This window comes from Rattus norvegicus, chromosome 4, assembly GCF_021556685.1.
Source record: "Rattus norvegicus strain SHRSP/BbbUtx chromosome 4, alternate assembly SHRSP_T2T, whole genome shotgun sequence".
Lineage (NCBI taxonomy): Eukaryota > Metazoa > Chordata > Mammalia > Rodentia > Muridae > Rattus > Rattus norvegicus.
Genome location: NC_141537.1, coordinates 6,036,463 through 6,280,255, shown reverse-complemented (window position 1 = coordinate 6,280,255; position 243,793 = coordinate 6,036,463). Strand labels below are relative to the sequence as shown.

At 42.7% G+C, this 243,793-nt stretch overlaps 1 protein-coding gene, 3 long non-coding RNA genes and 2 pseudogenes across 19 annotated transcripts; 2 read left to right on the top strand and 4 right to left on the bottom strand.

Moving 5' to 3' along the window:
* Positions 1-5,183: 5,183 nt before the first annotated feature.
* On the top strand, positions 5,184-68,772 carry Dnajb6 (DnaJ heat shock protein family (Hsp40) member B6). Of its 16 annotated transcripts, none has more exons than XM_087657906.1 (11): positions 5,184-5,312; positions 14,533-14,589; positions 16,495-16,585; positions 18,436-18,545; positions 19,886-19,948; positions 21,045-21,155; positions 31,606-31,734; positions 41,249-41,390; positions 42,408-42,478; positions 63,670-63,966; positions 67,431-68,767. In XM_087657906.1, the coding sequence occupies exons 3-11, from the start codon at positions 16,521-16,523 to the stop codon at positions 67,511-67,513; spliced, it is 1,071 nt and encodes a 356-aa protein (XP_087514032.1). In that variant the 5' UTR covers positions 5,184-5,312; positions 14,533-14,589; positions 16,495-16,520; the 3' UTR covers positions 67,514-68,767.
* Positions 34,544-39,662, bottom strand: LOC147994655 (uncharacterized). Its single transcript, XR_015686278.1, has 2 exons — positions 39,558-39,662; positions 34,544-34,996 (listed from the first exon to the last, which is right to left on the bottom strand). It is a non-coding gene; the product is annotated as an uncharacterized LOC147994655 (long non-coding RNA).
* A 30,360-nt stretch (positions 68,773-99,132) lies between the features above and the next one.
* LOC147994654 (uncharacterized) lies at positions 99,133-109,321 on the top strand. The gene is made up of 3 exons (XR_015686276.1): positions 99,133-99,179; positions 108,199-108,293; positions 109,055-109,321. It is a non-coding gene; the product is annotated as an uncharacterized LOC147994654 (long non-coding RNA).
* A 942-nt stretch (positions 109,322-110,263) lies between these two features.
* Positions 110,264-118,487, bottom strand: LOC108350803 (60S ribosomal protein L7 pseudogene; annotated as a pseudogene).
* A 148-nt stretch (positions 118,488-118,635) lies between these two features.
* Positions 118,636-143,863, bottom strand: LOC120102202 (uncharacterized). Its single transcript, XR_015686275.1, has 3 exons — positions 143,712-143,863; positions 121,303-121,371; positions 118,636-119,632 (listed from the first exon to the last, which is right to left on the bottom strand). It is a non-coding gene; the product is annotated as an uncharacterized LOC120102202 (long non-coding RNA).
* A 74,334-nt stretch (positions 143,864-218,197) lies between these two features.
* LOC108350850 (60S ribosomal protein L34 pseudogene) lies at positions 218,198-218,673 on the bottom strand (annotated as a pseudogene).
* Between the last annotated feature and the right edge of the window lie 25,120 nt (positions 218,674-243,793).

Sequence of the window (243,793 nt, the reverse complement as noted above, 5' to 3'; positions counted from 1 at the left end):
AACAGCACAAAATAGGTGATAGTTACTTAGGCCCTAACATCTGGTCCATGTGGAGGTCATCTTACCTCATTGTCTAGGTAAGTGACATTAGCTACAGTGTGGATCCTTAATCTCATGGCAGAGCTCTGCAATTCTGTGTTTTTAACAGAATTCACTTATGTACATCAACATAAGTTGTGTACTCATGTACACATTTATTTAGTCTGGAGTTTTCACACCTATTCTTCCCTAACCGCTGTAGGCTGTGTGTGGGGTTGGCTTTTGTCCTAGATATCTACATATTGCTTTTTTAGGTAATTTATTTATTTATTTTGTAGGGGAAGAGAGATTATCTCTGGCTATCCTGACATTGTACTATTTAAAACCCATGTTGCCTGCATCTCAAGATTAGCTCACAATGGCTGCGGGGACTTATTTAAATGTGAAATGTCACATGATGGTACTGTCAACACTCAGATGTAAATAAAATTCCCTCAGCAGGTTGGCAGATAGAATTAAATGTGACTGTGCCTGACTGGCTTGAGTGGTGTACAGCTGAATAAAACCTAGTTTTTGAGGAGATGATCTTAGACTCTATTATGAGATGCTAGATATTTGTGCCATTTTTTTATAATATTTATTTATTTAGTATACATCATACAGCTTTCTGCCTGCATGTATGCCTGCAGGCCAGGAAAGGGCAATGAATCTCAATACAGATGGTTGTGAGCCACCAGGTGGTTGCTCAGAATTGAACTCAGGACCTCTGGAAGAGCATCTCTCTGAGCCATCTCTCCAGCCCAGGTATTTGTGTCATTTCTTTTTGAATAGACATTGTTTAACCCACTAAAAGACAAAAAAAAAAAAACCCATAAAGCAGTGTGTCTGAGTTAAGTTTAGTTTGTTTGTTTGTTTATTTATTTATTTATTTATTTATTTATTGGGACAGGATCCTATTGTGATGATTGTGTACCCCAGGCTGGCCTCGAATTTACAGAGATCTGCTTGCCTCTGCCCACCTCTCAGTGCTGGGATTAAAGGCATGTATCACCACCATGCCTGATGACTTTTCTTTTTTAAATAGTTTATTGTTAAAGCACTTGCTTAGCACTCATAAGGCCATTTACTTTCAACTCCCAGGGTGTGCATGGGCACGTGTGTGCTCACGTTCACACACACACATTTATCTAGCTTTTAGAGACAGAATCTCATGTGTCTCAGGCTGGTCTGGAACTTACTATGTAATTGATAATGAGCTTGAATATTACCCTGCCTCCACATCCCAAGTGCTAGAAGTACAGACAAGTGGTAATGTATTAGTCAGAGTTCTCTAGAATTACAGAATTTATGGAATATAATACATATGATATGTCATATATCATGTTATATAAACAGCATTTATTGGGATTACATTCAGGCTGCAGATCAACTAATTGAACAATCACTAGCTGTGAACAAAAGTATAAGAGCCTAGGAGTTGATCAGTTCCACAATGTTGGGGGTCTCAGCTGGTCTCTGTATGTGCTGGAATCCCGAAGGAATAGGCTCCAATGCCAAGTGAAGGAATGGATGTGCTAGGAAAATGAGGACAAGCAGGCAAAGAGCAAAGCCTTCTTTCTACCATATCCTTATATAGGCTTCCAGCAAAAAGTAAGGCCCAGATTACAGGTGTAATCCAAATATAGTTGACAACCAACAATAGCCATCACAGGATCTATAACTGGTTTAGGATAATGAATGCATTTCTTTTGTAACTTGGACAAGTTAGAAAGATTCATTTCTGTAGCCATTGTTATAGATATGATGAAGTTAGAAGCCAGGAACTACATACACATGTGCTGTTCTGTGAGATAGTATCATTCTGAGAGGCAAGCTCTTCTTATCTTTCCTTCCCCCTAGCATGGATCCTGGGGAAATTTTAATTCCTTATTATTTATTATCTTATTCAATTCTGTATTATCTATTGCTTCAAGTCTGACAGCTGAAGAAAGGGGCACAAGGGTCTCTGTGAATATTTCCTTCCTGTGCCACCCTAGGCTACTAAATCACTCCTCCAGTACCCTCCCTCCCATTAGTAAGTACTGATGTAGAAACATTAGAACCACCAATGGGATGTTCCAGATGTCTAAAATGAGGAAACTTTAGTGGCTAAGTACAAAGTTTTCTTTTACCTTTTGAGCTAAAAGTACTGATGTCAAAGGACAAAATTACAATTTTTCCCCCTTTCCTTTTTAAGGCATCTAAAGTTTTCCTTGAATTCCTTTTTCTCTTGCCTCAGCTTTTCAAATGCTCAACTATGGGTATGAGTTCACTCTGGAACTCTATGTAGACCAGGCTGTCCTCAAGCTTACAGAAATCCTCCCTTTTCTGTCTCCTGAGTGTTGGGATTAAAGGCTAACTTGATTGGCTACACTTTAAAAAATTTTTTTTAAATTTTTTTCTCCATCTTTATTAAATTGGGTATTTCTTATTTACATCATCCCCCTAGCCCCTCTTCCTCCCCTTCTATATGGGTGTTCCCCTCCCCATTCTCCTATTACTTCCCTCCCCACAAGAATCCTGTTCACTGGGGTCCAGCCTTGGCAGGACCAAGGGCTTCCCCTTCCTCTGGTGCCCTTACTAGGCTATTCATTGCTACCTATACAGTTGGAGCCCAGGGTCAGTCCATGTATATATAGTCTTTGGGTAGTGGCTTAGTCCCTGGAAGCTCTGGTTGGTTGGCATTGTTGTTCATATGGGGTCTTAAGCCCCTTCAAGCTCTTTCAGTTCTTTTATTTTTGAGACAGGGTCTCAACTTTGTAGTCCAGGTTGACTTTGGGTTTTGGTAATCCTTCTGTTTCAGTTTCTTAATCACCCAGTCTCTCAAATGCAGCATGTTTTAACAGTATTATTATTATTATTATTATTATTATTATTATTATTAAGACTAATTCAAATAGTTTCAGATCACTGTGAACTCTTGGTAATCCCATATCATCCTTTAGAATGCTGGGATTATTGGTTTGTGCTATCACCCGCAAGCCCATTTCCACCCCACCTCCGAAGCAGAGTTCTCTGTGTACATACATTCAGCTGTCCTGGAACTATCTGTGCACCAGGCTGGCCTTTGAACTCAAAGATCCCCACCTCTATCTTCCAAGTGCTGGGATTAAAGGCCTGCTCTACAACCACCACCCAGCCCAAGTTCAGTCTTAACTGACTTTATTTTCAATTCTAGAATCAGGCAAGTCTTCCTGATTTTAGTAGTTTATTGAGATGATCAAGGAAAGAAGGCATAAACAAAGAAGCCACTGGGCTTTTCAAAGTTACTTTTCTAGCATAATGGGCCCGAGAGACCTAGCCTTAGAAAGGCAACCAGTAGGTTAATGTGAGGTTTCTGTCTAAATAAGGATTAAGGTAGAGTAACTTTATTATCATGTCAATTGAAACTGGCCAGCCAGTTGGAATCTTTTCTAGGAAGAGCAGTTTTTAGTTAGGGTTACTATTGCTGTAATGAAAGCCACAAAACAACTTGGGGACTAGGGTATTTGTCTTGTTTACACTTCGACAACAGTATCTAGGCAGTTCAGGTTCCTGGAGGCAGGAGCTGATGCAGAGGACATAGAGGAGTGCTGCTTCCTGCCTTGCTCCAGGGCCTTTCTTAATGGAACCCAGGAGGAACAGCTGAGGGGCAGCCATATTCACAATGGGCTGAACCCTCCCACATCCATACTAATTAGGAAAATGCCTTACAGGATTGTCTACAGCAAGATCCTTTTCTCAACTGAGGCTCCCTCCTTTCTGAAGATTAGTTTGTATCAAGTTGATCTAAACTAGCCAGCACAAACAACTTGTTTCCGTTTGACTTTTGACTTCATTTTGGCTTTTAGCTCACTGTGTTGGCCAAGTGCAAAAGTTTTCACTACATAGACAACCTGCTGTAATTTTTATCTAACAAGTCTATTAAATAGATGGACAGTAGGCACATTAACAAGAGAAAGGTATATACAATTTTGCACACATGAAGGCACTACATGAACATCAATATTCAGCCCTCCTGTTAGCTGTAGGAGTTTATATAACTTCTCCACATGGGGGGTGAGCAGTGGGTGGGCCACTGAGAAGAGTCAGAGCCCTCAAAATCAGGACAGACTGAGTATGGTGCTGACCTTAGTCCATAAAGTCAGGCAGATGCGGCTCGGGGGTACAGCATTGGAACTGTGTACGTACATTCAGCTGTCCTGGAATTAGCTGTGGACCAGGCTGTAGAAAATGTGCAAAATGCCTTTGGTTCGGCATCTCAATGAAAACTAGGCCCGGTGGTTGTGAAGGATGTCATCCCAAACCTGTAATTCTGGAAAGTTCAAAGTCAGAGGGAGCAACTAAGCTGCAACCTTTTCAAAAGAGGGCTGGGGTAGGCTTCTAGGGTAGAGTGTTTAGCATGTACAAAGCCTTGGGGTTCAATGTCTACCACTAGGAAAATCAAATTTTGCACTCAAAAACAAAACAAAAACGAGCAAAGGAAAAAAAAGAATGCCATGTGGTAAGAAGGTGGTTGAGGGTCTGGAGAGGTGGTTCAGTGGTTAAGAGCACTGGCTGTTCTCCCAGGAAGTCTTGAGTTCTATTCCCAGCATCCACATGGCGGCTCACATCACCTGTAATGGGAACCGATGTCCTCTTCTGGTTTGCCTGAAGACAGTGACAGTATACTCATATTCATAAAATAAATTCATCTTTATTTTAAAAAAGTGGTTGAAATCCAGATTCGGCACTCCATGTAAGTAATGATGGGGCCTCTCACGGTTCAAGTAAGATCAGGGCTGGGGACGGGGCACTGAGGAGGATCTAAGTCGGGACCACAGCTCTCAACGTCCATTGGGAGTGTGAGTCATATTATGCTAGCAGCTCGTTATCTCAGAATCCACAGTCAGAGGCTGTGAGCGTCCTTCCTCCCAGCCTGCTTCCGGCAAACGCAGGATTGTCTACAGGTCGCCTCAGGCTTTAGAGTCCTCCAGGCTCAGGGCTTGCGAAAGGTGGCGGTTTCCCACTCTATTCAGTCGCCTATATAAACCCTCTAGAGTTCCACCATGCTCAGCTCCGAGAATCTTCAGGTCTGGGAGACGCGCGCTATCGGATCCGACGACCAAGGAAGCTGCTGTGCACGCTAGCTTCAGGGCCGGGCGGAAGTCGACGTCGCCGCGCCGCCACCGCGTGACGCACTTCCTGTTTGTTGTTGGAGAAAAGGAGAGAAAGGAAAGCGCGAGGAGACGCCGCCACCGCCACCAGCGCACTGTGCCAGAGCCGCGAGGAGACCGGCCGCCTGACTTCCCCCCTCGCTGGCCGCCGCGTCCTCGGTGAGGGTCCGCGTATTGGGGCGGAAAGCGGGGTTGACTGCGGCGGGAGGAGAGGGTTTGCGGGTGAGCTAACCCGCTTGGCACCCGGAATACGGGTTCTGGAAACCGGCTCGACAGTGGGGCCGGCGGGTATTGCTCGCTAGGGCCGAACGGGTCCCAGTCCAAGCTGTAGTCTGTGTCTAGTTCTTGGTCTGGGCTGGTTCTAGGTTGGGTCTGTAGAGAGCGTTTTTGCGGTTCCTGGTCAGGCCTAGCTTGGGGCTTAGCTCCGGTCCGCTTCCCAGGCTCTCTGGTTAGCAGTGGCGGTTGGGGCCCGGCACGCGCTAGGTCGGCCGCAGAGCTCCAGGAGTCGGCGAGGCTGGTGTCACCGTGTCCTGGTGTCCTCAGTGCATTCTGTAAGCAAGGGGTCAGGTGGCATGCGAAGAGCAGAACTCCCAGGAAGGCACAGTCACTGGCCCAGGCCACCAGGCTGCGAAGGGGGCCGGTGAGAAGGCCAAGGCGGTTTGGTTTCCAGGATGCTCCTGGGACTGTTGGGGAAGTTTGCTAGGCGATCTGCCTGGCTTAGTTTACTTTTAAAACTCGTTTGCTGTTGGCCTTGAAGGTTGCTTTGCTGTGGTTTATGTAATAAAGTTTATGTAACTGAAGTTTACATTAAGTCTTAATTTACTTCGGCTGTGTAGACTAGGGAACTCTGCACTGCAAACTGAAAGGTTGTCTTAAAATTTTTTTTTTTTTGAGACAGAGAGTTTTACAGAATGAGTTTGTCAAGTTTTAAAAGCTTTGTTACCGAAGCTGTTTGTGAACCGTTGATAGGGAATGGCGGGGATGGTCCCACCTAATAAGGTGGGGAATGCCTACAGTGAGGAGTGTGTGCCCACCTTATTATTATTGTTATTATTATTGTTGTTATTATTATTATTATTATTATTATCGTTTTTATTAGAATCATAGATTTGTGGTTAGGGTTTGTGCATTCGATCTAGACCCTAGAATCTTAGGAGATTCTGCTTGCTAGGGAAATAAGTGATAGCTACTATAAGGCAACCGTTTTAGTAGAAATATTGGATGTAAAAGCCAGAGGAGGGAACAGCTAAAGAGCAGGCGTCTTGACATTTGATACCTGAAATGAAGTGTATCAGACTTACTGATACCTGAAAGAAAGTTTTCATATCTGTTACCGTACTCCTTGTCCTTTGGGACGTCACCACCACAGGTGGAATTGCCCTCTGGTGTGTGATTACTATGTGATCAGTACAGACACTTGCAGTGAACTTCGGGTAGAGCTTTGGGATTAGGAAGAACATGAAATACGGGAAGAAATGCTGCCTTTTGTAGGAATGGGTTAATTAATTTATTATATATAAGTACACTGTAGCTATCTTCAGACACACCAGAAGAGGGCATCAAATCTTATTACAGATGGTTGTGAGCCACCATGTGGTTGCTGGGAATTGAACTCAGGACCTCTGGGAGAGCAGTCAGTGTTCTTAACCACTGAGCATCTCTCCAGCTCCAGTCTTCTCTTCTGTTCACTCTTTTGCCCAGGCAGACCTCTTAGATTTCCGGCCCTCTTGTGTCTCTTGGAAGTTGTTCCCCCACCCGAAACCCCTGCCCGAGACAGAAGATGGGGTTTCTTTGTGTATCCCTGGCTGTCCTGAATTTGCTCTGTATACCAAGCTGGCCTTGAATTCAGATTCCTCTGCCTCTGCCCTCCTAAGTGCACTGAAGGCAGTACTCACTATGTCCAGCTGAGAAAGTTGGCTTTTAAAATATTTTTATTGTGTTTATGTGTGTGTATATATGAAATGTGTATCTTATAGCCTATGCCTGGGAATCCGACTTTCTGGCCAGTATGCTCTGTTTATATAGCTGTGCACTGCCAGTGCTGAGTTTGTTCTTTTTGATTTTGAGTTTAGGGTCTCAGCGTGTTAACCTGGAACCCAATGATCAGCCTCCCAAGCGCTGAGATCAAAGATGCACCACCACATCCTGCCCTTTTTTCTTCTACCTCTTGACTACAGGTCTCACTTTTTAGCTGTAGCTTGGTATATAGATCAGGCTGGCCTTGAATTCTGCTTCGACTTCACTAATATTCCCCATGCTTGGCCCAGAGTACATACAATGTTAGGGAGTCAACTCTCTATTTCAGTAGGTTCCTGGGATGGAATTTAGGTTGTAAGACAAGTGGGACTGAATTGTTTGGCCAGCTGGCCAACTCCATAGCCTGACAAGTTTGCTTTTGTTCAGTGGAAGATGAACAAGTGAACTCAGATCATTGAGCTTTAGAGTGGAATATCTTAAAGAAATCATTGTCTGCCAGGCAATAATGGTCCATACCTTTAATCCTAGTATTCAGAAGGCAGAAAGAAGCAAGCTGATCTCTGAGAGCTGGAAGCCAACATGGTTTACAGTTGGAGTTTAGGACAGCCAGGACTACACAGTGAAACCCTGTCTCAGAAAAACCAAACAAAAAGCCAAACAAATTATTCCTTGAGTCAGAGGTGGACCAGTGTCCTCCTGAGTTGGATGTCACCTAGGTCTGTATAGTGAGATCTTCCTTAAAAACAAAAGTATTGTTGATTTCAGTGTTAGATGTGAGCTAAATAGTATATTGGGTAATGAATATTCTTGCAAACTGTGAAAACAGAAGTAGGAATTCCTCAGAATAGTGGCTCTACTGTCAGAGTTAAGTGACAATACCATTTCCCTATGTAAACCTGTATTGTACCCATAGCAGCTGCTAACATTTCCACCCAGCAAACTTTTGTTTTTGTTTTTCAAGACTTGGTTTCTTTGTGTGCCCCTGGCTGTCCTGGAATTCACTCTGTAGAGCAGACTGACTTCAAACTCAGAATCAGTTTGTCTCTGCCTCTGCCTCCCTGTGCTGGGGTTAAATAAAGGTGTGCACCACCAGCACCAGCCACATACTTAGAATTTTAAAGAAGGCACTTGTTACACTGTTCACTACTGGTGTGATAGTATGTGCCTTTTACAGTATTTAATGCTTAAGGATGCTCCTATACTTTTAGACCATATCTGATGCCTTCCTAAAGAGCAAGCAAATAGAACAGAATCGGCCTTTCTACTTGGTCCAGCTTTGTAGGATTCTTAAAAACTGACTTTTTTACTTTGAAAGTGATCCTATGTTAAGTCTTAAATTTATCCAGGACACCATCTGGTGGTGAAGGGCCTATAGTTACAGACTTTGAGTTTGTAGGAGGAATTAGATGGCAAATTAATGTTATGTTTCTTTTTTCATGTATAGAATTTAAGAGAGTTTAACCTTGGGAATAGAAACAAGGCTCAGTGAGCTGTGTAGTATTGTGTGGGTCCTTGATACCAGTAATTCAAGAGGGTGAGGTAGAATTTTAGGTAGAGGCAGTCTTGGCCTATGAGACCCTACTTCTACCAATAAACCAGAGGTTAACGAGAAGAAAAGAGCAGATGAGAAGAACATGACAGAAATATTAATGTTGTAATTGGACTGGTGTGGTGGTTAAGAACCTAAAGCATAGGAAGTCCTGAGGACTAGAGAGAGCTTGATTCCTGGGACCCACATAAGGGTGGCAGGAGGGCATGGACTCTTTAAAGTCGTCTTGTCCACAGGTGTGCCCTTCCCCTAGTGAGCGTGATAGGGGGAAATGGACCATTTTCTCCTGAGGTCTCTGTAGCCCTGGCTGCCCTGGTTGAACTGCCTGGCCTGGACTCACAAATATCCTCCAGTCTCTGCCTCCCAAGAGCTGGGATTAAAGGAGTGCACCACCATGTCTGGTCTAGGAATTTTGTCTTTTTTAGATAGTGAGGAATTTCATTTTTATTACATACTGCTATGGATAAAAGTGTTTTGTCAAACTACATAATTTTGGATGGCCAAGGAAGAGCACATGACCATGTTACTCTCCTACCTGAGAATGCAAAATGCTAAAAATACTTTTTATCTCCTAGGGTTACAGTGTTTGTGTAAAGAGGTTTCAGTTTCATGTACTTCAGTTGGCTATAGGGTGGTTTTCTCTTAAAAGGACTATCTAATCCAAGTCAAAGACCTTTCAGGCATTCTCAATAAATAAAGACCATAGCTTCTAGCTTCTAATAGTGCTGAACTGTGATGTATTAAAACTACTAGGGTACTTTAGGAATGATGAGCCTTCAGAAAGGTTTCTTTATGCAACACATGATTTTTGCCCCCTGTAAAATTTTGTATTTTGGGGGGAAAGGGGATAAGTTGCAGGTGTGGGGTGTGTGTGTGTGTGTGTGTGTGTGTGTGTGTGTGTGTGTGTTTGCGTGCAAGCATGCGCATGTGCTTGTGAAGGCCAGGCAATTGGGTGTCCCGGTTTCTTACACACACACACACACACACACACACACCCTCCTTAATGGAAGTCTCCCACTGAATTCAGGGGCTCACCACATGGCTACACTGGCTGTGTGTTGTGCCACACAGAACAGCCCTGCTGTTCTGTCTAAGTGGGCATCTGAATCAGTTCTAAACTGTTACCACATCCTCCTCACAACCCCAGGATTTTCTCAGTGGTGAGTTTTGAGACAAGGTGTCACTAAATGGTTCAGACTGGTCTCAGTACTTGTTCCTAGCAGGGCTGTGGTTGTGCACTCCTTTAAGCGGGAGGCAGAGGCAGGCAGGTGAGGCGAGTCGAGTTCAGAGGCCCATCTGATCTACACAGAGAAACCTGTTTCAAAACAACAAACTAAACTAAAACAAAATTTGTCCCTAATCCTAGCTAAAATTCTCTTACCCTCAAAGGGTATTATATATTGTGTATTATGTATCCCCACTTAGATTTGACAGATGTTTCACCTATGCAGGTCAGAGGACAATTTGTAGGAATTTGGACCCTGGGGATTGAACTCAGGCTTGGTGGCAAGTGCCTTAACTTGCTGAGGTCTCAGTATATTTATTATATTGTGGGAATTCATGAGATGAAGAAGATGAGGAAGAGGAGGAGAGGGACGAGGAGGAAAAGGAGGAGGAGGAAGAGGAAGAACAACTACTACTACTCAGGAAATGATGTCTCTGGATTTATAATTTATTTCCTTCCAAATAATTTGTTACTGCTTTGACAGTTAAAGTTTTTTTTTTTTTTTTTTTTTCTTTTTTTTGGAGCTGGGGACCGAACCCAGGGCCTTGCGCTTCCTAGGCAAGTGCTCTACCACTGAGCTAAATCCCCAACCCCCCCCCCCTTTTTTTTAAAGATTTATTTATTTTATATATGTGAGTACACTGTAGCTGTTTTCAGGTACACCAGAAAGGGGCATCAGACCTCACTACAAATGGTTGTAAGCCACCATGTGGTTGCTGGGAATTGAACTCAGGACCTCTGGAAGAACAGTTCTTAACTGCTGAGCTATCTCTCCAGCCTGACTTTGTTAATGTTTACATGGCTTGGAATTCTACTCCTGCCTCTGCCCCCAGCTAGGTTTTTATAGGTCAGCCTCACCTGTGTTGGTCCTCTTCACATTTGCTTCCTGCTTCCACTTTGTCAAGAAAAGAGTACTACATTTATTTAGTTTGATGCCTCCATATAAATTGAACTCCCACATGGAATTTTTTAATCTTTTTCCAAGACAGGACAGGGTCTCACTACGTAGTGCTAGTTGACCTGTAATTGAATATGATTATGACTAATTTTGAACTTACATCTGCCTGCCTTTGCCTCCCAAGTTTCTAGATTAAAAGTGTTTGCCCCCATGCCCAGTAAAACTTAACTAAAACTTGTTTTTGTTTTTGGAGACAGGGTAGCCTTGGTTGCCTGGAATTTTCTATGTAGGCCATGCTAGCCTTGGACTCAACAAATATCCTTTTACTCCTGTTTTTATAATGCTGGGATTAAAGGTGTTTACCACTACACCTGGTCTTAATTTAAGAGAAAAGATAGATTTAGTCTTAGTGGATGTGGCCTTGGATTGTATTATTCTTCAGTACTGACCCTCTTTTATGGAAAGGAAAAGAGCTATTTTTGTTGGTGACCTGGCAAGACTCATGCAAAAGATTGTTGCCCAGTCTTTCATGGACAGAGAAATGTGTGTGCATCAGGAAAAGTCGTGTATTTGGCAACAATGAGGCTCAGGAGTATGGTTGTAGAGTTCAAAGCACAACACATGGGAGGGATGCAGTAACAACAGGTCCGCTCTGGTAAGTTTCTGGGCCTTAAGGAGAAAAGTCCGAAGGACAGAGTTGGAGTTCAATCTTGGGGACTGAATCTGTTTTATATGAAAACCAGTCCTGGAGCCAGAGTCAGTTTAGAACCGATTAAAAAGATTTGCACACATGCTGTTTATTTCCTCTTTCATTCCAGCCTGCACTCCACTCAGCTTTTCCTCTCTTAGGATGCAGTCTATCAAGGGGGTTTTAACAGGCTTCCCATCCAGCAGCTGGTACTGCTCTTGCAGCCTATCTGAGTTCTGATCCCGGCACTCTTCTCAGGCAGCTCCCAAGTGCCTGTTAACTTGAGCTACTAGGAGGTGCAACTTATGGCCTCCCTTCGCACCTGTATTCACACATAAATTCAAAATGAAACAATTTGTATAATTTGTTTTACTTGGAATCCTACTATCAGAATGTTCTTTAAAATTAAAACTGCTTGCCACTGGAGTACCAGTTGAAGATCAGCTTGGTCTACAGAGTGAGTTCCAGGACAGCCAGGGCTACACAGAGAAACGCTGTGTGTGTGTGGGGTGAGGAGTGGAGGCAGGAAAGAAAAAGAAAAAAAGAAAAAAAGCTGTGCTTGTTAGTGTGTGAATTGTGGCACAGCATGCGTGAAGTGTTCAGAGGACAACTTGTGTGTGTGAGTGGGGTGTGTGTGTGGAGAGGTCAAAGGCAAGTAGGTCATCTTGCTTTTGGGGGTGTGTGTGTGGTACTTTTACATGGTTTGTGGTCTTGCTGGCCCCAAGAATGTTATAAATCAACCAGGAGTGGTTTAGCGTTCCTTGTATTTTCAGGAGATATTCAAAAGTTGGTTTCTTTTTTTGAGTTAGCAACTTATGTAAAGTTTGAACACCTTAGATTTAGTGTCTGTTTTTGTTCTCTCTCCTTATCCCTCCATACCCATACTAGTTTGTTAGGGTTATGTGGGGATTTCCGTTTGGAACTGTCTTGTAGCCCAGGTTGTTCTCGAACTCCTGATCCTGGCAGTAATCTTCTCTGTTTGGATATTTTGCCTTCATGTGGATATGTGCACTATGTGCTTGACAGGTGTCCAAGGAAATCAGAAGAGGGTGTTGAGTCCTATTGGAATTGGAATTGCAGACAGTTGCGAGCTGCCCTGTAGGTGCTCTGAACCACCCTGGTCCTATAGAAGTGTAACTGTGCTCTTAACTACTGATATTCCCCACCCCCACCCCCCAAGGCAAAATCTCACTATGACTGGTCTGGAACTATGCTTGGCTTCGGTGTGTGTGTGTGTGTGTGTGTGTGTGTGTGTGTGTGTGTGTGTTTGTGTGTGTTTGGACATTCTCATTAGAAGTGGGAGATTATAATGAATAGCCATAGGGAAAGGTTTCACACTGCTACTGCTAGTTGAATTATATAAGACAGATGCTTCTGGCAGCAGTTTGATCTTGGATAAACTAAAAAAGCTTCAGACTAAGTATAACTAATACATTGGAGCTGGGTAGCTGAGGTCTGTAATATAATCCACTCAGGAGTCTGAGGCAGGAGGACTGCCAGATACAAGGTCAACCTGAATAATTTAGGGAGACCATGCTTCAAAAAGGCCTGGGTCAGCTAGGACTGTATCTTATTGAGTGCTGCCTGGCATACTTGGTAGCCAAGTAAAATGACTACCACCACTAAATGAGAGAATTGAAGGAACTTTTTTTCTTCTTTGTAGCCCTGGATGTCCTGGAACTCAGGCTCTAGACCTGGCTGGCCTAGAACTTGAGATCCACATACCTCTGTCTCCTGCATGCTGAGATTAAAGTAGTTTGCCTTCATGCACAGCTGAACTTTGGTATTGGTAAATACCTAGTGCACTGGGTATGGGCTTCTGGTGGGTGTTCTGGGTTCAAATAGAGTAAAGCATGTTTCCCGTTAATGTCGAGTGTATATTTGGATAGTGGATAACATTTTAGTATTTTACTTATTTGGTGTAGCTAGTCTAAATTAATCCTAAGTGGATAAGCAATTTGTGTTCACATTGTATATAATAGTCTATAGTATTAGTAGTTGTCTTTAATATGAATTGTGAGTATCTGTAGGGTTAATTATGAGTACTTGTTTGAAGTGCATCTTGGCAGACACTATCATCAATGTATTATCTTGTAGAATTGGACCAACCAGGTAGGTCCTTGAGCTTTCATTTCCACTCCAGTGACCATCTGTTCTCTGTAATTGATCTTCCCTCTTCATTTCTGTTTGTTTACACGTGCTGGTTATTTATCTTTGTAGTTCATTGTTGGCCTCATCTTTCCTTTTTCTTTCTTTTTTTTTTTTTATTTTATCTTCGTTCAGGTTTGATTGCTTGTAATCATCTCAGTAGAAGCACTGTCAACTGGGTCTCCTTCCCCCATACTTAGGGGTGCCTTTCTCATGTTGGCATTCCTGTATTAAGGAGTGAAAACGGGAAGAGTCAAAGTTTGGTTTTTAGTGATAGCAGGAAAGGCCACACTTAGATGAAAAATGGACTAAGGTTATATAGGTAATCACTTTATAATAATCAAAGCTGTAGGTCCTTCTGCCCCCAGATACAAGCTTGCAATATATATCATGTGCAAACATGTCTGCTTGTCTAGACTTGTGCATTGTGCTTTACTACTGAACCATATCCACTGTAGATGGTACTAATACAAAAAAGTGCTAAAATAAGGGCAGAAAAGAAAATCCAGCCTTTATTATTTTTGAGATAGTCTAAAGTAGCATTAGGTGGGTCTGGAGTTGGCTGAGACAGGCTCTTGTTTTCTGAGACAGGGTCACATGTGTTTCCTGTTGCCTACAAATTGGGGTCACACTAGTGGCCTAAATTCCTGATCCTTCTACCACACCCAGCTTGAGGTTAGTTGAGATAGTTCCTAAACTTTGTTTGGTGATCTGTAGCTTATTTTATAGCTCCTTCCCTCTGGTACCTGACACTAGTTAATACAACACGTGATTGTTGTCTTAATATTTCCTAGTTAGCTTAGTCCCTTGTGGCTGTTATTGCCTAGGTATTACACTTTTTGAGTCTCTGTCTTCATTGAAAAGAGGATGACCCAAAGGCTTTTTTTTCTGCAGGAGTAAGGGCTGAGGACCATGCTGAAGATGTTTTGAAAGAGTTATTTTCTTTATGTGGTAGGTATAACAACATAGAATTTACTAGAGAAAGACATGTTGGTTGGAGTGGGGAGACTCAATAGTTAAGTTTTGGTTATGTTCTATTTGAAACAGCATGCTCACTATCCAAGTGGCTATTTTGTGCAGTCTTGTGTCTATTTACTGGGTTAGGCTTTCATTTGGGACTCAGGGTGTTATATAATGGGCAGTAGATGTTGAGATGAGTGAGGCTTTGAGCACATTTGAGGAAATTCATCATAGAATGCAGATCTGAGAAGACTGGAAAAGATTTGGGAAGTCAGAAGAGCCCTTAAATGTATGGGGGAAGGGTTAGGAATTCCTGAGCTTAAATCAGGTGATTTCAGATGATGAGGTAGGACAGAAGTAGAAACTTGGGAGTGAGTCAGGCTGTGGAGAAAGAAATACATTGGACTTAAATTAGTCTATTTCAAGGGGTTTGGTGGTTGAGAGGTTGGCAGCTCTCAAAGTGTCTCGAGTTCTCCAAATGAATTAACTCAAGGGGTACTCTTCATTTAAGAAGGCCAGCATTCAAGTGTTGGCTGAATATCAACTGCCAGTTGGTGCTGTGTACCCCACTGCCTTGAAGTCAGGATTCATGGCTGGTTCATTTGGCTCTCCTGTCAGCTCTAGTTTTTGCATCACTCATAATAGAAACATGGACATTGGTGGAAATATTAGACCACCTCGGAGGAGAAGGAGAAGAGGGCATGTGCTTTGACTCTTACTAGCACTTCACAGTAGCTGTTGTTTCACTTTGTAAGGCTCACATATTTGCAGTCAGAAACAGTCTTGGGATTTATTGTTCTCTAAGAGTGGATTAGTACAACAATGTTTGCCTTGTCTGTGTTGGGTCCTGCAGTTATTAGCATTGGTTTTTAAAATGCTGCTTTAGACAGATCCTTTGTAGCCCAACTTTTATCATTTAATGGAGTAGAGAGGAAGAGGTGTTGTTTTTTTTCCCTGGTGTTGATGACCAAACTTAGGGCCTTACATGTACTCACAGGCTCTCTACCATTGAACATATCTCCAGTCTTTATTTTGGTATTATTTGCTATTTTTGTTTTTGAGACAAGCACCATTGTGCAGCCAGGTGGGGCATAAAGTCTGAAAGGGTAGGATAATGGTTGTTTGTTATCAAGGTGGTATTTGATGTTGTAAAAGATTGTGCTTTTCCATTTTGCTTGTAAGACCCTTTTCAAAGTTCATGGTCCTTTTCTTCCGAAGGTGAGTGGCAGTTTTTCTTGTTTTCCTTCTGAGGATGGTAGCCTTTGAGGAATCACATTTCCTGTAGGGCTCTCAGTAGTAGCTTTCCTGTGCCTGAAGGCTAATGTAGGTTGAAAACCCCAGACCTTGTGGACTGGTGCTCAGGCTGCTATTGTGTTAGGATTGTAAACTCCCTGGTGCTTTCCAGTAACTGAGCTGTGCCTCCTTCCTGTTTTGTCTGCCTTCCCTCAGTTTATATCATATAATATATAATTTTATATACGTATTTAGTTTTTGAGACAGGATTTCTCTGTGCAACAGAGCCCCCTGGCTGTCCTGTACTTGATTTGTAGACTGGTCTGACCTCTAATACACAGAGATTCTCCTTCCTCTGCCTCCCTAGTGCTAGGATCATAGGTGTGCACCATCACACCTGGCTGTCCTGAATTCACTCTGTAGACCAGGCTGGCATAGAAATCAGATGTGCCTGCGATTTGCATCTCTGGCACTGCAATTAAAGGTGTGTCTCACCATATGGATGGGAAATGATTCTTGAACCCAGTTTTTGGACAAAGGTCCTGCCTAAGATACAGGCTAGTGACTGGGTCAGTAGGTGCAGAGGAGGAACTGACTCTTATTCATTCTCTCATTTTTCACTGATTAAGCAGTGTTATCATGGGTGTATTTTTTTATTTGCAGGATTTGTTCCAACAGTCTGTTAAAACATGGTGGATTACTATGAAGTGCTGGGCGTGCAGAGACATGCCTCACCTGAGGACATTAAAAAGGCGTACGTAATTCTATTTCTGAGATGATGTTCTATACCATGGTTCGTTGGTAATTCGATAATGTAAAAATTAGGTTTATTCATTTTATGTGTGAATGTTTTGCTGGCCTGAATGTATGTGTGTATGCTCAGTGTTTAAGGAGGTCAGAAGACAGTATATGATCCCCTAGAACTGACTTTGTGGATAGTTGCAAACCACCATATGGGTGCTGGGAATCAAACTTTGGATCTCAGTAAGAGCAAGTGCTCTCAAACCCTGAACAAGGCAGCCATCCTGTACTGGGATCTAATCTAGGTCCTATGGTTTAATTTTAAATGTTTAAGTTCTAATATTTCTCAGACTAGGGGATCTTTGGGCATTCTTTCTAATTGGTGATCTTTAGGTTGAAAGACCTAACAACTCTTAAAAAAATGAAGTAGATGATTCTTAGGAGGTTAAGCTGGCTTTCATACTCATACACACTGTACACGCATACATACATACATACATATATATATATATATATATATACACACACACACACACACACACACACACACACACACACACGTACCCCAAAAACCTGACAAATTATACCATGTCCCAAAAAAGAAATGTTAAAATTGCCCTGTGTGCTAGAGGTCCTAGGTTCCATCTGGAGTTCCTCGTACTATCTATATTTACTTTGTGATACCTCCTTCTCTCCCTGGTGTTTCCTGAATTCCAACCTAGGCTTGTTGTCTCCACTGAACTATATCTGTAGCTCTTCACCATTATCTTTTAAAATGTTGGTGTATGCTGGGTGATGTTAATCCCAGTACTCAGAGTAGGCAGATCTCAGTGACTTTGGGACCAGCCTATTCTACAAAGTGAGTCCCAGACAGCCAGGACTCTGTTACACAGAGGGTTGGTGTGTCATCAGGGACATAACCAGTTGAGGCTTAGTGTTCTAGTTTATTTCTGATGCTGTGATGAACTACCCAAAAGAAACAGAAAAGGGTTTACTTCATGATAGAGGTCACATAGTCATCACTGTGGAGAAGTCATGGCAGACGCTTCAAACAGCTAGTTCGATTATATCTACTATAGTTCAGATAAATGAGTGTGTAGATGGCTGTGTTCTTGCTTGTTCTCAGCTTGCTTTCTTTGCAGTGTAGGGGTGCTGTCTACTGAACGGTGCTGTACCTAATCCACATCAGCTTCCTTGAGACCATTCTCCAAGTAATTCTATATTCTAGCCACAAAAGTTGACATTTCAATCTTGTTTAAGCATTAAATCTAGAACAGGTGGCTATTTAAAAGATATTAGGAGTCCAGATTGTGCTGTGGGAGATGTTCTTCCTTTATATTGATGATGAGTGGAGGATTGAATGGCTGGGGAAAAAATAGAAATACGAGGGAATTTATTTACATTGTATCTGTTCTGCTCAGTGGACAGGGAGTTGTCTACATTTTGTACACGCTTAGCCTGATCACCAGAGCCTGTAATTTGAATACTTGGATCATCCAACATGCAAGTTTTCAAACTAATTATTCTTGCCAGTTCTTGTGCAAGTATCTGAAATTAGAACTTGCTTATTTCATTCGCAGGAAAAAGGGGGCTTTACTGCTAAGATATTCTTATACCTAATGGTATAGTTATTTTCTGTTTAAGGGTAGGGTGTTTTTTCTTTTTCTTTTTTCTTTTTCCTTTTTTGAGACAGGATTTTTACAGTGTGCATGGCTGGCCTGGAGCTCAGTATGTAGACCAGGCTAGTCTTAACTCATAGACCCATTGCTGGAATTAAAGGTGTGCTACTACCATGGCTAGCTGCTTATATTAAAGTTCTATGGACTTCAGTGTACTCAGTATACACCTTTTTCATCTTTCAAGGTATCGAAAACAGGCACTCAAATGGCACCCAGACAAAAATCCTGAAAATAAAGAAGAAGCGGAGCGGAAATTCAAACAAGTAGCTGAGGCATATGAAGTGTTATCGGATGGTAAGTAAGCCTGAGCGGGAAGGGCTCTGAGAGGGTGCATCAGAACAGGACTTCTAAGAGAGCACAGACACAAAATTTGTTTGCTCCCAGCTAAACTGCTTCCCCTTCCCAAAGGTTTTTATTTTTTTGTGGACTTTGTATCTGGTACATCTAACCATGGGTCCTGAGGAGCTATGGGCCATGCATGAGCTGTAGACGTTGTTCTGCTGCAGGGATTGTTAATGGGGTTTTAATACTTGCACAAGGAAGGGGTGCTCCGATTTATTTAGACTTTGACACAAACACACACTTTGACACATACATACACACATACACATCCCACTTTAGATCTAGAGCATAGACATTAGATGCCTCTGAAGGTTGTTTGCAGTTGGGTGAAGGGTTAGCTGTCAGCTAGGGGCACCCATCACATTTGTGGTTAAGGAAAGATTTTGCATCTAAAAGGCTGGGACTAGTGCCAGAGATGTGAAAAGTACTGCCTATATCCTAAGCACTATCCTGCTGGGTGGCCTGGCACGAGTCAAGGCAGAGGCATTTAAAAGGTTAGGTACTAATTGACTGATTATAGGAAATAATAGGTCACCATCTTAAAAAAAATCTTTTTCTAGAAGGAACCTGACCTAAAATGCAATGAGCCAGCTTATTGGCATACAACTCCTTGCATTATCAATACTCTAATATGTAACCTTTCCAGTTTTAAAGGCAACCCACGAAACTTCACAAGTATCAATTTTTTTCCCCACTTAATGAAGACATTGATAACTGAAATCCTGCAAATGTGGCAAGGTCTTAATACTGTTGGGGCTTTGAGCTCTAGTGACTGGAGCCTGGACATCAGAGCTTATGTTACTGTTCTTACAAGGGCTCTTCTTACTCAAGATGGGGTTGTTCTTCACTTTGTTTCCCCTGTTGTAGAATAGCATAAGATTTTTGGGGGAAGACAGAAGGATGTGGCAGCTGTGTTGTGTGGCTATCCCAGAAGCACAAAGGCAGCAAGCAGGGCTTGGGCAACCAGCATAGCACCTATGAACCAAGTGAGTGAGTGGTCAGCTCAGCAGAACCTGAGCCTGAGCCTGAGACTGAGCCGTGCAATGTAGCACAAGCCTGGCTTCTTTTATGGTATATGCTTATCCACTGTGCATTCTACCCAGTGTTTAACATCCATTCGCTGGACTTTGTAGTAAGCATCTGTAGCTGTTACAAGTAAGTTTGCCAATTCAGGAGACCTGCCTCCTTTTAAAGTCAAGGGTCTTCTAAATGGATGTAGATTTAAAATGGGAAATACTGACTGAATGTTGGAAAGAACTTAACCATACTGATTGTTTTTCTCAAATTTAAAGCTAAAAAGCGGGACATCTATGACAAATATGGCAAAGAAGGATTAAATGGTGGTGGAGGAGGAGGTATGTCAATTTTCTTTTTGGAGACAAAAGGGCTTGACAAATTACTTGTGTAACTGAACTGTGTTCAGTTCTTAAACGATTTGTTCTTGATAGTCAATAGGGATTAGTCTTGAAAGTGGTGAGTGAGTTTCTTCTTCCTGCTTCCTCTTGTTTTCCCTTGCCCCTTTGTCACTTCTCTCTCCATTCCCCTCCCCGCTTCTCTCCATGTACTCATGGCTGGCCTCTCCTCCTCTTCTCCCTCTCTTTCTCTGCCCTACCACCTTCTTAATTCCCCTCCCCATGCCCTGAATAAACTCTATTCTATACTTAAAAAAAGTGGTAAGTTGTGTGAATGAGAAGCAAACATTTACAGGAGCTGCTCCTTGGCTGGGCCTGGTGGTGCATGCTGAAAATCCTAACGCCTAAGGTGGTATAGTGCCTGTGAGTTGAAAAACCTGCCTGGTGGGTTTCAGATTACTCTATATGATTACGATTTTTCTTCGGTAATTCTGCCTCCTCAAAGTAATTTAAAAAAAAATATAAAAACTGAACCAAAAGCGAATTTGACAGGAGCTTTGAGAATTAAAGGCCAGCCTGCTTTACATAGTGAGGATCTGCTTCAATAAAAGGGAGGGGGAGAAAAACCACCACACATTTGTCAAGTTAGGAGATGTATGTGGAGGTGTTTGCTTTGATAGATAGCCTTACTGTGCTTTCAGCAGTGATGCTGCCTATTGTGTGAAAATGGTGTGCAGCAGATGAGCTGCCTCACTGTGATCCTTAGAATGCTTGCTGTGACCTAATGTTGTACCTATGGGGAAATTGGTAGAGTAAATATTCTTCTTGGCTTTCATAAGCCTTTATAACTAATGACAAAAACAGTGAATAGTGATTTAATTATGTTAAAGCAGCATTGTAGACAGAGACTGAGAAATTCATAGGCCTTAGAGATCTGAGCACCCATGTGGCAAATGTAGTTAGCATCAGTGAAAAGTCTCAAGATGTGTGGAACATGTTCTCTCTTAGACCATGAAATATACAATAGTTTATGAACGAACAGTTGGTTTGAAATAGCAGAATTCATACGCTAAACACTTGACTTACTGTGCTTGTATAGGTGGAAGTCATTTTGACAGTCCATTTGAGTTTGGCTTCACATTCCGGAACCCAGATGATGTCTTCAGGGAATTTTTTGGTGGAAGGGACCCATTTTCATTTGACTTCTTTGGTAAGTACCTACTTGCTCCATCCTTTGGTCTGGCCCAGTGAGGGCTGGTGGTACCCTTTGCATTTAATATATTGTGTTGTGATATGGATCAGTGGAGTCCTCAGACATTTTCTGTCAACCTTTTTCAGAGCTTTTGGATTTGTAACTTCAGCAATAAAGATTTTAGTGTATTATTTCCCTCTTCCATGTGTATTATTCTATCCTAGTTAATTTGTTTTTGCCCTCTAGTGAATTTATGGTTTGGACAGGATAAGATGTTGGAAATCTAATCTTAATCTTTTTTAAACATTTATTTCTTACTTTTGGTGTTCAGGATTTGAAACCAGGATCTTGGATATACTGACATCTTTAGCATTCATCTACCTCCACTCTGCAAAGTAGTTTATTAGTGAGTTTGTGAAATGCACTAAGCATCATAGATGCTGGTCCAGAACATACAAGTTCCATAAACATACCCTTTGTAACTGTTCCTGTCGTCTAGTCTAGAGTGTGAAGAAAGGATGCATTTAGTGCAAAGCAGAGGGCACTGGGATAGCAGCTGGTGGATTGTGGGGAAGCAGGTCTCCTGCCTTTAGTCTGATGCCTGACCCTGGACCCTTAGGGATCGTGTACACAGGCGCAGACTTTTCCATGTCCTTGTCAGCAATCACTTAGTTACTAGAAATCTTCCTTATGGCTGAACATTGGTAAGCACTGGACTTGGGAGATCAGGGTTGAATGTGCTCTTGCTGCCTCTCTTTTGTCCTGGTGCACTGAGAGGGAAACACATCCTGTGTGTCTGAAGAGACTTGAACATCACCAGCAAACCCTCAGGAGGAGAAGCAGACAGTTGTGTCTACCAGTGATAGCAAAGGGAGACAGGTGGGATCCCTTCATGTCATGATGTCATAGGTGTGAAGAGGAGCAAGTCACCCTGGATCTGGTAGGTCTTGGACTTTTCATGTTGTGATACCAAGTTGATCTCAATGAGTGTGTGTGGAGGAGGGGAGGGAGAGGCAGAGATTGATTTTTTTCCCTTTATCCTGCCTTTCAGAGAGAGACATTTTACTTTTGTCTTCCTGAGGGAAGGAAAATAGTGAATATGTCAGAACATGTTCACTCATAGTGAAATTACATAGGAGAAAGGTTACTGTGAGTGAGGGTTGGGATGTTCTGAAGAAGCATGCAGAAAGCTCCCTATAACAAATGAGTAAGAGTGTGGCCAGTGGCACGATTGTAGGGCATTTAAAATATCAGATTAGGAACAGTTTACTAGTAGTACACAATCCAAATATGACTCAGCAGGTAAAGGTACCTACCACCAAACTTGAGGGCCTGAATTTGGTGGATGAGTATTTGAACAGTAACACACTAATAAACGCGTCGAAAAAAAAAAAAGTAATAATTTAAAGATCTATACCTATGGCCTCTACATATTTAAGATGAGCAAAAGTAATTTGTAGTAAGAGAAAATGAACATTTGTTGTATTTTCTATAACTCTTAAAACTAAGATACAGCTAGATGTGATCATGCCTACCTAAAGTACTAGCTCTGAGTTTCAAGGTAGCCTACCCCACCTAGGAATAACCAAAACAAAGCAGTAAAGTTACTTCTGTGTATTTTTTTTTTTCCTTCAGAAATTAGTGCTTAGTAATTTATATCTTGGTTTGTTGTGGGACAGCAGTGTTAAATGGAGCCTGTTCTGGTGTCCTATCTGCTGGTAGATAGCTGAGTGAAAGACTTCTCTAGTTTGGGAGTTAATAAGATAAAGGAGGCTAACTTTTCTGTCTTTGAGGAGGTCAGGCATCTTGAAACACTGCTTTATCTTGCCTAATTAAAGAAAAAATTGAAGCCTGTATTGTGGTGCACATTTTTGTAATCTAGAACTTGGGAGATTGGGACAGAAGGACCATTAGTTTGAGGCCAGTTAAGGATACATAGTGAATCATAAATAACAAGAACTGAAAACTCCAGAACCTCACTTGGGGTGGAAGGTAGATAGATGACATTATTATGCTGAGACTAACCTGAGCTACTCTGAGAGTCTGTCTAGAAGAAAAAAGCTAAGGGCTGTGGATGTTTGTCAGTGGTAGATGCTCGTCTATCCTATACAACGCTGATTTGTCTCTAGCATTGTCACAGAAAAGAGGCCTGTGTTCCTTTTTAGGGAATTAATATTCAGCACTTGTTTTCCTTGAGAAAAAGAATCTGACACTCTAGTCTTTGGACAGTTCTTTCTATGGAAGGCCTATATTAGAGCTTTTAATTAGATGGACCTGAGTTTGTATCAGTAGTGCAAGAAGGAATGTAGTAGGCTTGCAAGTCTGCTCCACCTTAGGTATGGCTCAGGTAGGCACTCCCTCCCTGCTTTGCCGACATAAGTGTGGCAGTGATAATTCTTTAATCCATTCTTATAGGTCTTCTAGGGGACTTCCATTTTCAGGCAGTAAGGATTTTCGCACAGGAAAAGAAGTTGCTCCATGGCTACTACGTGTATGAGGTGACCGTGCAGCCTGCTGGTGGTATGTGGAGTGTAGACTGGGCCCTTTGTGCAGGGCTGGGGGACTCAGTCAGCAGCATTTAGACCCCTTGTAAATCTGATAACAATGTCTATTGATTTTTTTAGTCTTAAGTTTTCATACAACCAGCTTTTTGGACCCCCCCCCCCTTTTGAGGGGGGTTTGTTTTTCAAAGTAGCTCATTCTTACAAATATGCTATATGTAGTATAATGTATTGTGCTGATTGGGAGGTTGAGACAGTCTTTTCTGGCCTGTCCCTATCCCTTTTCTATCTGTCAAAAAGTCATTTTTAAGATTTTTGTTTTAAAATGTAGTTCAGACTGTCCCTGTATTTCTGGCCAGCCCTCCAAGTGCTGGCATTGCACAGTATCCCATGTCCTGTTGTGAAGCATTGTTAAGCTATACTGTCTATACTGTGCTAAAAAAAAAATTCAGGTCTCTTCCCTTGGTGATGGAGTGGAGTCCTTAGAGGAGGGAGATGCTCTGGGAACACCTTTCCCTGTGACTGGCAACTTTTCCAGGAAGGTCAGGAAATAGGCAGTTTCCACAAGGAGCTTAGTAGTGGAGGGGGAGTATATATGGAATATAGAGGTTAGCGGAATTTCCCAGAATATGGATCCCAACCACAAATGAACCTTTGTTGAAACGTTGTGCATTAATTCAAATTAGATTGATCTCTTCGTGTGCTTTACTGACCCAGGACATCCTTACTTGTGTCCTGGTTATGTAGACCTGGTAATGTAAGACTGACAAGTACCTGACAGTAAGGCTTTTGGTTCTAGTAGTTCCGGCAGGAAGTATCTCTTAGAGAGCTGTGTGTTTAGCTCCACACTTTATTCTCATTCTCAGGAATGACCAAATTGCCTTTGGCATTGCTATTGATTTCCCTTTATCACTTAGTATGCTCTTTCTTCACAAAGACTTTGTGAATCAAAGGATTTGGTAGTCCACTGGAAAAAGCCCTTGGTATGGAGAACCTTGGGAAAAAAAAACCTTGTGGGGGAGGGTAATTGTGTGGAGGGTACTTCTTTTGAGCCATAAATTTAGTTGTAGTGAGTCAGTCATTTTACTCTCCAGGATTCGAGGAAGTGGCCAGTGAGGACTTGGAACCTAGTGAAGAACTAGACCAGCCCTGTTTTGAGGAGTCAGTAGAAGACGCCCTGAGTGACGAGCACAGTGAGGTTTTGGATGTGATATCCAGTGAGGAGCTGGACCTTAGTGAAGATGAGTCAAGTGAAGGCTGTAGCTGGGGCCAGGGCGGACTCCTCAGTGAGGACCTGGACCTCGTCTCCAGCGAGGAGGAAGCCAGTCTCGGGGATGCGGAGGAGCTCAGCGAGGAGTATGAGGAGCTGCTGAGCGAGGAGGAGCACAGTGGGCCGGAACCCGAGGCGCTGCTTGTTCAACAATAAACAAAAAGGAATGGCCTGGGTCTCTGTTTTATAAGAAAGTCTATTTTATTTAAAGTTTATCTAGAATAAAAAGAATTGCTTCTATCATCACCATGTTGTATTTGGTCAGATTACCAGAGTTGACTTGGAGACCAAGGAGGGGAGGGGTCCAGATGCCCCAGGTCAGTGCTCTTTGTAGGAGGACTGAGCTAATAGCACAGGTAGCACTGGGAGTGCTGTAACAAAGTGATTTAAACAAGAGGGAACCCCCCCCCCCCCCCAGTGCTACAACCAAGGTAAAGGTATGCAGGGATCCCTGCTGACCTGAGGGCAGATGTGCTAACAGACTTCAGTGAGTCTTCATACCATCTGTGCCACAGCATCATCCTGTGACCAGTGGTGACTGATCATTGGTTCATAATTCCCTTTGATCTTGATTGTTTCAGGGAGCCAGTATTAAGAGTCCAGGGTCCTTTAAGATGAGATGATTCTAGCTCAGTAAAATTCTTAGCAGTCTATAAGAAGCTAGTAGTGCATTTAGAAGTAGAAAATCTTGAAAGCTGGAGATGTTTAGAAGAGTTGAAAGTTAGGAAAAATGTAATTTCAGAGAACAGAGTGGCACCGACAAAAACAGGTAGCTTAAGCTTGCATTGTATTGGTGACTGCATCTCAAACTTGATCACATATGTCCTTAATTGCTTTAAGGACAAAGTACTATTTCTCTTCCCAGTGGGATTTGAAAGAGAGTATTGGATTTAAAAGTATATGGAAACATGTTGTGGATCAGTTTCCAGCTAGTTGTTAAAATGCTGCATTTTCATTGGATTTTAGACTACAGCTTGCCTGCATCTTTCATTACCTCCCTTGTTCTTTCTAAAAGAAAGACAGTAGATATCACATTGAATTAGAGATTGATACTTAATTGTGCTCTCAAAAACTTGTCCTGGCTTGGAGGAAGAAGGATGGAGGTTACTTTGATTCGCCCCTCCCAATGATCCGGTTGATTCAAGATTGCTCATAATTACTCTTTAAATTTTTATTTTATGTGCATTGATGTTTTGTGTGCATGTATATCTGTATTAGGGTGTCAAATCCCATGGAACTGTTGCGAGCTGCCATGTGGGTTCTGGGAACTGAACCCTGGGTCCTCTGGAAGAGCAGCCAGTGCTCTTAACAACTAACCCATCTGTCCAGCCCCTGAAGACATATTTGAGAAGTTCTGAGGCTTGTGGGCTTTCTCCCCCTGTAGACAAACTCACAGCATTGAGCAGTACAGTGAGGTTTTCATTTAATTTCTAAAGTTTTTCTGTAACAATTTCTATTCCCCCAAACTGCACGTAATTGAAGAATATGAATATTTTGGTTGCACAGTACAAAGTTTGACTTTTTGAGACAGGGTCACTCCATGTAGCCCCACCTGGTCTGGTAACTTGCTGTGTAGATCTAGCTGGCATCAATCTCATATTAGCCTGCCTTTGCCTCTTTCTCCTTTGTGAAGATTAGAGTGTCCCCATGTCTGGCTTAGTTCATTCACTTTTATATTGTGTTCATGATGGTGGACAACTTCAGGTGAGCCCCACATCCTTGGTGGGTATAACTATGATCTTGGACAGGAAGAGTACTTTAATGAACCCTAAGCTCCCTGGTGTGGGTTTAGGGAACAATGGCAATGCATTGCCCTTTATCTTGTGGAAGGGGAAGCAGCAGATTCACATTGTGTGAGAGCAGTTAACACAAAAGATAGAACTAAATACTGAATTGTCATCTTAGAACAGCACAAAGTACTCCCTATCTTCCCAACAGAGCCATTGGATATCCTAGCATGTTCATTCTAGGGGAAAGTTGTGTGATTACTGTGTCTCCAGGACTACTCATGAAGTAGACTATCAACAAAATCACTTTAGAAGTTGGAAGTGACACAGTTTGTTTAACATACATGACACCCTTTAGCTGTGTCTATCCTGAGTGTCCATCTGTGGCTCAGTGTGGTGCTGGGCTGTGGTTTTATTTCTGTTAATTCCAAGTAGTCATTTTCCATTCTTGAAGTGTAAAAAGATACCATTTGAAAAATGGGAGTTGTAATGAGGGAACACTTTAAATTTAGCTCTTAGGAGTGGAATTAGTCCTTTCCCTGTATATCTCCTTAGGATGTTGTTTTTCCTTTTTCCTTTTTAAATTAATTTTGTTTAGTGTTCATTGGTGTTTTGCCTGCATATATGTTTGTGAAGGCGTCAGATTCCCTGGAACTGGAGTTAGACAGTTGTAAGCTGCCGTGTGGGTGCTGGGAATTGTACCTAAATCCTCTGGAAGAGCAGTCAGAGCTTTGAGCTGCAGAGCCATCTCTTCAGTCCTTTTAGCAGTCCTTTTACTTTAGGGCTAAGATTAGGGGACATGTGCAACTGCTTAGCAGTTTTGTGGGGAGATAGGTCCCAGTGAATTGCCCAGGTTGGACTAGCTCTCAAGACCTGAGATTTTAACCCTATGCTGTGTTGGTAATTTGGTTTTAAAGTTACTCGAGAGATTTTAGGTGTTAGGAATTCCCACTGTGTATTCTGCCTCCACCCTTACCCCTTCACCCTTACCCCTTCACCGTGCCCTTGTACTTTCCTGTTTTGGTTTTTGTATTTGGGAGTTGATATGGAAGCATAGGATAAGCATAGGGATATGTTTGGGCCATGGGTCATTAGTATATTCTGCTTGCTGTGTGAGGTGTGTGGAGTGCATAGTTTGCTCCTGGGCTTTTATTGGTAGGGAGTTCACAGAAGCATTGGATTTCAAATTAACATTCTGTGATGTAAAATGTGGGCATTTCATTAATCTCACATGTTTACTTCATTTAGGCTTTTTGTTATTCAGTGTGGTTTTTCTCTCTTCTTTTCCTTTTCTTTTTTCTTTCTACCACTTAGATATTTTTGTTAGTCCTTGGAGTGTTGGTTACTTCAGTGTCAGAAAACAGGGTCACATAAAGTTCTTCCTTAAAACATTTAAAATGTGTGGGTGTGTGCTTGGTATTGGCAAAAGCCAGAAGAGGGAGTGATTCCCTGAGGCTGGAATTATGAATAGCTGTGAGTCATCCTGTATATACTGGGAATTGAATTCCCTGGGTCCTCTGGAAGAGGAGTCAGTACTTTTACTTGCTGAGCTTTCTCCAGCCCCTCTTAAAGTTTTGCTCAGTAATTTGCATGCAGGTGCGTGCATGCGCACCTGTCTGTCTATCTGGCGACTGTTGGAGGTCATAGGACATTCAGCAGTTTCTCCATCCACTATGGTAGGTCTAAGGATTACATGCATGTCAGCAGACAAATACACTGAGGCGTCTTAGCAGCCCTTGTTCTGTCTTTGTTCCTTGAGACAGGGTCTTATGTAATAGCTCCACTGGCTTTAAACTTGTGATCTCATCACTTGAAGATTGCTATTATCAATGACTTAAGTTATATGTCTTATTCATAGGATGGAGCACGTAGCTAGCACATGTTAAGGAAGTGCTCCTACTGAGCCACACCGAAGTCCCCATATAATCCAGAAGGGTTAATAAGGAAAAATTGTAGGCTATAACCCTTGAATTTAGTATAAATGACTCCTTTTATATTGTTTTGGTATCCTTTAAAAAACAACAAAAAACAGATCACTAAATACAACTTTAGCATTTACAAATAAAGACATGGTTGGGTCAGGATGGATGGATAAGATGGCATAGCTGGTAAAAGCACTTGCTGTGCAAGCCTGATGACTTGAGTACATTCATAGACAGTAAAGGTAGAAGGAGAGAACTGTCCTGTGACATCCATAAGCATGCTTTGTCAGTACTCCCACTCCAAATTGTATATGTAGATAAGCTTTTAAAGATTTTGGGAAAGACAAAGGCTTCATTAGTTTAAGAATAGCTGAGGAGAATTTGTTTTCATGATAATCTAAGTTGTCCCCAATTTGTGAGTGATCACATAGTATGTTTTAGCTGCTTGTAATTAACTGTCACAGTCGAGATATGAGAGCCTAGGCAGGCTTCAAACTTAGCTGTGTAGCCGAGGATGAACTTTAACAGCTGATCCTTCTGCCTCTTGCAACTGCTGGGTTCACAGGTGCTGGGAATGGAACCTGAGGTTTTGTACTAAGCTGTTTGAAATACAATTTTTTTTTAAAAAACAAAACAAAACAAGGTCTTACTATGTAGTCCTGATCAACCTGGAACTCCGGTTCCTCTTCTTCTGCCTCCTAAATGCTAGGATTAAAGTTATATTCACCATACTGGCCTACTGATTCTTTTGCTTGTAGTTTGGGTATTATAAATACAAGAATTGCTATCCATGTTGTAGGCCTGCTGTCTAGGAAACCTCAGTGGCATACATACTTGGTTTATTGGCTGCTAATCAGTTTGAGAGCCTCTTGGTAAATGAAATGTCCCAAGTTTTTTTAAGTTTTTAATTTTTTATTTATTTAAGTTTTTATTTACTTAGTCTCTTTCTTTTAAAAGATGGAAGAATAGGAAAGAGTCTGTTTATAAAGGGTGGAGAGATGGCTCAGTGTTAAGGGCTGGCCTATACTGGAACACAACACAGCGTTCAGGTTAGACATGTGCTGCCCCTTTCTGGCTTCTGGGCACTATACCCAAATGAACAAACCCATACACAGACATACTCATAGAAATTTAAAAATAGATTCTGGGAAGAAAAAAATCACAAAATACAATAAAACAAAATTCTTAAAAGATGACATCCCTTAGTTACAGCTCAGACCGCTGTTTACTCCTTGCCCTGTTTGGCATAGAGTGAGTCATGGTGAATACACAAGTTTCTTTTAACCAGCCACTGTCAGACCTTGGAAGAAGCCATCTAGGGCCACTTAGGCAGGGCCCTTAGGCAGCGTTGTACAGGATAACCTTCTTGACCAGCTTGAGCCTCTCTTTTGTGCCCATCTCAAGCTTTCTGGAGCACTGCAAGCCTTTGCTCTGGTCCATGTCGTCTACCCTGGAAAAAAGCCTTTTGGGCAATCCTAGACAGAGATGGCTGTTTTTGAACCAGGAATGGATAACTAGAATGTTGTGTTCATCTGATTTTAAGCAGGCCAGCCGGTTCTTGCTTTGTCCTCTCTCTTCCTTTTGTCATTTATGCATCTGTGACAACTTTCTGTATGCATTTATATTTGAAAGTATGTGGTCTGTGGTTCTTTACAGATTTTCTACTTTACTAGGGGAAATAAAAACACTAAGGTAAGTTTAAAAAGAAATAGTTATAAATATTATGTTGTTAGTTGCCATAATGAAAAACTGAGTATGCTGCTGCCTTTAGATTGTAGTGTTGATACTTGTTCTATGTAGAGTATTTCTTGCTGAATCATTGGTAAGCGTTTTCTTTTCAGGGCCATCATGTTTCCAATTAAGTAATGGTCACAAGTCTCAGCAAAAGTACTTCATAAGTATAGTCCTGGGCCTGCCAAATAACCACAGTTCAGATTCCATTGGTCTCATAAAAATATAAGATGCACTTTCTTGAGTGTCCTGCCTGCCTACGTGTCTGTATCAAATGGGTACTGCACATGGAGGCCAGAAGAGGGTGTTGGGTCCCCTGGAACTGGAGTTGAGATGGTTGTCAGCCTCTATGTGGGTGCTGAGGACTAAATGCTCTGTAAGAGCAAACACATGCTTTTAATCTCTTGAGTCAACTCCATCCCTATCTTGTAAAGAGTTTTGAGTAGATATGAGAAAGGAATTGTTGGGACAGCTTCATCGGGCTCACCAGCAGTTACATCCACCAGTTGCTGTTATTTTACACCAGACTTGTCACAGATTCAGAGATCTGTCTGTCTTAGTATTAGTTGGGATATAAAGGTGTGGGGCACCATGCTGAACTCTGAATTATTTTGAAAGCTGCTCTTCCTCTGTGTACAAGTTTCTAAGGTGGGAGGCTGGAGAGCTCAATGATCTTCCCTTTCAGAAGATCAGTTTGCAGAACTCAAGATAGGCGTTTCACAAATACCTTTAACTTCAGCTTCTGGGTGATCTGATGTGTCTGGCTTCTCTGTGTCCCTACATGCACCTGCACCTAAACTATACCTAGCTTAATGACAAGTTGGAAAACAGCAAAATTGACCTAATGTTGAGACCATTTTTTTTTTCTTTCTATTTTTTTTAAGACAGGGTTTCTCTGTGTAGACCTGGCTGTCCTGGAACTTGCTCTGTAGACCAGGCTGGCCTTGAAATCACAGAGATCCACCTACCTGTCTTTAGGAGTGCGGGGAATTAGAGGCTTGTACCACACAAGGCTGGGCTGAAGCCCTTTCTAATGAACTGAACTGTGCACTGAGCAAAAACTTTGTTGAAGGGCCCTCTGAAGGCTGTGAGGTGTCTGTCTGGGCTGGCCATTTGCTTTGTTGTAGCATTGAGCTTTATTTGAATGATACCAATGAGTAAAAGTTGAGCATGAGCTCGAGTGGAGTGCTAAGAGCTGTTAGGCGTTTGTGCCTAATAGACCTTTATGTGTATCAAGGCATTAACCCATTTTTCTTCCTCTATGGAAAAAATAAATAAATGTTTTCATAACACATTTTAAAAATCTGTTTCTAGAAGATCCATTTGATGACTTTTTTGGAAACCGAAGGGGTCCCCGAGGAAGTAGAAGCCGAGGTGCTGGCTCCTTTTTCTCTGCCTTCAGTGGATTTCCTTCTTTTGGAAGTGGATTTCCTGCTTTTGATACAGGTATTAAAGCCTTACATTTGATGTGTCTTTTAGCTAGTATAGTTTGAAGTTTGTATGTGATGGGGCAGGTAAGTTTCTCTTTGGTTGGAAATCTGTTTCTTGTTCTGAGGGTGGGTAGTGTAGACAGATTCTTGCTTCGAGTGAAGGTAATATGCCTACCCTGGATGCCAGGTTTGAGCCCAGTTAGGGTTTGTCAACATAAACCATGCCACCAGTTGTGGGTGTGTGTGGGTATGAAGTTGTCCTTGCGTTAAGGTGTTGCAGTAACCTTTCCAACTCAAATAAGCCTGTGCAAAGAAAACACAACTCAATTCATATGAGTACAAGCTGTGTTCCTAGATTGGGCAGATCTACCACTGATCTCAGCTGTGAGATCCCTTATTACCTGTGGTTTCTTCAGGCACAGGCTTCCGCTCCATCTTCTACCTCCTCTTCCATTGACCTCCTCTTTCCTCTCTCCCCTCTCCTCCCAACTCTTCATTTCTACCTTCCCTTTCCCTGTCCAATCACCATCTCCCACCTTTATTTTACAAATTAAAATGGGGAGAAAGTTCTGATGAGGTCACCTGAGTATGTGACTAGGCAGCACTTTTTGGGGAAGTGGAATTAGCATCAAAATACAAACAGCTCCAGGGCAATCCATAACATTTTCCCCTTTTGTCCAGTTAAAAGACTGTTTTCCCACAAATATAAATTGAGAACAACTATTACCATTCTACAATTTATGAAGTATAAGATACACTTAACACCCAGTCCATCAATTTTGTCCTATAAATAAAGCACTCTGCCATCTATCTTAAAAGAATATAATTCTATACCTGACTTATATCCTGGTTTTAGATCCTATGTCATTTGAAAAACCACCCTTTCAAATCTGTATTATCTTTCTCAATTCTAAACAGCTTGGGTTGGCTATGAGACTACCAGTCTTCAACTACATCAGAAATCCAAGAATGACTAATATCACCTGAAAATTTGAGAGGCACAAAACATAACTGCCAAAACTTAGACAGGTAAATTATAAAGACTGCTGATCACCTGGACAGCCCCCATTCCTCAAAACATTGGAGCATTAGTCTTCAGCCTTCTGGCCAAGGATCATCTGACAGACCTTTGTAATGCAGAATTTTGAAGGGCTGATTACCTTGTCTTGGCAGAGATTATCAGTAGACTATTTTGCATAATGTGTCCCTTGCTGGACAGTATTTTGTCTGTAGATGAATTGAGGCAATCCTTGCCCAGTAGCTGTCTCGCCACAATTGGAGCAACTCCACTGATGCTCAGTTTCTTAGAATCCAAGGAGTGCTGTCAGGAGCAGACAGGTCTCTAGTCAAATGACCTTTAATAGAGAAATCTCCATAAACGTCATATTCTGTGGACTTCTGACATCTTTGAAGATTATCTAGCTAGGAAAGGCATTTCTGAACTGTTAAGCCTCTACTACTCTTGGCCATTTCTAATCGAAGTACCTCAAAAACATCCTTTTAATTGACTCAGAACCATGAGTTTGCTATCTGGCTCTTAACTTGTTTAATCAACCAAAAACAGTGTATAATAGCAGTTTATAGGACTGGGTCTAAGCCTTGTATTCCTTTATTTTTTTTTAAAGATTTATTTATTTATTATATATAAGTACACTGTAGCTGTCTTCAGACACACCAGAAGAGGGCATCAGATCCCATTACAGATGGTTGTGAGCCACCATGTGGTTGCCGGGATTTGAGCTCAGGACTTCTGGAAGAGCAGTCTTAACCACTCTTAACCACTGAGTCATCTCTCCAGTCCTAAACCATGTATTCTTAAATGTATTGTATAGGCGCAATGCCTATATGAAAGTAACAATATTAATCTCAATTTTAAATCAATAAGAAGTTATACGAATGGAAACCTTAAATTTTTATCAAATAAATTCTGTACCAATGTAAAGATTATATCTTCAACTTTGTATGAATTACAAAGATTTCTACCAGTATAAGATAGAGCTATGTAATGTTTTGTTTAAGAGTAAATTTGATAACCTATCCCTATTTGTCTATTCCTCTAACTTCTATGATATTGCTATACCCCCTTTCTCTTCCACCCCCTTCCCTTTTACCTAAGAAGAAAGGGTAGAGAAGAGGAAAGGAAAGGTAGCAATCCCTGAGTTTAAACTCTCTAGTTCCCTTCCTGTCCAAAGCTACATTTGTAAAGTATCCCTTAAATGACAGTATATCCAAAATCCATAAAATCACCAGAACCGTCCACCCCAACATAAGGAACTGGGACAATGATCTTCCTCGTCTGCTTCTAACTGACTTGGGGTGAAGAATCCCCTTCTGGGGGCCCAAGGGGAAATAGGAAAGTTGACTTTGTCAAAGGAGAGCTGGCTGGCATCATTTGCCTTCCAGTCACTGTGGCAGAAAGTTCATCGCTTAGCTGACATCTTGACTATGACAGTCTAAATGGCTGGATAGGGAAGCTAGCTGTTCTGGAAAAGTTCTGGAAGCGAGTCTTTAAAAGAAGCAGCTTCAGTGTAGTTGAGGTAGAATCAGATGCGGAGCTGGAATGGAAGGTCCCAGAACCTCAGCATCCTGGAGTGTGGATGTTTTGAGAGCTGACTTTCTCTTCTTTCATTCTGCAGCACACAAAACTTACAAGCAACATATAGTCCTGTAAAGACACTCATGGGGAGTGTTCAGGGTGCACAGATTGGTTAGGAAAGATGACTGCTTTTCTTCAGAGGTTAGTTAGTTTGATCCCATAATCAAACTGCAATATAACTTTGTGTACATGCCATCTTAAATGACAGCATGTAATAACAAGTCATGAGAAATGTGTACCCAATAAGTATTATTGGCTGTGAATAGACATTTTAGTCTCAGCCAGTTCCAGAATTGTCTCCACATACAGAGACATAAACATCACCACATCATCTATTTATTTGTTGTGTTAGTCTCCCGTTTCTTCTCTGTCACCAAGGTCTTCAGGAGTTCTCCCTTTGTCATGTCTGATCTTTATCAGCTTGGAAGGAACCCACAGCTTTTCTTTTCCTGTAGAAATAAAGGCATAACCCCTTCCCCAGCGTAACACATTTACCATATTCCATTCTGACGTCAGAATATCCTTGATATAAGCAGGCTGGTTTAGTTCAGTTGTTTTTCCAATGTCTTTCAGCAGCTGTGGTGTTTTGCTCATCAGCATTTAAAAATTTAAGGTTGGGGATTTAGCTCAGCGGTAGAGCGCTTGCCTAGCGAGCACAAGGCTCTGGGTTCGGTCCCCAGCTCTGAAAAAAAAAAGAAAAAAAATTTAAGGTTAATAAAGCACTAGGTAACCTATCTTTGAGGGTTTCTGTTGCCCCTTTTGTCTGTTAAGCATCTCCTTTAGAATTCGATTAGAACTCTCCACAATCGCTTGTCCTGTAGGATTGTGTGATATGCCTGTAACGTGTTTTATATTATAATATTCAAAAAACTACTTCATTTATTAGAGATATACGCTGGACTGTTGTCCGTTTTAATTTGTATGGGTATTCTCAGAATGGCCATAAGTTCTAACAAATGTGTAATTATAGAATTGGCAGTTGCCCATTGAAATCCTGAACATGTGTCTATAGTAAACATTTCTGTTTACCAAACTGTAAAGTGGAAGACCTCATCTGCCAAATACCATTTCTCTGAGTGCCCTTAGGGTTAGCGCCTGTAGGCAGTGGAGTTTGGTTATGTAACGAGAACGTAGACATTGCCTCACAACCTCCTTGGCTGGTTGCCAAGTGATAGAGAATTCTTCTTTAAACCTTTGCTGTTGGGGTTGGGGATTTGGCTCAGTGGTAGAGCGCTTACCTAGGAAGCACAAGGTCCTGGGTTCGGTCCCCAGCCCCCCCCCCCCCCGGGGGGGGGGACCTTTGCTGTTAACATATGGTGTATTTCATGGAATTCTGAAGCCTCTAGTAACTTCCTATCAATAGCTGGTCAATGTCATTATTACCTGGCCAGAGGGCCTGGCAGACCTGTATGGTATATAGTGTGTGTGTGTGTGTGTGTGTGTGTGTGTGTGTGTGTGTATATATATACACACATACATACATATATATAATGACTCCTATGTCTGATCTTTTTCTGTAGCTGAGTAAACAGTGAGGTCAATTCAGATCATCCTGAATAAGTTCAGCAGTCTCTGTATATTGAGAGTCAGTTACTATATTAAGAGGCTCTTGAAAATCGGACAATACCCTGAGTATTGCATATAATTCAGATTTTTAAACTGACTTATAGGAACTCACAGCCACCTTTCTTACATCTTCTGATTTATATCCTGCCTTTCCTGACTTACTGGCATCAGTGTAAAATGTAGGTGCTCCAAATATTGAAGTTACATTATACGAGGGAGAATCCAATTAGTTCATTTTATGAACTGAAGTAGCTTGCTTTTAGGGTATCTGTTGTTAATCTCTCCTAAGAAGTTACAGCATGCTCTTTGCCAGTGTTCATCTTGTACCCATAAAGAGGCAATTTCTGCCTTAGTAAAAGGTACCACAATTTCAGCCAGATCCATTCCAACTAATTGTCAAAGTCTCATTTTTCCTTCTAGTATCAATGTAGGTCTTTAGTTTCTTAGTCTGTTTATGTGCTAAAAATATCCATTCTAAGATATAATCTTCCCTCTGCATAAAAATTTTCCGTAGGGGAATGAGTAGAAAGTAAGATGACTTAAGATGTGGGCCATCTTTAGAGCAATACAATGTATATGTGTATCCTGCAATTTCCTTTCTACCAAAGCTAGCTCTTTCTCAGCCTCAGCTCATAGTTCCCTTGGGCTATTTAAATCTTTATCACCTTATAAGGTTTGAAATAAATTGCTTAGCTCTTGAGTGGTCAAGCCAATCGCAGGCCTCACCCAGTTAATATCTCCCAGTAGCTTCTGAAAATCATTAAGAGTCCTTAATTGGTTTCTTCTGATTTTTCCTTTTGTGGTCTGACCCTTTGCAGACTTATTTTATACCCTAGATAATTAATAGAATCCCCTCTTTGTATTTTTTCAGGGGCAATTTGCAGTCCCCAGCAAGGCAAGGTTTTTTTTACTTCACCAAACATCCTTTCCAGATTTATATCTGGATCAGCCAATAGGATGTCATTCATGTAATGATAAATAATTGGGGAAATTGTTTATGAATCATCTCCAGTGGCTGTTGTACAAAATATTGATACAAGGTGGGGCTATTTAACATTCCTTGTGGCAGGACTTCGATTGGTAACTTTTTATTGGGCGACCTCTATTGACGGTAGGCACTGAGAAAGCAAATCTTTCCTTAGCGCATTCGTGTAGAGGAATTGTGAAAAACAATCTTTCAGGTCAATCACTGTGATAGGCCATTCCTTAGGCAACAGAGAAGGCAGTGGGATCCCAGGCTCCAGGGAACCCATGGGTTGAATAATCTTATTAATTGCTCTGAGATCTGTCAACATGCTCCATTTGCCAGACCTTTTTTTTTCCCTTTAATGACAAATACTGGAGAATTCCAAGGGCTGGTAGACTCCTATATATTGAGCCCTCAGCTGCTCCTGACTAGCTGTTCTAATACCTATAGTTTTTTCTTTTGTCATAGATCACTGATCAATCCAAATGGGCTAGTTAGCCAACCACCTTATGGTAAGGCAATTGTTGTCTTAGCAGCATTGATTCCTTGTGGTAGAACTAAATTGTCAGCCTCTGCTGTATCTTGTTTATGGACAGCTTGGACAGTCTGTAACTGCCATTGATAACATTCCCTGCTTCCCTGACTAATTTAAACATTTTATTAGGAGCCTGACAAGTTTCATGGCCAGACATTGAAATTGAGGTGATATTAATTTGGGTTTTCCATTGCTGTAATAGATCTCTTCCCCATAAGTTAATGGCTATATCAGTCACATATGGTGGCCTCAATTTTCCTACCTGACCTTCTGGTCTAAGCCACCTGGTGCTTTGCTTTATTTGGGATAAAGTGCCAACTCCTTGAAATTGGATGTCCACTTCTTAATGTGGCCAACTAGCAGGCTGAGATTTTGTAAAGATGATGGTGACATTTCCTCCAGTGTCAACTATTCCTTCAATTTCAATATTGTTTACTAGTATTTTTAGTTTTGGCCTTTGATCGTCTATAGAAGTTTGTCAAAATATTCGTTTTTAGCTCCTTTTGAGGCTTTTGGAATTGTCTATAGAACTTGCCTCAGCCTTGTCTTGTCTCAGAACATGTTTTTGAAGCCACGACGTTTAATTTTTCTGAGGAAGAGAACTCTCCCTGCCTAGCATTAGGGCCTGTGAGATGCCTCCCCGCCCCCTGGAGTTTTTTGGTAGGTTGTTGCCCCATTTGTCTGTTATTTCTCTACATTCCCTAGTCAAATGTCAGCCTTTGCCACATCTTTGACATATTCTAGGAGGCATAGGCCCTCTTTTAGTATTACTTTGTTTTTTTCCTGCAGTTACGTCTGTCTAGTGGCAGCTTCTCCTATCACAGTCATATCAGGCAAGATCCAACATCAGCTGTATGTCTAATCTACTCATCTATTGATGCTGACCTCACCTTCAGTGGTCTGATTACTTCCCTGCATTCAGTATTCACATTTTCAAAGGCTGAAGACTAAATTATTGCCTGTCTTGCTATGAGTCTGATACACTCCTTTCCACAGCTGAGGTTAGCCTTTGTAAAAAGCCAGGAAAGGTTTCTTTAGGACCTTGTATGACTTGAGTGAATGGTTCAAGCCTTTTCCCTGATTCTATGACTTTGTCCCAGGCCTTTAAGGCCAACAATCGACACAATGCCAGAGTTTCTTCATCATATACAGCCTGCACTTCTACCTCAGCAAAGCGACCTTCACCAAGCAGCTGATCTGTGGAAATCTCTCTACCCCTGGCTCTATTTGGTCATGCTAGCTCCCTCACCTCTTCTCTCCACCATGAAATCCATTGTAAATTTGCAGTAGGCTCTTGTATTGCTCTTGCCACATCTTTCTAGCCTTGGGGGAATTCTGTTTTTATTAGCCAAGAAATCAGGATTTGTTTTACAAATGGCGAATACATTCCAAAATTTACTTAAATTTACTTAAGTTTCCTCAGTTCTAACACGTTCATGGGTTGCCATTCAAATTCTTCATAACCCTGTGGATGATCATCGTCTGGAGGCCTTTTTGTTGTACATTAACTGGATAGACTAAAGTTTGTTTTCCAATAATCTTAGATTGACTTTCTCTAATTTTATCTTCTGTCTCTACCCGAGTATTTTCCTTAATTGAGATTTTTAATTCCTCCCTTAAGGTCTGTGGTTCATATCTCTCCTTTTGTCCCTCCTCCTGTTCCTTGAGTTCCTGTATTTTCTCTCTGTTCAAGGTTCTGCCTCCACAGTTAGAATTTTCCTTTACACTGCAATCTGATAGTCTGCTGTCCATTATTTTTTGATTGATTAATTTTAAAGTTATTCTCTTGTTTCAAAACCTCATTATTTTCTCTTTTCTGGTCAGTCTGATCTGAGCTGTTGTATGTTTTGTTCTAGCATGTTTTCCAGCTCCTATCTCCCACCTTATCCTGTCTCCTAGCTCATCTCTGTTTCTCAGACTCCTCTATGAAAAGTCTTCTAGTTTTACTTGTAATTTCTTTTCTAAGGCAAGGAATTTGTTATCTAGGGCCCTGTCTTTCGAGAATATATAGTAAATCGAGAGAATAAATATAATACCGGTAAATGATAAGGTGTCTATTTCCTTTAAATCCATCCCTGTCAGACCATTCAAAATGACATCTCATAAGGCCCAAAGATACTGTGTTTCTCATCTTTAAGTATCAAAAGGTGACATATCTTTATGTCAATGTATTACCTTATCCCGAGCTCTGTGTTCCTTTGTCTCCCTCTGCTGTTCGATTCAGAACACTGCAGTCCTCTCCCATTCTTTATTCCCAGTCTCTTTGGGTTGCCCCTGGCAGCACTTGCTTGTGTGCTGATCTCTGGCAACCCAGCAACCTGCAGTTCAGAGAGGAAGTCTGACTGACTGTTTCCTTTGTAGACGTGAGAGGATATGGGTAAGCAAATAAAGCAAGGTTCTCCAGGGCGTAGATGCCCAGACTGGTTCAATGTGTCTGCTGGAAAACTACCTTGCAGGCAGTTGTGCTCTAGGTTCTCCTGTCTCTCCCTGCCATTCTTGGTGTTGCCCCTTATTGAAGCTCTCTGCCTGGGGTTTGGAGGAGGGAATCCTCTCTGCAGTTCTATGTAGACCTCTCAGATCCAGTCAACTCTCAATCCACCACTGCTTCAGCCTAGATCTCTGCCAGAGCCCTAGTGTGTGTGTGTGTGTGTGTGTGTGTGTGTGTGTGTGTGTGTGTGTGTGTGCGCTTTTATCTCAGGTTAGTTGAGTTCTAATGGATAAGTTGGGCACTAATTTGTTGCAGTAACCATTCCAACCCAAATAAGCCTGTGCAAAGAAAACACAACTCAATTCATATGAGTACAAGCTGCGCGCCTCGATTGGGCAGATGTACCACTGATCTCAGCTGTGAGATCCCTTATAACCTGTGGTTTCTTCAGGCACAGGCTTCCGCTCCGTCTTTTTCATCTCCTCTTCCTCTGTTGACCTTCTCTCTCCTTTTCTCTCTAGTTCTTTAGCTCCACCTTCCCTTCCCTTCCCTTTCTTGGATAAAGTGGAGTTAGCATTAAAATACAAACAGCTCCAGAGCATTCCACAACTTTAAGGTGCTCGTAAGTAAGGTGTGGTCCAAATATGACATATACTCAGGGTTCTCAAAATCTGTATATGAGAAAGCAGAGCATTATTTCCATCTTTAAAAAAAAATCTGTTGTGTTTATGCCATTGTGTGTTTGGAGGCCAGAGAAATGTCTCTTAGAGGTGGTTTTCTCCTTCAACAATGGGTTCTAGGGATAGAACTAAGGTCATCAGGTTTAATGGCAATTGCCTTACCCCTGTGCCCCCAAAACACTCTCTTTCTCCCCTCTTTCTCTTTTTCTCTCACAACTGGAAAAAAGTAGCTAATAGACCTAAAACAGTGATTTCTGGGTATGGCTTTGCTGTTCACCAGCATGTGTCAACTCCACTCCCAACCCTTAAGTCTCAGTGTGTAAATTAGGATGGGTTTGAGATCACAGAGATCTACCTGCCTTTTCATCTCACATGCTTGGATTAATTTAAAGGTATGTGCCACACCCAGACCATGATATGTTGTTCTTTGAGGCAGCTTTTGGGAGAAAAAAATGAAAATGACATGTATTTGTGCATGTGTGTGTGTACGCACAGGCACTTGTTAGGGGTGCCCGGCATGTGTGTGTGTACGCACAGGCACTTGTTAGGGGTGCCCGGCATGTGTGGGGTGGAGAGGACTTTGCCGCTCTCCTTCTCCCATGTGGTAGAGCAGCATCCAGCCCTGAACTGGTTAAGTGCATCACCCATTTCCTCAGCTCATTTGGCTCCCTTTGAAGCTTACAAATTTGGAATTCAGTAATTTTTACCTGAATCTTAAAAGTATGTAGCTTTTAACTGTACTTTCTGTTTCTTTATAGGCTTTACTCCATTCGGGTCACTAGGTCATGGGGGTCTCACTTCATTTTCTTCAGCGTCATTTGGCGGCAGTGGAATGGGCAACTTCAAATCAATATCAACTTCAACTAAAATAGTTAATGGCAAAAAAATCACTACAAAGAGGTATTTTCCTTAAATTAATTTATACATTTACTTTTGAGACAGCAATTCAGCTAGACCAGAAACTCACCTAGACCAGGTTGGCCTCACATTCACTGAGATCCACCTGCCTCTACCTCCAGTACATTAAATGCTTAGTTAGGATCTTAGATTTCTTGATTCTTGTGCCTCCTGAAATTACAGTACTGTAGTCACACCTTTGTGATGCCATTGTTGTACTGAGGCTTGACGTGCAGGATCTTACTCATTCTAGGCAAGTTCCCTACAGACTAAGCTATATCATCAGCCTGTTGTTGTCATCATCATCATCATCATCATCATCACCACCACCACCACCACCATGGTCGTTGTTTTTGTTTCTTAAAGTTTTTATTGCTTTGAGACAAGGCAGGCCTAAATGACATTGAATCCCTAACCCCCTACTGCCTAACTTTCTAGTGAGGATTAATAGGATTAAAGTCATGTATCACATGTAGCTTAGTATTTTGTCCTTAGTAGCAGGGTACAATGTTACAGTATTGAATGTGCATGCAGAGCTCCCAAGGCCGAAGTGTCAACCCCATGCTTAATTTCTGGATCAGCTAAAGGTTTAAAGCTCTTTGCTTCCAATATTTGCTCAGTTTTTTCCTTTGTTGCGTGGCCAGCATGTGGTCATTTGTAATGAGCTTCCCCAGCATTGTCAGTGTCGGAAAGTGAGAATGGCTCTTTGAGCAGGAAAACCCTAATGGCCAAGTTGGGCTGAGACACTTAGCCACACTCTGGCTGAGCTGTACTCGTGGTTAGTAACATCTCCTGTATAAAGTTAGTGTAGTATTTGAGTCCAAACTTAGTTTTGGAGGATAGGAATTTTAGGAAGAACTCTTGAGCTTAGTTTTCATTGGTCTGTTGTGTAAATTCTCAAATATTATAAAAATTATTTTTGTGGTTTTAAGGCCTGAGCCCAGGGCTATAAGTTTGCTAGGAAAACTCTTGCACTACATCCCAATTGAACAGAGGTTTCTAAATGGTCGTTTCTTACAGAATTGTGGAGAACGGTCAGGAAAGAGTAGAAGTTGAAGAAGACGGACAGTTAAAGTCCCTGACGATAAATGGTAAGGAGCACCTGCTACGCTTGGATAACAAGTAATTCAACGCACGCATTTAACAGAAATGCTAAACCATAACAAGCACCATTTGAGGAATAACAGGAACTTTTTTTTTTGAAGATTTCAAACGAACTCGACTTTCTGTATAACTGTACCTAATCTAAAGTATTTATAATACAGCTCATCGGACCCCCCATTTGTCAGATTTTTGAGTTTGTTGTTGGGACCACAAAATAGGACCTTTCTTTTTCTTTTTTCTTTTTTCTTTTTTTTTTTTTTTTGTCTTTAAAATTGTTGTAATCTCTGTATGCACTTTGCTTTAAACAAAACGTGATCTGAGGTGAGCTCTGTGACTCCTGAGTAGTGCTAGGACGAGATTGTCTTTAACACCAGCATGGATCTGCTTCCCACTGTGTTGAATTGTGAGTAGTGTCAGCCTGCTGTGAAGTTACCATTGCCAGATGAATGTCTACAGAAATATTTCAACTTTATTTTCAGTATTTAGTGATGTAAGCTATTACTGCATCAATGGTAATACATTTCTGGTTTAGTGTAAATTAAGGATGTTTTCTAGTTGTGCATGGATGCTGGCAACCTCGTCAGTTTGACTATTGTTTAAATATGTAATGTTAAGCTTAGGTTTAAAAAAAAAAAGCTGGTAATTTGGGTTTTTGTCATTTGCTTTAAAAAAAAAAATAAATGCGAATGTGTTTGGTGCATTCTTTCATGAGCGGGGTCTGCAGCCTTCTTGTGTCTGTGTGGTTTTTGGGCCTGAGCTTCTAGTGTCACCTCATTAGTGCTTCCTTCTGTCACTGAGGTGAATTCTGAGCGGAAGTTACAACGTAGACCTGTCTTCAGTGTATACAGAGAGCGTATGAATGAAGACCTGTAAATGATGAGCAACAACTTAGCGTGGTTTGTAGGGTGGGTGTGGGGGCGGAGGTTACACGGTGACCTGGTATGAGCAGCACTTTAGTGATATCTCTCACGGGTCAGAGAGCAGTGCCAGGAATGGAATCCAGGGCTTGATGCATGCTAGACAGGCAGTTTACTCCTCATCTGTGTATTTTGAAATAACCTTTTAAGCAGCTCAGTCTAGACTTGAATTCGGGATCTTCCTGCCTTCACCTCAAATGTTGGGATTATATAGGAATGCTCTACCATGCCTCATTGTTACAGATCTTAGTTTAACATTTGTGTGAGGAAAGGGAACTGCTGGTCCAAAGGTTTTCATTGAAAAGTATTTAGAAGATTTTTAGGGATATGGTTTACAGAAGATCACTTCAGGGCAGGGCAGTGTGCATGGAACATCAGGGTAAACGTAAACTTATTTCAATCTGCAAAAACAATCTGGGATTATGACAATTCCAGCTAAAAGTTCAGTTAGGTGATATACTAAATGTACATTTAAACCCCTGCTCCACCATTTAAGAAGTGTTTGTACATTCTGATTGTTGTAAGGATCCTGACACTCCTGGAATAAGGAATAGCCATTTTACAAATTCTCAGGAGAGAAGAAAAGTTTTGTCTCAAAGTGAATGGTCTAGAGAAAGCAGATGAATCATTTGAGCATGTTAGGAGTGAGCTGGCTGTGACTCCCATTCCTTTGTACAAGGTGGGTACCCAGAAACACTGCAGGTTTTGAAGATAGTGGGTACCTTTTGCTTTGTGACCAGAAAGCCTGTTAATAACAGGATAATACAGAAGCACTCTGGTGTTGCCTAATGATACGGGAACGGAAAGGAGTGAGACAGTAAGTACTTGGCCTCAGGTTTGGTTTTGCACATGTGTGAGTACACCTGGGATGTTGGAGCTTGAAGCATTGGAAGTCACACAACACACACTGACCCAAAGATGGTTGGTGATGAAGAAGGAGGGCACATGGACCAGTGGACAGAGAGCTGTAGTCCTGTTCACTCTTCCATTGCTGTTTGTGTAGATGCACTTGTTCCCAGAGAGCTGAATCCCCAGGGTACATGCCACTTTTGGGAAGGTTTGAATTGCTGTGTGATGATAGTTTTATTCAGCAGTGACTTCTTAACCTTTGGTCCTAGAAAATTTGACCGAAAATTTGTGAGGGTATGCTTAGTTTCTACACAGAGTCATCCTCTGTAGCTGGCTGCAGTGTGCAGAGCCATTGCACGGGAGGTAACCCATGTTTTGTGAATTCTCTTTGCCTTACTCATTTTCTTCTATGTCTTCCAACTTGGTTTGAGTCAGTGTAGTGAAGGATTCTTCTCCATGGTGTGTTTTTTTTTTTTTTTTTTAAGATTTATTTATTTAATGTATATGAGTACACTGTTGGTGTCTTGGACATACCAGAAGAGGGCATCGGATCCCTTTACAGATGGTTGTGAGCCACCATGTGGTTGCTGGGATTGGAACTCAGGACCTCTGGAAGAACAGTCAGTGCTCTTGGCTGCCACCTCTGGGAGCCACCTCTCCAGCCTCCCCCCCCCCCCCCTTTTTTTTTTTGTAATAGCAAAAGTTCTAGGGTTGATTCTGGGGTTGAATGGTTTATATTACTGACATGAAATTATTATACATAATTATAAATAACCATATATTATATATACAGAATCACAATTTTATTAAGTGGCCTGCCTTGTGGAAGGAAGTTCAGGGAGGATTTCAGTCTCAGTGTGTAATCAATCTGGCCATACATCAAAGTTCTCAGCCTGTGTACCTATACCTCTAAAGTAAAGGGGTGTGTGCAGGTGCTTGGGTTTGAGGTATAGTGGGATAAACCTCTTGGCAGTAACTAGTTTTGTTCAACACAATGTGGGTTGCCTCTTAAGAAATATCTCTTCCAGAATTATTTTTTGGGAGGTGGTGATGATAGAGGATCTCATTTTCTCCTTTTCCTTCCTTCCCCCCAAAGTGCTGGGATGATCTATGATAAGTACAGTGTCAGCTTCCCTTCCCCACCCAAGTGCTGGGATGATCTATAATACGTACAGCTTCCCTTTGTGCTTTGCTTTGCTTTCCTTTTTCCCCCAGAGCTGAGGACCCAGGGCCTTGCACTTGCTAGGCAAGCGCTCTACCACTGAGCTAAATCCCCAACCCCTGTGCTTTGCTTTCGAGATAGCACCTCACTGTGTATGTAGACGAGACTGTCTTGGAGCTTCATACCGGTCTCATTCCTGAGTGCTGGATTAAAGGTGTACACCATCACTCCTAGCATCTTGTTAGTCTTCTGTAGCCTTGGCTGTCCTAGAACCAGCTCTGTAGCCCAGGTAACCTCAACTTCTGCAGGGCACACTGAGAATCTGGGGGGTGGAGAAGTACTGGGGAGGATTAAAGTGCTATTCTCGAAGGGCTTCAAAGAATTGCTCTACATTTGTAGTTGTGCCTGTTTCCCCATGTGCACTGCATGTATACACACACACATACTCTTTTCCATTATGTGTGATTTGAGGATTAAACTCTGTTTGTCAGACCATGAATTTAGGGGGAAAAAATCAAATTGTTGATTGTGATGATTCCCCAGGGCCCCAGGGTTTCTTTCTCTGTTTAGTCCTTGCCTCGTTTCTCCCAAGTGTTGGTATTAAGGACATGCTCTGCCAACTGTCCCAGTTACATTATTCGTGATGTTCGAGTGTGTCGTAGAAAATACTTAACTCTGTCTGAGGCTTCTCCCCTACCTTTGATCATTCAGTTCCCAGATAAAGGACAACTTTTATTATGTACTATAAACCTTAATCAGCACAAGACGGGGGCAGATATCTGCCCTCTGTGCTATTAAAATCTCCTTTTCTGGTGGTAACTCCTGCATTGTTATATTTCACCTGAGCTGCTCTACGTTTGGCCAGCCCTCATGGCCATGCTTTCTTGACTCTTAACCCACGTTGGCTTTTTCCTCTCCATCTTTTCTCGTGGTCTCCTGATCACAAGGCCGGGAGCACCATTTTCCACCTCTCAATTCTGCCCAGCTACTGTAGGGATCTTATTTCAGTCAGAAATAACTTGGGGTGGGTCAAGGTCACATAGTGTCACTTGGGTCTACTTGCCTTGCCTCGGACAAGCAGGTCTTGGAAGTCTGCACATAGCATTATAGTACATAGCAACAGACCATATTTCACCTTGGTGTGCACATGCTAAAGCATGCATGTGGAGAAATAACTTCAGCAGTCTGTTATTTCTCACTACATGGGACCTAGGGGTCCAACTTGGGCTGTGGGATGTGACAGTCCTTCCTACTGAGCTGTCTGACTGCTCCTTTCATAAACTTGTTGCCAGCATCATCAACTGCTAGATGTGACCTGTTTTTATTCTTTCAAATGTTTATATTTTATTGTGAATTTTTGTGCGTGGGGGTGGGGTAGAGGAGTTCAAGACAGTGTGGAGGTATCCTAGGGGTTTAGCCTTTACCTATTGAGACATCTTGCTAGGTCAATTTTTACTTTCATAGTTGGTTTCTAGGGTTTGTTTCTGTTCCAAGTGTGCCTTATAAGTTCAGTGTTGTGTTTTTCCTGAAAGGGCAACTCACATGAAACATTTTTAGGTTGACTTTTAATACTTACTATTTAGGTTTATGCATGTTTTCCTTGCATTTATGTTTGTACATTACATGTATGCCTGCCTGTTGTGCTGCTGTGTGGGTGCTGGGAATGAACTGCTGAGATTTGATCCCAGGTCTTCTGTGGAGCTGTGCAGTCTCTTCAGAAACACCACATGTATTTCTTTGAGACAGGGATGGATGGAAACTTGCTGTGTAGACCAGGCTGGCCTAGAACTCATAGATCTGCCTTCCGAACCCTGGGATTAAGAGTGTTCTGGCCATCCCACTTCATTGTTTTAAGGCCTGTGTTAAGGATAGGGTACTTGTGATACTTTCTCAGGGCCTTGACTTAGCATGTGTCTTAGTCAGGGTTTCTATTCCTGCACTAACATCATGATCAAGAAGCAAGTTGGGGAGGGAAGGGTTTATTCAGCTTACTCTTCCATGTTGCTGCTCATCACCAAAGGAAGTCAGGACTGGAACTCAAGCTGCTCAGGGAGCAGGAGCTGATGCAGACGCCATGGAGGGATGTTACTTACTGGCTTGTTTCCCCTGGCTTGCTCAGCTTGCTCTCTTGTAGAACCCAGGACTACCAGCCCGGGGATGGCACCACCCACAATGGGCTGGATCCTCCCACCTTGATCAAGTGGACACACAAAACCAGCCAGTACAGCAAGTTTTCAGGTTTTTTTTTTTTTTTTTTTTTTAAATTGTTCAGTACCTACTGTCTGTAAGCTTGACTTGTCATTGTTGATTTTTGTTTTAACTTTATGTGTGTTTTCTTCATATATGCTTGTGCACCATGAGTATGCAGTGCATGAGGAGGCCAGAAGATGGCATTAGATGCCCTGGATTTGGAGTTACAGTTGAGTGACCATATGGATGCCGAGAATTCCTCTGGAAGAATGGCCAATGCTTTTGACTGCTGAGCCATCTCTCTAGCCCCCATTCTTGCCTTAAAAAATAAATAGTTTACAGATAATTGTAAAATGAATGTCATTCATGTAGCTGTTAGGGTGACAGTGGATTTAAAATAAGAACTGGGTGTTTTGCCTGTGTGTATGTCTATACTATGAGTGCCTAGTGACTTTGGAAATAAGAGTGTGGAATAGAGTCTGGGTCCTCTAGAAGAGCAAGTACTGTAACTGCTGTTCTTTTCAAGCCCCAGGATGTAGTTTGGATTATCTATTTCAGTATGCACATATGGGTTCATGCACTCCTGTAAGCTCAAGAGCATGTCTGATTCCTTATGGCTGGGCATGGTGGTGATGAGGTCGCTGCGGTGCTGGGAACTAAACTTAGGTCATCTGGGAGAATGGCAAATGCTGGAGAGACGGCTCTCCAGCCCACTGATAGCATGTGAGTGAGGCCAGCCTGCTCTATCTACAGAGTTAGTTCCAGAACAGCCAGGGCTACACAAAGAACTTTGTCTCAATAGAACAAAAAACAATACAAAACAAAAACCAACAAAACAAAATTTTGAGGAAGTAGATCCTGAAATTTATCCATTTTCTCTGGGACTTTTCGTAATAGGATAGCTCTGATAATCTAGAACCTAGAGTGAACTGGGAGATAGGTATCTAGGTATGTCCGTGGAAGATTCTCTTGATTATTTGAGGTGAGAACCTACACTTGTGATTGGCACCATTCTCTGACTGGGACACAAATAGTTAACATTAGTTAACATTCTGTGCTCCTCTTTCTAACTGACTGCTGCCGCTACTACCCTACTGTCTGTCAGAGTATTTCATCATGTTGACCGGAAGAGACTTACCACTCTCTGGGTGGGCCAACCTGCCTCCAACGTTCCAGTATTTGGGTGGTCTAGGAGGACAGGATATGACTCAGAAGCTAGCTTTGGCATCTGCCTGGCCTTTAAAAGATTCACTTCAGTTGTGTCTGTGTGCTGGTACCACTTGGTTTACAAGGTTTCTGGGGGCTTAAAGGGGAAAATGCTGCAGATAAGCCAGCGATCATAGAGACAATAAATACTCCCCAACTTATTTATTTTTGATGTAGGGTATCAAGACTGTCCTGGAACTCTAGACCCCCCAACTCAAGACATCTGCTTACCTCTACTGTCTTTGAGTGCTGAGATTAAAGGTGTGTGCCTCCACTGCTCAGCATTGCTGTGGTTTTTAGGAGATTTTTAACTGCTGAGCCATTTCCCCAGCTCCAAAAGAATTTAGGCAGTGGCATTTGTCCAGCACCTTTCAGTCCCATTTGTCTTTTTACTGGTGAGCATGTGGCAGAAGGAAGTGAAGTCTGGCTCTGCTGCCTGGGTGCTGCCTTGCATGTGTTCCCCGTGAGGTCTGGCTCTGGTCCTAGAGGGTGCTACAAGTGGCATTCAGGAATGGCCACAGCTGTAGGCTGTGGGGAGTTGCTACGAAGCACCATCTTGTAACTAACAACATTTGGTCCCAGTCGTGGAAACAGCTGGTGTTTTTATGACGCCCATTAGTTTCAGCCCCACCACCTGAGAAATGATGTGACTGTGGGCACCTTTACTCAGGGCTTTTGATGCATATGAGTAGTGCAGTTTGTGTGCCATAGGGGACAACTTCCCTGGAACTCTTGACACTTTAGGGCGTACCAACTTTACTTGGCTGCTGGAAGTCATTTGCCTGTTTCTTTGTCTATTGTGACTCAGTGACTTCAGGATGCTTGTGACACAGGACCCAGAAGAAGCTTGTAATCAACTGGTGCTTTTCATAGTTCTTAACCACAGAGGCAGGGTCTCTACCTTGGAGCTCATATTTGTCTAACTCAGCTCCTGTCTTAGCATCTTAAATGCTGGAATTGTAAATGCCACCCAGATCACCACTTTTTTTTTTTTTTGGTTCTTTTTTTCGGAGCTGGGGACCGAACCCCGGGCCTTGCGCTTCCTAGGTAAGCGCTCTACCACTGAGCTAAATCCCCAGCCCCACCAGTTATTTTCATAGTTGCTCTTATGTATCTCTGACCCAAAATAAATATTCTTCATAAGGCTGAGGATGTGACTCAGTGGTAGGGTACTTGTCTAGCCTGAGTTAGAAATAAAATTACTGTCCTGTTTGAAGTCAGTGCTTTAGGGATTCCCTGGTCTCTAGGTCTCCTGATGAAATGTGACTTTTGCCTACTTTAATGGTGGTTTCCTAAGATGGCCCTGCTGTCTGTTCCCTTGTTCATACTCTTCTCCTAACTTTGCACCACCCTTCACTCCAGGCTGGCTATAAACATGCTGCACTTGGTCCCCACTTTCTGGCTTTCTGCCTGTGTGTCTTCTCACAAGTGTCCCCATTTTGTTGTGTTCATTTGAGGCTGACAGTGCAGAGTTACCTCTTAAGGACAAGAACCAATGGTGTGACTGACTTCATCTTGTGAGCCAGCAGGTGAAATCGTGGGTTGACGGCATTAATGGCTGAGTGAAATTAACTCTTCTTTCTCCTCGTGTATTGTGAAGTCAGTACCCACATTCAGCTGGATTCAGTGGGCTCTGAAGTTGTACTACACTCATGTGACAGCTGCTGAGTATTTCGGTCTCAGCTTCTGGGTGACCTCAGTTTCTTGGTTTAGGACACTGGCAGATGGTGGTTTTGTTTTAAAATTTCATTTAATTTGTTGTACCAAGGCAGATGTTTTCTGGTGTTTCTGGTGGTTATGAGCTCTCATAACCTGTGCTGTGGCTCAGTGCTTGACTTGCCGTAGGCTCTGGTTTGGATCCCCAGCATCAAAACAATCCCATTTAAAAAAAAACAAGTGAATGTGGGTCCTGAGTTCAAATCCCCAGCAACCACATGGTGGTTCACAACCATCTGTAATGGGATCCAAAGCTCTCTTCTGGTGTGTCTGAAGAGAATGACAGTGTACACATAACATAAAATAAATCTTTAAAAAAAAAAAAAGAATGTAAGGTGGATGGGTGTGGCGCAAGGGGTCTCTGCATCTGAGGCTGCCCTGGACTACAGAGTGAGTTCTAGGACAGCCAGCACTACACACTCAAAAACAAACAAACAAAAAACCCAAAGCAAAACAAAAAAAAAGTATCAGATGACTCAGAAATAAAGACTTCCTCTTTCAAGAGGACCCAGGTTCACTTTCCAGCACCCACATGTCAGCTCACAATTGTCTGTAACTCTTGATATCTTATACTCTTAAACAGACTTACATGCAGGCAAAATATTAAATATAAGTTATAAAAAAGGCATCAGTGGCTGATGTGGTAAAAACCTTTAATTCTATTAAATAAAGTAAGGTAAAAGTCTGAGTTCAAAGCCAGTTTGGTCTATGAAGGTTCTAGACCCCTCCCTTCATAAGAAAGTAAATAAATAAAAACCATGTAAGTAAAAATCATGCTAGCAGGTTGGCTAGCAGAAATTGGGCCTCTTTTTGTTTTTTGAGACAGTTTTTCTGTATAGCTCTTGTCCTAGAATTCACTATGTAGACCAGGCTAGCTTCAGACTAAGAGATCTGTCTGCCTCTGCCTCTTGAGTGCTAGAATTAAAGGCATGTGCCATCATCACCTGGCTGTACTAAATTTTTAAAATGGATTTGCGCGCGCGCGCGTGTGTGTGTGTGTGTGTGTGTGTGTGTGTGTGTGTGTGTGTGTGTTGGCTGCATGTATTTCTGTGCACCATATGCATGCATAGTGCTCATAAAAGCCAGAATAGGGCAGATGTGGATGCTAGGAATCTTACCTGGGTCTCCTGGAAGAGCAGCAAGTACAGGCCCTTCCCTGCCTGGTAACTTACTGTCCAGAAAGGCTGTGTTGACTCTCAGATTGTTCCCCAGGTTTTGAAGGGTTGCTAGGAGGACCTGGCATTTGTGTCAGTTGCAGAACAGTTGCTTCTGTGCATTCCAGAAAAGGCTTTTTTATATATCTTTTTTGTATATCTATCTTTTTTGTATATCTTTTATTAAATTATATCTGTATGTGCATATGTGTTCTTTCACACACTTGGAAGATGGAGGACAGTTGGCTTCTAGGAAACTGAGGTCATCAGTTTTGAAGCAAGTACCCTTGTTCTGCACTTCCCAGCTGGCCCCACATGATTGATGGTTTGATGCAGGTAGCTTTGAGTGTGAGATGAGTTAAGTGTAGCAAGCCCCAGGATCCTCACCGAGATTCAGGGTGCACACACCCACGGTTCCTCCTGGACATACATGCTAGAGCTGGCAGTGGTAAGTACTCTGAGACATGCCGGCTGTGGCGAAGTCATTCACTCACTGCTTCCAGGCATATAGCCTTAAAGATCTCACTGACTTATGTGTCTACTGCTGGGTTTCTGGGATGAGGCTGGTGTTTGTTTATCACTGGGTGGAGGAGGAAGACTTCAGGGTCAGTGTGCCTTGGCTAGATGGGGTTGTGGTGAGGAGGTGAGACACTTGTCAAGGCCACATTCTTTCTGGAGACTGCTGGCTGCTGGCTGCTGGCATTGGTTTCATTCAGGCCATGCAGGTTTGGACAGATTACTTGTGGCCTTGCAGTTGTGTGATCCTATTAGGTTTCTAGGAACCTGAAAGGTATGACAAAATTATGCTTATTTTGAGGTGAGGTTAAACTGCTGTTTGTGGAGTTGGAACTATGTCCTTCCCTAGGGTTCTGATGGGTTCTATCAAAGTACTGTCTTGTTGCACCTGTGTTTTTCTGTTACCATGGGTTTTATAGATACTTGGATTATTATGTCCATCCCAGTCTGATGTGTTAAATTGTGAAGTTAAACTTTTGTATAATCCATATCTGTTAAGGGAATAGAGCAGCACTGGTCAGTTGAAGGGTTCTTCCTGCAGTCTTTACATAAGAATGCTATCTAGTATCAGACGATGCATTGTGTTCTGGACTATTCTGCCTGCCTAACTGTGGTGTGTGGATCCCTGGAAGAGATGGATATAACACACCATAATGTAAGCTGGGACCACAGCATCCTCACTCCTAAGTAAGTGAGGACATCTGTTTATGGCAGTGGGTCTCAACCTTCCTAATGCACGATCCTTTTATACAATCCTTATGTTACGGTCGGCCCCAGTGAAATGTGTTTCGTTGCTACTTCATAACAGTAATTTTGCTGTTATGAATGGTAACAAATATCTGATCTGCAACCCGTGTGAAGGAGTTGTTTGACAACCCCACCCCCAAGGGGTCATGAGGTGAGAGCTGCTGGTTTATGGTGCCTTTTTTTTTTGTTTGTTTTTTTGTTTTTTTGTTTTTTTGTTTTTTGTTTTGATGGGACTTTCTTTTGTTCCCATGGATATTAAGACATTCAGCCTTGTTTACAGGTTTTCATTCTTTAAATAATGTTTGGGTCCTGGGTATGGAATCCATGATGTCACTAAATGAGTCTTCCCCCAGAGCTGCTGCTCTCAGTTGCTGCTCTGCCTTTTAAGATTTGATGTTCTTTCCAGCCACCGGCGCAGCCCAGGATGAGTTTTGAGGGCCCCGTGGATGAGCTCTGAGCTCTACCCTTTGTGCCATGGGCTAGCTCTACCTCCTACTCCAGGTCTGATTAGGTGTTGAGGGATAACCGTAGAGCATGTTAATGCCACAAATGATTATACTTTCAGAAGGAAGCCCACCAGGAATGTGGCCAGGGCACACAGCCACTCTGACCCGGGCCTTGCCTTTCTGTCTCTGTGTAGTCTTTGTAGGCTACATATGAGGGAATGAAGTCCTTTCTGTGGTAGGTGCTGGTTAGGACAAGTAGTGCTCGCTGCCTTCCTTCTGGGTTCTGTGGACTCTGGCTGGCTGCTCTGTGATGAGGTGGTGGTGGTGGTGTGTACCTGTCCAGCTCTGTTAGAGTGTGCTGTGAAGGCTGTGGTTGGAGCCAATCAGCCCACTGTAATGAGGAGTGATTGCTGCTTTGGGCCAGGATAGAAAGATGCAGGGATGGTTCTCACGAATTTGCCAACGTCTCCAAGCTCCAAATGAATGAGTAAGGGTGAAGGTGTTGAGCCTAGGAGCTTGCCATCATTGTGAAGGTGGAGGTGTAATAGTTATCTGTGGCTTGTGGGTTTCCACACAACATGCCCTGTAAAAAGCAATTTCCATGGGCTGTTGGCAGACTGGCCATGCTCCTGAACCCAGTACTTGTATTCCTCCTCATAGGCAGCCATGAAGACAAAGAACAGAGGATTCAGGACAAGAGGTAGGTTCTCAAGCAGGACAGGAACAAGCACATCATAGGGGTAGAGCGTGAAAGTCACTTTGTGGTACTTGAGAGAAATTGGTGTGCTGTGAGAGCTTTGGAGTTTGTAAACACAGAGCAGTCAGTCCACAGGGCCATCTATCTCTATTTGGGCTGGATCTGGGTTTGTGTACTGAGGTCAGTAGCTCAACCCAGCTTCTTCCTTCCACATGGGAATCAGGCTTGGTCATATCCCAGACACCAGTGGTCATGCTGTATCTGGTCTGGTCCAAATTGCCTTAGAGGCAGCAGTTGTTAAGTGGATAAGTTTCACAGGTCTTGTCCCAGCAGCCAGTTTGTTATTTTGGGTTGCTGACTGCCAGCCACTACTTAGTTTATTGTGAGGACAGCAGGCTGGAAGCAGTGCTTGGACAAATACATGGTCATCCCTTATAGGGAGTGCCTAGTGAGGATGCTGGAGGAGAGAAATGACCTAATATCTGCTGATTCCTACCTTCATTTTTGTCCCAGGCACTGGAGTTTGTGGGACCCTGTGGCCTGTGTCCCCATGCTCTTCAGTGCTGGGCCATGGGTAGGGGAATTCCTAGTGGGGATATTCAGGAAAGCCCTGAGAACTGGGTGGCATTTTGAGCAGGAAGATGGCAACTATGAGAGGGTTTGCTTTGCTGCCATAGGCCACCAAGAAGTATTGGCCTTGTGTTTTGAGTCCTGAGTTCCTGGTTTGTTAATTAGTTACCTGTCATGAGAACGAGGACCAGGTTCTGGAAGGATTGTCAAGTACAATGTCAGCTTTCTGCTAGTCTGTCTTTCTTTTTTCTTTTTCTTTCTAAGAGCTTAGTTCTTTCTAAAGTTAGTACATTAATTTGTGAGTGTGCGTGTCCATGTGCGTGTGCATGCAAGTGCAGATCAGAGGCCAACTTGAGAGTTGCTTCTCTCCCATGAAGGTCCTGGGGATCAAGTTCAATATATCAGGCTCAGCTTCTCCGCAAAGCTTCTTTACTGTCTGAGCCACCTTGCCATTTTCCAGTGGAGAGATAAAAGCCAGCCAGTTTACTTTGCATGTTCCACGGAACTCTTTGAAGGTGCTCTGAAATCAGGTCCACTCTTTCCAGGCTGGCGAATGTAGGGAGTACAAGTGCAGAGAATCTGTAGTAAGAAGCAAGCCATCCTTGTGGTGACTGGCTTCCTTTCTTGCTGTTGATGTCCCAGCCACACTCTGAAAGCCAGAGTATAGGGAACTTGCGCAACAAGGTGCTGAGTTTGTGATACTCCTCTTCCACTGAGGGCCAAGGCCTGTAAACCTCTCTTAGGACATTTGTTTTTTCCCACTGGGGGTTGTACTTTATGGGGCGTATCTAGGTGGAACCTGCAGATCCAGCAGGACTTTTGGGAAGGGTGCTCCAGAAGCAGAATGTGGGGAGCATCCTGTCTTGTCTTGTGGATAGACCCGAGGATGTCCGTTTTGGCGCTGAGGTAAGTGAGGCGAGAAGAGCACAGTGTCCCCAAAATAAAGATTTGGCAGCAGTTGTATGGGGAAAATACATTTGGAAAAAAAAAAGGTTTCCTTAACAACTTACAATCAGGCAACTTGCTCAACCCTACCTTTCTCCTCAGCACCCCTTACTGCCCCCCCCCACCCCTTACTGTGGTGAATGAAATATGGGGGTTGTTATATAGCCTCAAGTTATATGGTCCCAGACTGGTTTAGAACTGTCTCGTGTGGCGCCCCCCCCCCCCCCCTTGAGACAGGGTTTTTCTGTGTAACAAGCCCTGGCCATTCTGGACTCTATTTGTAGACCAGATTGGCCTTGAATTCATAGAGATCCTCCTGCCTCTGCCTCCTAGCTGTTGGAATTAAAGGTAGGTGCCACCATGCCGGCCTCTATGTTTTTTGATAAAGTCATTTTTTTTATTGGATTTTTTAAAATTTACATTTCAAATGTTGGTCCCTTTCCCGGTTTCCCAGACAGAAGCCCACTATCCCATCCCCTTCTCCTTCTTCTACAAGGGTGTTCCCCTCCTCAACCACTCTCCCCTTCCTGCACCCCTCTACCCCCATTTCCCTACATTGGGGGGGGGTCCAGCCTTGGCAGGACTAAGGGTTTCTCCTTCCATTGGTGCCCAACAGGGCCATCCTCTGCTACATATGTAGCTGGAGCCATGGGTCAGTCTTTGGGTAGTAGTTTAGTCCCTGGAAGCTCTGGTTGGCATTGTTGTTCTTAAGGGGTTGCAAGCCCCTTCAGCTCTGTCAATCCTTTCTCTAATTCCTCTAAGAGAGATCCCGTTCTCAGTTCAGTTGCTGCTAGCATTTGCCTCTGTATTTGACATGCTCTGGCTGTTCCTCTCAGGAGACAGCTATATCAGGTCCTGTCAGCATGCCCTTCTTAGCTTCATCAATTATACCTAGTTTTGGTGGCTGAATATATATGGGCTGTATACCTATGTGGGGCAGGCTCTGAATTGCCATTCCATCAGTCGCTGTTCCTAACTTTGCCTCCATATCCCCTCCTATGAATATTTTTGTTCCCCCTTTTAAGAAGGAGTGAAGCATCCACACTTTGGTAGTGCCTCTTCTTGAGCTTCCTGTGGTCTGTGTATCTTGGGTAATTTGAGCTTTTGGGCTAATATCCACTTATCAGTGAGTGCATATCACGTGTGTTTTTCTGTGATTGGGCTACCTCACTTAGGATGATATTTTCTAGTTCAAGCCATTTGCCTATGAATTTCATGAAGTCATTGTTTTTGATAGCTGAGTAGTACTCCATTGTGTAGATGTACCATATCTTCTGCATCCATTCCTCTGTTGAAGGGCATCTGGGTTCTTTCCAGCTTCTGGCTATTATAAATAATCCTGCTATAAACATAGTGGAGCATGTGTCTTTGTTGTATGTTGGAGCATCTTTTGGGTATATGCCCAGGAGAGGTATAGCTGGGTCCTCAGGAGGTGCAATGTCCAATTTTCTGAGGAACCTCCAGACTGATTTCCAGAATGGTTGTACCATTTTGCAATCCCACCAACAATGGAGGAGTGTTCCTCTTTCTCCACATCCTTGACAGCATCTGTTGTCACCTGAGTTTTTGATCTTAGCCATTCTGACTGGTGTGAGGTGGAATCTCGTGGTTGTTTTGATTTGCATTTCCCTGATGACTAAGGATGTTGAGCATTTCTTTAGGTACTTCTCGGCCAAATGATATTCCTCAGCTGTGAATTCTTTGTTTAGCTCAGTACCCCATTATTAATAGGGTTATTTGGCTCTCTGGAGTCTAACTTCTTGAGTTCTTTGTATATTTTGAATATTAGCCCTCTTTTGGATGTAGGATTGGTAAAGATCGTTTCCCAATAAGTTGGTTGCCGTTTTGTCCTAACTACAGTGTCCTTTGCCTTACAGAAGCTTTGCAGTTTTATGAGATCCCATTTGTCGATTCTTGATATTAGAACAGAAGCCATTGGTGTTTTGTTCAGGAAATTTTCTCCAGTGCCTATGTGTTCGAGATGCTTCCCCACTTTTTTTTTCTATTAGTTTGAATGTATCTGGTTTGATGTGGAGGTCCTTGATCCACTTGGACTTAAGCTCTGTACAGGGCAGTAAGAATGGATCGATCTGCACTCTTCTACATGCTGACCTCAAGTTGAACCAGCACCATTTGCTGAAAATGCTATCTTTTTTCCACTGGATGGTTTTAGCTCCTTTGTCAAAGAACAAGGGACCTAAGTTGTGTGGGTTCATTTCTGGGTCTTCAATTCTATTCCACTGATCTACCTGCCTGTCTCTGTACCAATACCATACAGTTTTTATCACTATTGCTCTGTAATACTGCTTGAGGTCAGGGATGGTGATTTCCCCAGAAGTTCTTTTATTGTTGAGGATAGTTTTAGCTATCCTGGGCTTTATGTTATTCCAAATGAATTTGCAAATTGCTCTAACTCTATGAAGAATTGCATTGTAATTTTGATGTGGATTACATTGAATCTGTAGGTTGCTTTTGGCAAAATGGCCATTTTTACTATATTAATCCTGCCAATCCATGGGAGGTCTTTCCATCTTCTGAGATCTTCCTTGATTTCTTTCTTCAGAAACTTAAAGTACTTGTCATTCAGATCTTTCACTTGCTTGGTTAGAGTCCCACCAAGGTTCTTTATGTTATTTGGGACTATTGTGAAGTATGTCATTTCCCTAATTTCTTTCTCAGCCTGTTTATACTTTGAGTAGAGGAAGACTATTGATTTGTTTGAGTTAATTTTATACCCAGCCACTTTGCTGAAGTTGTTTATTAGGCTTAGTAGTTCTCTGTGGAATTTTTGGGGTCACTCAAGTATACTATTATATCATCTGGAAATAGGATATTTTGACTTCCTTTTCCTTTGCAGCCCTTTGATGTTCTTTTGTTGTCTGTTGCTCTGGCTAGAACTTCAAGTACTGTATTGAATAAGTAGGGAGAGAGTGGGCACCCTAGTCCCTGATTTTAGTGGGATTGCTTCAAGTTTCTCTCCATTTAGTTTAATGTTGGCTACTGGTTTGCTGTATATTGCTTTTACTGTGATTAGGTATGGGTCTTGAATTCCTGTTCTTTCCAGGGCTTTTATCATGAATGGATGTTGAATTTTGTCAAATGCTTTCTCAGCATCTAATGAAATGATCATGTGGTTTTTGTTTTTTATTTGAATTTGTTTATATAGTGTATTGCGTTGATGGATTTCCATATATTCAACCTTCTCTGCATACCTGGGATGAAGCCTACTTGATCATGATGGATAATCATTTTGATATGTCCTTGGATTCCGTTTTTGAGAATTTTATTGAGTATTTTTGCATCGATATTCATAAGGGAAATTGGTCTGAAGTTCTCTTTCTTTGTTGGGTCTTTGTGTGGTTTAGGTATAAGAGTAATTGTGGCTTCATAGAAGGAATTCGGTAGTGCTCCATCTGTTTCTATTTTGTGGAATAGTTTGGATAATATTGGTATGAGGTCTTCTATGAAGGTCTGATAGAATTCTGCACTAAACCCCTCTGGACCTGGGCTCTTTTTGGTTGGGAGACCTTTAATGACTGCTTCTATTTCTTTCTTTTTTTCGGAGCTGGGGACTGAACCCAGGGCCTTGCGCTTGCTAGGCAAGCGCTCTACCACTGAGCTAAATCCCCAACCCCCTGCTTCTGTTTCTTTAGGAGTTATGGGATTGTTTAGATGTTTATCTGGTTCTGATTTAACTTTGGTACCTGGTATTTGTCTAGAAAATTGTCCATTTTTTCCAGATTTTCCAGTTTTGTTGAATATAGTCTTTTGTAGTAGGATCTGATGATTTTTTGAATTTCCTCAGATTCTGTTGTTATGTCTCCCTTTTCATTTCTGATTTTGTTAATTTGGATACACTCTCTGTGACCTCTGGTTAGTCTGGCTAAGGGCTTATCTGTCTTGTGGATTTTTTTTTTTCTTTCAAAGAACTAGCTCCTGGTTTTGTTGATTCTTTGTATAGTTCTTTTTGTTTCTACTTGGTTGGTTTCAATCCTGAGTTTGATTTTCTGCCTCCTGCTCCTCTTGGGTGTATTTGCTTCTTTTTGTTCTAGAGCTTTTAGGTGTGCTGTCATGTTACTAATGTATGCTCTCTCCTGTTTCTTTTTGGAGGCACTCAGAACTATGACTTTTCCTCTTAGCATTGCTTTTATTGTGTCCCATAAGTTTGGGTATGTTGTACCTTTATTTTCATTAAATTCTAAAAAGTCTTAATTTCTTTATTTCTTCCTTGACCAAGTTATTGAGTGTTGTTCAGCTTCCATGTATATGTTGGCTTTGTGGTTTTTTTTTTTTTTTGTTATTGAAGACTAGTCTTAGTCCGTGGTGATCTGATAGGATACATGGGATTATTTCAATCTTCTTTTATCTGTTGAGGCCTGCTTTGTGACTGATTATATGGTCAATTTTGGAGAAGGTACCATGAGGTGGTGAAAAGAGGTATATTCTTTTGTTTTAGGATGAAATGTTCCATAAATATCTGTTAAATCCATTTGGTTCCTTTCTGTTTCCATGATCTGTCCATTGATGAGAGTGGGGTGTTGAAATCTCCTACTATTATTGTGCGAGATGCAATGTGTGTTTGAGCTTTTATAACATTTCTTTTATGAATGTAGGTGCCCTTGCATTTTGACCATAGATATTTAGGATTAAGAGTTCATCTTGGTGGATTTTTCTTTTGATGAATTTGAAGTACCCTTCCTTATCTTTTTTGATAACTTTTGGTTGAAAGTCCATTTTATTTGATATTAGAATGTCTACTCCAACTTGTTTCTTCAGACCGTCTGCTTGGAAAGTTGTTTCCAGCCTTTTACTCTGAGGTAGTGTCTGTCCTTGTCTCTGAGGTGTGTTTTCTGTAGGCAGCAAGATTCTGGGTCCTGTTTACATATCCAGTCTGTTAGTGTATTTTTTTTATTGGGGAATTGAGTCCATTGATGTTAAGAGATATTAAGTAATAGTGGTTGTTTTTGTTGTTAGAGGTGGAATTATGTTTATGTGGCTCTCTTCTTTTGGGTTCATTGCTTTTTCTAGGGTGTAGTTTCTGTCCTTGTGTTGGAGTTGCTATCTCCAGGGTTGTCTCCGTTTGTGCTTTCTTTATTGTTTCTGTTTCCATTTTTAAATCCTGGATGGTTTTGTTCATTTCCTTCACCTGTTTTGTTGTGTTTTCCTGTAATTCTTTAAGGGATTTTTGTGTTTCCTCTTTAAGGGCTTCTACTTGTTTACCTATGTTGTCCTTATGTCTTTAGGGGAGTTATTTATTTCCTTCTTAAAGCTCTCTATCATCATCATAAGATGTGATTTTAAATCCAAATCTTGCTCTTTCAGTGTGTTTGAATATCCAGTATTTGCTTTGGTGGGCGAACTGGGTTCTGATGATACCAAGTAGTCTTGGTTTCTGTTGCTTAGGTTCCTGCGCTTGCCTCTCGCCATCAGGTTGCCTCTGATGTTAGCTTATCTTGCTGTCTCTGACAGTGGCTTGACCCTTTTGTAGGCCTGTGCATCAGCACTCTTGTAGACCTGTTTTCTTTCAGCCAGATCTGGAAACAGAGAGCTTCTCCTGTTTGTGTGACCTGAAGCCTCCAGGCAGGTTGGTTGGTGCAGAATAGTTGGTCTTACCTCTGCTCTTAGGTGTCTAGGCCCTCCTTGCGACTGTCTTTCAGCTTTTGGTGCAGGCATAAACCCAAGGGGTCCTGCCCTTGACTGCTGCTGGGTCCCTGTGCCCAGAGGGCACTGATGGCAATAAGGTGGGTCAGGAATGTGAGAAGAAAGTAGTCTCTGAGTTCTCAGAATTGTCCATCCTTCTGAGAGCCCAGCTCTCTCCCCCACAGGGTTTGGGTACCAGGAGCTATGTGACTGGTTCAGTTCAGTTCTGGGTGTAGGCAGAAACCTGCAGGTTCCTGCTGATGACTGCTCCTATATTCCTGTATCCAGAGGCCACTATACAGGTTCCTCTTGGGCCAGTAAGTGAGCAGAAGTGGTGGTCTCCCCTGAGGTATCAGAATTGTCTGCACTTTGGGAGTTCACCTCTCTCTCATAGGGGATTTGGGTGCAGGGAGCTATGGGATAAATTCTTGCTATGTCCAGAGTGGCTTCCAGTGCACTGTCATGCCCAGTGCATTATCAGTGCTGCAATCACAGCGTGTCTGATCATGCCTGGGGGGTTTTCAGGTATGGTTCTTTGTTCAGCAGAGAGTAGTCTGGCTTGGAGTCTGGGCTTCCTTCATGTGCTCAGTCTCTCCATAGTCTTGGAGTGACTGGCCAGCTGTGGGACACGGCAGGGATAGTTGACAATACCCCCAAGGCATCAAGTGAACATCATATTATCTTCCCATGTGCCATCATTTATATCATTCAGATTCTGAACCTTGTCACCATATGTCTACCATTACCACCTGAGTTGTCAGGAAATGTGTTCAGTTTGCAGCAGAGGTTGGGTTGTTTCAGGAACCCACATGGGCTGTTCTTACCCAAACAGTGTCTTTCCTCAGCAGTCTTTGAATACAGTGTCTCAGTCTGGTGCCTGAACATGGGGTGCATGGTAATTTCCTTTCCATGGCACCCTAGATCTCAGGTCTTGTTCTCATTCAGACATGTTTGCTGAACTTGAAAAGCTTGCTCATAACAGTTTTGCCCTCTGCAAATGTGTGTGGCTCCTCCGGATCCCCAGGCCTGTAGGATGGGTGAGAACAACAGGGGCACCTCTGGACAGGCTGTAGCTGCTGGCTTATCTTTGTGCATGGTTGGTTAAATGGGTGCAACATGGTGTGTGTAAGGCCTCTGATTCATTGAATGCCAGTAAATAGCCAGATGCCTTGGTGAAGCTTGCAAGCTCAGTGCTCTGGACTTGTGACGGGTGACCCTGTAGCTACAGGTGTGATCTATTACCCCAGTTGTCCTTCCTTCCTTCTTTCTTTCCTTCCTTCTTTCTTTCCTTCCTTCCTTCCTTCCTGCCTTCCTGCCTTCCTATCTTTATTTCATCTTTTGTTGTTTTGTTTTGAGACAGGGTTTCACTGTATAGCCCTCGCTATCTTGGAACTCACTTTGTAGAGCAGGTTGGCCTGCCTCTGCCTCTTGAGTGCTGAGACTAAAGGTGAGCGCCGTCATCTCCCAGCCGCATTACCCTGTTAAGATTCTGGCAGGTTCTGTTGTTACCTACCAGGCTTCTCCACAGGTCTGGCTCCTGCAGAACCTGGGTCTGTGGGAGATGTCCAGATGAGGGCTGCTTTAAATTGCTGACCACATTGCCTTGAGCAGGTGCCTCCCAGGGATGAAAGGGAGGGGGTGCATGTGGGGTGGTTGTACCTTTTTTTGGTTTACTACCAAAGAAAGGCAGCTCTTGAAAGTCTCTGGCTGAGTTGACACATAGGCTGCAATGGGTGGTTGCAGGGCAAAGGTTTATCCTGGGTGAGCTGAGTGTCAGAATAGAGTCACTGCCTCTAGTTTTATGCTTGGTATAAATGATAGCAGTGCTGTTACTCAGTTACAGAGAATGGGAGTTAACCCTTTAAGTGTTGCTTTCTTGTTCTATTTTCAGTATCCACCTAGTGTGGAAAACCTTGTTTCTGTTTTTCCAAAGATAACAGCCTTCTGAATGATGACGGGGTTGAGAGGTGTGATGAGCTGGCTGGCTGGGAAATTTCTGGGAGGACAGAGTAAGCACCTGAGGCTTCCGCAGGCCTGCTAAACCATTCTACTCTTGTGCAGAGGTGATGTGTCCTTGATTGCTGGCCTATGAACATGCTGGGCCTCTTTGCAGGGCTCAATTGTTGGGTTAGCAAGAACCATGCTAAGGTGTCTGCCAGGCCTGTGCCTTGATTGATCTGCTGAGAGTCTGGATGATGGTAATAAGCAGAGAGAGTCCATTTCTCTGGTATTGTTTCTTTCCCACTGTGGGAAGAGAATGTTCAGGCCTAGTAGTGCATCAGAGGGAATGGGTAGTTTCTTTATAAATGTATGGTGGCTCTAGAGATGGAGCCATCTTTGGGGAAAGAAGGAAGGTGTGTGAAGCCTTTTGCTCCCAAGGGAGGGCTGAGGCTCACAGCTCTCCTGGTGTGCTGTGCTTTCAGGTGTGGCCGACGAGAACGCCCTTGCAGAAGAATGCCGGCGGAGAGGCCAACCCACACCAGCTCTGGCCCCTGGCCCGGCCCCAGCACCAGCCCGGGTCCCCTCTCAGGCCCGACCCCCGACCCCAGCTCCCACCCCAGCTCCAGCCCAGACTCCAGCCCCTTCTGTCAGCACCCGCCCACAGAAGCCACCCAGGCCTGCCCCAACGGCCAAACTTGTGTCTAAAAGCAACTGGGAAGATGAAGAGCAGGACAGGCAGCGGGTTCCTGGCAACTGTGATACCCCTATGACCTCAGCAGGTGTGCAGAAGGGAGCTGGTGTGGAGCACCCCCAAAGTGTTTTGCCCCCAGATCCAGGTCAGCAAGCACAGAAGTCAGGCCTATGTTGCTGCATTCTGACCTGAGCGGGCATGGGGTAGGTGCCTGGCCTGCCGAGAAGGGACAGAGAGGATGGATACCTGTGTCCAGCTCCCCTCCCACAGCTGCTGTATGTATGGCCTAGCTGCGTGGCTCAAAGCCAGCCCCATGATTAAAACAGGGGTCCCAGTATTCTGATGTGTATGGAGTATGTTGTCTGGGTTAGGTTGACTGCTAGGGAATTGCTAGGTGCTGCTTCTGTCCCTAATGATTCCCATTTCTAACTTGATGCTAGAGCTATCACTTAACCTGACTTACCCCAAGGCCACTTGCACACTTATTAGCTTCACTGTCCAGACAGAAAGCCCCAGCCGTGTTCACAGGAGAGTTACCTCAGGTGAGCCACAGGTGAAGGTGGAGCCCTGGCTCATCCCTCTGTGCTCATGATGGGATCGTCCACCATCCGGCTCTGCCCTTGGCCAGTAGCTCCATCTCTAGGAGTATTTCTTAGAGAACATGTGTATGCATAGAACTTTCTCAGTTAGGCCCTCAGCCCAGAAGTGAGACAAGTTTGTACCTGTGGCTATACAACACGCCAGGTCACACGACAGATATGTGGGTGGGTGGCCTGTGCCACATTGTGTTGCAAAGTGCTCCAGGCAGGAAACAGAGGGCAAAGGTCTATTCATTTACTTTTCAGAAGTTTGTTTTACAGTCAAGCCCTCAAGGCTCTCTGCTTCTCCTCAGAGGAGAATGAAGCAGGTGTCCTATAGGTGGGATTCTACAAGCTGAAGCAAACATACCACTGAGTTTTTGGGTAGCCAGCAAGCCACAGCCTTGCTGTGGAGAGATGCCAGCAAAACCAGATCAGTGACCGAGCTCTGTGCAGCTGAGCGGCGGATGCTTGCCTGACTGCGTGGGGAGCTCCGTGTACCTTAGTGGCTGTAGACACCTCCCATGAGCACTGAGTGAGCCCAAGAGGATTGGAAAGGGTGGTAAGAGAAACAGAACAGAGCAGCCTTGTAATTTGCCACCCCCCCTAACCCCCAACTCTTGTTCCATTGTAAAGGTGCTGTGGCCTGGGCTATGAGGTGCCATGCCATTAATCCTCTGGTTTCTAGAAGGTATATAGAACTTGTTTATAGGTGTGTAGGCCCCGCACAGCAGGATCTGGACAGGAAGTGTGACTGCAGCACATGGCCATTCTCTAGGCCCTGGCCATGCCTCTTAACCAAAGGTAACCGGCCAAGGCTGATCTGGGGACAGTAGAATTTAGTAATAAGAACAGCAAAGTGTTTTCACTCTGTTGTTCTGTCAGTGCAGATCCAGACTCTCTCTCTGTGTGTGTGTGTGTGTGTGTGTGTGTGTGTGTGTGTGTGCGCGCGTGTGTGCACATACGTGTGGACACTAGTGAACTTGTAGATCACAGTAGAAATCTTGCATGAGAGGCTGCCAAAGCTGAGTGAGGTGGTCTCCCTGTGCCTGACTCTGAGTCAGAAGCACTGCCAGCGTGGCTCTGGGTACAGCTGGCACTTCCTCTGCTTTGTCCCTTTACCTCCCGTTTTAAGTTGTGGAGCCATGCTTGCCTAGAGAAAAACTCTAACCCTTCAATACCTTCCCATTTTGAAGTGGAGTTCTCAAAACTGCCATCTGAGCTACACAAGGGTTTGGCTTAACTAAATGAAAACAGAGGCCCATTGGGAGGAATGTTAGAGACAGCTGTCACACAAATGTGGTTTCTGGTTTCCAAAACAAAACTGTGACCTGGGGAACGTAGCTTGCTCTGTACTGCAAGCTATTGTCCTCCTTTGGCTAACAAAGAAGCCTTTGCAAAGCCTCTGCTGTTGGGATCAGGGGGACCAAGTCAAAACGTTAAAATTCTGAGAGCTACTGTTGAAGAACTAAGATATCCTGGGCCAGGCTTCCCACACTTTACCCAGTGCAGCCTTTAAGGGCTTTGCTGTTGTTATTGGTTTTGGTTAGATTTACAAGTCTTGGGCAAGTTTTCCTAAAAATTCACACAAGGAGAAATTTGGTGCAAGCCATCCCAGTTGCATCTCCCACAGTGGCTGTCAGCTGTGGAGCTGCTCGCTACAGCCTAAGTGCAGCCTGACTGGTTGGCATCAGCAAGTGGAGCTTCCTAGATGAAAAAGAGTTTCACTGAGGTTTCTTCCCAGAAAAGGATTTACTGTGCAATTCAAGCCACCTGGGGTTGTCAGGAGTTTCCTGGATTGGACTGTGGTCAGCCAGAGTGCCATGGTACAAACTGTGCTGGTGATGAGGCAAGAAGTAAATGCGGTTTGATTTGCTGTGTGTGTGTGTGTGTGTGTGTGTGTGTGTGTGTGTGTGTGTGTGTGTGTGTGTGTGTGTATCTGTGCATGCACGCTTGTGCACTGTGGACTGCCCACATGCTTGGTAAACTCTATTGCTGAGCCATGGGATCAGGATATGTAAGCCTCCCTCCCCCCTTTTTTGCAGGCTATTCTGTGGTCTTGGAAGTTTGTTCTGCAGAAGGCAAGCTGCATTTTGGAAAAGGGATTAATGACATTTTGCATTTGTTGCACACACAACACAGTTGTTAAAAATAGAAATTACTCAACATGAGAAGAGTCATAAATGAAAGAATGAACATTTCCTTCCTTCTTCCTGCCGAACGTGGCCCTGCCTCATAGTGCTGTGGAGTGAGGCCTTCTTCACAGAGCTAGAGCATGCATCGAGTCCTGCTGTGGCCTCTTCCCTCCCCCTCACTAATTCATGTGTTGAGGTTTTGGTGGATTTCACCATGGGAATTTTGAGGTATTTGTGGGTCTTGTTCAACACCAGGCCTACAACCCACCTATTTCATGTGACCAAGGTCTCAGCTTCTGCAGGCCTGAGGCAAAGCCTTTCATTTCTAGCTTATGTGCAGCATCCAGAGCTGAACCTCTGTCAGTCTTACCGTGGCTTTGGTTGGTAAGATCATGTGTCTTTTAGCTTTAATGACAGGAAAAATTAGGGTTTTTTTCAAGATAGAAAAATGGGCTGCCAGAGAGAATGGACTTCCCATTCCGGAAGGCAGCTGTGGAGGGTATCCGATTGACTTGGCTGCGTAGGTGACAGGTTGTACATTGTGCAGGTAGGGCCTTGGTAGGGCCTCAGAGGAGTGTGTTCCACAGAGCTGTGTCTGTGGCTGGGCTGCTGGGTACACGTAGGGCGCTTGCTGCGGGTTGTACACGTCTCTGTGTTGTGACATTCTGGGAGCAACATGGTTTAACATGCTATTCCAAGTAGATTGTGCTTTCTTTTTGATGTGGACACCATAAATGACTGTTCTGTTGCTTTGTACATGGGGAATTGTTTAGTGAGTGACCCACCTCATGGGGATGCAGTTGCTAGTGTGCAGTGTTTCACAAGCCATGTTTCCTTAGGGCTCAAAGAAGGTGGCAAGAGGAAGAAGCAGAAGCAGAAAGAGGACTCGAAGAAGAAGAAGTCGACCAAAGGGAACCACTAGGCTGGACTTGGCGGCAGCCACAGCAGCCGCTCTCGTGTGTGTGTTGCACACGCGCACGGCAGCGGCATCCTTTAAGTGCCGCCCAGGGTCACTTCGCTTAGCAGGATTATGGACATGTGCCCACGGATCGGTAGGATTAGGGGCGTTGGAGACGGAGGCGACAATCCTGGGTGGCCTGTATAAGCTTGTGACACAGCCTCAGCCTTGTAACTCTGCTTTTCCCCCAACACCAAATCCATAGCGTTTTCCACGAGTCTTAAGGGTCTGCCTCATTGTTTTCAGCAGCCCAAGCCCTGCTTTGAGCTCTGAGGTAGTTGTAGTTGTAGGAGTCCATAGGGTCCAGTAGGAGCTGGGTTTGTGTTCATGACAGACTGCCTCCTGGTGGCGGTACAGTGCGCAGTTTTAAGTACAGTGGAACTTATGGTAAAGTAAGCTGTGCCTTGAGCCATGAGATGCTTTTGATTCAGGGTACTCTGGCAACGTACAGGCCATCAGGAGCCACTTCAGATGTAGAGTCTTTCCTTATTTATTGTTCAACTTTTAATCTTCTCCAGGTAGTCAAAAATTGACACCAAATATAGTTTAGTTTTTGGAAAATCTCATCGTCTTGGAGAAATATTTGTCCTTTTTCAGTCAAAAGGTTTTGCTTAGCAATAGCATTTCTAGTAATGATAGGTCAGTGTGCTACTGGCTATTTACACAAACACACAAGCACACGGAGGTGTGTGCAAAATAATTAGCTCTGAAGCAGGAAGCTTGACCTCAGTTCTTTAAATTGCAAATAATGGCCCCTTCACAAGCTTCATCCGGTCCCAACCCATGCCACGCTGTCACCTAACCTGTGGCTTGCACTGAGCACCAGGTAGTTCAGATGCCATCTCACTTCTGGGCTGCACGTGCCTCTTTGGGGCTGTGTTCCTTTCTTTTGGCCATGAGGGTCTGTTGCTTGAACTTTGTCCCCTTGGCAGTGAGGATTTTGTAAAGGGTGTTGGTGAGCTTGAGATGGGTCCAGCAGCATGGAAAGGGGAAGTTCTGTGAGTTATGGGCACTGCTGTAGCTAGGAGCTGGGACAGGGTTACCTGGGTTTTGAAGAAGTAACCATGAAGTGTTTGCTGTGTTTGCTTGGTTTTGGTGGGAGGAGGTGTGGGCACTTATGGAGTGTGGATTGGTATTAATGTGTGTTGTGGAAATGTGACCCTCAAGGAGGAATGTATTTTAGTGCTACTGACGTAAATAAAATGTAAACGTCACTGAGTTCAGCTCTCTTGTGGTCATTCCCTGTCTGTAAGTTGCACTGTTACTATGAAAAATAAAAGCAGGTCTTGCATTTTTTTAAATATAGTTTTATACATTTATTTTTGTGTGTGTGCAAGGGTGTGCTCTGGTGCATGAAATCAGAGGACAGCTTATGGAAGTTGGTCCTCTCCTACCTTGTGCGTTCTGAGTGCCCATTCTAGGTGGTTAGACTTGGTGGCAAACATTTTGATCCACTGAGCCAACTCACCAGCTTCTGCATTTTCAATTATGGAAGCTAAAGTGATGTTTTAGGGGGAAAGGATGTGTTGGTGCCCTATACAAAGGTCAGTTGTCGTCCAGTGAGCATGGCTTTATGAACCTAGCAGCCTGATTGAGCATACGGGAGCTTGGAGGAGAGGTTCATTCTTGGCCTGGCCTTATGAATGTGACAATATACTACTCAAGTCTCCAGTACTAAAGAGGAAGGTATTAGAATGCATGTGTGAGAGACCACTTCAGATGAGGCTCCTTGGCCACTCAGCCCCCAATCTAGCTGATGATGTAATGGTCAACAGAGGTTTTAGGGATAGAGTTGCTACTATTTCAGCTACAGCAACTAAGGCCTGTCACAAGTGTGTAGCCAGCAGACTAACCCTAACCCTAATCCGAACCCTGACTCTAACCCTAACCCTAACTCTGAGTCTTTGCATGTCTTCAGGTAGCTCTGCCCAATGTGATAGCCAGAAGGAAGGAGCCAACATCTATGTAGGGCTTGCTAAATACACCTAGGCCAGCACTTAGATGAAGAAACAGAAAAGCCAGGATGCTGGTCCATATGTGGGCTGGCGCATTATTCAGTCAGCACTATGTGGTCAGTAGTTTGCAATATGTGGTAGTAGTTAGCTAGTCCAGGCTGGTTACTGCTTCCTAATGCGAAGGGTGTAGGATCCTGCCTGAGTGTAGAAATGAGTATAGAGGATAAGAGTTCTGTGCATCTCCAGTGATGTGGTGCTGCAGCACACTTTCGGCGTTATCTTTGTGATCTTTAATGTGTGAGATGAAAGGTGGAGCTCTGGGTGTGGAAATGCCCAATAGGACTGAGGAGGAGACTCGAAGAGATCAGGACCACACCCATGGTCTGCCTAGTTCTTTCTGGACTCTTCCACTGATTTTGAGCGTGGTGAAGGCCCAATGTCTGGACCTCAGCATCTTAGCTGTAGGACAGAGAGAAACCCCGGAAGGTGTTTCAGCAAAAGTGGCATTCAAAGTCACAGTTGTAGTCCTACATCGTAACACACGCCTTTAATACTAGTACTTGAGAGGCAGAGGTAGGCTGAAAATCTGATTTTCAAATCAGCTTGGTTTACATATATTTCTAGGCCAGTGAGAGCTATGCAGTAAGACACACCCTGCCTGTATACTCCCCAACCCCCAAAAGAAAAAAGGTTGCAATAAAGAATAAAAAAGCAGCTCCCACCACTTATCAAGATTTTCTGTCTCCTTTATTCTGCTTTTAGAGATACTGCTGAGAGTGTCCTGTTTAAGTGTCTCATGCATCCAAAGGTGATGCTTGGTCTGTAAAACGCTGCTGCCGGAGATGCCCCTTTCAACTGTCTGAGAGCCATGATGAAGCGGGTGGGGCCTAAGAGTCACCCTAGGGTGGGTCACTGTAGGCTATGTCAAATATGTATTAGGCTCCATGTGAACAAGCTATGCACATCCCCAGTGGTCCAAGATGGAGAGGAGGGCCTGGGGCTCTGACATTGGTCTCCCTATGCTGTCTTGGTGGTGCTGTGGAACTTTTCTCTAGGCAGGTGGGTGGCATAGCCTTCCCACCTGTGCTTGACAGTATTTCATGCTGTCTTACTTGAGACCAGCTTTCCATTTCAATGAGTATTTCTACATCACTATGTTGCCTCCTAAACCCAGGGCTGCCAATCAGGGGTGGGTAGCTCCTAGGCAACAAAGTCAATGGTCTGCCAGCTGAGCTGTGTACCCAGCAGCACTTGCAAGAATGAGCCCTCCACTCACAGGACCCTGGCCACCTTTAAACGTACAGTCAGAACACTTCTCGTCCATAGGTAAAGAACAGATGACAGGCTGAGGAAGGAGGTCTGACTCTGGGCTTTGGCTGAACATTGTAGGAAGCCTGGGAGTCAGGAAGGGTCTATTGCACATGGCTTCTGTGTCTAGGTGACTGAGGGACTTTGGAAAGGGGAGGAGTGGATGTGAGAAGGAACTGAGGTTACAGTTGTGAGGAAAGGATAAGCCCCAGGGAAACCCAAGGGTCTGTCATGTATTTTAAAACAGGTTGAAGCCAGTCTGCTGTGACCCCTGTAGTTAGGTTCTGTTTAGACTTGTTCTGCTACGCTTAGCTTCTATTCATCTCATTCCATTTTCTATGAACCAAATAAAAACTACAGAGACTGGTGGTAGTGGCCCAAGCCTTTAATCCCAGCACAGAGTTGGAGTTCACCCTGAGTTCCAGGACAGTCAAGGCTACAAAGACAGCCCCCACCCCCCGCCCCAAAAAAATCCTAAATAAAGACAGGAGGTCTGACTGTGTGTCTGCCTTTGCCTTAAATTTCTTTCTCATATAGCTTGGCCTGTGATGGATTCTCAGGGATATAGGCTACACACCTACAAAACACAACAGCCCCCAGCCAGATTAGATAACCTTGCTTAGGACAAGTGGTTTTCCTAGAATTCTGGGAACCTAAGGCAGTCACTAAGACAGCAAAGGTGGGGGTTCTTTATCACCTGTTTAAAATGTTGCCACATGTAGAGTGAGTTCCAGAATAGCCAGAACTGCACAGAAACTCTGTCTTCAAAAATAAAAACAAAAAACATTTTTTAAATCCAGTTTTCTGAGACAAGGTTTTTCTTTGTAGCCCTGGCTGTCCTAGTACTCACTCTGAAGACCAGGCTGGCCTTCAGCTTGTAGCTCTGCCTGCCTTTGCCCCCTGGGTGCTGGATTTAAAGGCATGTGCCACTGATACCCAACTAAAGTAATTTTTTAATGTGATTCCAGGTTGGTTAAGAGCATTGGCTGTTCTTCCAGAGGACTCAGGTTCAATTCTTAGCACCTACATGGTAGCTTGACCCATTTGTAACTCCAATTCTGAGGGATCCAATGCCATCTTCTCCATTAGAACTTTGGCAGACAGGCATGTAGGCAAGTCACACACATAAGATATAAATGAATAAGCTGGACAGTGGTGGCACATGCCTTTAATCCCAGCATTGGGGAGGCAGCGGTAGGAGACTCTCTTGAGTTTCAGTATGTCCAGGGTCACACAGTGAAACCCTGTAAGAGAAAAATAGTGTGTGTATACATGTGTACTATAAATATATGTTATATGTAGTATATAATAAATCTTAGAAAGGCAATCTTCCTAATAAAATATGCATAGTATAAAATGTGTCATTTTAAGTCATTGCTATTCTAATAGTGATCTTGTTCCAATATCTGACAAAATGACACATTGATTACCCAGTTCTCTCCGCAGCTCTTGGCACCAACCATTCACAATCCCCTTTACTTTTTCTGAGAGACAAGGTCTCACTACATACTCTTGGCTGGGCTGGAACTCATTAGGGAGATAAAAGTGCACATCATCATGCCAGACACACATTCTCTCTCCTCTCCTCTTTTCCAACTGTGTGTGTGTGTGTGTGTGTGTGTGTGTGTGTGTGTGTGTGTGAGAGAGAGAGAGAGAGAGAGAGAGAGAGAGAGAGAGAGAGAGAGAGAGAGGGAGAGAATGTATTCGAGTGCATTAGAGAGCTTATTGCTTTCCATGGTTCCTTAGACCCTGTGAGAGAGGCTTTACCAGGGCCATCTGCACCACACTCTTCATTTGAGGTCTACTTTTCTATTTGCTTTGTGTTGAAGATGGAATTTAGTACCTCATGCATATACCTTTTCCAGAGGGCTGCACCTCTTAGCCCAACTTAAGCTTTGAGCTGAATATTGCAGACCTGAGTCCTGAGAGAAGAGGAGGGGTAAGAAGTGCCTATAAAGACCAGGAATAGACAGCATGACCATGTCTGCATGTGGCTGTGCAGATGTGTAGACAAAAACCTAGTGCAGAAGTGATTGAGGACCCTGTCCGGACTGTGCAAGTGTGTGGTGCACCGAGTGAGTAAGATAAGTCTCCACAGGCACAGAATAGCATCTGCAGCTTGAGCTTGGAAAGTGATAGAGAAGACCATATTAACAAGGCCACATTTCTCTCTGTCCCATGTGTACCACTTCTGGAGTTGGAAGAAAGGCTGGATACAAGGAAAACTGATTGGGCAACCTATTTCTATGTGCATTGTAGGGACACCATAAGCACACCTTACGTGCCATTTCCAGGTTTCTGGCATCTCCTGGATGAATGTGTTAAGTGATGGTTTAAGTGCTATCTCAGGATGTTACTGGATGAGACTGCTGTCCAGTTGTTAGATCTTGTTTTTCCTCTATCTGCTAGGTTAGGGCTGTCCCTGCTTAGGTTGCAGGCTGTGGACTTTTCTTGGAAAGCAGAGAACATATTGTGTGGCCATTGTAGTGGGGTTCAGATCACAGACATTTCATATATGCAACAGGATGAGTACAAGTTCAGGGCCGGTTTATCCTGAGGTCCTTCTCCTCCTGTAGATAGCATCATTCCCCAATGTCCTTCTGAGTTGTCTGTTTTGACCTGTTATTTCCTGATTGTCACATTTGGGGGCTAGGTAGGCCTTCAAGTAGCAGACTTTGGGGCACAGTCCAGTCCAGTCCAGTCCAGTCCAGTCCAGTCCAGTCCAGAGTGTAAGCCTGGGCTAGTTGTCAGCTGACTCAGTACCATGTTCACTACAGGGTTTGCTATAGGGAGCCATACTCAGCTTTGCCTATTAGAGCTTCTTTGATTAGTAAGGGGCTGGCTCCAGATGACCAGCCATGCTCCTGGGCCTTGGACTGGCCAACTTCATTGCTCTTTCTTTGTCAATGTATCTTTGCTCTCCCACAACGTATATAGACAAGCAGACTTTGGCTTTTATGACACACACAAAAAAAATGACTGATTCTCTGATGGGTTAGCCATTGCACAGTGACACAGGGTCTCGATGGTGACACGGGACAAAGAATCTTCCAGTTGCTGAGAAAATGACTTTGATTTGTGGAATTGGTACTCAGATGTGTAAGTTTGGGCAGATGGCTAAAGTGCCATCCTGGCTTTTGGCTGGTCTGGGTATGGCTGTAGGAGGCCAGCTTGCCTTCACCACAGGATGGCCTTCACACACATGGCCTTTAGAATGTGGGTGTGTGTTGTGGAGCTCCTTAGCTTCTGTTTCCTGCGTATCAAGCCTAGGGTTATGTAGGGAGTTTTAGGCTTCTGGCTGCGACAGTGGAGGCAACTGTTAGAGAGTACTCCAAGATGACAGTGAAGTCCCTGGGGCCCACAGACAGGTATGGAGGCTACCCAGGATATCCCTAATATATCCCAGCCCTGTATTTTTTGTGGAAGCCCATCATAGCATTCATAATGGGTTGACAGCAAGCAGCCTGGGATACAACTTAGCTAACTCTCCCAGCCTAGACATAGTCTATGTTGTTTTAAATTGGGGCTTTCCATAAAACCTAGTCACAGTTATGTTCCCAGCACCTGCAGGTGCCCTGTTGGGGACTAGAGATCTTGGGATGACTACCTCCCTGGAGAAGGTACTGTGTGTAGGTATGCAGCCGGCTGGATTGACAGGCTACAGAGCCTGAGTCCTCCCAGTCAGCCAGCCCATTGACTTAGGAAGGCATGGCTGGCTCTGGAGCATGGGACTCCACAGAGAGGTTTCCTTCTCTGTCTTTCACCCGTGGCCCCAGACGGGAGTTCTGGGCTGAAGGGCAGCTTCTGCATCCTTTTGGCATCCTGTTTGTGTTGCTGTGTTGTGGTATGCTTCACACCTTTCAGTCGCACCCCACAGATTTGGGAGGTAGGAATGAAGATAGGAGAATAAGAGCATTATTTAGGTCAGGACCACCCCAGATAAGGATAGATGGGACTTCACATAATGCCATTGTTGTGTCACAGAGCACTGCAGCCTGTCACCTACAGAGTGTGATGTCTCCTTAATCTCTGTTCCTTATGATCACTGCTCTCTATCCCTGCCCCTCCCTGAGGTGTTTTGGTTTCTGCACAGATTAAAAATGGTCCTTGGGAAACTGTACATCCTGACTGTTGGGCCTCTGAATGTGACCCTGTGGAGATTTCAGTTTTTGCAGATAAACATCTAGTAGAGGCTTTTGAGAGTGGTTAGAGCTCAGCAAGGGACCAGAAAGTCATCTTAGGTAGAAAGGGCTGGAAATACTGGTGGGTCTTACTTCTTCTATTAACTAGGGAAGCACAAATCACTATTTGTCATGAGTGTGTGAGAACAGAGTGACTATCATTTATCACTCTTTCGGACTCCTTTGATGTGCCACCTATAGGGTCATAATGCTGAGTAGTGACTCTTGGACACAAATCTCCCTCTCCTCAGGAAAACTACGAAGGGGACAGCATAAAGGCTGTTATCCTTTCACCCTAAAACTCAATTTTAACCTCAAGTAACTTGAACATAATTAAATTAAGGCAAACTGACTTACTTCTGTATGCCTGTGTGTGTGTGCAAGCATTTATGTGTATGCACACAAATGTTTATGTATGTGAACATACCAAGTGTGTATGCCTTTGCATGAGCATATATGTGAATGCATGTGTTCACATGTGCATTATGTGCACATGTGTGGGTGGGAATGTGTGTGAAACTCAATGTGCATGCATGCATTTCTGTGAGTATGCATATGTGAATACAGGTATTGCTCCCACATGGGTGATCATGCATGTATGCATCTTCAGAAGCAAGAGATAATTTGTGTAGTCTGTTTATGTCTTGTGACCCCTGAAACTGTTGCCTCCTGTAATGACTGAGCAGAGTCTTTTTTCTCTGTGAAACATTCAGATTCTCGGTGTGGAAATAAAAATTGTCACTAAGACAAATAAAATATGTCACATAAGACATATGAGAATTTCTCACAAAACATTTTGTTTGTGGCTAGATGCCAGGTTGGAAGGTTAAGAACACTTACTATTCTGTCATAGGAATAAAATTCAGATCCCAGCACCCACAGCCATGTTAGTAAGCCCTCCATCACTTCTCTCTGTCTCTCTGTCTTTCTCTGTCTCTGTCTCTGTCTCTGTCTCTCTCTCTCTCTCACACACACACACACATACATACACACACTTTTTTTTTAAAGTGAGACAAGTATTTGAGGCCAGACCAAGCAAAAACCCCACCTCAAAGTCTCCACCCAGGACTAGAACAAGTGAGGTGGCTTAGCTACTACAGACCCTTGCCACACAAGCCTGACAACCTTACCTTGATCCAAAGAACTCACATGAAGGCAGAGGGATAGAATCTACCCGACAAGGTCATTCCTCTAACTGTTCCATGGGTAGTAGACCCCCATAAACACATCGGACTTTAGACATACACAATATTAAATAACCAGTGTTTTTAGGTTGGATGCTGAAGGCCCACAGAGGCTGCACTCAGTGGGTCCCAGTAGACAGCAGCATGCCCTGAGCATACAGTCAGTGCCTTGAGGTTGCTCTTTTTGTTTTCTTTTCTTTTGTTTTTTAAAGAAAGGCTTCTCTGTGGAACCTTGGCTGTCCTGAAACTCTGTAGATCAGACTGGCTTCAACTTACAGATATCTACCTGCTTCTGCCCCTCAAGTACTGAGACTAAAGGCTTACACAACCTTGTATCTTAGGCTGTAGTAACAATAGGTCTCAAACGTGGAGCTTATACACTTGGAGGTTACCCATTCTCTCACAGTTACGTTGATAGGACACTAGCCAATGCTCACAGAGCTGCTGGAGTCAGCCTCTGGCTGTAGGGATAGGGTGGCGTTGATCTTCTCATGCCACAAAACCCATTTCAGCAGGATTTGGGAAGTGCTTACTGAAACTGTCTAGCCCACAATTGTACTCCTCTAAACATTCTATTCTCGATAGTACAGTGAACAGCCTGAGGGATGTGAACAGCCTGAGGGATGGGAGTCACTCTACTCCTGGTTTTCAGACCCTCCTTCCTGGTTTGTCTATTGTGAGCCACGTGTGTGCTTCCTTGTATCCCTGACTCTATAAATTGTTGAGTTGTAAAATAAAATGAGAGAACCCCAAAATATCCCAACCCTAGTCATATCTGAAAAAAGTCATTGCCCTCTTGTGGCACCCTTTGTTCCCTATCTAAAATGTAAGAGTGGGGAGACTTGGTAGACTACCTGTGTCCCCCACAGAGGGAGTCCCAGAGTCAGCAGCAGCACAGGAAATCAGAGCAGCCCAGAGACTGACTGCAGGGACTTTAGTTTTGTTTTTGCATCAAAGTCTCTGTATATGGCTCAGACTGACTTCGAACTGTCAGCCCTCTAGTCTTAGCTTTCCCAGTGCTGAAGTCACATGTCTATGTACTACGAGTAGCCCCAGGCTCCAACTTTTAAATTAAATTACATTAAATTTTATTATACATATATTTATTTATATTTTTCAGACAGGGTTTCTCTGTGTAGCCTTAATTGCTTGAAACTCACTGTAGACCAGGCTGGTTTTGAATTCAGAGATCTGCCTGCCCCTGCCTCTGAGTGCTGGATTAAAGGTATGTGCCACCACATCTGGTAAATAATAATAATAATAATAATAATAATAATAATAATAATAATATATGGGGTTTCACTATGTAGCCTTGACTGGCCTGAAATTCACTATGTAGATCCATTTGCCCCTGCCTCCAGACTTAAGACCACATCCAACACCAGGTTTTGATTTCTTTTAAAAAAACTTAGAATGTTTTGTGTATGTGTGTGTGTGTGTGTGTGTGTGCGCGCGTGCGTGTGTGTGAATTTGTAGGTGTGAGTATATGTGTGATAGGTAAACAGATATGCGCAGTGGGCATGTAAAATCAGAGGACGACTGAGAGCTGGTTTTCTTCCAGCAAGCGGATCCCAGGGAACAAACTCAGGCTGTTGAGCTTGGTAGCAAGCATTTCTGTCCACTGCCCGCCCTCTTGCCTGTCCTCTGGCTTCAGATTGGAGGAAGGTCAGCTGGTTTATGATTGACGTGAGGGTAGTTAGTCAAGTCTCACATGAAGTTTATTGTTAGAACCAGAAGTAGCAAAACTCAACAGTAGCAGTGGGCTCTCCAGGACTTCTCTGGGTGACTTCAGAAGCCATGCTGTGTAGTGGTAGTTGATTAATCTGCTTTAATCTCCCAGATGGCAGTGGTGGCAGCAGTGGGCGTGGCAAGTTCCTCACCACTTCTCCAATGTTGTAGATTCTTGAATGAAACACTCACACACTCACACACTCACACACTCACACACACACACACACACACTCACACACTCACACACACACACACACTCACACACACACACACACACACACACACTCACACACACTCACACACTCACACACACACACACACTCACACACACACACACACACACACTCACACACACACACACACACACTCACACACACACACACACACACACACACTCACACACTCACACACACACACACACACACACTCACACACTCACACACACACACACTCACACACACACACACACACACACACACACTCACACACACACACACACACACAGCCTTATATTATACCTTAGTTGGTTCAATGGTTGGGCCACTCCTAAACTTCCATGTTGCTAACTCCCCTCCAGTACTCTTTACTAAAATGTATATTCCATCTTGACTCATTGAGAGGGTGTTGGCCACTCTTTCCCGGCTCTTACATAGTTGTATGCTCTCCCGTCTACATATCTCAAGCCTGCATCTTCTTCCTTTTCTGGCAATGGAGAGATTCCCCCTCTCCCTCAGTTGCTTGTGAATCCACCTCTGTCTCCGTGCCCAGACATTGGCCACCTGCAACTTTACTCACAAATCAAAGCCAACTGGGAGCAGGGACCCTCAGTGTCCTACCTGCAGACATTCGGGTTCCCATGTAATTTTGAGAACCCAACTAACACAAGTAGAATTAGAACCATCCACAACAGTGCTGCTTTGGTAGGAGGTTCCACTTAGGCACCCCCCCCCAACTGCCTTCTAGGCATAGGCTCAACACACACAATGGTTGATGTGGGACTGGGAAGGGAACAGCTAGAAGGAGACTCACTTTAGCCTCATGTGCTTAATTCTTACTGTAGTGATAGCTTTAAATGCTATATACCTCAGAGACCTTAAGCCCAAGACACACTCAAGCCAGGATTATTTCACATAGCTGTGTAACTGTGTTACACCTAGAGGCTGCTGACATGCTGGTGGTTTGATTCTCTGTATCTCTGTTCAACTCACTTGTATATCCATCCAGATGATAACGTCAGGATCTGGCTGGGCCCTGCATATGGAGACTCTCCTATGTGTACCTCACCTTTGGCAGCCTCTTATATCTCCTCTTCAGCACCGGTTCTGTTTATCACAGCCGGTTTAGTCAGAGTTGGAGTTAATCAGGATGCAGCTCAAATGTCAGGTCATTAAACAAAACTGTAAAAAATATATTGTTGTTGTAAAATATGACCGTGTGGGTAAAACAGTAATTGCTTTGAAATAGATATTTTCGTTATCTCTTTCAAGGACACCTTAATCAAATTTCAAATTTGATATGAATGACAGATGATAGTTGTCACAAGAAATCATGGAACTTGAGTCTAAAACATTACCGAAGGCTGATTTGGTAGACAATTAAAATACAGTTCTTGCTAAAGGAGTGCTTGTATACTTAAGTCAGTTCTTTGAGTTCTATGACATGGGGCAAGATTGAAAGCTCAATCTTGTCAAAGATTGAGTGAAGAGCAAGAGTTGAAAGAATTGAAACATGGAACTGGAACAGAGCCATCTGTGGCCATCAGTTCTGAGCGTGTTTCTCTGTCACACATCATCTGTACCCACTGAGGGGAAAAATGGTTACCAACAGTCTCAGAAGTCTCAGAAGCTGTGAATCTCAGTCTTGTTCCATGGGGACAGATGATCCAGATGTAGTCTGTTCTGCTGGCTACTGTGACTCACACTACGCTCAGTTGGGAACATGTCCATCTTAGGTGCTAAGCAACTCCCAGATTAGGTGGCTGGGAGTCAGGGACCCATTTTCAGGTCAACAGCACTCACATATGGATACAGCATCCATGCTAATGTAAGGAGATGCCCCCTTGGTAGACACGGTGTAATCACTGAAGACCTTTGTACACCTCCCACCTTTGTAACTCCACCCACCCCTTGCACATGACAGAGCTTCCCCAGTTGCAGCCTGTGGCAGTGAGAGCTGCAGTCCTGTAGAAGCCTTGCCTAGCTAAGCTGCTGTAACTAACTTCTTCAAACCTTATTTTTAATGATGGCTCTTAGATGCTTTAACCTCCCTTATAGACCACAACCCAGAGGGAAAAGGATACAAGAGAAGTGGACATGTTTAGAAACGGTTCTTTGGAGCAACTCCCATCTGTGTTGTCTGGAAGTAGGCAATTTAGTTCACAGGTTAGCAGCAGCAGCTCGATCCACTCACAAACACCTCACAGATAAACCAGCAGTCTAGACTGGTAGAGTCAGAATAGCAAACATGAATCAGCAGTGATGGTACTACATAGCAGAGACAGCCAGGCCTCAGCCTCAGCTCAAGTCAGCAGGAGGGACCAGGGAGGAAAACCAGAAGTTCTCAGCTGTGCCTCTCTCAGCAAAGCAAAGATCAACGAAGATGTGAAACCAACAAGTGTTGCACAGTTACTCTATAAGCAAGCCTAGCTTAGCCCCCTTACTGTCGAATCCCTTTTTTATACTCTCCAAACATCACGTGCTCTCCATGGGTCTTGCCTTAGCATGGGTCTTGCCTCAGCACATATGTCTGTCTTAGCTGACATCACTCTGCCAATCAGCCCAAGTCTGAAGAATTGACAGGAAACTGCAGCACACCACCAGAAGATTTTTGGTGCATTTCTTTCTCTGGAGTCCCAATTAATGCAGTTCAACTACGAAATGTAAGGCCAATGTAAGGTGGAGCAATACATGTGAGTTGTTAGAGAAGAATCCTTCCTCATATGTCCTTCCATGTGTTTGGTTTAGCATCCTCTCTCCTGTGTCTGCTTCAGTGAAATGTTCCTGCCTTAGTCTTTCACCTGTGTCCACTTCAGGAAAACACTCCTCCACGTGTTTGCCCCAGCAGAGCACCACCTGACTGACTTTCAGAAGAATCCTTAAGTTCCCACTTCAGATGTCATATGAACTTCTGAGCCTGGAGCACAGGGAAGCGTCAGTGTGCTGTGTGCAGGGCACTAGATGGAAGACTCCTAAGCAGAAGGTGCTCTGGAGGCCTCTGCTAGGGGTGGCCCACCAGTGAGGATTCAGTCCCTTTCTCGTGTAGCAGGATCAAGCTGCCCCAGCAGGCCCAAGGAATCTACCAGCCTCTCCACTGCTGGAAGAAAGCCTTGCTTGTGTACATCAAGGTGGCTGCTCCCCCGTGGTAGTCATACAGAGTACAGATGCCTGCCTACAGCTGCCCTAGTCACATGTGCTCAGGACACATATGCCATCACCCCAAGGTCATAGCCTTTGATTTGGGATGAAATACCATCTTTTTCAACAATATATTTCTGCTCAAAGGACCTGCTGAGGTGGGGGCAATCTCTGAAGATGAGCAGATGGAATTCTTTACCTGACGTCTGCAGGGACATCTGTCTCCAGAGAGTGCAGCTCATCTTTCAGGACAAGCTAAGGCTGCTAAGATCTGTGGGTGGAGAGAGTGAGAACAGGTGTCTGTGTACTGCAGGGCCTTGCCCCTGGTGTTGGTCAGATCTGTAAACATGAAGCAGTGACAGCAGGACAATGTGTTCTGTGCTATTTGGGAAGTTGAGACAGGGAAGTGGGTATTGAGCTCAGCTTCCTTTGTTGTACTTTTTTGAGACATGGTCTCCCTGGCTGTCCTAGAACCTACTATGCAGAGCAGAATGGCCTTGAACAGAGATCTGCCTGCCTTTGCCTCCCCAGTGCTAGAATTAAAAGTTGGCTGGACTCAGCTTTAATCATTCACTGATTAGATTGGATTTTCTGAAGACAGTGTTCAAGGAAGGAGTTCTGAGTGCACACTCTCCCCTCTGTGGGGCCTTGAACTTACTTCAGTCTGAAGTAGCTGACATAAGATGCATGGTATCGTATCTAGCTACCAGTTTCTCTTTGCCAAACTTTTTGTTGAAAGAAGGCCTCCACCCAAGTATAGTCACTCTCTACCAAGTGTAGTCTTACCCTAGGATGGTCCTTGGCCACTGATTTCCCTCTAGCTCTTGGAGAGTGGGACATCTTCAGGATAATACCTGTTCCCTGTTTCTATCTGTGCTACTGACAGCTGATTCAGAGCTACAGCCAAGCCTAAAGTTAGTATTAGAAAGTCAGAGGCTATGGTGTAGCTCAGTTTGTGCACTGCCTGCCAAATGTGCTCAAGGTTCTATGTTAGACAACAGCACCACATAAAACTGGGTGTGGTGGCATGTACCTGTTATCCTAGTACTAGGGAGGTAGAAACAAGAAGACCAGAAGTTCTAGGCTAGCCTAAGACACATGAGATTCTACCTTAAAACAGAAAAGAGAAAAAAGAATTGGAGCTGGAAGTGGTCAGAGGAAGATTGCTATTAGTCCAGGGTCTATGCTGTCTCTAGGGGTGGAAGTGATGACAGAGGTATCTCATGGCTAGGGACTGGGTTTATTATTCAAAGACATGTTGAAGTCATCTCCACACTCATACATGTGAAGAAGATGATCTTGTTTGGAGACAAGGTCTCTACAGTTCAGTTCAGATTAAATAGTCCAGGACTGGAGCCCCAGCAACCAATGTTTGATGTCCTTATAAAACATCTGTATGAAGTTACACAGAAGAGGAGGAGGGTGGGAGGCAGAGACTGCATGGTGGCAGGAAGAAACTGGATGGAGACAGAAGCGGCCCTATGGAGACATTGATGAAGAATGAAGACAGAAGAGGAGGAACCATGTGGAAACAGAAGGAGGCTCCATGGGGACAGAGAAAGAGGGGAAGGGGGATGCTTGGAGCAGAGGAGGGTGATGAGGCCATGCAGATACAGAAGTGGTGGCCTCATGAGACAGAGCAGGCCACACAGAGATGGAAGCTGGCAGAAGAGTGGAATGCCCCTCCTCAGAGCTTTGTTTGTGTTAGAGGAAATGAGGATACTTTGAGTTTAGATGTGAAGCTCCCAGAGCTGTAGGCCAGTGAACTACTGAAGGGACTGAGGTAGCAGAATAAACTCCATTTTGTTCTTAAGACTCCATTCTAAGTTAACTTGCCCTTAGAGAGGCATGACCCCTCCCTTGAGGTCTGAGAGAAAAAAAATCACAAAATGTCCCTGCTTGCTGTGTTTTCCTTTATAAACCTCCTTCACTTAGACCTGGGGATTCATTCTCCTTCCTATTCCATCAGGAAGGTTGGTGGCCCAATCTTGAGCTTGAATAAAGACTCTCATGTGATTATATTGGGTTATGATTCCTGGTGGTCTCTTGGGGGTTTTTACGACCTAGGCACAACACTACTCTTGTCTCAAACCACTCTGTTATGATATCTCAAGAGCCAGGTAATCTCATCCATAGCCCATACTGGTTGCTGTCTAAAGTGGGCCATGTGCCTTTGTGTGCTCTGATAAGCTTCTTACCCATCATTATCCTCCACTGACTGGGCGATGGGGAGGGCTCTGGGTTGGGCTTGGACCATTTGGCTGCCATTTGACTATCCGCTGACAGTAAGTGCTGTTTCCCAGACTGCACTGTGATAGCTGTTGCTTTTCTTTGGATTCTTAATATTGCCATCTTTCTCTATCCTCCGGCTTCAACACCTACCTACTGTGAAGAAAACACCAGGCAGAAGAGGAAAGCCTCTAGGACCAGAGGGACTTTGTGTCAGAGACTTGGATAGTCTTGGCCCACGGAGCAATGAGTTTCGTGTTCATACTCATATGGTGGACCCTGTTGTCTGGCCAAATCTCCACATGCATCCTGCTTTCCTAGGCAGCTGCACTGCCTTGTCACCATTGCTTCTGAGTTCAGCTGTCATTTATTAGTGTTAGTGTGGTGATAGGGCTCTTCAGGTCCTGTGATCCTCTCATTTGCATCAGGCTCTGAGTAAATGTCTTCCCAAGTGGCTGTCTGTGTCTTTCTCCATCTCTTTTTGACTTTTTTTGGCTCATGGTCCAGTGAAACTGAAATAAGAAGGATTTATGGTGCAGCCTCTGTGCGTTCAGAAACCAAGGGCACATTGATCCTTCCCAGCCTGCCAGGGATCCTCCTTTCATCTTGTGGAACTCTGAAGGAGTGTCTGTCCTCTGCTGTGGAGTCTGGAGTTAGAAGAATAGGCCCTGCTCTGGAGACAACAGCTGTTCCTAGCCAGGGAGCTTCCTGGCTTCAAATAGGAACTGATGGTTCTTAAAGTTGGACACAGTCCATCACAAAGGGCACCATCTTTGGCTCTTGACCAAAAGGCCACTGCAAGAAGGAAGAAATCCAAGGAGGGTTTATTTTAGGCTGAAAAGATGTGGTGTTTCTGTATACAATGACCAGCCACATCACTTCCAAATTAGGCACATGCGTACATTGTTTCCTTGAAGGGTTATTTTTGCGTTTTGTTTTATTGAGACAAATCTCATGTAGCCCATGCTAGCCTTACTCACTGTGTAGCCTATGATGACCTTGAACTTCTGTCCTCTTGCTTCTACTTGGATCACAGGCAGGTGCTACCACACCCAGTTTGCACATTGTTGGAAATTAAATCTAGGGCTTCATGCATGTTGGTCAGAACTCTACCCAGTGAGTTATAGTCCTAGCTCTTTGGGGGGCATTTTAGTATGAAAATGCTTTCCTCCCTCTGAATAGGTGAAATAAAAGATGGGTACCATAGGCACTGTTTGTGGCCTGTGAACTCCATCCCCCTTCCCTGGGAGTGTGTGTGTGGCTTTGGTGTTTGTTTCTAGATTTATTTCTTTTTATTTTATATGTATGAGTGTTTGCTTGCCTGCATGTATGTATGTGTACCACCTGTGTGCCTGGCCAGGAAGACCAGAAGGGGTTGGATTCTCTGGAACCATGTCTGCAGAGCGTTATGAGTCATCGTGTGGGTGCTGGGAACTGAACCTGGGTCCTCTGGAAGAGCAGCCAGTGCTTAACCACTTCTTCTAGCCCCTTCCTGGGTGTCTCCTTAAAACATTTATTCTAATAAGTTGGGCAGTGGTGGCATATGTAGCATTCTGGAGACAGAGGCAGGCAGATCTCTTTGAGTTTGAGGCCAGATTGGTCTACACAGAGAAACCCTGTCTCAAAACAACAACAACAACAACAACAAATGTTATTGCTGTTATTGTTATTATTATTGTTGTTACTGTGGGGGACACATATAGCACACATGTGTTGGCCAGAGGACAACTTGGGGGCATCAGTTTTCTTCTTTCTTCTTTTTCTTTTTTTCTTTTCTTTTCTTTTTTTTTTTTCGGAGCTGGGGACCGAACCCAGGGCCTTCCGATTGGTAGGCAAGAGCTCTACCACTGAGCTAAATCCCCAACCCCTCTTCTTTCTCCTTTATGTGGATTTGGAGATTAAATTTAGGTCACTAGGCTTGAGTAGCAAGTGCCTTTATTTACTGAGCTAGCTCTCTCCCCGGTGTCTTGAGGATGGATTAATTACATACGAACTCCCGTGCTGTTTTGGAGTGTGGCCTCAGGTGGGTTAGTGTATGGTTTGGGGTCCTGCCTCCACTCTGCCACTGGAAAGTTTGACTGCACTCTGGGGTGGCATGGGCTGTAGTAAAGCACTGGGGACATCCCTCCGGGGGCAGGGAAGCTAGACCTGGTTGCGGGGAATGGGGTGCAGACCTGTGAGGAGGCTGGGGCTATGGGGTTCTCAGGCTTTTGGACATCCAGGCACTGCTGGGAATCTCAGAAGAGCTGAGAAAGGAGCTGTGTCTGGGCCTAGTCTGGGGACAGGAAGGTGGGAGAAGGGGAGCTCTGGCCAGTCCCAGGGTGACTAATCAATGGGTCTTTGGCTCAGTGGGTGGCCCTCTTGTTGGTAGCTGTGGCTGGGAGAAGAGAGAGGCCTTCTATAGGAGGCTAGACAACAGCTCTGTAGGCAAAGGCTACTAAGGCTCCTCACAGCAGATCCTGATGAAAAGAGATGTCCATGGTTCTAAGACCTTTATTGTCACGGTGAAAATTGGATGTGTAAAACCGTACCCCACTTCTCAGATGGGCTTGAGATTAAACACCTTTTGCAGGAAGGAATGTCTGGGAAGGAAAGCTTATTGGCTACACCCTCTGGGCCTCTAGGTAGCACATCACCATGGAGACCTCTGTCTTGAGCCTATATGACCTGTAGTCACGTCTCATTTATGTGAGAAGCATGGCATGTGTGTTCCAAGTTAGGACTATGGCAGGGAGCTGAGAGTCACCTAAGCCCCCTGAGTCTCGGATCTCGACTTACCAAATTTCCTGGCATGAACTGTAGAATAAGTCACATAGTCCACATTTTCTGTATCCATTCCTCTGTTGAAGGGCATCTGGGTTCTTTCCAGCTCTGGCTATTATAAATAAGGCTGCTATGAACATAGTGGAGCACCTGTCTTTCTTATATGTTGGAGCATCTTTTGGGTATATGCCCAAGAGAGGTATAGCTGGATCCTCAGGCAGTTCAATGTCCAATTTTCTGAGGAACCTCCAGACTGATTTCCAGAATGGTTGTACCAGTCTGCAATCCCACTAACAATGGAGGAGTGTTCCTCTTTCTCCACATCCTCCACAGCATTTGCTGTCACCTTAGTTTTTGATCTTAGCCATTCTCACTGGTGTGAGGTGAAATCTCAGGGTTGTTTTGATTTGCATTTCCCTTATGACTAAAGATATTGAACATTTCTTGAGGTGTTTCTCAGCCATTCGACATTCCTCAGCTGTGAATTCTTTGTTTAGCTCTGAACCCCATTTTTTAATAGGGTTATTTGTCTCCCTGTGGTCTAACTTCTTGAGTTCTTTGTATATTTTGGATATAAGGCCTCTATCTGTTGTAGGATTGGTAAAGATCTTTTCCCAATCTGTTGGTTGCCGTTTTGTCCTAACCACAGTGTCCTTTGCCTTGTAGAAGCTTTGCAGTTTTATGTGATGCCATTTGTTGATTCTTGATCTTAGAGCATAAGCCATTGGTGTTTTGTTCAGGAAATTTTTTTCCAGTGCCCATGTGTTCCAGATGCTGCCCTAGTTTTTCTTGTATTAGTTTGAGTGTATCTGGTTTGATGTGGAGGTCCTTGATCCACTTGGACTTAAGCTTTGTACATGGTGATAAGCATGGATCGATCTGCATTCTTCTACATGTTGCCCTCCAGTTGAACCAGCACCATTTGCTGAAAATGCTATCTTTTTTCCATTGGATGGTTTTGGCTCCTTTGTCAAAAATCAAGTGACCATAGGTGTGTGGGTTCATTTCTGGGTCTTCAATTCTATTCCATTGGTCTGTCTGTCTCTGTACCAATACCATGCAGTTTTTATCACTATTGCTCTGTAATACTGCTTGAGTTTAGGGATCGTGATTCTCCCTGAAGTCCTTTTATTGTTGAGGATAGTTTTAGCTGTCCTGGGTTTTTTGTTATTCCGGATGAATTTGCAAATTGTTCTGTCTAACTCTTTGAAGAATTGGATTGGTATTTTGATGGGGATTGCATTGAATCTGTAGATCGCTTTTGGTAAAATGACCATTTTTACTATATTAATCCTGCCAATCCATGAGCATGGGAGATCTTTCCATCTTCTGAGGTTTTCTTCAATTTCTTTCTTCAGAGTCTTGAAGTTCTTATTGTACAGATCTTTTACTTGCTTGGTTAAAGTCACACCGAGGTACTTTATATTATTTGGGTCTATTATGAAGGGTGTCGTTTCCCTAATTTCTTTCTCGGCTTGTTTCTCTTTTGTGTAGAGGTAGGCTACTGATTTATTTGAGTTAATTGTATACCCAGCCACTTTGCTGAAGTTATTTATCAGCTTTAGTAGTTGTCTGGTGGAACTTTTGGGATCACTTAAATATACTATCATATCATCTGCAAATAGTGATATTTTGACTTCTTCTTTTCCGATCTGTATCCCCTTGACCTCCTTTTGTTGTCTGATTGCTCTGGCTAGAACTTCAAGAACTATATTGAATAAGTAGGGAGAGAGTGGGCAGCCTTGTCTAGTCCCTGATTTTAGAGGGATTACTTCAAGTTTCTCTCCATTTAGTTTAATGTTAGCAACTGGTTCGCTGTATATGGCTTTTACTATGTTTAGATATGGACCTTGAATTCCTATTCTTTCCAGGACTTTTATCATGAAGGGGTGTTGAATTTTGTCAAATGCTTTCTCAGCATCTAATGAAATGATCATGTGGTTTTGTTCTTTCAGTTTGTTCATATAATGGATCAAGTTGATGGTTTTCCATATATTAAACCACCCCTGCATGCCTGGGATGAAGCCTACTTGATCATGGTGGATGATTGCTTTGATGTGCTCTTGGATTCGGTTTGCCAGAATTTTATTGAGTATTTTTACGTTGATATTCATAAGGGAAATTGATCTGAAGTTCTCTTTCTTTGTTGGGTCTTTATGTGGTTTAGGTATAAGAGTAATTGTGGCTTCATAGAAGGAATTCGGTAGTGATCCATCTGTTTCAATTTTGTGGAATAGTTTGGATAATATTGGTATGAGGTCTTCTATGAAGGTCTGATAGAATTCTGCACTAAACCCGTCTGGACCTGGGCTCTTTTTGGTTGGGAGACCTTTAATGACTGCTTCTATTTCCTTAGGAGTTATGATAGGGTTGTTTAACTGGTATATCTGTTCCTGATTTAACTTCGGTACCTGGTATCTGTCTAGGAAATTGTCCATTTCCTGCAGATTTTCTTTTTTTTTTTCTTTTTTTTTTTTTTGGTTCTTTTTTTTCGGGGCTGGGGACCAAACCCAGGGCCTTGCGCTTCCTAGGCAAGTGCTCTAACCACTGAGCTAAATCCCCAACCCCTCTCCTGCAGATTTTCAAGTTTTGTTGAATACAGGCTTTTATAGTAAGATCTGATGATTTTTTGAATTTCCTCTGAATCTGTAGTTATGTCTCCCTTTTCATTTCTGATTTTGTTAATTTGGACACACTCTCTGTGTCCTCTTGTTAGTCTGGCTAAGGGTTTATCTATCTTGTTGATTTTCTCTCTTTGGTTCTGTTGATTCTTTTTTTTTTTTTTTTTCTTTTTTCCGGGGCTGGGGACCGAACCCAGGGCCTTGCACATGCTAGGCAAGCGCTCTACCACTGAGCCAAATCCCCAACCCCGGTTTTGTTGATTCTTTCTGTGGTCCTTTTTGTTTCTACTTGGTTGATTTCAGCTCTGAGTTTGATTATTTCCTGCCTTCTACTCCTCGTGTGTGTATTTGCTTCTTTTTGTTCTAGAGTTTTTAGGTGTGCTGTCAAGCTGGTGACATATGCTCTTTCCTGTTTCTTTCTTCAGGCACTCAGTGCTATGAGTTTTCCTCTTAGCACAGCTTTCATTGTGTCCCATAAGTTTGGGTATGTTGTGCCTTCATTTTCATTAAATTCTAAGAAGTCTTTAATTTCTTTATCTCTTCCTTGACCAGGTTATCGTTGAGTAGAGCATTGTTCAACTACCACGTATATGTGGGCGTTCTTCCCTTATTGTTATTAAAGACCAGCTTTAGGACGTGGTGGTCTGATAGCACGCATGGGATTATTTCTATCTTTCTGTACCTGTTGAGGCCTGTTGTTTGACCAATTATATGGTCAATTTTGGAGAAAGTGCCATGAGGAGCTGAGAAGAAGGTATATCCTTTTGCTTTAGGATAGAATGTTCTATAAATATCTGTTAAGTCCATTTGGTTCCTGACTTCTCTTAGTCTGTCTACGTCTCTGTTTAATTTCTGTTTCCATGATCTGTCCATTGATGAGAGTGGGGTGTTGAAATCTCCTACTATTATTGTGTGAGGTGCAATGTGTGTTTTGAGCTTTAGTAAGGTTTCTTTTACATATGTAGGTGCCCTTGTATTTGGGGCATAGATATTTAGGATTGAGAGTTCATCTTGGTGGATTTTTCCTTTGATGAATATGAAGTGTTATCTTTTTTGATGACTTTTATTTGAAAATTGCTTTTATTTGATATAGAATGGCTACTCCAGCTTGTTTCTTCCGACCATTTGCTTGGAAAGTTGTTTTCCAGCCTTTCACTCTGAGGTAGTGTCTGTCTTTGTCTCTGAGGTGTGTTTCCTGTAGGCAGCAGAATGCAGGGTCCTCATTGCGTATCCAGTTTGTTAATCTATGTCTTTTTATTGGGGAGTTGAGGCCAGTGATGTTGAGAGATATTAAGTAATAGTGACTATTGCTTCCTGTTATATTCATATTTGGATATGAGGTTATGTTTGTGTGCTTTTCTTCTCTTTGTTTTGTTGCCAAGACGATTAGTTTCTTGCTTCTTCTAGGGTATAGCTTGCCTCCTTATGTTGGGCTTTACCATTATTATCCTTTGTAGTGCTGGATTTGTAGAAAGATATTGTGTAAATTTGGTTTTGACATGGAATGTCTTGGTTTCTCCATCTATGTTAATTGAGAGTTTTTCAGGATACAGTAACCTGGGCTGGCATTTGTGTTCTCTTAGGGTCTGTATAACATCTGTCCAGGATCTTCTGGCTTTCATAGTCTCTGGCAAAAAGTCTGGTGTGATTCTGATAGGTCTGCCTTTATATGTTACTTGACCTTTTTCCCTTACTGCTTTTAATATTCTTTCTTTATTTTGTGCATTTGGTGTTTTGACTATTATGTGACGGGAGGAATTTCTTTTCTGGTCCAATCTATTTGGATTTCTGTAGGCTTCTTGTATGCTTATGGGTATCTCTTTCCTTAGGGTAGGGAAGTTTTCTTCAATGATTTTGTTGAAGATATTTACTGGTCCTTTGAGCTGGGAGTCTTCACTCTCTTCTATACCTATCATCCTTAGGTTTGATCTTCTCATTGAGTCCTGGATTTCCTGTATGTTTTGGACCAGTAGCTTTTTCTGCTTTACATTATCTTTGACAGTTGAGTCGATGATTTCTATGGAATCTTCTGTTCCTGAGATTCTCTCTTCTATCTCTTGTATTCTGTTGGTGAAGGTTGTATCTACGGCTCCTTGTCTCTTCTTTTGGTTTTCTATATCCAGGGTTGTTTCCATGTGTTCTTTCTTGATTGCTTCTATTTCCATTTTTAATTCCTTCAACTGTCTGATTGTGTTTTCCTGGAATTCTTTCAGGGATTTTTGTGATTCCTCTCTGTAGGCTTCTACTTGGTTATTTATGTTTTCCTGCGTTTCTCTAAGGGAGTTCTTCATGTCTTTCTTGAAGTCCTCCAGCATCATGATCAAATATGGTTTTAAATCTAGATCTTGCTTTTCTGGTGTGTTTGCATATTCAGTGTTTGCTTTGGTGGGAGAATTGGGCTCCGATGATGCCATGTAGTCTTGGTTTCTGTTGCTTGGATTCCTGTGTTTGCCTCTTGCCATCAGATTATCTCTAGTGTTACTTTGTTCTTCTATTTCTGACAGTGGCTAGACTGTCCTATAAGCCTGTGTGTCAGGAGTGCTGTAGACCTGTTTTCCTGTTTTCTTTCAGCCAGTTATGGGAACAGAGTGTTCTGCTTTAGAGCGTGTAGTTTTTCCTGTCCACTGGTCTTCAGCTGTTCCTGTGGGCCTGTGTCCTGAGTTCACCAGGCAGGTCGCTTGGAGCAGGAAGGTCTTACCTGTGGTCCCGAGGCTCAAGTTTGCTTGTGGGGTGCTGCCTAAGAGCTCTCTGTGGTGGCAGCAACCAGGAAGATCTGAGCCGCCCTTTCAGGGAGCTTCCATGTACCAGGGTTCCAGATGGCGTTTGGTGTTTTCCTCTGGAATCAGTAATGTGGGCAGAGTGCAGTCTCTTCTGGTTTCCCAGGTGTGTCTGCCTCTCTGAAGGTTTAGCTCTCCCTCCCACGGGATTTGGGTCCAGAGAACTGTTTATCTGGCTGGTCCCTTCAGGTTCCGGAGGTGTCTCAGATGCAGGGGACCTGCTGCTGCTGTGCCCTTATCTACCGGATCCCAGAGGCCGTATACAGTTTCCTCTTGGGCCAGGGATGTGGGCAGGGGTGGGCAGTGTTGGTGGTCTCTTCTGCTCTGCAGTCTCAGGAATGCCCACCTGTCCAGGCGGTGAGGTCTCTCTCCCACGGGGTTTGGGAGCAGCGAGCTGCTGTGGGCAAGGATCCTCGGGTTTGGGAATCCCGCTTAAAAAAAAAAAACCTGACCCTTTACTCTTAAGGTCCCCAGTCATACTGCAGTGTGATATCACTAGCCACATCTTTGGTGACTGTTTCCAGACAAGGCTGAACTTGAGGCCTCTGGGAGAGCAGCAAGCACTCACTCTGAGCTTCTTTCTAGTCTCTCTTTCTATTTTTTATGACACAGGGCAAGTTCAGAGCCTTAGTAGAGATTCCAGGCCTCAAACTCATGACTATTCTGTTTCGTGTTCAGTTCTGTTGGAGTGATGGACATGTGCCACTACACTGGCTCTGGTGGTTTTGTAAATGCTATGGTGGAGAGGTTAACAGGTATTGAACTAGAATGTTCTTTCTTGGTTTTAATAGAATTTTATTTTACTTAACAATATTTCCGGGCTGGGGATTTAGCTCAGTGGTAGAGCGCTTACCTAGGAAGCGCAAGGCCCTGGGTTCGGTCCCCAGCTCCGAAAAAAAAAGAACCAAAAAAAACCCCCAATATTTCCTTTGTTTGTTTATTTTCTTTGTGAGATAGGGTCTCACTATATAGCTCTGGTTGTTCTGGAACTCACAAGCTAGCCTTGCACTTACAGAGATTTGCCTCCCTCTGCCTCCCAAATGCTGGGATTAAAGTTGCACACCACCATGCCATGCCCAGTTTAACTTGTATTTCCTGTCTCATGTATCCCAAGCTGGCCTCAGACTCATTCTGTAGCCAAAGATGATCTTGAACTCCTGATTCTCTCGCTTTTACCTCCAAAATGCTAGGATTACAGGTATGCACCACACAAAGTCCCAGTACCACATCAAATCAGACATGGTGGCATATGCCTGTATGATCAGAGATTTAAGGTCCTCCTCAGCTACAGTGAGTTCAAGGTTAGCCTGGGTTCTCCAAGACCTTGTCTAGAGAAAAAACGTACAGACCCCCCAAACATACTCATACATGTGCAGAGCTTCATGGATTCCCACGCCTGTATATCTAGCACGTGGATGAAGGTGGGAGATTGTTCTCCTCTATCCCATGTTTCCTGTGGCAGAGCTCTGTCTGACCTCTCTCCTCTCCTCTCCTCTCCTCTCCTCTCCTCTCCTCTCCTCTCCTCTCCTCTCCTCTCCTCTCCTCTCCTCTCCTCTCTTCCCCTCCCCTTTCCTTTCACTTCCTTCCTTTTCTTTTCTTTTTCCCTTCCTTCCCCTTCCTTTCCCTTCCTTCCTTTTCCTTCCCCTCCTTCCCTCCCTCCCTCCCTCCCTCCTTCTCTTTCTTTCTTTCTTTCTTTCTTTCTTTCTTTCTTTCTTTCTTTCTTTCTTTCTTTCTTTCTTTCTTTGTGTGTGTGCATGTAGCCCTGGCTATCCTGGAACTTGCTGTGTAGACCAATCTAGCCTTGAACTCAAGAGATCTGCCTGCCTCTGCCTCCCGGGTGCTGAGATTAAAGGTGTGCACCAACACACCTTATTTTACTTTTTAATGTAAGTAACTTAGCTAGTTTTCTGTCCCCAGTATTGAACTCACTCAACACTATTTCACATCAATGTTTTCCATGCCATCTAACTACTGAGATTCCAAAGCCTGGCATGTCTGTGCTGGGATTCTGGCTCATTTTATTGGGTAGGCTGTGTTAATAAACTCTGTGCCAGCTCTACCTGCATCAGGTGACCTAAGTCTGGCAGATGGTCATCAGCATTTAGCACCTCTTCCTGTGAGTTCAGAATTTAAGAGGGAGAGAAAGAGGAGGGCAACAGAGCATGGTTTACCTGGGATATAACACACCCTTCCTGGTGTACTCCCCTCTGGTGCATAGTGTGCAGCACACCTGTGTAGCAAGGACACTGCACTCATTTTCGGTTGGTTTCTTGTTTTAGTCTTCATTTTTTAAAAAAAGATTTATTTATTTTATTTATATGAGTACATTGTAGCTGTCTTCAGACACACCAGAGAGGGCATCAGATTTCATTAGAGATGGTTGTGAGCCACCATGTGGTTGCTTGGGAATTGAACTCAGGACCTCTGGAAGAGCAGTCAGTGCTCTTAACCACTGAGCCATTTATCCTGCACACCAGTCAGCTTCACAGTAGTTTAGAGGGAACCCAGAAGCTGCTCTTGTGTCTTTTGTTCCTCCTCCTAGTCATCTGGATCGAGTGGTAATGGGAAGAACCTGGGATGGCTCAGACATAATGGAGTCCCATCCTGATGTTCCTCAGCGGAATGAGCCAGATTTGCTTTCAACTTGGATGTCTGGCACATTGAATTCACCCCCTTTGAGAGCTGCTGTCCAAACACTACTTCCTTTAGGAAGTGGTTATGCCCTTCAGAACTGGAGCCTGAAGCAGACTCTTGGATGGAGGAACAGATAGCAGACCTGTAAATTATATTGTGGGGCTATTGGAAGTCCTGGGGAGGCTGGGGACCAGGGAGAGGACTCCTTAAAAGGATACAAAGATGAGTGGGGGCTTTGGCAGAAGAGGAACTCACAATAAGCTTGTACTTGGGTCCAGTGACTCTTGGGCAATGGGTGTCTCCAGAAGAGGCTGAGCACCGTGCTCTCCACTTGAGATAGTATAGATACTCCCTATTCCACTCCCTATGCTGCTAGGTGGTTTGTGTTCCTCTCCCAAGGCTGAATGGGTACTCCATACTTTTTCATATTATTATATGCAAGCCTTCACCATTTGAGCCTTGCTGTACGGCATGCACATGGCATGTCCTGTGAGCTTTATAAAGGTCAATGAAGCAAACAAATTACAGTTTCCATTTTGTAGACAATACTTGAACTTCCCTGATATTTTTCAGTTGGTAACTGTCAGTGCAGACTGGCACTTTCTTCTCTTGTACCTGGCAGCTTATATTGGCCCCAGCTTGCTTGATTCTGAGGGATTGTGGGTAGAGACTAAAAACAACTGTTAAGAAAATAAACAGGTAGAGGCAGGGACAGCCCCTTCCACTTCCTCTTCACCTATTACCCTTCAATCCACTCTGTTATCTCCCGAGTTGCCAGGAAAGACACACACTGAAGCTGGCTATGCAGTCTGCCCTTTAACAAAACTATAACAATTTGTGGCTCTCAGTCTTGATTGTTTCTGTTCACAAGTGCCCTAATTCTATGCCTTGTTTTAGGATTTAAAAATTTCCTTTTTTCTTTCTGATTTCTAAGTTATAGAGTTAGAAACATCTTAGCTGAATTGGAGTCATATCCCTAGGCTTCAGGGAAATGGGTTGTGTAAAAGGTCATTTTCTCAGCTTCCCAAGCTGGAGAGAACTAAAAGCTGCCTTCTCACTTTGTGCATCCTTGAAAACTCCCTGTAGGAAGGTCAGTAACCCATTGAGCCTGTGTGCTTTGAGCTGACTGACTGTGTTATTGGGATGCTGGGGGCCAGGGCTGGAGAGATGGCTCAGCAGTTAAGAGCACTGGCTGTTCTTCTAGAGGTCTGAGTTCAATTCCCAGTACCTACATGAATATTCACACTGTCTGTAACTCCAGTTCCAGAGGATCTGATACCCTTACACAGCCATACACGCAGTCAAATCCCCAGTGCACATAAAGTAAAAAAAATAAATTATATATAATTGCTTTGGGTTTTGGTCCCTCCTGTGTCTTTGGCAGGGGATGGGTGGGTATGTCACATCATTCCTTTAGTTCTCTGTCCGTTTGGAAAGAGACAACCCTGGTCTTGCCCATCTGGCCCTGTTTAGGGCCACCAAGTCATGTTCCTTGTGTATAGCAGGACTTGTAACTGCCTGTGGTTAAATAATAATACAGAGGCGTATTAATGTTTATGATAGTTGAGGGTTTTCTTTAACTGGGCAGACTCTCAGCTAACTCTGTCTCTATTATCCTGACTATTCTACTCCTACATCTTGCCACATGGTGAGTCCTTTACCAACTCCTTCAGCCCTGGTATGTCAGTACCTCTCCACATCCCACTGGCAAATCCTTTGTCTATCAATTCTCCCAGAGACCTGTTCTCTGCTTAGAAGTTCTGCTCTGCCTTCCTGCTTCAGCTATTGGGTATCCATTCTTTATCAAGCCAATCAGCAAGTAAGGAAGGTGGATGTTTACAAAATAGGAAACCTGGTGATGGGCCAGCTCCTTGTCAGTTCAGAATTAACAACTGAATATACAGAGGCACACTTTCACAGAATGTGCAGAAGGTAACCCCAACATTTGTTCTTCCTTGAGTGGATTCAATGGAAGAGGCTTGGCAATGAGACCCTCTCTTCCTTTCTCCTCCTCAAAGGTGAGGTTAGGTGTCCTCAGGAAGTGAGCCTGATACCTACTTCTGCTAGGTTTCTGATTCTTCTGAAAACCCTTTCTAGAAGCTTTCGTGTCAGTCTCTGCCTACAACAACGTTTCCCAGAGTCTTCTAGTGGAGGCAGAGTTTCTGAATTATAGCCCTTCCTACTTACACATTGCCCTCATTAAAGTGCTGAAAAATCTAGAGACATTAAGTCCCAGGGCCACTAATAACTGCCTTATTCAAGACATCGCCTCAGTTCCTGGCATCTCAGCTGCTGTCTTCACACCACACAGTGTGTAGGGATGTTTTATAAAGGACAAGTGCCAATTCCTTATATATATGTATTTTTGAACTCTGGCTTTCTGAGTATGAGTGAACATTTTTCAGGTCTTTTATTTAGAGCTGGGGATATAGTTTAGTTGTAAAAGTGTTCTCACAAGCCCAAGCCCACAAATTAAGTCCCTAGTAACAAAATAAAAACAACCCTATTTTTCCATGTATGGCATGGCATCAAGCCATTCTGGCCCTTGGGAGTTGGAAGTAGGAAGATTAGGAGTCAAGGTCATTTTTGGCTACATATTGAGTTTGAGGCCATCATTTCAAAAACCAAACCAACCAAACAATTCAACCCCAATAATGTAGCCTGGAGAGACAGCTCAGCAGTTAAGAGAACTTGCTGCTCTTGCAGAGGATCTGGGTTCAAGTCTTACCACCATGTCAGGTAGCTCACAACAACCTGTAAACTTAGCTTCAAGGGATCCAACAGCATCTTCAGGCCTCTGTGAGCACACACATGCACATGCACATACGCGCATGAGCGCGTGCACACATACACACACACAAACTTAAAAAATTAAAAATAAAAAAAATCTTAAAACCAAAGTACCACCATGACAAAAACATTGTTTATAAACAATGAGACAACGCTTTGCTCCCTCCTAACTAGTAAGTAAATCTTGGCCTAGAGGACAGTAAAAACATTATATTTATTTATTTATTTATTTATTTATTTATTTATTTATTTATTTATGTGTGTGTGTGTGTGTGTGTGTGTGTGTGTGTGTGTGTGTGTGTGTGTGTGTAGGGTACTTGCAGAAGCCAGAAGAGGACATCAGATTCACTGAAGCTGGAATTACAGGTAACTATGAACCACCTAGAATAGGTGCTGGACTCCTCTGGAAGAGCAATGATTACTTTTAATCACTGATTATCTCTGTATTCCTATGGAGGACATGCCTGAACACATCATGTCTTACATAAACACATTGCTCAGATATAAGGCCATTTTATGATAGGCACACAAATACTGATGAGTGACAGGTAGGTACCCTGTTGGTCTGTCTCTATCCCACAAAGTAGAGAGGCAGTTATTGTTGGGCACTGAATTCAGGAGGTAAAGAAATGAATCCTCTGTGTGTGGCATAAGTGCCTGTATGTGCACTGTGCATACATGAGGCCAGGTACAGGGCAGCAACCTTAAGATCCAGGTAGACAGGTACAAGGATTGTTGGGTCCAGCCAGGGTTTACCTTGCCTCCAGCTCCTGCTGTTGTCATAGAAGGTCAACTAAGAGTTCCTCCTGGAAAAAGCTATGAGGACTACTGATATAGCAGTAGGTCATAGCTGGGAACAGGGAGCAATGGGGGCTTGCATTTTCTGTGTTCTCACCTGTGTGGGAGTAGCCTAGAGGCCAGTCCAGAGAAGTGTTAAGCAGTTTATCTTGTTACTATCTCTGATTTCATTAACAGTTAATGTTAAGGAAAAGCCATGACCTGATCTATTCAGCTATGGTTGATATTTGCCCGGGTTCATGAATTCCAGCACATTTTCCCTGCTCCCACTCATTTCCCTCCCTGTTTTGCATGGTCTTGGGATCCACATAGATCTGCTGGGCACTGCCTGGATGTCTACCTTTTCTATCACAGTGGTATCCACTGTGCTTATGATCATGGAGCCCTCTGAGGGCAAAGGCAAGTGCTAAAAATAGAAAGCACCACCTCCGCATTGTATTAGTTCAAAAACATTAGGCTTATTAAGTGGAGGTGGTGCCTGTCTTTAATTCCAGTACTAAGGTGGCAGAAACAGGTGTAGACCTCTGAGTTTGAGGGCAGTGTGGTCTGTAGAGCAAATTCCAGGACAGCCAGGGCTACATAAAGAAATGCAATCTTCAAACACAAACCAACCAACCAACCAACCAACCAACCAACCAACCAACCAACCAACCAACCAACAATGAACATTAGGCCAGGCCAAATAAGATGGCTCAGTGGGTAAAGGCACTTGCCTTGAAGTCTGAGAGCTTGAATTTAAGCCTTGGAGTTCTCCCTCATGATGGAAAGAGTGAACTGACCCTTTAAAGTTGTTTTCTGATGTACTGTGGCATGCACATACCACCTCTCACATGAAGTAATAATAAATAAAATAATTAAAAAGCATTATTCCCTGGCTCCCTCCATTGCTTTCCCTCTTATACCCAAATTCCAATACTATTGACTTCTAATGGTGTACGGTGGGGATGAGGGCAAAGTGCTTCTGGTGCCTGTTTGTGAGCCATAGGAGGATGTACTGGTGAGGATACAGGCTGGGAGGGTCAGATCAAACAAGTGTGATCGACTGACGTGATTATGGTATACACCAAAAGCACACACAAAATTCTACAGCATAGAGCAGATGAAGTATTCACCTTACCTGTAGCAGGACAGGCTTGGAGGACTTACTGCAGGAGGTTGCATAGAACTTATGAGTCTGTAGTCCTCTGATGGGTATGACAGTGACTCTTTCAACCAGGAAGAAGGAAATGCATTGAGACCAGAACTTTCCACCAGACTCTGTCTCTCTTAACTCACTGTCAACTAAGGCTTGCTGTTCCCTGCCAAGGTAAGCTTGACAGGTGGCTGACTGGGGACTATGCTCATATTTGCTCTGTGGGTTCTTTTTTAGGGGAACATATATTATGGCATAGTGTTCATATCTATGTCTGTGTGCTGAGCCTGGGGTGCTTTGAAGGTGCCACATGAACTCTGCAGAATATGGCTGGTTCTAAAATCTACCAGTCATCTAGAAACCCTTAAGCTGAAGGCAAGAGCAGTACTAGTGATGTCTGAGAGCTCTGAGCGGGTCTCAGCTACATGCAGGCCAAGGTGTTGTGGGTGGTTTTACTTCTTAGAGAACTATGTGGGTGGCTTAATGTACATCTAATGTTTGGTCCATCAAGAAGGGACTACATGGTGGCTTGCTGTGACAAGGACACACTCCCACCCCCAATCTTTCTTTCATCTTTTTTTTTTTTTTTTTTTTTGAGACAGGGTTTCTCTGTGTATCCTTGGCAGTCTTGGAATTCAAGGACCATTTCTGAGGATGAAAAACATGGTTTTAGAAGCAAGGCCTCAGAGCCTGAGAGATGGCTTAGCAGTTAAGAGCTGTTCTAAGAACCCACATGGCAAGGATTACAGTCTCTACTGACTAAATACTGATAGCTTCTCAGGTTTCAGTGGCTCCAATAGTCACACAGCTGCTGCTGCTGCTGCTGCTGCTGCTGCTGCTGGGGCATTCAGAGGCTCCAGTAGTGTCTTTGATGGCATTACCCACATTGCTTTGCAAGTTTCTACTGTCCTTGTTAGTACCAATATAGAAGAAACACATCCTCTTCATAGGGTCACAGACCCTGAGATCAAGTGGTCAGAGTCAGGTGTACTTTACATTTGGAAGTGAAGGGTCTAACAGCAGGCATGTGTAAGAGCACCCCTCCCAGTCAGACCAGATAAAGGTAGTGATGAACCAAGTGATGGCTAAGGGTTATCCTTTTCTATGATTCTTGTAACAACTGACATGGAATGGCATTCTGGTAACCCATCTGTATACTGAGGCCATGAGCAGCAGGTAGTGTGGCAGCTGGCAGAAATCTTTATGAGCACTCCTGGCCTCCTCACTTCCACCCTCACTTTTTGGCCCCATATTTCCACATAACCCCTATGAACCTTGCCAGCCCTTGTGAGGAGTCAGGAGCTGCACACCTCACCCCTCCCTGTCCTCTCCCTGCAGCTCTGCTCCATCTCTTGGTGGGTTAGCCTGTTGCCATCCCTAGCAGGAAACACGTAGTGAATATGGGTTGCTGATTCTCTCTCGAAGGCCCTATCTGTAACACCAGTGAGCTCAAAGTACTCCTTTTTTTCTATTTTTTTTTAAAAGGAAAACAATGTTTTAAATATGAAGCAGTACTGTCCAAGCCCCAGTTGCCCTGGTAGCAGCTTCTGCTGAAGTGGATTTTGAGTCTCATGCAGAGGGCCAGGCCAGGCTCAGCTCAGCCATTTGTTCTGGAGACCCTGCAGGATTTTCCTGAGCCTGTGACTCTCTGGGGCATGCTCCCTTCTCTCTTTTTGTGCTGAGAGGAAAAGTAGGTATAAACATTAGACATGGCATTTTCTAAGTGCATGGCCTGCCCCTCTGGGGTACAGTGTAGGCGTTGGAGGCCAGGTCTTGGGCTCTTCCTCTTCCTCTTTCCCCCATTCATTGTCTCCATTTCTAGCCTCTACCCAAGAATGCCTAGGGCTCCTGTGTGCACAGGTGACTGCACAGCTGAAGGCAAAACAGGACCTGCATTACTGGGTCACTGTTAGCATAGTGACCTTGGTTCCACCCCATTGCCTCTGTTCCCTATCTTCTTTCTCATTCTAGCATCCACTGTCTCTGTCCATGAGAGTGAATGTCAGGAGGAAACCTCAATCATAAGTGACTAGCCCATGTGTCCCAGGGAGCCAGTTCCAGGTTGTAGCATGGGCAGTAGTGTTGCAAACATAACAGAGTATCATTAATAGTGTCAGGGACTGGTGCTTGTCTATGGGATGGGTCTTAAGTTGGACTAGTTATTGGTTGGATATTCCTTCAGTCTCTCCTCCATCTCCAATCCCTTCATTTCTTGTAGACAGGAGACCTTGTCTTAATAAGATATTGAGGAAGACACCTAAAGTCAGCCTCTGGATTCCTTCTGTGCACAGATGTGGCCCCACACTCAAGAGAGGAATGGGGAGAACATAAAAACTAAAACGAGCTAGAGAGCTGGCTCAGCAGTTAGATCACCAGCTGTTTTTGCAGAGACACACTTTCTATTCCCAGCCCCAACATGGCAGCTCCCAACTGTCTGTAGCTCCAGTTCTTGGGGATCCAATGTCCTCTTCAGACCTGCATAGTCACCAGCCATGCATTGCATAGACACATGCAGGCAGAACACCCACACATAAAAATAGATTATTTATTTAAAAAATCTTAAAAAAGAAGTCTTTCCCAATTATTCATGTGGTCAGTGAGTAATATCCAGACTATGAAATAAAGAACTTAAAAAAATTAAACCCCAAACTTTCTTCCCTAAATTATCCAATCAATAAGAGGGAAAATGAATTGAATAGTCAATTCTCTAAATAAGAAGTGCAAATGTCTAATAAGCATATGAAATAATAAATGTTCACAGCATTGATACCCATCAGGGGATTGCAAATCAAAAGAACATGAAGGTTTTTATCTCCTGCCTATCAGAATAGTCATTGCTACCACAACAGCAAATCCCTGACAGGGATGGGAAGGGCACCATTATTTTAACGAAGCTGGTAGAGATGCAAAACAAAAACTAGAACTTTATATTGTCATGGTCCAGCCTCAGGATCAGAGTTCTCCACTGGAAGCAGGAATATCTAGGGGGCACATAATAAACAGACAAAAAGTTTAATAAATAAACTTTTCAGGTACAAACTGACAGGCAGTTTTTTAAGGCTTAAAGTTGTTCTCTCTCTCTCTCTCTCTCTCTCTCTCTGCTTGAAGGCTGCATGTACTTTTGCTCTCTCATTAGCTGCCTTTCTCACACTCACACACTCACTCTGTGTATTCTAGGTCTCCTGTCTACAAGAAATGAAGGAATTGGAGATGGAGTAGAGACTGAAGGAATAAGGAATATCCATACACTCTTCACACTCTTTCACACATTCAAAATCCCTCCTCACATCCTCTCTTCACTCACTTTCTTACACACACTCTCTCTCCACGCACACCTCACAGTCTCTCTCCTTTCACTCCACACTCCCTACACTCACTTCATGCACACCTCATGCTCACCTCACTCTCTTTTCACCAGCTCTCTCACCTTTCTCTTGCTCCAATCTTTGTTACTCCCAAAGCAGTTAGAAAAAAACACATTGAATAATCATTGTTGAATCAAATTCAAAAGAATAACTAGATCCCATAAAGAATCAAGAATTACAATTGTTCCCCAATGTTTCAAGCTTCCCCTATTCCCAGGGCCTGTGGCCAAAATAATTATAATTGCAAACTTATCATTATTTAAACTTTACCTTTTGACTTATTATACTTCAAAGTTCTGAGGTCAGCTACTTGCATTTTCCTGAGAAGCTCTAATGATAAATGACATGGGCAAAACTTCCAGGCAGTGGTCAGAAAGAGTCAAGTTGTCCCTTAACTCAGTGGTTCTGATAGCTTTCTGTTTCTGCACATGGCACACAACGACTCTCACAAAAGACCCCGTATTTTGACTTAGTTTTACTAATATACTAGTATGCATTCTATACTTTCTTATCCACACATATCCAAAGGAGATCAGGAACCGCTCTCATATGTGCAAAACTCATTTCATAACTTCGATGATAACTTTTTCCTTCCTCAGGGTCTCACTGTAGGCTCTAATTCATTTTCTAATAATTTCTTCAAACTTTCTTTGCAAGTCAAGTGCCCCTGCCTGCAGGAGCTTCGTAATTTACAGGAACGGAGGGGGATTCAAACCTGAGGAGGAATGGGTGAGAAAAAGGAGCGAGACCAAGCAGTGTCCTTGTCAAGGTCTGTTTATTGAGAGGAAAGTACAGCATTTAAAGCTCTGAAGCAGGAATTGAAGCAGGAACTGAAGCTTAGGGCGGGGGGTTGGGGGAGAGTACTGGGAAGTGCCCAAGGACTTAAGGTGAATCTCTAAACCACAAGATATTCTCCTTAGACACTGAGGCAACAGTGTTCCGGGGACGAGTTCTTTGAAAAGGTCCAGCCCTTCTCAGGAATCTGCTCAGGGCAGGGCTCTAGCTTTGCTTGGTTCTGACCCAGACAGTCAAGCATTAATCTGCCACTACTATGGTGCAGTTATTACATTGTTTCCAAGATGAGAACACACAGCATGAACCTGGACCATTAGGGCTGTGCTGTGCTGTGTCCCTATGCCTCAATTTCTAATTGTTTAAGAATCATTACATCAAGGAACATCTAGTTTCACAGAATTCACTAGAGCAGAAGGAGATGGGAGTAGGAAAGTCAGATATAATTAAATAATTATGCACACCAAGGCCAACTGAAAAGCAGTTATACACAAATGAAATCTATACAGTAATTGTCCAGGGCTAAGGTTAGGAGAAAGGGGAACAACTTTTTTTTTTTTTTTTTTAACAAAGAGCTACTGCGGGCTACTGAGATGTCTCCATCCTGGCCTACTGCAGGCTTTCTGATGGCTGGTCTCCTGGAGGGATGTGTCTCCTGCTTCTCATTGTCCCAGATGCCATCCTATTTTACAGGGAGCTGCCCGCAGGCTTCTGAGATGTCTCCACCCCAGCCTGCTTCAGTCAGACCCTGTAATGTTACGCTGTCCCCAGCAGAATTGAAATAAATGGGTAGCCAACTAAAATGCATCTTGGATTGTCTGGGGAGGAAAAAATATGTAAATTTTTAGGCAGAAACTGAAAGATCCCCGAAGAGAGACTCTTACTCAAGTCTTGGGAAATCGCGGACCCCAGACACAGAGAGACCATCTTGGATGTAATAAGCAAAGGCGAGGTTTATTACGGAGATCTATTACGGAGATCTCCGGGCCGACACGTATCCCGCGCAGGAGACAGGGGTGTCAACCTGGACTTTTAGAAGCAAGGGGTTTTTATAGGGTGAGGAACAGGGGGATGGGGAGAGTTGGCGTGGCTATAAGTGATTGGCTCATTCAAACATAGCAGTGAGATCACAGCACAGCCAGAAGAGTACGTGCTGACCGGGGCGTTCGGGTTTATAGAAGCCAGGGGCGTATCAGGGTTTGAAGGACATCTGGTTAAAGTGTGGCTCTGAGTAAGCTGGGGGAGGTGCCCTCCTGCCAGATGGTTTATGAGTCAGTCCTGATAGCTTGGGCTGGTTCCTGTATTCCTTTTCTTTATCTTTATGGTCTGTTAGTCCTAGCAGCAGGGCGGGCCTGTCATGCCTGGACTTGCCTGGACTTGCCTGGACTTGGTTTTTACAGTGTTTAGCTCTGAGGCTGTGAATTTTGAAACTTATTCCTTTTATTTTATATTTTTAACCTTAAATCTGTATAATTTTCCTTTCAAAACCTAAATCAACTCATTTGTTCAACTACAAAGCAAGCCTAGGTTATGAGAATTTTCTTCAAGTTTCCCCAGAACTAACCATAATTGTGATGGGAGAAAGGGAAATATGAAAGCTTCCCAGAGTCAGTTCCTGCCCTCAACTGACAGGAATGCCAAGAAACGTGAGATTCCCAATGAATGAAAACTCCTGGAGTCACCAGTGGGGTTCCTTACCTGGCCCTTCTCCCACTCACTGTAGTTGGTGCGCTAAGTTTGGGGTTTATAGGTAAACAAATAGACTTTGAAATCAACTGTGAATGTTTACATTGGTTTTGGACTTTGTGGAATAAAGTGCCCCTCCCCCCCTTTTAAAAGTTCACTTGTTTTTAAAGAAAAAAAGGTTTATTTTTATGTAGATGGGTGTTTTGCCTGTGAGTATATCTGTGTGGGTCCTAGATTCCCTGGAGCTGGAGTTACAGATAGTTATGAGTTGCCATGTGGGTGCTGGGAATTGAACTTGTGTCCCCTGAAGAGGAGCCAGTGCTCTCACATGCTGAGCCAACTCTCCTATCCTGGAATAAAGCCTTTTATGGATGAAAGGGCCATGTGGAGAGCCTTGGGAAACAACTTCTCTGTCAAGAAGGTACATGGAAAGCAGCACCATACCTTTCGGGAGTCTCATCTTGAAAGATCCACGGGTGGTGATTTCTTCTATCCACATGGGAAATCTTCTTAGGGCCACTGCATGCGTGTGTGTGTGTGTGTGTGTGTGTGTGTGTGTGTGTGTGTGTGTAGGTCAAGACAACCTTGGATGCTGGTCCTCAGGCCTCTTTCACTTTTGTTTGAGAGAGAGTCTCTCTCATTGGCCTGGGATGTCCTCCTTTCTTCCTTGTTTGGTCACAGGGAGACTCCCCTGCTCCTTCTCTCTTCCCGATTAGGCCATGCCCCTACTGTAGCTCTCTCTGTACAGGGAGTTGATGAGCAAGCCTGCTGTTGCTTCCTAGTGTCCCATTCCATCTTCTGCCCCAAAGCTGCAAGTGCAATACCATCCCCCGCACAAAAGACCACCTTGAAATGCCTTGTGATACACGGCATGTAGGCTTGGACATGTGGCGTGGAACTCCCCCAACCCTCATACAGGTACAGGATTCCCTTTGTTTATCTAGAAATGGAGTGTCTCCCTGCAGGATCCCTGTCATGCCATCAGTGGTGATGTCTCTCCTAACGCAGCTCCTAGTTATATCTACACACAAAATAGTAGGAAATACTACGATGTTGTAGGCAAAAGACTGAAGATCAGAGTTTAGGGACATCTCTCTTGAAGGCACGTGAATAGAGAGGATGAGCTTTGCATCCTTGAGCTCTTACAGGTAGCCATGTCATGTCCCTTTTGAAATTAGGGGCAGACAGATTGTGCTGAGCGTGTTCGATCTAGATTTTTAAGATACTGGATCCTGGGCAGTCAGGCAAAGCTGGGGTACACACACTTTGCTCAGAAAAGGGAAAGACACTTCAGAGGTATTCTTTTTTGATTTCTTCCCAATCTAGCAGCATCTCACCTGTTGTTAGAACCTTCAGGTTTTTTTTTTTTTTTCTGAATGAATCCATGGAAATCTTAGATTATGTGTCTCTCTCATCCAACCACTAGTTCTTCTTGGTCTAGTAACTAGAGGTACTCGCTCAACTCCAAAGTCTAGAAGTCAGGGTTCCTGTGTCAGGCTCAGCTGGTAGCAACAGTCTATTGTCATGTGGTCATGAGTGACTTATCCAGGATGGCCATGTTCTTTCCCTCAGGTCAGGAAAGGGTAACATTGGACCTTCATGGCATTTATGTCTTATGTCTTCTTCATTCCTTACTCTAGTAGCCCTTGCCTTTCTTAGGGGATGTAAAAGGCCAGGGAATATTCTAGTAAGCATTTTAATGATCTAGCAAAGATCCCTCAGAAATCCTGATGGTGGGAACATTTCTTGGGAAGGATTATTGAGAAATCAGGGAATGTTCTAGCAGGCATGCCTATTTAGCCTGAGGGAACTAAAGGTTAGAGGTGACAGAATATCTTCCTCTGAGACCTGAATACTTATTTTTCTCTTCCTCAGAAAAAGTTAAGAAGCATTTGCCAGCCCCATGCTAAGCCTGCATCTTCTGCACAGCTCAGGGCCAATTTGCCATGTATGTCTCAGTAATTGAGTGTGTATGTCTGCTTCTCCCTTTCATGTTGGTGTTCTGGGATATGCTGGGCCCTTTCCCTATGATTGTTTTTTTTCCGGAAGGCACAGTGTTAAGCTCTGTCAATAGAGGATAGTAGAAGGCCCTACAGGAGGACAGGGCTTCAGTAACTTCCCAGGATGCTCCTGATTTACTCCGATTCCCAGCTCTTTGGGTTCTGGTCCAGCCCCAATTAAATGTTTCCCTTTATAAGAGTTGCTGTGGTCCTGGTGTCTCTTCACAGCAATGAAACCTTAAGACAGCAAAAAACAAAACACAACTCCACAACTTTTTTTTGTATTGTTACTGTTTATTGAAAACCCCAAAACTTTTATCTTTCTTTTTTTAGTCCCAAACAGTTAGTTCTTTGAATGCTTTAATTCCAGCCTGGCTGAGTAATAGGCTCCAAGCGAATACAGATTTTCTTAGCAGAAAAAAAAAAAAAAATCAGATAGGAAGCCAAAATTTCCAATCACACAAAAAATGCATATATCAAATGCTAATATAGATAAATATGCTTACTACATCTCATATTTATAAATAAATTTAGTGTGCAGACCTAAAAAGGTCAGTAAAAAAACAACAACTTAAGTTCAAAGAGTCAAAAAGTAAAATCTGGTTATTGAATCCAGATACTTCTAGAGAGCAGTCACACCACAGAGATGGGTACGACATCTCAGACACGTAGCTGCAGAACTGTAGAATTACAGTTTTTCTTTCTCATGCCAATCACAGAGAACTCTCTAAACTGTCCAGCTTCCCTGTGCCCTGGACAACTTGGATTGGGAAAAACAACACAAAGCACAAATCACCCAAACTTTCTCTTCAGATAGTTTAAATAGAACCCCAAACTGTTCAATAGAGAATCCCCAAATTGACTCACAGGAATTCTCAAATTGGCTCATGAGAACACACATATGCATGCATGCATGCACACACACACACACACACAAACACGCACACGCACACAGAGTGGAGAGGGAGCTGGCATTCTCCACCACTGAGAAGACAGCTGGGAAATAGACAGACTCAGGCTTATAGTTTCCAAAACACTCACCCGCCTTCTCATCACAAACTGCAAAAGGCCATCTGTGTTGGCTCAAAGAGAAAAAAGGAAAGTCCCCAGACAAAATTAGATTTCAAAACCACAGGGATGACCTCCACTCTCTCCTTTTGTTTATGGATGGTGATAACCCTGTAATTGTGGCGCACAGTGGTGTTCCTTAAAACCTGGCAAAGTCTGTTACCAAAGTTACCTGGTCCTGGGAGCAGTCATTCTACTACACAAAGAGAAATCAGTGTAGACCATATAAAACAGAGAAATGGGGAGCAAGCCATGCTTAGCCTGCCTCTGCCTTCTTTACAGCAGTGTGTAAGGGGTGAAGGGATGGCAGGAAGTCAAGAACTTTGTAGATCCAGCTGTGGTTCCCACCGGGCCATGAAGGTCTTGTTCTGGAAGGGGTAAGATCCTGTCTGTACTCAAAGCTGTTGCTTCCCGTTGGAATGTTTGTTTGTTTTTAGATTTTTATTATGTGAGTACACTGTCTCCTCTCTTCAGGGGCACCAGAATAAAGAATCGAATCCTATTATAAATGGTTGCCGGGGCTTGGGGATTTAGCTCAGTGGTAGAGTGCTTGCCTAGCAAGCGGAAGGCCCTGGGTTTGGTCCTCAGCTCCGGGGTGGGGGTGGGGGGGGATGGTTGCTGGGAATTGAACTCAAGACCTCTGGAAGAGAAGTCAGTGTTCTTAATCTTAACCACTGAACTATCTCTCCAGCCCCACCCCTCCCCCAAAAGACAGTTTTAAACAGCTCTTAATTATGAGGGAGCAATGCAGCACTGCTTCAGCCCATGCTGGTCAGCAGCGTGAGGGAAATCCAGGGGTGTTTGGCTAGCGATGGACAGCCTGCCTGTGCGCAGCTTTCCCTGCTGTCATCACGAGCTTCCCCACCATTTTTTTTTTTTTTTGCACCACATCCTGTTCAACAGAAGTTTCCTGCCAAGTTGTTTTCTTCCCTGAGTGATCTGCCTTTCTAGTCTGCACCCTAGGTTCTGGTTTTGTTTTGTTTTGTTTTGTTTTGTTTTGGATGGGGATGCTGGGGGTGTCAGAGGCAGCGGCAGGGGATGGGGTGGGTATGTGGTGGGTGGGCCGGTGCTGGGAAACCGGGGCCCAGTGAATGTGCTTTGTTATTGAGTAACACCCCAATGTTCTTCTGTTCTTTAGAGTCCTGTTGCCAGTTGTCCTTTATACTCTACAGTCTTTCCTATTTCAGATCGCTTTGTAGTTTGTGATGGACATGTCCTGCACTAGTCAACAGGATGCTACAAAGAAGATTCTACTGTATTTCCTCATAATTTGGTTGTGAGCCAAGCTTTAAATGGTTGAGCCATCTCTTCATCCCTGCTATATTTTCTTTATGTCAGATCAATGCCTCTTTTTACAATTTTAAAAATTTAACTAATTTTTAAAAAATAAATTATTTTATGTGTTTGTTGTTTTGCCTTCATGTATATGTATATAGCACATGCTTGTATGGTAGTATCTAAGGCAGACAGAAGGAGGAAACAAATCCCTTGGAACTGGAGTTACAGACAATTGTTAGCTGCTAGGAATTGAACCCAGGTCCTATGGAAGAGCAGAGGCAGACACTCTTAACCATCTCTCCAGCCCCCCAGAGCAGTGCTGCTTTTAGTGACCACTGGCTGCATGGATCAGAACAAAATTTACCCCACTGACAGTGATACATTTATTTGTAGGGCTGCCAAAACGAAATGCCACAGACCAGGGGGAGCCAGCAATGCATATTTGTTTTTATATAGTCTGGGGAAAAGTCCAAAGGGGGTATCTTTTGTCTTCATTTCACCTTGGCATTCTCTGTCTCTGTGTCTGTGCCCAAATTTCCCCTTCTAAGGATAAGTCATATTGCACCAGGATCTATTCTTCTGACCTCACGGCAACTTATCCTTCCAATCACCTTTTGAAGTATTGACGATACTTTAGCCTACAATGTATGGGAACACGAATCATCCCATAATGAAAGAGACCTAAAGAAAGGGCTGGAGAGATGGTTCAATAGTTAACAGCACTGTCTCTTCTTCCATAGGACCCAGGTTAATGTCCCAGTACCCATATGACCCCTCACAACTGTCTGCAACTCCAGTTCCAGAGGATCTGACACCTTCATGACATGCAGGCAAAACACCAATGCAAATAAAAAAAAAACTTTTAAAAAAGGTGCTGTTGTGCTCTGTGCCCTCTGAAAACACCTAGAATCAATTTGCCTATGTCTCCCAGCAGACCTGAGCCCGCCAGAGCAGGGTGTGATGGAGGGAAGCCTGAAGAAGGAGAGGGAGCAGAGGAGAGAAGATCTCAGGGCTTCTCTACAGCTTTAAGGATAACAGACACCTTTGAGAACACCTGAACAAGGGACACTTACAAGAACCTGGAAGGTCATAGAATGACTGGGTGCTGAACAGTCCAGTGAGGAGGGGAGCTGCTAAGTGGCCTGACAGAGAAACCTGAGGTGCCTGAGTGCAGAGTTTGAATACTAATGACCCCATAGGAATATATATATACATATATATGTATATGTATATGTATGTATATATATATATATATATATATATATATATATATATATATATATATATTTAGATAGTTTGAAGGGCCATAGGAAGTTATTTGCTTCCTTGAAGAGTTTCCCAACTGTATAGATCTCAAGAATTAGATCCTCCATGCAGATGATGCCAAGTTTACCAAGAGATCGCGCAATCAAGGAATTATGTGTCAAGGCAATCTGCTTTTTATTGATTTTGCCATAGCCTCATTTGTAGATGAGCTCATTTATTGGCTTCAGGTTGGGGTACCCCCATGCAATGTACGGTTCCACAATCCTCACATGTTAACTGAAGTTTTGTTGAGCTTAACAAAGGTGCCCTTGAAGATCTGCCGGAGACAAAGCAGCTGCAATACTTTGCGCACCTTTGGGTTTACTCCATTGATACCTCGGATTCTGATGACAAAGGCCAATTTTGGTTCTGCGGGCGCACAGGCGTTCCCAGCTTTCCTCGACATCCTAGCCATGCGAATCTCAGTCCAGTTCATCTGTCTGTACTCCTTGTGAGAGTGCTTTGCCTTCTCATAGATGAGCTTCCTCCTTGCCTTTCGCAGTGTCTTCAGGGCAAACTTCTTCCTCAGGCGCCTCACCTTCAACTCTGCGAAATTCCTTCGCTTTTTCTCAAGGGTTTCTGGCTCAGCGGGACCTTTTTCTTAAAGGTTTCTGGTGCAGCGGCAACCTTCTTTTCCTTCTCTGGTACAGCCTCCGCGGTTCCAGCCGGAAAAGGAGGAGGCTCATATATTTAAATAGTTGGGTCTGCAGGTGGTGAAACTGCTTGGGAAGAATTAGGAGGTGTGGCCTTATTAGAGGAGGTGTGTTACTGGGACTGGGCTTTGAGATTTCTTAAAAGTCATTTTTAGTGTGCCTCTCTCTCTCTCTGCCTCTTGCTTGGAGATCAGTATGTGATCTCTTAGATGTTCCTTTACTCTACCGTCATGGACTCTAGTCCTCGAAATTGTGAAATTAAACATTTTTTTAAAAACCTGTTTTGGTTATGGTGTTTTACCATAGTAATAGAAAAGTAGCTAAGACATCTGGGACATGATAAAATCAAATACGTGAATACATACCAGGCAATGGGTTGCAGAAATTGCCACCTACTAGCCTAGGGCTTATTAAACTTGTTATCCCCTTCACCTGAGGGTTTTTTTTTCTTCTTGTAAGGACAACATTTAATTAGGGCTGCCTTGCAGGTTCAGATGTTCAGTCCATAATCATGTGGGCACGCATGGTGCAGCAGGAGCTGAGAGTTTCTACATCTTCATCTGAAGGCTGCTAGTAGAATACTGGCTTCCAGGCAGCAAGGATGAGGGTCTTAAGCCCATGCCCACAGTGACACACCCACTGCAACAAGGTTACACCTCTGAATAGTGCCACTCCCTGAGCCAAGCATACATAAACCATCACAATACACTCCCCGGCTCCCCATAGGCTTGTTCAAACACATGAGTCTATGGAGGTGATACCCACCTCTATAAGAAAAAATACATTTAGTCCAACTGCTAAAGCCCCCAAGTCTACAGAAGTCTCAACACCGTCAAAGTCCAAAATTCCAAGGATTTGTTTTGAGATTCATTCAATAATTTAACTGTGATTCCCAAAGTAAGATAGTAAACCAGTAAGGCAAACTCCAAACTCTGCATCTCCATGTCTGATGTCAAAGCAGTCTTCAGATCTCCAACTCCTTCTTCATCGTTGTTGATTTCAACAAAGTTCTTTCTCCTGGGCTGGTTCAACTCCCTGTTAGCAGCTTTGCTCAGCAGATAGCCCACAGCTCCAGCATCTCCAACACTTTTGGGTCTCCAAGGCAACGTCAATGTTACATCTTCTTCTTCCAATGTCTGGGATCCATACATGATCTTCTGGGCTCCTCCAAAGGGCTGGTGTCACTTTTCCTGCTCTGCCCTTTGTAGCACCCTAAGCTCAGGTTGATCCACTCCACTGCTGCTGTTCTTGGTGATCATCCCATGGCACTGGCATCTCCAATACACCTGGAGTCCTCTGCTGCAACTAGGCTTCACCAATAGCCTCTCATAGGTATTCTTCATGGTGCCAAGCCTCGACTCCTTTGCATGAACCCTTCAGTTGTGAACTGTCAACTGCAAGTGAAGCTGTACCTTCACCAACGGCCTTCCATAGCCTCTCACGGGTTTTTTGTTTTGTTTGTTTGTTTGTTTTTTTGTCTTTTTTTGTTTTGCTTGTTTTTTTAAAAAAAATTATTTATTCTTTGAGACCGAGAGTAACATAGGGGACAGATAGACAACCACATAGGAGACAGACTGAGAACCACTGAGAGTCACATAGGAAACAGACTGAGAGTCACACTGCCAACTACATAGGAGACAGACTGTGAGTCACATAGATAAACTGTCACATAGGAAACAGACTGAAAGTCATAGACACTCTTCTTTCCCAACAATGAGAACAGATTCTTGTTATTTTACTGTACTCCCCAGCAGTCATTTATTTGTATTACAACTATAGATGAATTAAAAATCAAAGCCCAAGGATGAATAAGAGACTGTCAGAGTCATCATGTATTCTTAGTAAATACAATAAACAGAGATGATGCATCACATACTCAGTGACACATTTTACTTCGAAGTGTATAACTGTTTGGAAATTTAGCTCAGGGGTCCAGTGCTTGCCCGATGTGTGCAAGGGCCTGGATTGTATTCCCAGTGCATGCACACGCACGCGCACACACACACACATGCACACGCCACATCAGTGCTGCAGAGTGAGGACATAGTAAGTAAAACATACATATCATACTGATTCTGTTGAGCATACAATGGGAGTTCTCTGACTTCTGGTGAAACACTGAAAGATCCCCGGAGTGGGGAGACCCTCACTCAAGTCTCGGGATGACGCAACCCCCCAAGAACTCACACAAGACCGTCCTTGTTGTAATCACATGAGGTTTATCGATAGCAACCAGTGCACTGGGGTCGAGACTCGTATCCCACGCAGGGGCAGTGGAGTTCGACCCCGAGAGGCTGGGAGAAGAGGTATTTAAAGGGAGAAACCACAACCCGAGGGGGCAGGGATGGCATCATAGAATAACAGTGAAAAATCACAAGGAAGAACTCTGTCCCCCAAGATTGTTTCCTAGGAGAAGCTGTCTCCTACTTCTCAGATTGTTTAACTTCATGATCCGCTAGTTCCTAGGAGAAGTTGTTTCCTGCTTCTCAAAATTGTTCTCTAAGATTTATGGTCAGTTAGTTTCTGGGAGAAAGCTGTTGAGCTGGCCAATGTAATTATCTATTCTATAGCCCTAGGAGAGGCTTCTTGGAACATACAATTCTGGGGCCTAACCTGTTTGTTTTCTTTTTTCTGCTCTAAACTTTGTGTCTAGGGGGGCAACTTTAAAACTTTTATCTTTCAACACTATGTAAACATCAGGAAACACCCACAACCTTACTCTCATAATGTGCAATGTCTTTATGTGGCAGAAGCCATAGCACATATTGATTATAGAAATAGGTTTATACGGAATGCAAACATTGACTCCAAATAATAGCATGTTTTATTTAGGAGACAAACCCCAGGACTTAATAAAAAGGAAACAACAGATGAATCACAGCTGTCCCTGTCCCCTCACACATGGGACTGAGGCCTCAGTTGATACCTGACTAGAGAGAGCTGAATCCTCTCTACTGGTTGTCCTAGTGGACATATCTTTGGTGAAGTTTATTTAATTTATAAACTAGGCTCAGAGGTTAACAATAACAACAAACAACAATATGCTATAATAAAAGTGTGAACATGTACCCTCTCTAAAAACCAGGCTGGAGAGATGGTGCCATGGCTAAAAGCACCGACTGCTCCTCCAGAGGACCCAGGCGCAACTCCCAGCACCAATGTGGCAGCTCACAACCATCTGTAAGGGGATCTAATGCTCTCTCCTGACCTCTAAGGCACCAGCCATACATGTGGGGCAAAACACAGCTATTAAAAAATAATAAAAAATTAAAACTAATTATAAAGATAAGAATTGTTTATATCTTTGGGTTTTTTTTTTTCCATTTTAAATTTCAGGTCAGTTGAGTTGTGAACCCTGAAATACTGCATAATGGAGGTTCTAGAAGGTAATTTTGCATAAAACAAGAAAAATGTGGAAGTTCAGCTGTCAGGACTATTGCTCCTATGTTACCTTGTAAATAGGTAACAGATTATTCAGTTGTTTACTTCCCACATGTGTACACATGGGTGGAGGGGCTAGGTTACAACAAAAAATCATGCATATTCAATAGGCCATCTATGAAAACAGCATCTCAACAAAATAGTGTGAGGGCGGAGGGCAGTATAAAGTGGGGCATGCATTTGAAAACAGTGAGTCCGAAAGAAGTCCTCTAAAGCCTTCTGTGTCTTTAGGTGGTAATGGAGCAAGACATTTTTGACGGAGATTTTTAAACAGTTGCTCTCTTCAGCTACATGAGATACAAAGTGAAACACTCTATAAAACATCAAACCTAAATCTAGAGCAAGACAAGACTGAGCTAGAGGAGCAATATGGAATATTAATTCCAAAACTTGATGATTTTATGGATATAGATTTAAGTTTGATCTTTACTCAGTACCAATTTAGATGGTATAAATAAAAGGAACAATAGAAGATAAAATGTTACAGCAACAAACCCTGTATAATGTTCTCCCTTCCCTCCCCCCCGAGTGTGTGTGTGTGTGTGTGTGCGTGTGTGTGTGTGTGTGTGTGTAGCCCTAGCTACCCTGGAACTCAAGACCAGGGTGGCCTTGAAATCAGAAATCAGCCTGCCTCTGCCTCCTGAGTGCTGGGATCAAAAGTGTGTACCACCATTCCCGGCCTCTACCTGACGTTTTGAGACAGGACTCTCACTGAACTTAGGGCTTACTTACCATTTTGGTGAAACTGACTGGCTAGCAAGGCCCTAGATCTGCCTGTCTCTGCCCCCAGTACTGGGGTTACAGGCATCTACTGCCACACACACATTTTCCTTCTTACATAGTTCTTGGGCATGCAAACTCAGGTCTTCACACTTGCACAGTAGGTGCTTTACCCATGCTTTACCCAGTTTGTCAGTGTGCTCAGTGATCCTAAGGATCAAGAGTTGAGACAATTTCTCAGGAAATCAGTAGTGGCTTATCAAATATCTGCTACTGAAATTAAACAAATCATAAATCTTAGCTGGGCGGTGGTAGCACCTATTTTTAACCCCAGCACTTGGGAAGCAGAGGCAGACAGGATCTCTGAGTTTGAGGTCAGTCTGGTCTATAGATGGAGTTCCAGGACAGGCAGGACTACATAGAGAAACCCCATCTCAAAAAGCAAAAACAATACCAACACCCCACCCCAAGCCAAATCACAAATCTTGTTACATTTATACCAACGTCTTTATCATTAAAAAATTGATAAATGGGGAAGGGGGCCTCCAACTTAAAACCTCATAGTTCAGCCACTGGACCCCAAGATGTAGTGTTTTCATTATTCAAAGACTTATAACGTTGAATGACCATCATAGCCATTTATTTTTTCTTGGCACAGATAATAGGAAATTAAAAGATAAATTACTTCAGTTACATTTACACATGAAATTAGACCTTACAAATGCACCATGTATGAGATGTGCTCCTGATGTGTGAGGAGCTAAAACTTTCTTTATATTTAAAAAAATTAATATCTATCTATTACTATCTATCTATCTATCTATCTACCTATCTATCCACTTGTCTATTTATTTTTTAGAGACATGTCTATTTGTATATCCCTGGCTGGCCTGGAACTCCACATGTAAACCAAGCTGGCCTTGAAAGTCAGTTTGCTTCTGCTTTGAGAGTGCTGGGATCAGAGGTGAATACCATATCACCCAGCTAGAGAAGCTAAAAATTTAGTGTTTTTCAGATTCTAATATGAGGGTCCAGACATGGGTATCTCTTAGGCAGCTGGGGCTAGAGAATTGTGACCTTCAGAAGTAAAATCCTCAAAAAATCTGAAATCAATTCTGAATTTCCTTCAGGCACTGCAGTAAGTTTGCAGCAATAATCTACCAGAAATTTACAAGCACCATTGTAATTTTAATAGCTATATTAGACAGTGAATAATATAATCAGAATGAAAGATAGGCTCTCAAAATTGAATTTAAAAAACTACTGTAAATTGATGCTAAATATAAGATTTGTGCTGGCACAGGAAAGATTCAATAATAGTAACTAAAGAAAATGAGATACAAGTCATCAGGCATTGGAGGCAAGAGAAGACTATCACTTCCCAGGGTTACTGAATTCCACAGTATTTTGAAAAATATTTCTGTATTATTTTACCATCAGGAACTTGATTTGCTTACTTCATATAAAACTAATTTAGTTGAAAATGATCACTATCAAAACCTTAAAACATGCTTGAGTTTAATAGTGTGATTTTACTTGGGTAAAGGGACCTGTTCTGGGGCCAGTGAAATGGCTAACAGGGGGAAGGTGCTTTTCTCTAAGCTGACAACCAAGATTTGACCTCCACTACCCACATTATGGAAGAAGAGCACAACTCTTGTAAGTTGCCATCTACACACAGACACACAGACATGCAGACAGACAGACAGACATACACATACACACACACACACCATGGCATGTATGTGCATTCATAATATTACCCCACATAATAAATAAAATGTTTAAAGGTTTTTTAATCTGGCAAAACTTCAGTATAGGCTCCCAGGGGATCTAAAAATCTCAGTACATCAAAGCATGACCTGACTCTCAAACCAGAGCCAATCTGACACCAGGTAGCAGAAAGACATTCTTTCTTTTCTTTGCTGTCACCCATAGCTTCCTCACATCCACTGTGACCAGGCTCTTGGCAGGGCCAGGCTTAGAAACCCTGGCCAGCTTTGCTTAGTTATCAAAGTCTAGCTGTGTGCTTTTGAAATTTTGTTTCAACAGATATCCTCGAACCAGAATGACTCATTGTAATGAACACTTGCAAGTAAAACTGTTTGGGTAAAAAGGTATATACTGTGTGACATTTGGCAGCTTTGACAATGAGTTGTCCCCCCACCCCAGGGGTTGGGTGGGGAGATTGCAAGAGCAGAGGGCAGATATGGAAGGACTGGAGTACATGATTCACAAGCGATGGTATAGGGTCTGTGGAGATAGAGTGTGTTCCCTTCTTCCTTCCTTCCTTCCTTCCTTCCTTCCTTCCTTCCTTCCTTCCTTCCTTCCTTCCGATTTATTATATATATACTGTAGCTGTCTTCAGACACACCAGAAGAGGACATCAGATCTCATTACAGATGGTTATGAGCCACCGTGTGGTTGCTAGGATTTGAACCGAGGACCTCTGGAAGAGCAGTTAGTGTTCTTGACCACTGAGCCATCTCTCAGCCCGGTTGAGTGCTTTCTAAGCTATCCTGAGAACTTGAATTCCAACCCTGTAGTACCCACGTTTAATACTAGGACTTGGGACACAGAGGCAGGCTGAACACTGAGTTTGAGTCTAGTCTGGCCTACAGAGCTAGTTCTAGGACAGTCAAGACTACTCAGAGAAACCCTGTCTCAAAAACCAAATCAAACCAACCAACCAACCAACCAACCAACCAAAACAAAAAGAAATCTGGGCATGGCCACAACATATCCATTAACACCAGCATAGGAGTTCTGGTTGCCAGCCTAGTTCTAGGTTCAATAAGGGACACTGTATCTGAGGAATACGGTAGAGAATGATAGAGCAAGTCATCTAACATCCTTCTCTGTAACCGGGCATGTGTACCCGCACACATACTAGACTGCTTATGACGGTTATGGGATATGTGCCTCAAAAAGGACCAAGAGCTATTATTTCATGTTGTTGCTGTGATTCTTGACTTGCATTAGAATAGGAAGGATGACTTGTTGACACACCAGTGTGATTCTGGGCTAGGACCCAAGAATTCACGTTTCTAACAGGTTCCAAGGGGTGCTATTTGCTGGTCTGCGAACTACATGTGGAGAGCTATGCTGGTCTGGGAACTACACATAGAGAACCTCTGCTTAAAATGTTACCAGCTGCTTCATCGACTGGCCCATTGTTACTGGCCTTGGGGAGGTCATAGTACTATCCAGAGGTGTCAGTAATCTCTCCCACCACTAGGTAGCAGCACCTGTATACAAATATTTACATACAAGTCTGCTGTAAATCAAAGAAACCCACCCAAGCAAAAAGCAAGCGGAAGAAGCATCCTGAACTGTTTATTCTCAAATTGGGTGATAATCTAAACTGGAAGTCAAATTGTTTGCTTGTGAATAATACAGTGTAAATCAGGCTGCAAGTGAGAGTACAGAGAAAGCACTGTGGTGTTGGGCCCGACAGTCCTACGTGAGGTGTCTCTCCTCCATCTGGTCACTGATTCAGAATGTTCCTCTTGGGAGCTTGGCAAAGACGCAGAAAGTTGCTCAAGGCGCTTCTTATAACTGTGCTAACCTCTCACCTGGCCCATTTTAATGAGACACATCTGTGGTTCAAAGGTGGCCATTCTATTTTTAACCAGGGTCTCTGGCAGACTCTGAAGTCCGAGTCTTGTTTTGATAAACATAGACATGTTGGATGATTTTGCTTGGATGAGGTTGCAGGTTCGGTCGCCACTAAGGCTGCAAATGCAGATGACCACGCTGTCAGTTCATAGACACCAGTCTCAGGAAACTAGGTGACAAACGGCAGGCACACTAAGTCTGAGCTGAAACATGGGACAGTATTCAAACATTCATATGGAGAGAAAGGATGTGAAAATATGCCATTAATCACTCTTACAACAATTTCATGTTGATCTATTGAATTAAACAGGAAATTTTAAATTAATTCCTCCTGTCTTTTTGTTTGTATGGTTTTTGTGCCTGGGTCTCATTATACAGCCGTGATGGCTATTCTTGAGTCTAGAGCCTTGAGTACATCTGGAATTAACAAAAAGCCAAACAGCTGGGTACCTCTATGAGGAATTATTTTAAAATGAAATCAATGGAAGTAGGAAGATTCACTTTCAACTCAAATTTTCTGAGATAGGAAGCTAAAACTTTAATCCAGATCTTTTGAAGTGGGAAGATACACATTTAATCTGGGCCATAGTTTAAACATGACCTGGTGGAAGTCTGCAAAAAGGCCATGGATGAAGAACACTTTTGCTCTTTGTCTGCTTGCTTTTTGCTTTGCAAGACCATTCCTTCATGGGCATCAGAACCTGAAAGAATAAAAAATGCAGCTAAGAAGTCAGAAGTTTAAAAAAGCCCTAAATACCTCAAATTCCAGACCCTGTCCTCTACCTGTAGGTAAAAGGTCACATTTCTTGAGCCTGCTCTCCCAGGAACTAGATAAAAGGACTTAAGATAAGGCCCTTGAGAACAATCTTGAGAAGCAGGAATCTTCTCCCAGGAACTGATGGACCATAAAGTAAACAATCTTGAGAAACAGGAAGCTCCTCCTTGTGATTTTTCACTGGTATTCTTGACATTTTCCAATGATGCCCTCCCTACCCGCTGGGGTTGAGGTTTCTTCCTTTAAATTCCCCTGTCTTAGTTACTGGGGGTCGAACTCCACTGCCCCTGTGTGGGATATGAGTCTCGACCCCAGTGCACTGGTTCCTATCAATAAACCTCATGTTTATTACAGCAAGGACGGTCTCACGTGAGTTCTTGGGGGGTCGCATCATTCCGAGATTTGAGTGAGGGTCTCCCCACTCTGGGGGTCTTTCAAACCTATGTGTTCTGGAATATACTGAAGACTAGCTGAGGCATCCAGTCTTATGGACTGAACAACTACTGTATTTTTGGACTTTCTTTTGGAAGATAGCCATTGTTGAACTAGCTGGACCACAGCCTGTTAGATATTCTTATAAATCATATATAAAAATATGTATATATATATACATATACATAAAAATCATGTATATACACATATATGTATACATGTACATTCTTATAATCATATATATGTATACATGTGTATATATGGAATTTAAATACAGACATTCTATTGATTCTGTTCCTCTAGGGTAGTGGTTTTCAACCTGTGGGTCACGATCCCCCAAAGAAGTCACATATCAGATATCCTGCATATCAGATATTTATATTATGATTCATAACAACAAAATTACAGTTATGAAGTAGCAACTGTACTGAAGGATCAAAGTGTTAGGAAGGCTGAGAATCACTACTCTAAAGAACCCTAACTAATACAATAGTCCAGACTGGTCCTTAACTTACAGCCTCAGCCTCCTGAGTGCTATACTTACAGACATGAGTCAATATGTCCACCTGTTATTATATTTTATTGTGGCTACTGGAAAAAATTAAATGATGCATGCTCACTGTGTGGTTTTATTAGGTGTTCCTAAGACGGTACAAATGACTGTAGAAGAAGAGATGGAAATCAAACAGGGAATGTCAGGCTCCAGTGGTGGTGAAAGAGCCCCAGAGCGGGGAAACCCTCACTCAAGTCTTGGGATGACATGACCTCCCCCTCCCCAAGAACTCACGTAACACTATCCTTGCTGTAAAAAAACATGAGGTTTATTGATAGGAACCAGTGCACTGAGGTCGAGACTCATATCCCACGCGCCAGAGGAGTTCGACGACGAGTGGCTGGGAAAAGAGGTATTTAAAGGAAGAAACCACAACCCAAGGGGGTAAGGAGGGTGTCATTGGAAAATGTCGAGAATACCAGTGAAAAATCACAAGGAGAAGCTTCCTGTTTCTCAAGATTATTCTTTAAGATTTTAATCTAACTTTATGGTCAGTTAGTTCCTGGGAGAGAGTTGCCGAACCAGCTAGTGTAATTGCAGTTCCAGGACCCAACCAGTTTCTTTTTTCTGCTCTAAACTTTTGTCTAGCGAGGCAACCTTAAAACTTCTACCTTTCAGTGGTTTTAACTGCCCACATGCTGCTCACCACTGTGCTGAGGTCTGGCATCTTGGCAGGCATGCTGGAAAAGAAACACACACCCATCAGCCATCAGAGTTCACCCATGCGATCCAGATCCAGCTTGAGCACAAGTCATGGCAGACTCAGAAAATACTGGCTTGCTATTGAGCTACATCCTAAAACAGACCAGGTGTGGGGAAATGCATGGTCACAGCAATCACTGGTGTATGGGTCACCCACCCTGGCCTATTGAGCATCGACAACTGCTAAAAACATCCACTAATTGCTACCAATTATCTGAACACCCACATTGCTTATGTAATGCTTGTTTACTGCTCAGTTGGCTTCTCTTCAACACTAATGCTATGCTCCCACCAAGCAAGTTCCAAGCTGTGGCTCTACAGTGTCCCACTGCCAGCTTTATAAGTATGGGTTTGAAGTGACTTCTCAGGCTCCAGCTGGAGACATAAGGACAGAAACTCTAGGATGAGGCCCAGCCACTCAATTGTACCAGCCCTGCAGGTGGCTCTGAGTTGACACTGATCTGGAGAGCGGTAGCCATGCAGGGGAGGCTCAGGCAGTGAAGCTGGCGAGTGGGGTGTACCTACTCTGGATGGAAAGTTGGGTGGCTAACTAGTTAGTGAAGAGTCAGGGCTGTTGTAGTCTCTACTGGGTAGCCAGGGGGTCATGCCCAAACTCTCTGAAAGTGTTGTTTTTAAGACTTTTTATTAAGGACTTCGTGTACACATGCTTCTTAGTACAAAGAAAAGAATTTCTGTCATTTATCAGTAAGACCATCAATGCTAGCAAACTCTCACCTTTCCATGCCACACATTAGACACTTCTTATCATTGCCCAAAGACACTTACTTTTAATAATTAGTAAATAGAACCTCATTTTTTAATTATCCAGTTAGTAGGTCTTTATTTTATTAGAGGTTTGTAATGTTTAAAGAAGAACTTACTTATGGCCCTATAAAGTATTATAAGGAGATGAATAATTATAATCCTATTTTGTAATTTAGATGTCTTTATCTTTTTAAAAATTTATTAATCATTTGTTTACATTTCAAATGTTATCCCCCTTCCCAGTTTCCTGTCCACAAATCCTCACCCTTTCCCCCTCCTCTTTACCTTTAAGAGGGTGCTACCCTACTCACCCACCTATTCCTGCCTCAGTCCTCTAGCAACCCCCTTCTCTGGGGCATCAAGCCTCCCCTCCCACTGATGCCCGATGAGTCAGTCCTTTGCTACATATGTAGTAGGAGCCATGGACTGGCTCTTATATACTCTTGGTTGGTGGTTTAGTCCCTGGGAACTCTGAGTAGTCAGGTTAGTTGACACTGTTGTTCTTCCTGTGGGTTTGCAATCCCCTTCAGCTCCTCAGTCCTTATCCTAACTCTTCCTTTGGGGTCCCTGGACTCAGTCCAATGATTGACTGTGAGTAACTGCATTTGTCTTAGTCAGGTACTGAAAGACCCCCAGAGTGGGGAGACCCTCACTCAAGTCTCGGGATGATGCAACCCCCCAAGAACTCACGTGAGACCGTCCTTGCTGTAATAAACATGAGGTTTATTGATAGGAACCAGTGCACTGGGGTCGAGACTCATATCCCACGCAGGGGCAGTGGAGTTCGACCCCCAGTAACTAAGACAAGGGGAATTTAAAGGAAGAAACCTCAACCCCAGTGGGTAGGGAGGGCATCATTGGAAAATGTCAAGAATACCAGTGAAAAATCACAAGGAGGAGCTTCCTGTTTCTCAAGATTGTTTACTTTATGGTCCATCAGTTCCTGGGAGAAGATTCCTGCTTCTCAAGATTGTTCTCTAAGATTTTTAATTTAACTTTATGGTCAGCTAGTACAGGTAGAGGGCAGGGTCTGGAATTTGAGGTATTTAGGGCTTTTTTAAACTTCTGACTTCTTAGGTGCATTTTTTATTCTTTCAATATTTTGACTTCTTCCTTTCCAGTTTATATCCTTTTGACCTCCTTTTGTTGTCTGATTGCTCTGGTTAGGACTTCAAGTACTATATTGAATAAGTAGGGAGAGAGTGGGCAGCCTTGTCTAATCCCTCATTTTAGTGGTATTGCTTCAAATTTCTCTACTTAGTTTGATGTTGTCTAATGGTTTGCTGTATATTGCATTTACTATGTTTAGGTTTGGGTCTTGAATTCCTGATCTTTCCAAGACTTTTAACATAAAGGGTGTTGAATTTTGTCAAATGCTTTCTCAGTATGTAATGAAATGATCATGTCTTTTTTCTTTGAGTTTGTTTGTATATCACTTTGTAATAGTGAATTACATTGATGGATTTCTATATATTGAACCATCCCCACATCCCTGGGATGAAGCTTACTTGATAGTGATGGATGACTGTTTTGATGTGTTCTTGGATTTGGTTTGTGAGAATTTTATTCAGTATTTTTGCATTGATATTCATAAGGGAAATTGGCATGAAGGTCTCTCTCTTTGTTGGGTCTTTGTGTGGCTTAGGAATAAGTGTAATTGTGGCTGCAGAGAAGGAATTAGATAGTGTTATGTCTGTTTATATTTTGTCAAATAGATTGGACAGTATTGGTATGAGGTCTTCTATGAAGGTCTGATAGAATTCTCCACTAAACCCACATGGTTCTGGGCTTTTTTGGTTGGGCGACTTTTAATAACTGCTTCTATTTCTTTAGGAGTTATGGGACCATTTAAATGGTTTGTCTTGTCTTGATTTAACTTTGGTACCTGGTATCTGTCTACAAAATTGTCTATTTTCTTGATTTTCTAGTTTTGTAGTAGAATTTGATGATTTTTTTTTAATTTCCTCAGACTCTGTTGTTATGGCTCAGTTTTCATTTCTGATTTTGTTGATTTTCTCAAAGAACCAGCTCCTGGTTATGTTGATTCTTTGTGTAGTCCTTTGTGTTTCTACTTGGTTGATTTCAGCCCTGAGTTTGATTATTTCCTACCATCTACTCCTCTTGGATGTTTTTGCTTCTTTTTGTTCTAGAGCTTTTAGGTGTGCTGTCAAGCTGCTAGTGTATGCTCTCTCCAGCTTCTTTTTGTAGGTACTCAGAGCTATGAATTTTTCCTCTTAGCAGTGCTTTCATTGTGCCCCATAAGTTTGGGTATATTGTACATTCATTTTCATTAAATTCTAAAATGTCTTAATTTCTTTATTTCTTCTTTGACCAGGTTATCATTGAGTAGAGTGTTGTTCAACTTCCATGTTTATGTGGGCTTTCTGTCATTTTTGTTGTTATTGAAGACAAGCCTTAGTCTGTGGTGATCTGATAGGATGCATGGGATTATTTCAGTCTTCTTGTATCTGTTGAAGCCTGTTTTGTGACCGATTATAGGATCAATTTTGGTGAAGGTACCATGAAGTGCTGAAAAGAGGTATATTCTTTTGTTTTAGAATGAAAGGTTCTATAAATAATCTGTTAAATCCATTTGGTTCATAACTTCTGTTAGTTTCTCTATGTATCTATTTAGTTTCCATTGATTGAGAGTGGGGTGTTGAAATTTCCTACTATTATTGTGTGAGGTGCAATGTGTGATTGAGCTTTAGTAAGGTTTCTTTTATGAATGTAGGTGTCTTTGCATTTGGAGCATAGAAATTCAGGATTCAGAATTCATCTTGGTTGATATTTCCTTTGATGAATATGAAGTGTCCTTCCTTATCTTTTTTGATGACTTTTGGTTGAAAGTTGATTTTATTCGATATTAGAATGGCTACTCCAGATTGTTTGTTGGGACCATTTGCTTGGAAATTTGTTTTCCAGCCTTTACTCTGAAGTTGTGTCTGTCTTTGTAACTGAGGTATCTTTCTTGTATGCAGCAAAATGCTAGGTCCTCTTTACGTATCCAGTCTGTGTCTCTTTATTGGGGAATTGAATCCATTGATGTTACGATATATTGAGGAATAGCGATTGTTGCTTCCTGTTATTTTCATTGTTAGAGATGGAATTATGTTTGTGTGTCTCTCTTCTTTTGGTTTCATTGCAAGGAGATTACTTTCTTGCTTTTTCTAGGGTGTAGCTTTTCCTCCTTGTGTTGGAGTTTTCCATCTATTATCCTTTGTAGAGCTGGATTTGTAGAAAAATATTGTGTAAATTTGGTTTTGTCAAGGAATATCTTGGTTTCTCCATCTATGTTAATTGAGAGTTTTGCTGGATATAGTAGCCTGGCCTGGCATTTGTGTTCTCTTAGGGTCTGTATGACATCTGTCCAGGATCTTCTGGCTTTCATAGTCTCTGGTGAGAAGTCTCGTGTAATTCTTATAGGTCTGCGTTTATATGTTACTTGACCTTTTTCCCTTACTGCTTTTCATATTCTTTCTTTGTTTTGTGCATTTGGTGTTTTGACTATTATGTGATGGGAGCAATTTCTCTTCTGGTCCAATCTATTTGGAGTTCTGTATGATGCTTGTATGTTTATGGGCATCTCTTTCTTTAGGTTAGCGAAGCTTTCTTCAAAACTTTTTGTTGAAGATATTTACTGGCCCTTTAAGTTGGGAGTTTTCACTCTCTTCTATACCTATTATCCTTAGGTTTGATCTTCTCATTGTGTCCTGTAATTTTTGGATGTTTTGGGCTAGGAGCTTTCTGTGCTTTATATTATCTTTGATGGTTGTGTCAACGTTTTCTATGGTATTTTCTGTTTCTGAAATCCTCTCTTCAATCTTTTATATTCTGTTGGTGATGCTTGCATCTATGACTCCTGATCTCTTTGCTAGGTTTTCTATTTCCAGGGTTGTCTCCCTTTGTGCTTTCTTTATTGTTTATATTTCCATTTTAAAATCCTGAACAGTTTTGTTCAATTCCTCCACCTGTTTGGTTGTGTTTTCCTGTAATTCTTTAAGGGATTTTTTGTGTTTCCTCTTTAAGGACTTCTTCTTGTTTACTTGTGTTATCCTGCATTTCTTTAAGGGAGTTATTTATTTCCTTCTTAAAGTCCTCCATCATCATCATAAAATGTGATTTTATATCTTGCTTTTCTAGTTTGTTTGGATATCCAGTATTTGCTTTGGTGGGAGAGCTGGGCTCTGATGATGCCAAATAGTCTTGGTTTCTATTGCTTAGGTTCCTGCTCTTGCCTCTTGCCATTGGGTTGTCTCTGGTGTTAAGTTTTCTTGCTGACTCTGAAAGTAGCTTGACCTTCTTGTAGGCATGTGTGTCAGCCCTCCTGTAGACCTGTTTTCTTTCAGCCAGATCTGGGAACAGAGAGTTCTGCTCTAAGGAGTGTAAGTGCTCCTGGAGACTAGCTTCCAGCCCTAGGCGGGAGCAGAAACTTGAATGGTCTTGCCCTTAACTGCTCCTTGGTCCCTGTGCCCAGGGGGCACAGATGGCACTAGGCAATTTCCTCTTTGGTTGGGAAAGTGGTCAGAGAGTACTCTCCTCTGATTTCTCAGGATTGTCCGCACTTCTAAGGGTCCAGCTCTCTCCCCCATGGGATTTAGGTGAAGGGAGTTGTGTGTCTGGTTCAGTTAAGTTCTGGCCACAGGCCCGACCCAGCAGGTTTCTGCCACTGACCTCTCCTATATTCCTATATCCAGGGGCACTATGCAGTTTCCTCTTGGGCCAGGGATGTGGGAGAGGTGGGCAGAAGTGGTGGACTGTCTTGTGGTCTCAGGGCTGTCCGAACTTCAGGGTGTTCAACTCTCTCCCCCATGGGATTTGGGTGCAGGGAGCTGTTGGTTCAGTTCTGGGCATAGCCAGAAACTGGAAGTGCCCTGTCCCAGAGGATTTCTGCCTTTGTGTGTCCTGAGTCCACGAGGCAGGTTGCTTGGAGCAGAAAAGTTGGTCTTATGTCTGCTCTCAGGTGTGTAGGGCTCCTGGTGATGACTGGCATTTAGCTCTTGGCCCAGGCAGAAACTGGATGGTCCTGCCCCTGACTGCTTGGTCCTGCCCCTGACTGCTCATAGGTCTCTGTGCCTAGGGGCCACAGATGGCACTAGGCGACTTCCTTCTGGATTGGGAACATGGGCAAAGAATAGTCTCCTCTGAGTTCTCAGGAGTGTCTGCACTTCTGAGGGTCCAGCTCTCTCCCCCACGGGATTTGGGTGCACGGAACTGTGGGACTGGTTCAGTTCTCATTTCCTCTCTCTTCTATTTCTATTATCCTTAGGTTTGGTCTTTTCACTGTGTCTTGAATTTCCTGGATATTTTGGGTTAGGAGCTTTTTTGCACTTTGTATTTTCTTTGACTTCGAGTCAATATCTTCTATGGTATCTTCTACTCCTAAGAGTCTCTCTTTTATCTCTTGTATTTTGTTGGTGATGTAACTCCTGATATGTAACTCCTGATCTCTTTCCTAGGTTTTCCATCTCCAGTGTTGCCTCTTTTTGTGATTTCATTTAGTTTTTATTTTCATTTTTAGATCCTGGATGGTTTTGTTCAATTCCTTCACCTGTTTGATTGTGTTTTCTGTATTTCTTTAAGAGCTTCTACCTGTGAAAGACCCTCAGACAGAGGAGACTCTCACTCCAGTCCTGAGTTTTGAGCTAATTTAAAACTCTATCTTTCAGTAGAGGTTCAGCCATCCCAGATGACATTGTGTTGTCCACCATGGCAGCACCCACTTATCTCTGGCCTTCATGAAGAGAACTGTTCCTGTCTGTGGACAAGGTAGCTTCGGCTTTCAGCAGGGGTCGATTGGTCAGTCGCAGAGGTCTTTCCTCCACCTATGGGCTTCTGCCAGTGCTTGACACTCGTGCTGTAGTGGTTCCAGGTCAGGATTGGGCAGCAAGGTGACCAGATTGTCCCCAACCAGTAGAGAATCTAGTCCATGGCAGCTGACCAGTGGTATCACCTTTTGGGACATTCTATTTAAAGGAAAAACATCAGCCACTATACCACAGTTTAAGTCCTGGATTGAGTGATAATTGTTAGTGCCCGGCTGGCAGGAATGGTGTGTTCCAGGCAGAACAGCACTAAGCCACACATCTTTTAGTATCAGGTACTGGTGCACTGAGACAGGTCTTAAGCTCCATATACACAGTCTGCAGATGTGCATACACATGGCCTCACCCAGCCATTTCAGCCCATGCAAGCCATTTTGAAGAACAAATTTCTCATGAGCAAGGGATAGGGCCAGTCAGGGGTGACCATGAACTAGTGGGTTACCTGTCCCACGCCAAGGTCCACTGTTCTTCTGGCAGTCCATAAGTATTGTTTGTTGCCAGTAGCCCCCTGTACTCAAGGTCTTTTGCTGGACACTAGCCCATTTGGGCATAGGAGCACAGAGTGTTAAGACCCCATATTCACAAAACAACTGGGCAGGCTTCCCTTCTATCTTTGCGCATAGCCAGCACTCTAGGACGAGAGGCTTGCCTTCCGGGCCACTGGAGAGGCCCCTCTTGTTCTTCCCTGGGCAGTCCCTGACCCAGTGTCCTTTTTCTTTGCATTAAACACACCAATCTTTAGCCAGGAATTCTCTTCTGTTGCCAGGTACTGTCTTCCTAGGTTCCCTAACTACTGTGGCCAATATATGTTCCTCTCTAGTCTTTTATCTCTCTTTAGCTCTCTAGCTTCCTCTTCTTTTTGTCTCTTTTCTTCTCTAGCTTCCTGCTTTTTTTACCTTCTTTTCTCTTTCTCTTCTTCAGTCTCTCTGTTCAACCTTACCTTCTCTGCAACTTATACTAACTCTCTCAGCAACTTAGCTTAACCCCTCAAGTTTCTTTATAGCTTTTCCTTACCTTAGCCAAATTGGTGGGGCATTTTTAAGCCCCCCAGGGACCCACCAATGGAGTCTGGCAGTAGACCTGGCGCTCCCTACCTTCATGCGTATTGAAGCCAACAGGTAGAAAGAAGTGAGGGCCTTCCATCCATGTCTGGAACATTTTTTCTGGCCTCTAGTAGGATTCTGTATTTCCTGTAACAGCTGCTAACAAGCATTTCAAGTGGGATGGTGAGAAAACAAGAAGAGAGTCCAGAAAATAGAGGTCTGCTGAAGAGAATGAATAGCATTCAGTCACACAGCTAAACCAGGAGGCTTTCTTGGGACAAAAAGGCCTTGTGTCTGTGAAACAGAAAGGTGAGGAGAGGGGCAGCCTATCTGTTACCGGCTGTCTCTCTGGACTTAGATTTTCCCTTAAGGAGAACCTCCCTACAGTGTCAGCTCTGTGGCTTCATCGCTCAAGAGACCCATCCTCTAAATGGCACTAGGCTTCCAGTAAGAACCAATAACAAAAGGATGGAGAGATGGTTAGAACCTGGGTGCTAGATACTAAGCAGCTGACAAAAGAATTGTAACCAGTTCACCTGAGGCTATCAGGACTTTTTTTGTTGCCATTTTTGAGGCAGGAGTCAAAGTTGAATTGGGCTTCCTGCCTCTTACATCTAATAAAGAGATTGTTAATACTGTAGTACCAACCTTTAATAAAACTATAGTTCTCTCTGTGCCCCTGAATACCAAGACTGCAGTAGTAGCCCTTCACCAAGCTGTCTCACTGGGTTAAAAGCCTATGGAAAAGAAAACATTAATCTTGACCTTGGCCACAGCCAAAGCCTGAATTCTGAATTCTGACTGGCAAAACAAAGTTCTTTGCAGTTTGCTGTAGATTCTTTTTGAAAATATTTTAGGGGTTTCTCTGTCCGCGTCACCCCTCCCCCAACCTGGGGCATTTTGACCACAAGAGCAGGAACTGGGTGCTGTGGGAATAGGATCAGAGACACTCTCCGTGTCACTAATGACTAACGGGGAAGGTGCCTTAATGTTGGAGACCAACTCCTCTTTCCAGGGGCCATCCCTGGCATTAGTCTTCTTTCTCCTGTTGGTTTTTCTTGGGGCAGCAGAGGGGGAAAAGTGTCGGCGGAGGGTAAGACTTTGTCTTACGAGATATTTAGGGTTGCTGTATAATAATAAGTTTACTTATCTACGTCTAAGTTACTATGTTACTGTAGCTGATTTACTTATCTATGTCTAAGTCACTAGGCTCTGCTATTGTAACTGACTTGCCTTCTGTGTTCCTCTGAGGCCAGAAACTACAGTCTCTGGCACTTAGCACCTCATTTTCAAACAGCAGGAGATAAAGTAGAGGATTACTTGTTGGAGTCTTTTCTCTTTTGTCCCTATGTCTCTTGTTTATCAGGCCAGGGGGAAGTTTGGAGCAATAAACTTATTGAACCAAGAGAAGCGAATAGCGCTTGTAGAAGGAAAAGCTTCTTCTACATAGCCAAATATGTATAAACATATATACTTTTACACACAGATTTAATAAATGCGCATTTATATACTTTTACTCAAAATTAGTTGGACCGAGCTTATATACATTATCACAATTATATTTTTATATACACACATGTATACATTTTTACACATCTATACTTACATATGCATATGGAGTAAAAATTCAAGCATCGGGGCAGAAAGAACTCATTCATTCTGGATGAAAGATGAGCTCCAATCTTTATTACATAGAGAAAGAAATTGTTTTTACCCTTTTAATGCGAAGTGCATTAAACCCAAGTTTGTAAGAGAAAAAGGTTTGTTCCTTTTAATAAGACTAAGCCTGCGTTGCTATTAAGAAATAACTTGTTCTGTCCCGTAGTAAGGAAAAAACTGCCTGCTCTTTGCTCTCTCCAGCTTCTTCATTTTTCCTCTGCATTCTGCACACTGCTCTCTTATGTTACCTATAGTCTCTAAGTTATTTCTCTTTGCATTTCTTTTCAGCATTTAAAACAGAAATCTTTCCTAAAATGAATCTCTTACAGCATTGTTTAATAAGGGTGGACCAGTCGCAGATTATATAATAATCCGAGACTGGCCATCTCAGGATGATCACCTGCTAGTTATTAGCTTGTCCTGTTATGGCTCCTGACATCCTCTCTTGGAATAGGGCCAGTGGATAAGGGGGAGCGAGGCAGGCTCCCTCAAAGAAAGTTCTCTTAATGAACGCTCTTCTTCTGTGAGCAAATGTTGAGGGTCTGGCCACTGAAGGCAGTGACTGGAATTGTATTTCAGGGCCAAAGGACTCATGATAGACTTTAAAACAATCACTAACTGTGCTATCTTTTTGCTGTCAAAACGTCAGCCACGGCCAGTGGCCCCTTTGCCTTGAAACTCCTCTCCCGCTGGCTCAGGCCACTGCCCATGCACAGCCTGCAGCTTCCTTGCTAGCAGGCCTGCGCACCTGACCCCCTTCCTCTACAAAAGGGGTGATTAAGTTTCCAGTTAAGAGATCAGAGGAAGAAAAAGGCCAGTACTGAAGGGGCTGCATCCCCTCACCCGGACCCCGGGGAGGTCCATCAGCCCGCAAGGGAAAAACAGGAATCGGACCAGTAGAGGAGTCAGGGGTGAGTGCTCACTGGCTAAACGTCCCCTGGGCAGGACCAGAAGCATCTGCAGCCAGAGGGGCAGAAGATTCAGGAGGTTGGGTAGGTGAGAGGGTAGGGGAATAAGGAGGAGAATCCAGGTGGAGCAAATCCTCCTGAGCATCAGGATAGACTTTTGGAGGAGCCTGTCCGGAGGGCTCCCCCTTGGAAGTTTGGACCACCAGAATCTGTGGGTCTGGTCAACTAGCCCACGATTTTCCCCAAGGAGGCGGTTCTTGAGTTAAATCCTCCCGATCCTGCCGATCAGGATATCCATGCAGCCCCGACTGAAAAACAACTTTCTTAACACTCTTTATAATTTTCATATTAGAAGATCCCTGAGGGGGCTAGTCGACTTGAAAATTTGGCCACTCAGAGGCTCAGATGGTCTGCCTTGGTCCCTTTTTTTTTTTTTTTTTTTTTACCTCCACCGACAGTTTGTGTACTCTCACCCTCACCTCTCCCCAGTGGTCTAGGGTGAGACTGGTTGGGGGGAGTAACCTTCTGACCCATTGTTCCAAAATACCCAAGGACAGGACAAAGACAAACAGATAAGAGACACAAAGATCCATAAGACACTGGCCGTTCCTACTTCTTAACAAACTCGACAGAGAAAAAGTCCTAGAAGGCAGATGCCCGAAGGAAGCGGCGGGCAACAGAAACAACTGATCAGGTTTGCACCCAACAAACCTTACTCTGGAGGCTACCATGCGTCCCTGGTCCTCCCCAGACCCTGGGGTGTCCCCCAGGTTAGCAGCCTGAGATCCCCTAGTATGTCTACTGATCTCAGTCCAAACGCTCTTACGAGCGCCTGAACAGCTGCTACAGAACTGAGTCCTGAGTCCGGACACACAGACAGAAAAACAGAACAGCTGCTGTTACAGAATGCAGTCAGAGCCCTCTCACGAGTGCTCAAATGGGTGCTACAGAATGTAGCCTGAGAGCTCACACAAGTGCTCAAACAGCTACTACAGAATGCAGCTTAAAGAACCAGGCCAAACACTCCCACGAGTGACCTGTGTCCCACGAGTGTCCCACGAGAGAACTAGGACACATAAACAAAAAGACAGAACAGTTAAAGGCTCCACCTTACCTCCAAGAGCAGTCTCAGTGTTGAGGGGTGGTCATAAATCTCGGACGAGCCCCCAAATGAAAGACCCTCAGACAGAGGAGACTCTCGCTCCAGTCCTGAGGACACTCATCACCCCACCAACACACGGGACTCAGTCTTGATGTAAAAACAAGAGGTTTACTTTGGGATACCAATGTAGTGGGACTCGACATGGTCCTCACGCAGGAGGGATGTGAAGAGTCTCGAACAACAGAAGTGTACAGCTTAAATAGTCATTTAAAATTACACAGTTTCATTAGCTCAGCTATTTCGGTGCCAAGGATAACTAGGCAGATGTTTCTCATCCTGGAATTCCTGGGATAAGGCCGTAATCACATCAATGCAGCTATTTCAGTACCAAGGACGTCTGACTTGATATATGTTTTCTTATCCTGGGGTTCCCAGGACAAGGACCAAGGATATCTGTCTTGGCAGGTGTTTCTCTTCTGGAGTTACTAGGACAAAGCTATAGCTATGTCAGCACAGCTGCATTCAGTACCAAGGACATCTCACTTCTATAGTGGTCAGTTAGCTTCCCGGAGATGTTTCCTGTCTTGTAATTGCCCTGGAGTAAATATGTTCTATACCATCTGTTCTTATGGTCCGGCAGCTTCCTAGAGAGTGGGTGGGAATGTGCTTTCTGTACTTCCTTGTCTATTGTCTAACATCTAGGGGCTAAGCAAGGGCCAGCTTAAAAGATTCTCATTCTTAAGAAATGGCTGCACTAATATCAAATGGGGATCTTTCACCTGTTTATCTGTGTTTTGTATTTCTTTAAGGGAGTTACTTATGCCTTCCTTAAGGTCCTCTATCAGCATCATGAGATGTTATTTTAGGTTGGAATCTTGCTTTTCAGATGTGTTAAGGTATCCAGGGCTTGTTGTTGGAGAACTGGGTTCTGATGGTTTCAAGTGGCATTAGTTTCTGTTACTTATGTTCTTGTGCTTGCCCCTCTCCCTCTGGTTATTTCAGGTGTTAACTGGTTTCCCTGTCTTTGACTGGATCCTCTCCCTCCTGTGAACCTGTGAGGTTGTGATGAACCTCCTTGAGTCAGGCTGTCTCTGTGAGTGTAGTTGTGATGGACCTCCTTGAGTCAGGCTGTCTCTGTGAGTGTAGTTGTGATGGACCTCCTTGAGTCAGGCTGTCTCTGGGTGTGGCAATGGTGGTGATGGTGGTAGTGCTGGAGCACCTGATTTGCTCCCATGCATAGTTGTGTCCAAAAGGATGATGTGTCTCCAGCAGGGCAGATAGGTCCTGTGTCCACTGGGCCTTGTTAGGGTTCTAGTTAGGCCAGGTATTGGGGCAGGGGTGTCTCTCCTGTGAACCTAGTTGTGATAGACCTCCTGGAAGTCAAGCTGTCTCTGAGTGTGGGAGGGGGTCTGGAGTGCTGGCTCTGTCCCAGGCCAAGTTTTGGTCTGGAAGGAAGATTTCTAATCTCATTCTTATTATAGACTAATTTTAGGTTTTTTTTAAAAAAAGACACACATACACAGACATGCATCATATGTGAGAATCGTGTTAATGTGAGGAGGTCCTTACAGGTGTCAGAGAGTGAATCAAACCCCACAAGGAGGGGTTGGGGATTTGACTCAGTGGTAGAGCACTTGCTTGCCTAGGAGGCGCAAGGTCCTGGGTTTGGTCCCCAGCCCCGAAAAAAAGAAAAAAAAAGAGATAAGCATGAAAGCCTTATGCAGATTGACTTCTTCAGCATGGATCAGTCTTCAGGTGTCTAATACTAGGCAGTTTGTTGTCAGCATATTTAAAACACAGTACCATTTGGGAAAAGGTTTCCAGGCAACAATCAATTTAATCAGTCCAATTCCAGGTGTACAATGAAGCTTAAGGTGTGACTACACAGACTATATTTTAAATGACTATTTATTTATTTATTTATTTATTTATTTATTTATTTATTTATTTATGTGAGTACACTGTTGCTCTCCTCAGACACACCAGAAGAGGGCATCAGATCCCATTACAGATGGTTGTGAGGCACCATGTGGTTGCTGGGATTTGAACTCAGGACCTCTGGAAGAGCAGCCAGTAGCCTTAACCTCTGAGCCATCTTGCCAGCCCCCATAGAAACTTTTTACAAAGTACCTGTGACTATGAGAGTGAGTTCTATAGCTAAAAGGCCTAGAATCTAGTGTGGTTTCTGACCGATAGCATAGAGGTCAGTAGGCCATAAAGTTCTTGTATCATCTTTCCTAAGGATGGTTAACTGTCTAGAGAGTCTGGAATAATGAATCATTCTGGGTCTGCCTCTGTAGCAAAAGGTGGTGAAGCCTGCCTCTACAGATAGCAAAAAAGTTCCCAGGTCATTAGCAAAATCCATTCTCAGCTTTCTAGATAGAATACAGTTTTTTTTTTTAAATTAAAATGTTATCTCCCCCACTGAGGAGATACTCTTATATGAATAACATTCCAGGTTATCTTAGTGTTTCTCTGTGAGCCCCAACATCCATTGAAGTCAGAAGAAAAAGTCAGATCCCCTGGAACTAGAGTTATTGGTGACTGTGAACCAACATTTAGGTTCTGGGAACCTAACCCAGGTTCTCTGCCCTTGCCTACTAAGCCATTTCCCTAGACCCAGACTTTTTAAAATTATTATTATTTTTTAATTTTATACATGAGTCTAGTATTTCTATTGTTTCTACCATTCACTCTCTCCATCTAACTCCTCTGTGTTCCTACTTCCAATCTTTTTAACTATTATTGTTATAATCACACATGCAGAAGAAGGGATGAAAAGATTATAAGAGCCACACCCTCTCTGCCCCCACATCCTACTGAGAGCACTTGGTGTTTCTTTTATGTACATGATTAGGGTTGTCCACTTGGGATAAGATAGTCTTGATCAGAGTTTGGCCTTGGAGCTGAAAGTTTCCCTCTCAGCTGTTGATTGCCCGTGGCTCTTCATCTAGGGGTAGGGTGTTTTGAAATTTCCCCTATCTACATTGGCATGTCAATTGGTGGTGCCATTATGCAGGTCTTGTCTAGGCATCCATAGTTCTGAGATTTCATGGGTATGGCTTCCCTATCATGTCTAGCTAGAAAGTGCTATCTAGCAGCAGGGTGTCCTGGTCTTCTGGTTCTTATAATCTTTCAACTCTTCTTTTGCAATGTTCCTTAGGTATAGGTTGCATTGTTGATATACATCACTTGGTGCTGGGCACTTCTTGCTCCCTTATCCTCTGTATTTGACCATTTGTGGACTTCTGTAGTAGCCTCTGTGCTGATAACAGAAGCTTCTCTGATGAGGAGTGACAGCTGCACTTATGGGTATAAGCATCAGTATTCAGAATTGAAGCCAGAAATATTGATTTAGGAAAGTAACAGTAGTAGGTTCTCTTCTAGGGCCTACAACCTCTCCAGCCATAGGTCACTGGCTAAGGTTTACAGTATCATACATGAATTCTTTCCAATTCAGCTGGCTATAAATCCAATTAGATAGCTATTAAGAGATATTTCTTTTTCTTTTCTTTCCTTTTTTTCTTTTCTTTTCTTTCTCTTCCTTCCTTCCTTTCTTCTCTTCTCTTTCTTTCTTTCTTTCTTTCTTTCTTTCTTTTTTTTTTGAGACAACGTTTCTCTGTGTAGTCCTGGCTGTCTTGAAGTCACAGAAGAATGGATCCATTTGCCTCTGTCTCCCAAGTGTTGGGGTTAAAGGCATACGGCACCACTGCTAGGTTGAGATGACTCTTAGATAGCCCTGGTGGTCTTTAATTCTCTATGAAGCTAAGGAAGACCTTGAGTTCTGGATTCTCCTGCTTCTAATTTGAGAGTGTTGGAATTAAAGGTGTGAGGCACCAGATATTGTAGTGTGGTGCTGGGGATCAAACCCAGCATTTTGTATAAGCTGTGGAGGCATTTTACCAACTGAGTTTCACCCATAGCCTCTGCAGACTTATTGGTTCAGGTTTGGACCCAGTGAATTCCCTGAGTGGTTTCTGAGGTTCTGCTTTGCCTTTCACCTTACAGTAGAGCTTGGGAGGTTGGCTTATCCTTGTTTATATGGTTCATGCATTGGGTCCTGGCATCCACTCATAGAATCTTTATATCTCCCAGAGTGCATTCTGCTTTTTGTTTTAATGTTGTTTTTTTCTTTTGCACTAAATCTCTAACCTTTTTCATCATACCTCCTTGCTATGTTGCATCCTATGACTTGTGTCTTCATCCACTTAAACCTAATGGATGTTTGTGGACAATGTAGGTCTGGGGTGTGAAAGGATCCACCCAAAGTCCCAGCATCATGAAGTGTAGTTTCTGTTTCCTGGGTCTTTGAAGAAGTGTTGGGGTGGGGGACTTCAGGGAAATGTCTTTTAAAGTACCTGAGGTAGGTTGAATAATCTTCAGACAGGTGCCACAGCCTCTCCCACAGCACTCTGCCAGTTGGGGCAAAGATTGTCTTACAAGCAACAGAACTGCCCAGGATGAGGCCAGCTAAGAATTTGAAACCAAGGATCCCCTGGTTCTCCCCACTCCCCGATTTTCCTGCCTAGTTGTACTTACTCATTCTAATGATCTCCTTTCAAGGCCTGAATTTGGGGCTTGATGTCATCACACTAAGACTTTGTCTCTTTCTGGGGAATCTCCATTCAGTGCTAAAACCTGGGTCTTGGGAAGGGAAGACAATGCCCTTCCCATTTCCTCAGTGGTAGCTCTGATTGAGGCAGGGCTTACATAGTGGAGGAAGCTGGGCCCCAGGTCTCTCCCCTACTCCCTCTGGGCAGGGATTGGCTTTGGTGACAGAAGGATAGAGCCAAGAAGCTGGGATGGGAACACTGGAGTGGGAACACTGTAGCTAAGAGTAGTGGGATGTTCCAGGTCTGAGGGGACACAGTAGGCCCTGAAGCAAGTGGGACTGACTACAGTTGAATCTATTTTTCCTGGGGCATGGACAATGGGGGAGAGTTCATTTATAACTAATAAGAGAATCTAGAGACTGTGGAACTTCTTCCTAAATGTGCTCCTCCCTGAGGTGGCCTTCTACAGCTCAGTGATGATAATGAAGTCACCTCAATTTTCACTGTTGGAGTATGTCTATGAGGGAAATTCCTTTTCTCATTACAGTGACCCAATGACCCCAACACACACACACACACACACACACACACACACACACACACACACACACACACACACACACACACACAGAGAGAGAGAGAGAGAGAGAGAGAGAGAGAGAGAGAGAGAGAGAGAGAGAAATTCCTTACAGTCTGAATGACTGGTATCTGGATTACACAGCACAAGCTCCAGTGGTTGAGGTCTCAGTGAAGCCCTAACTGAACCTACTTCCCAGCATGAGGGGAAAAGTGTAACGATTTGTGAATATTTGCTTGAATGTGATACAGTCACCTCCATCTTCTGCAGAAGTAACTATTCCCTTCAGCCTCAGTATGAAACACATTTAGACCACATTTCCCACATACAACGAACACAATAATGACCTTCCAGTATGTGGAGTCCAGACTGAAGTATCTGGAACTGGCCCACTACAGAATGAGCTCTTGTCCACAGTTCATCAAGGACCCTCACAGCTGCATACCACCATGTCCTCTTTGGAGGAAATGTCTGGATTACAGGCAGTGAGGCAGGGCCTTACAGAAAAATTGGTCAGGCGTAGGGTTGAAGCCCAGCCAGTCTGACTCAACAGTTGGTGCTGTACCTTCAGTGCTGTACAATCCATTCCCAGACACCCCATTCTCAGGCTGTGTCTGGTTTCTCCAATCTGTTTATTAACTCGTGAAGAAGCAAAATAATGAGTCATGTTGTGAATGTTGGATGACGATGGGCTGGAGCTCTTGTCAGCTTCCTCTCCACACACAGGCTCAGCACTCCAGAGCTCACACTCAGAGCTTTGCTCCGCCCACCCACCCAGCTCACTGTGGCTTGACCTTGTAGACCCAGTGGCTGAAGTCTTCAGATGATTTCCTGTTTTCTGCCAGTGTCTGCACAGAATACAGACTCTGTTTTCTCTGTGTTTCATTTCTGCACCATGACGCAGCTAAACCTGATTCTTCTGGGATCCACTCCAAAGAAGGGAGAGTAGCCAGAATGAGACCAAAAAAAAGTGGTAGGTCCATTTTAAGAATGGGCAGTGTTAGTTCTTTGTGAGGGCCAGCTCCTGTGACTGCAGGGCTGAAGAACACACTTTGGAGGTACAACAAGGTGAAGATGCTTGTGTATATAGGACAACTTGGGTTTTAATTGCAAAAATACAAGGCTCCTTATGTCTTTGTCTCTATAAAATTAGGAAAATGAAAATTAACAATACAGTCTATACTAGAGGAAGGGCTTGTTCAAGGAAGATGGATGTGCATCTGGAGGCTTGGAGGTCAGGGTTGTTTTGTTAACCTGGCTAGAAACATCAAGTGGACAGGAGGTAAAGAAGTGGGCTAATGACTAACTGCTCCTCTGGTGACCTCTGGGCTCAGAGCTTTCATTCTTTCAAACTCTCTGATGTAAATTGTCAAAGCAAGTGGCAGAGGGGAAAAAAAAGCAGCAATGGAAGCTGCAGTTGCTGCAGTTTCTGGCCCTTAAAACTGTCTGTCTAACTCCCATTCCTAACTCCTGACTACTGGAGAAAAACTGACACGACTCTCACTTGGGTGTTCCTGTTCCGGTGGAAAAGCAAGAGCCCCCAGGCCTCTTCACTGATGTACATTTCTACCACTTTCCTCCTCTGCAGAAGCTGCTCCTGGCCCTTTTGCTGCCTCTTCAACCTTCTTTTTTACTCTGCCTCACCTTATCTGTGGTGGTTTGAATATACTTGGCTAATGGGAAGTTGTACTATTCGACATTGCCGCCTTGTTGGAGGAAGTGCTTCACTGTGGGGGAGGGTTTTGAGGTCTTATGCTTAAACTCTGCCCAGTGTGGAACAGAGACACTGGAAGACATCCTGGTTGCCTTGGGATCAAGATTTAGAACTCTCAGTTCTTCCAGCACCATGTCTGCCTGCACAGTTATACCTCCTGCCATGATGATAATGGACTGAACCTCAGAAACTGTAAGCCAGCCCCAATTAAATGTTGTTCCCTATAGGAGTGGCCTTAGTCATGGTGTCTCTTCACAGCGGAAATCCTAACTAAGAAACCATCTTTTCTTGCAATTTCCCTAGCACTCATGTTTCAAGGATTCCTGGCCTAGACTTCTCTTTTACAAACCAGCCCACATTTCTAAGTTGACTTTCCCTCTCTACCTTAATGTCTAACAGCCTCTTTTTAAAACTTTTATCCTTGTCTTATAAATTACATCCTGTTCATAGCTTCCCCTCCCTCCACTCCTCCTGGTCCCTTCCCCCACATCTCCTATATGCCAGATCAACTCTTCCCTCCCTCTCACCAAAAAGAAGCACTGAACATGCCCTAATAAGATAAAAGAAGACTGGCTAAAAACCCTTATATCATGGCTGGACATGGCAACCCTCACTCCCATTGTTGGGAGTCTTACCTAACAGCTTCCTTAACCTACTAGATCTAAACCCTCTCAAAGAAGTCTCTCACATCTCCATCCTTAGTTGATGCCCATGGACCACTGAGCTGCCTGGATGCCCCTCCTCTGACATCCACCTCACCAATCAGCACATCTGTGGAGTTTGAAATATGTTCATGATCAGCTTGTTTCAGCACCTCCATTACTACTGTCCTCTGCATTGTAAAGTCCTCACAGCCTTCCATGTACTGCTCAGGCAACAGCCCTGGCTAGTCTGACCTCTTTCAGCTACAATCCACATGTTCAGCTACTGCCTCATGTTCTCTTTATACTGCCATCTTCTAACTTATTTTTTGTTACTGTTGTTCTTGAGACAGAATCTTGTATGTTGCCTAGGCTGGCCTTGAACTCAAAACTCTCCTGTCTCCACCTCCTGAATGCTGAATCTGACTTAATTTGTAATATATTTATTTTGCTTATTTTATTGCTTGTCTCACTCTAAAGAACACAACCTCCATGATTACAAGAATATTTTTTTTCTGTCGTATTTATTAAGTATCCCAAATATCTAGGGAAGGTTTTAGGAAGAGAATGGGAACTTTTCAGATTTTTATCAAATGAATGAACATTACACAAAACCCTTGAATTTAAATCCTGATGAGACATAACCATCGCAGGATTCCCACCAGTATTACATTACTACCACCCTGCTGACCCTTTCCAGACATTCAAAATCATCTCTGCTTCTCAAAAACCCAGCATAACCACTCCAGACCAATACTGATAACCTGTAGGTCAAGAGCCACACACACAGAGAGAAGACAAGTCAACCTCCCTGGAGCCTCCTAGGTACTGGTCATGACTCCCTTGACTCACAGTCATGGAATGCCCTCAATTTTCAGTCACTGTACTGCATTCTAAACATTCTTTTCTGGTTGTTTTTGTTTCTCACATTGATGTCTAGTTTTCAAACTGCTTGAGTTTAATCTTGGACTCCATCACAATCTTCTTATTGCCTTTGAGCCTGAGGTTCTTCCTTTACTAAGTAAAGACTGTGGCAAAGTTGACAGCTGATATACACAGCACATGGAATAGAGAAAGGCCCTGAAAAAATGTCCACCATCATTATTAGCAGTTTATATTCATTACCAATATGAAGCACATTGTCCTTTCATTCTCAGTGTCTCACTAGTGTGTTTAGTTTTGTGACATTGCAATATGCTATTGTCATCTACAAAGTTCACATTTGAAAACAAGTGAGTTACCAAGAAAAGTGAAAAAATTCCAGACAATGGTGACACACCTCTCTAGTCCCAGCACTTGTGAGGTGGGTGGATCTCTGAGTTTGAGGCCAGCCTGACTTACAGAGTGAGTTCCAGGGCAATCAGGGCTACACAAAGAAACCCTGTATTAGGGCTGAAGAGGTGGCTCAGCAGTTAAGAGTACCCATCATCTGCTCTTTCAGAGGTCTTGAGTTCAATTCCTAGCAACCACATGGTGACTCACAACCATCTGTAATGGGATCTGATGCCCTCTTCTGGCACACAAGTATGCATACAGATAGAACACTCATACATAAAATAAATAAATCTAAAAAAAAACAAACAAACAGAAGAACAAAAAGAAGGAAAAAAGGAAAAAAAAGAAAGAAAAAAGAAAAAGCAACCCTGTTTCAACCCTACCCCCTAAATGTGGAAAAAAATTCCTTATGTTTTAAGGTTATGAACTTTGTGTTGAGCCGCTGACTTAGCTATCCTGGAGTACATGCAACTGATAGACTGTGGATTGTACACACCAGGTAGGAACTTGTTTAGGCAGAGTTTATTGCACAGACAAATGTGTGGAGAGATGAATGAACAGAGAGCCATCTTGCTGCAGAATCGTATCCTATCATTTCCATTCAGAAAATACACAGCATGTAACATCATTTCCATTCAGAAAATACTCAGCATGTAACACAGTAGAGGAAATGGAGTTTGTGGGTGCACAGGGCAATTTCTGCTTTTATTTCTCAGAAAATATTTTGGGAAAAAATTTAAAAGAGGACAATCCTCCACTAGATAGCACTGAGAGCTGTGGTGAATAGACCATGGAAAGGTAAGAGGTCAGTTATTTATTGTCTCTGTCTCTCCCATCACTTGCCTTTTATAAAGATATGAATCACAGTGGGTTGTTTGTGTGTGCGTGTGTGTGTGTTGAGGGGTCAATCAGTTAAAAGTGTGTGATAATTATATTAGTTGCAATGGGTTTTAAAAAATGACTGCAGCATAGTCCTCCAGAGGATCAGGGATGGTAAAGTACAAACCTCTGAGTGTTTTTTGGACTAAGCCAAACAAAACAGAAGCCCAGAATTACATCGGGCAAGCATGAAGACAGATGCTGTCTGTGATGAGTGACTTGATTCATCACATCCAACTTCTCCTTCCAGTCTCTGCTGGCTTCATACATTTGGAGAGGGTTGATGGGCAAGAGGTGGGGGAAGGAAGCTGGTGGAATGTGCTGTCTTAACCTCCAAGTCTCCTAGGAAATATAACTTGTCTGAACTTTCTTATATAGCTTTAGAGAAATACCTTGTATATGACTAATCAAGTTCTAGTAATAGAAACAGGAATTTCTTTAGACTACCCTGGGTCGCAGCAAGAGGGACCAAGTAAGAGAAGCTTTGGTTAAGGCACGCATGTACAAAACACACACACACACACACACACACACACACACACACACACACACACACAGAGAGAGAGAGAGAGAGAGAGAGAGAGAGAGAGAGAGAGAGACAGAAAGAGACAGAGAGAGACACAGAGACAGAGACAGAGGAGACATATGGATACCTTGTCATAAAGCTAAGTACTCATCCCCATGTTGAGCCCTCAGGCTCATATGGGAGATACTTGTCGGTCAAACGCGGCTTGTGGCTTTAAATTGAATGAGCACTTTCCAGGTACCCTGAATATTGCACTTTGCAAGAATTGATTACTCATTGGTAAGATCTTAGCCCTAGTACATAAAGAGAACCAAGGCTCACAAAAAGGTTTTAAAAGTTGCCCAGGCTTAGCCAGGCATGGTAGTGCATTTCTTTAATCTCAGTACTCAGGAGGGAGAGGCAGGCAGATCTCTGTGGTTTTGAAGCCAGACTAATCTACAAAGTGAGTTTCATAGCAGCCAGATCTGTCTTGAAGAACAAGACAAAACAAATAAAATAATGAATAAATAAATAAATAAAAGCTGCCATAGATTTGGTTTTACTCATGCATGCAAACACACACACACACACACACACACACACACACACACACACACAACCACTACCACCACCACCAAATATAAAAAAATTATAATTAATATAATTATTACACACTTTTAACTGATTGACTGCTCAACACACACAGAAACCCATTATGAACAATACCTTTATAAAAGGCAAGTGATTGAGAGGGAAAAATGGAGTCCATGAAATAACCAAACTCTTGCCTTTCGGCGTTAAAAACCGAAAGCTACTTTGTCTCACCTCCATGAGGAGTGAGAGCAGCACTAGCCAAGCACCTGTTTGCTTACCTTGTGTACACTTCACAGACTCAGCTTCCAAGTTCTCAAAGTGGAAGTGTGCTCACCAGGCAAGCATGGGGACTGGCAGTCAGATCACTAGCGGCCACACAGAAGCTGCATGGGTGTAGCAGCCTTCCTGTAATTGCAGGAGGAAGGAAGACAGAAACAGGAATCCCCAGAACAAACTGGTTAACTAGTTTAGTCAAGAGCATAATCTCTGTGTTCAGTGAAAGACTCAGCTTCAACATAGGTTATGTTGAAAGGTCTAGGGTTATGGTGAAAGAGTCCCACATTTTCCATGCTCTGAAGACATGCATGTGCACAATACATACATATGCACATACCATACATATGTACACACCATGAACATGTCTATACAAAAAGAATTCCCGAGGTTATCAATTGGAAATGGAAAATGAGAAATGTGCATAGTAAAGGGGGGATTCCTACATCTGGGGAGATGCTTCACACTTGCCTACTTCATCCTGTAGATGAAAACTGATCAAAAGGAAGGTCAGCCGTCCTGCATGCTTGTCCAGCAGCTATGCAGTATCTGCCCTTTGGGCTCTTCATTATAATAAATCGATGTCAGGCACATTAGTGACTAAAAATCGATGTCAGGCACATTAGTGGCTAAAGTTGCCCTATGTATTTAACATATGCACACGCATTTAACGATTTGCTCATTAAGAATCAGCTTTAGGGGCTGGAGTGATGACTAAGTGGTTAAGAGCATTCTCTGCTCTTCCAGAGAACCCAAGTTCAATTCCCAGCACCCCCATGGCAGCTCACAACTGTCTGTATCTCCAGTTCCAGGGAATTTGACACTCTGACACAGACAAACATGCAGTCAAAACACCAAATGCACATAGAATAAAAATAAATAAATCTTTAAGAAAAAAAAATCAGCTTTAAAATATCATTTGGAACAAGAGTTGTATGTGTGTGTAGGGGGTGGCAGCAGAAGAGGGTGCAGGCCTAGAAGGAGAGAGAACAACTGTTGATTGAGTCAAGGTTAGAAGCAGCATTCAAGTCCTCAGAAAGTTCGCACTGTTGGTGATTACATATTTCAGGACATGTGTGGGCCAGTTATACATTGGGATCAGGTTCTAGCTATCCTGAGCAGCAGTTCCCAAGAAAGAGACCCCCCAAGGAGTGCTATATGTACAGAGTTGGAAAGTCTGTCCTTCGTGTATTCCAGGCCACACTTCTACTTTCCATGGAGGAGTGGTCACACTTCTTATGTTCTTGCTTAAGACACCCTAAGTCTTTGGTGGAGAAAGACTTTCCTGAGTGGTGTGTGGCTGAAACAGCTGTCCCAGCTTCAGTGAGAGAAATGCTTTAGTTGTTAGACCTCACTCACCAAAGCAAAGAGCTCCTGAGACTTTTTTCTCCTTAGAGTGGATTCTCTTTTTTGACAGAAATTGTGGCTGGATCTGAAAACCTGAAGGAATGTTTTCGGAGGCTACAGCAAGTCTCATGGGCTTAGTGGCTTAAAAACAGAAAATTCCTGGGGTTGGGGATTTAGCTCAGTGGTAGAGCACTTGCCTAGCAAGCACAAGGCCCTGGGTTCAGTCCCCAGCTCCGAAAAAAAGAAAAAAGAAAAAAAGAAGAAAAGGAAAAACAGAAAATTCCTGTCTGTCTCTTCTAAAGGAGAGAAATCCAAAACCAGGCTATCTGCAAAGAAAGGTTTCAGGCCTGTTTTACTGGCTTGAGGACACCTGTCTTGACATTCACATCTGTTCCTCTTGTGTCTTTCTCTGTATGTGTTGGTGGGTCTGAATTTCCTACTCTTATAAGAACACCAGTCTAACTGGGTTGATATTTACCTGTCTGTAGAAGTAGCTAACACTTTAATGTCTGTGTTTAATGTTTAGTGATGTAGTGGGGAAGACACAATTCCATTTCTAAAAGCAGCAAGAAAGAAGAACGAAGGCTTGAGGAGACATCTACTTCAAAGGGATATGATCAAAGCATGCAAAGTTGGCATTCTTGTGTTTAGCCTCAGAGCCCTGGAAATTCCCTGCATCTCGCTTCTCCAATTCTCAGAATTTCATCCCAGTAGAAAAGAGACATTAAGTACATTCCAAGATTTCTGATGACACAACCACCTCCTGGCACTCTTTACAACGTGCTAACCAGTCTTTATTTTCTTTTGGAATAAGATCTAATTTCCTATTTTAAAGCAGTCATTTTGGTTTCTATGAATGCAAATTTTGTTATTAATGTACCCATGATAGATATAAAACCCAACAGCCCTGTACCCCAATAAGGAAGCTGGAAAAACATTAACAAAAAGAACATATGCTAGATATACTAGGGAGTCAGAAACCCTGTGACATGCCATCTCTGCCTTGGTACCTGGAAAAGAGTGTGAAACTCTTCAAGGCTTCCAAAGCTTTGGAGAGTTCAGGTTCATTTTGAGAGGACTTCTTGGGGTTCTGCTGGGTGGTTTGCTTGGTGTCCAGTGGTACCTGTATCTTCCTCAACACTTGTGGGCTTAGATATCCACTTGAGCATTATCTCAGTCCTTTTCTGGGAAAGCCAAAGGATCAGTTTGAGTTTTTCAGCCAAGGCCTCTAGAGTCTCATCCTTAGGGCAGCATTCTTTCAGGAAGTGCTCTTTTAGCCCCAGGAACTGCTTATAGGTGATCCCAAAGTTTCCATGGCTGTAGGACAAGTCAGGTGGATTTGTCTCCATCTCAGCTCCATCTATCTTGGCTGCAGCTCCCTTGAGCCCCATGGCTCTCCTTCAAGTAGAATGGACTTTCGTGTGGAAGAAGGAATTCTCATATATTCAAGGAAGACAGTTTACAAGTGGAGAGGAAAGACCTAGGCACTCTGAGATGGTGTGGTGGTGGGAGACCTGCTCTTTTTTGCTTGTGGTTGGTAAAGCACAGAGACTGGTTGCTTCCTGTGTTGTGCCAATCATTGCATAGCTTTCATAATTTCTTTCTCACTGTTGGGAGGTGGAGAGCAGAGTGCAGCAGGATGCATAGGCTAAAGGAATGGGTATAAGTCTACTTCTCATCACTCTAAGGAACTATGCAGGATGGCTAACTGTAACAAAAAGAGTTCTATTTAGTTCATAGTCTGGGAGATACTAAAGGCCCAGGAGCATGGAACAAGTTCTATAGAGAGTCCCATTTGGGTCCCTACATTGTAGATGACTTTGGTAGGAACATGTGAAAGAAAGGTCACATCTTAAAATAGGAAACCAGGAGAAGATCAGGGGTTATTTGCTCTCATAAGTGATTCTTATAAAATCTTGGGGAATTGCATGAGAGATTTCTTCATCTTATCTAATATCCATGGCCCTAATGACCCAATTACTGTGTACCAGGTCTATTATCTCACCACAGCCATACTGAGGACCAAACTTTTAAAAAATACAAATCCTTAAAACACATCCAAACCACAGCATATGGCTGCAAAGTTTAAAGAATTAACCTGAGGAAAACCAACTAGGAAAATGTATGTACCAATTTCCAAACATTTCAGTATAAGAGGAACCCTTTATATTATTTAAAAAATATTAAGGACTTTAAGCATAATGCTTTTATGTGGTCTGCATTTACTAAAACGTACTATGCTAGAAAATGAAACTGGGCTGTGTTGATGTATTCAGTTCAGTTAAAATAGCAGCAACATGAACTTTATTTTTTTTTATTTCCCCTACTTTTATCACATTTTTTCTTTATTAACTAGAGTATTTCTTATTTACATTTCGAATGTTATTTGCTTTCCCGGTTTCCGGGCAAACATCCCCCTAATCACTCCCCCTCCCCTTCCTTATGGGTGTTCCCCTCCCCATCCTCCCCCCATTGCCGCCCTCCCCCCAACAATCACGTTCACTGGGGGTTCAGTCTTAGCAGGCTTCCCCTTCCATGGTGCTCTTACTAGGATATTCATTGCTACCTATGAGGTCAGAGTCCAGGGTCAGTCCATGTATAGTCTTTAGGTAGTGGCTTAGTCCTTGGAAGCTATGGTTGCTTGGCATTGTTGTACATATGGGGTCTCAAGCCCCCTCAAGCTCATCCAGTTCTTTCTCTGATTCCTTCAACGGGGATCCCATTCTCAGTTCAGTGGTTTGCTGCTGGCATTCGCCTCTGTATTTGCTGTATTCTGTCTGTGTCTCTCAGGAGAGATCTACAACCGGCTCATGTCGGCCTGCACTTCTTTGCTTCATCCATCTTGTCTAATTGGGTGGCTGTATATGTATGGGCCACATGTGGGGCAGGCTCTGAATGGGTGTTCCTTCTGCCTCTGTTTTAATCTTTGCCTCTCTATTCCCTGCCAAGGGTATTCTTGTTCCCCTTTTAAAGAAGGAGTGAAGAATTCACATTTTGATCATCCGTCTTGAGTTTCATGTGTTCTAGGCATCTAGGGCAATTCAAGCATTTGGGCTAATAGCCACTTATCAATGAGTGCATACCATGTGTGTTTTTCTGTGATTGGGTTAACTCACTCAGGATGATATTTTCCAGTTCCAATCATTTGCCTATGAATTTCATAAAGGCATTGTTTTTGATAGCTGAGTAATATTCCATTGTGTAGATGTACCACATTTTCTGTATCCATTCCTCTGTTGAAGGTCATCTGGGTTCTTTCCAGCTTCTGGCTATTATAAATAAGGCTGCTATGAACATAGTGGAGCACATGTCTTTTTTATATGTTGGGGCATCTTGTGGGTATATGCCCAAGAGAGGTATAGCTGGGTCCTCAGGTGGTTCAATGTCCAATTTTCTGAGGAACGTCCTGACTGATTTCCAGAATGGTTGTACCAGTCTGTAATCCCACCAACAATGGAGGAGTGTTCCTCTTTCTCCATATCCTCACCAGCATTTGCTGTCACCTGAGTTTTTGATCTTAGCCATTCTCACTGGTGTGAGGTGAAATCTCAGGGTTGGTTTTTATTTATTTATTTATTTATTTTTTTAATTAACTTGAGTATTTCTTATATACATTTCAAGTGTTATTCCCTGTCCCGGTTTCCGGGCAAAATCCCCCTCCCCCCTCCCCTTCCTTATGGGTGTTCCCCTCCCAACCCTCCCCCCATTGCCGCCCTCCCCCCATAGTCTAGTTCACTGGGGGTTCAGTCTTAGCAGGACCCAGGGCTTCCCCTTCCACTGGTGCTCTTACTAGGATATTCATTGCTACCTATGAGGTCAGAGTCCAGGGTCAGTCCATGTATAGTCTTTAGGTAGTGGCTTAGTCCCTGGAAGCTCTGGTTGCTTGGCATTGTTGTACATATGGGGTCTCGAGCCCCTTCAAGCTCTTCCAGTTCTTTCTCTGATTCCTTCAACGGGGGACCTATTCTCAGTTCAGTGGTTTGCTGCTGGCATTCGCCTCTGTATTTGCTGTATTCTGGCTGTGTCTCTCAGGAGAGATCTACATCCGGCTCCTGTCGGTCTGCATTTCTTTGCTTCATCCATCTTGTCTAATTGGGTGGCTGTATATGTATGGGCCACATGTGGGGCAGGCTCTGAATGGGTGTTCCTTCAGTCTCTGTTTTAATCTTTGCCTCTCCCTTCCCTGCCAAGGGTATTCTTTTTCCTCATTTAAAGAAGGAGTGAAGCATTCACATTTTGATCATCCGTCTTGAGTTTCGTTTGTTCTAGGGATCTAGGGTAATTCAAGCATTTGGGCTAATAGCCACTTATCAATGAGTGCATACCATGTATGTCTTTCTGTGATTGGGTTAGCTCACTCAGGATGATATTTTCCAGTTCCAACCATTTGCCTACGAATTTCATAAACTCGTTGTTTTTGATAGCTGAGTAATATTCCATTGTGTAGATGTACCACATTTTCTGTATCCATTCCTCTGTTGAAGGGCATCTGGGTTCTTTCCAGCTTCTGGCTATTATAAATAAGGCTGCGATGAACATAGTGGAGCACGTGTCTCTTTTATATGTTGAGGCATCTTTTGGGTATATGCCCAAGAGAGGTATAGCTGGATCCTCAGGCAGTTCAATGTCCAATTTTCTGAGGAACCTCCAGACTGATTTCCAGAATGGTTTTACCAGTCTGCAATCCCACCAACAATGGAGGAGTGTTCCTCTTTCTCCACATCCTCGCCAGCATCTGCTGTCACCTGAGTTTTTGATCTTAGCCATTCTCACTGGTGTGAGGTGAAATCTCAGGGTTGTTTTGATTTGCATTTCCCTTATGACTAAAGATGTTGAACATTTCTTTAGGTGTTTCTCAGCCATTCGGCATTCCTCAGCTGTGAATTCTTTGTTTAGCTCTGAACCCCATTTTTTAATAGGGTTATTTATTTCCCTGCGGTCTAACTTCTTGAGTTCTTTGTATATTTTGGATATAAGGCCTCTATCTGTTGTAGGATTGGTAAAGATCTTTTCCCAATCTGTTGGTTGCCGTTTTGTCCTAAGCACCGTGTCCTTTGCCTTACAGAAGCTTTGCAGTTTTATGAGATTCCATTTGTCGATTCTTGATCTTAGAGCATAAGCCATTGGTGTTTTGTTCAGGAAATTTTTTCCAGTGCCCATGTGTTCCAGATGCTTCCCTAGTTTTTCTTCTATTAGTTTGAGTGTGTCTGGTTTGATGTGGAGGTCCTTGATCCACTTGGACTTAAGCTTTGTACAGGGTGATAAGCATGGATCGATCTGCATTCTTCTACATGTTGACCTCCAGTTGAACCAGCACCACTTGCTGAAAATGCTATCTTTTTTCCATTGGATGGTTTTGGCTCTTTTGTCAAAAATCAAGTGACCATAGGTGTGTGGGTTCATTTCTGGGTCTTCAATTCTATTCCATTGGTCTATCTGTCTGTCTCTGTACCAATACCATGCAGTTTTTATCACTATTGCTCTGTAATACTGCTTGAGTTCAGGGATAGTGATTCCCCCTGAAGTCCTTTTATTGTTGAGGATAGCTTTAGCTATCCTGGGTTTTTTGTTATTCCAGATGAATTTGCAAATTGTTCTGTCTAACTCTTTGAAGAATTGGATTGGTATTTTGATGGGGATTGCATTGAATCTGTAGATTGCTTTTGGTAAAATGGCCATTTTTACTATATTAATCCTGCCAATCCATGAGCATGGGAGATCTTTCCATCTTCTGAGGTCTTCTTCAATTTCTTTCCTCAGTGTCTTGAAGTTCTTATTGTACAGATCTTTTACTTGCTTGGTTAAAGTCACACCGAGGTACTTTATATTATTTGGGTCTATTATGAAGGGTGTCGTTTCCCTAATTTCTTTCTCGGCTTGTTTCTCTTTTGTATAGAGGAAGGCAACTGATTTATTTGAGTTAATCTTATACCCAGCCACTTTGCTGAAGTTGTTTATCAGCTTTAGTAGTTCTCTTGTGGAACTTTTGGGATCACTTAAATATACTATCATGTCATCTGCAAATAGTGATATTTTGACCTCTTCTTTTCCGATCTGTATCCCCTTGATCTCCTTTTGTTGTCTGATTGCTCTGGCTAGAATTTCAAGAACTGTATTGAATAAATAGGGAGTGAGTGGGCAGCCTTGTCTAGTCCCTGATTTTAGTGGGATTGCTTCAAGTTTCTCTCCATTTAGTTTAATGTTAGCAACTGGTTTGCTGTATATGACTTTTACTATGTTTAGATATGGACCTTGAATTCCTATTCTTTCCAGGACTTTTATCATGAAGGGGTATTGAATTTTGTCAAATGCTTTCTCAGCATCTAATGTAATGATCATGTGGTTTTGTTCTTTCAGTTTGTTTATATAATGGATCAAGTTGATGGTTTTCCGTATATTAAACCATCCCTGCATGCCTGGGATGAAGCCTACTTGATCATGGTGAATGATTGTTTTGATGTGCTCTTGGATTCGATTTGCCAGAATTTTATTGAGTATTTTTACGTCGATATTCATAAAGGAAATTGGTCTGAAGTTCTCTTTCTTTGTTGGGTCTTGGTGTGGTTGAGGTATAAGAGTAATTGTGGCTTCATAGAAGGAATTGGGTAGCGCTCCATCTGTTTCAATTTTGTGGAATAGTTTGGATAGTATTGGTGTGAGGTCTTCTATGAAGGTCTGATAGAATTCTGCACTAAACCCGTCTGGACCTGGGCTCTTTTTGGTTGGGAGACCTTTAATGACTGCTTCTATTTCCTTAGGAGTTATGGGGTTGTTTAAATGGTTTATCTGTTCCTGATTTAACTTCGGTATCTGTCTAGGAAATTGTCCATTTCCTGCAGATTTTCAAGTTTTGTTGAATATATGCTTTTGTAGTAGGATCTGATGATTTTTTGAATTTCCTCTGATTCTGTAGTTATGTCTCCCTTTTCATTTCTGATTTTGTTAATTTGGACACACTCTCTGTGTCCTCTCATTAGTCTGGCTAAGGGTTCATCTATCTTGTTGATTTTCTCAAAGAAACAACTTTTGGTTCTGTTGATTCTTTCTATGGTCCTTTTTGTTTCAACTTGGTTGATTTCAACTCTGAATTTGATTATTTCCTGCCTTCTACTCCTCCTGGGTGTATTTGCTTCTTTTTGTTCTAGAGCTTTTAGGTGTGCTGTCAAGCTGCTGACATATGCTCTCTCCTGTTTCTTTCTGCAGGCACTCAGAACTATGAGTTTTCCTCTTAGCACAGCTTTCATTGTGTCCCATCAGTTTGGGTATGTTGTACCTTCATTTTCATTAAATTCTACGAAGTCTTTAATTTCTTTCTTTTTTTTTCTTTTTTCTTTTTTTTTGGGGGGGGGGAGACTGGGGATCGAACCCAGGACCTTGCACTTCCTAGGCAAGTGCTCTACCACTTAGCCAAATCCCCAACCCCTAATTTCTTTCTTTATTTCTTCCTTGACCAGATTATCGTTGAGTAGAGCATTGCTCAACTTCCATGCATATGTGGGCGTTCTTCCCTTATTGTTATTGAAGACCAGCTTTAGCTTGTGGTGGTTTGATAGGACTCATGGGATTATTTCTATCTTTCTGTATCTGTTGAGGCCTGTTTTATGACCAATTGTATGGTCAATTTTGGAGAAAGTACCATGAGGAGGTGAGAAGAAGGTATATCCATTTGCTTTAGGATAGAATGTTCTATAAATATCTGTTAAGTCCATTTGGTTCATGACTTCTCTTAGTTTGTCTATGTCTCTGTTTAATTTCTGTTTCCATGATCTGTCCATTGATGAGAGTGGGGTGTTGAAATCTCCTACTATTATTGTGTGAGGTTCAATGGGTGTTTTGAGGTTTAGTAAAGTTTCTTTTAAGTATGTAGGTGCCCTTGTATTTGGAGCATAGATATTTAGGATTGAGAGTTCATCTTGGTGGAGTTTTCCTTTAATGAATATGAAGTGTCCTTCCTTATCTTTTTTGACGACTTTTATTGAAAATTGATCTTATTTGATATTAGAATGGATAATCCAACTTGCTTCTTCCAACCATTTGCTTGGAAAGTTGTTTTCTAGCCTTTTACTCTGAGGTAGTGTCTGTCTTTGTCTCTGAGGTGTGTTTCCTGTAGGCAGCAGAATGCAGGGTCCTCATTGCGTATCCAGTTTGTTAATCTATGTCTTTTTATTGGGGAGTTGAGGCCATTGATGTTGAGAGATATTAAGGAATAGTGATTATTGCTTCCTGTTATATTCATATTTGGATGTGAGGTTATGTTTGTGTGTTTTTCTTCTCTTTGTTTTGTTGCCAAGATGATTAGTTTCTTGCTTTTTCTAGGGTGTAGCTTGACTCCTTATGTTGGGCTTTACCATTTATTATCTTTTGTAGCTCTGGATTTGTAGAAAGATATTGTGTAAATTTGGTTTTGTCATGGAATATCTTGTTTTTTCCATCTATGTTAATTGAGAGTTTTGCAGGATACAGTAACCTGGGCTGGCATTTGTGTTCTCTTATGTCTGTATGACATCTATCCAGGATCTTCTGGCTTTCATAGTCTCTGGTGAGAAGTCTGGTGTGATTCTGATAGTTCTGCCTTTATATGTTACTTGACCTTTTCCCCTTACTTCTTTTAATATTCTTTCTTTATTTTGTGCATTTGATGTTTTGACTATTATGTGACAGGAGGAGTTTCTTTCCTGGTCCAATCTATTTGGAGTTCTGTAGGCTTCTTGTATGTTTATGTTTCTTTAGGTTAGGTAAGTTTTCTTCTATGATTTTGTTGAGGATATTTACTGGTCCTTTGAGCTGGGAGTCTTCATTCTCGTCCATACCTATTATCCTTAGGTTTGATCTTCTCATTGAGTCCTGGATTTCCTGTATGTTTTGGACCAGTAGCTTTTTCTGTTTTACATTATCTTTGACTGTTGTGTCGATGATATCTATGGAATCTTCTGCTCCTGAGATTCTCTCCTCTATCTCTTGTATTCTGTTGGTGATGCTTGTATCTATGGCTCCTTGTCTCTTCCTTTGGTTTTCTATATCCAGGATTGTTTCCCTGTGTTCTTTCTTGATTGCCTCTATTTCCATTTTAAATTACTTCGACTGTTTGATTGTGTTTTCCTTTAATTCTTTCAGGGATTTTTGTGATTCCTCTCTATAGGCTTCTACTTGGTTATTCATGTTTTCCTGCGTTTCTCTAAGGGAGTTCTTCATGTCTTTCTTGTAGTACTCCAGCATCATGATCAAATATGTTTTTAAATCTAGATCTTGCTTTTCTTGTGTGTTTGGATATTCAGTGTTTGCTTTGGTGGGAGAATTGGGCTCCGATGATGCCATGTAGTCTTGGTTTCTGTTGCTTGGGTTCCTGTGCTTGCCTCTCGCCATCAGATTATCTCTGGTGTTACTTTGTTCTGCTATTTCTGACAGTGGCTAGCCTGCCCTATAGGCCTGTATGTCAGGAGTGCTGTAGACCTGTTTTCCTGTTTTCTTTCAGCCAGTTATGGGAACAGAGTGTTCTGCTTTAGGGCGTGTAGTTTTTCCTGTCCACTGGTCTTCAGCTGTTCCTGTGGGCCAGTGTCCTGAGTCCACCAGGCAGGTTGCTTGGAGCAGGTAAGTTGTTCTTACCTGTGGTCCCGAGGCTCAAGTTTGCTCGTGTGGTGTTTCTTTTGAGCTCTCCATGAGGGCAGCAACCAGCTGGGCCTGCGCCACCTTTTCCGGGAGCCCCCGTACACCGAGGTCCCAGATAGCATTAGGTGTTTTCCTCTGGAGTCAGAAATGTGGGCAGAGTGTTGTCTCTTCTGGCTTCCCAGGCGTGTCTGCCTCTCTGAAAATTTAGCTTTTCCTCCCACAGGATTTGGGTGCAGAGAACTGTTGATCTGGTCCCATCGGGTTCCAGCGGTGTCTGGAGTGCCATGAACTTTAGCATAAACAACACTGGTCATGAAAATGTAGTATATCTCCCCAAATATAATATAAGATGGGAATTTCATTTAAGTTTTGGAAATGTTTGGCAAAAAAAGAAGACAACTAGAACTTTTATCTATTTCTGTGTTGAATCCGTAGCATTGCTTTGGCTGAAGTGAATGAAGTGTCTGAGAACTGTAGTCAGGAAGGCAGGATCTTGGGAATCTCCACAAAATACCCAAGATGCTCAAGGGCTTACCTGACCATGTCTTGAGATCTGTTGGACTGTTGGTTTCAGAATCTCATCACATTCTGATTGGACTTCTTTTTCTAAATATGCTTTTCAAACAATACTTTTTTTTTGTTTGTTTGTATTTTTGTTTTTCCAGAGAGTATTTCTCTGTGTATCCCTGACTGTCCTGGAACTTGCTTTGTAGACCAGTCTGGCCTCAAACTTAGAGATCCATCTGCCTCTGCCTCCTGAGTGCTGGGATTAAAGATGTGCAGCACTACCCTACAGGATACTTAAGTGTCAGGGAGATAGCTCAGTAAGAAAGTGCCATGCAAGTGAGAGGTACTTAGTACCTGATACAAACCTTGAGTTTGTATAGCTTGAACCCATGTAAAGCCGGGCACAGTAGATATACATTTGTAATCCTAGCTCTTCTATGCCCAGATGGGAAGCAGAGTCAGGAGAAACCCTGGAAGATCATAGCTCAGCTAGTTTGGCATACATACCTGCAAACCATAAGGTTGCCCTCTGACCTTAACACACACACACACACACACACACACACTCTCTCTCTCTCTCTCTCTCTCTCTCTCTCTCTCTCTCTCTCTCTCTCTCAATGGTAAAACGGAGTCCTAAACATCAGAACTTTAGTTCATAACCTAACATTAAAAATATTGACCACAGCTGGGTTTAACTTTGTGAGTTAGAGACTAGCCTGGTGAACATAATAAATTCCAGGATGGCCAGAGCTGCATGGTGAGATGCTGTCTTAACAAAGCAAAACAAAACAAAACAAAGCAAACAAAGCACCCCACCCCACCTTTGATTGTATTTACTCCAAAGTCTAAAGGCTTCCCTCATATTGGAGAAATAATATTTGATATGAAAACTTCTACTTTTCACTTTGCTTTAGGGAGAAAGTCTTTTAAAAAACCATGAGAAATGAACACTACTACTTAGTACCTGATTTAATCAGCAGTGCAGTTCTAGTCCTGACAACTTGACATCTACTATATACTCATAAAACATATGTATATCACAGATCACAGTCACAGGCAATGGAGCACATTCTGATAATTCTTTGAATTTGGATTACATCCTTTTCTCGGTCTTTCAAGGAAACTTATTACATGTCATGCTGACTGTTGGAAATCTAGAGGAAGATAACAGAAACTGGTACATCACTCAGTAATCTAAACAAAAGGAGGTCTGACTCTTGGTGTGACCATATGTGACTGGGCCAAAGACACAACTTTACCTTGAAATTAGTGATGAAATCTAGCGTGATGTGAATCCCCAGGGCCATAATTTCTGTAATCCCGGACCCTGAAGACAAAGAAAACACTCCCTCATGCTCTTCCTACATTTCAGGATGACCTGGACCACAGTCACTTTAGAAAATTTCCAAGCCCCAACTTCTGGTATTCTTTTGCCATTTTCAACAGTCCCCTGCCTAATGTCCCTCAGTGCCCTTGCTCCTGTTCACTTGGCCACGATTTCTCTCCTAGAGGATTCTCATTTCAGCAACTTTTTCTTGTATTTCACCATTCAAAGTTATGGCTGACCTAGTATCCAACAAGCCTTCATGCTTTAAACACACATTTCTTGGGCCCTACTTCCTCCCTATTTTCTGTTCTGAGTACAGAGATTTAGTTCCTGCTTCCCCAAAATTTCTTCCCCAGGGCCATTTGTACCTTCAGAAGGAGGTAAAATTGATGACCTTTTACTCAAGGGTCAGAAAAGCAAGTGGGAACACTCAGGTGCTGTGAGCAGAAATGCTGGGGTCTGGGGAGATGGCCTTATGATGACATCTCTTACTGCTGCAGTTACTTTATGTTATTTCTGTTGAGAAACCAGGGTCACACTCTGACATGCCTCTTTGCATCAGTGATTTGATGTGAATTTAATATTTGAAGACAACCCAATGGCAATTGTTTAGCTTCAAATGAAGATTTGTAGTGTGCAAAAATACTTTTGGCATTGTTTACGTTTTGGCATTGTCTGCTACCCAACCTCAGAAGGGGATTTGTCTAGATAATGCTAATCAATGTCCTTTTACAATGATCACAAATAGCAATGGACATATGTACTTATTGGCAAAGAATAATAGTCTTTCTCCCTACAGCAAGCTATTGAATACAGAGCATATCAGGGTGAGTTTGTCCTCCACTAACTCTTCTCTGAAGCTTGCTTTTCCTTGGGAATGGTTTCATTCCATAGCTTTCTACCTGGGTTTATGTCTCTGAAGTGTTATACTATTCAATCCCAAGATGGCTATTTCTCTGAATTCTAGGAAAGATGGAGTTGGTCACTGTCTGACTGAACACATTGGCAGACTCATATGAGGCTAGATTCTGATGGAGGACTACCTCTTTTCTGGGTTGGTAGATGGATTTGTACTATGACTTGTGAAAGGTGTTATAAATCTCTGTAAGTCCCTGCAGAAGGCCTCCTGTGCCAGTCAGAGGCTACAAAAGATATTTCAATTTTCTCAGTTTTGGGGTCTCATTAAAAAGTCCTGTGGTGGGTCACAGAGGAGAAAGTACTATGTTGATTTGCTGAGAGAAGTTTAAGTAAATATAATTATCAGATTGTATGCCCAGATCCTGCATTCCACAGAATAGGAATAATAGGAATTAATGACACAATATGGCTTATCTTAAAGTATTAACACACACATATTTCATGGAGCAATAGAGGAAAATCTTTTTCAAAAGAGTACATAATCTTAGGAAAATCAGAATCACAAATTCCTGTTCTTGCTTAGCTTTGTGACCTGTGGCTTATGCAGTCATTTTCTCTTTCCACACTTGGCTTCTGAAATAGCTTTCCTTCCTGAAGTGGCTTGCTTCCCTCTCACACTTGACCGGATGTTAATATTTCTGGGTCCTGGCCCTCCCTTTGCAATGTTCCTGGTTCTCACACTTCCTATTGAGAAACTGCTGCTCACACTGGGGATATCCTGCTTGGTCACTGAGTTGACTGTTCTGAGTGACAGTTCTCAAGGGAGGGGTGGTTGCCTGGGCTCTGACAGCTCTGAAATTTGTCAGATTTAGATCATTCACTGATTATGGCCTTGAGTAAGTCACCGGAGATGGCTCTGTTAAGGAAGTGGCATGACTAGGCAAGGAGAACTATTAGGGATTACTGGATGCAATTCTGTTGGCAGTCCTGAGGTTCTACACCAGGTTAGGAGTCAAACATCTTTTGGGAGCCTTGGCACTCAGTGATGCATTGTGACACTGAACAGAAACAATCACCAATAAAAAGGAGTTTGGCAGGGAGATTTGTCATTAAACTTCCCACAGCCTTATAAGACTTTGTAGCTGCACCAGGCCTTGCTGGTCATTGTTTCGAGATACTGCTTTAGTGCTTGCTCCTACCGAGATGCTCCCAAGTGCCTTCATTGAATACACTAATATTAGACCATTACCTCCTGTCTTTCTAAAGTGGATTTCAAAGTGTTATCAACTGTAAAATGCACACAGTTCTAGCTGCTCTTAAAAAAAAAAAAAGGCCACTGAGTTGAGTAAGCTGCGGGATGGCATCATTTATTAAAACTAATTTCAGAAGAAACAACACATTCGAGTTAATGCAAAATGACAATTATTCAATACATAGTTCACAGAGTTTTAAGTAAATAAATACATGGGGTCTTTGAATAACAATGTAACTGCGTGCAGCAGTTCATTGCTTCTTCTTTTCTAGCCATTGCAGAGCACCAACTTGAACGGATCTCACTCTGGCCCTTAAAGTACCAATTCTCCCACTCTGTGAAACCATGGAGCAAAGTAGCCTGTGGTACTAAAGAGAAGAAGTGAGCATCTGTAAATTAAATAGCGGGGCTACCCTCTGCTGAGAAGTTGGTTTAGGAGTACTCCATCACGAAGCTCTTCAGTGTATCTGACCCTCTGCTGGCCCCTTCAGTTTACTCACTGAATATTTCTCACAGAATTAGTCCTTAGCATTTTCAAGGGCTCCTGGGAGATGAGATGTCCAGGAATGCACTACGTCAAGAATGCAGGGATCACCATATTTCCCAATGTTTACGATGTCTCTGTTATCTCTCATAGAATGTGCCAGATGTCGAGAATACAGTAATCAAACCATGTATATGGGGCTTGGAGCTGCAGGTCAGCAAGAGTGTGCTGGTCTAGTGTGCTCGTCTAGTGTGCTTAAGGTACCTTTGATCCCCAACAGGGCAAAACACAAGAAAACAAACACAGTTATGGCTGTGGAGTCTGTCTTTCAGCACCACAGTCTCACGAAGGAGGTAGGTACTGAATGAAACAAACATTTTAATCAGGAGATCCTGTAATTATTACAGTGGAGTAAAGTGGACAGCGAGCAATAACAGGACAGATCTTTTTATATATAGATGCTACGGAGGGCATTCTGGAAGGGAATGCTTAGCGGAGACTATCTGGAAGAGTCAGCTATGCAGTGACAGCTATGCAGTGCTCTGAAAGGGGTTGAGTCAGCAAGTGCGCAGGTGCAGGAGTAGACTGAGTGTGGTTTGTTCTCAGGACTCAGGGAGGTTTGGAGGTCCAAAGTACAGTAAGCAAATGTCTTTAGAAATTATAAGCACTTATAAAGATCCTTAACGAAGGAAACTAAGAAAACAATAACAAAAACAATTGGACTCATAATTTTACAAGACTAGCAACAATAATTTTGAAAGAAAAAAACTGTGTGTATGAAGTACATAAAGCACATGCACACGTGTGTGTGAGTGTGTGAGTGTGTGTGTGTGGTGTGTGTGTGTGTGATAAGTGTGTGTGTGTGTCTTTTTCTTCCTGGCTGGATGCTGAAAATGGTTCTTAAATTTATAACATTATTTATTAAATCAATATAGTTTTCTTTCTTCCTTCTTTTATTATATTTATTACTATTATTTTAACCTTTTTTTTGTGAATTTCACATCATGCTTCCCAGTCCCACTCACTCCCTGTCACCTCATATGTGATCTTTGCTCTTGTAACCTCCTCCCAAAATAAAACACACACACTCACACACACACACACACACACACACACACACACACACACACACACGGCCTAGAAAAGTATCTTATTGTAGAAGCTGTATTATGTTACTGTGTGTCTCACAGTATATCCCTCTGTCCACACTTCCTCACTTGCAAATGTTCATTGCAATTACTCCTTGGTCTGGTTCCAGGTCTTTGGCTTCTGTGCCACCATTAATACTGGATCCGCACTGGGACTCCTCTCACTTATCTTGTGTTGTCTGCACCACCAGGCCAAGCTCTGAAGCACTGCTCCACCCAACGCCACTATTTATTTAGTATTTATTTTTGTGATCGAGTCTTGCTCTATTTTTAAGGCTGGCCTTGAACTTGAAATCTCTTGCCTCAGTGTCTCAAATATTAGGTGTCATAGGGGAACATTGATGTACCCATCTAAGTCAATATTTTTTAAGTATGAAAATGAAGTAAAAATTCAAAGGAAAATGTTTTAAATAATCAATGTAGAGATTAGTCATTTTAATTCTGTTCTTTTGTAAGATTTATTTATGTATGTGTGTATGGTGTGTACCTGACTGAATGCCACATGTGTGTGGGTGTCTGTCAAGTTAGAAGAAGCCATGGGGTCACTTGGAGCTGGTTGTAAGCTGCCAATCATGGGTGCTGGAAACCCAACTCAGGTTTTCTGGAAGAAGAGCAAGTGCCCCAATTATACTATTTCTTTAAGGTGAATGGAGTAAGAATGTATATACTTAAACCTCTTATTTTGTTTACAAACCAAGTTTATAAACTAAATATGCATGTAGACCAATGAAATGAAAGTTGTCAACATTAGCTTAGAGTAATGGCTGGTGATATTTGCTGCCATTAAATTTTTGGTGTTGAGTTTAATTGTAGAAAATGTACCACAGTATTTCATGGTACTTTTTGCAAAGGGCAGTCTTCTTTTGAATAATTTTTGTTACCACCATTGTTGCTTTTCTTCTTTAAAAATAACCTTTTTAAAAATAATAGATATATTATCTTAAAAGACCAATTAGCATATGTTAAGGTACAATATTGACATTCAAAAACACAATTTAACAAATACTCATGAGTACTCCCTACTGTATTTGCTGCTAATGACACTGAGAGTTTATATTTCACAAGATCGCCTGTGACCCTGTGGCTTTGTCTGCTGCCAGCTCTTCAGTCTTGGTAGTTTCACATGCGATGCTCTGGCCACTCACTCTTCTACCACCTCTTGAGGTGACTGCAAACCACAGAGTGTGTGCTGTGGAGCTTTGATTTTCTTGGCATTAATGTAAGTCTCTAAAGCCTGCATAGGGTACTTGAAAGAATAGATGTAGTCCAGAGATGCTATCATGTACTCATAAATACGAAAGCACAACTGTCAACAGTTTCTTCCCCCTTCCTCTCTAAATCAAGACGTGACTAGAGACTTAATGAGTTAGTTGTCCAACAAAATGCAGTTTATATGCGTAAGACTAGCTCACACTAATTTTGTGGAGCTTCTACCTGAATCTTTTGGAATGCAGCTTTATAAATAATCCCTACCCAGAGAAGGGTGGGAGATTGATTGTGACAGGTCATAAATTGCTCCTACTGGGCTCCCAGTCAATGGCCAGCCTCAAGTACCAGCCCCATAAGTGATGCTCAAGTGCCTCACTTTGAAAGAACAGAAGCAATAGGAGTTAGCTAGCTGGGTCCATTCAACCTGAAGAACATGAAACATAGCTATAAGTCAGAGCTTCATTTCACCAACCATGGAACAGTTTGTCACATAGCAGTAAGACCAAGTGTCCTGACCTGTGCAAGACACTTCAGGGACAAACCTCACTGTAGGAGTCAAAAGTATGAGGTCTCACTTGACCTCTTTCTTAAATGTTAAATCCAGTACACCAGCACATGCTGTTGGTCCAGAAGGTTAACCCTTGACTGCACAAGCTAAAAGAGCTTGCCTTTACCCAAAAGAGAGTGATGTAGCCCAACAACTACCAAAGGTTCCAAGGGATGGCCGTGCCCTATACTGTTTTGACTTTCTCTCCATATTGCATCACCCAGCTTTGCTCCTGGTTGTAGCTTGATCTGAAATGTCCTATGTTGCAGGATATTTGATCTCAGGGTGAACTCCAAAATTGTGTTATTTACTGAAATACTTGTGTATTTGAAATACAAATAGTTGTGGTGTGTCTCAGCCTTAGCACACACCTCTAATCCTCTGACTGGAAGACACACGTACCCTGAGTATTCTTTTAGTTCCAAACAGTGAAGGTAAAGTTAGCTTATAGAAGGAAGTACCCATGTTTGAAAGTGATGTCTAATCAAGTAGCAGACAAAGTGATGAATTTGAGAAAGATTTGACAGAATAGGATTTGCCTGACTGTCATTAGAAGAGGGAGGAAAAACAAGCTACTTAAGAGGCAGTGCAGAGAGAGAAAGGAGGCAGTTTTACCAGGAGAGTTATGAAGAGACCGATTAAAGACGGAAAAAGCTAGACACAGGTGAAGATTGAGTGAGTCAGAGAGTGAGAAGGAGCCAGATGATTAGAACATTGCTAACATTAGTATGAATTGTTAATTTGGGAGAGGGCAGGGGGAGAGAGAGAGAGAGAGAGAGAGAGAGAGAGAGAGAGAGAGAGAGAGAGAGAGAGAGAGAGGCAGCTAGACTGAATCAGTTAAGTTGGAGAGGAGTTGGAGGTTAGATCCAGGCCAGCTTAGTTGAACCAGCCAGCCACTGCTCAGAAAGAACTAGGAAAGGGATAGCATATTCAGTAGTAACTTTCAGAGACTGAAACATTTTAGGCTTAGATTAGATTATGCTGAGGCTAGAAGCTTCCAGGACTAGGCTCAGGTTAGCAGACAGAGGCAATAACTCTTCTAGACTACAATTACTAGAAGAAAATAAAATACCTTTACAGTCCTGCAAAGGCTTGTTTGCCAATTGGCAGGATTTTGGAGAAACACTTGATCTTGAGGACCTAGGCAATGGGTTAATCCCGTCCTAGTTTATTGGACTGTGAAGGAAAACTAGAGACCTGTTGGAGCCACTCTCTGAATGAACTCTGGAGCTCTGAATGTTTGGCCCCTTCCACAATCTTTTGGCTTCTTGTCCTCATGAGGTGGGAACTGTGTTTCACTGTATCCTCTGGTCCACACCACAGCACTCTGATTAATCGCAAACCACAAATCAATGGAGCTAGGCTAACAAAACCTTTTCTTCATTATATTGTTCCTCTCAGGTGTTTGACCCATCAAAAATGTCTGACACTACCTGTGTGAGTTAAGGCCTACCTGGTCTACATAGTGAGTTCAAAGACAGCCAGAGCTACATAGTGAGACCCTTTCTCAAAAGCAAACAAACCAAACAGAAGAAGATCATGTATTTAATGTGTCTAAGACAAATTGTAAACATATGTTAAGTGCTCAGAGTAATAAGTGCTTTAACACACAAATAAGCTCACTGAATCTTCAAAAAAGACTTATTTTTGGATTTAAAAAAACAAACAAACTCCACTTTCTTTATACACTCAGTACACATTTGACCAGGTGTTTGTGTTTCTTTGTACACATTCTGTTTTCCATTGGACACTAAATATTGTCAAGTTCGAATCAGTTATCTTGAAAACAAAGTTCCACAAGTCTGTACCTCCGCTATAGACCTCAATCACGAGTCCCAGGCTGTCAACTGTGTCTGACTGACCAGCTAAAAATCAGTCCTTCTGATCTCCTTTCTGAGTCGAATCACTGTCTAGAACAGCTGTTAGAACATAGGGGTACACTTAGTGAATCAGTATATATTGGCCTTAATGTCACCTGTACTCTGGAAGCTGAGGCAGGAGCATTGCAAGTTAGAGGCTAGTCTGCTACAGAATAAGATTTTTTTTTTTAAGGAAATAGAGAAACTAAATGAAGTGATACTTCGGGCATGGTCTAGAGAGTTCTGGGCACTGGAGTCTCTACCTCACCTCCAGCATGGGAGATGGTCCCTAACCTAACCTCGACTGCCTCTGCTTTTCATATTTTTGTCTTCTTTCCTCATTATATAGGCAATTTCAACAGTTAACTCTGCTTCTCTTCCCTTCCCAGAGAATAAAAGTGGGGCTAATCTTTTTTTTTTTTTTTTAAATCCATGTGGTTGCTAGGATTTGAACTTAGGACCTCTGGAAGAGCAGTCATTGCTCTATAACCACTGAGCCTTCTCTCCAGCCTGGGGCTAATCTTTAAAACAATTGTGTTCGTGTGGTATGCATCGGTGTATGTGCAAGTATGTTATGTGGAAGACGAAGAAGATGTCAGATGTCTATCACTCTCTGCTTGCAGCTTTTCAGCTAGGCTAGTGGCAAGGAACTCCGAGCACCTCCTGTCCCCATCTGATTTCCATGTCACTGGGGTCCCAGGCAAGGATGCTGCAATGCCTAGCTTTTCTCATAGGGGTTGGAATTCCCTTCCTCCTCCAGGCAGGTAAGAGTGCTTAACCCACCATCTCACCTTTCAAGTTCCTCCATTTCCTAATCTAATTGTAGCCTGAACTTCCTGATAATTCTCTTCCATAAAGGGTCCTATCAAGAGTTCTTTCAGTAGAATAAGAGATGTTCCTGTCACCCAAGAAATTCCAAAGGGCTAGCAGCTCCATGGCAGGAACCCGAGACAAGAACCATATAGCAGAAGGAAACATGTATTTTATTACTTCTGCTACCTACTTCAAGAGCTCAGTGATTAATGAGAGAAAACACACACACTTAAATTCTGTGATAATTTATACAGTGATAAGTCCTAAGGGAAAGCCAGATGGTCAAGCGAGGGAATGAAGGAGTGGGGAAAAGGAACTCCCTTTGCACAGAGGATGGCAGAGGTGAAGGGCAGGGCTGTGCCAGAGAGGACTGGAATTTTATAAAACAAAATAATAAAAACATTTTATTATCATCTCCATTTTTTAAAAGGCAAGAAAACTGGGACACTAGGTTTTAATTAGTAACTTAATTATGCTCCCCTCCCCCCTTTTCAGATGATGAGAGTGGGGCTATCTTTTAATTTAGTCAATAACTAGATCACTGAGCAGGTAACTGGTATGGAAGACCAGGATGGATATGCCTGAAGGCTGGCAATGACAGTCACTGTGCTTTGGAGGTCTACACTGGGACACAGCATGGGTAGGTACAGTGGCCCACTGCAAATAGGGACATCCCCCAATTTCTTATTTTTCCAGCTTACTGATATATACTTGGTCACTGGATATGATAATTCATAATAAGAAATACATATCTGGTCTTTTTTCTACTTCCTGACATCTCCTCAAATACAGAGGATCTCAGGAAAATAAGGTTCCTTTCTGTATGTTAATGAGGAAGAACTATCAGATTGCCTGAGAAAGGCTGCCAGAGTCTGAGCTAGAGGATCACAATTTCAGCTTAACGTCTGTGGAAAGGCTGGAGATTGATTTGGCTAATAGTTCAATAAATAACAATGCATATACAATGAAGCACTGTTCAAATGGGACTGGTTCAGAGAGCTTCTGGGTTGGGGAACACATTCAGGAATAGGAACAGAGGCGCCGGCCAGCTCTAAGTACAGGAGATCCCTTGCTCATAGTGTATTCCTTCTCTTGGCTGTTATACTACTTCCTGGTTGTTGGCTTTTTTTTTTTTTTTTTTTGAGACAGGATCTCACTATGTAGCGAACTCACTAGTAAAGCAGAAAGCAGGCAGGCCTCATTCTTACCAAGATCTGCTTGTTTCTGTCTTCCAAGTGGTAGAATTAAGGGCCACCAGGTGTGCCACCAAACCCAGCCCCTCTCCTTTCTAACAATCCAGAGAGTTTCCTGAGGTTCTGTGAATGGTTCTAATAACTGACCAAATTTGAGTAGAGCCTGGAGGGGACCTTCGGTTTATGGCTCCTTGGCGACGACAGTACAGGCACAACCTGGAACATTTGATTAGCAGTCTTGTGAGACTGGGCACTTCCTTGTGGAGCCTATGCTAACTGCGCCAGTTAGGATTTGAACTGAACACCAGCTGAAATATTGCTGGGCATGGGAATAACCTACACTCATTTGGTGGCCTCAAGTGCCACAGTAATAATGGAGAAAATCACTCCTCTGTGGAATGTCCCTGCCCTTCACCTCTGCCATCCACTGTGCAAAGGGAGTTCCTTTGCCCCACTCCTTCACTCCCCTCCTCCCACTGCCTGTCTCTCACTTCTGCACAGGACTAGTGGCTGTTGCTGAAGATAACCATCTCAGGAGCTGCATGATGTTCCAGCCCTGCCAGAAATCCGTTTCATTTATGTGAAGGATCCTCTTATCCAACCTGTGGTTTGCTCTTAAGAAGTAAGGCACAATGCACCCAACTTCTCTCTCTCAGGTCTGTTTTCCCTACAGTCCTTTCCTCCTAAATTCAGTCTCTATGTTCTGTTTGAGTTAGAATACCATATTAGTTTCAAAAAACCAAGTCACCACTGAGCCCACTCCATGGGAACTGCCCCTTTAGAACATTTTAAAGTGAAAATTCCTATTTAATCAAATGACTTGAAGCCAACAGGGAAAAGTATGCTTTGACAGACGTCAGGATAAAGTGAGGTCAGTTTCCCGTTTCACTTTTTACTGTACTTATGCAAATCATTCTCTAGTGGATACTAAGCTGTTTCCTAGGGCCAGAAAGCATGAGTCATTTCAGGTCTTAGTGGTGCATTTTGTGAAATCCTGTCCACTCAAAACCACACAGCATCTGAGCCATCTGCTCTTGAGTTCTCTCTAGCTGTGGCATTCTGAAATGCTTGTGCTGGCTTTCCAGGCTGTTCATGTACTGGCAATGTTTCAGTGTTCACACTTTTCTTTCCATGGCTGTCCATTTACTGACAATGCTTAAGTCTTCACACTTGCCTTCTATTACTTTAGGCTAGCCTTTGGAATGTTGGTCTAATTTTTTTAATAAAGGAATTTGCCGTTTATTTTGAGTGATATTGTATTTATTTGTGTGTGTGTTGTACACACACACACACACACACACACACACACACACACACACACACACACACAACATGAGCAAGTACATGGAGGCCAGAGGCTGACATCATGTCTCTTCCTCACTTACTCCCCATTTTATTTTGAGACAGGAGCTTTCCCTGAGCCTGGAGCTCACAAACGAGGCCAGGATCCATCTGTTCCTGCCTCCCAGCAGATTCAAACTGCTGCGTATGACATTTATATAGATATGGGGATCCAAATTCAGGTCTCCATACTCTGAATGAGTGCACTTCACTGACTGAGCCATCTCTCCAGCTCCCGGATTTTATTTCTGTAAAGTAAACAATTAGCTAATTAAAAAAAATTTTGGCCTTTATATAATAAGCTAGCAGGCAAACAAACTGTGCCACTCTGAACACGTAACCACTTTGGAATAGTAATATAGACATTCTTTATCGAAGTCGAGCAAGGACCAGAGTCATCAGGAAAGCTTGTAGAAACACAGATTAGGTCTACCTTGGAGCTCTTGACTGAACAGATCTGTGGTAAAGTCTAAGGTGACACTTCTAAGTGTTCATTTGGAGTCAATGCTGAGGCACAGACAGAATCACTGATGGGATGTCTGGGCTCCAAAAGGCCTGGAGGGGTGTTTCTGCCTCATTTACAGCTCTCACTCACAATGCCTGAACCTGAAGAGCACTCCTAAGAAGCAGCTGGCTGCCTTTCTCAATTATGCACCATAGCAACCTTGGATAAGAAAACGCTCTCCTTTTCCTTCCCTCCTTCCTGTCTCCTTTCCCCCCTTCTTTTTTCTTTCCCTTCCCTTCAAACCTAGCCTCTAGGTTGCTCTGCTCAAATAATCAGAAGAGAAATGGGATTGCCACTGTCCAGACATCCCCGGGCATCTGTATCAGCTCTGATGTGATCAGATCAAGATTAGGGTAGAGTCCATTATTCCAAATATGGCATCATGAGGGAGCATCAAGGAGGCCACAGTTCTCCAAGAAGAGAGCTTGTGGGCCTGGCTATGAGACCAGTAGTATTTCCTACATCACCTGGGCTGCAGAAACAACTGCCCCAGAGGAAAGTGAGACTGGCCAAGGCATGTGTGCCATAAGTAACAAAGCCAAACCTGGAAGTAGCAAGTAAGATGATGCCTCCTTCCCCTGGCCAATGCAGTCATTAACATGGCCGATTGTTGTATGCTTAGCAAGTTTTTGAGCAGGTTACACCACTTTTTGGACGTTCTTCATTGTCAGAATATTTACATTAGGGAAACTGGCTATCTGTGTAAACTGGGGTTTTCTTTCTTTTTTTTTTTTTCTTTCTTTTCAAAGACCCAGAACGTAGGCATGGCCTGCTGGGCTGCACCTGGAGAGAATTAATGGGCAGCACAAATCCCATATTTCGAGAGAGCGGTTACCCCAGTTTGCATTTTCCAGTACTAGCAACCTCAACTACACTATTGACAGGTTGTGCTGGGGCTGCCAGTTACAGCCCAATTTGTATATCTAGATGAGGTGGCACTTTCTCATGGACATACTTCCACAAAATAAATCCATTACTCTTTTACGTGGTCTTGTCCCCATATCCAAAGTTAGCTCCTTCCTAATGACTGGTAGAAAGTCTTCATTATAATAATACTGTGGCAAGCCTACGCAAGCATACTACCTAAGTGATCAGGAGAAAAATGTCTGTAAGAAATTAAAAAAAAAAAAAGCAGCAGCCAATAAGCAAAGTCCTCTTCAGAATACGACTTTCTGGGCAGTTTTTCAACAATGAGAAAACTCGTGTGCAGATTAGCCAAGACATCTTTCTCCAGAGTCTTGTGGTTTGGCTTGGATGTCAACCACTTCCTTCCCAGGGACAGTGACGAGGAGAGAAAGCAACTGCTCTGACTGTAATCCATCCCCAGGCTGGTCATTGCTACCTGTCCCAGGGCCTGTTGACGCACCTCCGCTGTCATACTGGCACTTCTCCACCCATCGCCTTGTCCCATATTTCTTAAGACATGCAGGCTGAATATTCTCTACTGACTACAAGTCAGCACTGGGAATTGGGAATTGATGGGCGGGGGAAGGTAAAGTGCTTCCATTCAATGGTGCTTTCTGAGCCAGAGAGCCTAAAATAACACAAAACAATGCCTGGCCTTTCTAGAGGAATCTGGGGTTAGTGATTACTGTGGCTACTGCTTCTTCTGTGACTCCAGCATAATTTCCTGGAATATGGTGTTTACATGAGGATCCTAGGCATCCTTTCCTCACAATAGACCCAGTGTGATGGCTGCTTTTATCTGGGATCTTGAGAAATGAGGATTCGAACAAATGAAGTCCTAGCTGTTCCATCTATGGAGATGAAAGCATTGATGAACTTTGATAAGCTATCTTTTTCCTTTCTTTTCCTCTCCCCTCAACCTCATCCTATGCGATAGTCATGGAACTTGCACCAATATACTGATCTAGGTGCTTTGAGAAACACAAGGGTATGGCGTTGAGGTAGAGAGCACAGACCAAGGAGGCTGCTTCCTCTCTTGCAAAGATAACGTGTCTTCATATTTTGTTGCTTCCTAATAATGCCATGTTGCTCACAGGAAGCTCCTAATTGTGTGAGCCACATGGATTGCTGCCAGTAGTGGTGAAGAAAGCATATGCTTTCTGCTTCTATTGAGTTCTGGGAAAGGCAGACACTTGGGGAAAAAAAAAAGGAAGCCTGGAAAATTTCCTTCTTAGAATGTTAGATACAACAGACTCAGATAGGTCTGGTTTGATTGAACCTGAAAGTGCTTTCAATAGAGTAGTGTATTTTGTAGTACAGGCTACGGAATGTACTAGAGTCCTACAATGTGGTCAGGGCAAGTTTTGCTAATTTTAGGTCCATCTGTGTCTCCTGGACCAGGAATTCCTTGGTGAAGAGATTCTTTTACTAGCAAAGAACTATAGAAGAAAAACAGCCAACTTAGCAGCTTCCCTAAGCAGTTCAGCTGAAGGAAGGCAGAATCTGGTAAAGAAATGTGAATTCCACTTGAGTACTTGGGTTCTTGCCCCAGCTCTCAGCCATAGGCTAGAAACACAATTGTGCACATGACGTCTTCACGCTTTGATGTCCTCTTCTTTAACAAGGGTACCACACTATTCTTTCTGTGCACTTTTTTGGGATGATAGAGATTTTCTTTTTTACAACAGGATCTTGAGAATTCACTGTTTTTGTTGTTGTTGTTTTTGAGATAGAGTCTCACTATGTAGCTTTGGCTGTCCTGAAATTTGCTTCGTAGATCAGATTGGCCTTGAATTCATAGAGATCCACTTGCCTCTTCCTCCCAAGTTCTGGCATTGAAGGTGTATACCACCATTGCCTCACGTAGAACTTACTGTGTAGATCAGACTGGTCTCAAACTCTTTACAATTCTCCTGCTTCCTCTTCTCAATCTATATTAGATATAGTAATAGATGTGAAAAGATGTTATAAGCATCAGCCTATAACCAATATGATGATATACTTTGTACTTGTTTCTCTTAAGATGGTCTAATTCTAGACTATACTTGTAGTTCATGGGTACTATAATATAATCTTTTGGGAGGAAAGGGACAACTTTTCTTGGCATTTATATCACCAGCATTTAGAACAATGGCTGATAAACAAGCTTCTTTTTTAAACACTCCAGACAATGATTATAGATACGAACATGGAAGAGCTGTAAGGATGACTGTCCTGGGGTAGCTTGGAGTATTCCCAGAACTGCCTCTTGGATGACTCATGAACTCACCTTCTGAGAAGTTCTTTCACCTCTAATTCAGTTCCCACTATATTACTACATTTGGTAAGAAGGTCACTGTATGGTCCTGCAGCACAAAGTCACTAAAGTCTGATGCTGAAGCATAGGGAGTCGAGTAAAGTCCTGTCACACTCACTTCTCAAGAGAGTACTTCATATTTTTCTTTTGTAAACTATATTTCAATTATGTTGAATACCAACCACAGACCATTCACTGGCAAGTTATAGGTAATAATACTCAAGTGGAGCCATGGGAAATGTATTATGGGGTCTCAAAACCCAGTAGGGCCACTAGGGCAGTTTTCATCCCAGGCTATGGGTCTATTGTTGGGCAGTCCTTTCCTGCTCCCACCTAGATTCAAGTTCTGCCAGAAACTCTATCTAGTCTGAGGCATTCCCTGGATGTGATGTGCTCATGGCCATCAGCTACTCACAGTTCATGTAATAAAGCAGTGTGTGTGTGTGTGTGTGTGGGTGTGTGTGTGTGTGTGTGTGTGTGCTTGTGTGAGTGTGTATGTGCATGCGTGGTACCTGTCTTTTTCCTTAAAATTTTATTTTTCTTGGATATTTTATATATTTACACTTTGAATGTTACCTCTTTCCCCCATACTCCCTCCCCACTCCCCCTGCTTCTATGAGGATGCTCCCATTCCTACCCACCCACACGAACCTCAATGTCCTGGCATTACCCTACATTGGGGAAACAAGCCTTCACAGGACCAAAGGCTTTTCCTCCTACTGATGCTGGCAAGAGTCATGGGTCCCTCCATGTGTACTCATTGGTTGGTGGTTTAGTCTCTGGGAGCTCTGGTGGGGTTTGGTTGGTTGATGTTGTTCTTACTATGGTGTTGCAAATCCCTTCAGTTCCTCCAGTCTTTTCTCTAACTCCTCCATTGGGGTCCCCTCATTCAGTCCAATGGTTAGCTGCAACCATCCTCATCTGTATCAGTAGGGCTCTGGCAGAGCCTCTCAGGAGACACCCATATCTGGCTCCTGTCAGCAAGTACTTCTTAGCATTAGCAATAGTGACTGGGTTTCGGTGGCTGTATATGGGATGGATCCCCAGGTGGGGCAGTCTCTGGATGACCATTACTTAGGTCCCTACTCTACTCTTTGTCCCTGTATTTCTTCCTATGAGTATTTTGTTCTCCCTTCTAAACAAAAATGAAGCACTTTGGTCTTCCTTCTTGGGCTTCACATGATCTGTGAATTTTTTCTTAGTTATTCCAAGTCTTTGGGGAAATATCCACTTATCAGTGAGTGTATACCATTTGTGTTCTTTTGTGACTGAGTTACCTTACTCAGGATGATATTTGCTAGTTCCTCCCATTTGCCTAAGAATTTTGTGTAGTCATTGTTTTTAATATCTGAGTAGTACTCCATTGTGTAGATGTATCATATTTTCTGTATCCATTCCTAAAGCTGCTAACATAGTGGAGCATGTGTCCTTGTGATATGGAGCATCTTTTGGGTGTATTCCCAGGAGTGATATAGCTGGGTTCTCAGGGAGTACTATGTCTAATTTTCTGAGGAACCACCAGACTGATTTCCAGAGTGGTTATACCAGCTTGCAATCCCACCAAGAGTGGAGGAGTGTTCTTCTTTCTCCACATCCTTGCCAGTATCTACTGTCACCTGAGGTTTTGATCTTAGCCATTCTGACTGGTGTGAGGTAAAATCTCAGGGTTGTTTTGATTTGCATTTCCCTGATGATGAAGGATGTTGAACATTTCTTTAGGTACTTCTCAGCCATTCGGTATTCCTCAACTGAGAATTCTTGTTTAGCTCTGTACCCCATTTTTAATAGGGTTATCTGGCTCCCTGGAGTTTAACTTCTTGAGTTCTTTGTATATTTTGGATATTAGTCCTCTATCAGATATACGATTTGTAAAGATATTTTCCTAATCTGTTGATGGCCATTTTGTTCTAATGACAGTGTCCTTTGCCTTACAGAAGTTTTGCAATTTTCTGAGATCCCATTTGTCGATTCTTGATATTAGAGCATAAGCCATTGGTGTTTTGTTCAGGAAATTTTCCCCAGTGCCCATGTGATTGAGACTCTCCCCACATTTTCTTATATTAGTTTGAGTGTATCTGGTTTGATGTGGAGGTCCTTGATCCATTTGGACTTAAGCTTTGTACAGGGTGATAAGAATGGATCGGTCTGCATTCTTCTACATGCTGACAGTACGCTGACAGTTCTACAACCTCCAGTTGAATGAGCACCATTTGTTGAAAATGCTATCTCTCTTCCATTGGATGGTTTTAGCTCCTTTGTCAAAGATCAAGTGACCATAGGTGTGGGTTCATTTTGGGGTCTTTAATTCTATTCCACTGATCTACCTGCCTGTCTCTATATCAATACCATGCAGTTTTTTGGTTTTTTTTTTTTTATCACTATTGCTCTGTAATACAGCTTGAGGTCAGGTAATTCTCCCAGAAGTTCTTTCGTTGTTGGGAATAGTTTTCACTATCCTGAGTTTTTGCTTTTCCAAATGAACCTATAAATTGTTCTTTCTAATTATACTAAGAATTGCCTTGTAATTTTGATATGGATTGCATTGAATCTGTAGATTGTTTTTGTCAAGATGGCCATTTTTACTATATTGATCCTGCCAATCCATGAGCATGGGAAATCTTTCCATCTTCTGAGATCTTCTTTAATTTCTTTCTTCAGAGACTTGAAGTTTTTGCCATTCAGATATTTCACTTGCTTGGTTAGAGTCACACCAAGGTATTTTATATTATCTGTGGCTATTGTGAAGGGTGTCATTTCCCTAATTTCTTTCTCAGCCTGTTTATCCTTTGAGTAGAGGAAGGCTATTGATTTGTTTGAGTTACTTTTATATCCAGCCACTTTGCTGAATTTGTTTATCATTTTTGGAGTTCTCTGCTGGAATTTTTGGGGTCACTTAAATATACTATCATATCATCTGCAAATAATGATTTTTGACTTCTTCCTTCCAATTTATATTGCTTTGATCTTTTATTTGTGTCTAATTTCTCCATCAAGGACTTCAAGTACTATGTTGAATAGATAGGGAGAGAGTGGGCAGCCTTGTCTGGTCTCTGATTTTAGTGGAATTGCTTCGAGTTTCTCTCCGTTTAGTTTGATGTTGGTTACTGGTTTGCTGTATATGGCTTTTACTATGTTTAGGTATGGACCTCAAATTCCTGATCTTCCCAAGACTTTTTACATAAAGGTGTGTTGAATTTTGTCAAGTACTTTCTCAGCATCTAATGAAATGAACATATGGCTTTTTTCCTTGAGTTTGTTTATATAGTGGATGATGTTGATGGATTTCTGTATATTGCACCATCTTGCATCCCTGGGATGAAGCCTACTTGATCATGGTTAATGATTGTTTTGATACGTTCTTGGATTTGGTTTGCAAGGATTTTATTGAGTATTTTTGCATCGATATCCATAAGGGAAATTGGTCTGAAGTTCTCTTTCCTTGTAGGCTCCTGGTGTGCTTCAGATATAAGCATAATTGTGGCTTCAAAGAACAAATTGGGTAGTTTTCCTTCTGTTTCTATTTTGTTTGAAGAATATAAGTATTAGGTCTTCTTTGAAGGTCTGATAGAATTCTGCACTAAATCCATCTGGTCCTGGACTTTTATTGGTTGGGAGACTTTTTTTTCTTTTCTTTTTTTTTTTGGAGCTGGGGACCAAACTCAGGGCCTTGTGCTTGCTAGGCAAGCGCTCTACCACTGAGCTAAATCCCCAACCCCGGTTGGGAGACTTTTAATGATTACTTCTATTTCTTTAGGGGCTATGGGACTGTTTAGATGGTTTATCTGATTCTGATTTAACTTTGGTATCTGGTATCTGTCTAGAAAATTATCCATTTCCTCCAGATTTTCCAGTTTTGTTGAGTATAAGCTTTTGTAGTAGGATCTGATAATTTTTTAAATTTCCTCAGTTTCTGTTGTTATCTTTCCCTTTTCATTTCTGATTTTGTTAATTTGGATACTGTCTCTCTGCTCTGTGATTAGTCTGGCTAAGGGTTTATCTATCTCGTTGATTTTCTCAAAGAACCAGCTCCTGGTTTTGTTGATTCTTTGTATAGTTCTTTTTGTTTCCACTTGGTTGATTTCAGCTTTGAGTTTGATTATTTTCTGCCACCTATTCCTCCTGGGTGAATTTGCTTCTTTTTATTCTAGGGCTTTCAGATGTTCTGTCAAGCTGTTAGTGTATACTTTTCCCAGTTTCTTTTTGGAGGCACTCAGAGCTCTGAGTTTTCCTCTTAGCACTGCTTTCATTGTGTCCCATAAGTTTGGGTACGATACCAGTCTGTCTTGTGCTTCAATTACTAATGTGGAAAGTGTTCTTTAACATGAAAAATGACATCTTCGAAAAAAAGATCTTGCATGGACTATAGTGTTTAAGGGATCTCACAGTGATAAATGAATGGAGAAGAGAGGCTGGAAGAAAAAGTGAGTGTGAAAGTAAGATAGTGATAAGTGGCATGCCACAAAATTCAACAAAGGAGAGAGACAGATGAAGTAACAGTCTGGTATCTGATGAAAAGGAACCCTGAGAAAAGGCCAGTGAATGTGTCAGGAAGATGAGTCAGGAGGAGAGCTGGGAGAGATGGCCAGCCTATGAAGACAAGCCTTCAGTGGCTACACATCATAGTTTTTCATTGAGGTAACAAAATATCTGAGCTAACCAACTTTAATAGACAAAGGTTTATTTTGGCTCATAATGTCAGTGGCTTTGGTGCATGGTCACACATTTACGTTATCTCTGGGTCATGGAGGAGTAAAGTTGGGTGGGTCATGGAAGTCAGGAAACAGAAAGAGGGGACTAGGGACCCACATGCCCTGTGACCTCGTTTCTCCATCTGAGTGTTAACTCCTAAAGTTTCCACCAAAGTCTGAAAAGATCAGTTCATCAGTCTATTAGTAAGGTCAGAGTCTTCATGATCTGATGTCTTCAAAAAACTCACCTCTAAATATTGCTATACCAGGGACTAAGCCTTTTCTTAAACACAAAACATTTGGGGGAACACTTCAGATTTAAAATACAGAATCAAGTTTAATGTTGGGTAACTACTTCCCTAGAGTTAAAGGAGAAAATAGGGATGAACAGCCATTTAGATAATGCCTTGGAAATATAAGAATAAGTATTTGATAAACCACCAAAGATCATAGATTGAAATCAGAGAGCAGAAACCCCAAATGGGTACATGATGTAGCCTTCACTATACAGGGCAGAGCAGGAGAGTGGTATGGGTAAGGAAATGTTTCAGTGTGGTGACCTGGAGCTAAGGATAGTTTTGGAAGCTATACAGACAGAGGATTTGGAAGCACTAAGAAAACTGACTGTAGTGGCCAAAGCTGGTGGAGTAGACTTGGACAACTTCAGAGTGCTAAGTGACATGTTCTTAAAGGGAGAAGCTTGTAACTATTTCAGAGGTGGAGGCTGCTTCACTGACAGGTAAAGGCAATGGCCAGAGACTCAGGAAAGAAAGAGAAGGATGGAGGGTGATGGAGGATGGTGGGTGGTCTGCATAGAGAGGGCACACTGAAGGTATGGAAGAGGCCATGGATACATAGGAAGGTATTGCTGAACTTATTCACACTGGTGAATAGATCACATGGAGTCCAAAAGGTGAGGCAGAAAAGAAGAAAGCTGTTTCTTGATGGCTTAGAGAGGGTTGTGAGGTGAAAAAAGAGGAGGCCTGGGATGGATAGGTCTGGACCACATCATTGAGATGTGTATTACTTGTGAATTTTGGTTTCATTTCTTAAAAAGCTATTTAATTTTTAAAAAGGTTATATATTCAATAATTTAAAAGCAAAAGAGTACTAAAGAGAGATAAAGTCAAAGTTTTCCATTCATTTCTCTGTCTCAGTCCAGCTCTGCCTCTCCAATGGGGGGTCCACCACTTTACGTTTCTCATGATACGTTCAATGAGTTCAACTTGTGTAGATATAAGTAATCATGTACCTGTGCATGCTCTTTCAGTTTACATGGGGTTGGGGTGTGGGGAGATATTATTGCTGAGCCTTTTAAACAACTTAGGGGCGGGGGCTTTTTGTATAACAACAAAATGGGGGTTGGGCTGGAGATGGCTCAGTAGTTAAGAGCATTGGCTGCTCTTACAGAGGATTTGAATTCAATTCCTGAAGCCATATGGTGGTTTATAATCATCTGCAAATTCAGTTCCAGGGAATCTAATACGCTATTCTGGATTTTGTGGGCACCAGGAACACAAATGTGCACAAGCACCCATAGAAGTGCACAAGTATACACTCATACATAAAAATTAAAAATAATAAATAAAAAAATTAAACAATAACAACAGAATGGGAACTGTCACCCCAGGGCTGTTTACTAGGAAGAACTCAAAAAGTGGGTAGTTTATTCATATGTAGTTTGTTCCTGCTCATGCACATGTATGTTTGTATTGTTAAAATTCCTTCCCAGGGGGAGACTAAAGTTCTCTTCTAAAATTCTGTCAAAGTTCACTCTGGGGAACTGTTAAGTATATTGGGCTTTCTTACAGAACTTAGTTAAGGAGTTACTCAGAGGGGTGTGGGAACTCCTCCTCAAATCAGCTGTAACCAAAGAGCCTGACCTACTCACCAGTGATGGGGGCAGGTAGATAGAGCGCCCCATTCTAGTTTTTACATTCTAGAGTCTTAGATTCTCCTTGTATATACTCTAGTCCCTCTTCCAGACCACATGCATGGTTGCCAGTGCTGAGAGTGTCATTTTACATATCTCTACACAGACAAAATGAAATTATCAAGATATAGTTACTGATCAGAAGTTTCAGTTAATGGAGATTGGCAAATGTTTTCTGTAGAGATCCAGGTGGTAGGCTTAGTGCTGCCCACTATGTGGATCCTCTCAACTCCCAGTGATGACATAGTGCTGTGGAAGCAGGCACAGGAAATATGAAACAGAGTGAACATGATTGTGTTCTAAGAAAACTTTTAAAAATAGAGACTAGATTCGAATTTTACACTCCTTTAAAAGTACTATAAGATAGGCCCAACATGATGGCGTGCATCTTTAATCCTAGAACGCAGGAGGTGGATATAGGCAGATCTCTGTGAGTTTGAGGCCAGCTGGGTTTATGAAATGATCTAGCACAGCTAGGTATTATACAGAGAAATTCTGTCTCAAAAAACCAAAAAAAGTACCACAATTTAATATCTCTTGAGGGAGAGGTTTCTGAAACCCCATCTTTTCCTGAGGACTTAAAGACAGAAGGTAGTCAATGGTTTCTGCAAGGGAGAGATATTTTTTCAGTCCTGGTAAGTGACCATTGCTCTAGTGAGTGATCCCCACCCCTGCTCATGCAAGCAACTCTGGTCCGATGTACTGCCCCATCCCCAATAAGACTGTGTTCTCTCTGACAGCATCACTTGGTTGCCTGTAATTCTTTGTGTGTGATTGAGACTAAGAAACATCTCAAAAAAATGTTCATCACCCCTTTCAATTAGGAAAATGCAGATCAAATCAACTTTGAGAGGTCATCTTTCCCCATTCTGAATGGCAAAGATTAAAACAATTAATAACAAATTCTGGAGGGGATGCAGGGGAAAAGGAAACCTTTCTTCACTGGTGGTTGGATTGCAAAGTGGTCCAGCTTCTGTGGAAAGTAGTGTGGAGAATTCTCAAAAAGCTAATAATATGACCCAGTTGTACCATTCCTTGGAATATTTCCAAAGGACTTGACATCCTACTCCATAGATAATCACTGTCACTCTGTTCACAATAGCTAGGAAATGGTACCAATCTAGATATCTTCCAATTGACAAGTGGATAATGAAAACGTGGTACATATATAATGTGGGGGTACTGTTCAGCTGTAGAACAAAAACAAAAACAAAACAAACCATGAACTTTTCAGGTACAGGTATGGAACTGGAAAAGATTTTATTGAGTGAGGTTACCTAGATCCAGAAAGGCAAATGTTGCATGCTTTCTCCCAGTCAAGGCTCCTAAGTCCAAATTTTCAGATGTGAGCACCTAGCCTGGAGTAACCAGGAAAACTTTTTATTTTTAAAGTCACTTGTAGTTCTTTTTGTCAGCCATCAGTTCAGATCCTGTAATGTACTTCATTTTAAGTATCAAATTTCTTATAGTTAAACCTATTTTTCTTCTTTAAAAACAAAATAGCTTGATTTTATCTTTTGAATACAATCAATGTAATTGACTATGAACTGATACAAAATGTTCAAGTAAATGTAGAAGAAAAAGTATATTTATAATCCTATACCCAAGAAGACCCATCCTTTACATACGCATACCTATTTTTACCTAGCCATTTCTCAGACATTTTATAAAGCATGATTCACCCAACAGCTATGTGTGTTATAAATGTTACAAGAACCATGCCTCATACTGCTTTGTAACTTACTATCTTCCCTTGATGGTGGATCATGGACATGTTATCCTTAGCCTGCCTGTTCAGACAGAACACAACTCAACAAGCAGTGATGCAGTTTCTCTAAATTAGGCAAGACATCTCAGGATAGGACATGGGTTATAAGAAAACGAAAGTCATGGGACAAAGACCCACAGCAGAGATGCTTCAGATTGGGTGAACAGAGAGGAGCTGGTTAAGGAGACACACAAGCCGAGGCCTGATGGACAGGAAGGAGTGAGTCAGATAATTGTCTGGAGAGAAGTTCAGACTGAAGAAGGTAAAGTCAGCTGGGATAGACTATGAAAAGAGAGTTTTACTTTTATTTAGAGAGGAATAGGAAGTCAACAGAGCACTGACTTTTATTTGACTTCTCTTTTGACGAAAATTATTTTAGTTGACAGCTGCTGGATAAAACCAGAGAGCCTGTTGTTTAAATTGATGAAATGACTGCTTCATGCTATAAGAGGAAGTTTTTTAAATTGTAGATAGTAAAGGGGTTGGGGGGAAGGAGAGAAAACAGCCAGAGGCATCTGAAAGAGTCCAGAGCAAAGAGAGAAAGAAGTAGACTGAACCTGGACATGAGAGAAACAGGAGCAGAGGGAAAGAGAGAGGGAGAAAAAGAGCATAAGTGAGAGACACAAACAGTGGAGGAGACAGAGGGAGACAAAAAAAAGGCATAGTCAAAATAGCAGAGTTATAAGGAGAATGAGTAGCTCGGGGAAGGGAAGCCCATGAGCTTGGGAATTTCAGGGAAGGGGAGGCAGTAAGAAGGGCTAAGATGCTAGCACAGACTTTGAAAAGTGTATTTGTGATACTGCAGGAGCCTGGAGGTCAGCATGTGTTTTTGGTATACTCATAGGCACCACAGATAACCATTTGTCTCTGCCTTTTGGTTTTGGGGGAAATGGAATTTTAGACCTGAAACCCAGTTGAACTTCAGAAAAGTAATTGCTAAAAAGCAAACTTTTGATAACTTTGGTCTGAAGATTTGGAGATATACTTGACTTTTATTACTGAAGAAGTGCATTTATCCAGGGTTAACAGGACCCCTCTTCATTTGATGCTTGGAATCTCTTGTTGGGGGAAATTGCACCATTTCACAGTTCAGTTTGGTCTCTTGGCATCTGTGTTGTTGTCTCTGTTACACTGGAGCTTAGTCTGATGAAATGTTCTTCCATGAATTTTATTTATTGCAATAAATAATTTAGACAATAAGAATGAGTTTTAATAATATTTTTATATATTGAAGACTATGTATCAGTAATCTAACATTCTCTAAGCAGAAGAGATTGTACTTGGAGGGAGGAAGAGGGCAGCAGGGGGTTACGAGGCAAGGAGTAGCAAACTTCTATTGTTATTCCCTATAACAGAGGAGGGTGGGAATGATCTAAGTAAGGCACAATAATGGATATAAAAATATGTTTTAACGAAACCCATTATTTTGTATTTTAACTAAAAGTATTAATGAAAAAAGGAGCAAGACCAGCAAAAAGATTAGAGATTCAGTGAGCTGCCTTCTAACCGTCATAATGGACCTTTAGACTATTTGATTAACTCTGGAGCACCCTATTCATTGGGAATAACAATAGAAATAGGAAGAATATTTATTGAACATCCACTAGCTGTCAACTGATATATATATATATATTAGTTATATATTAACTGATATTATTTATATATATGTAAAATTTAACAACAGTATGTGCTATGTATGAATCCATACTTATTCCTGCTTTACTGGTTAGAAATTTGCCTGAGGACACAGAACAATGGATGCGAATCTGCCATTTATCTGAACCCTTAGTGTGGAGATTTTTGCAACATAGCTGTTTTCTTCACATGGCTCTATAGAGTGTGAACATCTTCATGCTTAATAAATACTTCTAACGAATTTCCTTGTTCTCTTTCCTCTGTCCCTGTTCTCAATTCCAGAAATCTTTCCCAATCCTTTGTGTACACTTGTGCTCTATTCCACTGACTCTAAGTCAAGATGCCAGTGCAGAGAAGTAAATATTCTAGAATGCTTTTGTTGTGGGAACAAAACTGTGCCCACAGACTGAGTCTGTTGTTAAGTGCTTGGTTGATCTCTAGAAGAAGAGATCCCCTTTTGCTGGGATAGCTTAACAGGACTGTTTGGTTGTCTGGGATAAAACTTAGGTTAATTTTAAAAGATAAAAGTCCTAGAAAAGGAGAGGAGCATCATCCTAATGAATCTACTTCAGTAGAAAAGCACTGGTTGATTTCTTGGGAAAAGTTCCATGTTGTTAATACATTTTCCTTGTCCTCCTCTTGATCTGGCACCTGTGCCTTTGAGAAGAAACTACAGGTGCCAACAATTAACCCAGGAGGAGAGAGTAAGGAAAGAGGCAGTCGCAGGACCCAGACAAACAAGGCTTTTATATTTTGTAGTTCATCTTTGTCAGAAGCTGAGTAACCTATAAAGGTTGGGGAGGGACCGTACTAATGCTTGGTGCAGATACAGCAGAAAGAGCCTCCAGGAACTGTTATGAGGTAGTAACAAATCTCTCTGGAGTCCTATGGAACATTTTGGAAGTGAATGGATTCCCTGTGGGTATGAAGGATGATGGTTTAAGTAATTTAATTTGGTTGTTAAACAAAATATTGGATAATGGTGCAGTGGGGTGCAAGGTTGACATTACAGTGTGGCTAAGAAAGTCTCATAGGACTGTGATGGCAGGAAATAAGGTACAATATGAAACGCAAGAAGGTCCTGTGGTTGGGTTTCTCCCACAGGAGAAAAATCCCTGCATCATCTCTTATGGAAATAATATGCAAATTAGTATATTACGTATTTGCTGAGAGAAGTTTGATTACCTCATTCTGACTTCAAGAGGAATTGGGGCAGCAAAGGGGAATGTTTGTCAATAGCCCAAGATTGTTGGATTTCTTCCAGGGGAAACAAAAGGGTAAATTTTCTATCAACCAAATGCCATAGTTTTATTGAGTTTTTCAAATGCCTTACTGTCTCCTTTCCACAACATATATTAAAACTAAAAGAAACCATGAGATGGTCAAATTACAATCCATAAAGAAAATGAAACGCACATGGAAAATTCTGTTACTTTCCCCATTCCTTTTGCTGTTTCTTTCTCTTACAGAGAGAAGTGAGGGCTTAAGTTTCCTTGCAGACAGTTTTTGTTGTTGTCTCCAGCCATTTCTCTGAGTCTGGGCTTTGAATCCATCACTTTGAAGTGATAGGGAGCATCTGCCTGAAGCAGGTGAGAAATGAGACACAACATGAGGCAGAGGGACCAGTTGCTCCACAGCTGCATCTGTACATACACAGAGGTACCAGGGCAGCCCAGCACGGACCCTGCCAGACCTGCAAGAAGAGGTGGATGCTGTCCTCGGGGGCTGCCTAGGAATTAAAGCACTCTAATTTCTCTCTAAGAGCAATCCAGACTTTGGACAAAATCTGTTTTGAATTGGATTGAAAATCTTTGTGAGTATTAGCTGACTTAATAACCACCTCTCTGTCTTCTCTCAGCCGAGGGCTGTAGACTATGTCTCCTAGCAACAGATGTTAAATATAATTATCTGGTGCTCACAGTTCCTCCATTAACAACTGGAAAAGGGTCACAGTCAAAATAAATATAGCCCTTCACCTCAGTTTCAATGTGTGGATAAAAAGAGGTAGCAACCCCAAGACCCAGATTAACTAGCAGGAGCTCACTTTGGAGAGATTATTCTGGTATTTCCCTGTAAAGGTTCTTCCACCACTCCCTGCCACCTTCAAATCCTTGGGCTCATCAATTTCTCCCTTTCTTCCCTCCTCCTCTTCTCCCTTTCTTCTTTGTTTTGCTTTGTGACAGGACCTCACATTGTAGATCACACCACTTTGACCTTAGCGTGATCCTCCTGCCTCTGCCTCTCAAATGCTGGGATCATAGGATTGTGTCAATCACACCCGTCTCCTTCTCTCTTCCTCTCCCCAGTCTCTTGTTCCTTTCTTTCCTTGCTTCTTTGAATACTAGTCTCTTTTCAATATCTCTCTTCTAAGCATTACTTTTCCCTTCTTCTTTCCAGTCTGTGGTGGTTTGAATGAGAATGGCCTCATAGGATCATATATTTGAATACTTGGTCCCCAGTTGATGAAACTGTTTGGGAGAAGTTGGTATGGACATTTTGGAGGAGGTGTGTCACAGTGAAGTTTCAAAAGGTTAATGCTATTTCCAGTGTTCACATAAACATACTCTCTCTGTCTCCTACTTGTAGAATAAAATGTGAGCTTCCAGTTCTTGCCACCACCGCTTTGTTCCACCATCATGAACTCTAACCCTCTGTAAGACCATTTATATTCTTTCTTTCGAAAATTGCTTTGGTCATGGTGTTTTGTCACAGCAATAAAAAGAAACCAAGGTACCATCCAAAGTTCCTGGAAGGATGCTATTGATGCTCCAAAGATGACCAAGGCAAGGCACTACAGTTCTTACCACCTCCATCTCTTGTTGGTCTCCTCAAGTCCATAGGAGTCAGAAGTTAGGTAAATGTGAACAGGACATTGAGCTATATTTGAAGTTGACTCTCCTTTCTGAAATACAGCATTTCTCCTTGATCAAATATGTTATTCCCTCTTGATCATCTTGTAAAATGTTCACATGAATGAGGGGCTGGACCACTTTCACATTTTCAGAAAAAGTAGCCTTAGGAAGTCACTGTTAGGGTGGTGTATTATCACATTTGTTTTTGGTATGTCGAAGCAGAAAATGGATTAAACAGTAGATACCATGGCATCCTTCAAGGGCACTAATCAATAGAATAGCAAAAGGCACAAAGCTCTTGGAGTGTTGTTGCTTTTGTCTGAGATGTGCTGAAAATATAAAATACACAGCAGCTTTCAAGGGATTGAAATGTAAACAGATTTTTTTAATATTCATTACATATTGAAATGATGTTATTTCAGAACTAAAAGGGTAAATAATTTGCTGTCAGCATTCATTTCACTTGCTCTGTTACCTTCTTCATATCGTTATATCTTTAAGTTTTTGTCTCTGCGACAAAAAAGGAAGGAGGACTTATTTTGGTCCCAGCCTTGCAGTTTCTGTCTGTGGTCAGTTGGTTCTGTTTCTGGAGGCCGGACAAGGCCTAATATCATCATGGCAGGGCCATGTTGTAAGAAGGCTGTTTTCCTCATGGCAGCTAGAAAATGTAGAGGAGTAGCAGGCAGGAGCTGGGCTAAGATTTTAGCCTTCAAAGACATGCCTCCAGTGACACACTTCTTCCACCAGGCTCCATCTTTCCCACTCCCAAAATCCCTAGAGTGTTAAATTGCTATTGAATGATGCTACACTAGAGTAGGTTTAGATGGCACTTGCCAGATAGGTCCATCCTTGTTCTTAGACTTACAGAGTTTACTTAGAAACTCTGGTAGGGCCTGAGTCTGGTAGCAAGATCTGGAACTAACCTGATTCACACTGACATTGTGCTTCTTCACCAAGGAAGGGAAATACTTGTTGAGGAAGGAAATGAGATCTGGAGTGCAAGTGAACCCCAGTCACTCAGTCAGGGAGCAATTAGATGATAGCCTAAGCTTCTCACTTCAGAGAAATAGTTTGCTGATATTTCAACTTGTCACTCTTAGGCAGAACTGGAAGTTATTATCAGGATATGTGTTTAAACTCTCAACAGGAATGGAATGAACACGAGCCCTATGCCAGAAGCAAGTGATACACAGATCTAAAATCAGCGTAGAGAAAACTAAAACCATGCTCAGTCTAGGCCCCAGGCCAGGATGATTGATTGAGATAAGTTGTGGTGGAGAAAAGATCTTGACTAACTCTAGTTTCTCTGATATAGTCTAGGAGCCCATTGCAATCTTTACATAACTCAACCCCAGTCATTCTGAAATTGATCATTGTTTTTTGAAATTAATCATTGTTGATACATGATCACATGTATCAGTATGTGCCATTACCAAGACCATTAGTTTATAACAGAGCTTGAAGAGAACTATCATGAAATATACCAGGCCTGAGCCACATTAAGCATCTTTTAAGCATCAGAACAACAAAAATGCCTTGTATATTCTCCAAGTTACAAAATGCTCTTCACAAAGCTGTCTCCCAGGAGCCAATTCCATGTTTAACATGCATAGAGGTTTTAAAGTATCACCCATGTACTTAGTAAAATCAATTTGTGAATACTGTAAGAAAAAGCCTAAACAATAGAAAAATGGATAGGATAAAATAGGAAAGCTCTCATCCCTCTTCCCCTCACCATTATAACAGCCAGGTCTTTGTAACAAATTTACCTATAGGCACAAATATAGATATTCAACAGATGACATACATATAATTTCTTCTCTGAATTCAATCTAATGCACGCAGGTAATCTGTCATCTGTGACATTCCGAACTCCAAGTAGACTTGCCCTGATTCATCCCACTTATGCCCCTGTGGCACAGAGAGAAAACATCCTCCTGTCTTGTAGCAGGCAGTCTCCATCCAACTCCTTTCACCTTATCAGAGGTCACACCTTCCTTCTTCTACCTCCTGTCATGTTCTATTGTGTCTCAAATGCTGGGATGTAGGCAGGTGATTATTGAGAAGTGGCCTCAGGGTATGGGTGGTGGTGGCAGAGGTGATAGTTTTGGTGGTAGTGCTGCTGCTGCTGCTGTGCTGCTCCTGCTGCTGCTGCTCCTGCTCCTGCTGCTGCTGCTGCTCCTGCTGCTGCTGCTGCTGATGGTAGAGGTAGTGATGGTGGTGCTGGTGCTACTGTTGCTGCTGCTGCAAAACAAGAAATAGATGCTCTTCTTTGAACTATTTTTATAGACACCTGATTCTCTGATCAGAGTCATGAAACATGACTCAAACAGTCTACCCAATGGATGTAAGGGGAAGCATTTAACTGTCAGTTTCTATTGTCCTTTGGCCTAGGATCAGCCTTTCAGTGTGAATTTCTCTGGCCAGGGGTGGCACGGACATGCATGACAAAAGAACATGAATCCCTCAGGCATTTTTAGCCACAAAGCAACCAGAGTGGAAAGTAAGATGCAGGAATCCAAAGTGAGAGCTGCCTAAGTTAAGCCTTTTGGAAACTAAGTGCTTAGTCGTCGTGTGTGTGTGTGTGTGTGTGTGTGTGTGTGTGTGTGTGTGTGTGTGTGTGTGTGACATGTACATGTGTTTGCATGATCTGCATGCTCATGTATGTGATGTCATGTCGGGGACCGGACTAAGCAAAGCTAGTGCCCTGCCCTGAGCAGATTCCTGAGAAGGGCTTGACCTTTTCAAAGAAAGAACATGTCCCCTGAAGACTGTTGCCTCAGTGTCTAAGGAGACTATCTTGCAGTTTAGAGATTCACCTTATGTCCTTGGGCACTTCCCAGTAATCCCCCCACACCCCAAGCTTCAGTTCCTGCTTCAATTCCTGCTTCAGAGCTTTAAATGCTGTACATTCCTCTCAATAAACAGACCTTGACAAGGACACTGCTTGGTCTCGCTCCTCTTTCTCGCCCATTCTCCCGGAAGGTATGGGTCCCCCTCGACCCCCACAAATAACTGGGTCCCTGCTGGCGGGGGCGATGTCAGCGGGAGTCTCATATGTTTTAGAGACAGGGTGCATCACTGTCTTGGAGCTGCCTATGTATAGGCTAGGTTGGCTGTTGAGTGGTTCCAGGAATTCATCTGTCTGTACCTCCTTTCCCCCTGCTCTTGGATTACTATGCCAGCATTTTAAAAATGTGGACTCTGGGGAGCAAACTCAGGTTTTCTCTTCATTCTAGTAAGGCAAGAACTTTACTAACTGAACTGTCCAGTATCCCCTCTCCCCTACCCCACTTAGGACAGAGCTTGAGGTCGTCCAAGCTGGTCTCCAAGTCATCATGTGACAAGGATGACCTTGATCCCTCTACCTCCCAAGTGCTGGAATTTCAGACATGTGCCACCATACCAGGCCAGCATCTTGTTGGTGTTTAATCACACATTGTATGATTGAGATATATGCCATTATATATTCTTTACATTTTTTTTTTGCAGTGTCAGAAAATAAATTCTAGGTCTTGCGAATATTAGGCAAATACTGCGCAATCTGAGGTGTATCTCCTTGTGAATCTGGGGTGTATCTCCTTGTGAATCTGAGGTGTATCTCCTTGGGAATCTGAGGTGTGTCTCCTTGTGAATCTGAGGTGTGTCTCCTTGGGAATCTGAGGTGTGTCTCCTTGGGAGTATCAGGCACACACTGTGAGATCTGAAGTGGATCTATCTCTAGCCTCTTGCCATTGTTTACCTATGTTTCCCCAATCATTTTTTTCTTCTTCAGAAAAACCCCAGGGCAGGCAAAGTGTAAATCTCACAGCTGTCTAGAGGGAAAGAAAAGGGGGGAAAGTGTGCTGTTTGAGGTGAGCCGGCATGGAGCCCAGTCACATGGCAGCAGGCAGTAATCACTCATGTACTTCCCCTACCTCCACTTTTGCCTTTTGCTCACAGGTGATGCAGCAACAAACTGCCTTTCCTCTCCATACTGTCTTTACTTCAAACTGTTCTTCTCCAACACTTGTGATCTCCATGTGGCCAAATAATGGGTCTTTTGCCATAACACAGTTTTCTAGAGATCTCAGCATAATTCAAGAGTTAGTGACCACTTTCTTCTCCCAATAGTCTCCCTGTGTCATGTGCATATGTTTGTGTGGGTGTGAATGTACATGTGTGCACATCTGTAGAAGCCCAAGGTCTGTATTGGGTGTCTTTCTTTAGTTGCTCTCATCTATGTTATTCTGTTACAACGTAGCTGTCTTCAGACACACCAGAAGAGAACATCAGATCCCATTACAGGTGGTTGTGAGCCACCATGTGGTTGCTAGGATTTGAACTCAGGACCTCTAGAAGAGCAGTCAGTGCTCTTAACTGCTGAGACATCTCTCCATCTCTCCTGGTTAGATTTATGTCAACTTGACACAACCTACAGTCATGGGAGACTTGAGAACCTCGGTTGAGAAAATGCTTTCATAAGATCTGGCTGTAGGCAAGCCTGTAAGGCATTTTCTTAATTAGTAATTGATAGGACAGGGCCCAGCACATTGTGCATGGTAACATTCCTGCTCTGGTGGTCCTGGGCTCTATAAGAAAGCAGAAGGAGCAAGTCAGTAAGCAGCACTCCTTCACGGCCTCTGCATCAGCCTCCAGGTTCTTCCTTGTTCGAGTTCCTGTCTTGACTTTCCTTGATGATAAACAGTGATGGGGGAAATATATAGTAGTTTGAATATGCTTGACCCATGGGAAGTGACACTATTAGGAGGTGTGACCTTGTTGGGGAAGGTATGTCACTGTAGAGGTGGACTTTGAGGTCCTATGCTTAAGCTCCACCAAGTCCAGAAGAGTCAGTCCTCTCTTGGCTGCCTTTGGATCAAGATGTAGAACTCTCAGTTCCTTCTCCAGTACCGTGCCTGCCTGGATACTGCCTTGCTTCCTGACGTGATGATAATGGACTGAACCTCTGAAATTATAAGCCATCCCCAAATAAATATTATCCTTATACGAATTGCTTTGGTCATGGTGTCTCTTCACAGCAATGGAAACCCTAACTAAAATAACATGTAAGTGGAATAAACCCTTTCCTCTACAAGTTTCTTTGGTCATGGCATTTCATCACAGAAAGAGCAACCCTAATTAAGGAAGACCTGAACAATGATACAAGTTGACATACCAAGATGGATGGGGAAATCTTGGGGACGGGGCACTAGATGAAGAACTATAGGAAATTAATGACTACTTAGAGAGGGGGAGTTAATTTTCTGAGGGATGAGGCCCCTAACTTGTTACTTAAAGTCAAGTGACAGCAATAAAAATGTGTATACACAGGGGTTGGGGATTTAGCTCAGTGGTAGAGTGCTTGCCTAGCAAGCACAAGGCCCTGGGTTCGGTCCCCAGCTCCAAAAAAAAAAAAAGAAAAAAGAAAAAAAATGTGTATATACGTATGAACAATGCTAAATGGACTTACCAAGTTATATATATGCATTTATTCATATATATACATATATGCATATTAATAATAATACTAGCTAAAGAAAAAGAAGCATGCATTTGAGAGGGCATACGGGTATGTGGAAGGGACTTGAGGAAGGAGAAAGGGGGGAAATGATGTAAGTATAGTACCCATATATGAAAAAATAAAATATTTTTATTAGTGTGTATATGCATGTTGTGAGTGATGTGTGTCATGGCACATATGTGGAAACAAGATAATAACTTTGGGGAGTTGGTTATTCTCTTTTACCATTACATGGATCCCAGATATTAAACTCAGATCATCAGACTTGGCAGGAAGCACCTTTCTACCCAATGAGACATCTCACCAGCCCTATCCACATTTAGTTTTTGAGACAGGGTCTCTCACTGAACCTGAAGCTGATGGATTCAGCAAGGCTGGCTGGCCAGTGAGCTTCAGGGATCTTCCAATCTCGGTGCTCTGTCTCCCAAGACTGAAGTTGTAGGTACACACTACCGTTTTCCTGGGTCCTGAGGATCTGGACTCAGACATTCTGCTGAGGTGGCAGGTATCTTACCACCTAAGACATTTCCCCACCCCTAAATATTCTCTGACTTTCATGACACCTTACCTCTGGGATTTTCTCCTGGGTCTCAGTGTGTCCTTTCCTGGCTCTTGCTTTTCTAATATCAGGCGTGTGCAGGCATCCTTCCCTGGCCTCTTCTCTTTCTGCTTTCTGCTCTGCTTTTAGGTTAACTCATAAATTTTAGTGACTTTAGTCTGATCTTTATGTATACTACTCTCACACTTATTGAATCTTGATTGTTCAACTCCAGAGCCATATGGCTCACTGCATAGGACTATCACCACATCTAAAATAGAACTCTTGGCCCTTTCGCGAAAGGAGGATTTCCCTATGGCCTGTCCTACTCACTGAATGATATCAACATTTGTCAGAAATTTACAGGTTATTCCTGAATACAATTTCTCTTACTATCATACTCACTGCCATACCAAGTCCTGTTTTTAAATCCACCCCACCTCCATGACACTTATACACCTGAGAACCTCCTCCTAATTTTCCATGTATCTCCTTTGGCTATAGCAAACCCAGTCTTGTGGTATCAGTTAAATAATTTTACATTACATCTCAAAGCCCCACAATAGATAGTATCCGTGCTGAGTTTTAGTACTAGTACTTCTCAGACCTAGAGGGTCAGCGATGACCTGAACTTCCAAGTGATTCTCCAGTATAGTATTGTTCTGTGTTCCCCTTCCCCCTACATGCTTCCTGATCAACCTCCTCCTAGGTGCTCACTGACATCTGCTTTCTCCTCTTTGGGTTCTGCTGTGTACACTATTCCTTCTGACTGAAGCTTCTACAGCTCATCCTGGGGGATATCCCAGGTATCAGCTCAACTGTCATTCCCCCAGAGATGCCTACCCTGCTCTACCACTCTGTAGCTTGACAGTCTGTACTTTTTATCTTTTTCTTTCTGCATTTAAGTGATTGTCTGCCTCTCAACTTCAGAAGTTGAGAAATAACATCCACGATTTTTTATAAAGTTTCCTAGCCATGCACAGTGTTTGGCACTGAAAACACTAACTGAATAAGAAGAGGAAGGAAGGAGAAAAGAAAGAATAAAGTTGCTTAACCACTTGTAGGAAAATTAGATTTTACGCTACAATGAGTTTGTAATACTGGAACCACGGTGCCATATTTCCTGTTGAAATAACCATGCACCGAACACTGCTGTGTTAACAAGATCCATCTTGTGCTATGCTGGTCTCTGGTGTGCTTCTGATGTACTGTATTTGGTTTCCCCTAGACAATGCAGACAGCCTTCAACTCTTCCTTCATCAGAAGCAATAGCCATGGTTTAAAATTCTAGTTAAAAAATATCTCAATGTGTTTTGAGTTAGAATGAGTCACAAAATGCTGCAGAATTCTGCCTTTTAGAATGACTTAGTGCCTAGTGTTGACATGTCCTGCAGTCCTTTAAATAGAACATTTACAGGCTTTTAGGCAAAACAAACAAGCATGAAAAGGGAAAAGTAATTACATTTTTTTCTTTTTTTTTTTTTTTTTTTTCAGAGCTGGGGACCAAACTCAGGACCTTGCACTTGCTAGGCAAGCGCTCTACCACTGAGCTAAATCCCCAACCCCGTAATTACATTTTAAATGGAGATTTAGTAAAGGGAATTTATTAAATACGTACACTGAGTCAGAAACTAGGGAAAAGGCAGAACCAGCAGGGATCCTCCTCACTAGACAGCCTGTTCAGAAAGATATGTAAAGAGCACAGCTACATTCTCATGCAACATTATGTTCTTGCTAGAGTAAGGAATCTAGGAGTTATCCTTGATTCATACTTGACATCATGGTTTCGTTACCTGGGACAAATCCCAGTCCTTTAAAACTCCTGCTTTGACGTTATTACTATTTTATTCATACAACCTCTGAACCAGGATGACTGACAGGTTTAAAATGAAAATAGTCAGGAAATGATGAGAAAATGTTGGCTTTCTGCGCACTGTGTGGCTAGGTGGACAGTGCACATGGCTATTTCTAGATTTCATTCAGTGCTTTCCAACCATTCTGTCTACAGCTGCCAGACAGTTCATTTAAAAACCTGAACTGGATCATCTTACACCATTGCTTGAAAACCAGCCAATGACTTCCCACCAGTCTGTCACCTGCTCACTTGGAGGGCCCTTCCTGATGGCCTATCAACTCTTTCCTGTTGCTCCCAATTCTACACTTGAGCCACAAGTTGGACTCCCAGTTCTCCAAATGCAGTAGGGTCCTTTAAGCACCAGAGCCCACACAGACTGTGAGCTCTTTATCTGGAAGAAGTTTCTGTTTCTTCTCCAGACACCTACATTCCTGGCCTGCTGACCTCAAGATAAGCATCAGGGCAAGGGGAGGGAGGGAGCTCTGCTGACTTCCCGCTTACCATCATTACCCCTGGCACCTCTCAGTTGGTGCACTTAGATAGTGGGATTGCTCACTTCTGCCAAACCAGAAGATTTGAAGATAGGGTGTTGCTGACAGTGTTCACCTTTTTGTGTATAGCTATCAATAGAAATCAAAGACTCCATGCCACAGTCAAGTTTTTTCTTTTTCCTTTAAGACAGGGTTTCTCTGTGTAGCCCTGGCTATCTTGGAACTTGTTCTGTAGATCAGGCTGACCTTGAACTCAGTGATCCACCTCCCTCTGCCCTCTGAGTGCTGGAATTAAAGGTGTCCACCACCACCACCTAGCCCCACAAAATGTTTTCAATGGAGGAAGAGATAAATAGACAATTTCTATTTTAAGTATATAGTGCTCAAAACCCAATTCCAGCTGAAACACTCCTGTGAATTACTTATAATCATCACCGAGTTTTTTGTTTTGGAATGGTTAGGTTTTTTTTTTTTTTTTAAACTTGCATACAGATTTGTGGGATCATGGCTTGAGATGCTGTATGGGGTGAATATAGTGAAGGACTAATGATTAGGGCAAAGTGGGAAGACTTCAAACAAGAGATTCAGTACATTTATTGTTGGAAAGGTCAGAGAAGCTGACCTGGATTTTGCTGCAATGTGCCATTCTGGAACCATGAAGAGCAACAGATATCAGTAGGAGATGACAACAGCAGTCGTCCCCAGATTCCATTCCAGCAGACCTAGTATAGGAAAAGCCAGAGAACTGGGCTGGAGCTTACTGTGAGCTCCAAAATCAGTCTCATTTACATAGCACATTCTGCATTTCTCTAGACACAGGGGATCCAGGGATTTGAAACCTGGAACAGAAAACAGGAACATTAGGAATCATTGACATTGAGTTCACCTGAACTCCTGCACACGTTCTCTGGAGTTCTGTGAGAAGTCTCTGTCAGCCTTTAATAAGTTCCCCTTTTTTGTTACCAATTAAAGATGGTTTCTGTTTCAGCAGCTCAAAAGATTACATGATTACACAATTACAAATGCAGAGATGGCCTCTGTGCAGGTGCTGAGACCAGAGAGGTTAGAAGGGGGTCATTTCACAAATTACAGAGGCAAGAAGATTGGTAGCCAGAGAGCAAGAGTGAAAGAGTCAGAAGTAAAGAAAGGGCAGGCTGAAAGCAAAAGCTTATGTGAAGAAACAGTGAGAAAAAGTGAGTGAGAGAGAGAGAGAGAGAGAGAGAGAGAGAGAGAGAGAGAGAACTAAAGCATAAAGCAGGAGGCCTGAAGAAAAGGAGGACAGGCAGAGAAAAGGAGGCAGACAAGAGGAGGGCAGGCAGACAAGAGGGGACAGGCAGAGGGAGCGGGGGTGTGTAGTACTAGAAAGATGTTAAGAGTTGAAGACACCTAGTCAGGTTGGACACTAAAAGGTGAAGTGCCTAGATGAAAGACACTTCAAAATCCAAACTAAGAATTACAACAGGCTCGGGGAAAGATGTTAATTAAGATCACCAAACATTTAATAGAGAAAGAAGCCAAGTTAAAAACCATGCGTGATTACTCTGAAGAATTTGTCAGCCTGAGGGGGTTGTGGATGGAATGGACATCCTGAAGGGCTTGGGATTTATTGCTTTCTGAGAGCGTTTTATAAGATTTTCTTCTACACTTCAGCTCACCCTAGCTTATAATGAGATTTACTGAGAAACATGTTGACGAATGGGGGACGGGGGGTCCCAGTGGAGGCATCATCTTGAGGACCACCCAGATCTCATTTGAAGACTAAAGTGACTGACTGCCTTTGTGAAATTCCAACCCTATGCAGATAGGGAGGAGTACAAAGACTTCAAGATCAACCACAAGATGTTTCAGAAAGCTGTCTTATAAAATGTCAAATGACTTGTTCTCATAGTCAAAGTAGGAGAAGTGGTGAGGTCAGCCAGCATGGAGAGAATTCAGGATAAAAAGGTGATGACAGGAAAGAAGAGAATATATAGGTAGATAAATAGAGAAGGCCAGGGATGTAGCTCAGGAGGTAGTGTGCTTGCCTAGCATGCTGAAGTGCTGGGTTTAATCTCCAGCACCACACAAACTGGGTGTGGTGGCACATACCTGTAATCCCAGCATTTAGAAGGTAAAAGGCAAGGGGATCAGGAGTTCAAAGTCAGCTTCAATCACAAACAAGTTTAAGACAAGCCTGGGATACATGAGACTCATTTTCAAAAACAAATATATACATACATTCGTACATGCTGCACACAGACATATATACTGAATGTATACTACATTGATGACAGTGAAAAACAAAATTGGCATAGTAATTGACAGTATGATTGGCAAACAATTCCCAACAGCTGAATGTGCTGGCAGGAAATCTCATCTCTAGAGATTTCAATTTACTGATGTAGGGTGGGCTCTCCCTATATTTTGGGGTCGTAGCACTGTAATGGCCATGGATAAACACTGTGTTTTATAAAGCTGCTAGGAACCCCACATATCCTCCGGTAGAGAACTGCTTTCTGTTCTAGAACTTTGAGAACAAAGTAATGGATGCTTCTGAGGGTTGTTTTCATTCATAAAGAGAATTGGAAATGTGGTCAGGCACTCAAATATGTATGAAATATCAATATACCTTCTACAGCAAGTAAATTAAAGACATCCTTCAACTGACATACACTCACAATATATATGTGAAAATTTATGCATACACATGTAATGTACATGTGCATATAAAAAAAGACAATGTAAACAAGATGAAGTTTTTTATATATAAAACTTCAGATTCAATGTCTTACAATTCTGGCCAGGCGTGGTGGTGCATGTTCTATTGCTTGGGAGGCAGAGGCGGGTAGATCTCTGTTGAATTTGAGGCTAGACTGGTCTACATAGTAAGCCTAAGACAGTCAGGGCTACACAGAGAAACTCTGCTGCAAAAACAAAAACAAAACAAAACAAAACAAAATAAATCTCACAGTTATGAATATTATCCCAGTTACCTGACTGTACCACTTGGAGTAACCATATAGTAAGTATGCTTCCCTCTATGAAACCTAGAGTTTAATTATTTTTTATTTGGCTAAACTTTAATTGTGTTTAAAGATCGTTTACAGACTGGGAGGGTTCCCTTTGCACCTGGGGGTCACATGAAAACTCACATCCATGGAAATGGAGGGCTCCAGGCATTGCATCGGGTCGGACTGCTTCCCCAAAACCAAGAATGCTCCATCCTTCTGACAATCGTTCTCCTTACACAAAGCAGTGGCTCCCAAGGCTGTGCTATTTCAGTTTCTTGGAGCCTCTGCAATTGAAAGTCAATGTCTGTACTACAGATGTGAATTCAGCCCTCTTGGAACCCAAGCACTGGTGGCAGGTCATGGCCTCATGCTCTTTGTAGTTAGAATCATGTTAGTGGCTTTTATCCTTAAAGCATCAAGGTCAGTGGAATTCTGATTCTGAAGAAGTGTAGTCAATGACATGACAGCAGACTAGAACCCCCTTTGTAAGGATTAGCGTGAGAGAAATTACAAATGACCACATGAAAGCTTTCACAAAAGTAGGAAGAGTTGATAGCTACATAAGTGACCAGTTTTATTTTTTGTTTTTGTTTTGGGGGGGCATTTTATAATTCTGGGCTTAAACAACAAATGTACTAGAGTTTTCTTATAAAGAAGAAATCTTTTTGTAGAAAAAGAAACCAGTGAGACTTGGCAGTCATGTGGCGCTTGTGTGAGAAATTAGAAACTTTGAGTTGTGCTAAATTTGGTTGGTTTTCCCCACGGGACATCTGAGTTCAGGGACTATGCAAAGAAGGCTGGGACATTTGGTTGAAGGATTCTACAAGGCATAACAAAAGTCCTTTTGGTTTCATAATGCTAGAGAGAAAAATTCTAACCAGAATATGAAACTCTGCCATTTAGACACATAGCTAAACACTCCTCAGGACAGCATTCAGAGTTTGAAATTGTGATGATGCAAAGGATATGAAGCTAAAGGGCTAAACCTCAAAGTCTTTCAGCACTGAGGAAACAGCTCTCACAGGTCCTAATCCAAAGCCTAAAGAGCTATGCTTGAAGAACAAAGAAAAGTAAGAGATAGTATAAGACTTATCACAGCTGCTGCAATTTTAGCTGCAAGCCCTATTCTGCTCAAACATAAACCCTCCTCCTTTAGCTTTTCCAAAGAGGACTGTGGAAACCTTCTCCAGAGCATGCATCAAGGGGAGCCTACCTTTTTTGGGATACAACAACAACAACAACAACAACAATGACGACGACAAGAAGCCTTGCTAGACATCCAGAGAGGAGGAATCATAATTAAGAGAAAAGGTAAACAATGAAGGAGATCCACAGGTGATCACGACATTGAAGAGAGCTGACAAGGTATCTGGTTAATGTAGTTTAAGTGAACCAGAAGACAGAAAGGACAGTAGCTGACATTTAAATCCAGTGCAAAAGAAGCATGAACATATTCTAAGGGACAAAGATGGTGCCCCAGTTGGTTCTCTGTTGTGATAGAACACTGATGGAAAGCAATGCGTAAGACGGAACAAATCCCTCTCCAATGCTACAGAATGGTAGCTGAAAAGGATCCAGAAACAGTTCTCCTCTGTGGTCTCTGCTCTGCTTACTGCCCTAACCCCTTTCACTGATACCTGGCACTACAATAAATAAATAAACCCTTTCCTCCCCAAGCTCTTTTTGGTTGGTGTTCTATCATAGCAACAAAGAGCAAACTAAGACTCATGGTATCCGAGGTTTAGAACATGCTGGATACATTTGACAACAGGCCGGACAAAGAAGAGGAAATGATTGTTACACTCTGAGACAAGACAACAGAAAATACAAAATGTAAGGACCATTGGAAAGAATGTTTGCAAGGAAAGGGAACGGCAATAGGTGTTGGCATTCCTTCTACACTCTCCCCAATAGTTACCTAGCAACAGCCAGGTAGGCCTGGCTTGCTATAAAAGAGTGTTTAGCCCCTTCTTGTTCTCTCTGCACCTTCTCTTTGATTCCCTGACCCCCTTTGCTTTCCCTGATCACTTTCTTCCTCGCACCCCCACCCCCCACCTGGCCAGCCTCTTCTCTTTCTCTGTCCTCTGTCACCTCTCTTTCTCTGCCCTATTCCCTCTCAATTCCCCTTCCCATGTCCCCAAATAAATTTTATTCTATACTAGACTTGTATGATTGTTTCCTGGAGGGTGGGGAAAAGGGATGCCTCAGCATGGACCTGCTGAAGCACCAACTCCCACCCCCATAGCTGGCTCTATAAAACATAACCTTGGCTGTTTACAAAAACACATCAAGAGGTATGTGGGACAAAAACAAGAGGCCACCTGTATTTAATTGGAATCTAAGACAAAGGGGAAACAAATAGGAGCAGAAGCAGTATTTAGAGAAATAATGGATCAGATCTGCCTAAAAATTAACAAGAAATCGTTTCACAGATTCAAGAACCTTGGCACATCCTATGTAGCATGGAAAGAAAATTTAAATATATTTTTTTCATGAAACTTCTAATAGTCAAGGATTAGGAGAAAACCTAGGAAGATTCTGGGAGAACATTTATTAACCGTAAAGAAGCAACGGTTATACAAATAGCTCAATATAACTATGAGGTCAAAAGATAATGGTATAACATCTCACAGGGATGGAATTAAAAACTGCCAATCTATAATCCTACAGCAATCTATAGTATCATCAAAATGAAGGCTAAAAAATGTTTTAGGCAACCAGAAAGGAAAGAAATCTTCTCCAATATGTAATAGTAGAACAATTAGAGGAAGAATGTAAACATGAAGGAAAATGATCACACACAAGTGTATTTGTATGTTGAATGTCCTCCAAAGGTCAATGTGCTAAAGATACAGTCTACAGGGGCTTGCTATTAGGAACTTGCTAGAAGGTCTTATGCCATCTTTAGGTCACTGGAGGCATGCTCTCAAAATGGCTTGCAGAAACCACTGGTTCTTTCCATTTTGCTTCCTGGCTTGTGATAGAAATTGATTGCTTTGGGTATACTTTTTCACCAAAATGTGTGATTCACTAGACACCCAAGCTGTAAGCTTGCTCTGTCTTAAACCAAAACATCCAAAATCCTTAAGCCCAAGTTTTGTTTTTTAAACTTTTTATTGATTCTTTGTGAATTATGCAGTCCAATCCCACTCATCTCCTGCTCCCTTTGTGTCTCCCCTCTGATCTGGCAACCTTTCCCTCCAAGCCCCCCCAAAATAAAATGAAACAAACAAACAAAAAATAAAAGCATCTTGCTTTGGAAGCCATAGTGTGTCATGGTCTGTCATACACTGTATACCCTTTGTTCACACATCTTTACTTGCAAATGTTCATTGCAATGTGCCTCTGGCTTCTGCTCCACTATCAACACTGGATCCTCACCAAGACTCGAAGAGTTTCTTGGGTATCCTGTTGTCATGTTGCCCTGTGTCATGGAGATCCTGCAGCTTTGGATCTTCAGAACTGACCCCTTCACAGGCTCCAGCAGTTCATCCATGGGGTAGATGTTAGGGTGGCCAACTCAAAGCCCTGGATCTGGGCCTGGGTGGTAGCTGAGTTGTTCAGTCCATCAGTGTTGGGAGCAGCCTCAAGATGTTGGAAGCAACCTTCATGTTAGATCAAAAGCAAATGTATTTTAGCCTTATGTTAGATCAAAAGCAATCATATTTCAGCCATACCTAAGCCTGCACCTGCAGTTCTGCTTGAACTCAATAGATAGAATAAATCTGGTTGTCAGGTTGCTTAGCACTGGTGGTCAGGTCACTAAGCAACCCACCCTTCTGTTCCTCCTGCTGACCAATTTACCCAGCCAATATCCTGGTCATCGAGCCAGGCCCATTCCTTTGTGGTTACCTAATTCCTCCCCACGTCCTGCTTCTATTAGTATATCATCTGCCTGAGAAAAATTAAAAATTGTCAGCTTGATCAGACCTTTTGACTTGCTGTCCATTCTTTGCCCCTCTTGTTCCCCATTCTCTCCTAGGTGGACCCCAGACCCTGGTTGACTGCCCTGAAGGACGGGGCACACCAGTTCTTTTGTACCCATATCACCAGGGCCACCTCTCCAGCACTGCCCAGGCTAGCTCACTCAAGTGCCTCAGCCAGCAAGGAGTGTGGGGCTTTCCCACTTTCATGCCCTCAGGAACAGTTTACCTATGCCTATACCATCAGGGTCATCTCTACTGTATTGTCCAGGTGAATTGCAGGGGCCATGAGTGCTTTCATGACTTTAGGGCCAGCTCTCCCACCTGCAGCAGGTGGTGAGGTGGATGAGTGGGGGAGTGCAAACATAGTTTTAAAAAAAATTAAAATTAATTAATTTACATCCCAGACACTGCCCCCTTCCTGTCCTCCCTTTCAGAGTCTTCCCCTCCACTCTAGCTCCCCTTTTCCTCTGAGAGGTGGGTCCCCTCCCTGGTAACCCCCACCCCCACCCCAGGTTCATGAAATCTCTGCAGGATTAGGCAAATCTTCTCTCATTGCACCAGACAAGGCAGCCCTGTTGGGGATCAGATTCTACAGTCAGATTTAGGGACAGCCTTCATTCCAGCTGTTGAGGGTTCCACTGGGAGACTGAGCTGTAGCATCTGCTATGTATGCAAATAAAAATTTTAAATAAGTTAATTAACTTAGGAATTTCGAAGCTGACTAAATTAAATGTAACTGAAAGAAAAAAAGAAGAACATCAAAAAATATATGACTTGATTGCTTCATGGTAACATACTATACTAAGTGAATCACATGATCTCCAGAGAAATTCTAAAAGAATATAACACAAACATTTATAACTAAACACCTAGTAACTACATAAAGCAACAAAACCATAAAAATACTTGATTAATTGGAAAAAGACTAAAAAGAATGAATGTATAAACACAGAGTAAATAAATAAGTACTATGGCTTTGAAGCATATTTGGCACTAATGACCACAGATGCCTGTGTGATGCTGGGGGTGGGGTGGGGTGGTTTACAAACACAGGGGCTGCTCCAAAATTTGAATAGCAAAAGAATTTTCTTTGACTACTATATAGATCCACAGAGGCTCCTCCACTTACAGTGGTTTTTAAGTGATGATAATCCCATTATAAATTGAAAATATTGTGTTGGCTAAATAAGAAATGTCTCAAAAAGCCTTATCAATTTGAATATGTGGTACTCAGTTGGTGGTACTGTTTGGTAAAATTATGGAACCTCCAGGAAGAAGTGACTTGCTGGAAGAAGTTCTATCAATGGGGTAGGATTTGAGGGTGTATAGCCTTCTCCACTTTCAGTATTCTCTCTCCATTGCTCTTTGTGTGCAGATGAAAATGTGCTCAACTGGTTTTCTGCACCTGTTGCTGAGCTTTCCCTGCCTTTTGCCATGCCATCCCTAGCATGATGGAATCTAGCCATTGTAAGGTTGTATGTGTTGATATTTTCTTATCAAAAGAAATGTAATTAATATAAGCATCACAACAGAAAATGCATTAAAGTCCTCTAACCCACCTAAAGCCATAGCTTAACAATGTCACACTTTGCAGGTTTCAGTTGCTTCTTTTATGGCCATGCGGCTGACAGACAGCTGCAGCTACTCAGGACCAGCTCAGCATCACAGGAAAGTATAATACTACCTATCATTTGGTTGTAAAGAGATCTAGGTTCAATCATTGTTTATTGAGTGAGTTCCCCTTTGCACTATTATAAGCTGACCATTACAAGACAGGAACTGTTTGTCATTAAGAAGCAGGATAAATATAAAAAGACTTGTAAGTGACCAGACATGCCTTGATATTGCATGACCCATAAAATCCGCCTTTCTGCACCATACACATCTTTCTTCAAAATAGTTTATCTTTCTTATGCTTTAGAGCAACAGGAAGCAAGAGAGCCACAAGTTACACTCACTGGGAGTTGAGAGAGGGATGTGGGTTACCAACTCTGAAAGAGTGAGCAGAAGTTAAACTGACTTTTTTTTTTATTAACTTGAGTATTTTTTATTTACATCCCCCTAATCCCTCCCCCTCCCCTTCTTTATTGGCGTTCCCCTCCCCATCCTCCCCCATTACCACCCTCCCCCCAAGAATCCCATTCACTGGGGGTCCAGCCTTGGCAGGACCCAGGGCTTCCCCTTCCACTGGTGCTCTTACTAGGATATTCATTGCTACCTATGAGGTCAGAGTCCAGGGTCAGTCCACGTATAGTCTTTGGGTAGTGGCTTAGTCCCTGGAAGCTCTGGTTGCTTGTCATAGTTGTTCATATGGGGTCTCAAGTCGCTTAAAGCTCTTCCAGTTCTTTCTCTGATTCCTTCAAAGGGGGTCCTGTTCTCAGTTAAGTGATTTGCTGCTGGCAATCGCCTCTGTATTTGCTGTATTCTGGCTGTGTCTCTCAGGAGAGATCTACATTCGGTTCCTGTCAGCCTGCACTTCTTTGCTTCATCCATCTTATCTAGTTTGGTGGCTGTATATGTATGGGCCACATGTGGGGCAGGCTCTGAATGGGTGTTCCTTCAGCCTCTGTTCTAAACTTTGCCTCAATATTCCCTCCTAAGGGTATTCTTGTTCCCCTTTTAAAGAAAGAGTGAAGCATTCACATTTTGATCATCCGTCTTGAGTTTCATGTGTTCTAGGCATCTAGGGCAATTCAAGCATTTGGGCTAATAGCCACTTATCAATGAATGCATACCATGTGTGTTTTTCTGTGATTGGGTTACCTCACTCAGGATGATATTTTCTAGTTCCATCCATCTGCCTGTGAATTTCATAAAGTCATTATTTTTGATAGCTGAGTAATATTCCATTGTGTAGATGTACCACATATTCTGTATCCATTCCTTTGTTGAAGGGCATCTGGGTTCTTTCCAGCTTCTGGCTATTATAAATAAGGCTGCAATGAACAGAGTGGAGCATGTGTCTTTGTTATATGTTGGGGCATCTTTTGGGTATATGCCCAAGAGAGGTATAGCTGGGTCCTCAGGTAGTTCAATGTCCAATTTTCTGAGGAACGTCCTGACTGATTTCCAGAATGGTTGTACCAGTCTGTAATCCCACCAACAATGGAGGAGTGTTCCTCTTTCTCCACATCCTCCACAGCACTTGCTGTCACCTGAGTTTTTGATCTTAGCCATTCTCATTGGTGTGAGGTGAAATCTCAGGGTTGTTTTGATTTGCATTTCCCTTATGACTAAAGATGTTGAACATTTCTTTGGTGTTTCTCAGCCATTCGGCATTCCTCAGCTGTGAATTCTTTGTTTAGGTCTGAACCCCATTTTTTTTTCTCTTTTTTTCGGAGCTGGGGACCAAACCCAGTGCCTTGCGTTTGCTAGGCAAGTGGTCTACCACTGAGCTAAATCCCCAACCCCTGAACCCCATTTTTTAATAGAGTTATTTGTCTCCCTGCGGTCTAACTTCTTGAGTTCTTTGTATATTTTGGATATAAGCCCTCTATCTGTTGTAGGATTGGTAAAGATCTTTTCCCAATCTGTTGGTTGCCGTTTTGTCCTAACCACAGTGTCCTTTGCCTTACAGAAGCTTTGCAGTTTTATGAGATGCAATTTGTCGATTCTTGGTCTTAGAGCATAAGCCATTGGTGTTTTGTTCAGGAAATTTTTTCCAGTGCCCATGTGTTCGAGATGCTGCCCGAGTTTTTCTTCTATTAGTTTGAGTGTATCTGGTTTGATGTGGAGGTCCTTGATCCACTTGGACTTAAGCTTTGTACAGGGTGATAAGCATGGATCGATCTGCATTCTTCTACATGTTGTCCTCCAGTTGAATCAGAACCATTTGCTGAAAATGTTATCTTTTTTCCATTGGATGGTTTTGGCTCCTTTGTCAAAAAGAAGTATGGGCCTTGAATTCCTATTCTTTCCAGGACTTTTATCATGAAGGGATGTTGAATTTTGTCAAATGGTTTCTCAGCATCTAATGAAATGATCATGTGGTTTTGTTCTTTCAGTTTGTTTATATAATGGATCACGTTGATGGTTTTCCATATATTAAACCATCCCTGCATGCCTGGGATGAAGCCTACTTGATCATGGTGGATGATTGTTTTGATGTGCTCTTGGATATGGTTTGCCAGAATTTTATTGAGTATTTTTGCATCGATATACATAAGGGAAATTGGTCTGAAGTTCTCTTTCTTTGTTGGGTCTTTGTGTGGTTTAGGTATAAGAGTAATTGTGGCTTCATAGAAAGAATTCGGTAGTGCTCCATCTGTTTCAATTTTGTGGAATAGTTTGGATAGTATTGGTATGAGGTCTTCTATGAAGGTCTGATAGAATTCTGCACTAAACCCGTCGGGACCTGAGCTCTTTTTGGTTGGGAGACCTTTAATGACTGGTTCTATTTCGTTAGGAGTTATGGGGTTGTTGAAATGGTTTATCTGTTCCTGATTTAACTTCGGTACCTGGTATCTGTCTAGGAAATTGTCCATTTCCTGCAGATTTTCAAGTTTTGTTGAATATATGCTTTTGTAGTAGGATCTGATGATTTTTTGAATTTCCTCTGATTCTGTAGTTATGTCTCCCTTTTTATTTCTGATTTTGTTAATACGGAAACACTCTCTGTGTCCTCTCATTAGTCTGGCTAAGAGTTTATCTATCTTGGTGATTTTCTCAAAGAACCAACTTTTGGTTCTGTTGATTCTTTCTATGGTCCTTTTTGTTTCTACTTGGTTGATTTCAGCTCTGAGTTTGATTATTTCCTGCCTTCTACTCCTCCTGGGTGTATTTGCTTCTTTTTGTTCTAGAGCTTTTAGGTGTGCTGTCAAGCTGGTGACATATGCTCTCTCCTGTTTCTTTCTGCAGGCACTCAGCGCTATGAGTTTTCCTCTTAGCACAGCTTTCATTGTGTCCCATAAGTTTGGGTATGTTGTACCTTCATTTTCATTAAATTCTAAGAAGGCTTTAATTTCTTTCTTTATTTCTTCCTTGACCAGGTTATCATTGAGTAGAGCATTGTTCAACTTCCACATATGTGTGGGCGTTCTTCCCTTATTGTTATTGAAGACCAGCTTTAGGCCGTGGTGGTCTGATAGCACACATGGGATTATTTCTATCTTTCTGTACCTGTTGAGGCCCGTTTTTTGACCAATTATATGGTCAATTTTGGAGAAAGTACCATGAGGAACTGAGAAGAATGTACATCCTTTTGCTTTAGGATAGAATGTTCTATAAATATCTGTTAAGTCCATTTGGTTCATAACTTCTCTTAGTCTGTGTACATCTCGGTTAAATTTCTGTTTCCATGACCTGTCCATTGATGAGAGTGGGGTGTTGATATCTCCTACTATTATTGTGTGAGGTGCAATATGTGATTTGACGTTTAGTAAAGTTTCTTTTACGTATGTAGGTGCTCTTGTATTTGGGGCATAGATATTTAGGAGTTCATCTTGGTGGATTATTCCTTTGCTGAATATGAAGGGTCTTTCCTCATCTTTTTTGATGACTTTTGTTTGAAAATTGATTTTATTTGATATTAGAATGGCTACTCCAGCTTGCTTCTTCCAACCATTTGCTTGGAAAGTTGTATTCTAGCCTTTTACTCTGAGGTAGTGTCTGTCTTTGTCTTTGAGGTGTGTTTCCTGTAGGCAGCTGAATGCAGGATCCTCATTGCGTATCCAGTTTGTTAATCTATGTCTTTTTATTGGGAAGTTGAGACCATTGATGTTGAGAGATATTAAGGAATAGTTATTATTGCTTCCTGTTATATTCATATTTGGATGTGAGGTTATGTTTGTGTTCTTTTCTTCTCTTTGTTTTGTTGCCAAGACGATTAGTTTCTTGCTTTTTCTAGGGTGTAGCTTGACTTCTTATGTTGGGCTTTACCATTTATTATCCTTTGTAGTGCTGGATTTGTAGAAAGATATTGTGTAAATTTGGTTTTGTCATGGAATATCTTGGTTTCTCCACCTATGTTAATTGAGAGTTTTGCAGGATACAGTAACCTGGGCTGGCATTTGTGTTCTCTTAGGGTCTGTATGACATCTGTCCAGGATCTTCTGGCTTTAATAGTCTCTGGCGAAAAGTCTGGTGTGATTCTGGTAGGTCTGCCTTTGTATGTTACTTGACCTTTTTCCCTTACTGCTTTTAATATTCTTTCTTTATTTTGTGCATTTGATGTTTTGACTATTATGTGATGGGAGGAGTTTCTTTTCTGATCCAATCTATTTGGATTTCTGTAGGCTTCTTGTATGCTTATGGGCACCTCTTTCTTTAGGTTAGGGAAGTTTTCTTCTATGATTTTTTGAAGATATTTACTGGTCCTTTGAGCTGGGAATCTTCACTCTCTTCTATAACTATTATCCTTAGGTTTGATCTTTTCATTGAGTCCTGCATTTCCTGTATGTTTTGGATCAGTAGCTTTTTCCGTTTTACATTATCTTTAATAGTTGTGTCGATAATTTCTGTAGAGTCTTCTGCTCCTGAGATTCTCTCTTCTATCTCTTGTATTCTGTTGGTGAAGGTTGTATCTACGGCTCCTTGTCTCTTCCTTTGGTTTTCTATATCCAGGGTTGTTTCCCTGTGTTCTTTCTTGATTGCTTCTATTTCCATTTTTAATTCCTTCAACTGTTTGTTTTTTCGTGGAATTCTTTCAGGGATTTTTGTGATTCCTCTCTATAGGCTTCTATTTGTTTATTTATGTTTTCCTGTCTTTCTTGAAGTCCTCCGGCATCATGATCAAATATGATTTTGAATCTAGATCTTGCTTTTCTTGTGTGTTTGGATATTCAGTGTTTGCTTTGGTGGGAGAATTGGGCTCTGATGATGCCATGTAGTCTTGGTTTCTGTTGCTTGGGTTCCTGCGCTTGCCACTCGTCATCAGATTATCTCTGGTGTTACTTTGTTCTGCTATTTCTGACAGTGGCTAGCCTGTCCTATAGGCCTGTGTGTCAGGAGTGCTGTTGGCCTGTTTTCCTGTTTTCTTTTAGCCAGTTATGGGAACAGAGTGTTCTGCTTTAGGGCATGTAGTTTTTCCTCTCTACAGGTCTTCAGCTGTTCCTGTGGGCCTGTGTCCTGAGTCTACCAGGCAGGTCGCTTGGAGCAGAAAAGTTTGTCTTACCTGTGGTCCAATTTGCTTGTGGGGTGTTGATTATGAGCTTTCCTCGAGGGCAGCAACCAGGAGGACCTATGCTGCCCTTTCCGGGAGCCCCCGTGCACCAGGGTCCCAGATGGCGTTTGGTGTTTTCCTCTGGAATCAGAAATGTGGGCAGAGTGTAGTCTCTTCTGGTTTTTCCAGTGTGTCTGCCTCTCTGAAGGTTTAGCTCTCCCTCCCATGGGATTTGGGTGCAGAGAACTGTTTATTTTGTTGGTCCCTTCAGGTTCCAGCGGTGTCTCAGACTCAGGGGACCTGCGGCTCCAGTGCCCTTATCTACTGAATCCCAGAGGCTGTATACAGTTTCTTCTTGGGCCACGGAAGTGGGTAGGGGTGGGCAGTGTTGGTGGTCTCTTCCGCTCTGCAGTCTCAGGAGTGCTCACCTCTCTGGGCAGTGAGCTCTCCCTCCCACGGGGTTTGGGAGCAGTGAGCTGCAGGTTGGGATCAGCGAGGTTGGGAATCCAGCTAAAAACTGAAAGTGTCTGGTCCTAGAGGAATTTTGCCTCTGTGTGTCCTGAGGCCACCAGTCAGGTCGCTTGGAGCAGAAAAGTTGTTCTTACCTGTGGTCCCAAGGCTCAAGTTTGCTCGTGGGGTGTTGCTTATGAGCTCTCTGAGAGGGCAGCAACCAGGAGGACCTGTGATGCCCTTTCTGGAGCACCTGTGCACCTGGGTCCCAGATGGCGTTTGGTGTTTTCTTCTGGAGTCAGAAATGTGGGCAGAGTGTAGTCTCTTCTGGCTTCCCAGGCGTGTCTGCCTCTCTGAAGGTTTAGCTCTCCCTCCCCTATGCTGACTTTTAAAAGTTAGTTAGCTGATTAGATTTAATTTAAATGGAGACAACAATACATCTAAAACTATTGTCCTTCATTTTGAATTCCCATTTGTCTTTGTAAACATTTTATTTAAATGTATAAATACAACTGGTTATAGGTGAAATCCTGGGTGAACATGTATTCTTGACAAGGGATAGCCTTGTCAAGGACTCAAATGCCTCAGCTCCCTGGCAGTGAAGCTCAAAGGGATGGCAGAGCCTCTGGTCTGAATACAAATGTCCACAATGTGTGCAGAAATCATCCTCTGTAATTTTCTTCTTTTGGAAGTTTGTGGCTATACATTGCTCTCTTTCTTAGACTGCTCCTACTTCAATTAAATAAATTTGCCACCTTGTTCACCTGCATGTAATAATCTTGCCTCCTTGTTATCTGTATGCAATAACCTTGACTCCTTGTTTATCTGAGTGCAACAATTCCACCTCCCTGTTTGACAGCTTCTAGAGTGCCATGACCTTTTCATTAGAGAATCAATTCCACCCAACTCTAATTTTTCTGGGTCTGTGTGTTTGTCATGTGTGCATTCCCTTGCTGCCACACTCAGATCAATTTCTGGAGTAATGCAAGGATGTGGTAGCTAGGTATGGTTTCATCTCTTTAATATTAGGACTGGAGAGGTTGAAGCAGAAGGATCCTGAGTTCAGGACCAGCTGGTTAATATAGTAAAAATCTGATCTTTTGATGGTGTGTGTGTGTGTGTGTGTGTGTGTGTGTGTGTGTGGAGAGAGAGAGAGAGAGAGAGAGAGAGAGAGAGAGAGAAAGAGAGAGAGAGAGAGAACCTGGAACACTGTATAGCACGATGAGATATTGAACTTAGATCCTCTTGCCTATGCCAGTGATGGTTTGAATATGCTCAGCCCAGGGAATGGCACTATTAGAGGGTGTGACCCTCCAGTTAAAGTAGGGACTTATGGAGGATGGGTGATTAATAGAGTTTTGACTGATGTCTGTGACTCAAAGTAGGTCTAGTAGGTCTTTGAACACATCCTGTGATCATTTTCCCAGTTTTGGAATGTATAATTGGGACAGATAAACTTAGAAATTGGCAGAATTTTCACATTGGTTCCCTGACCTGTAGTGTGAGGGCTAGTATGGTTGGAAAAGCTAATGGAAGCCTTTAGAGTAGCCTCTGCAATTGAAAATAGTGAAACAAACCAGTACCATTTTCCTAGAGGAATTTCAGAAATTACTGCCACCGAGGACTTTAAAGATGCAGGGGTGGTGTTGCCTACTATATCTCCCTTTAATTCTCCTATCTGGCCAGTGCAGAAAACGGATGGATCATGGAGAATGACAGTTGACTATTGAAAACTAAATCAGGTAGTAACTCCAATTGCAGCTGCTGTACCAGATGTAGTATTGTTACTTGAACAAATTAACACATTTCCTGGTACCTGGTTTGTAGCTATTGACCTAGCAAATGCCTTCTTCTCAGTACCTGTCCATAAGGATCACCAGAAGCAATTTGTTTTCAGTTGGTAAGGCCAGCAGCATACCTTTACAGTTTTGCCTCAATGATATATTAACTCTCCTGCCCTGTGTCATAACTTAGTTAGAAAGGATCTTGATTGCCTCTTACACAAAATATCACATTGGTGCACTAGATTGATCACATTATGCTGATTGGACAAGTGAGCAGGAAGTAGCAACCACTTTGGACTCATTGATAAAACATATGCATATCAGAGGGGGGAAAATAAATCAAACCAAAATTCAAGGACCATCTACCTCAGTGAATTTTTTAGGGGTCCAATGGTGTGGGGCATGCAGAGATATTCCTTGTAAGGTGAAAGGTAAGTTATTGTACCTGGCACCTCCCATCACCAAGGAAGAAGCACAATGTTTAGTGGGTCTATTTGGATTATGGAGATAGCACCCTCCTCACTTTGGTATGTTACTTAAGCCCATTTACAAAGTGACTCAGAAAGCTGCTAGTTTTGTGGGGGGCCTGGAACAGAAGAAGGCTCTTCAACAGGTCCAGACTGCTGTGCAGGCTGCTCTACCACTTGGACCATATGATCCCCTTAGACCTGATAGTACTTGAGGTGTCAGTGGCAGATAGGGATGTTGTTTGGAACCTCTGGCAGGCCCCTGTAAGTGAATCACAGGAGAGACCTTTGGGATTTTGGAGCAAAGCTCTACCATAATCTGCAGATAACTATTCTCCCTTTGAAAAACAGCTCTTGGCCTGCTATTGGGCATTATTGAAAACTGAACATTTGACAATAGGGCACCAAATTACCATGTGACCTGAACTACCCATCATGAGTCCAAGTCATAAACTAGGACATGCACAGCAGCAGTCTACTATCAAATGGAAGTAGTATATATGAAGGCACAAGCAAGTTACATGAAGTTGCTCAAATGCTTATGGTTTCTACTCCTGTTACAATGAGATCTGCTGCCAAGCATGCACCTATAGCCACATGGGGTGTTCCCTATGGTCAGCTGACCAAAGAAGAGAAGACTAGGACCACAGTTTATTGGTGGCTTTGCATGTTATGTAGGCACCACCCATAAGTTGGTACCAGGGACTGGGGTATTGCTTTGATAGCTCTGATCCTGATTTTATTTTAAAGAATGTGGATTTTGAGACTGAATTTGGAAATCAGTGGAACGTTTTTAATGGGGTTTAATGAGCTATTCTAGTAGGAATATGGAAGACTTTGTTACTGAGAGTGATTTGAATTGTGCAGACCTGGCCCAAGATGTTTCAATGGAGAATTTCAATATGTGGCCTAGAGACTGTTTTTGTGGTATTTTGGTGAAGAATGAGTCTCCTCTGCCTGAGACTCTTAGCCTTAGTAAAGAGACTCAGATTAATTGCAATCACAAAGGAAGTCTCAAAAACACCCATTATAGACTTTGTTCTCTGGATAAGTCTCATGAAGAGCATTTTAAACAAGCATGGCAAGCTGAGAAAGAAAAAATATAAAATATATGGTTTGAGTATTAAAGGGGCATGAGGAAGTGAAATGGAACTGAATCCTAGGTTCAAGGATATTAAATTGAATTAAGGGAGTAATAACCTTGGGGCAAGATCCCATTCAGCTACATTTAGGTCCAGGCATTATAGTACAAGCCCCAGGAGGTAAAGACAAGCAGATCTCTGAGTTTAAGGCTAGCCTAGAACAGAACAAGTTCTAATCAAAGAAAAATTTAAATCCAGGCTTGTTGGAATTTAATACCAGTGCTTAGGAGACAAGCATGCAGATCTCTGAGTTCAAAGTCAGTCTTCAGAGCAAGTTTCAGCCAAAGTGAAGGAGTTGGAAAACAGAAAGCTGATGATAATAATGTAATAGAACAAGGGGGCCATGTTCCAGTAAGCAGCAGAACTTGGCAGCTTTGGCCACATGGTTCTGGCTTTAGAGTCCAGAATAGAAGGGACTACTGGGACAATGAGGCTGGTTAGCTGGAGCTAAGAAATTAGTGGTGATTAAGAAGACACTAGCATCACTGAGGTAAAATTTTCTGGAAAGTGTTTTCTGAGAGCACAAATAAGCTGTGTTCCAGAGATAGCCAAGGTTGTATCTTGTGCTGCAGCTGTACTTGGTAATGTGTAAGAATAACCTAGTTTGTACTGGTTTTGAAGGCATGAAGTGGTCATGAAGAGCAGCAGAGGCTTGGCACTGTGAGAGTCCATGGAAGGCCATTGGTGCAGCCTCAGTTGCAGTTGATGGCACAGGACTGAAGGGGCCATGCAAAGAAGCTGAGGTTTGGCACCATGAAGAGAGTCTATGAGAGGCTATTGGTGAAGCCTCGTTGCAGCAGAAGACCCCTGCATATTGTAGATGTGAGTACCTTGGGATAATCACCAGGAACAGCAGTGGCAGTGGAGTGGATCAACTTGAACCTAGAGTGCTATAGAGGACAGAGGTGGAGTAGTGATGCCAGCCCTTTGGAGAAGCCCAGAAGATCATGTGTGGATCCTCAATAGTTAAACAAGAAGTCATAACATTGAAGTTGCCTTGGAGATCCCAAGATGTTTGAGATGCCAGAGACATGGGGTATATGCTGAGGAAAGCTGCTAATAGGTAGTGGAACCAGTCCAGAAAAAGAAGTTTGTTGCAGTCAGCAAAGATGAAAAAGAGGTTGAAGATCTGAAGACCACTTTGATATCAGCAATGGTGATGCAGAGTTTGGAGTTTGCCCAGCTGGTTTCTCATCTTGCTTTGGGAATTACAGTTAAGTGATTGGATGAATCTCAGAAGAGACTTTGAACTTTGGACTTTAACATTGTTGCTATAGATTTTGAGGACTCTTGAAGTGTAGGGAGCCGTATTGGATTTGGGCCTGGCCGTTTTGTGACTGTATAGCTCAAAGTGGCTACGTGCCTCTGGCCACACATACTCCTCTAAGATGACTGCCATAAAGCCTCGAGATTGTGGGACAAAAGCCTCTCCCATGAATTTACAGCCCAGGAAGATAACATTCACGGGATGCTTCAGCCTAAGCAAAAATCAATTATCTCCTGAGTCAACACCCGGTGTCTCCACTGCCTGACCTCATCATCTACCACCTGACCTCTTTGCCTCCAGCTATCACTGCCTATACCCTCATCTCCTCCTACGTGAAAGCCTTAAAAACTGTAACGTTCATCCCAATAAACGAGACCTTGACAATAGAATCTTGCTTGGTCTCCTTCTTCTCTCGCCCCCCCCCCCCCCATTGGCCCAAGGGTAGCGCCCCCTCGGAACCCTGAATAACTGAACCCGCTGGACAGGTCATTGAAGTTGGACTAAATGTATTTTTTATTATGTTATGTTGAGGTATGACCCCTATAGACTGATGTTTGAACAAGCCTATGGGGGCCGGGGAGTGAAATGTGATGGTTTGTATATGCTTGACCCAGGGAGTGGCACTCTCAGAGGGTGTGGTCTTGTTGGAGTGGGTGTGTCACTGTGGGTGTGGGCTTAAGACCCTTAACCTAGCTGCCTGGACGCCAGTCTTCCACATCAGCCTTCAGATGAAGATGCAGAACTCAGCTCCTCTACTTCATATCTGCCTGGATGCTGCATGCTCCAGCCTTGATAATGCACTGAACCTCTGAACCTGTAAGCCAGCCCCAATTCAATGTTGTCCTTGTAAGAGCTGCCTTCATCATGGTGTCTCTTCACAGCAGTAAAACCCTAACTAAGACACCTCCTGACTGCTGGAATTATAGGTGTGTGCTGTCACCCCTGGCACCTTAGCTTATATTACTGTAGGGATTAAATACTTTGATTGATGCAATATAGGGAAGAAATTTGGCTTGTAGTTCAAGGGTCCTGTCCATTACACCACAGCAGTCACTGGGGCAGCAGCTGGAGGGAACTACTCACATTACCCACACTGTCAAGAAGCAGAGAGCTACAAATGCTTGTGCTTAGCTGGATTTCTCTATCTTATACATTCTAGGATCCCTATCCATAGTTAATTTGGGTCTTTCCACAGCAATTAACCTAATAAACTAGATCAATCTGTCAGATTGGCAATTAGCACTAATCACCACACCCAGCAGCAGAGAAGTTTTAAATTGTAATCTGTAAGAGAGTAACTTTAAAGTACCCTATATGATGGCTAGTTCTAGTTGCTAACCTGACTACACCTGGAACCAACTAAAACTCAGGCAACAGAGTTATGATCTTTTATTTTTTGGACTGGATCATTTGAGGCTGAAGACCCACCTTAACTCTGGGTCACACCCACTCTGGTGGCAGACTACATGAAAGGACATGGAATAAGGAAGCTTTGCTTTTTACCTGCTTGCCTTCACTCTTGCTGGTAGGTTCTTCTATCCTATTGCTGATGCATTTTTTTTTTTTTTTGCTAGTGTTAGAACTTACTTCTTTGCGATTTCAATGTAGACAGGAAATTGGCAGCTTTCTAAAAATCCTTTGGGACTACTGAGACATCCAACCTTATGGACTGAACAAATCAGATTCATGGTTTTTCCCTCAGGAGACAGCCACTGATGTACTAGCCTGTAAGCCATTCTAATAAATCCCTTTATATATATTCATTCTATCAGTTCTGTTCAGAATGTGACACTGAAGATGGGTAGGTACATTTTTCCTTGGCTCAAATGGCATTTATGATTTAGTGTAGCCTATCATTTACAGTTACCTAATGATATGTCATTATCGGTCAACCAACAGCATTACTTTCCTGGAAATTACTAAGCTCCTTTGAGCACCTGCCCTATCAGCATGCTACCTAGCCAATTCCAACAAACATGAGTCAAACTTCTCTACTCCAAGTTTCATACCATTCTGCATCCTTGTGGGTCCCTGTCAGTGAGGATGAAGCCACACACTGAGCCTTTGGCAGACTTACTCCTCATGCACTTATCATAAGTCACATATAGAAACAAGTGGACTATTTCAAGAGGAGAGTACTACCTTATACCAGAAAACACATCACTTTCTTACACTGTCTCAGCAGCATGAGGATACTAAATATATCTGTTAGACTTCATACTCCATGTGAGAATTCCTCCAGAATATGTCTGTCAAGTTCTTGTCTATTGATAAAAGTATTGGTGATCAGAAGAGAAATGTGTTGTTACTTCTATAGACCCCTTCATAGCACCCATTAAAAGAAGGTCTTGGCAACTTGTATTCCCATCAGTGAAGCTTCCTGGGGTTTCTCATTTTCACCAATTCACACATACAACATTCACACATTACTTTTGTCAAATCTGAGTTGCAAAAGCTATATCTGTCTAACTATGAATCTATATGCACTTAGATAAAATTAGAATTTTGATTAATAATTTTTTGAGACAGGGTTTTGCTACATAGTCTGGATTGTTTTGTAACTCACTAAGTAGACCAGATTTGCATAGAATTTACAGGCCTGCCTTTGCCTCCTGAGTGCTGGGATTAAAAGCATGTGTTGCCATACTTGGCTGATTTTTAATTTTTATATTGCTTTTAGAATTAGTTCTCTAACTGGGGACTTCATTCCCTTTCCTGCTCCTTTTGAGCTAGAAATATAATCTTATAGACCAAGTACATATGCTACAAAATCTCTCCCCTCCTTTCATTTGCTATTTAGTTTTGTTCAGAGTATTTTTTATATATGTATTTTAAATTTTCATGTGATCAAGTCTTTTGCTCTCTTAAAACATTTTGGTCTTGTGTCATGGTTTAGAAAGTAATTTCCTATCTTACCATGCTAAAAATTCACTTTTATATTGTCCTCTCTTGTGATTAACTCATTTACCTATAATTTATTATAGTGTAGTCTGCATATGTGCCCTTTTTCTTTCCAAATATTTGAAAAAATCTTTTCACCTTGTCTTAGTTATTCTTCTATTGCTGTAAGGAGACACCATGACCAAGGCGGTTTATAGAAGAAAGAGTTTACTGGGGACTTCCTTACAGTTACAGAGGATAGAGTCTGTAACCCTTATGATGAGGACAGTAGACAGGCACATACAGCACCAGAGCAGTAGCTGAGAACTGACACCTGATTCACAAGTAGGAGATAGAGAGAGCTGAGAACAGCACGAGCTTTGAAATCCTAAAGTTCACCCCAGTAACACACCTCTTTCAACATGGCTGTAGCTTCTATTCCTTCTCAGATAGTTCCACCAACTGGGTACTAAGAATCCAAACATATGAGCCTATGAGGCCTATTCTCATTCAAATTACTACACACATCCCCTCTAATCTGAATTGGTGAATGAATAAAAAATAGTATTGGCAGTGAGTTTAGGGCTCATATTTCTTGCTATTACTCCAGACCCAGACAAATAGAAGAGACTAAATTTTTATTTTCCAAAGATTACACTGCACTCCTTGATGTGTTGCATCTTTCCTAAGTCAAAACAATAATTTATAAAACAGCCTCAAGAATTGATTCTCTGGAGCAGATGGGAACTTTCTCAATTACATACATAGGTCTTATAATTTCTTTGTGCACATGTACGTGTGCATGTGTTGAAGATAAAGACAACTTGTAGGAATTGGTTTTCCCTTCCACCATCTGTGTTCCAGGTTTCAAACTTGGGTTATCACTCTTGGTGGCGGCACTTTTGCCTCCTGAGCTATCCCAGGACCACAAGCACCTTTGTCAGCTGAGCTATTCCACAAGCCCCTATAGTTTCTTTAAAGAACAGCTCTCTTCCAGGCTTAAATTCCAGAGCAGAGAGAATCTTTTGCTAAACTTCCTCCGGAGGAGGTGAAGGAGTGCTCCATGCTTCACTTGCTCTGTCTGGTTTGCAGGTTGGAGTGTGGGTCTATTTCCTCAGAGAGAGTAGTATAAAAATAGAAAGATAAACAATGTAACAGCATTATGTTTAAAATCCCACACAGATGGAATTCCTGCAAAGAGTTTAGGAACTTCTTAAGAGAGTTGGAAAGTCGCAAGTCTATCCTGTCCACCTGCTTCAAACACCATAGATACATGTACCACAATGCTTTGGTTCTTCCTAATTGTAATAAAAACAAGTTGGATAAATTCAAACAGCAAAGAAAATGTTGAAATTATTTTTGACAAGGAAAAAGAGATATTTGAAGTAAAGATACAGTAATCTGTAAGCTGAAGATTACTGTATGTTAACATGCATATGGGGAAAAACAACTCTGTGGGAATTTCCCTTCTCTGCCCCCCTGGGAATAGTAGCAGGCCTTGCATTTCAGTTCTAGAAAACAGGTGATCCACTCTACAAAAAGAAACAGGTCTCACACTAGTCCTTTTAGTTAATAAAACAATATATTGCTGTCTTTAAGATGGAGTTTGGATTAGAATGAAAATTCCCACAATCTAATTCATTAGGACATTGTCTATGTGTTAACTCAGGTTTTTATCTTTGAGAAGACACTACTGTATTTCTTCATTATGTGAAAAGTTAGAGCTCATGTAATTTTGTTCATGGAGAAAAGTGGCTACCCTCACTAATATGTTTATACTAATATGTTTAAGTGAATATATATAATTTGACAGATTATGTGTACTCATCTTTTTGCAACAATTTTGTATATGTCTACACACACACACACACACACACACACACACTCACTCTTAGTTGGGCATAGTTATACTTGTATTTTCACAGAGCAGTTAAGCAAGTATACTTCTAAATTCTTAGCAAAAAAGAAAAAGGTAGAAAATTCTAAGAAGACCGTTCAGCTTATTATGGTGGTAGGGAGAAGAGGTTAAAGAGTAAAAATGGAAAGAGTAGCTATATTCAAACAAGCAAAAGAAGCAAGAAGCCATGTCTGAAGTTACCAGCAACTGAGACATGGAGGTTGCCAGGCTGAAGAGAGGGAGCTATCTAGGCTGTGACTAAAAATCAGTGAGATTTGTTACCATCAAAAAATAGATCCCAGGTGAAGGAGCAAAGCTTGTATTCTAGAACTATCATCTGGTATAAACATTCACTGTGGCAAATTAATGAGTCCCAAAGTTGAATGGGTATCACTTGCTAGAACTTATGAACAGACTACTTTATATGACAAAAGGGACTTTGCAGATGTGATTGAGCTGAGAACCTCAGGCTTATTATCTTTTTAACTATTGTCTAGATTATTTGAGCAAGGCCAATGTAATTACAAGAATCCCTGGAAGAGGGAGGAAGGTGGTCTCAAGGTAAAAGAAGTGTAACAAGCACACCAGAGAGTCAGGATGGGATCTGAAGAAATTCTTTTATAAGTTTTGAAAATGCAGGAAAGGTCTGTGAACCAAGAAAAGCAGGCTGTCTCTAATTGAGGCCTTTGCCTCCAGAAGTCAAAAGAGGTCAGGAAGTGGATTCTTATCCTGGAACTTCAGACAGAATGAAGTCCTAACCCAGCACTTTGATTTTTTTTTGCCCAGAGAAACTGATATTATTTCTGATCCTGAGAGGCACAAGATGATAATGTGGTATTGGCATGTCACTCCATATGTGGTCATTCCTTACAGCACATGAGGGGACTAATTATTGGTTCAAACCAGCTGTGAGTGGCTTATCTCCACTCTCAGTTGCAATGGAGATCTTCCAGGGGCCTCCCATCTCTCCCTGTGGGGACTTTGTGACATGGAGCAATATAGGTGCATGCATGGGACACGCCTGGAGCAAACGCAGATAAAAAGAAGATGGAAACCTGACTGCATCTCAGGACATATCTACAGCAGAAAAGACCAGAGAGGTGAAGGGCTGAGCCTCTGTGGATTGCTTTTGCCTCTGAAATAATAGTTTCAAGATGACTTAGTGGAAAACCCAATCTCAAACTTATGTAGCATTTTCTTTGCCTCTCTAGCTAGTGAGGAGAAAAATATAATCAGACTTTTCTCCACATACAGATAGATAGAAACTTGTGCTTGGGGATGGTTTTTTTTTTTTTTCCAGGAAAGGCAAGCACTATTATACCCATTTCTTGGGCCTGTACCCACTAGTGAGAGCCTGGAAATAATGCAGCTATTCCTGGAAGGTTTTTAACATTCATTGAGTGCCTATACAACCACCTGGAGAACGTAGGAAGCTCAGACCACCAGGGAAGAGTGGATTGGCTATAACTGGGTAAGGAGATGGATGGCTTTACCACCCCATCCTGCTTCTGGGTCAAATTGCTCATATACTCATGGAATCAGGAACATCTAATCTCTCCCTGCTTTTGCCTCTGCATTCAACTTTTTCATCACTGAGGTCATCCCAGCCTCTAGGTAGCCAGAGCTTGGCCTGTTAGTCTCCATCCTGAGTAGAATTCACACAGGCTGCTTCCTTCTCAGCCCCATCCACCATCCCACAGTGTCAGACCCTCCTGGGTCCCCTGCAGTGTTTGACCCCTGCTGAGCCCTGCTGAAGCATGTAGAAGCCCTTTGTTCCTAACAAAGGAACGCCCTGGCCCAGTAGCAACACACCTGGACATATACCTGGGCGATGGTACATTTGTTCCTGTCTTTTGTTCTCAGTCTTTTGTTCTGGGACTTAGGCTGGTCTTCCTGGATTTCTCCCCAGTAAATTTGGGGCACGTATTTGGTCTTTTGTTACTGAAGCCTTAAGCCGGGTTTTCCCACTGTGCTTTCTAGAGTTTTCCGCCCCGTCAACTTGGGATATATATTCGGTGAATAAAGCTACAGAATTGGCATTCTTTCTTAACCCGAATGACCTGCTTATGTGTGTGTTTTAATCCCGCAGGTTTATGCCGGGTTCTCGGTGCAGTGCTGTCGGTGCGGGCATTGACACCAGTTTGTTTTGTTCTGGATGGGTTCTTTCTTTTCTTTCTTTCGTTTTAGACCAAGTCTTGATTTTTATTACTTAAAAAAGTTGCACATTTATTTTGCTTTCTGACTCTGTGCTTGTGCCTTCAACACTTTCACAACGATTTTCTGCTCCTCAATAAGGAAAGCCTTACTGATCCTGTCACGGACACACTTGGCACACATGGAGCCACCATAGGCCCTGCTGACCTGCTTCTTTGTCTTAGATGATCTCATAAGGACTTTGGGTCTCACAGCACGAACCCTTCACAGTCTGCCTAGGCATATGCCGCATGCGGATTTAGGTGCTTTCCCAACCTTCTTGGTATAAAGGTAAACAATCCTGTTGCCAGGGGTTCAAGAGAGCCTAGTTTGTTAGAGGCTGTATTGTAGGAAAGCCTACGACGGTATGTCAAACGCTGGACCATCCTGAGTGCCTCTAAGCACCGTCCCTGAAAGAGGAAAAGCAGATGGGTTCTTTCTGAAGTTCCCCTGTTGGCCATGAAAAATATAGTAGAAACTTTTAACAGTTAAAACTGGAATCCACTGGCACATCACATATGATCTATTGTATTCAGAGGTTAAAGAATCATTCATAAGATGTATCAAATATAAGAAAAATCTACTAAAACATGAACTAAAAGAAATCTACAGTATAATTAGTATATGCCTAGAATCCAGATGTAATTGATGGCTATGTCCTTCTGTGTGTGTTTGAAGAGTGAGAGAACTTCTAAGCATTTATATATATGGCTCTGAAACGTACACAAACTTGCTTCATCTAGTTACAACATCATTATCATATCCAATAAAGCAAATGCTCCCCCAACGTACCAATACTGAATTAATATGCAAATTTCTATCATTATCTCCAAAATGTCTAATTTGGGTGATCTGTTTCAAACCAGGCTTCCCAAACATACTTGGTTATATCTGCTAAGTCTCCTTGGTCCTTGTCTTCCTCCATCATCATCATCATCATCATCATCATCATCATCATCATCATCATTACTACTACTGCTACTGAAAGAGCGTACCCCAAAACAGGGAGCCGCAACTCTAGTTCTACACTACTGCTAAAGATAGATTTTGTTTTATGCAATATATTCTATTCTTTCTAGTTCCTCTCCATGTCTCCACCCATCCAGATCCACCCCTATTCTGTCTTTTATTAGAAAACAAACAGGCTTCTAAGGGCTAATAATTAAATAAAATAAAACATAATAAGCTAAAACAAAACCAAACAAATTGGAGTAGACAAACCAAACAAACAGAAGAGCCTAAGAAAAGGCACAAGAATCACATATAGACACAGAGACCCACTTGTTCACATATTCAGGAATCCCGTAAAAACACAAAACTGGAAATATTGTAAATATTATATTTACAAAACCTTTAAAGAAAAAAAAAAGCTGAATCAAAAATGATGAAAGGCCATGACATGCAATTATGAGGGAGAAAACTCCAAAGATGCCTTTGAGTTCATGTCTGTTATCATCTACTGCTGGGCTTTCAGCCCACCCTTAAGAGTAGTTTTCCCAATGAGACTCCCTTAGTTTTCACTTGTAAGTGGTTATCATTTGAAGATAAGATGGGGCATGTGTCCATTTGTCCTTTCAGCTCTAGGACCCCGTTTGGTGCAGACCCTTGCAGGCCCCGTGCATGCTGCCTCAGACTCTGTGAGGTCCTGCTGTTTTTAGGTTTTGATTCCTTGGTGTCCTGTATTACCTCTGGCTCTTAGACTGCCTCCTTTTCTTCAGGGCCCTCTGAGCCCTAAGGGAACGGGACTTCAGGAGACATCCTGTTTAGGGCTGAATGTCCCAAGGCCTCTCACTATTTGCATATTTTTTCTAGCTGTATTTGTATGTGTTTTTGTCTCTGTATTTTTTCCTATCTGGTGTAGGAGGAAAGCTTCTCTGATAATGGCCAAGAAAGGGCCTGATCTATGTTTATAGTAGGATGCCATTAAAAATTGGGTCCCTGAGCTATCTAGTCTCAAGTTCTCAGTAACTCAAGCAGCATCCATGTAGTAGAGTGGGTCTTAAATCAAATCAGATGTTGGCTACCTCCTCTCACAAGCTGTGTCACCATTTCACTACATATCTCACAGAAAGGCCAACACTATAGCTTTGAAGGGTTCTGCAGTTTGTGTTTATCTTCTTCCTTTACTAGTGTGCAGAGTACCTTTCAGTATCAAAAACATGAGCTGGTAGGTACCTACTTGGCTTCTCCATGCTCAGTGAATTATTTAGGTGTTATTTTTTAGCAATAGAGCCTCAATGTTGGTTTGCAGCCTTTGCAGCAGCTTGTTTGTTTGGTTCCCATGGAACTCCTTTGGCTAACAACTTGATTAGACATAACTCACAGCCATTACTAAAGCTGCATTTGCTTATGAGAGATGTGCAGTTGGGATGCTATCTCCTGTTATTTAGTGCTTTCATTTAGATAACATTAATATATGCATTATAATTTAGGAAGCTTCTACTCTATTGGGTTTCCATATAAACCCTCAAATAGCCCTTAGTTTTAGCTGTCTCTTCCTATATTCCCTCCCTTGGCCCTCTCTTCCCTCCCCATTTGATTCTCCCTTTCCAGTCCCCACCAGCCTTGTTCAGCCATAATTAATTCTATTTCCCTTTCCTACAAAGATCTTTCTGTCCCACTTAGTCCCTTGCACTATACCTAACCTCTGTGATTTTCTGGATTGTAGCTTGCTTATCAACGACTTAACAGCTAACATATACATGTAAGAAGATGCATAACATATTTGTCTTTCTGGATCTGGATTATCTCATTCAGGATGATCTTGTTCTAGATCAATCTATTTACCAGTGAATTTTCTGACTTCTTTTCTTTCTTTTTCTTTTATTGACTTTTTTGAGACAGGGTATCCTGCAACTGACCTTGTATACCAGGCTAGCTCTAAACTCAGAGATCTTCCTGACTCTGCTTCCTGAGTGCTGGGATTAAAGGTGTGCACCACCACTTTCTGGTCTAATGATTTCATTTTATTAAATGACTGAATAATCCTCCACTGTGTATGAACCATATTTTTTTTACCCACACATCTATTGATAGATATCTAGATTGTTCCTAGTTTCTGGATATTATAAATAGAGTAGTAATGAACACGGTTGGATATATGTCTTTGTAGTAGGATGAAGCATTCTTTATGCCCAAGAGTGATTACAGCTAGATCTTGAAATAAATTGATTTCCATCCTCCTGAGGAATCACCACACTGATTTCCATAATGGCTATATGAGTTTCCATTCCCATCAGTGTGACCTTGACCTCACATCCTCACAGCGCTGAGCTGTCATTCGTTTTACTGATCTTGGCCATTCTAACTGGTGTTGAGATGAAATCTCAAAGTAGTTTTGATTTACATTTCCTTAATGATTAAGGTTGTTAAACTTTCTTTAAATGGTTCTCAGCCACTTGAGTTTTGTCCTTTGAGAATTCTCTGTTTAGAGCTGTACCCCATCTTTAATTGAGTTATTTGCTTTGTTAATATCCAGGTTTCTTTTCTTTCTTTCTTTCTTTCTTTCTTTCTTTCTTTCTTTCTTTCTTTCTTTCTTCCTTTCTTTCTTTCTTTTTTTTTTTTTGAGTTAGTCCTTTATCACATGTGTACATTGCTACAAATTTTTTTTCCCATTTTGTAGGCTGCTACTTTGTCTAAATGACAGTGTCCTTTGCCATTCAGCAGCATCTCAGTTTCATGAGGTCCTACTTATTATTTTGATCTTAGTGCCAGTGCTAACAGTGTTCTGCACAGAAGGTCTTTTCCTGTGTTAATGAGTTCAAGGTTACCCTCTTTTTGTCTTGCAGGCTCAGTGTACCTGGTATTATGTTGAGGTCTTTAATTCCTTTGGAGTTGAGTTTTGTGCAGGATGATAATATGGATCTATTTGGACTCTTTTACATGCAGGCATCCCCATCCAATTTCATCAGCATACTTACTGAATCTGCTCTCTTTTTTTTTTCCAGTGTGTGTTTCTAGTTTTTTATTAAAAAAAATGTCCATAGCAGTGTGAATTTATGTCTGGGTTATCAACTCAATACCATTGATTGACATTGAAAGACCCCAGCTTAGCAGCAGTAACGCCATTTTGCAAGGCTGTACTTAAGATGACTGGTTCAGGGAAAGGTTAGAACACTGAGTACACAGGGGCTGCCAAGCAGGATGTGTTTGGTTGAAGGCCTGGCAACAGGACGACTTCGGTTGAGCACCTGACAATGAAAAAAAAGCCCCGGGAGAGGTCCCACACCCTGGTGGGGGGCCGAGTCAATCGTTATGTTCCAAGAAGGTAGCTAAGAAACTTGCCCCCGGGCTGAACCCTTGGGGGGCCGAGTCAGCCGTTATGTTACAGGAAGGTAGCTAGGAAACTTGCCCCCGGGCTGAACCCTTGGGGGGCCGAGTCAGCCGTTATGTTTCAGGAAGGTAGCTAGGAAACTTGCCCCCGGGCTAAACCCTTGCCATATTAGAATCCACCAATTATATCCCTGTAACCATACATCTGCTTCTGTATGCTTGCTTCTGCTCCCCAAAATCCTATAAAAAGCCCATCCTTGGTTCCGTGGGGCGCGCCAGTCCCCCGAGTGACTGAAGCGCCCGCAGGTGCCTGTGCCTGTGTATCCCGACAATAAACCAAGTCCTCTTGCTGATTGCATCCTGTGGTGTCTCGGTCTGGTCTTTGGAGTTAGAGGATCTCCATCCCGAGGGAAAGTTCTCCCTGAGAGCTTTTCATTTGGTGCGTTGGCCGGGAAAGGAGATCCTCCACCCAGGGACCACCGACCACCCACTGGGAGGTAAGCCGGCCGGCGTCTGTCTGATTCTGTCTCGTTCTGCCTTATTCTGTCTGTTCTGTGAGCGCTCAGCCAGGTTGTTTAGAATTTGGGCGGGACGAAGAAGGAGCTGACGAGCTCGGACTTCTCGCCCCGCAGCCCTGGAAGACGTTCCAAGGGTGTTAGGGGCCCGACTTTTCGGGGCCCAATCTGGGGCTATTCTGTCTGTTCTGTGAGCGCTCGGGCAGGTCTGTTCTGTGAGCGCTCGGGCAGGTCTGTTCTGTGAGCGCTCAGCCAGGTTGTTTGGAATTTGGGCGGGACGAAGAAGGAGCTGACGAGCTCGGACTTCTCAACCCGCAGCCCTGGAAGACGTTCCAAGGGTGTTAGGGGCCCGACTTTTCGGGGCCCAATCTGGGACTCTGGTTAGAGGAGGAGGATCCGGACTTACGGCACCTCTGTCTGTATTTTTGGCTTTCAGAGGGCCCCGGACCTTTGCCACCTCCATCTGACTTTTTGCTTTCAGTTTGGTACCAAAGCCGTGCAGCACGCCTGTCTGTTGTTTGTTTGACTGTTGGTGTTGTTTGTTTTCTCTGTGTCCTAATCTTCCTTAGAACTAACATGGGACAGTCTCTACCTTTGTGAAATCAGAGCCTTCTAAAAAACCTGTCCTCCCGGCAGACCCAAACTCCCCTCTCATAGATCTTCTCTCTGACAGGCCCGGCTAAAACGGAGGAGGCAGAGCCGCCGGCCAGATCAGTTGCCGGGCCACAGTCTGATAAGGGTTTCTCCCCTGTCGCAGGGAGATTGCACAATAAGCGCGAGGTGATGCCAGATTCAACCTCCCAGGCTTTCCCACTTAGACAGGGAACCGGTGGCCAGACCCAATACTGGCCGTTTTCAGCAGCTGACATTTACAATTGGAAACAACACAACCCTTCTTTCTCCAAAGATCCGGTGGCACTCACCGACCTAATAGAATCTGTTTTACCTACCCACCAGCCTACTTGGGATGACTGCCAACAGCTCTTACAGGCCCTCTTAACCTCAGAAAAAAAAACAAAGAGTGTTCCTAGAGGCCAGAAAGCATGTTCTGGGAGATGATGGGCGTCCCACCCAGCTGCCTGAGGACCAAACTGGGATTTTAATACAGCTGAAGGTAAGGGACACCTACGCCTTTATCGCCAGTTGCTTCTAGCGGGTCTCCGAGGGGCTATACAACGCCCTACTAATTTGGCTCAGGTAAAACAGGTATTACAGGAAGCAGGGGAAACTCCCTCCGCCTTTCTAGAGAGACTTAAGGAGGCCTACCGTATGTACACTCCCTATGACCCAGATGACCCAGGACAAATGACGAGTGTCTCTATGTCCTTCATCTGGCAGGCTGCTCCAGATATCAGGACTAAGTTACAGAGGTTAGAAAATTTGCAGGGCTATACATTACAGGATTTACTTAAAGAAGCTGAAAAGATTTTTAATAAGAGAGAGATAAAAAAAAGAAACTAAGAATTGAGTCGAATCTTGGCCGCCGTAGTTCAGGGCCAAGAAAGGAAGGGAGATGGGGGGGAGCTCGAAAGGGGCTGAAGCTGGATAAAGATCAATGTGCCTATTACAAAGAGAAAGGGCACTGGGCCAGAGAGTGCCCCAAGAAGCCTGGAGGACCCCGAAAGCCTCGACCACGAACCTCCCTCTTGGCTCTAGATAAAGATTAGGGAGGTCAGGGCCAGGAGCCTCCCCCTGAGCCCAGGGTAACGCTTGAAGTTGGGGGGGCAGCCGGTTACTTTCCTGGTAGACACAGGAGCCCAGCATTCAGTCCTCACCCAAGCTTCAGGACAACTCAGCGACCGGACGGCCTGGGTACAAAGAGCTACTGGTGAGAAACAATACCGATGGACTACGGACCGCCGGGTTCAGCTGGCTACCGGTAAGGTGACCCATTCCTTCTTACATGTTCCGGACCGCCCGTACCCTCTGCTGGGCCGTGACCTGCTCACCAAACTAAAAGCACAAATTCATTTTGAGGAAGGAGGGGCCCGAATAACTGGCCCCCACGGAACTCCCCTTCAAGTTCTAACCCTACAATTAGAGGATGAATATAGACTATATGAACCGGGACAGGACAAGCCATTTTCCCTAGAAATAGACACTTGGGTCACGAATTTTCCACTGGCTTGGGCAGAGACTGGTGGGATGGGGTTGGCGCTCCAACAGCCCCCCTTAATTATACAGTTAAAGGCCACTACAACTCCAGTCTCCATAAAACAATACCCCCTGTCACATAAAGCTTATCAAGGTATAAGGCCTCACATTACGAGGATTCTAGATCAAGGCATCCTAATCCCCTGCCGGTCGCCTTGGAATACGCCTCTTCTGCCTGTTAAGAAACCCGGCACTGGAGATTATAGGCCAGTACAAGACTTGAGAAAGGTCAACAAGAGGATAGAAGATATTCATCCGACTGTTCCAAACCCTTACAATTTGCTCAGTAACTGTTCATCGATGAGAAACAGGGGTATGGTAAAGGGGTCCTAACACAAAGGTTGGGACCCTGGAAACGCCCTGTGGCCTACCTGTCTAAGAAATTGGACCCTGTGGCCTCCGGCTGGCCACCGTGCCTAAGGATGGTGGCTGCTATTGCTGTCCTGATCAAGGACGCTGGAAAATTGACTTTGGGACAGCCACTCACCATCCTAGCACCCCACGCAGTGGAGGCCTTGGTAAAGCAGCCCCCAGACCGCTGGCTCTCTAATTCTCGCATGACCCACTACCAAGCCTTGTTACTGGATGCAGAACGGGTTCAGTTTGGGCCCGTAGTCGCCCTCAATCCTGCCACCTTGCTTCCTCTACCAGAGGAGGCAGAACAGCATGACTGCCTACAAATCCTCGCAGAAGTACATGGAACCAGGCCGGACCTATCGGACCAGCCTCTTCAGAATGCTGACCACACATGGTACACGGATGACAACAGCTTCTTGGCAGAGGGAGAGTGAAAGGCTGGAGCTGCGGTCACTACGGAGGACAAAGTGATTTGGGCGAAAGCCCTGCCTGCTGGTACCTCTGCACAACGGGCTGAACTCATCGCCTTGACTCAGGCGCTCAAGATGACAAAAGGTAAGAGGCTAAATATATATACAGACAGCCGTTATGCCTTTGCCACGGCACACATCCATGGGGAGATCTACCGGAGGCGGGGGCTGCTCACATCTGAGGGTAAAGATATTAAAAATAAGGCTAAAATTCTGGCCCTCTTAGAAGCCCTATTCTTGCCCAAAAGACAGAGTATTATACATTGTCCAGGACACCAGAAAGGGCACAACCCAGAGGCATGAAGAAACCGGCTGGCCGATGCCACGGCGCGAGAAGTGGCCATGAGCAAACAAATCTTGCCCTTAAATAGCCCAGACCAACCCACGCCCCCACCAGTGGGACAAACCAGTTGGGTTTATGCCCATGAGGACATAGAGCTCCTAAAAAAATGGGGGCCATCTACCACCCTCAACTAAAACAGTGGGTCTACAAAGGACTTTTGAATTGATCTCCTTTTTACATAAATTAACCCATTTGGGGTTTAAGAAGATGAAAACCTTACTAGATCGGGAAGAGATAAATCTGTGTTTTTTGAATCGGGACAAAGCGATACAAAAGGTGACTGAGAGTTGCAAAGCGTGCGCTCAGGTTAACCCGGGAAGGACCATGATTGGACAAGGAGTTCGTCCTAGGGGACACCGTCCCGACATCCATTGGGAAATTGATTTTACTGAAATTAAACCAGGTATATATGGATACAAGTATCTCCTAGTGTTTGTAGACACCTTCTCAGGATGGGTCGAAGCCTTCCCCACAAAACACGAGACTACAAAAATGGTCACCAAGAAGCTCCTCGAGGAAATCTTTCCCAGGTATGGCATGCCTCAAGCGTTGGGGTCGGACAACGGGCCCGCTTTCGTCTCCCAAGTAAGTCAGTTGGTGGCCAAATTGCTGGGGATTGATTGGAAATTACATTGTGCCTATAGACCCCAGAGTTCAGGTCAGGTAAAACACATGAATAGAACAATTAAGGAGACTTTATCCAAACTTACGCTTGCAACTGGCTCAAAGGATTGGGTGGCCCTCCTTCCCCTAGTTCTAATGTATGGAACACCACCCCCATTTGTCCATTTCTTTGATTCAAACATTGCTGATTTTGCTGACAGCCCTTCTCTGAGGGCCCATTTACAGGCCCTACAGATTGTGCAGAGAGACGTCTGGAGACCTTTGGCCGCTGCTTACCAGGACAAGCTTGAGCATCCGGTGGTGCCACACCCGTTCCAGATTAGAGACACCGTGTGGGTGCGCAGACACCAGACCAAGAATCTCGAGCCACGGTGGAAAGGACCCTACACTGTCCTCCTGACTACCCCGACCGCCCTAAAGGTAGACGGAGTCGCAGCTTAGATCCACGCACCACACGTCAAGGCAGTCCGGTCTGAGGAATTGACTAATCACAACACTACACCCCAGACATGGAGAGTTCAGCGCACTCCAAACCCCTTAAAGTTAAAACTCCTACGTGGCTCCTCCTAGCCCTTTTGTGGCCTAGAGTCAGTGGGGGAATAAGCCCCCACCAGACAGAAATTTCTTGACCAAGTTGAGTGAAAGATTTCACTCAAAGTTAACAAAAAAAAAAAATGGGGGAATGAAAGACCCCAGCTTAGCAGCAGTAACGCCATTTTGCAAGGCTGTACTTAAGATGACTGGTTCAGGGAAAGGTTAGAACACTGAGTACACAGCGGCTGCCAAGCAGGATGTGTTTGGTTGAAGGCCTGGCAACAGGACGACTTCGGTTGAGCACCTGACAATGAAAAAAAAAGCCCCGGGAGAGGTCCCACACCCTGGTGGGGGGCCGAGTCAATCGTTATGTTCCAAGAAGGTAGCTAAGAAACTTGCCCCAGGGCTGAACCCTTGGGGGGCCGAGTCAGCCGTTATGTTTCAGGAAGGTAGCTAGGAAACTTGCCCCTGGGCTAAACCCTTGCCATATTAGAATCCACCAATTATATACCTGTAACCATGCATCTGCTTCTGTATGCTTGCTTCTGCTCCCCAAAATCCTATAAAAAGCCCATCCTTGGTTCCGTGGGGCGCGCCAGTCCCCCGAGTGACTGAAGCGCCCGCAGGTGCCTGTGCCTGTGTATCCCAACAATAAACCAAATCCTCTTGCTGATTGCATCCTGTGGTGTCTCGGTCTGGTCTTTGGAGTTAGAGGATCTCCATCCCGAGGGAAAGTTCTTTCTGAGAGCTTTTCAACATGCCTATTTTGTGCCATTATTATGCTATTTTTAAAATTACTACAGCTTTATAGTATATAGAGGTTGGGATGATTGGTTGATACCTCCAGCAATTCTTTGATTGTTGAGGATTGGTTTTAGCCTAACTGGGTTTAATTGTGTATGTGTGTTTCCATAAGAAACTAAAAATTATCTTTCAATATCTGTGAAGAATTGTGTTGAAATTTTGACAGGGATTGCATTGAATCTGTAGATTACTTATTACTTAGGATGGCCATTTTATTATATTAATTCTAATGATTCATGAGCATGGGAGAGCTTTCCATTGTCTGATATTGTCTTAGACAGTGTTTTACTGCTGTGAGCAGACACCGTGACCAAAGCAATGCCTGTAAGAACAACATTTAATTGGGGCTGCCTTACAGGTTCAGAGGTTCAGTCCATTATTATCAAGGCAGGAGTCTGGCAGCATCCAGGCAGGCATAGTGCAGGAGGAACCGAGATCTGAAGGCTACCAGTGGAAGACTGGTTTCCAGGCAACTAGCATGAGGCTATTAAAGTCCATACCCACAGTAACACACCTACTCCAACAAGGCCACAACTTCTAGTAGTGCCACTCCCTGGGTCAAACATATACAAACCATCACATTCCATTCCCTGGCCCCCATAGGCTTGTCCAAACACATAAGTCTATGGAAACCATACCTAAACTTAGCATAATGCAAAAATACATTTAGTCCAACTTCAAAAGTTCCCATAGATTATAACAGTCTCAACAGTGTTAAAAGTCCAAAGTTCAAAGTCTCTTCTGAGATTTACCCAATCACTTAACTGCAATCCTTAAAGCAAGACAGGAAACAAGCTAGACAAACTTCAAACTCTGAATCTCCATGGCTGATGTCAAAGTGGTCTTCAGATCTTCAATTTCTTTTTCATCTTTGTTGACTGCAACAAACTTCTTTCTTCTGGACTGGTTCCACTACCTGTTAGCAGCTTTCCTCAGCAGATAGCCCATGGATTTGGAAAATATCTTAGGGTTTCCAGGGCAACTTCAATGTTACAAGTTCGTGTTTTAATGTCTGGGATCCATACAAGATCTTTTGGGCTCCTCCAAAGGTCTGGTGTCACTTCTCCAGCTCTGCCCTCCGTAGCTCTCTAAGCTCAGGTTGATCTATTCCACTGCTACTGCTATTCCTGGTGATTGCCCCAAGGTACTGACATTTACAATATGCTGGGGTCTTCTGCTGCAACTAAGCTTCACCAATAGTCTGTCAGAGGCTCTCTTAATGGCCTTAATTCCTTTGGATGACCCCTTTAGTCCTGGGTCATCAGCTGCAATTGAGGCTGTATCTTTACTAATGGCCTTCCATGACTTCTCGCAGTGCCAAACCTCTGCTGCTTTTCATGACCCCTTCATGCCTTCAAAACCAGTACCACCTAGGTGACTCTTACATATTACCAAGTACAGCTGCAACATGAGGCACAACCTTTCCTATCTCTGGAACACAGCTTATTTGTGCTCTCAGAAAACACTTTCCAGAAGATTCTACCTCGGTGTTGCTGGTGTCTTCTTAATCACCACTAACTTCTTAACTCCAGCTAACCAGCACCAATTGTCCCAGTAGTCCTTTCTATTTTTCCACTCTAAATTCAGAGCCACATGGCCAAAGCTGCTTGCTGGGGCTGGAACATGGCTCTCTTGTTCTATTATCACCAGCTTTCTGTTTTCCAATCGCTTCACTGCCTAAGCTTAGTCATCCTGGAACTAGCTCTGTAGACTGACTTTGAATTCATGCACTGGGATTAAGGGTGTGTGGTCCACCAAATTTGGATTTATGTTTTTTTTCACCTAGAATTTGCTCTATTCTAGGCTGGCCTTGAACTCAGAGATCTGCTTGTCATTGCCTCCTGGGATTAAAGACTTGTACTATATGTTTGGATCTAAACTTAGCTGGGTGAAATCTTGCCCCAAGATCACTAGTCCCTTAATTAAATTTAATATCCTTGAACACAGGATTCAGCTCCATTTTACTTCCTGGTGCCCCTTTAATATTCAAACCATGTATTTTACATATTTCCTTTCTCATCTTTCTCTGTTTGTTTAAAATGCTCTTCATGAGACTTATCCAGAGAACAAAGTCTATAATGGATGTTTTTGAGACTTCCTTTGTGATCGCAATTAATCAGAATCTCTTCACTAAGGCTAAGAATCTCAGGCAGTCTCTTCAGACAAGGGCAAAAAGGAGCCACATTCTTCACCAAAATACCACAAAAACAGTCTCTAGACCACATATTGAAATTCTCCACTGAAACATCTTGGACCAGGTATGCACAATTCAAATCACTCTCAGTAACAAAGTCTTCCATATTCCTACTAAGATAGCCTATTAAGCCCCATTTAAAGCATCCTACTGCTTTCCAAATTCAAAGTCCCCAAATCCACATTCTTCCAAGCAAAATCATGGTCAGGCCTATCACAGCAATACCCTAGTCCCTGGTACCAATTTCTGTCTTAGGTTTTTACTGCTGGGGACAGACACCATGACCAAAGCAATGCCTATAAGGACAACATTTAATTGGGACTGCCTCAGGTGTTCAGTCCATTATCAAGGTAGGAGTGTGGGAGCATCCAGGCAGGCATGGCAGAGGAGGAGCTTCAGGTTCTACATCTCCATCTGAAGGCTGCTAGTGGAAGACTGGTTTCCAGGCAGCTAGCATGAGGGTATTAAAGCCCACACCTAGTGTCACACCTATTCCGTGTTGGAGTACCTTGTTGGCCACACCTTCTAATAGTGTTTCTTCCTGGGTCGAATATATACAAACCACCACAGATATCATCTTCAATTCTTTCAGTGGCTTAAAGTTTTTGTCACAAGTCTTTCACTTGCTTGGTTATAGTTATTACCCCAAAATATTTTATATTTTTTTTTTCACATGGAAAGGTTTAATGAGAGTAGAAAAGTAGAAGAGAGGAGGAACAACAGAGGCCGGCCATGAGCATGTGGAGGAAAGGGGTTGAAGATGAAGAGAGAAGGGATGGGGAAGAGCGCATGAGAACAGAGAAGAGAAGAGCAAAGAGAGAGCAAGAGCTTATATTCTTTTTTATTGAGAAATATGTTGTTTCCTGATTTTTTTCTCAGTTCATCTGTCATTTGCTTATAGGAAGGCTAACTGAGTCTTTTTTTTTTTTTTTTTTTTTTTTTTTTTAGTTAATCTTGTATTCAGCCATTTTGCTGAAGGTATTTATCAGCTGAAGGAGGTCCCAGTGTAATTTTAGGGCTTACTATCACTTCATCTGGAAATAAAGATTGATTTTTTTTTCAATTTGTATCTTCTTGACCTTCAGTTGTTTTATTGCTCTAGCTAAGACTTCAAGTACTATATTGAATAGGTATGGAGAGTGGACAACCTTGTCTTTTTGCTGATTTTAGTGAAATTTATCTCCTTTTAAGCTGATGCTGACCATGGGCTTGTTGTTAGCTGCCTATATTATGTGGAAGTATGTCCCTTGTGTCCCTTATTTTGTCAGGACTTTGTTTCATCATGAAGGATTGTTGGATTTTGTCAAACCCTTTTCTACATCTGATCAAATGATCATGTTGATTTTGTTTTTCATTTGTTTATATGGTGGATTACACTTATCAATTTACATATGTTGAACCATCTCTGGATCTCTGGGATGGTTGCTGCTGTTCCTCCTACATTTCCACCCTTTGTTTTTAGATTTTGACAGCCTAGTGGAAGCCAGGGTGCCATTGCCTCGACATTGTTGACCCCACCTTGCATATCATCCCCAGAGTTCAGGACAGGTAGAAAAGATGAATAGAAGTCTAAAAGAGACCTTAACTAAACTAGCCTTAGAGACTGGTGGGGTCTGCATGATGTTCCTTCCCTTTACCCTCTATTAGATATATATGGCGTTCTATCCCCCATTGTATCCAGCTTACAGTTGGCAGCTATTACACAACTGAAAAGTGATAATTTAAGGTCAGAACTAACCAATAGGCTCATGAATATGTTTGGCCTAAATATGTACCCTCTATGAAGCAGGCTTAGTTCCAGAATCACACAAGTCAAGATGTGCCTAAACCCAGGTGAAAAGGACATTTCATCATCCTGTTGACCACGATCACTACCTGCATGTACTACAACCATGCTAGGCCTGCTCCTTCACTGAAGAAGACTACTTGGCTCTAGCTGTTCCAACACTATGTGCAGCTGGAAGCAGGGAAGCAAGAGTACAAGCTAGAGGACTATAAGCTTCAAGATTGAAGCTATGCTAAAAGAAAAGGGGAAAATGAAAGAGCCAGAGTTGGGGTCAATTGAAGGCCAGTGGGAAAATTCCACCACAAACCTCCAAGCACAAAGAACCCTCTCTTCCAGGAAGGGTAGGGCTAGTTTAGTTCCTGCAAGCCAAACTGTCAAACAAAGCCACCTGTGATTTCCAACTGACCCCCGTCCTCCCCAACGCACTCCTAATCGTTACCCCCTTTGGAAAGTTCAGAATAGTCCACTGACTACAAGTCAGTTTGAAGGTTGCTTCTCCCCATCAATAGTCCTGCCTAGTTACCATTGTTTGAATTATGCCCGAATTGTTTGCAAGGTATATAACTCCCTGTTAGTCTGTTCAGGGTTGTGTCCCCTTGAAGTGGGATGACCCTGACATGTCAGAATGATTAAACTCTTCTTACTTTTGCATTGATCACTGCCTCTGTGGGTCTCATTCAAGAGGTCCTGGAAGAGGTTCTATTTGGACCTCATAGACTGTGTGGTGCTGTCTTCCAGGATCTTCCCCATCATTGACTACCATCCCTCAAAAAGCCATCACTCTGGAGGCAAGTCACACAAAGGAGAGATAAGGAACAGCCTATATAGTGGTCTCACGAATATTTGCCATCCAGACTTTGATCACTTCCTTATATGGGGGTGTAATCAGGATTTTTGGAAGCTATCAGCACCTGGAGGGTCACTTTATTTATGGAGCGCTGCCTGGAGATACGCTGTGTGAGACACTTAAACAAAATAATTATTAGTATAACAATTCCTTTCATCAGAGCATAAGTGGCTATATATGAGGGGTCAAACAGACTTTTAATATTGTCCCACACTTTTCCCAAGAATCTGGCATCTAAGGAGATCACATATACCCTGGTTGCATTGAGGTTGACTGTGTTCTCCCTTAACAGCACAGAATAGTTAAGGAATTTGTCTGACTAGGTACCTTCCACGATATTGAGCCAACTGTTGTCAGGTTTCAGTGGCGTGAAATCTGGGTCACATGCGAATAGCAATGTGTCCCTTACAAGGGCAAACTCTTCTGCTAGTAAATCAATCTGTTATTAAATGTGTATGGCTTGATAAAGATGTTGATTTAGTACTTCCTGTGCCTGTAGTGCCTCAGTTGACTTAGAGACTACAGCATTGACAGTCTCTGCCATAGTGGCTTTCTGGGTCAAGACAACAGCAGCTGTTGTTGCCCCTGCAATGCCTGCGATGATGGCCTCAATGATGGCAGCTGTAATACCAAAATCCCTCTTTTCCCAGTGTAGGTTTGTGAGTCAGTCCGGCTCATCAGAGTGACAGCATGAAAGTAAGTGGTATTGATTATAGGCATCTAAATGATGGCTGGTTCCCTCATCAGGATAGATGTTGTTGAATACCCCATCCAGCAGGAGACACTTCTCATTAAAGAAGTTATGGCTATCTGTGACAATGGACAATGGACAATGGACAATGGTGACCAGAAAGAAAAAGGGAGGTCAGACACAGACTAGGGTGGCTTTCCAGTCAATCTGGCTGCCAATGGTCACATTCATGGGGGTTGCCTCAGTTCACCCTTTTGCCCACTGGTTTATATGGAAATAGGTCTCATTAAAGAGATGGTCACCTTTTAGGAGAGTAAGGGACATAAATATAGCAGTTATTATCATATATCATATGATATATGTGTACATATATTTGTATATATAATACATATATACATACACATAAATACATATATAAATGTGTATATATGTGTGTGTGTATATATAGTGTTGAGTATGAAGAATCCTTTTATTTCTTTTAGTTAATTTTGGTTTGAAATTTATTTCATCGATATTAAAATGGCTGTACAGGCTCACTTTCCTAAATCCATTTTCTTAGTCTATCTTTTTCCACCTTTTACCCTTAACATTTTTGATGGTAAGGTATGTTTCTTGGATGCAGCAGAAGGATGGATCTTGCTTTTGCATCAATCCTATTAGTCTGTTTTTTTATTGAGGAATTGAGACAATTGAAGTCAAGGAATATCAAAGAGTAGTGTTTGTTGATTCCTGTTATTTTGTTCTTGTGGTGTGTTCCCACCATATGATCTGATGACCTGGGATTATTTATTCCTTGTATTTTCTTGGGTGTGATTAACCTCTTCTGGTTGAAGTTTGCCTCTGGTACTTTTTTAGGCCTGGATTTATAGATACTGCATACATTTATTTTTATTATGGCATGTTTTTCTTTCTCCATCTATTGTAATTGAAAGTTTGGCTGAGTATAATAGCTTGGGTTGGTATCTCTGCTCTCTTTAGAGTTTGTGTCCAAGCCCTTCTGGCATTTAGAATCTCCAATGAGAAGTCAAGTGTTATTCTAATAGTTTTTTTTCAATTGGCTTTTCCCCTTTGGAGCTTTTAATATTTGTAATGTAAATATTATACATTACTATATGCCAAAGGGACTTCCTTTTCTGGTCTAGTCTATTTGGAGTTCTATATGCATCTTATAATTTGATAGGCACTTCTTTCAGAAATTTTCTTTTATGATTTTGTTGAAAATATCTTCTGTGCCTTTAACCTGGGTTTCTTCTCTTTCCTTTATTCCTGTTATTCTTAGATTTGGTCTTTTCATAGTGTCCCACAGTTCCTGAATGTTTTATACTTTTCTTTTTAAAATTAACAATTTCTTTGAATGAGGTATTCATTCTTCTATATTGTCTTCGACACCTGAGATTCTCTCTTCCATTTTTTGTATTAGGTTGGTGAGGCTTGCTTCCAAGGTGCCTGTTTGATCTGAGTTTCTAAATTTTTCATCTCCAGATTTTCCTCAGTCTGGATTTTCTTTATTGATTCTATTCTCACCTTCAGATTTTAGATTATTTTATTCATTTCCTTCCACTTTTCTCTCTTGCAGATTTCTTTAATGGATTATTAACTTCTTCTCTAAGAATCTCTATCATATTTATACAACTATTTTAAGATTCTTATGTGTGGTGCTTCAGCTATACTGCATTTCTCAAGGCCTGCTATAGTAGGGCTCCTGGGCTCTAGAGGGAACATTTTTATGGCTTCTATTGATTGTGTCTTTACACTGGCATCTAGGCAACTGGGTTTGGGATGGTTGTAATTCTATTTGCTGATATCTAGTCTTGTCTTTTTGTTTGGGTGTCTTATTCCTTGGTTTCTGTTCCCTCTCTGGTTCTTAGGGGAGTGTATTGGTTGTATATTGCCTAATAGGAAATACTTTTGGTATCCTGCTAGGTGTAGACACTGGGGTTTCCAGGTAAAATGTGTTTCTAGTAATAGGGGAGCTGATACTTAGGAATGAAGGTGAGCTAGAAGGGAGAGTGAGGAGACCCATAGGAGGGTAGAGAAAAGGATGTTTCACTGCTTAGTGCCCAGGGATGGGGGACAGGGAGTGAGTAAAGGACACAGCAGGTGGTCTGTTACAGAGCTGGTTCTTGAGACTGTGGGTTTGGATTTGGAGGAAATGAGGGAGAGGAAATATCTGAAGCTTACCTACCTGCTTTTTGTTTTGTTTTGTTTTTTTCTTCCATTTTTATTAAATTGGGTATTTCTTTTTTTCTCCATCTTTATTAATTGGGCATTTCTTTTGTACATTTCAATTGTTATTCCCTTTCCCGGTTTCCAGGCCAACATCCCCGTAACCCCACCCCCTCCCCCAACAATCCCGTACACTGGGGGTCCAGCCTTGGCAGGACCAAGGGCTTTCCCTTCCACTGATGCCCTTACTAGGCTATTCATTGCTACGTATGAATTTGGAGCCCAGGGTCAGTCCATGTATAGTCTTTGGGTAGTGGCTTAGTTCCTGGAAGCTCTGGTTGGTTGGCATTGTTGTTCATATGGGGTCTCAAGCACCTTCAGCTCTTTCAGTTCTTTCTCTGATTCCTTCAACGGGGGTCCTGTTCTCAGTTCAGTGGTTTGCTGCTGGCAATAGCCTCTGTATTTGACATATTCTGGCTGTGTCTTTCAGGAGAGATCTACATTCGGTTCCCGTCAGTCTGCACTTCTTAGCTTCATTCAGCTTATCTAGTTTAGTGGCTGTATATGTATGGGCCACAAGTGGGGCAGGATCTGAATGTCCATTCCTTCAGTCTCTGTTCTAAACTTTGCCTCCCTATCCTCTCCTATGGGTATTTTTGTTCCCCTTTTAAAGAAGGAGTGAAGCATCCACATTTTGGCCATCCTTCTTGCATTTCATATGGTCTGTGCATCTTGCATAATTCAAGCATTTGGGCTAATATCAACTTATCAATGAGTGCATACCATGTGTGTTTTTCTGTGATTAGGTTACCTCACTCAGGATGATATTTTCTAGTTCCATTCATTTGCCTATGAATTTCATGAAGTCATTGTTTTTGATAGCTAAGTAGTACTCCATTGTACAGATGTACCACAGTTTTTGAATCCATTCCTCTGTTGAAGGGCATCTGGGATATTTTCAGCTTCTGGCTATTATAAATAAGGCTGCTATGAACATAGTGGAACATGTGTCTTTATTTTATGTTGGAGCATCTTTTGGGTATATGCCCAAGAGAGGTATAGCTAGGTCCTCAAGTAGTGTAATGTCCAATTTTCTAAGGAACCTCCATACTGATTTCCAGAATGGTTGTACCAGTCTGCAATCCCACCAATAATGGAGGAGTGTTCCTCTTTCTCCACATCCTCGCCAGCATCTGCTTGTCGCCTGAGTTTTTGATTTTAGCCATTTTGACTGGTGTGAGGTGGAATCTCAGGGTTGTTTTGATTGGCATTTCCCTTATGACTAAAGATGTTGAACACTTCTTTAGGTGCTTCTGAGCCATTTGATAGTCCTCAGCTGTGAATTCTTTGTTTAGCCGTGAACCCCATTTTTCAATAGGGTTATTTGTCTCTCTGCAGTCTAACTTTTTGAGTTCTTTATATATTTTGGATATTAGCCCTCTATCAGTTGTAGGATTAGTAAAGATCTTTTCCCAATCTGTTGGTTGCTGTTTTGTCCTAATGACAGTGTCCTTTGCCTTACAGAAGCTTTGTAGCTTTATGAGATCCCATTTGTCGATTCTTGATCTTAGAGCATAAACCATTGGTGTTCTGTTCAGGAAATTTTCTCTAGTGCCCATGTGTTTGAGATTCTTCCCCACTTTTTCTTCTATTAATTTGGTTTATCTGGTTTGATGTGGAGGTCCATGATCCACTTGGATTTAAGCTTTGTACAGGGCGAGAAGCATGGATCTATTTGCATTCTTCTACATGCTGACCTCTAGTTGAACCAGCACCATTTGCTGAAAATGCTATCTTTTTTCCATTGGATGGTTTTGGCTCCTTTGTCAAAGATTAAGTGACCATAGGTGTGTGGGTTCATTTCTGGGTCTTCAATTCTATTCCACTGGTCTATCTGCCTGTCTCAATGCCGTACAGTTTTTATCACTATTGCTCTGTAATACTGCTTGAGTTCAGGGATGGTGATTCCCCCAGAAGTCCTTTTATTGTTGAGGATAGTTTTAGCCATCCTGGTTTTTTTGTTATTCCAGATAAATTTGCAAATTGTTCTGTCTAGCTCTATGAAGAATTGGATTGGAATTTTAATGGGGATTGCATTGAATCTGTAGATCACTTTCAGTAAAATGTCCATTTTTACTATATTAATCCTGCCAATCCATGAGCATAGGAGATCTTTCCATCTTTTGAGATCTTCTTCAATTTCTTTCTTCAGTGACTTGAAGTTCTTATACAGGTCTTTCTGTTCTCTGGCAAAGTGTTCCCAGGGAATGCCTATTGGAGTTGAGGGTTGGGACAATGGAATGAGTGGGGAGGAAGGTTGGAGAAGATATGCTTGATTTGTTAGAGATAGGGACAGAGAGGAAGGAGAGACTGCAGTTAATTTGGTGAGACTTGGGGACTGGGTTTGGAGGAGATGAAGCTAGTATTCTCTTATAAAATTGTCCATATTCTGGACATTTTTGGTTTTGTCCTCAAAACATTACTGAACTAGAAACCTATGCTTATAATTCTGGCAACTTACTTGAAATTATAAATGTTTGGCTTCTTTTGAAAACAGAGCTACAGTCCTAGCAAGTTATAGTTGATAGCAGAGTGTATGCAGCACTTACTGCCTTGGAGAGCAACTATAGTGATAGATGCTGGTCTTACTTTCTTCACATAAATCCCAGAACCAGGCATCCATCTGTGTGGTCCCCAAGAATGAATGAATGTATTGGTATGGTTTCTCCAGATTAAAAGATTATACATTTGAAAGTTAACTCAAATTTAAAATTCTTTCAGACTTTGGTCTTGAAAAATTCTCAACTGATTGCAGAGAGCCAAGCAAATCATGAAGAAAGATATCTCTTGATGATTATTAATGTTCATTGAATCTATAAAATTTCTACAGGTCAATATTTTGACCAAGACTTCATTACAGAAACTGATTCTGAAGGCCTTTTGTCAGGACATTAGAACATCTTCCCTTCTAAAAGTCAGCTATGTCATATAGCAGAACCTAGTCACAGGAGTGAAACTGATTGTATTCATACTCCTGAATACTATTGTTCAGGGCATGTATATGGATGGGGGTCCTAAATTCTTCCTACCGCATACTGTTTTAAATTATTCCAGGAGCTCATATACTTTGCATTTGGGGAAACAAGCGAATTAATTACAGTAAGATATTGAAAATCAACTTATGGGTAAACCCAGTTTCTTACTGAGAAAAGAAGGCAGACAGTGCTAAACCACATCTTTCCCTCTTGGAACTAGAACAGTTAAATAGGACCTTGCTAAATTACACCATCTCTTAAGGTAAAAGGGAATCTCCCTTTTCTTATCTCCATAAACTCCACCTTGAGAGTAAGAGTTTACTCATTTTTTCCCACTCTGAACCTTACTGGTAGTTTCTTCTAAAATAAACCTCAGCTGCAACCAGATGAGTGGGCATAAAAGACCTATGAAAGCAAAAACCAAAGATGAAATGCTGAGATGTCTCACTTCTCTTGCATTTTGAAGTGATCACAAAGAAGAAAGGTGAAAAAGTTGAGCACAGTCATACACAGATAACTCTCTGTAGGGTTTTCACTGGGGGCTCAAGCTTCTTACAGTGATTTTTCAATGTACGGCTATCTACGTACATGGAGAGAAGGAGCATAACCTTGAAGTTTGGGTGCCAAAACAACTGCCACTCCAACAGAAGTGGTCCTGGGGTCAGGAAGAAAGCAACCTATATTCTAACTTCTTTCTGTGTTCTTCCCAGATCACTTAATAAGGGAAGCTATTCATTAATCTGCTACATAAGACAGCAGCAGAAAATATATTTACTATCTAATTCATTTTCTACGTGGACCTCTGCCTCTCCCCTAGAATATTGGTCTCTACCTCCAATGTTTTAAAAGACAGAAGTGTGCTTCAACTCTTCTGCTTGACATTTCTATTACTAGAAACCATGAAAACATTCTAAGAGGAATTCATTTATAATCTCATGCAAATCATAAATAATTGTTTTTTTGAGTATTCTCATATGCCTATTTCAGCCTGCTTTACCATGCACTACATATGATCATGCACTCCAAGATCTCTTGAAACAAACTCTTGGAAGTCCCCCTAGTTGTCCTCAGTGAGGAGCCACAAGTAATACCTCACTTGTAGTAATTATGATTAGAAGAGTTTACGAGGAACTGAAATATTCTTGTGAATTTCAATGTTCAACATAAGCATCTGTTTTTGCAAAGAAATCCAGCACAAACCTTGCTCAATACCTCTGATAGCCAGCAAGCTAGTCATAGACTCTTCTGCCAAGTGTTCAGAGATGTCAAGAACAAGATGATCACCTCAAAAAGCTTTAGGTTGTGGTTGCTACATTGGTTTCAACCTTCTGAGGAGCTTTCTATATTCTTTGTTTCTGGGATATTATTATATTTATTACATGATAGGAGATGGGTGGGGGCAAAGGAAGAGTGAATTATATGCTGCATTCTGCCTAGACAGACCATCATTGTAAGGAAGAGATTGGGCAGCATAGCCAAGGCAAAGGTCAATGGATAGCATTTAGCCATGTATCAGCTCCAACCCCAAAGAGCTCTGAGAAGGGAGTAGAAAGGGTGCCCATGATGTTTTCCTTTTACTAGAGACCATAAAGCCAGTTTCTTTATCCATCAATGAAAGGTACATTCACCCCAGACCTTATTTCAAGGAAAGGTATGAATAAGGATCTCCTGCATCATGCATGTAAAACTTCTTGACAACATGCATTCTCTTCCCAGAACCTTCCCTAAGATATTTAAATGTTCTCAGGTGGTTATCCTGGAGATGTCTGAAAGGTGTGCTTTTTATATGAACACCCCCCCCCTATAAAACAAATAGTTTCTGCTTTAATCCTCCTCCATCTAACACTGTTTCTTCCTGTACTATGTCCTCCTCGCTGACTAATCAGGAAGGTCATACAGGTTCCGTTCTCAAGTCTTCCTGTCTGATTTTTCCAGCATCCTAGTTTAGTCTCTGGCTTGTTTTTCTGGTGCTTTATTCTCCACTCTTCCCTCAACCTAGCCACTTTCTTCCTATAATTATTATAATATATTAATTGTTCATATTGGTGCATACTCTGGACTTTGATCATATTCCAAACTATTCGCCTTTGATAAAGAAGAAACTAAATGAGGGAGATTTTCTTCTTTGACTTAATATGGTCTTGCTGGATGCTCCCTTTCTTCCTATAGCAGCTCATGTTCAACAGTGTCCCTTCTTTGAAAGCAATTCTCCTTGAAAGATGAAAGTGCTTGTTAATTGTCTTCTATGTGACTATAATATTTAGCTAGAGATTAAGGCAAGGTCTGTTCAGCTTGGCAGTATTGATATTTGAAGTGGAAAATTCCTTTTGTGAGAAGTTGTCTTGTGTGTTATAGACTGTTTAACATTATTTCTTGTCTCTACCAGGTAGATTGGAATAGCACCTACTTTCTCAGGTTGTGACAAGCCGATGTTGTAAAATGTATCCTGGGGAGCTAAACCGTTTCCATTTGAGAATTACCAGACTAAGGGAATAGAAAAAGAAGTAGAAGAGTACTTCTTCCTTCCAGAGAAGCTCAAAACCTTCTGAAGATATAGAATGTTAGATATAGAAGCATCCCTAGACATGTGTTGACTTTTTCCCCCATATTTTTAGTAAATAAAGAATGATGTGCCATAACTTAAAATGACCTGCTTTGTCAGTTATACAAGTTGCAGCAAATTTAAGCCAAAATTATGTATGTGAGTCTTTTAGCCTGAGCATTTGAAGGACAGATAGAAAGTAAGTGCCCAGGCATGACTGTGCATGACTTCGGTATGGGCAAAGGCTAAAGGTAAGACTGTAGAATAAACATCAAGAAAAATGAGGCAGAGAACAGCCTAGAACAGCAAGAAATGAGGCAGGAGGACTCCTTGATTAAGACTTAGATCTGGTTGAGAATGTCCCAATACATGACTTCTGATATCCTTTTTTTTTTTTCTTTTTTTTCGGAGCTGGGGACCGAACCCAGGGCCTTGTGCTTGCTAGGCAAGCGCTCTACCACTGAGCTAAATCCCCAACCCCTTCTGATATCCTTTTGAGGAAGACAAACAACAACAAAATACTAAGTGAAAATCCAGAAACCTAGCTCCTAGGTTCAGCAATTCACTATCAGCTGTGCAAATTGGACACACCCATTTATTTCCCTTGATCTCAGTTCCTACAACTGTGCAATGAGGAGGTAGAATTGAATGATACCCACAGTCTTTTCCAACTCTCATAGTGTATGATTCGGTCAACACTCACCCCCTAAAATCCCCCTACACCTGCTGTCACTAGTTGGCCCGTGACATGACTGTGAGGCAATGTGCTGAGGCCCCAAGTATTCCTAGTTATAGAATGAGGCCTGCCACTTCTGGCCTTGACTTATACTAAATACATGATTGCAGAATTACTCGATTTAGGGGGAAAATGGCCAACAGTTGAAGGACAAGTGAGCAGAAAACAGTTCTTTAATGTGACATTGACATATCTTTTAGTAAATTCCAACAAGTCCAGCAAGTGTGGGTTAGTATGTCTATTTGACAACATTTGGAACCACCTAGGAGATGGTGAGGCACAACACTGGAGTGTCTGTGAGGGCATTTCTGGAAAGGGCTAACTGATGTGGAAGACTAGTATTGTTATTACCTTGGTGACAAATGCCAATATCTATGGACTGAGGGCCTAGATGGCATGAATAAAGGAACAAAAGTGACCCGTCCAGCAGGTCTAGTTATTCAGGGTCCCGAAGAGGCTCTACCTGAGTGTCAAGGGGGGGGGGGCGGGGGGAGAAAGCAAGGAGATCAAGCAAGGTTCTGTTGTCAAGGTCTCATTTATTGGGGTGAGCGTTACAGCTTTTTAAGGCTTTCAGGTAGGGGGAGTGACCTTTGTGAAACACAAAGGAAGGAGGGACAAGGGTACTCTGATAGCAGGAGGTGAAGAGGTCAGGCTGTAGAGACACCTCATGTTTGCTCAGGAGACATCTGGTATTTGCTCGGGCTGAAGAATTCCGTGATTGTTATCTTCCTGTGCCGTAAATTCATGGGAGAGGCTTTTGTCCAACAATCTCAAGACTTTTTGGCAGTCATCTTAGGGGTGAGTATCTGTGGCCATGCAGCCCAGAGTCACGTAGCCACTTTGAGCTCTACAGTCACAAAGCGGCCAGGCCCAAATCCAATACGGCTCCCTACACAAAAGGAAGAGAAACAGCTGAGCACTGACACTGTCCTTTCTGCCACATCCTACTTGCCACACTGGACTGCACCCCCTGAATCTGTGAACTGAAATAAGTCCTTCTTCCTCTACATTACTCTCTGAGGCATTTTATTAGAGTAGTTGAAAGGCTAACTAATACAGATAAGAATAATAAAAAAAATAGAAAAGAGGTTAGATTCCACTCAATAGCAGACACTAGGTGACATTAAAGTACGACTGAAAGGATTAGTTTCTGGAGATATCTTAACAAAGTGTTGTGAATTTGGTGACTTAAAACAACAAGTATGTATTCTTTCACAGTTCTGAAGGTCAGAAGTTTAAAACTGAGGTATGAGAAGGACCTCAGTTTTGGGAAACTCTAAGAATCCTCTTCATCCTGGTCATCTTGAGAGTGGCTGCCAAATGCCAGGCTCTCCCTCTGTCTGCAGATGGCCTTCTGATTCCTGTGCCTCCCATTCTGTCTTGGATAAGGATAGCACCTGTTGGATTTGGAAACTGTCCTCATACATTGCAATCTCATCTTAACTTGATTATGTCTGCAGA

Excerpts from the sequence above, each read along its gene's own strand:
- Dnajb6 (XM_087657899.1), top strand. The coding sequence starts at position 16,521 with ATGGTGGATTACTATGAAGTGCTGGGCGTGCAGAGACATGCCTCACCT. Across the intron at positions 18,546-19,885 it reads ATATGAAGTGTTATCGGATG|CTAAAAAGCGGGACATCTAT; the intron begins GTAAGTAAGCCT and ends TCAAATTTAAAG. Across the intron at positions 19,949-21,044 it reads AAATGGTGGTGGAGGAGGAG|GTGGAAGTCATTTTGACAGT; the intron begins GTATGTCAATTT and ends GTGCTTGTATAG.